This window comes from Lutra lutra, chromosome 4, assembly GCF_902655055.1.
Source record: "Lutra lutra chromosome 4, mLutLut1.2, whole genome shotgun sequence".
Lineage (NCBI taxonomy): Eukaryota > Metazoa > Chordata > Mammalia > Carnivora > Mustelidae > Lutra > Lutra lutra.
This window is the reverse complement of record NC_062281.1, coordinates 1,696,452-1,972,845: the sequence shown is the minus strand read 5'-3', so window position 1 is coordinate 1,972,845 and position 276,394 is coordinate 1,696,452. Positions and strand designations below refer to the sequence as shown.

Genomic DNA, 276,394 nt, shown 5'->3' with positions numbered 1-276,394 from the left:
GTTCTTCGCCCGCTCTCACGGGCTGCTGACTGTCCGTCAGCCCGACTTCTCATTCCAGGGCCGCCGATGCAGGAGACGGGACGCCAACACCAGCTGTGACTTCCCGGAGACCCCAGGGAACGAGGCTGTCATCCGCCTCGGTCTCCGCAGGGTGCTGCGCCCTGCTCCCACCCACCGCGGCCCCCGCACGGGGCTCGCACTCCAGCCCCCGGGTCCTGAGCCGGCCTGGGTGGCTCCCCCTTCCGCCTCTGAGCGCACCGCCCCCTCCACCAGGACAACCACTACTTGGCCTTCAAAGTGGAGCGCGCGCCCTCCCGGGAAAGTCTGCCTGCCCCAGCGGTCCAGAGCCCTCCTCTCACTGGACTGGACCGTCCACTCCACCCTCCCCCGGGGATGCCCCCTCACGGAGAGACAGGCTCTACAGTGTCCATCCCTGAGTGTCAGAGCCCAGCGCGGAGCAAAGGGCCAGTGAGTGAGTGAGGAGGGAGTGGGGGACGGCTGCCGGCCCTCCTCCCATCTGCATCAAGGCCGAAGCCTGCCAGGCCCCATCAGGTGCTCACACAGCAGCGGCCGGTCGCACAGAGCCCGGCCGTCAGTCCCCGGGGCTGCTCGAGCCCCATCGCAAGAGGATGAGGGCCTGATGTTTGCTCTCACTCCCTCTGAGCAGCCAACTTGCCCCAAGCCAGGCTCTGAGGGCTCTAAGAAGGGGCAGCCCATCCCAGCCTCCAGACCAGAGCCCGGCCAGAGGCAGCCCCGAGCCACACGGGGGCCTCGGTAGCTGGTGCAGGCAGGAGGGTCAGAGGAAGGGGACAGACCCCAGCGACCCAGCTTGCCCATCTGGGCACAAGAGACACCATAGAGCTTTCCGGAGAGACAGCCTGGCGATCATGCTCCTGGGTGCCCACAGCAGTGAGATCCCCCACACGGGCCCTGTTCACACTCACGACCAGTTCCCTGCCTCCACCTTCCACAAAGCCGGCTGGGCCAAGGCTGGGCCGCCTGCCTCGGCAGGGGTGCAGACGCCGCAGCCCTACCTTTCCCCTCCGCCGCACCAGTCCCCCTTGGCTCTGAGAAGATCCTGTGGGCGCGCCCTCCCAAGTACAGGGCAGGGCCTGGGCCTCCCAGGCAGACGGGACGGAGGAGGCCAGGGGCCAGCCGGGCCCGTCCCTTCATACTGACTTACTTGATGCCGGCTGGCTCCAGCCAGGAGCTCGCTGGCCGCCTCTGTGTGCGAGGACGCAGCCTCAAGGCTGGCTTCAATACTATCTGCAAATCAAGACAACAGAAGGAATTACAGATTGTGACCCTGAGGACACCCCAAGGGCGAGCCCTGGGGAGCCCAGGCCCAGAGATGGGGTGGGGTGGAGGGCTGCTGCCCCACCCCGGGCTCACGGAGGCCCCATGCTGGCATTACTGGAGGCCAGGCGAGGAGGCCAGCCTCCAGAAAGGCAGAGGCCATAGGGATGGAGCGCCGGGCCACCTGGCTGGCGTAGGCACTGGCCACCAGAGCCATCAGGAGGTGCCCCTAGGGGCAGGGGCAGCTCACTCGGGAGAGGATGGAGGCCAGCCCGGATAGAGGCCTGGCCCTGTGACTCCTCTGTGCCCTGGGCCAGTCCTCCTGCTCCTGACCACGGTCCCTGCCTCCAAGAAAGGAGCAGGGGACCTGTCTCTGTGGGTCCCGTGGAGCCACGGGGAGGACCCCCTGCCTGGGCTGGGAGCGAAGGCACAAGGGGCCAGAAGCACTGCGCTGGCCCAAGGTCTCCGGACCGTGGCCGATCGGCTCGGTGGTCAGTGTGGGGCCTCAGGCACGCGCCGGGTAGGGGTGTCAATGTGGCGCTGAGCTGTCCCACCGGCGGCGCAGTCAAGCCACCCCCACGCGCCCCAGAGCAGCCCCAGGAAATGGAGCATTCCACGCCGCGATCCCAGCGGTGAAAACGCGCCTAATTCATAACTGGACCCACTCGGAGCTCAAGGCCGGGCCGCAGAGACACGCAGCACGATGGTGAGTGAAGACGGCGACATCCTCCACATGAGGAGCTGGGTGTGAATCCTGACGTCGGATGGGTCTACACCGTGCCCTCCTCTACCCCCAGGGATCCCGGTAACGCGAGACGGAGCGAGAAGGTGGCCGCAGCACAGGCACTCTCCTCGCAGACCAGCGGCCGCGACACCGGCTGCCGTGAACACGCAGCTCCTCCTCCAAGGAGAAGGAGACGGACTCCAAGCTCAAAGGAAGCGGAGGGCAGGGACAGCCCGAGTGCTCTCTTTCATCTCCCCTGCACCGCGACAGGCCCAGCCCGGAGCAGAGCGCAGTGGCAGGGGACGCCCAGACGAATGCAGGCACTGGCAGCGCCCAGCCTCTGCCCGGCGACGGCTCTGAGGGGCTGCTGTCTCCTCCGGGGTTCCCTCCCCCAGCCCCTCCAGGCTGAGCCCCACTGAGAGGAGAGGAAGGAGGGCTTTACCTATTCTCGTGCTGGGGCACCCCTGCTTCTCCCCCACCTGCAGCACTGACTGCCCAGTGGCCATCCAGGTCCCTGGTCCTGCCTTGGCCCCACTGATGTGCCAAGGAGCCACCTCGCACCCCGAGGCCTTGGGCAGCGGCAGCCCCGCCTTTCTCCTGCGGAGGTTAGAGACGGACACCCAAGACAGGAGTGACTACCTCCACGCACAGACAGACGGCAGCATCGGGGACAAAGCCTGGGCTGCCCTGCACCCTGCTCTCAGGCTCCAAGAAAGCCCGAGTCTGGTCGGCCTCCAGCACAGGCCCTGGGGATGCTGGGAACCAGCTCTGATGGCAAGCGACGGCCTGGAGACACGAGCGAGCCCAGAGCCAAGCCCACCTCGGGCCAAGAACGAACGTGCCCAGCCCACAGAGCGCTCCCCAGATCGGACCCGGCTCTGCCCTGGGCTGCTATACTAAGCAGACCCGCCCCCCATGGCCGGCTCCCTCCCCAAGGGGCTACTGGGCAGCCCCCTACCACCTGGCCTGCTCACTCTGATGCTTCATCTGCCCTGAACCACTTCTGCTCCCTCCTGAAGACCCCGGGTTGGTCGGGGCAGATCTACAGGCACCCCCCGCTCACCCCCACCCCCGCGCAGGGGCTCTGCTCCGGAGACTACAGGGCGCCCAGACTCTGGGCCAGGCCTGCAGGGGAGAGAACCTCCTCCCAAACGCTCAGAGATAGCAGGGGTGCACCTCAAGGCACAGAGAGCTGCCTGCTCAGCCTCCTGCAGAGGCCCCCAACTCTGCAACGGGCTATCCACAGCCTGTGGCCGCGAGGAGCCCCTGCAGGCCTCCCCCTGCCCAGGCACCGGCCACCGCTGACCCAGACAGAAGAACTAGTGTAACACGCCACAGTCGTCTCTGCCATCACCTCCCACCCCAAATCAGGGTCTACAGCCACCTCCCCGACCCACACTCAGCCCTGCCAGGGAGGTCCGGCCCCAGGCCACTCCCTCACCCTCAGTCACTTGGCGACAGTCAGCCCAGGACGCACACCCCCAGGAGGGGCTCCCATCACTAAGTCAGCTGCCACTATGACGGAGGTGAGCCCGGGGCCTGCACGGTCTAGGGAAGGGGGCTCCCAGCCCAGCCACGCAGACAGAGATGTCTGTGCTGGACTGGACCCCACCATGAGCCAGTGTGCTGAGCCAGCACCAGCGACCTTCAGGAGCAACACGGTCACCAAGTTCCTGCCGGGCTACAGGGCTGGGGACTCGTGGGGTGGGCCCAGGCACCCCAGTGTGCACCCCAAAACCGGGTCTGGCTCTGTCTCTAGCAGAATGTGGCGGCCTCCCCTGGCCTGAGAGGGGCGTCCCCCTCTCCGCGCCGTCCCCCAGGCCCATGAGCAAGGCCAGTGCCGGGGAATGGCATGTCTGCACATGTCTTCCGCCGGGCCTGTACAAGCCGCGCCGTGGCCACCCGCCGGCGTGCCTGCATGCAGGCTGAGTCCTGTGCTGCACTGTGTGGCCTTCAGGAGAGCTGGTCCTGCTCCAGGCTTTGTCCCTAAGGTGCGTCCAACAGCTCCTCAGGAAGCAGAGTCCGTGTCGACTGAGAGCAGGGGTGCAGCCGCCACGAGCAGCCTGACTGGGACATTCCGAGGCGTCTCGAGGAGGAGGAAAGGCAGGAGGCATGGAAGGCAGTGGTGAGCAGAAATCCAAGCCAGCACCCCTGGGGGCCGGAGGAGGCTGTGCATGGCAGGGAAGACCCCATCGTGCCCCCTAGACCTTCCTTACCAGGTACAGAAACTTCCAGCAAAGGGGGGGCCCTACAGGCGGGCACATGGGCTCAGAGTCAGGGGGTCAGTGTATCCTGGGAAGCGGGGAGCCACTGGAGACTGCCCTGGTCTGGGGGCTGAGTGACCCCAGGGAGAGGAGCCCCCATGATGAGCACATGGGAAGGGGCGGCCCCTCCTCCACACCGGGAGAGTGGCACCAGGTCGGGATAGGGAGGGAAATGTGGCCCCTTGTCCTCTGCTCCCTGAGCCTCTGGAGGCCCTCGGCTGTGCTAGGTCATGGTGGGGGGACCCCCAGCAGGGCTCCCGGCTTGGGGCCAGGAGGAGCCTGGCTCTGATCCCCAGCTCCTCGGCAGCCCAGGTGGACGGGCTCCGCCCTGACCCCAGGCTCAGTTCCCCAGCTGGAAGCAGAGAGCTACCACTGGGAGTGGGCAGACCTACAGGCCCCCAGCCCTCCCCTGAGGGTCCCACTCCCTAGGGCCCTTCCCCGGACCCCCAGCACGGGGGCAGGCCCAGGGGGTTCACTTACTTGGCAGGGGCTCGGCGGCCTGGCCCTCGCCTGCGGGGGCTGGGGCTGAGAAGGTCTCGGCCACCATGCGCTCGACAGGGGTGAGCAGGAGGCCGGGGGCCGGCGGGCGCTCGGCCAGCTTCTTACGCACAGCCCCGCGCAGGTCCCGCCACTTGTGCTTCAGGTCGCCCAGGTCGCGCCGGCAGTGGCCCAGCGCGTTCACCGCCTGCAGGATCTTGTTCCACGTTCGGTGCTTCCGGGAGGGTGGGCCCCGCAGTGCCCCGAACAGCAGCGGGTAGTGGCGCGTCACCCTCCGTACCAGCACCTCCGTCTCCTGGGGGCTGAAGTTGGGCTTGCGCGTCTTGGTGCGGGAGTGGGGGCCCTGCCGTGGGGACGCACAGCCCAGCCCGGGCAGCGGGGCCGCCACGGCGGGCTCAGGGCTGGAGCTCTGCCGGCACGTGGCCTTGCTGCTGCTGGACCCTGGAAAGGCAACAGAGGCTCAAGGGGCAGGCAGAGGCCAGTGGCCAGCCAGGGGGGCGGGGGGCAGGCCCCAGCCGAGCGACACCAAGCTCATGGCCTCCACTGTCCCTGCAGAGAGGCACACGGGCCCCTGCCCATCATCCAGCACAGTAAGACCGCCCACAGCAGCACACGGTGGGGTCCTCAGGTCTCAGCAGCTCTTGGCCCCTGGTGCTCCACTCCAGGTGCCCCAAGGTCCCTAGGCCCTGACCGCGGTGGCCGCAACTCAGCCCTTGCCTGCCCCTCCTCCCCTCTGCACCTGGCCCTCCCAACTAGTCTGTCCCTGGGATTGAATGACCACCTGGGTGACATCTGGAGTAGACAGAACACTCAGCACACCCCGTCCAGAGGCAGTCGAAGAGGTAGTAACAGTGGCCACAGCCACACTGAGGCCGACAGGGGTGCAAGGCAAGAGAACATGCAGCCCAGGCAGGCAGGGGTCTGGGGGGAGCAGCGCGAGGCCTGCCAGGGCACCCACTGCACACCCCGGAGCACGGCCCTGCACGCAGCACAGGCTCAGAGAAAGAGTGAAAGGCAAGCATGCTGGGCAGCAGGCCCCGCACTCCCCAGTCCCTTCCTCTTCTGCGGGTGCGGCAGGGGGATGGCTGGGCTGCCCTGCGGGGAGCAGGACACAAACAGACCTCAGAACCTGGGAACGGAGCGGGTGACAGAGGCTGGCTGGGAGCTGGCAGTGCTGGCCAGTGGCTCTAGTGCCAGGAGTCGGCCCTATGCTTCTGGGCCAGGGACCCACGGTTCCTATTACCTGCCCCCCATTCCCCCGGCCTCCCAGGCACTCAGGGCTGTAGCCGAAGAACCACGTGGCCACCTGGAGTGGAGAGGACAGGCTAGGTGGGGCCGACTTCCTCACATGGAGGGAACACAGAGACCAGGGCCAGGTCCCCCCCGGTGCCCCCACCACACCCATTTCCTGAGACATGTAACCCCCAAGGCGGCTCTGGGCTCCGTGTGTCCAACACTCTCTGCTGGGTCACAAGCTGCAGCCTTGACCCCTCCCCCACCCAGCACAGTCTGCCCTCACCCTGGAGAGTCCTCTGGTAGGAGGAAGGCCAGGGTGGGAGGCATGGAGGCCCAGACTCCACAATGAGCAGAAAAGGTGGGCCAGCCTCTTGCAAGAGCCTCCCCAAACCCAGCCTTCCTGAGGGGCTGGGGACACCTGGGGACACAGAGAGGGAGGGCAGCAGAGGCTCAGACCTCTAGAACTGCCCTGGCTCTCGTTTGTCGGGGAGGCAGCCCTGCCTACACCTGGGGGGAAGGGCACATGGCCATGGGGGGCAGGTGCTCAGAGGGTAGCACGGGTACCCACCGATGGCATCTCCTTGCTCTGACACCATGGAGGCCAAGTCCTTGATGATCTGATTGACATCCAACAAGTCACTCTGTGGAAACAAGAGGATGGCCATTAGGTGCAGTGGTCAAGGGCACAGTCATCAGGGAGTGCTGGGTGAAAGCCAAGAACCAGGAGCAAGCCTGGGCCACCCACCCCCGAGCCAAGGCAGAGGGAGATCTGGGATCTGAATATTCTTTCCTGGTCTTAAGGCCAAACCCCGAGGTCCCTGGGTATCCCCGGGCTGTAAGGCACCTCACTGGGTAGAGATGACCAGGGCCGGCCCCTGGGGCTACTACAGTCAAGTGCAGAGCAGTGCTGCCGGCGCCATCTGCAGCTCCTATAGGCCTGTCAGCCCGTGGACACCTCGCTCCCCGTACTTGCTCTCGGGCTCCTCGAGTAAAGGAGGGTATCTCTCCCTCTCCACACATACACAATTCCTGGCACAAACCAGCACACAAGTGCTGCTCGATATATCCTGGAGGAGTTGGGTGGACGGTGGGTTGACAGGGGGATGGATGGAGAATGGATGGGTGGAGAGATGATGGATGGACACATGGATGGACGAGTGGGTGGATGGCGGATGGATGGATAGTGGATGGGTGGATAGATGGATGGTGGATGGAGAGTGGATGGGTGGATAGATGATGGATGGATGGATAGATGGATATGTGGATGGATGGTAGGTGGATGGTAGGTGGATGGGTGGGTGGATGGGTGGGTGGATGGGTGGGTGGATGGGTGGATGGATGGATGGATGGGTGGGTGGATGGGTGGGTGGATGGATGGTAGATGGATGGGTGGATGGATGGGTGGATGGATGGGTGGATGGATATATGGGTGGATGGGTGGGTGGATGGATGGATGGATGGTAGACAGATGGCAGATGGATGGATGGATGGATGGGTGGGTGGATGGATGGCAGATGGATGGGTGGTGGAAGGTGGACAGACAACGGACACATGGATGGATAAACAGTGAATTAATGGGTGGACAGGTAGACACACAGACGGATGGTGGATGGTGGATGGATGCCAGTCCCATGGAAAGACTGAGTAGGCTTCATGAAGCCAGTGAACATGGTAAGGAGTAGAGATTTGGACCAGGAGGATTTGGGGCATCCCACGTAAGCATGTCTCACGTCCTCCGTGTGGCCCAACTGTCTTATCTGCATTTGCCAGCAAAGTATCAGGGCCGCTGGTGAGGGATGTGGCCACATACCCGGAGCAGTGTTGGGGGCACGTCACACAACACTGTCGTACTCGGCAGCCCCTCAGGCCAGGTCACAACGGCCATCCGGCAGTAAAGGTTGTGTACACTCAAAGGGGTCCGTGACCTGCAGGGCCTCTGAGAGAGAGGGATGGCTGGGACTGGCACCTGTGCCCACTGGCTGCAAGGCCACACTTTCCTTGAAGGCCACTTTGCAGGGCACAGCTCCTCCACCCGCCAGCCAGGTGACTGTGCACAAGACCATTCACCTCGGGGCCAGATTTCCTCATCTACCATGTAAGCAAAACCAAAGCTTCCTCCGCAGGGCCAAGCACAACTCAGGGAAGAGTCCTTCAGGCCAGTGAGAGGGGCAAGGGGTCAGGAGTGGGAACCCGACCCCAGGCCCACCCTCTCTGCAGCTCATTCTGGAACCACAATCGATTTCCACAAGGGTCATTTCACCACTGCAAAACAGGACGGGGAAATTCATTTCTTTTTAGGAGTGTTCTGGGAAATGAAGCAATTAGCACGATCTTAACCCTATGTGTACTGTCGATCACAATTCAATTATGGGTTTAGCCACAGCGCAGGCAGACAGCCACTCGGTAGAAACAGCCCATGACTGGGGTTGCGGCCCACTGGCAAGCCTGTGGGTCTCGGCTCTGCAGGATGGCAGCATCCATCCATCCACCCATCCATCCATCCATCCATCCATCCATCTACCATCGGAGGATGCTGGGTGGCCCTGAGCCTGGGCCCTCTTCTAAGCTTCCCATCATCCCAGCCTTCTGAGTGAGGCCATCAGCTGGGGAGCCCAAACCTAGGCTCTACCCTAAAGCCGAGACGTCAAGGTCACGAAACAAAGGCTGCAGGCTCCGAGGGCCTCGGTCACACTGCTTCCCTGCCCAGATTTCCAGTTTCCACCTCAGCCCTGTCAGAGGCCCGGCACAGGCCATCACACCCAACCTCCAGCTTGGTCACCAAGGCCTCCCTCATAGAAGGCTTGTCAGGGGGCCCTGAGCCTGGCCCTGGGTGCACCTGGACTCTGGGACTCGTAGGAGCCTTTCTAAGGTGACTCGGTCTCCCCAGACTGTATGTGAGCACCCCTGCCGGTAACCCCACTTTGAGGACTGGGGAGACAGGGAGGCCAAGTCACCAAGAGGTCAAGGATCTCTCCCGAGGACACGAGACTAATCAACGTTGGCGCCAATCATGCCCGAGTCTGGGCTGGCCTGCCCCAGGCCACTACCCAGCCAGACCTCACTGCTTTGGGGCACCCTGGCAGTCACAACACCAGGAAGTCTGTACACGGGGGTGTCACCCACATGGGCAGGACTCATGGACATGCACTCCATCACTCGATCTCCTCCCACACACGGCCACAGCTGGCCTAGGGACCCAGTCTCCCTCAGCAAAGGAGCGGGCAGGGAGGGGTGCTGTGGAGCAGGTGTTCCACGGCCCCACGTGCTTCTGCTGGTCTCTGCCAGGTCCGAGGACCGCAGGAACCCAGTGGGACGACAGGGATGCTGCGAGGGGCCGCCCTCAGGAGGGAAATAGACTATGGGGAGGGGCTGGTGAGCTTGGGGCTGCAGACCCCTCCCGGACCCCCAGGCAGCAGCCCCCTGCAAGCCCCCACCTACGCCCCCCCACACACAGTGCCAGGGACAAGTGGGGAGGGGGCCCTTTGGACGGCTCTCCACCCAGCGTGCCTGGCTCCGGGGTGTATGCCTCCTGCAAGGTGCTCCCAGGCACTGAGGCCTCCTGGGGTGTCTGCACCGTCTGCAGCATCGATGGGGCAACGAGACAAGGCTGGCTCTGGGGACAGAGCTGCTAATTTGCCAGGAGGGAGGGCCCGAGAGAAGAGGTGTGGACGGGCGGCCTCAAGCCAGAGGGAGCATGCAGAATGGGAACATCTGGGCACAGGCCACTGGCAGGTACGTTGTCCCTCTGGTCACTGTGCCCAGACTCCTGGGCACACCTTGGTTCCTGGAGAACAAGGCCAAGGGCAAGTGGGACCCAACTCCTGGGCTCCCCTGGAGAATACGCCAGACATGTGGGCCCCCCCAGGAACCCTGGTGGGAGCCAAGTTCCAGCAGAAGCCTGGTCCTCGTTCTGGGGTGGGGGGCTCGGAGCCAGGCTGGTCACGGGCCTGAGAGAAGGTGGGCCCGCACTGGGAGCCCAGAAGTCCCCCGGAGCTGCCCCAGGACGGCGCCCTCCAGGGACGGCAGGCGGCGCCAGCGGTGGCCCAGGAGAGCAGGAGAGTGGGCGACATGGAAAAACTCAAAACACCTTCACTTAGTAAACGTTTAAATCATGCAATTATTTTCCTGATAGCTTCTAAAACTAGAACTCACTAAAAGCTCTCACAGAATCTTTTCTCCTCTTCTCCAGGCACCGCGGAGTAACAGCCTTGCACGGGGCACGGGAAAACCGCGAGGCATGTGCGTGTGCACCTGCGCGTTCCCCTGGCCATCCGGAACGAGAAGCAAGAAAACACGGCAGCACTTCGTCCATCACACGAGCTCTTCCGCCTATGAGCACGACTGTTCCAGTTAACGGAACGCCCAATTTCACAGATTTATTCACGGATTCATAGTCATCGGCCCCCGCGTCCCGGCTGTACTGTGCTAACCTCCAGGAAGGCACCCCGGGGCTCTGCCCCGTGTAGGCCCCTCAACCCGAGCCTCCTCTCTCCTGGGCCTGCCACGTAGCCACGGCAACAAAACAGTTCCTGGGCTGGGTCAGGCGACGCCGCCCCAGAGGGGAGCGGGCAGCGCCACCTGCACAGGTGAGATCAGGTGAGGGGGGCTCGGCAAGGGGAGCCCGGGGCACACCCAGTGGTCAGGCCCGGTGGGCTGCCCAGGCCAGGAGTGGATGGACACACAACTCAGGTCCCAGCTCCATTAGCCAGACCCGTGCCTGGCAAGCTTGCTAGGTGCTGGCCTTGGCTGGAGGCACGGCCCGTCCTGCTGGACCTCCGCGGCCGTGGGAGGCGACACGCTGCCCCACCCCCCAGACAGAAGAGTGGGTCTCAGCCAGAGTTAGGTAGCGGCCCCTGGGCCCTGCACACCTCGGGGACCGCCTGCACCCTTCCCCCGCCCCAGGGAGGCCGACAGAGGGGCGGGGATTGGACTGGGCCGCGCACCAGCACAGCCCTGCGCCTGAGTCAGGCAGCCCCGGCTTGAGGCCCCGCCCTGCCACCCTCGCGCTGCACCGCCCGGCCAAGTGACGCGGCTTCTCTCAGCCTCCGCATCGTCTCGGATAAAATTGGAACACAGGAGCGCTCACTCTGGCGGGGCTGTTGTGAGGGCTGATAAAGCCGCGTATTAACAGGCAACGGAGCCTCCTCGTTAAGTCCCAGCCCTGCTTGGGAGGCCCGGCACGTAAACCTTGTTCATGCCTCCACCAGCGCCCGCGTAGCCGCCTGCGCGCCATCCATCCCTCCGTCCCCCTCCATCCATCTCCCACCCACCTGTCCCTCATCCTCCAACCCAGCCATTTGTCTGCACGACAGTCATCATGTCGTGCGTCCTCTGTGGTTAGGACACCGCGACGACCATGTGCTCTGTTCTCGCAAAGAGAAAAATCACAAGATGGTCCGTGACACGGTACGTTCGACGACGCACAGGGGAGCCCAGAATTTCAGACGGACAACACCTGCACCAAGACCGGAAGGTACAGAGCAGGAGGAAGGTGCTGGAGTGTCTAGAGGAACAGGGTCCGGGCAGGAAGGTGCCAGCGGGTTCAGAGAGTCAGAGCAGCTGGCGGAAAGGGCCGAGGGAAGTGTGTGTGCTCCCCGGGTCGGCGCCGGAGGGCCTGGGGGACCCCCAACCCACCTGCCATGCTGTTCCTAGCGGCACCCCACATGTCTGCGCCGCCATAACCGCCTCGACCACCAGAGCCCAGGTGAGGTTGTGCGCCGTCCGCTGCTGGGTCACAGAAGCACCCCCGAGCCTCCCACTGGGGTGAACCCCTAGTCAGTTCACACCTGCCCCAGGCCCGGCAGGGTGTGAACTGGGGTGTGAACTGGGGCATGGGCCTCCAGGAGCTCCCAGGGAGGGGTGAGGTCGGGGCTGGGGGGCATGGGGGGCCAGCTGTGAGCTACACCCTGCCCACCCCTCCCCCAACCGACAGATCTGGCTCTGCCCAGGTGAGACCCCTGTAGGCAGCCCAGCTCTGAGGTGCACGGTCACCTGTGGCCTCACAAAGATCCTTTGGGTTTCCTTAAGCCTTTCAACAGCCTCCCAGACCACGGTCCTGTCTTACAGAGAAAGCGAAGCTCCCAGGAGACCCCTTGGTGCTCCCATGGCCAGGCAGCGGCATGGCCGGGGCTCGAACCCGGGCCAGAACCCCACTTCCCCTCTGCCACCAAGAGCTGCCAGAGGCCAGACGGCCCCTCCCTACATGGGGACAAGAAGTTCCGGCTACCACCACGCAGCCCCCCAGGCTCTGCAGCGTGACTTCCCTTTCTGCCAGGACCGGCCAGCTGCGCTGGTGGTGGCAGGCCATGCTGGACCACGGGTGGGCTTGGCCGCTGCTGTGAGGACACCGGACTAGCCACCCTCCCGGGCAGCCTCATTCCCGGGAGAAAGGAGAGCGGGGCATCCTGGCCTGTGGCCTTGGAGCACGAGGCCCTGGACACGTACCTTCTGCTCTTCTGGACAAGGGGCGCAGTCAAGGGTTTCAGAGGGAGCTGCCCACAGCCCGTCATCTGAGGGTGTCCCCAGCGCTAGGGAATGGGCTCAGAGAGGGGACCTAAGGCTGGAAGGGATGTGAGAGGCTGCGGCCCGAGGGGCCAGCTCTGCCCAGACCGGCCACGGCCTTGCCGGGCGCAATCCGCTGTGGAGAGCGCGGGACGAGGGTCCACGGTCAGTGGGAACAGGAAGTGGGGGCTCAGCCCCGCAGGCCAGACTCCCAGGAGGCGAACACCAAGGCCACAGAGAAGAAGGAGCTGGCTGCTGGCAGGCCTCCCACACAGCTGTGGTGGACCAACAGACCACCGAGGGCCGGCACACAGGCCTGGGGGCAAAGCTGCCCACTGCCGGTCACCGGCCAGCCTACGGTGTTGGGGGACCGGCAGCTCTGGAGGCAGCTTACTGGGGAGCCTCTGCGGTCCTGCTTCCTCCCACCCACACCCAGTTAAAGCCTGAGCTCTGAGTGGGACGTAAACTGCCCTTCCCGCTCTACAGCAGTCCTGATACCGAGCCCCTCAGGGCCATGGGAGGTCTGGGGTCACCCAGGTCACAGCCCACCTAGGACCAGTGTCAGGAAGGGGCCCTAGGCTCAGAGTCTAGAGACCAGCTGCTTCCCGCAAATCAGGGGCAAGGAGAAGCAGCCCCAGAGAGTCCCAGAACTAGCCTGGCAGAAGGGGGGGCTGTGCCTCAAGTCCCCCGCACTCCTTGTCGGAGGGGCCCATCCTCTGACTCCTACCCATGGCTGGACACGCCCCTCCAGATGCACCTTGCCCAGGACGAGCCAGGGCTCAGGCCACGTGGGCCCCAGGAGTTGGCCTCTCCCATCAGGAAGGGGGTGACGGTGTCCTGAGAGCCTGGCCAGGCCCCCTCCACAGGAGCACAGCCACCCCTGGGGCAGCTGCCAGGCACTGCTCTCCACAGGTGGTGTCCCCAAAGCTCCCCCTGCACACAGGTGCTTTCCTTCCCCGCTGCAGTCACACCTGCAGATAGTGTGGGATCCTGTCTAGGGCAGGGGTGTCTCAGGCGGGCCCCACAGCGTGGCCCTGCCGCCCTCCTCCCAACCCTCCACACACTCAGGCAGCTCTCATGGGAGTAGCCCAGCACCTCCCACAGGAGGGAAGCTGAGACCCAGGGAGGGCCTGGGTCCGCCCTAGGCCACTCCTGCTAGTACTTGGGGATGAGAGGGTTAGCCTGCAGCGTCCAGGCCCACGAAGCCAGGGATCAGGACAGAGGACGGCTGAGGTGAGGCCGGGGGTCAGCTGTGCCAATGCAGCCTGTAAGCGGCCCAGCCGCGCACGTCAGAGCAGGGAGGAGGGGGGCGGAGGGGGGCTGAGGGGGATGGAGCTGGTCTGAGCTGGGCTGAGCTGGGCTGGTCAGGTGGAGCTGGACAAGGCGGAGCTGAGTGGGGGGTTGCAGAGCTGGGGCGCGGAGGGTTAGTAGGGGTGGGGGACCAGGGTGGGGCAGAGCCGGGCTGAGCGGGGTGCGGCACAAATAAGCGGGGCGGAGCTAGGCTGAGCTGGGCACGGTCGGGGCGCGGAGCAGGGCGGGGCGGGGCTGAGCTGGGTGGAGCTGGGCTGAGGGGGGCGGGGCGGGGCGGGGTCACCCGTCCACAGGGCTCCGCAGGAGGAGCGCAAGCCGAAGAGCACGATGGAAGTGAGGGGCGGAAGGACAGCACGTCCAGCTTTGCGGGCCCGGGGTTTGGGCACGGGCAGGGGCACAGAAACCCCGCGTGGGGGCCCGGTTCTGGTGGACAGAAAGCAACAGCCAGCAGCCAGAGGAAGGGACAAAGGGAAGGAGGTGGGGGCACACTGCGCCCGTGGTAAGCAGCCTGCTCTGTTGCACAGGGAGGCTCTCTGAGCCGCCCACAGACGTCCCGAAGCGGCGGCCACACCCCTCCGCTGTCCTCTGTAGCTCTGGACAGACAGCGCCGGAGACCCTGAGCAGCTGGGCTCTGGGCCAGCCCTGTGGGGGCCTGGGGCAGCCCACCTGTCCCCCGGGGTCCAGCCTGTCCAGGCGGGCACTGCGGGCCCCTCCCTCCCTGTTTGCCCTGCGAGCCTCCGTCACCAGGGCCAGCCATGCAGTCTGGGAGACAGACCCAGACAAGGGCTGACCACGCGTCCACATCCCCTCTGTGCCACACGTAGAGACTCTAGCTTCCGCATGCCTAGCCATAGTGGTCCCCTCTGCTGACCACCCCAAGACTCTGAGGGCCACAAAGGGACTGGCTGAATTCAGGCAGCTCCCACACTACCCCAGGTCCTAGGAGGGCCCGGGCCCCAGGCCCCTCCCTCTCAGCTAAGGTAGGCTGATGAGCCCTGGTAAACCCACCCTCTGCCTAGTGACCATACAGAGAACTAGAGCAGGGCCCAGGCCTGGGCTGCCCAATGCAGGAGGTACCCTACTCAGGGGCTCCTCGGAATGCCAGCCTGGAGGCCCCCCCTTCATGTTTGCTCTCAGAGGTGGGTGCTCACCTGCTCAGGGGTTCCTGGCCTCTCCCAGGGGCAGCCCTTGCCCCGCCCATGTCCTTATGCCCAGGGCCCTGCCCTCAGCTCCCAGCACCCGGACAAGGCCCCCTCCTCAAGCACAGCATGGCCCCCCGCCCCCACCGGGCTGCCCAGCCTCCCAACCTCTGCCCCTTCTCCCTACTACCCACAGACAGTGCGCTGGAGAGGCTGCTGGGCCCTTCCTACAGGGACCTGAGTTCTCGAGCCAAAGAGGAGCCAAGTAAGTCTCCCCGCCTCTCAGGACCCCAGCACCCCGCGTCTTCAGGGGCAATCGCGCTCGGATCCCTTTCTCAGCTGCTGGTGGAAAGCCGGTCTTGCTGTGCCAGCAGACAGGGCTCCCCGTGTGTGTGCGCTTGGTCCTTCTCTGGATGTCTCAGCAGAGCGGAGCCCCTGTGGCCCCGTGCCGCCTCCTGCCCAGGCCACAAGCCGGTGGACCTTCCCCTCCGGGAAGCAGGACAGTGCGAAGGGACGGGTCTTCACGGAGGTAGAGGCTGAAGTGGGGAGGGGGCCCCAGAAGTAAGAGGGCTGAGCTCCGCCTCCCTGGGGGGGGGGGCATCCACCTTCTCCCACGGTGGACAGCAAACACAGCAACAGGTTCTGTGCCGCTGACTCAGTTTACCAACTTGCCCAGGTTCTTGTTTTTCTAGAAGAAGCTACTTTCAGAGAATATGCATCCAGAAACGGAGCCTCTGGAAGCAGCTCCAACGTCCCAGGCAGAGGCAGAGACGGAGGCTGGCGGGGGAAGAGAACACACCCACATCTGCACACGGGGGCTCGGGGGGCTCAGCCCCACTGTCCGTGGAGCCAGCATCCCTGCTGCGCTCCCGATGCACTTCCAGCACCCCGGGACAAGAGACCAGTAGCACCGTCACTCACACAGTCCCACTGCCCACGCACACCTCGCAGGCTGGTCCTCACCTCGATCCGCAGAACGGCTTCCTCGCGCAGCCGGATGGCCTCCAGGTCCTCCTCCGTGATCTCCGGAAGTAGCGCCTGCTCCTGGCCCTGCCACATGCCGTCACTCCCGTTAAAGATCTTTTCATCATCAGGCAGCTCAGCAAAAGGGGCCCGGGGACTCTGCCGGCAACAGAGATAGACCAGTTAGCGAGGGTGCGCCGGGCTGCCCACCAGGCTCAGGCCACAGGTGCTCCCCGGGCTCAGGGCTTTAGGCACCAGGGGCCTCCAGGGGTCTGCAGGGCCCCCAGCCCGCACTCTCAGAGGGGAGAGGACCCACAGCCACGGGGCCTTGCCACGTGGGGCCACTAAAGGGACCAGGGTCCAACAGACGCCCCCAGCCCACCTCGGGCCACCCCAGGTCTGGCTTCGGGACGCACTCAGCAGCCCCCCGCTCCCCCCCCAGAGCCCTGCTGGAGTTGACTCCTCATGTCCCCAGCTCCTGGTGACACCCGAGAAATGCCCCTTCACACATGGACACAAACGCAGCTCCTCACAGTGCTGTGAGCCCACCGTAAGTCCACTCTGGGGGCGGCCACAGGTCACAGGGTCTAGCCACCAGGCAGGGGCTGTGGAAATGGAGGTGTGGCCACCCACACAGCAGGACACGCATGCCACGGGGGACGGTGCATCCCGCACACACCTTCACGGAGACTGGACCCTGGGGGAGGGGTGCCAGGGAGGGGCCTTTTATGTCTTTCCATTCTGTGTCAACTGCTTTAATTTACCTGATCTTGGAATTCAATAAAATGTGGCTTTTTCCTTCAATTAACGATCTACTCTCTGATAGGACTCTGAGTACAAGTGAGTGGACGTGCAGGGCTGCCTGTGAGGGGCTGTCTCCGCACTGGGCACCCCACAGGGGTGAGGGAGGGTGGGAGGCAGGACCGGGTCCCACTCTGGAGCCGTGGCTTCACCCGGAAAACGTGCAACAGCAAAGACGACCGCCATGCCCACCTCAGCCCCTCCCCCATCAGAAAGCCAAGCCCTGGCTCGCAGCCGCACCCCACCCCCAGGTCAGCCAAGCTCGGCTTCATATCAGGGCTGGGTGTGTGTGGGTGTGTAGCTATACGTGTGTACATGTGTGAGTGTGTGTGCGTCTGTAAGAGAAGGGGATAGGCATCACGAATGGCTGGAGGATCGGTTGAGCCATCTGGAGACCCCAGGCTCCGTGCCTCCCAGTATGGCCAAGCTCCTCCCACCAGCTGTCTCTGACACCTCCGACCACCCTGCAAAGAGCCCAGAGCCCATTTTACAGATAAGGACATTGAGGCCAAAAGGCCAAGGAACCCAGAACAGGCAGGATGTGAAGCTGGGGCTCCAGGCTCCAATTCCAACACAGAGGAGCTCCAGGGCAAGAAGCCACAAGGACAGTGCACCTGAGACCAGGGGCGTGGGAGGGGCTGCCCTGGCCCCCTGGTTGGAGCAGCTTCCTCCCCAGCTGACCCTGTCCCCCGGGCTGCACCCGGGCCTCCTCGGCAACTCTCCTGCCCTCACTCCGGCCCCAGGTGCTGGTCTGAGCATAACACCCTTCCCCTGTCCAGAGATCATGCTGACACAGGAACAGAGGACAGGGTACAGCTGACCCCCGCTCTCCCAATGCCGGCCCGAACCCTGGTCGAGCCCCCTCCGTGTGTCTGGGCAATGCGCCGGGACTGAAATGCAGGACTGGCCTTCCCTCACAGAGCCTCCCTCCGCAGGCTCCGTGTCTCTAGGACACTCCGCACTGGGTAGTCCAAAAGGAGGCTCTGGAGACTACCACCGGCCTGTCCACTCTCTTCCCTTCGTGACAAGACCACCTTCCCATGCCACTTGAGGCCACAGGCAAGGGTGCTGGCCAGGGCAGGGCCCAGCATGGCCCCCAGCCAGGCAGCCGTCACGTGGCCTCGGCAGTGGGGAGAGCACCACCCCTCCCACACACACTCCCGGCCCCTGCTGGCCCACCCTGCGCCAGCCCCGGGGTACAGCCGCAGACAGCCCTGCATGCTGACAGGCTTGGCTGGGCACAGAAACCAACAAGTCACAGAGACAACGAATTCAGCCCAGTTTGGACAAAGGCCTGCAGAAGGCCCTGTGCCCGTGCAAGGGCCAGCCCCGGGAGCCACGGCAGGGACAAGGCGGGAGGCCAGCGCTCCTCTCTCCAGTGGGGCTCACGACCTGTAAGGTGGGCATGCTCACACTGGGGTAAAGAGGGTACGGTGCGGGTGCCCCAGGGGCATAGAGAGGCCCCCACTAACCCAGCTCTGCTTCCAAAGCCAACGTTCTGCCCCCACACCACGCTACAGCGGGCGGAACCTCTTCCCCCAGCGTTGGCAGACGCCTTTACAGAAATAAATACGTGGAGAAATGAACATAAAATAAAAGATCTGCAAAATCTGTTGACAAGCGCTACTGGTCCAAGGTGGCAATTACCACCTCCCCTTCCCAGTGTGGGCGGACGGCAGCGGAGGGGGTGGCACAGAGCCGAGCCATGGCTTCTGGCCCAGCACAGCAGGCTCGGGGCCTCATTGTCCTGGGGACAAGGGCCCCACAGCCCCAGGTGCTCAGCACACCGCTGTGCCACTGGTCAGACCCATCCGGCGTCCCTTCTGGGCGCTGCCGGGCACCCTCGCTCCCGCCAAAAGGGACTGAGCGGGGGTCTCCTCGCTGAGCACTCACACCCCGGCCCAGATGGCAAGGCCCAGGGCGCTCGCTGGCTGTGCCACCTGGCAGGTTCCCCAGCCTCCCCCAGCCCCCGGCACCCTCGCCCAGAGCCAGGGAAAGGAGTGAGAGGAGGAACCACCTCGCTGTGTCAGCAGGTGCACGTGAAGATGACGCATCAGCAGAAGCCACAGGGGAAGCCGAGGGACCGCGATGCCCCCAGAGAGGGGCATGAGTGCCACCTCTCCCAGGGGCCTGGCCCAGCTCATTGGCTCCAGTGGGAACGCCGCCTGGGCACGGCGTTCAGAAAGCCTCCCAGGTCTGCCCAACAGTCCCCGAGGGCCCCTCGTCTGTGCACCTGGGGCCCGAAAGACAGAAAGGCTCCCCGAAAGCACGTACCCTGGGAGGAGGGGCTGGAAAAACCGCCGTGACGCCTACAGACCAACTAGCAGAAGCACTCAGATGCTCCTGACACCACAGCCGCCTTCCCTGGAGGCAGCCTGGCAGGTGGAGACAAAGGGGGCCTGCATGTCCTCACCTGCACAGGTACAGCCCGCCCCTCCCCCAGCAGCTCACAGCAAAACAGAAGACAGGGCAGCAAGAAATGGCTGGGACACCTGATCTCCAGAGAGCACCAGAAAGCACTCCTTTATTCTCCTTACAAAGGCCCAGTTTGGGGATTAGGGATTTGCTGGCAAGCGCTGGGGCCGGTGCGGAGGAGACAGCCCTGTGATGGTTTTCCAGCACAAGAGGCCGCCAACAAAGACGGCTTTCTCCTCCCTCCAAGGCCGACGGTTTGGGTCCCACTCTGTAAGGAAGAAATGCACAAACCAACGTGACCGCTGGACCGCCGGGCTGAGAGCGCTTTCCCGTGAGAAGAGCGAGGCGGGAGGAGGCACACAGGCTCCCTGGGTTCTTGGGGACTCTGGGAAAGGGGCCCCTTTCCTGCGCACTCCGACCCGGGGCTCTGCACAGGAACGTCCGTGACCCTGGTGGGAGGGCAGGGGTCAGGGCGCGAGCCAGTCACGGGCTTGGGAAAACTGCTTTTGTTCAGCGGCCCAAGGCTGGCCATCAATTTCTCCAAGTAATAAATGACGCCGTTTGTTAGCAGGTGGAAGTGCCGGGAGACGTGTCAAAGCCCAGAATGTCAGAACCGGCATGACCACGGCAATCCTTCCCCCGACACCCACCCGAAACAGCAGCACTGGGGCCCAGAGGCCAGGGGCACCCCGCCCTGTGCGAGGACAGTAGGATTTCCAGCCAACACACGGCGGTCTGGTGGAAACATACGCCAAGCCGGCTGACGGCAGCACAGACCGTGGACTGTCCCCAGCGAGGGCCAGGAGCCGGCCCAGACACACCCAGCGCCACCCACTGGCTCCGCTTGACCAGGTCTGAGATGGACCGTGGACCCGACCTGGAGGGCAGATGCCAGACGGCTGACCTGCTCCCAGCTGCGGCCGGCACTTGGCTCAGACGGGAGAAGGTGGTCAGTGGGCACCCCTCACTCCGGCCAGGACCGCCGGGCCTGCAGACGTCGCCCCAAAGTCTGCGAGATCAGTGTCGCAGCCACGCTGTGTTAAATAGGGTAGTATGTCATCTCCCTGTTCGCGGTTTGCAGAATTCCTGGAAATAAACTCATCTCTCATAGTTTCTCAGAAACACTGCTGACCGTTCTCTTCCTTTTTTAAAAAAATGTGGCTGAAAGGCAGCACATCTGCAGTCCACTAATCAGACGTGCACGGTCTGAATTCGTACAGAAGAAAGACCTCAGGCATGACACGGAACCTCGCCAGGACCCTGCCACGCCCCTCCAGCCCCCCGCCATCACGCTGCCTCCAACCAAGCGGAATGGTCTGGCTTCTAACGTGCCCATCACTGTGGCCTGGTTTTGACCTCCCTCTGCTCCGGTTTCGGGCTTCTCTGGCTTGACACTCTGAGATCACACGGCGGGCCCCACTGGCGACAGCTGGCTCCTCCTGGCGCTACAGCCTCCATGCGGGAATCCAGCACCAGGGATCTGGCCGCTGCCCTGCGGGCTGGCTGTCTTCCCAGCACTATGAGCCGCCTTCGGTGTGACTTCGGGTGAACACACAGGTGCCTCTCCACGGGCTGTGCACTTGGGGGAGGACCGCGAAGTCACAGGAAAAAGAATGCGCGAACCCAGGAAGCGCTTCAGGGTCCGGAGGGGCAGCATCTTTGCGCCTCCATCGGCACAGCCTCCCGGCTCTCTCGAGCACCACGTGAGTGCTCTGGTGGGTGCGAGGGGAGGGGCCGGGATTGAGCTCCATGGGCTCCCTCGGCCGCTTCTGATGACGCCCACTGAGCACACGTCCGTGCACTCTGACCATGTGGACGTCCCCTTTTGTGACATGTCTGTGCGCTACCGGCCACATGGATGTCCCCTTTTGTGACCTGCCTAAGGATTCTGCCCTTCCATGATTTTGAAATGGGTTATCTGCCTCTTTCTTATTGATTTCTCGGAGATCTTCATATATTATGGACATCAGGGCTTCCCTGACACACGTACGTGAATACCGTCTCTTGCGCTGTAGGTTCCTCTTCCGCTCGCTGAAGGGTATGTTGATTTAAGGACGTCAAGCTGATCTGCTTTATACTTGGTACCTTTTCATCTGTGCAAGAAATGTTCGCTCACCATGAAGACGTGCAGACAGACTCCCAGGGTGTCTTCTAGAAGCTTCACTGCTCTCTCTCTCACGTGTAGATCCATGTTCTAACTCAAGTCCTTCTCGCACCCGGGGGGCGGGTTTCGGGGAAGGATCTGCTGGCAAAGACAGCCTTGTGCCTGCGCCCTCCTGGCCCCTCTCAGCCACATAAGAACGGACCACGGCCTGGAGCACTTCCCCACCAAGAGACAGAGCCTTCCCAGCTGTGCTGCGCTTGCTGGCTCGTGAGACAACGTCTTTCCCTGTTTCAGAGGCGATGCAGACTCTTTTGTTCTATGAAAGCACGTGCATCCTGTGGCACCTGGCCAAGCCCACTGCTGCGCCTGTCCCCTGCGGGGGGTGGGGGGGAGCTGGGGTCCCTCTGCGGCCACATGGGCATGCGTGCAAGCCGGTCAATGGTCAGGAGGGGCCTGCTGGCCGCAGGGGACCACGCCCACCGTGGAAGCTGACCCTGCTGGCTCTTCTCTGCACAGGCAATACCAAGGCGCAAGGCCGGGGGCGTCCGGACGCAGACTTGCCTGCTGCCCAACAGGATCCCTTTTCCCGGCTCAAAACCCTGGCAGCGCGGCATCGAACCCCGAACAGACCCCCATTCCCTACCGCACGGCAGCGCCCTTGCTCCAACAGCTGGGGAAGGCCTCTCCCGGGTCCGGTGCTCTCACAAGTGGGACCACTGTTTACATTTCTTCGTGCGCTGTGCTGCTGGCACGGTGTCCCCTCGGACGCAGACCCTGTCACCGTCGCTTCTCAGCTCTCAGTTCACCGCAGGCTCGCCCACCTTTCCCAGCAACGCAGCTGTGCTGTCTCTGCAGGGCCTGCTTCCTCCCCCGTTCCTCTTACACCTGTCGCTTCTGCTTCACGTCTCAGTGCAGTGGACACGCTCTCCAGTACAGCGGGGAGGAGAACAGGACCAGACCCCGTGTCTCGCCCTCGGTCTCAGGAGGGATGTTTTTCACGTCTCAGCAGCCAGTATGGTACTAACCGCAGGGCTTTGGAAGCGCCCACTGTGAGATTAAAGGCTCTTCCGTCCCCAGCCCACTGAGCTCTGCCCCTGCCCACAGGGGGTGCACACGTTCACCAAGGGCTTATCCCTCCCCACCGCAGTCTTGCTCCAAGGACATGACGGCCTATGTGGGTTATTCCCGAAAGTAAACCAACTCCACACCCCAGAGTAAGCCCCGCTTTAGGACAATGTTATCACCCTTTTACATACGGTCAGATCAAGCCTGCTGGTGGTGTGGTTAGGGTCGTTGCTCCTATGCTCATGAGAGAACGTTCCCTTCCTTTTCGTGATGCCGTCGTAGGAATGTGGCATCATTTCGTGATGCCGTCGTAGGAATGTGGCATCACAGCTTGCTGTCTCGCCAAGCTAAGTGACACGCGTCCGCCTCTCTGCGTTTTACGTAAGAGTCTATGCGAACTAGTAATATTTATTCCTCAAACATCTGGAAAAACTCACCAGTAAAATCACTGAGGTCTTGAATTTTCTTGGTAGCATTTTAACAATGGAAATTGCGGAACTGTTTATTTCATTTCTGTAATAAATACCGGACTTTCCAGACTTTCGGTACGTCTTGGTAACTTACATTTTTTTCTTTAAAAAAAAAAAAAAAAAAAAAATTTAGGCGTCCCGCCTGAGCGGGCAAGTTTATTGACATAAAGTCATGTCACGGCATCTTCAAACCTCTACTGGCCGAGTGAGTGGGGTCCACGATCCAGCTGTTGCCATTCCTGATGCCAGTAATTTGAATGTTCTGTTTCGTGACTGATGCTCTGGGACTCACTATTAATCCTTCTAAACAAAACAAACTGTGGCTCTGCTGGAGTTGTCCAATATGCGCCAATTTTATATTTCATGGATTTCTGCTTTTTCCAGTATATTTTCTCAGAATTCAGTTTGGTGCTGCTTTTCCAGCTTCTTGAGACTGAGACCGACCCCGCGATTTTCAGCTTCTTCTCCAGAGGGAGGCACCCAGAGCTCTCCTCCAGCCGCACCCCAAGTCTGGCTGTGCCGCCTGCTCTGCTGTTCCCGTCACGAGGGCTCCAGTCTCCACCGTGATTTCTTCTCTGGTTCACGGGTTCCTTCGAATCGTGTTCTTCTCACTCCCATGCCAGGAAACTGCCTCTTTGGTACCAAGTGGGAACTGAACTGCGCTGACCCGAGAACTTACTGGGGGTCGCACCCACCCTCTGGAGCCCATGGAGGCTGGTGTCCGAGTCTGGCACGCACCGCACCCCCGGCGGGGACGCCCACTCTCCCGTGGCTGCTCACCGCGTCGCAAGCCGTCACCGTCTGGCAAGAGTGCGTTCATCAGTTGCACTGGCCGAGTCTCTCGGATCCTCCCCCATTTTCCCATTTTCTTCCTCTGCCATCTCCATGGGTGTGTCCCCATCTCTGGCTGCAGATTTGCCGTTTCTCCTTTTATTACCGTCAGTTTTGTCCCGCATCTTCTGAGGCTCCGTGGTCAGCACGCAGGCAGCACTGCGTCCGGACGACCGCGCTGTCCTGTGAGCCGGGGACGGCCTCCACGCGGACTTGCGTGCTCTGGCACAGCCGCGGGCACCAATCTTCCTCGTGGGTGGCTTCACGCGTGTCTCTGTCCAACCTCTAACTCCCGGCACATTTCTGGATTTCTATTTAACCGAGTCTGACGGTCTGTGCCTTCCGTTGGAGGGGTCAGGCTCGCTCGTGGAGTCACAAACAATCTGGTACGAATCTGCCCTCTTTCGACTTGTTTCCTGTCTTCTGTCCTTTCATTTTTCCTTTGATTTGGGCGGGGGAGCTTCCTTTAAAACTAGTCAGGTTTGACTCATTCTCTCACGTACGCATTAGCTTACTGTGTAACACATTCTCATGTCGTCCTTCGGTGTCCCCTGCAGGAGACGAGACACCCCACGGCTCCCATCACCTCCCGAGGACACGGCAGGCTCCCACGCGGCTCACTCCTGTGCTCCGGCCAGCCGGGCTCTCGGACCCACCCCGGCATCCAGGCGCCACAGGGAGGGAGCAGCGCTCAACGGCCACCTGAAGTCAGACGTGTCCACACATCAGCGTTTCCGGGACGTGCAGCCCCTTCCCGTGCTCCTGTCAGAGTTCCGTCAATGGCGAGTTCCCTCGCTTTACGCTTCTCTAAAAATGTTTTCCTTCCAGCCTCATTTCTGTAAAATGTTTTCAGCAGGCGGAGGACCCCACGGGAGCAGCGCCCTCTCAGTGTTTTAAAGACGCCTCCAGGTTGCCGTCTGGCGCCCAAGGGCCCACCTCAGACGCCAGGTGTGAGTCTCCTCACTCCTTGAAAAATGACGTGACTTCTCTTCTCGGGTTTTAATCTGCTTTTAGGCCTTTTAGTCTTTGGTTTTCGAAATCGTATTACGACACGAGCTGGTAAGAGAGGTCTTCAAGCTGTGGCCTGAGCTGCCCGGCAGCCCCGGAACCCCCAGCTGTTGTGCCGCCTGACGCCGTTTCCGCCCCCTCTGCCCGCTCGTGCAGGAGTCCGGGCGTGCTCGCGCCCCCGCCGTTTCTATCACGCTCTGCTCCCAGGAGGGCCGGTCGGGTCCAAGTCAGTCCGTGGGGCATGCGAAACCGTCCACACTCAGGACTGTCTTGGCCCATGCTGGGGAACGAAGGTCAAAATGCTGGTTTTGGGGAAACGTTCTTCACCGAGTAAGACCCCCTTGGATGGGGCCCTCCGTGCGTCCCACTCCCCCACAGGCACAAAGGGCCCCGGGCACCATGTCATCGTCACCTTACGCCCGGACCACGGTGATCACTCGGCACCTACCTGCTGCTTGCTGCCCCGCTGTGCCGTGGGAAGCAGGGCTCGGGACTTCTCGGCGATTTTCTGTGAAACAATGGAGGGAGACAGAAGAACAGAGAAGGTGGGGAGGAGGGAAGGAGGAGTCAGATAAGCTCAAGGTCGTGGACAAGGCCTGGAGCAGAGCCCACCTTCAGCTCCGCGGCAGGTCGGCCCCTCCCCCACATGGAAGCCCTCACCTGTCAGACGGGGTGCCCGCTCTCCCCACCCGCCAGGGGTCCCCTGAGCAGCACCCACAGGTGAGTCTCCTTCCAGCACATGCCCTGAGGCTGTGGCAACTGGCCAAGGGCGGCCGTCTGCAGGCCCCGCCCGCCCTCTGCTCTAGAGGACAGGACCCCCACCAGGCCAACCCAGGCCAACCCAGGCACGAGATGGTGGGTTAGGGAACCACAGGGCCGGAGGCGCCCCGGCCGGCCCACACGCCTTCCCAGGCAGCCGCACCTTCTGCACATCCCCGTAGCGCTGCACCGCATCGGATAGCTGAGTCTTCAGACGGTCCAGCTGGAGACACTCCTGCTGCAAAGAGAGAACGTGGGCTGTGTAGACAGCCGAGGCCCCGTCCCACCCCATGGCCTCCCCCGTCCCTGGGGCGCTCCAGTCCCTGACACTCCCCATCCTCCCCAGCCCCCAGGGGACGCCCCTCGCCTCTCCCAATCATAGCCACATGGGGGTGGAGCCAGGCCATGAAGCCAGGCCGCTGACTCCGGGGCCTTACAGCCAATCCAGCGCCAGGCTGGGTCTCACCCCCAAGGTCAGAACCACACTCATCAAACCTCCCTCCTACCACCAGGCGCCCTGCCCTCACCGCCACCCAGCATGGGAGCCCATGCAGGAGAGTACGCTGGCAACGGTTTGGGGGCCCCAGCTTTCCGATGGGCACTTTTCGGAGGGACTCAACGTGGTCCCTGTCAGACTGTAGGTCTGAGAAGCCTGTTTTAGTGTCCGGGGCAGACTCTTGCGAGGAGCATCCTGTGTGTGTCCCAGGACAGAGCCAAGAGCCCACAGACTCCTCAGTGGTCTCTGGCTGTGTGATCCGGCATCAGCCCCATGTGACGGGCACAGCCTTTCTTCTGAGGAAACAGGGAGCAACGCCAGCCCCTCCCGGCCAGGCTGTCCGACCATGGAACCATGAGAGCCTCATCCGCGCCCTTCGCCCAGCATCTGGCACACAGTAGGTGTTCAGTGTTTGCTGGGTTCTTAGACGGGTGACGGATGGGCAGGTGGGTGGCCCCGTGGGCAGGCGGACAGACAAAAGGACACGTTAGGCTAAAGGTGACCCCCCACCTGCCAGGAACTCAAGCTTGGGGTCTCAGCCTTCGTGGTGCACACAAGTGACAACATGGACTATGGACCCAGAGAAACCAGAGCGGCCATCTAGCCGAGACCCCTGCCCAGAGCAGATGCTTGGCACAGGACACTCTCCGGGCCTCAGCGTCCCTCCAGATAAAGGGCCCGAGGACACCCATGGCAGGACGGCCAGGAGTCCCCAGCGTGAACAATGTGCACAGGGCCGCCCGCGGGATGTGCCTGACACGCGCTCTGGAACGAGTCATCACACGCGTGGTGTGGCACCCAGGGAACCCAAGAGTGCGGAGCACGGCCGCGCGCGAGAAGGAGGCACCCCTGCACCAACCCCGAGGAGCAGTGTGGACGCCAGTGCAGGGAGCCACCACGATTTCCAGCAGCGTCCACGACCAGTTGTCCCTAACCACTGGGGGCCATGCCTAAGTCGTGCTGAGCAGAGCGCTGCAGGCCCTGTAGCCAGAGATGGCCGGCACACGCAGCCCACCCCGCCACGGATGGTGGACCCTCGCTCCCCAAACGCGCCTCTGGTACCGAAGCCCAACTCACCCTTTGTCTCTGGGCCTCCGTTTCTGTGAGAGGCTGACTTAACTCTCATAAGGAGAATGCACTCATTTTAACTCAAAGCTCTGTAACTGCTCATTGTGCCGTGACCACCAGCTGGTTTCGGAACATGTCCACCGCCCCGAAAAGCTTGTCGGGACCCCCTGCAGCCCACCCCAGCTCCCCGCAGCAGCCACACAAGCCTCGGCCCCGCTGTCGGCACAGGCCTGCGTTTCCTAAACACCCCAGATGTACGGGGCCGCACGGCACGTGCCGTCAGCAGCCTCTCGCCCGTGGACTGCTGGGGTCACTGGATGGCAGCCACAGCAGCTTCTCAGGCCCATCACGGAGACTGTCGTGCACCCTCCACACCACGGCCGGGCCGCTGTCTGCATCCCAGGCATCTGCATCCCCCGATCTCCCTAGGGGCCCCCCAGCGCCCCCCCCCCCAGCCTCCAGGGCCACGTACCCGGGAGCAGCCGTGCAGGAGCTCCATCATCTGCCTCACGGTGCCGGCCCCGGCCGCGATGCTCTTGTTCACCTCCTGCTGCGTCACGTGCCTGAGGCCGGGGGTGGGGGGAGCCAGAGAAGACAGCGTGGACGGAGAGGGCAGAGCGGGCGGCCGCAAGGTGCCCGGAGAGACGACAGCAGGTGCAGGGCGTCAGGTGAAGCCGCACGTGACGGTGGAGGAAGCAGGAGCAGGGGAACCAGGCGCAGAGAGCAGAGCCGGAGACACGGGAGGGGACGAAGGCCAGAGGCCCAGACACGGAGAAGGCAGCGACAGGGGCGAGGAAGGAGGGAGAGAACGACAGGGGTGAGCTCAGATCGGGGAGGACGGCCCGCCGCGCCCATCACACCCGAGCTGCCGTGGTCAGGACCCCCACCCCGCACACAAACTGTGTGTGCGCTGCCGAGGCCTGGAACCTCTGGTCTGGTCTGAGGGTCAGCTCAGCACCTCCTCGGGAGCCCGGACCCCCTGGCGTCAGCAAGCAACCCGGGCACCACAGCCTCCGAGGGCTGGAAGGACGGTACCACCTCCAGACCCAAGAGCCCCAGGGGCTGCGCCCACGTGCGCAGTCTGTGGTTCTGCGTGTGACCTGGAAGGGACTGAAAAGACCAGATCCTCACCTGCTTGGGGGTGACCACAGCCCCCCCGGACGGAGCGACACTAGGAGTAAACCTTGCCCTCAGGCCTTAGAAAAGCAGCCGGATGCCCCCTTCGCTCCCTGAAGGGCCCCAAGTGGCAGAGGTGGGGGCACCGTCTGACCTGGGCCTGGGTCCCTGACACCTGCCGGGGCCACACAGAGCGTGCAGCATGGAGCCAGGGCTGGGGGGGCGCAGGGGTGGCAGGACGGAAAGGACCCCCCAGGCCAGCCGGGGAGAGCACCCCTGAGGACGGCAGCATGAACAACCTTCCCAGCAGGCCACCAACAGATTCTGGAAACCCGCGGAACATGGCTTCTCCCCTCAGACTCACTCACCTCGTTGTACACCACTGAGCCCCCCCTTCCCCCCATTCTCCCTGCTGCAACCTTCCACCCCGTGGCCCACAGTCTGCCCTCCTGGTGTCTCCACCCCCAGCTTGGGGCCACGCTGCTCAGGGGCTTTGCAGGATCCTCGCCTCCCTGACCTGCTCTGTCTGCGCCCCGAGCTCAGGCCCTGGAACCTCCTTGTGGCACCCCGTGCTCACGTCCTGGGTGCTCTCCTTTAGTCCCGTGGCCTGAAGTCACCTGTGTGCCACTGTCCCCCACACACGTCCACAGCTGGGCCTGAATGTCGGCCCGGCCCTGCCAGCAGCCCGCTAGGCACCTCCACCTGGATGTCCGGGGGCCTCTCCAACTCCACATGCCCAGGCCGCCTGCCCCTCTGTGGTTCAGTCCCTCTAGTCCCTCCAGCTAAAGCCCCAGGGGCGATCCTTCCACAGCCTCTCTCCTTTCGTCCTTGAGAGCAGCGCGATCCTCAGGCACTGACCCAGACTCGGGCCACCTTTCCCCCACTGCTCGCATGTGCCCCAACCAAGCCCCCCCCCGGCCGCCCCATGCCCAGAGCAGCATCACACCCCACAGTACCCCACAGCTGGGAGGTCCCGTTCTAGGACCTCTAGGCTGCGTGGGTCCCATGGAAGCACAGCTCCCACCTGTCACCTCGTCCCCCTGTCCTCACTGTGCTGGACAGACCCCTGCCTCACTGCCCATATCCCTTCCCCACCACCTCTGCAGCCACCCAGACGGACAGCGGGTACAGGCAGCCACAGCTGGGGCTGGTGACCAGCAGCAGCCACCCACACAGAGGACACTGGACGGACGGGGGGCAGCAGGCCAAGTGCCTCCAGTTTGTACAGACCACCTCCCTGGGGTCAGGCTCACCCCCACCCCCACACTCGTCCCTCTCCACTTCTGCTCTGATGCCACCCCAACTCCCAGCAGGGAACGCATCACAGAAGGCTTGCACTGCCATCCGCTGTGCCCACGGCTTAGCACAGGCTGTAGGCAGAACACAGAAGCAGTGTGCGGACGCAGCCCCTTTTCACGGACCAGGAGAGCCACCATCTCACGTCTTGCTGGGGCCCCTGCTGCTGTGTCTTCGAGGGACATGCAGCGCTTTTCCTTTTGGAGTCCTTGCTTCGCAGTGGCGTGGACACAGCAGCAGGAAGGTGAGCACCTTGTCCGCGTCTGGGGGCACGCAGTGTTGCTCTGCGCTCTGCTCTGGGTGTCAGTGGGAATGTTCTTAAGGTCACACCTACGTCCTCCAAGAGATGTGGAGCTATTTAGGCTTTCCCTTTCTTTCCGAGTCAGTTCTAAAAATTCATGTCTTTTGAGAAATTTTTCTGGCTAATCTTGGTTATAAAATCTCAATTTATTGTCTTAAGAGCCACAATATTTCCTAATTAGTGTTTTCCTGTTGGATCTGGAGGCCTGGTCTCTCTCTCTTGTTCCTTTTTTGTTTCTAGTTCATGTTTTATTAATGAATGAATTTCATCCTCTCTGTACACTCTCTCTCACCTTCCTTCGTGGCTGGCTTCTTAGGAGCCCTGTAAGATACTGTGAGGTGGCCCTGCTCCCTCTTCCAGAGCCACTCTCACTGTATCTGTGGCCCTCCTCCTCATTTCATTTTCTACCGGTCCCTCCTGTTTATGGCGGCACGGGCGGTCTGCGCCAGATTCCCTGTCACGCTACGAGTGGGTGTCTCCATGAGGTTCTTGATCGCAAGGAGCAGCGTGGAGATGGCCTTTCTCCAGACGTCTGCGTGGCCCTGACCGCCTTGCCCTGACCAATGGGCACCCCTCAGTCCCCCAAAAAAGGGATAATAGATCACGACCAAGAGGATTTCATCCCAGGAGCCCAGGGTGGCCTAACACTCAAAAAACAATGAATGAAATTCTCGTATTAACAGAATAAATTTTAAGAGGAGAAAACACTCTCTGTAAACTTTACAGAAAATGCATTTAATAAAACTTGATGGGTATTTATCATAAAAACTCCAGGAAAACCAGAACAAGAAGGGAATGTGTTCAGCTGGACAGAGACTCTAACGGACCCCAGGACTCAAGGCAGAGTCATGGGCGTCTCTGCGTCACCGCAGCCAACACCCGCAAAGTGAAACGTGCACGATGACACTTTGTATAACTGTACAAACGCACGGGATGGGTAACGATAAACTGAGTACAACACACACAAGACCCGCACATCAGCCGCATAGGGAACTGTGGGGAGAAACGGAAGAACATATAAACCAGAGAAATCCTGACCGTATTCACGGGTTGGAAAACTCAAGATCGTCGAGAGGTCAGTTCTCCTTAAGTTGGTCCACAGAGTCACGGCAACCTCAATTCAAGTTAAACTGGATGTGAAAACCACAGAAATCAACAAGCTATTCTAAAACTGACCCTGAGACGCACAGCAGCGGAAGTCTGCAAAACAGCTTCACAGAAAGATGGAAAAGCTGGAGGCGTCCACAGCGGAGGTCAGGACTTACTGCAGAACATCAGTGATCAAGAGAACCGGAGGGGGCAGGGGCCATCAGGAAGACAGGCACACGGGCTGGGGAACAGAGTAACCCAGAAGGCAGCCACACGTACATCATCAGGGAATTTCTGGAGAAGATGCCAAGGTACCTACAACAGGGAAGGGACAAGCCTTCCGAAAGTGTTGGAATGCGTGGATGATCATGCCAAAATCAAGAAAATTAGCCTGGACTCCTGCGCCATGCTGCGTTTCCAGGAGCTCAGGCGGGACACACGGCAGGCGGCCAGCCAGACCCAGGCGGCCCCCAGCCCTCAGTGCTCAGGCAAGCCTGCGGAAGGGGAGCTGCTCGGGAAGGCGGGGTCAGGAGGCCAAGCGAGGGGCAGCGTCACACACGTGTGACCAGGGCAGGCAGTCCGTGGTCAAAGGAGGGCTGGAGGCTCAGGCCCAAGAGCGAGGAGGAGACACATTTGAGCAGGAAGGCCCAAGGTAAGATAAGGTGAGGGGTGCCCACGGCCAGCAGCCGTGTCTCTGTGGGGGACAATGGGCCTCGGGAACCCCACAGATGTGAGCCCCCCCAACGTGGGAAGGAAGCTAGAGAAGGAAGGAGGCTGGAATAAGGAGGAGTCAGCAGAGCAGAGTGACTCGTGAGCCACACCAGGGAAGACAAAAGCCTGAGAGAGCCCGGTCTGCACAGGCCAGAAGCTTCTAGAAGGAGGGAGTATCTCAACAATAAAAAGACCAAAAGCCCAATTCAAAAATGGGCAAAGGGTCTGAACAGACACACCTCTGAAGGGATAGAAACGGTCAACGTAACCGTGAAAAGACACTCACTCAATGTCGTTATCGGGAAACACAAGTCAGCTACCCAGCAAGACGGCGTCTCGTCCCCACCAGACCTATGGTCACAGCCAGGTAACAAGTGTCGTGGGGCCTGGAGCACTCGAAGCCTCACGCACTGCTGGGGGGAAGGAGGGGCAGTGCGGCCACCATGGAAGACAGCCTGGCGGTGTCCCAGCGTCAGACACAGCTAAGGCCAGCAACCCCACATCCAGGCATCCGTGCAAGACTGCCGTCCACGTGCAAGCTCCCAGCAGCCTTCCTCAGGACGACCGAGAAGGGACAATGCCAGGGCCATCCGTGACGAACAGCACGTCTTTGCCCGCTCAGGCTGCCATAACAAACACCACGAGCTGGACGCCTTGGAGACAGCAGACATGTCTGCTTCCAGGCGGGAGTCTGGGCGTCCGGGATCGGGGTGCTGGCAGCTTCCACATGTGACAAGGGCCACCTTCCAGTCCACAGGCGGCACCTCCCCACGGCTGCCTCGCAGGAAGGGCTCATGGAGCTCTCCGGGTCCTTCCACAAGAGCGCTCGCCCCATTGTGAGGGCTGCGCCGGCAGGACCCACTCCCCTACTGAGGCCCCACCTCCTGGCCCCGTCCCCCAGGGGTTAGGTCTCCGCCTACGGATGTGGAGGAACATCCACATGGGGATACTACTCAGCCGTACACAGGAGTGAAGGGCAGGTCCAGGCCACGACGGGGAGCACCGCGATGGGCCCAGTGTCCTCCCAGAGTCACTGGTCCCTCCCTTCAGCCAGCACGTTGTAAAATAGCAGAAATCGGTCCCCTTCCACCTCCCCCGTGGTCCTTCTCAGATTCCTTCAAAGATCCCTGCCCCACGTCCGCTCGGCAGCAGGCAATCCCACAGCCTTAGAAGGCCCCACTGGAAGAGGATCGGGCCAGAGGGGGCTCTGCCGCCCCAGAGCCGTGCCCAGGGTAGGTTCCGGGAAACCAGGAGGCAACTGCCTGGTACCCGCATGAGCTCACCGGCCCCTGAGCCCCCAGGGCAAGCACCCGGGCCAACCCTTTCCCAGTCCCACAGGCCGGGGCGAGGCTCTCCCCCAGCCCAGGAGTGTGGTCCCTGGGGGTGTGCAGGGGTCCCCGCTGCCTGTGGTCAGGAGGTCCCGGTCAGGCAGGGGCTCAGCCCCCAACCCATCAGGCCAAGGGGCAGCCGTCCAGGCCCTGCACAGCCATCCTCCCTGCCTCTCCTGCAGCTCCCTCCGCCCACAGCGACAGCCCACTCCTCCAACTTGTCTTCATGGCCGTCCACCAGGCCACTGCGTCCTAGAACCTTCCACTGGCTTCCTACTGCTTTGGAAATAAAGCCTGAGCCATGTGCCAGGCCCAGAAGGCCCACAGGGCCGGGCCTGCGCCCACCTTGCTGACACGCCTCCCCGGGGGCTGCAGGCCCCTCCTCTGGGGGCTCCGCCACCACACCCACTGCTGCGTGGAAGCTTAGAGCAGTCTTAAGGGTGGCCACAGTTTCTGACCGCTCCCCTGGAGGAGTGGAGTTGAGTCGCTTTTCCTTGAACATGGACAGGCTCGCTCCTCCCTCCTCCGCTAGCACTTGCACCGGAGCCCTGAGCTGACCAAGGTCAGCACCGTGAGGCCGCCGTGCCCCAGGGAGCCCCGGCCGCAGGAGAGCCCGCATGTGGACGCCACGAGGGACCTCCCAGCTGAGCTCCACACATCTGCTGACCAGGAGTGGAGAGGAGGCTCCAGGTCCTCCAGCTGCAGCCGCAGAGGCCACCCCTAGTGCTGAGGGCTCCCAGCTGAGCCTCAGGCATCCTGGAGCCAACACACACCTCCAGCGCCGGCCCAACGGCCCACCAGCTCCGTGCTTCAAGCCCACGGGCCTCCAGGCCTGCAGGCCGGCCTCAGGGCTGCTGCCAGCTTTCCCCGCGGGACGGAGCTGAGCACCATGCCGAGTCCTGGCGGCCCGCCCAGGTCACAGCGACAGGTGCACAGCTCCTGTACTTCCCGGGGAGCGGTCCTCCGTGGCCCCGGGGAAGCCCCCCTTCTCCTGCCTCACTTTTGACGTGCGCAAGGAGGCCCCAGCTCGGAGGAGTCGTCAGCCCAGGTGATGGGGCCAACGACACTGCTGACAACCCCCAACGGCAGAGAACAGAGAGCGCTGGACATGCGCCCGCCCCCGAGCCCCAGCTCTTGAGCGAGCCTCGCCCCGTCTCCGCAGATGTGCGCACCCATGAATGTGACCGTGACCAGGCTGGAAGGAGCAGCTCTCGGGGCTCAGGGTCCCGCTAGGCTGAGCTCTGCGAGGAGGAAGACGGGGCCGGCCCAGGGGCCTGGATCCATGCGGCACTAGATTAGCGGGACCCAGGCCTCCCTGATCCGCTTGGAGCCGGTCCGGACACAGAAATCCTGCCAAGGCAGGGAACAGGTACCCACCTAGAGCCAGGGGCTCCCCAGGGCCCCGTCCCCCTGCCGGGGCCTCTGCCCTGTCCCCCCACAAGCAGTGGGCAGATCCCAAGCAGACACCTCTTGTACACACACCCACATGGGTGCCCTCGACCACCATAGGGTCACGCGAGAGCACACACACACACCGGCCCCCCCCAGACCTGAGATGACCGGTCAGGAGACTGTCCCCTCTGTCACACACGAGTAGTGGGACACCAGGCGGTCACCTCCCTCCCCCAGGCACACATGCCCCATTCAGTCCAGTCCCCGGGCAGAGGCCCCACAACACACACCCAGTGAATCAGTGAGTCCCCCACAGAGGCATCCAGTCAGAGCCCTGCTTCCCCCAGACCCCCAGCCAGGCCGACTGCCAGTAACATGGGGTGGGGGATCTCGGAGCTCTGGGGGCCCAGGAGGCCACCATAGTCCCCAAGAAGCACTGCTACCCTCTGAGGCCATTCGCCATCCCCCTCCGGCTCCCTGCACCCACACCCCTGCTCAGTCAGTCAGACGGGATCTCTGCGGGCTGAGCCCAGCACCAGGAATGGACGCCATCACTGCCTCCTTCCCAAGGAACACCCTCAGCCGGGTCTGGGTCCACACGTCAAAGACCAAGACACCCAGGTCACCCTGAACGTCACACAGTCAGAGGATGACGGGCTGGCCCCCGGGGCTCCACTGCTACAGCCTGTCAGCATGGGCTCACTGGCTGAGCCGGCTGGGGAACCAGGCTACAGACACGGCAGGGCGCCAGGGAGTGCAGTGGGGGATGGGGCACTAGGGGTGGGAACCGGGGAAGGCGGGCTCTGGAGGAGAAGAGGCAGGCCATGCTGGACCCCTTGGGCCCTGGAGCTGGGGGCTCACCCCATCCAGCCTCCACAACCAGGAGCTGCGGACCCTCCCCATCTAGTCACACACCTGCTGGGAGGAGCTGGGACCAGCGGGGTCCCAGGGCTGGGGAGCCCTCCGCGTCAGCCCAGAAAGAGCCTCCCTGCCTGTTGTGAACACAAGCTAACCCCAGCCAGGTGTGGGCTGAGCCCCGTCACCCTGATGCTGTGCCCAGGGACCTACAGACTAGAACCAGGGCTGTCCCACAGCGTGCCCACGAGGCTGCGGGGACAGGCCCCTTTCGGCAGCCACAGTGCCCTCACAAGGCTCCTGGAATGCCCATCCATCCCTCTACAGCAGCCTGGGTGATACCCCCACAAGGCAGACAGACAGACAAGGTCCCCTGGCCACTGAGCTTCACTCCACGGGGGAGAGATCTCAATCCCGGCCACCTCAGCCGACTGGGGAGCCTACGGCAATGTGCCCAAGGCGGGGTCCCTTCATCGCCCAGACACAAGTGGCAAAGCCATGCCTCGTGCAAGGCGAGAAAGTCAAGGTCAACTGTGTGTGGCTCTCTGGTCACTAGATTTACTCTTCTCGAAGGAACGTCCCCTCCCGAGATCAGAGCCCGCCATGTCGCACTGAAGCGTCCTCTCCTCTACCTTCTATAAGACACGAGCAGTAACGGATGGTGGTGACGTGTTTTCTTAGTCCTACTTCACGAAATAAAAACCCACCGACTGTCAACGTGGAGAAAACACAGAGCTGGAACTTACACCGGCCTCAGTCACCTCCAGATGCTACCAGTCCACCAGCTGCACCAGTTCCGCCATGAAAGGGGGCCTGGGAGGTTCCGGCCCGCAGCCGGTGCGGAGCTACCCTGCAAGCAGAGGGGCTCCAAGCGGGGGGTGTGGGGTTCTGGCTGTGGGGAGACAGGAAGGTGCTAAAGCCAGAGTTTCTGGGTCTAAAAGCTGAGGTCAACAGGGCAGGACAGGGGATGGCCCCAGCCACACTATCACGCGGGCAGGGGAAGGAGCAGGAGCCGGCTGTCCTCTCCAACCCACGCCGGTGACGTCGGCCTTCGGCCAGCTAGACAAGGCAGCCCAGGAAACACGCTCAAGGGCCCGGGCCCTGAAAATGCCCGCCGCTCAACCCCGGGGACACGGCTCCAGGGACCGACCCCAGAAACGGGCGCGAACAGAAGGACCCACCCCAGCATGGCTCCTGGGAACTCCGGTCGCAGGACCGAGAAAGAGGAAGGGCCGGACAAGCCGGCCCAAGTGTCCGCACGCTAATGATCCAGGTCCAACTGCGCCCGCCGCTCTGAAGAGCTGCGCCCCGGGTGTGATAAGGGCACGCACGTTCCAGGTTCCTAATAGTAAAATCCAGGATCCGGAACATTATTCACTGAAATCCAATTCTGCAAAATGCGTAAGGACTCGAGAAGAGGCTGGCAGGAAATACCGAAATGTTAACTCAGACATCCTGTGTGGCCATGTTTCCCATAATGAACATATGCTACTTTCACAATCAGAAAACAATACGTTATTTTTAAAAAAGAAAACGAATAATTAAAGACAGAATTGTACGTAAAATCTGCAAAGGGCCCCTGGTTGCCTCAAGCTCGGGACCCTCACACTGGGCAGAAGTGGTCCCAGCTAGCCTGTGTGGACGGACAGGAGGAAAGCCGGATGGATGGGGAGCTGGGTGAGACAGACGGGTGAACCAGCGCCTGGGTGGGTGGGCACGTCAGTGGGTGGGCACACGGACAGACAGGGGGGTGGGCATACAGGAAAGGGAATGAATTCATGGGGGGTGGCTGGATGGGTGGACACACAGACGGACAGGGTGACAGACAGAGACAGAGAGAGGCTGTGGCCTCTCCAACAGACACCAATGCCAAGAAGAGACACGTGGTCTCGGCCACAGCCCACACCCCTCGGAGCACATGTGGTCCATTGGCCCACACTAGCGTCCTTCCCAGGCGGGAGGCTCGGGCTCAACCAACCCAGGGTCCCCTGGCCAGAAAGTGGCACAAGGAAGGAGGGCGTAAATGCTAGTCCCAAGCTCCCCCTCAGGGATCCCCACCCGGGCCGTGCTGGGATCACAGGGCATTCTCATCACGTGTCACCAGGCCCTGAGTGACGGAGCCTAAACAGAGCAACCCCCTGCCCCGTGCCAGCCAGGCCAGCCCCCTGGCAGAGCTCTCCCTTCTCTCTCCCCAGAGACGCAGCCCCTGAGAAGCCTTCCCGCAGGGAGCGCAGCCTTGCCCTGGGCTGGCTCTGTACCGGATGCAACCCGGGCAGGGCCCCTGGGCAAGCAGACAGGAAAGCCCAACAGGACACCCACAGGGCAGAAGCACAGCCACAAAACCACAGGCCCAGCTGGGTGTCCGCAGCGGGCAAGCTGCCTGCGCTCCGGCACCCCCGTGGCAGCCGGCATGCCCACAGGTGTGCTCACGAGGGTGCAGGTCCTGCTGTGAGCTCTGCTGTGTGACACACACATCTGTGCACACGGGCGGAAGCTGGTTCACCACCTGAGCACACGCCAGCACACACGGGTGTGTCTGCACAGGTGTGACAGGCACAGCCAGGCTTCCACACGCATGGATGGAGGGTACGCTGCTGTGAGCTCGGCCTCCAGCTCCAAGCACAGGCTCAGCTGGCCCTCAGGCGTGTGGGGTGGACGTGTGGTCCCAGCAGGTGTGGGGCTGGTCTGTGGACAGGCAGGCCTATGAGCAGGTGTAGGGCACACCTGTGCACACCCACAGGCATGCCCGCGATCACACACTCACAGGCTCTCCCTCAGCTCCTGCGTGTCATTCGGCGTCCCCAGGGACCGGAGGCTCTGCTCCAAGGAGGTCACTGCCCAGAGAAAGGGACATGCATCAGGAGCAGAAGGACGCCCACCCAAGTGATCCCCAGACTCCGGGCTGCACCCCCCCACCCCCAACAGAGGCAGGGCAGGGAGCCCCAGGACATGGGGGCCAAGGCCACAGAGACCACGCAGCGACCGTGGGCACAGAGCCAGGACAGCCAGTGCTACAGCCCGGCCCCAGCCCCACACTTGGCCAGTCATACCCCCGTGAGATCCCCCAGGCACAGTCCTCTCCCAGCCCTTCATGTACAGCCCATGGTCTCCAAGCTCTAGGAAACTGCCCCTGAGGGCCTCACCCCAGGTCTGGAGAGGGGCTTTCTCTCCTCTCCCAGTCAGCACTCCCCTGCTGACCTGCCAGAGCTCAGGGTTCAGGGACAAACACCAGCCCTTGCCCACAGGGTGCAGCGAGCCACCCCCCATCTGCCAGGTCTACAGGAACTAAGGATGGGGCAAGCTAGGACTCTTACTCCTGATCCCAGGGAGCCGTGAGGCGGCCCGTGCTACCAGGCAGAGGGAGGCTCTGAGGCACCCCCTCCGGGGGACAGGACAGGTCCACACTGCAGGGAGCAGTGGACACACGGGCCGCCCCCGCCCTACCCTGAGACCGCAGCCCTCTCCTGCGACCAACAACAGGGCCTGGGCTGCAGGGTGGCCGAGTCAGGGGACGGCCGGGTCAGCTGAGGGGGAGACGAGCCCAGCACAGACTCACCGTGGGAGTTGATTCGGAAGACGCTGGCCGACGTCTGCTGGAACAGCTCCTGGATGTCACCTGGGTCCACCTGGGCGGCTAGGAGAGAGCAGAGGGCAGCACGCGCACTCACGGGGCTGCCTGCTCCGGGCAGTCTCACCCTCCCAGCCTGGGGTCACCCAGAGTCTCAGGGATGGAATGCCAAGCCCGCCCTGGAGCACACAAAGCCACAGCAAAGGGAGGAAAGCAGGGGCAGCCCCTCAGAGAGGCCCCAGCAATCCCGCGTCCCCATGCTGGTGCACTGGAGAGAAACAGGAACCCAGACGTCCGGGAGTTCCTACACACGCACATGAGGTCACTGCACATGTAGGAGACCCAGGACAGAAACAACCCAATGCCCAGCAACTGAGGCTGAAGCAGGGGCCGCGCCAACGACACACCACACAGCTGAACCTCTCACACGCGCCAGGACCAAGTGTCCAGATCCATGGCAGCCAGGGGCTGGGCCGGGGATGGGATGGGGGCTACCGGCTATGTGGTTTCTTCGTGGATAAGAGGAGGTTCTGGATGATTCGTGGTGATGGCTGCACACGCCGTCGGAGATACTAAAAACCACTGAAGCGCACGTTTAAAGATGGATAACACGGTGAATTTCATGTTGCGTGAATTTCATCCCGTGTAAGTTTTAACTCAATTTTTAAAACTCTGTTGAACATTATGTGGACACCACCAGTCCTGGGGGGACAGGCCACACACTGTGGCCACGACGGCAAGGTCTGCCTCCCTTAAAGGACAAGGCCCCGCCTGCCCCGTGGTCCAGCCGTGGCCCCCTGGGATTCACGTAAAGAAACACTAACAGGCCCATAAGACGCTCGTGGTGGCTTCATTCTCAAAACCTGGAAAGGGTGCCACTGGCCACCAACAGAACAGGCGGGGCTCTTCACATGACGGAGCCACAGAGAGGAAGGACTCCCATGGGTGTCCACACTGCACACCCCCGGCCCCAGGGAAGCTGGGACCTCAGCCTGGATGGGGCAGACCGGGGCAGGTCTCCCGGCAATCGACAGGGACTTGTCCTTGATGACAAGGGTTGGGGGGAGAGGGGGTGGTGGCCTGGGTGGGAATGGGGTGCCGTGGCCTCTGGGCCCCCACCCCAGACTGAGCAGTCTCAAGGCCCTCGCCTATGCAGCGGGAAGGTTGGTGGGAGTTTTTCTGCAGGACAGACACAAGCAGGGGCTCAGGCAACACTGGTTCCCATGCCGCGGTACGAAATGAGAGGAGGCGGCGTGTGGCTCTGAAAGCCTTTCCTGTCCTCCAAGTCTGCATGGAGATGATTCCAGAAGCCATTACACCGGGGCAGAGGCTGCCCATCCCCCTTCTCAAAGCTGTCTTCCTCTGGACACTTCTTGAAGCCCAACCACGGGCTCGCCAGCCACCACCCAGCCCAGCCTACTCCTGACGCCGTGGGCTCTGCATCTCTCCAGATGACAGATGACACTGGCTTACTGGCTTTGAGACATTCTGTCTCGGACCCGGGGCCAAAGCAGCTGAGCTCAGAGAGGAGGAGGAAGTGGCCCAGGAACGGTCAGAGGCGGGTGGGGCGAGCACACCCCGCGGGAGTGGCTGGCGGGTCTCCGAGGGGGGACCCAGATGCAGCTCGCCAGCCCGGTGCCAGGCCCTCATGGGGAGCAGGCCCCTTCCTGGCCGGGGTGCAGGGAGCTGGGGCCTGCGAGCAGCCTGGGAGGCCACCTACACAGCGGCCGTGGGTGCACTAGCAGTCTCCGACACCGCGCCACCAGCCCCGGGGGGGTTGGGGCGCACTAAAGATGCCATGCGCACGCCTGGAAAGCGCGGCGGGAAGGGGAGGGGGCTGTCGGCGGGCTGCCTTGGGAACTGCGGCAGACCCACAGGGCGTGGGGGTGCACACGTCCCAGCCCAGTGCCCAGACAGCCTTCCGCCCCCACGGAGGTCTGGGGGAGGCCTGGGGGCTTCTATCCCACCAGAGCACGCCCGGGAATGCCGGCTGAGGCCCGTTCCCTAGGAGCCAGGCTCCCCTCGGTCCTCGCACCCGGCCACGCAGCTCGGACACTCCCTGGCAGCCAAGAGGGCCCGTGGGACAGTCCTCAGCCTGGAGTTAGAGCGTCCAAGAGCAGTTTCCCCTTGTGTTCTTACAAGGAAGCTGCTGGCCCGGGTCGGCCTCTCGCACCTCTTCCCTGCTGGGATCCCATGGAGCATGACCTCCGACCTTGGCCAACACCGGCAAGGGCAGAGCCGCAGCTGGAGGGCTCCCCTGGTGGTGGCACGGGGAGACTGAGGCTTAACCTCTTTACTGTGACACGGACACAGCAGCACAGGGGACAGAGGCCTACGGCCCCAAACACGCTGCTGGGGCTGCTGCGGGGTGGGGGGGACAGGCTCACAGGGACTGTGCACCCAGCCCCCACACCCAGGGGCCCACCCGTCAGACAGGGCAGGCAGCGAGACGGTGACCGCGTGACAGCAGCAGGGCTACTGCATGCCACCCAGGGGACTGACGCAGGCCTAGGGTCCAGGCCAGGTGAGGGGAGGATGACGGGGTCCGGGCCTCAGGGAAGAGGTGGCAGGGCTGTGGGAGGCTGAACTTGCAGGAGCGGGGGGACAGGGAGGACATCATGCCCCTTGGGCCCAGATGTCCCACAGGCGTGACTGGGGTGGGAAGGGGGCCAGCCACCAGCACGGGAAACACAGAGGAGAAACGGGCAAGGGAAGACGCAAAGAGGTCACTGTGATCAGCATAGGTCAGCAACACGGGGCGACTCTCGGCTCAGAGGTACATGCCAGCCGACGAAATCCAGAAATTAAGACCTAAAAAAATCAGCCAGCTTCTCCCAGAAACACAATGCAGAGCAGCTTTTGTCATAAGGGAACGGGGCCCAGGATCACCGCCCCCTGAAAACAGCTAAAACTGCATGAAAGACGGGAAACGACGTTCTGATCCTGGACAAGCTCCAGCACAGCCCCAGGAGAGCACCACCCCGCCCATCTCCCTGAGCAAGGCCAGACCACGGGCCTGAGGAGACAGAGGGGAGACTGAGGCAGACCTGGTCCCCTGGTTTCCGGCCAAAGACATGTCTGTGCCTCCACAGGGAAGGACACCCCTTGGGCGCAGGGCACAGGGGTTACGAGGGAGCTGCAGGCCGCCTCCTTTCCCAGCACGGTCAGTGTGCGTCAGGGAAGTCTCCCAGGAGGGCAGGAGTTCCGGGCCCCGCGGCATCTGGCAGTGACCGCCCAGGCCACACCTCCGGAGCAGCGGGTAAAGTCAGTCTCAGTGTGATGGCTACTTCAGAGATGCCCTGAGACAGCACAGTGACCCACAAGTCCACTGCCCCAGAACCAAAATCTAATCCTCCTCAAGTGAGACAACCAAACCCAGCACAAAAGCACTCAAAACTCACAGAACTTCCAGGACACACGAAGCAGCAGGAGCACATACAGGGCCCTTAACCATTAGAAAAATCCGCCAACAGAGAATCAGACACGGAAACAACAGAGACGACACCAGTAGTAGAGAAAATCACTCCTCCCCGTTGCAACAGCGCTGAAGGGCACGGGCGCGTCCACCCAGCAAGGAGGGACCCGAGACGCGGAAAAGTCACAGGGGCACTTCTGCAGACCCCGCGGAGGACACCGCCGTGCGCCTCCCCTGCCTGGGGTCGGCGGCAGACGGCGTGCAGGGCACGGGGGACTGGATTGGAGGGCAGCACGGCGGCTGAGCCACAGGGGACCTCAAGGCGACCCCCAGCAGCCCAGCACCCGCGGAGCCACTGGAGAAGCCACAGGCAGGCAACAAACAGGGAGAAGTTCAAGAAATAAGGACCACAAGTACCGAAACTTTACGCAATTAAAAACTGAGAGTTCCACGAAGAATTTCATAAAGTCCCAAACAGAATAAATTCTAAAAATTCAGAGCCCAAGGCACAGCAGTCAAAACTGTGGGAGACATCAAAACTGTGGTGACAAGGACACTTCCGAAGGGGCCGGAGGAGCACGCCCGCCACCAGGGACCGAGACACGGGGAGCGCTTTGCCCAAACGCCACGGCGACAGGGCAAAGTGCCAAAAGAAGGAAAAAATCTTTCAACCAGAATTTTATACCCGGCGGAAATATATTCCAAAAATAGAAGAAAAAGAAAGACTTCTTTTAGACAAAAAGGCTGAGAGACTCCATCCGGGCCAGATGTGCAGCCCAGGAAGCGTTAAACAAAATCTCTCAGGTCAAAAGAAATGGTAAAAGGAAACAGGGTCTACATGAGAAGCCAGAGCGTGGGAGGGCGGGCGTGAGGGCAAAGAAAAAAGACACCGTGTCTCATTTGAGATTATCTCAGAGAACACGGATTACTAAGGTGAAGGCAGGAACATGACGCCGTTCCGAAGGGCGGCAGGGGTCGGCCGCATGAGCCTCCCGCGTCACACGCAAAGTGACCAAGAGGGACTGAGGGCACACACAGGCAGCAGCTCGGCAGACGTCAGACTCCGAAGTGGCCACTAAAACACAGAGTGGGCAGGTATCGCTGATGAGCCACGAGCCGGGGCCAAAACGGAATAAACACGCAGTTCCTCCAAAACGCAACCGAAGCAAGAAAGGAGAAGAAAGGGCAATCCGGAGAGCAAACACCAAGACGGCAGCACACTGGCTTTAAGCTCGCGCTCGAGCACAGTCCACGTGTGGCCACCGGCGGCCACGCTGCGGGCACAGACCATGGAACCCGGCATCAGCAAAGCCCCCGTGGACGGCACCAAGGCAGCCGCTCCGGTCGAGGCAGGGTGGTGAGACGGGGTCAGGAGCAAACTCCACGGACACGGAGCACAGGAAAAGCACTTCGGACGTACAAGCAGACGTAAGCCCAAGCCCGAGGACTGGAAAACACATTTTGTAAGACCGCGATCCTGAGAAAGCCGGAGCGGCGATGCCAGCACGGAGAATTCAGAACCACGCACACGAGCAGAGACATAGGAAGGTTTTCACGGCAACAAAGGGCTCAGCTGATGAAGACGACACACCAGTCCCAGGCGGGCGCGGTCCCAATACCGCAGCATGAGAACGTCTGAAGCAGAGACGGACGGGACTGAGCGGAGGAACAGACAAATGCGCAGTTCCAGGGACAGTCGTCCCCCTGCGGGCAGCACGCGGGGCGGCAGACGGAATCTGTGAGGAGACCAAGACTTGAGCAACACCGTCGATCGACTGGACCCAAGTGACGTTTACAGGACGCTCCACCCAACAGAAGCCAGATACACTCTCGTCAAACGCGCGGTACGTACACCAGGATGCGCTGTATTTCAGATAACACGGCGGCTGGCAGCGCACGACAGTCTCCGAGCACAGGGGTTAAACTACAAGTCAGACAGACAGACATCTGGGAACAGAAAGACTTATCTGAAAACTTAACATGCTTCTGAACAACCACTCGTTAGAGAAAAAATTACAAAGGAATCAGAAAATATTTTAAATGGATGAACGAAAACACAGTATGTGCAAAACTGTTTAAGTGAAGCAGAGGTACCGCGCAGAGGAAAACTTACCGCAAAAACACTCACATTAGGAAAGAAAAAGGGCTCCAGTCAACGATCCCACAGAAGCCAGAAGCACGTTAACCCCAGAGGGAGGAAAAGGAAGGAAATAACAAAGATGAGCAAAAATCATTCAACTCGAGTTGGACCAACAGAGAAGACTGATGCAATCGAAATCCGGTCCTTTGAAACAGTCAATAAAATTGACAGGCGTGCAGTCGGACCAGTCAAGTACGAAACAGAGAAAACACAATTAGAAACGTCAGCAGTGGGACAGGCAGCCTCCGTGCCGACCGGACAGGCACGCCAGCGCCACGTGGGGAGTCCCGCGGACGAGAGCTTGCAGCGAACGTCACAGCCTTGACGCAGTGGGTAGGTTCCATGAAAACACCAATGACCAAAGGCCTTATAAGACGCAGCAGAAGGCCGGGCAGCACCGAACACCTAGCACTGAACACGTAACACGTAACACGCAACACATGACACGCGTATGGTGACACTGTAGCAATCACGTGACGCTGTGACGCTGAAGAAACTGCAGTTTCCGATCTTCCCACAATGAAAATACCAGCTCAGAGGCTTCCCCGGTGAATTCTGCCAAAGAGTTCAGGGAAGAATAGTATCAATTCTACACAAATTCTCTCAGAAAACAGAGGCGGAGAAACTAATTCCCCGCCTGCCTCAAGACCTGCTCTGCAGTTACTGGTAGGCAAGGCGGCCGGCATTGCGAGAAGCAGGGACCCAGATCGCCAGGAACAGGTCGACCCCCCAGTGGCGTCGTGAGGCGTCAAGGTGACTCGGTCCCTTCAAGCAACGGCGGCCGACAGCTGGATGTCCGCCGATCCCCAGTCCCAAAGCAACAAAACTCACAATCAACTCCACACGCGTCAGTCAGACACAAAAGCTAAAACTTCAAAACACAGGGCACCCGGGTGGCTCAGTCAGTCAAGCGTCTGCCTTTAGCTCGGCTCGTGACCTCGGGGTCCCGGGAGCGAGCCCCGCGTCGGGCTCCCTGCTCAGCCGGAGTCTGCTTCTTCATCGGCCCCTCCCCCCACCCGTGCTCTCCCCCACCCTCAAAAGAATAAATAAAGTCTCAAAAAAAAAAAAAACCTTCAAAAAACAATACTCCTGGGACTTTGGAGCCGGCGAGGACTTTGTAGGTGCAGTACAAAGAGCAGAAAGCCCAAAAGAAAACACTGATAACATCAAAACCTAAAAAGCTTCAAAAAGACCATCAAGGAAAGCAAAGGCAGCCCAGAGCCCGCCAGACGGTCTACAACGCAGCTGCTGTCCCACAACCCCGGAACCCAGGAGCCAGGACGGGCGGGAGCAGGTCCGAGCCCGAGGCGAGCACCGACCACCGCAGGGGAGACACACGCACGGCCCACGAGTGCACGGGCGTCCCCACCAGGGACGGGCAGGCTCGCGCTGCAGCGACACCCCTACCCGCACCGCCGGCCACCGGCCGTGGTCACACCCATGGCAGGAGCACGCGGGGCTGCTGTGGGGACGGAGCAAGACGGCACTTTGGAAACCAGTCTGGTGGTTTCGGAGACAGTGAAGCGTTGTCTGCCCAGCCCCCAAAGGAGTGACCGCGTCTGCCGCGGCAGGGGAGAGCGATCGTGGACCCTCACTCAGCCAAAAGCCACCAAGCACAGAAATGTGCATCGAGGCGACGGGACACAGACTGGGAGACGCCCAGTCCTGAGCGACGAGAGGACATGCCACCGGACCCCGACCCTGGAGTCCCCGTGCCCGCAGGTCCACAGAGGCCCACGTCGTGGCGGCACAGAGCAAGCCAGCAGCTGCCCTGGGCCGGGGCAGGCAAGGGGAGGGGGCCCCTTGCCAAACTCCGCCCCGGGGGAACCGGTAGTGGGGGGAGCCGGTGGGGGTGCTCCCGGGGCACACCTCACACGTGGACGCGCCACATGCTCACGAGCTCCTCTCTGTGAAGCCGGGTCCCAGGCCCCACCTGCGGCGCGGATAGAGTAAAATAAAAAAAGGAAAATCGGCAGAACTTATCCAGCTTTTCTCCGGGAGTCCTCTTCCCCACCCGCTGCTTCTACTGTGAGCAGAGACGATGGAACGCGGCTGAACCACCAAATCAGGGTTCCTGCCCCAGTGGCATCTCTGGGCAGGTGCGCGGTGCCGTCTGCCCGCGGCAGGAAGGGGACCTGAGGCCACTGGCACACACTTGCCAAAGCCTTCCAGGACCAAGGGGCCCGGCTCCGTGTCAGCTCCAGCCCCTGCCCTTCCTCTTCCGGGCCCCCAGGCAGCTGCCACAGCGCCCCACCAGTGATACCGGAGGAGGGGCAGGAGCACAGAGACCCCCTTGGAACCCAACACGGCCCCCACCTGCCCCGCCGCACGCGCCAAGCAGAAGGCAGGCTCTGCCCCAGCGCAGCAGCTCCCGGGTGTGACAAACGGCTGGCGGAAGGGCTGGGCAGGAGAAGGCCAAGTGCGATACAGAGCCCCAGACGTGGGATGAGCAAGGGAAGTCAGGGGACCTCCCAGCTGCAGAGCAGACAGGCCTGGGCGAAACCCAGCACCGCGGCGCCCCAGCACCCCAGTGCACAGGCGCTGCTGCCTGGGGGCGTGGGGCCAGATCCACGTGTGGGCAGGCTGCAGGGGATCCCCAGTGAGCAGCAGCACCCGCACCGGGGCCCATAATAGGGTAGCACCCCACGGCGCTCAACAGCTCCTGAAACTACAGTCAACGGCTGCTCCCCTGCGAGGGCAGGCTGACCCTCCAGGGCCTCATGAGGGGGAAACGTCTGGAAAGCAATCGCAAAGCCATGCGGGCCAGGAGCCGGGGGCTTGCTCCTGCTCTGTTCTTGATGCCCCAGGTGTATTTTCCAGCCCTGGCTCAAAGTCAAAGACTAGGTGAGGAAGGAGAAACGGTCGTCAGAACCTAACGCCGGCACCCACCTACGACGGAGGAAGCACGCACAAAGGACAGGCCCACCTCCCTCCCTGGCCCTAACTGCCAGAATCTGGGCTCAGCCTGTATCCTCCCTGCTCCCTGCCCGTGGCTGCAGCTGCCCCCACACATCTCTGTGCCCCGTGGGCCCCACAGGGACTGCGCATGTCCATGTGGCAGGCACCCGTCTGGGACCCAGTCCGCTGGGCTCTCGGACACCGGGCTGATACCCATCAACCCCCCTGACCCACCAGGCCAGACGAGGAGAAGTCACAGCCCGCAGAGAAACTCTCCCTGGAAAACAGCCATGGAAGGACCTCATGGGCTCCAGGTGACCTGCCCCCCAGGCCACCCACCTGCCCGTCCTGACACCGCAGGGCTGGCCCAGCCTGGATGGAGGCCTGTCCCGCAGGTTAAGCCAGCAACAGAGCCTGGCCCTCCAGTCCACAGCTCTGCCACCTGGTCACTCACTCAGCAGACGGGATAGCAGCCGGGCTGGAGCGGGGCAGAGGCGACAAACTTCAGGGCATGTGGGACAAGGCAGAGGAACCATGGCCCTGGAAAGCTCGTATCTCAGGTGTGAGCGCGCAGTGGGACCGCACGAGAAAACGCGTTTCTTCCCACAGGTGCCATCCAGAGGCAGGAAGCAGACATCCGTGTCTTGTGGGCGCCCAGGTCCCCACCCCACAGCCGGGCACAAGCGGGCAGAGGCAAAGCCCAGGGCAGGCGAGCGCAGCCGCCGCGCCCTGATGTCCCCGCGCGGCCACGCAAGTGCCGGCGCCAAGGATCAGGAACTGCCCCAAGAGCGGCGGCGGGAGCCCCGGGCGGAGAGACGTGGGGCAACCACGGCGGGTCTCTGCTTCCTGCCCGCCGGCCGGTGCGGACAAGCCACTCACCTCGGGGCGGCTCCGGGCCAAAGCCCTCGGGGCACAGGGCCTGGCTGGAGAAGGTCTTGGCCACCGCCTGCTCCACGGGCGTGAGGGCCAGGGCCTGGGGCCCCCCAGGGCCGGCAGCCGCACGCCGGAGGTCAGCCAGCTTGCGCCGCACGACGGCGCGCAGGTCCCGCCACTTGTGCTTGAGGTCCACGAGGTCGCGGCGGCAGTAGCCCAGCGCGTTCACGGCCTGCAGGACGCGGCTCCACACGCGGTACCGGCGGGCCGGCTCGGCCTTCAGCAGCCCCGTGCCGAACAGCAGCTGGTGGTGCTTGCTGACCTTGGACACCAGGACCTCCGTCTCCTGCGGGCGGAAGTTAGGCTTCCTCTTCTTAGCCCGCGTGGCGCTGGGCCCCGCCAGCCGGCTGTGGATGCCACCCGCGGAGTCCCTCCTCGGGCCAGCAGCGGGTGGTGAGGGCGGCTCCGGCGTCCCACTGCCTTCAGGGGTGACCCCTGGCCCTGGAAAGGCACCAAAAGGTGGGTGTTTAAAGCCAGGGGCTGGTGGGGGTGGCAGCCGTGGCTCCCAGGACGCCGCCGCCCCCTCTGTGGCTTCGGCTTCAGGCATGGCTGCCTGCACCCAGCACCACCCCTCCCTGCGGGGTGTCCAGAGGCCCGGGTCCGAGTCCCAGCCCTGAGACTGCCTCGGAAACCATCCACCTTCCTGCCGAGCCGTGAGCGCACAGCAAGTGGACGACAGGAGCAGGAGGGCAGGCACGTCGCCGTGGCCACGGCCTCCACTCCCTCTGTGCCCCCACAGACCCCCTCTCCTGTGCTCCTGTGGGTCCCTGGGCTGGGCAGGCACACGGCACCCAGCCTGCAGGCCTCTGTCCACTGGGGGCCCTCATCAGCAGCCAGCCTGTGCCTGCCAGGGGGCAGGGGGACCCTCTATAAGGGCAGAAGAGGCAGCCCCCATGAGACCAAGCATCTCCCAGTTGCAAGGAAAGATAGAGCCCCCGACACTGAGAGCCCCTGAGGACCGAGGGACATGTGAGCCCCTGGGGAGCACTCAGAGGGCAGCCTGTCTCCCCCAGACCCCTATCAACTGAAAGACCACCTCCTCAGAGGCCCACACATCCTCCCCTCCCTAATGCACATGTCAAGGACCCTGACGCTCCCTCACCCCCTCCCCCTGCGAGCAGCAGCCAGGCTCTGGAGTGAAGGGGCCACGTGAACTCGCCCCACAGGCTGAGCCTCCTCCCTGGAGCCCAGGGGGCCCTTACAAGCACCAGCCATCACACAACCGCCCTCCCACCGCTGGCCCAGCCACATCACGCCGTCTGCCATCCTTGGGGGAGGGGAAGGTGAGTGGGGGTGAGAGGCGGGCCACCCAGAATCCGTGTGCAGCTTGGCCCCTGCTCCACATGCCTGTGCCCCCCTCCAGCTGGCACACCCAGCTCCTGCCCGCCAGCCCTCCCCCCAGCACCTGGCATCTCTGGGTGGCCTTTCCCAGGTCCCCCCCAGACCCAGCACCCAAGTGGAAGTACCTCGCTTCCTGGCCCTTGGGCCTCTGGGCGTGCCCGCCGACCCCAGATCACCTTCCCCATCCTTGCCCACACAGGGGTCCTGCGGGCTGCTCTCTGGCGACGGGCAGGGGAAATGGCGGATTCCGTACTCGGTCCAACATTTAGCGCACTCTACAGACAGCAAGGGACATCACAGTTACACCCCGCCTGCTCACAGAACAGCTCAGCGTGCTGCCGGCAAAGCAAGGCCTCACACAGGACAGCAGGTGCCCTGAGTCCTCCACGCGTCCACGCTGAGGAGCTCCACTCGGGCCAACCTCTTCCAAGAAACCCTCCCAGACGGCCACACCTTGTGCAACAGCCGCTTTGGCTGAAGACCAGCGGCAAATCCAGGACTTTAAATGTTCCCAGTCTCGAAACCATGGTCATTCTTAAAGGCCCAGACAAGGACAAAATCCCCGAGAGCAGGGCTGTAGGTGTGGCCTGCAGACCAGACCAAGCCTTCCACGGGTGTCACCTGTCAGCGACAAAAAACATACAAAACCAGGGGGGTAAGGACGTCAGGATTTTGGCGACGATGTGAATTCACCACAGCACCATCCTGTTTAGAAAACATTGTTCCAGAGCACAGTGAGAGTGAAAGCACAAACAAAAACTCGTCCTTCCTGGCCCTCAGCTGCAGGGCTGAGGGGCAGTGGGGCCAGCACTGGTCGGCCTCCTCCCCACGCGCACCCCCGAACAGCCCGCATAGGGTCGGACCCCAAGGACATTCTCATTGATTCAGAAACACGTCCTAGACCCGTTTTGCCAGAATTTGTCAACCATAAGACACACCTCATAAAAACATCTCACCACCTCTGAAAGACGTGCCTTTCGGCCCGTGGCCCCAGGCCATCAGGGTGACCTTGTTTGCTCTGGAGCTCTCTGAAGGGCAGTTTCTGCAGAGCGAGCTCTAGGAGGTCACGGCTGAGCTGTCCGAGCACACCCACAGCTGCCCTGAAGCCCAGGGAACATGGCCTGTCCCGGCCAGACCCAGGCAGCTGCTTCTCGGAAAAGACCTTGGACTCGCATCTCCCAAAAGAATGGAGAGCATGGAGACCCGTCCAGCTCATGCACTGCATGACAGGGACAGAAGGACTGCCCCAAGTGATCCCCCCTGGACCCCAAGTGGGGTGGGAGAGGCCTCAAAAGGCCACCTCGGCCATCCTCTGCCTGCAGACAGCAGCGACCCAAAGTGCACAGGCAGCCAACGGGGCTCCCGGCCAAACCTGGGGGAGAAGGAAGGGCAGGGCGGCCAGCCAGCTTATTGGGGAGGGAGGTCCCCACACCACAGCCAACTCCGACGACAAGAGCTCTCCTAGACATCCGGGGAGGCAGGCACAGCCCTGGACAGTCACAGCCCGGGAGAGAGAGGCCATGGCAGAGGCCCTATGTCCAGGTGTCTCTGTGGGTCTGAGGGTCTGACCATGAGCCTTTAGGACAGGGACCATCTCCCAACAGGGCAAATCAGGGCAAATCCTGTCACTTGCCCTCTTCCCGAAGGGCTTGGTGGGGAGCCTGTGGGATGGGTCTTCCCTCCAGACAGCCGCCGCCAGGCTCTCCTGCAGGCCCGGGAACTTGCCTAGACCAGTGTGAGAAGAGGCACAGCTGTCCAGGCACCTGGTGACCAGGGTCACCATCTGCTTTGGAGCCCCCAGAGCCCCTCCTGTGGGGAGCAGAGAGAAAGGGGACCAGCTGGCGGTGGCCCACGTCACTGCCCACATCACCATGCGATGACCTCCCCATGCTGACATGCGGTCACGGAAGCCCAGGCCCTGCCCACCTCCTCCTGGTTACCCCATGTGGTCCAGACACCTGTAAAGGGGCCAGTCCGGTCCACCCTCCAGAATCACATGTCCCTTAAACTTTGGGGTGAGGGGCTAAGGCAACATTCCTGATTATTAGAATATACACAGTTACGGGGGAAAGTTCAAACAGACAATTAGAAAGAAACGATAAAGACCGTTTGCGGAGGTGGATACTGTGACCACAGGGGCGGGGTCTCGCACAATCAGAAGACTGCAGACACAGCTTCATTTTCCTCCATTCCGCGCACCTGTCACTGTGTCCCGACATGCACAGAAGCACCTAGCGACCTTCTCCAGCTCTAGCTGACGCCCACGTCACAGCCGCCTCCCTCAGCACAGTGGTGACCGCACGCCCGCATTCTCGGCCCACACCACCTTTATGACATCCTAGTGGCGCAGGAGGAAGCAGGGCCCAGCCCGGGAAGGGGCAGTGGCAGGGTCCGGGAGCAGTCGACCCCCACACCCTCTCCTCCGGAGTGAACTGGCTCCGCGGGCACACGGCCACCTTCACATTCGTCTGTCTGGGCAGCGGGTAGGCTCAGTCAGGTTTCCTCTCTCTTCACAGGGCTGGCCCACTTGGAGGAATATTTTTAGGGTTTCCTTTGATTTATGTGAGTTCTTTACGTGTTAGTAATCTGCCAGTTGGCTTTTTGCCGTGTTTTTGCCGTGATCCTACCCCAAGGGGTCACCCCAAGCTCTGCGTAATCACCCGCAGGCTCGTGTGTGCCCCGCGGTGCTTGGCACATGGCAGGTCCCGAGTGATGGCAGCGGCGCCTGCACAGACGGGGTCTCCGCCTGGCCGCAGCGTCCTGCCCCGAGCACCAGCCCAACCGCGAGAGGCTTCCCGCGACCCCCCGCAGAGGAGAGGGTGGGGATACCAGCAACAGCCGGGCCTCGATAACGGTCAACAAACCAGGACCACGTAGGTCCTTTCCTGACGAAAATGCAATTAAGTCGACCTCGTTTTTAAGAAACAACTAAGAAAAAACAAAAACAAAAACACGGTTGGAAACAATGAACTACGGTTCTAAATAAATCCGAGGGGGAAAACAGTAAAATAAATAAATAAATAAATAATTCCTGAGTCAAAGAACAGATCATAGTGGAAATAAAAAACACAACCGAACTTTAATTTAAAAACACTGCACGCCTCTGAGTGTCTGACAGCTAATGCAGTGACCACCCGCACACTTACAACCTCAAGAATTTTTACTACAAAAGAACAAAAATTGAGGATGAATGACGTCAAATAAACATCCAACGTAGGAGTCAGAAAAATAAAAGAGCGTCAACTCAAAGACAGAAGGAAGACGCGATACAAGTGCGAGCAGAGAGCGACCACACAGTAGAAGAATCCCGGACTCAGTTCCTCGGGGAGACTGGTAACGGCCAGGCCTCAATCAACACTGATTATAAAAAAAAGGAAATAGGGAAAGTCAAATGAGCCCTTTGAGAAATAAAACAGAGGATGTGAGGCGGGTACCGGGACGTTAACAAAACAGCAGAACCACAACGGTGGGCCGTGAGCAGCCTTCGCGACCGCCAGAGCTCAGGCAGGAGCAGCGGAGCGGGGCAGGCAGAGCCCGGCCGGGCCACAGGGCCTGCGGCCACACCACAGGGCCGCCCCGTCAGCACCAGTCGCTACTGTCCACAGTCAATTTCAATAAATCTGAGCACTTTAGTGAAGCAGGCGCGTCTCAGAAAACGCAGTTTAGCAAAACCGACCCAAGAAGAAACGGAGCGCCGCACGGCCTAGGCAGCAGGAGAAGCGCTAGTAAACGGCTCGCCGCGAGGGGACGCGGTTTTATAAGCCGGGACAGTTTCAGAGCAAAACCCCAGACACACTTCAGGAACGTGCAGTCCCATTCTTCCAGACGCCACGTGGGACAGGAGCACCACGTCGCCCAGCGTCACAGAGGCTCTGGGCAGCTCGGGGAGGCGGAGAGGAGAACGGACACGTTGGGGGAGGAAAGAAATGTTGTACTTACACACGACCCCGTCCGAACACAACACCAGAGAGTCCCCAAATTCCTACAGTCGACAGGAGCGCAGCAAAACGGCACAACATAAAGCCAGCGACAAAAACCAATGACACTCCCCAGGAAGACCGTGGTTCCTTCCGGAAATTAACTTCTACAGAAAGAGAAACAAACTTCAAAATACTGGAGGGGAATCTCGAGCATCAGAGAGACTTCAAAGGCCGGTCAGGTGACTGCTGCACGCGGGTCTTCCACGGCCCTGCCACGCGCCACGGAGCCACCAAGCCCTCAGAGATGCCCGGGTGCGCAGGACGCTGTGGTTATGCGCACACAGAGCCCCTCCCCTGCAGGGGCACAGGCACGGGTCGACGGGAAGCGTGCTGCATCTGGGACTTGCCACGGAATGACACGACGGCTGCCCGAGGTCACAGCAGCCGGACCGGCCACCGCAGACTCTGGATGAGGTAGAGGGGGCAGCACTGGGGACCGCTGCCTCATCATGTCTGCTTCCCTGTGTTGGAAACTGTCCATATTTAGGAAGTTTAAAAACAAGGCATTTAAAAATCAAAATCTCTGGACTAAGCTTTTTCAAAAAAACCAGTCGCCGCGTACACATACCAGCCACGAAGATTTGGAACGTGTAATGCTCAGAGTGGTACCTCTTCTAATAGCAAACTATGGCGGGTTTTTTGTTAAACTTAATAAAGGATATATAAAGTCTTTATAATGAAAGTTATAAAACTTTACAAAACCATGACAGAAGATTTGAGAAAGAGACACACGTGCTCGTGGACTGGGAGCCCATGGACAGCACGGATGCCGGTCCTCGCCACATTCACGCTGCGGACGCACAACAGCTGCAGCCCAAACTCCAAGCCTGATGAGGGGATTCTGAAACGTGTGTCTGAGCAAAGGACCCAACACCCAAGACATGTCCGAGGGAAAACAAGTAGAGCCGCTTGCTGTGAAAGACATCAGAAACCCTAACTCTGAAAATTAAGGCAGAATTTTGCACAGGAAGGGAAAAACTGACCAGGAGAACCTACACAGAAACGCCATTCATCAAAGAGCTCTGACTCTGCGGGTCTGTAGGAAGGGGACGGCACTTTGAATAAACAGTCCCAGGACCACGTGTGGTTGAGAGAGAGAAATATGGGGTCATGGTTCCGCCCTTCCCGCACGCCACCCCACAAACAAAGATCAAAGCCCAGTGACAGTGAGGACAGGCCCACAGACAGACAACAGTCCCATCAGCATCCAAGGAGAGTACACGAGACACCAGGGTCATCTCGTGTAGGATTCATCACACCAGACAGAGTCACAGACCAGTCAGAAGAGAGGGGCGTGCTCGAGCGAGCCACGAAGGAGAACTCTGCTCCCCAGGAACACACACTCCCCAGCAGGTGCCACACCGAGAAACCAACTGGAGAGACACAGGGTGAGCGGACAAGGGTTTCTCTTCCAGAGCACATAAGGAAACCTGGCAAGTCAGTAAAATGATGGCAAATGAGAGTCCGCTGGAGGACAAATGGGTCCACGCCAGCGGTCGCCACAGAAATACAGATGAAAGCCCGAGGAGACCACGCCGGCCCTCGGGCTGCACACGTTCACCCTCCAACACCAGCCCCCACTCCGCGGGTGAGCCGGGGGCACAAAGGGCAGCCCAGGCAGTGCCAACAGCCCCCCATACTGCCACGGGCCACACACGCTCAGTGGCCCTCACAAGCGGACCAGAATGGGTGCCACGCAGCCACGGAGCAGGAAAACAGAAGGGAACAGCGACTCACGGTCTCGGGGACTCAGGAGCCGAACCAGCAAATGGCCGATAAGACAAATCCCGGGGTTCCATAAACAAAGTTCTGAGACGTGCAAAGCCAGCAAGGTGTGGTGTGGGGACACAGAGCCAGGTCAGCTAAGCCCAAGAGAACAGCGAGGAAGCCCCCAACATGGCCCTCAGGGCAAGGGCATCTGGAGAGGGCAACTTAGTGCTACTCTGCCCTGTGCTAGAAGCGTGGTGCCTCCCCGGCCCCACGAGCCTCAGTTTCCTCCTCTGTATTTGCAAAATTAAGGCCCGCACCACATGGTCATTAGGGAGACCAGGCCAGGCCGTCCATCCACTCTGCCAGTGGCCAAGCCCCCGGGCACCTCTAGAGCAGCTCGGTGCCCCCACGGAGTGCTGGCTTGGTGCCAGGAGGACCGCAGACACCAAGTCTGCCCCCCTTGGCAGGGCAGCCGTACCCAGAAAAGCCTCCCGTGCTGCTGACCCAACCCAGCACTCGCAACCCCATCGCAGCCAAGCCTGGGGTCACCCACCCCTAGCCACAGGCAACATGAGTGAGAAAGAACCCACCTACCCCTGCTGCCATCATGACAGCTGAGACCCGCCTACTGCCACCTGCCCCCCCACCCGCCGCCAGCACTGTGAGCCGCTGTCATTACCTAGGGGTTGAGAGCCTTGTCTGGAGGGTCCCCCGAAAGGGCCATGGCTCCCCAGGCCACCACTGCCAGCGATGGATCCGTAGGACATCTTCTCACCGAGAGCAGGGCCCTCCCGCAGAGCAGAGCTGGAGGAGACAAAGCACGGGTCGGGAGGGAGGAGAGGAGTTAGTGCTCAGGTTCAGGGAGCACTGGGGCCCCTGCCCGCCCCGCCCGCCAGCCTGCCCCACTTCCTCCTCACCCCAGGCAGCCCCAGGCCCTCATCTCAGCTCAGCTGGGCTCCTCCTGGGCCCAGGCAGTGGCCCCACTGAGCCCCTTCAAGGTGCCCCCTTGTCCCACTGTCCCGTGTGGGGACAGGCACTGGGAATAACCTCTCAAAGACCGTGGTGGTCCCAAGCAGAGCCCCAGGGCCCCCTGCTCCTGCCCCCCTCCAGCTCCCGCTCAGTCCTTCTGAGCCACACAAGACAGCAGACGGCCAGGGACAGGCTGCCGGGGCTGAAACCACCTTGACACAGTCCCTACAGAGCTGGGACAAGACACTGACCGTCCCCGGCCCCAGGGTCCTCATCCACAAAGCCAGGGTAATGAGAGGACCTGCCCCCAGGCCAGCCGTACAGAGCGAGTGACACACACTGATGGCAGGCACTCAGAAACCACCGCCTGTCTGGGTGCCTGAGCACGACTCCAGCCGTCCCTGCCGGAGATGGCTCAGCATGCCGCCCACCGGATCGCCTCCTCCAGGGAACTGAGGCTCCGGGATGGCAGGGATGGGACGTCTCCAGCCTGACAAGGGCCCCTGGGGCCCTCCAGAGTCACTGGTTTTCTGGGTGTCTGCACGGGGGCCACTGGGAGCACACGGACTCGCCCAGCGTCTGCCTGACAGGCCACACGTTCCCGATGCCACGAGGCTCCCGCAGCGCTCCCAGCGGGCCGGGCGGGGCTCTCCGCACCTGCAAGCCGCGGTTCCACTCAGCCGGACCCGGGTGAGCTTGGGGGCGGCGAGAAGCAGGCCCAAGTCCCTGGGGTCGGTGGGAGCCTGCACCCCCGCAGCTACGACTCACCCAGAACCCCCGAGAGCTATGGCTTACGTGGGTAACATCTGCCAATGTTTACTGCGTGAGAAATTAAAAAGAAGTTTTTAAGATATATTTATTACTCTGCTTCAAAGTGACAAGAAACCCATTACACGTTAAACTGACGTCTTTACGGAACAGAGCCGCGTCCTCCCGGACAAAACCATCCGGCGAGAAGAGCCAGAGCGTCTGATTCTTGGTGACTCTCTCAGCGGCTCGACAGACGCGCTGGTCCTCACGCCTGCTCCCGGTCAGCTGTGACGCGACCCTGGCCCAGGCGTAGGACAGAATCTGGCCGCACAGAGGGGAGTTGTCTGCAGGGCCTGCTGCGGACCCGACAGGGACTCGGGGACCCCCAGGGATGCCCAGAGTCTGCACACTCTGGGGACCCCTTGGGAAAGCACGTGGTTTTCTTTCCCACAGGTCCCAGGCACCCGCCCGCTCGCCAGCGCATGACAGCCTGGGCCGCACCGGGAACACATCAGATGTGGAGACGGAGCCCGGGACTTGTGGGGACGCAACGTGGAGAAAGCAGTCCCGGGAAGGACGGCGTAAAGGGGTAAGCATGCAGCAGGCACCCAGAGCCCCAGGCACAGGCCTGCACGTCCCCACACGCCTTACACAGGCTCACACTCCGTCCGCACAAAGACTGAAAGGAGGCCCCGCTGCTGCCTCACGTGCAGACGAGGACACTGAGGCACAAGGGATAGGGCACCCAAGGCCATGCGGCCGGCGGCCAGCAGAGAATGGCTTGTGATCCGGCAGGGTGACCCTGGTGCCCATGATCTCACTGCACGGCCCCTCGCCCCCATCCCGAGAGACAGGAGGCGCTGCCCAACTCCCAGCAGACCGCTGTCGGCACCCAGAAAACAAACACCCAGGCTCTGAGCAAGGGCATGGCGGGCGCAGAAGTGCAGAGCTCAGTGGAAGGGGGCTGGGACGGCGTGGGGGACGCCACCGAGGGAGCGGAAGGAAAGACGAACAAGCCAGGACCAACTGTGCTCCCACGTCCGGGGGACAGCAACCGTGGGGACACAAACACACCCGGGGAAGGGGACGCGCGACCCAGAGCTCATGGCCGTGGAGCGGAGTGCTGGGAGGGGCCTGCCCTGCGGGGCACACGGCCCACAAAGACAGCACCCAAAACCTCGGTGACCCCAAGTGGCACAGAAGACGCTTCCAGACAGGGATCGGGCCCTTCTCTGTCCTTCCAGGAGAAGACGCAGGCGGTGCCCCGCCCAGCACAGATGACCCAGGAACAGCTGGGACCGCCTGCAGCAGGAGCAAGGGGAGGTCCCTGGGCAGACGCTGTGCCCAAGCTGGGAGAGTGGCTGGCAGAGTGGCAGAAGGTTCCAGAGACACTCCCTCGGGGAGAGAGGGAAGACGGTGGCATCGGGACACGACCAGGCTCCAGGGAAACACAGTGAGCGGGAAGGGAGGCCGATCCAGGTTCACCACGAGATCCGGCCCCAGCAGCTATGTAGTTAGGGAAAGCCTCCACCTGCCACGGGAGGTGCAGCCCGGAGGGGTCCCGGGGGGAGTGAGGGGCAGCGGACAAACGTGCGTGTGCTTCGGTGTGCGTGTGCAAGTGCTCCAGCATGTGGGTACACGTGGGCTCAGCCGCTGTGTGTGCGGGCCTGCACGTGCGTGTGCGCGTGAGCACGTGTGAGCAAGCGTGTGTGCGAGCACATGCGTGTGTGCGTGAGCACGTGTGCAAGCGCATGTGTGCGAGCGTGTGCATGAACGCACACGTCAGTCCTCACCCTGCACTCCGACACGCCAGGTGGGCAGCAGCAGCGACGGAGCACGGGACCGAAGGCAGCACCTGCCATCCAGAGATCTGCGGGCTCAGGAGCAGCTAACTCTGGGGAAGGAAAAAGGAACAGCTGCTTTGTGTCAAACGACCGCGTAGGGCTCATTTTTCCTCCAAACTTGAGATGTGATTCATCTTGACACACCAAAGCTTCATTCTAAGATTCCAGTGAGACCATCATCCAGAAAGAGAAGACTGGAAACAGAGCAGCGGGCTGCGGGGGTGTCTGCCTTGACCGGCTTGCCCAGGCAGGAACCCAGCACCTTCCTCAGATGTCTGCAGGGCGGCCCCAGAGTGGCCATGTTGTCCTGGAGGGGCTACGAGGAGCCCAGGCGGGCACCTGAGAAGCCAGGGCACAACTCGGCAGATACACCCTGTGTCCACCGTGTCCAGTGTGAACGCGGTGGCCTGGTCCTGGCGTTGGGGACATGAACGTTAGTTGGGAGTCAGCCAGAGTGTCCCGTGATGAAGGCTCCAACAGGAGGGCGCAGGGACCTGGGGAGCATGGCAAGAACCCGGACGGGGCGGGTCTGGTAGCCCCCCGAGGAAGCAGCTCAAGCCACGTCCGCGCAGAAGCTGGCCACCCGGCTTTGAAGGGAGATGCGCGGCATAGCTCTGGGAGGACGGGAGGGCAGCACGCACACCACAGTGACCAGGACAGACAGCAGGAAGTGACAGAGGCCGGGTGCACAGCGCTAGGGACTCTCGCAGCCCAAGAGGTCTCCATGCACCCAGCACAGGAGGGCAGAAGAAAGGGGCAGAGGGGCCAAGGCGGCTGCCCTCAGCGGCGTCCGGGCACGGGAATGGCAATGAGTGGCTGGTCTATGGAGGCAGGAAGGAGAAAAGACTTCCAGCCCCACGCGTCTGACTTGCAATCCATTTTGCTGTACCTGGAGCACATGTCCACGCTGTGTGGGAGATGGAGGTGGCCCACGGCCCGAGCCACGGAGAGGCACCCCAACTTGGGGAACAGAAACACAAAATGCCAGCGCCCAGCCCCTGCCTGCCGCCTTGCACCCGGCCCAGCCGGCCACTCGGCGCCCCGAGCCCCTGGGGGGCCTGGCACCGGCAGACAGCGAGGGGCCACAGGCTTGTCCCCAGGCTCCCCAGGTGCCCCGTGCCTGGGCTGTGCCAGTCGCTTCCTCCACGCCACTCGCGCCCACCCAGCCACAGCCAGTTCACGGCCCAGCTTCCCCACGGGCGAGGGCGGGCAGCGGGCAGAGCCAGATGAGAAGGGAGGGGGCAGCTGGACAAAGGAAGTTGGGGCCACTGGTGGCCTGGCTGGGCGGAAGCTGCATCAGAGCCCAGCCAGAGGGCGGGACAGATGCCACCGGGCTGCAGTGCCCAGGAATAGCCCTGGACCGCCCCAGTGCCGTGGGCCGGAGGCCACAGGAACAAGGTCAGCTCCCAAGGAGGCCTCCCACTGTGCAGCTTCCTTGAGCCAGGCCTGCCAGCCTCCTCCGGCCCTGTGCCCCCGGGGCTGGCGCCAGACTCTTCCCCGGCCACCTCCCCGCACCCCCTGCCAACAGCAGCCTGGAGGGGGCCATCTGTCCTGGCGCCGCCCAAATCCTGCTCTTTGGGCAGCAGAGGAAGCGAAGGTGCCAGGGAACGCCCTAGCAACACGGCCCTGCCCCCAGGACAAAGCCCCTCAACCCAGGAGGAGGTCAGACGGACAGCAGGACGTCACTGGACCCCGGTCAGGAGGGAGCACCCGGATACAGCTCTAGGCTGGGCTCCAGTGACCTGGACTCCGGGGCCAGCACTGAGACAGGGCCGCTTCTGCCCCAGACGGGCTCCCAAGCAGGACACGCCCCTGCCTGCAGCTTTCCTCCCTCGGACTGGGGTGCTTGGAGGCAGTGAACTCCGGAGACTACGGCTGAGCCTCCAGGCAGCAGACACGGAACAGTACTTTCTAGACTGGGGTGCCCTAGAACAGACCCTGCTTCCCGCAAGCTGAAGGGGACCCCAAAGATGGAAAGCAGGTCCTTCCCGGGGGGGTCCATTTCTCATCCGTAACATAGGCGCTGCCCGGCCCTTAGGGGACCAGAGTGAGGAATGAATCAGTTCATCTCGCCCTTGGTCCAGTGGACCTTACCTGCACCGTGAAGGAGACACAGCAAAATCAGCATCACACAGTGCCCTCGGGGGCCTCCTGCTCCAGCTGGGCACAGACAAGGAGGGGTGACACGCCATCATGTGGACCTTCACCCCAAGCACCCTGCCTCAGTCCCACCCAGACCTCGCCCTGCCAGCAGCCCTGGGGACCTGGCCCTCTGGCCTGCGCTCTGGCCTGGGCTGCTGTCCTTCACCCGAGTCCTCCCTCCTCTCTGCCCGGCACCAACCCCCTGCTCCCCCTCCCCTGCCTTTCCTCCCCACCCTTGCAAAGCCACAACCCTGGTTACCCCTGCTTTCACAGCAAGACCTCGCCAGCTCCCCTCCTGCCATCCCAGCCCGCCCTAGACACACGGTGAGCCCCCTCGGGCCACACTGTCAGGCCACGGCCCCGACCACAGGCTTGTTCTGCTGCTCTGCAGCTCAGTGTCCTTTCTGTCTCACCCACCAAACCAGAGCGAGCAGAGCCGGCTCGGAGCAGAGTCACAGGACGCAGCCCACACCCGGAGAAGCGCCAACACAGAGAGCGGCCCACAGACGCCCCCCGCTCCTCAGCGCCTCCCATGTGCGGAGTGTCAGCGGGGAGCGGACTGGGAGACGCGAAGCGCTCCAGAAGGAAAGCTGGCCGCCCCCCGCCCCGGATCCCCTGCTAAGAACCACCGTCTGCTCACCTGGGGGCCCGCGGAGAGGTGACCTGCAGCCCGCACCGCCCGGCACTGCTCCCCCGGGGCCCAGCCGCCAACTCCGGGAGGCCCAGGGCTGCGTTGCTTAGAGACCACAGCGCTGCCCCAAGGAGGGCAAGGTGAGCCCACGGGGATGCCCAGTCCTGCCCCCACAGCTGCAGGCGGCTGAGCGGCCCAGGCTGCCTGATGATGCAAGGGCCAGGCGGACAGCACGAGTCAGCCTTGCGAGAGCCATCGGGGGACTGTCGCCATCTGGACGACACCTCCCTCCAACGGCTGCTGCCCACAGGCCCACTGCCACACTTCAGCCACATGGGGTGCTCGAAAGCCAAACCAGCCTGAGAGCCTGGATGAAGGCCTCGACGTCACCAGACTTGGGGCCGAGGCCGGTTACACCAGACAGCAAGACAGGACTGACACATGGAAGACATCTAGGCTGCGTGTGTGGTTGCAGGAACCTTGGAGAAGGCCGGATGGCGATCATGGACCCATGGGAGGGGTGGAATCACCTGGGCCGGGGACGCCCAGATCTAATCAAACCCACATTTTTGATATAAGAAAACCAAACTCAGAGAGAGAAAGTGACTTCTTCCAAATGACAGGCACAGGCAGGATCTCGGAGCGGCCATCTGCCCATCGACCCACCGTCGCGGCAGTGGCTCCCGCCCACCCCTCCCCAGCCCTCTCTCTGCAGCAGGCTCTGGGCTCATGTCCAGTTCACGGGGGTCGTCCTGCCGGAGCACGAGCCTCGCCCTCACCCCAGCATCACCTCTGCCCCGATGGGAGCTTGGAGGCGCATGTGAACTCCGTTCTCAGTGTGCACACCATCCAGACACAGACTGCGTGTGTGCGACATTCATGACCTACCAGCTTGGCCCCCGCACGGCCGCTCACAAGCTCTGCCCCGGGGACACGAACACGACCCAGAGACAAGAGTGTCACATCCGCGTTACCTTCCCGACTGCATCCCCGCGCCGTGCTTGTGAGAGGCCGCGGAGCCCAGGACCCGGGAGCATCACGGCTGCAGCTCCCAGTCAAGCCGTGCAGAAGGAAACACGTGCGTGTGCACACGGACATGCGGAAGGATGAGCCACTGTGGGGAAGGGGGCCGTGGCACACGCAGCGTGCCCGCTAATCTGGGGACTCATTTAAATCCAAAATTACTGTGTCCAAAAATATTAAGTTAAAAATAAAATAAAATAAATAAAAAATATTAAGTTAAAAATAAAAATATTAAGTTAAAAATATTAAGTTAAAAATAAAAACAAAAAAATAAAAATAAAAAAACTCACTGCAGACTTTTTTAAACTCTAGAAGTAAGTCTGTCCGGAAGGTACAGGATCCGAACACAGAGGACTGAGAGCATCTTAAACAAAAGGTGAGCGAAGACGCCCCGTGTCCGCGGACGGGCACTTGAGAAGCCGGGATGAGGGTCCCGCGTCGGTACGGACACAGTTTAAATGTTTCCTAAAACTAAGAAGTCCCTCCCATTTTAAGCACAAGCCACTAAACAACTCTTAGGGAAAAAAAGAAAAAAAAATACTAAAATTAAGAAAATTCTAAAAAAAAAATAAAAACCCCAGAAGTGAAAACCCTGCGTAAGAATGGTGATAAGGTACCTTCAAAGCAGCGATCAGAGGAAATTCGTAACGCTACGTGTTTCGTGACAAAAGGTGAAAGCAAACTCATTTCTCAGCTGGAAGATGCAGGAAAAGGCACGCGGCACTGTCTTCTGGGAGCAGCTCGCTCAACGCCTGCCCCACAGGGCTCTGAGCACGGAGGGCAGCGCCCGGGAACGGCGTCTGCTTGGGAGGCCGTCACCCACGTGCCCTCGGCTGGGAGCGGCCACGGCCCTGCCGTCTGTCACAACAGCCCGTGAGCCCGAAGCAGCTCGCACGCCAGGAGGCCACGCCAAGGGGGCTGTGCGGGAGCACGGCCATTCCCAAGACCCGCCGCATCCCCCCATCCCCTTTCCCACGAGCTCGGTCTGGTTTTCTGTTACTCACAGCCCGAGATTCTTTAATGAATACACCTACGCTTAAAAAAAAAGTTGAAGAGGGGCGCCTGGGTGGCTCCGTGGGTTAAAGCCTCTGCTTTCGGCTCAGGTCATGATCCCAGCAGGATCCTGGGATCGAGCCCCGAGTTGGGCTCTCTGCCCTGCAGGGAGCCTGCTTCCTCCCCCCTCTCTCTGCCTGCCTCTCTGCCTACTTGTGATTTCTCTCTCTCTGTCGAATGAATAAAATCTTTAAAAAAAAAAAATTTAAAAAAAAAAAGTTGAAGAGAAACAATACACTATCCCAAGGGCAACCGAAGAAAAGAAACGACACAAGGAAACGTAAGCATTAGTACGGCAGAAGGCAGAAAACAGCAGCCCTAACTTACAAGGCAAAATCCAGTTTCCTAAAACACAGTCACGAAGACGACGGCCCGGGAGCGAGCACACTCGAGCAGAGAGAGCAGAAACACGCGTGTGCGACCTGGAACGTTCCGAGGAAGAGTCGCCTCGAGCCAGAGCTCAGGTTAAGGCAGCCTAAGGCCCCACTTGCAAATCTCTGTGCAAATCAGTTGTAAAACCCCGAGGAAAGGGGCTCCGTCTTAGGAAAGCGCCGTCTGCCGAAAGCGACCCACGGGAGGCAGCCTGAACGGACCGGCCCAGAGAGAAGAAACAGAAACAGTGACCGCGCAGCCACCCGCACCCACACCAGGGCCAGACGGCGGTGCAGGGGTCCCGCCACGTCCCCAGCGCTCCGACGCGTGTTCTGGGGCACCGGCGGTGAGGGAGGCGTCCTGACGCTTTGTAACAAAGCGTGTGGCGCCGGCCCCCGAGCCGCGAAGCGCCGTCCAAACACACATGGCAAACGGCTTCAGCGCAGACGCAAGAGCACCGAACAGAAACCTCAAGGACGAAACTCAGAACCCCGCTCCTCATTGTCCCAGGAACGCGAGGCATGTCCGCTGTCCGGAAGTCCGCCAGCCCAACAGACCACACAACTAATGGACCAAAGGCAAAGGCTTACAGGCCCCCCACAGGCGCCCACCACATTCCTGATGCGAGCGCTAAAGAACTTTCTAGAAATGATGAAATAAATACCAGTTAGATAAAAGGTCCAGGAGGTGGCCTCGGCACCTCCACACCCAGCACCGCCCAACTCTACTCTGGAGGCAGCGGCCAGGGCCACTGGACAGCAGGGGTCATTGCGAGACGACAGAGGGCTGGAAGCAACGGTCCCTCGTGGCCACTGGCTCAACGGCACACTCGCCAAATGCACACAGGACACCGCGAGTCCGAACTGTGGGCAGAGCAGCCGGCGAGGGGCTCACAGAGAGCAGTAGCCTCCGCACACACAGACGCCCAGAGAGAGGCCGGGTGGACAGAGAAACCCCATTCACAGCGGCAACGACGAAGCCCGCACACGTGGGAACCGACTTCCAGGCACGTGGAGGCAAACAGGAAGCACTGGTCATGGGAAACCTTAGAACGCCCCACGACGACAGAGAGCCAGCCCCAGCTCTCGGACCCGACGACCCAACCTCATGAAGACGTGCTTCTCCACCCCGATAACAACACCAGCAAGCATTCTTCAGAGCTCGGCAGGCTGGCGGGGAGGTCCCGCGGGAAACCACAGGACAAACGAGAGCCAGGACAAGGGCAAACAGACCCGCAGAAGGGACCACTCTCCCCGGACCTGTGACGTCCCCGAGAAGGGAGCACTGGCCCAGGCGGCGACACGCGCGGGTCGGAGCACATGCTGCGGACCGAGGGGGTCTGACACGGAAACGACGCGCGTGCGATTCCACTTTCCAGGAACGTCCCGAAGAAGCAGATCCGCGCGAACAGAAAGCCGACAGGAGGCTGCCAGAGGCTAGGGGCAGAGGGGTCGGGGGACAGATCGCTCGGGGCTGTGCGGTTTCTTTCAGGCTGGCGGAAATGTTCTGGAACTGGAGAGTGACGGTGGACACACAACTCTGTGCACAGACCGAAAACCACGGAACGGCTCATTCCAAACGGCGAACTTCCGGGCATGCGAATTCTCTCTCCACAACCACCGGAAAGCTTCTACAACTGAAACTCTGTGCACGAAAACGTAAACCGGTGGAATGAGGACGTCTGAAAACAGAGCGGCTAGGTAATGAATGGGGCATCTCAAACCCAAGCAGGACCGTCTGATACGCGGCGCTGGGACATCTGGTCACGGCGGGGGACGACAGAGCGGTCCAGGCCCACCCCAGTGAAAAGAACACGTTCCTAATGGCTCGTGGCTATCTGGGTCCAAGATCAAAGGGTCTGCGGAAATGAAAATGTGGGCTCCCATAACCATGTGCGGAGAGTTTCCCAAGCAGGACACAACAGCCAAAGGCTGCGAAAGGAAAGGCCACCCACAGGATGGGCCCCCAGCCCCCTCCTCACCCAGGCCTCCAAAAGCAGGTGCTGCCCACGGCCCCGCCTCCCAGGGACGCTCAGGGAGGACACTGGCTCCATGGAATGTCCTCTAACTGTAGTGAGGCTGCACCTCACCAAGTGCCAGCCAGCTTGTCCTGTGGGCTTGTCAGGGCCCGGCCCCACCCCTGCGTCTGGTTTCTCCCTGCTCTACTCCCCTCCTCTGCTCCTTTGGGCCACCCAGCCACTCGGACCCCCACCTTCTTCCTGGCACTTTACCCCTTTCCTGGCCATGGTGCGGTGCCACGAGAAGAAAAGAGAGTGGAGGGCAGGCCCAGGACCAGGTCCCTGGGAGGAGCACCCTCTGGTCTTTGAAGCGGCCACAGGGCACAGACCCAGCTGGGGGCTGCTCCGGTGCCCCAGCCTGTCACGGCACAGCACCCTGTCTTATGGGCCCTGGGAGCCCAAGGCCCCGCTCGGCTAGGCTCACACGAGTAAGAGGTGCAGCCAACACCCAACCCAGGAGGGAGGCAGGGGGAATGGCAGTGACACCAGGCTCTCCCCACAACATTCCACCCAACCCCCAACTTGCCCAAGACACCAGGACAGCGTGAAGACAACGCAGTCACAGATGCCCTCCAGGAGGAGGCCAGGGCGGGCTTCAGAGCTCCTGCCAGGGCTGCCCCTTGGCCACGGTCCCCCAGGTCCTGCTCCCAGCTGCTGCAGGAGCCTGGGCTGGCGACAGGCGGGAACTGTGACAGCAGGAGACCCCGAGACCACCACACAGCAGTTCTGAGAGTCACCACATCGCCAGCCCCTCTGCCGCTCCGGGACTGCCCTGGCACAGGGACGCCAGGGAGGGTGGGGCCAAGGGGGCGGGCCTGAGGGGGAGGTGTGTCAGGGGGCGGGGCCGGGAGGGCAGGGCCCAGGGAGGGCAGGGGGAGGTGGAGGAGGGCCAGCGGCAAAGGAGGGGTCGAGGGCATCTGGGGAGGGGACACAACCCAGCCCCGCTGGCTGGGGCTCTGGAGATGGACAACCTGGGCTCAACCCACTGCTGAGGGAGCCCAGCAGGCACTGTGGCCCCAGCAGGCAGAGACAGACAGACGACAGGGAGGGGAGGAGTCGGCACGCGGGCAGGAGAGGACAACCGGCAGATCAGATGGGCCGACCGACGGCCCATGCAGTCGAGCGCAGCAAAGCCGGGCGTCAGCTCCAAATCCACGGACACGGACGTGTTAGAAGACCACAGCCCGGCCGCCAGGAACCCGGCTTCTCAGCACAGCCCTTCAGAAGTGGGAAATCCCTGACCCGCAGGTCCCTCAGTGAAAACAGTTTGAAACGGGAAAGATGCACGAGTGGGGCAGGGAGAGCAGACAGCGAGGGGACCCCCGGGGCCTCAGCGCCCTGCCCTCGGGGGGCCTGGGAGGTCCTCCCCCACCAGACTGCTGCTGCCCACAAATCCACGCCAGACAGAACCTGCGGGACAGACACCAGGCGGGCGCCCCAACACCAGGAGCTCCCAGTCCCCTTGCCCCAGGGAGGCAGCAGCCTGGGTGGAAAGACAAGGCCTGGACTTGCCACCACAGGCCCGCACTGCGTGACCTCCCCCCAGAGCGGCACTGTCAGCAGAGGACACACCCAGAGCCACCCAGCACCAGGCCCTGTTCCAGGTGCTGTAACACACCACTTGGTGGTCCTGGGCACCCACAGGGGTCTCTGTATCCAGGGGCCTCAGGAAGACACGGGCAGTCTCCTAGCTGTGCCCTGGAGGGACCTGGCCTAGCCTGTGCCTGCGGGGGCAGAGGGCCAGGGAGGGCCACCACAGTGCACGGCCGTATGGGAGGCAGTAGGCCTGCCCCCCACCCCGGGCCGCTAAGTGCCTGCGGGAAAGAGGAAGGTGGGCTGGCAGAGGAGACGGGCACCCCAGCAGGACAGGCCCTGGGGTGGGCAGCAGCGTCCTCTGCCCCTCAGGATGTGCCAGGCAGGCCTGGTAGCTGCCGGTCGCAGGGCCAGCCCACTGGGCAGTCCTGGCCATGCCTCCTGGTCAAGCCCACTGCCCAGTCTGTGATGGCGCACTCGGAAGCCGCTCAAAACCCTACTCCTTAAAGGAACAAGTCAAGTCCTTGCTGCTAAAAACAGCATCGCGCCTGCCCATCCACATCCCAGGAAGAGCAGCAGAGCCTTAAAAGCAAGTGCCTGCTTCCCACCCACACACTGGGGTCCCGACGAAGGAGACGCGGCTCGGTCCCCCCCAGGCCCGGGTGCAGACAGCAACTAGAGCACGGCGTGGACAGAGGAAGGGAGGAGGAGGGGACGCCCAGTGGGAAGCTTGGGACCTGCTCCCCTCTACAGGATGGGGTGTGAGAAGATGGCAGGTGCCACCAGGTCTGAGTCCCCAGTCCCCACTCTGCCCACAAGGAATGCCCATTCTGTGCAGGGAGCCCTGAGAACCCTGTGGGTGGCCCAGGAGAAGGGCAGGGTGAGGTGAGAAGCCAAGGACCGGAGGCTGCCAGATGCAGGACCCCCGGGGCCACAGCCTTGGGGCAATGAGCTTCCGGTCCAAAGGAAGACTTAGGAACCCACCCCCGACACCCACGGCAGCAAGCCCACCTCCCCACGGGAAGCAGCAGCTTCGGGCCGCCCCGTCGGGACGTGGGCTGGGCAGGGACACAGCCGAAGACGGGGTCAAGGACAAGTGGGCTTCAGGGAGCTCACCCATGTGGCCGCCGCATGGGGCCTTGCCCGAGTCACAGCCCTCGGCGAGGACCTGGCGCACGAGGCGGGTGGAAGCCTCACCTGAGCTCACACCGGCTCCGAGGAAGGAGCCCCCCCGCCCAGAGCCCGTCCCCGTCCCTTCCAGGAGCCGGTGCTCAGACAGACCTACGAGCCGGTTCCCCAGCTCACAGCCTAGACCAGAACGGTCCAGGTGGACGGAGGCTGCGCCGAAAAACAAGTGGGAAGTAAGACAGCCGCGCAACGCCACACGCACACAGACGAGAACGCACGTCTGCAACACGTTAGACAAACAAAAAACAAAAGCTTCCGTAAATCAAAGCGCAGCACAGGCAGAACAAGGAGACAACCAGCACGGAGAGACAGGCGCCACGAACGGGACAGCGGCTGCTCCCGTTCGCATGCGACACACTCGTACACAATGAGTTTTAAACACATTCGAGGTGCCGTGAACACGTGAGGACGGCGCAGTCGCCGCGAGGAAGACACGGGCACAGCCCACCCGCGGGAGAAGCCACCCGAGAGCAGCCCCATGGGCGCCCGGGCGCAGCGGGGACACGGGGACAGCGCTCCGGGATGCTGGTGGCAGGACGCAGCCCACACCCCGCCTGCGCGCCCGCCGGTCGGACAGGAGCTGCTCGGAAACACGCAAAATAAACAACACAACCCAGAGACAACCAAGACACCCAACGGCGAAGAGCCACATGTGCACGGGCCCCTAAGGCCGAGGACGGCATCGTGACCCTCAACAGCCTTGATGGTACACGTTCCGCCGCCAGGGAGACAGGCCAGCTGAAGAGAGAACCGAGCCGGAAGCGCTCCCCTCAGTCACCTCAAGGCGCCGGGTGGAGTGCGGTCTGCGTGTGGGAGCCCCCGCCGGGGACACCTGCCGCCCGGTTCTGTGCAAAGACACTCCAGCTCCCGGTCGTCACTCCCATGCACAGAACAGCCCAGACACAGCCCAACAGAAAGGACAAACCCCTGCCCATCCATCCCCTGAAGGGACACAGGGACACCGGGTCACGCACAGGAAGCCAGCCCACGAGGAGTTCGCGTTGGACGACACCACACACCCGAGAGTCTAGAACATGTGACACGCGCGTCTGGTGCTGGGGTTACCAGGGGGCACAGGGGCCGGAAGGGGCGGGGAGACCTCCCGGGCACCACGCGCGCAATCTGGCTGGCAGAGGCCACTTCACAGGTGAACACGGCTGCCAAAAGGCACCAAACTGAACCCGTGAGGCCTGTGCCGGGCGCCTTAGCTCCAGCACCCCCAAAACCCCGCCGGTGTGAGGACGACAGACTGGGAGGACAGATCAACCTGCTGAGTGTCGTCCTGGGAGACGCCCTGAGATGGGCCGTCAGTGCCAACAGAGACAGGCCCCCGCACAGGGCCACGCACAGCTGACTCCGTTTGCGCGAAATGTCCACGACAGACCCATCTATGCAGACAAGGCGCAAACGGGGCGGCCAAGTGGATGGAGGGTAGGGGTGGGGGGTGACGGCGGCGGCCGGGGTTCTACCCGAAGGATGATATCCTGGGGCCACTGCGTGGTGACGGCTGCACAAGGCTGAGCGTGCCAACACTGACCCGTCCATGGGAACTGGGCCCTGCAGGTGCGTAAGGACACGCCGAGGCGGTCACAGAACCAGTCCGGTCGCTGCGGCTGAGCGACAGGGCAGAGGAGGCCGTGGGCAGGTGAGCCGCACTCGGGACCCAGCACCCGGGAGTGCTCTCCCTGCGAGCCCCTCGTGCTTCCCAAGTTCTCTGCCAGGGACATGTCACTTCTAATGACCCGGAGAATTGCACCAAATACGTCACCTCCCCAGGCAACCACATGAGCGCTCCTGGGCTGGGTACGAAGGCGCGATGACCCGGAAGAGGGGACAGACCACGGGGTGAGAGTGGCGGGGCACTCAGGCTGGTGGGCAGCGATCTCCAGCCCAGTGTGTGTCGGCCTCAGTCACCAACATGTCCCCCAGGCTGGAGCGGCAGACACGTACGAGCGCTCGGGAGGCGTCTGCGGCTGGCGGGCCCACGGCACTCCCACGCTGCCCACAGCCCACCTGGTGCCCAGGGAGTTGCCCCTGGCAGTAACAACCCGGAGCAGCCCGCGTCCGCAGAACAGGCGTCCGCAGAACAGGCGTCCGTGGGAGACGGACACGTGGGTTCCTGCTCCCGCCCCGCCAGCCTCTACAAGTGGGCCCACTTGTCCATCTCTGCCTCCCTGGAGAGGAGACTGAAGTGCTGTCCTGGGTCACTAGGAAGCTGTCACCCCAGCCAGCCACAGCCCGGCCCAGAAGGAGCCCCAGCTGACCCCGGATTCAGTCACCGCATGAGCCTGGCTGGAGCACACGGTGAGCCCTGACCCTGCATTTCCTAACTCGGTTCTCAGGGACAGACCCACAAGTCACAGGTCCATCCAACCCAGAATGTCCTTGTCCCCCAAGAGCCTCCAACACCCCCAGGGCACTACAGACAGAAGAGGGGCCACGGACAAATGGAAGCAACACCAAGGTCAGCAGCTGGGCCCCCCAGCCCGGGGTCCCCACAGAGGTCAGCAGCCGGGCTCCCCAACCTGGGGTCCCCACCCAGCCTCCCCTCCAGGAGCAGACTGGCCTCTGCTGCCAGCCCTAGGGCTACAGGCCACCGTGGCTCCGTAGAGCCAGAAGACCCTGGCTAGAGACCCAGCCGAGACCACCCATGCGTATTCAAGTCCCTGAAACACCCGAAGGGCCAGCGGCTCAGATGGGGGGGTCCAGTCTTCCCTCCCTGCATCTGAAGAGCCTCTCCTCTGTCCCACAGGAGGCACTGGAGCCAGAGGGAGGCACCCACAGGCGCCCAGGGAACCCGGCCCAGCCCCATCCCTTCCTCCCGGAGCGCTGGGCAAACACCCCTATCTCCCCAGGCGCCACTACTCTCCCTGCCGCACCCTGTAGCCACAGGCGGCCCAAGGCCGGCGCCCATCACAGCCACCTCCGCACCACCAGCCCCTGGTCTACTCAGGAAATGTCCGGATGAGTGACTGACCCACAGCCGGACACCGGGGCCGTGAGTTGTCAGCACGAGGCAGCCAAGCCGCACCCGGGCCCAGGCCCTGAGTCTTCTCCTTCCCACACCCTGTGAGGCCTCTGCTGTCGAGGCCGGCGACCCCCGAGGGGCTGAGGTGCAGGTCAGGGTGTCTGGAGGGCGGGGCGGTGGCCGTGGCAGGTGTGGCTCTCGCAGGCGGGGAAGGAGGCAGAGGCAGGAGACTGAGGGCAGCAGCTCCGTTCCACTTCCTCCGTGTGGTTTTCCCCACAGTACAGCACAGACACAGCCACCCTGATGGGACGGGCCAGACCAGACCTTCCCAGACGTCCCCACGAGGCGGGCACAGCCATCTCCCAGGTTCTGGGCACATGCTCCCATTTGTGGAGTTCAGGAGTAAGACTTGGCCAGGACCCCCACGGGACTGCGCAGAAGCAGGTCCCTCGGCCATCTGTCTGCCAAGGTGGCCCATGCGTGTGGCCAGAGACTGGCTGCTGGCGACAGACACGTGGACACCGGGCATCCTCTCCCACAGCAGGTGGCTGCCCCAGGCGTGCCGGCCCCAGACCCCCTGCCAAGGGCGGGGCACAACGAGAGAGGAGCGGCTCGGGCACAAACACTGACTTTACCGTTTCCTTTGGCGGGGAGCTGGCCACCCGTGGAGGAGGTCCCCTCCCCCGCAGAGGACCTCAGCATACACCCTCACCTCGCTAAGGGGCATATGGCCACGGAGACCCTGAGTCACAGTGCCCCAGGTCATGCCCGCAGGCACTCTCAGGCACTCTCAGCCCATCCCCCAACCCACTTCTGCATCCCCCCCCGGCGCCTACCCAGGTCAGACGCTCAGCTCCACGCGCCCATGTGCGCCACAAGCCAGAGGCAGAGGAGGCCCAGCTGGGGGAGCAGCGGTGGTGCACCTCGGGGTGTTGCTATAGCAACCTGGACTCCATGTCACACCCGGCGCCAGCCAGGCACCCCAGCCTCCTCCCAGACCAGCATACAGGACGGGCCACGGCGAAGCAGGGCCACTGATGGCACCAAGGGGCAGTCAGGACGGCAGCCACGGGACGGCAGCCACACATGCCCGTCTCTCTCTCTGCCTGCCGTGCCGCCTCTGCCCCCCCCCCACTCTCTGGGGAGGCCTCAGGAGGCCAGGCTTCCAGGCCTGGATCTGCCCACCACCCAGCTATCTGCCCTACCCGCTGAGCCCCCTCCCAGGACGGTAGCCGCAAACAGGAGAGACAGGCTGAGTCACGGGGTGGGGATGACAGCCACCCCCAGCTGCACGAGACCCACAAGCCACAGTCCCGCTCAGACTTGGAGACTTCTGCTGCGGGAGAGGGTGGGTGGTGGGGACAGGGCTGGGGGGCACCATGGCCCCCTTTTGCTTGGGCACAGCCCACCTGGTCACCATCTAACCCTCAGACCCACAGGAAAGGAAACTTGACTGTCACACTTCAGATGGGAAACTGAGGATCAGAGTGGCAGGAACTTGCCCAGGAAGCCCAGTCAGGGGTCGAGGGGGGATGGAGACCCGGGTCCACGTCCTGCCAGGGTCTGTGCTGCCCCACCCACGAGGCCACAGCTATTGGGAGGGCCCATCAGGCTGGAGATCACCTGGGCCTGAGGGTCACATCCCAGCTCTCTGCACGGAGGCCAGCGAGGAAGGATGGCCACGGGCACCAGTGAGAATGTCCCATGAGACCGCAGAGCCCCAGGTCCCCTTGTGTGGGGCCAGGCACGGAGGGGCTGCCTGACGGTGATGCTGAGCTCCCAGTCGCAGGGAAAGAGGGCAAGGCACATACATGAAACCTCAATCCTAACAGCACACCCTGTACAACCTCAGGCCCAGAACACCTTCTCCCTTAGGGAAGGAGGGTACGCGGTGCTGGGGCACTCAGCCCCACGAGGCAAGCGGAGGAGGCATGGGGCTGGGCGCTCCTCCCGGCAGGCACCATCACAGCACCAACACCATCGATGTGGCAGGTGTCCGGGTGTGGCTTCACCCCCATGTCTGCCATGCTGGGAGCAGCACCAACAGCAGGGAGACCTTACCAAGGCTGCCACACATCCGACCACAGGGGAGCCTCCCCTGGCCCTGCCACCTGCCGTCACCCCAGCCACAGGAACCCGTCCTCCAGGAGTCAGTCGCCGCTGGGCCACCACCCAAACCATGAACACCCCTCCTCCCTCGCAACAGGGGTGCGGCGGCGCTCAGGGAGGGAGGCTGGGCGCAGCCGGAGTGACGCCAGCACGTCAGCAGCGTGGGGGAAAAGACCCTCAGCACAGGGCAGGAAAAGAGCTGTAGCAGCGTCTCAGGGAAGGTGGTGGGGGCCAAAGCAGAGTTAAGTCACAGAGAGGGGAAGGTGGTGGGGGCCAAAGCAGAGTTAAGTCACAGGGAGGGGAAGGTGGTGGGGGCCAAAGCAGAGTTAAATCACAGAGAGGGGAAGGTGGTGGGGGCCAAAGCAGAGTTAAATCACAGGGAGGGGAAGGTGGTGGGGGCCAAAGCAGAGTTAAATCACAGAGAGGGGAAGGTGGTGGGGGCCAAAGCAGAGTTAAGTCACAGAGAGGGGAAGGTGGTGGGGGCCAAAGCAGAGTTAAATCACAGGGAGGTGCCGCCTGGCAGGGGCAGCAGGGTGGCTGGGGGCAGGCCATAGCACAGCCCAGGGCCCCAAAGCCTACTGTTCACCACGGCACCGGGAAATGCAGACCCACCGCAGAGGGGTCACCTGGTGAGAGAGCTCTGCCCCAGCCCCGCCCACAGCGGTACCCCTGACTGCACACCCCGCCTGCCAGTGATGAGCGCCAGGACAGCCCTGGCCCTTGGGGTCTCCAGGGAGGAGACATCGCTGTGGGCGACGGGCTGCGGGGGATGGAGGCCCTGTGAGGGTGAGGGGCTCCCGCAGGGACACCCAGGAGCTGTCCGCGGTGCTGAACGCAACAGTCCCGGGCCATCCTCTCCCCTAGCCTGGGCTAGGCCCTGCAGGGCAAGGGGGCGCGGAGGAGCCCTCACCAGCACCCATCCCAGAGCAGGCACGGGACCACACTGCCCTGCTGCCCTTCTCACAGTCCCACATTACAGAATACTTCCTTCTAGAAATCACATTAAGATGATGAAAAGAATGACCCCGCAAAAGTAATCAAACAAAAAATTTAAAAGCTCAGACTTTGTACTCAGAGGAAGTAGGAAATGTGTACAGTCTGCAGGCCCCACGACACAGGCACAGGCTCCCGAGAGCAGGTGAAGCCGGCGGGGCCCTCGCAGAAGGAGGCACCAGTGTGCCAAGAGCAGCGGCCGGTCTCGGAGAGCACCTGCAAAATACGTTCCCTATGTGCGCCAGGCTGACCTTGCATCACCAAGGACAGAGCTGCGGGGCTGGTGTCAGAAGCCCCGAGAGGTCAGTCAGAGCTGTCGGGACGGGCTCTCCTCAGGACGGGCTCTCCAGGGACGGGCTCTCCTCAGGACGGGCTCTCCAGGGACGGGCTCTCCTCAGGACGGGCTCTCCAGGGACGGGCTCTCCTCAGGACGGGCTCTCCAGGGACGGGCTCTCCTCAGGACGGGCTCTCCCGCAGGAAAGGTTCTTGGAAGGATGGGCTCTCCAGGGACGGGCTCTCCTCGGGACGGGCTCTCCCACAGGAAAGGCTCTCGGGAGGATGGGCTCTCCAGGGATGGGCTCCCCCCTTGGGACAGGCTCTGAGGAGGAGACGCTCGGGGAGGACTGGGGACAGGCTCCCCCGTGGGACAGGTTCACCCACGGACAACCGTCTGCCTCTGTGGCAACAGCCGAGGAGGGAGTGCCCACAAGCTGCTCACGGCTAGCTCCCCACATCCTGCATCACTGAGAAGGGGCCAGGGAGGACCCTTACAAAGAGCTGATCCAGAAAAAAAAAATTCATTCCAAAATGAACAATAAATTCTCAATCACCAAAATAATACTGAAAAATAGCAAAATTAGAGATATCACATTCCTGATTTTAAAACTTACGGTAAAGCTACAGCCATTGAGATACTGTGGTGTTGGCGTAAAGATGGACACACGGACCGTGGGGCGGACAGAGAGCCCAGAGACAGCCCGTCACATATGCGGCCGAATGATTCCAAGCAGGGCCCCAGGACCACGCAGCAGGGAAAGGAGAGCATCTCCAACAAGTGGTGCTAGGGCCCCGGACATCCACGTGCAGAGAAACGAAGGTGACACTTACCTAACACCACACACAAAAATCAACGCAAAAAGAGATCGAGGTCCTAACTGTAGGAGCGAGAACTATGAAACTCCAGACACAGACACAGAGCAACAGCTTCGTGGCACTGGGTGTGGCTGTGGTTGCTCAGGTCTGGCACCAAAAACAAGAGGAGAGGGACGCTCACCGCCCGACAGGAAGCAGGGCAGGAGAGTGTGCCCGGAAACGCAAACGTAGCAAGTGTCCCCACACAGGAAGTCATCCAAGCAGAGCTACGAGACCTTGCTCAGAAAGGGAACCCTGAGCGGGCAGAACTCAGAGAACAAAGGAAAGAGAAGGAACATCGAGGACAGAAATGAGAGCAATGCCACCGGAGGAAGAGCAGGTCTGGGGCTCCCGCGCAGCGACACCCCGAGTCAGGAGACGTTGGGGGGGCCGCTGCAGGAGTGGTGGTCAAGGATTCCTGCAATGGGCGCCCAGCCCCCCATGCCCAGAACACAGAGGCCCCGGCCCAGAAGCCATTCTGAGAAAGCATCTGCAGGGCACACCGCAGCCCGTCCGAGGCCAGCAGGGGAACTGGATCTAACAGGAGGGAGCATTTAGCACACGCCCCTGTGGGTGCAAGACAGACAGACAGACACAGGGCTGGACTGAACAAGCCCAGGTAACATGCTGACTCTGGAGAAGTGACCGACTGGTGACCACGGAGGGAGGGGAGAGGAGGAACAGCCAGCCCACTGCCCACTGCCCATCCGTGAGAACTCCCAAAGTGATTGACAGCCGACATCTCCGTAACAAAACAAGTGCTAGCAGGACAAAGGTAAACAGGAGAAAGGGAATGAATTACAGGGACTACAGCTGAGGGATGGGAAGAACGCAGAGCACAGAAAGGCCATCAGCGCCCACAGAAGGAGCCTGTGTTTCTTCCGGCAGCCGAGCAGATGACCATGACTTTGGTAACAAAAGCACACAGCTCGGCCGCCACACAGTTTCTGTGGGTTAGGGGTCAGGCTGGGCTGCGGGGCTTCTGGGAGAATCCAAAAGCCCTAGCTGAACCAGGTCCCCATGGCCAGAGGGCTGAGGTCACACCTCCCGTGCTGGCAGTCAGCTGGTCAGCCCGGGGCCAGAAGCTCCCCTCCAGTCACCGCACACAGCCCCCTGCTCAAATCATTCCCACACTTGGAATCTCTCTCATGTCTCGCTGGAGAAAGTTCTCTGCTTCTAAGGGCTCAAATAATCACTTTGAGCCCACCCAAATAATCCAAAATAAACACTTTTAAGGACCTCACAACCTTAATTACACCTGCAAATTCCCTTTCTGCCACGTACTAGAATGCACTCACAGTTTTCAGGGGTGAGAGCAGTGACAGTGGCTCTGGGGGGCTTCGGAGGGACAAGGGCAGGGGAGATAGTGTGCTGCCTGGCACAGAGGGTCCTTATGAGCGGTCCCCACAAACAGGGAGCTAAGGGCATTACGTCAGGGAGCATGACTTAAGACAGACAGAAACTCTCCTAAACGTCAGAACCATAGAAACTTTTTAAAAAAGAGAAAAAAAAAAGAAAACGCACCAGAGAGTAAGAGATATTAAGCACACACACGCAATGGAACTAAAACCAAATACACGTGACCTGCCAACTCCTGGAAAGCACTTTAACTTATCTAGAGAAATTTTAAAAACTGAAAGATTCTCAGGTGGGATCTCAAAGCTAAGACTGACTTCCAGCGGCAGATGAGACGCAGCTGAGGTCACTCAGAAGGGGCAGGAAGAGAAGGACAGCGCAGGCGTGCCGAGCACACGAGGACCAGAGTGAGCAGCACGAGTCATGACCCAAAGCAGGCGACGCAGAAACGAGACAACGGCGGGCGCAGGAGGATAGTAACAGATGCAATCCAGAATAAAAATAAAATAGTTTCGAGCAGCTACGCATCAGGTCCCACAGCAGCAACACTCACGGAGACACGAGGAGAAAGAGACAGAAACGTACCCACGGCAGGGCGCACAGCAGAGCATGCGGACAGAGACCAAAGACACACGTGACCCACATGACAGCACTGAGGGGCACAACTGATGGACACCCACATCAACATCTCCACGTCCAAGTCAGGACACAGACCATCTTTTCAAGCTCCCGGGACACGGTGATGAAAACTGGCTCCGTATCGGGGCCACAAGGAAAAACCGCATAAAACCCAGAAAGAGAACAGTCAGTGTTCTTCCCTAAAAATGCAGTTACACCTACCAAATAACAAAACCAGTAAATCAAAACACACTTCGCTTGGAAATTCTAAAACTTGTGCCGAAGCAACTCTTGGACCAAAAATGAAAACAGAAACCAAAATTACAGAACCTCCAGACCGCGATGTTACGGAAAATACCTCGGATCCGAAAATAAGAAAAAGCTCTCAAATGCTAACCACGTTTTGGAAAAGAATGAGAGCCAATGAGCAGAGCACACAAATCACACACCTGAGAAAAAGGATAAACTGAGAAAAAGCAAAAGAAGTTCGCTGTAAGCAAAACGTGATGAACTAAACAGCAGAAAAACAGGGGCGCCCGGGTGGCTCATTTTGCTTAACAACAGAACAGAGAACCCGGGAGTAAACCCACATGCATTTGGGCAACCGATCTCCAACCAGGTGCCACGAACACACACGGGGAAGGACAGGCTCTCCTGTACAGGATGATGCGCATGAAAAAATGAAATCGAGCCCAGCTTGCACTGCGCACAAAATCAACTCAAAATTAAATCTCAAACATCTACAAGACCCAAACTGTAAAACCCAAGAAGAAAACCTCAGGGCGAAGCCTCTGACGTCCATCTTGGCGATGACTTCCTGGAGCACACGACAACAAAACCAGAAACAGAGAAGTGGGACGACATCAAACTAAAAAAAGTTTCTGTGAAGCCAAGGGAACCATCGCCAAAGCGAAAGGCACGTGAGGAACAGGAGGAAACGGAGGGGAACCGCAGATCTGATAAGGGGTCCACCTCCAAACCCACAAGCCACTGTTACCACATGATGGTAAAAACATCAAGAAAACAAAAGCCACCAAGCGCTGGGAAGGACATGGAGAAACTGGAACCTTCGCACACTCTGCACACAAAACAGCACAGCCACTATGCAGAACAGTATGGAGGCTCCTCAGAAAATTAAAAATAGAACTACTGCATGATCCAGCAACTCCACTTCTCAGTTTGCATCCAAAAGAACTGAAATCGGGATCTCAGACAGGAGCATGGCCACGTTCCCTGCAGCATCAGTCCCAAGAGCAGAGAGAGAGGAACGGGGTAATCATCCCTCAACAGATGGACGACGAGCACAGGGGGCACCTCCAATGGGGCACAAAGCATCCCTTGGCCTCGAAAAGGACGGAAACCCCGCAACATGCACCATCGCAGGTGAGCCCTGCAGACACGTGCTCCGTGACGTAAGCCGGTCTCAGGAGGACACACACCGCGATGCCACTGAACTGGCGCGTCTACAACAGCCAAACCCAGAGTCGGGATGGCCCATGACGGCAGGGGCTCAGGCCGTGGGCAACGGGGAGCTGCTGGTCAGCAGGCGCAAAGCTTCAGTCAACCAAGTCAAGGGTCGTGCTCTGCCAGCCGCCGGGCACGCCGGAAGTGAAGACAGTAGACCTCACGCGGGGTGTTCTCATCACAAGCAAACACATCTATAAAAATCCGAATACAGTGGGAACTGAGACATGACTCGGCTAGAACAAAAACCACGGGGCAGAAACGGATCGCGTCAGCGCCCGACTGGGAGCGCGAGCAAACCACGGGGAAAGAGACCCCTACCTCACACCACTCACCACGACGGAAGGGGAACGAGTGAGAACTCCAGAAGCAGCCGCGAACAGCGGAGGAAACGCAGGCCTTCTGAAAGGTGAGGGAGAGCAGCCCTTGCTAACTCCACCCCAAGCCCAGCCACCACCGAGGAGCGGAGCAGAGGACGCCACCGCGTGAGAGCCCGGACGCGGCGGATCACAAACGGGAAGCGGAGCGAGGGCTGGAGACGGACTCGTCTGGCACTCGAGCTAATCTCCACAATCCACGGGAAACAGATCGACAACACCGTTCGTAAAACATGAACAGAGGCACGGAAAGTTCACAAGGAAAATACAAGAGTCTCTGATATCTGAAACGACACCAACTCATTCCTCATAAAAGGAACCTGACGAGTCCCTGTCGAAGCCCGACGGCAGCGGGCGCGGCCGGCACAGGCCGCCCGGGGAGCACCAACCTGGAGGTGGCCGGCGAGCGTGCCTCTCTGGGCCAGCACCTGCACACGGACGATCCACGTAAACGCGTGCGAAGCAACACGGGAACAAGGCGGCTCCTTCTGTGACGGGCGGAGACCGGAAATCACGGCAGGCACCGTCTCGAAGGATGGCGGGACCAATGCTGGCACCACCACACCTGAAGTAGTCTCAGCTGTCAAAGAGGAAAAGAGAAGCTCTCTGTACCAAGAGAGAAAAATTTCTGGGCCGTTTCATTTAGTAGCAGAGAAATAAACACCAGGGGCACAAGCCTGAGATCACACCTTGCGCGAGACCAAGGACAAATAAGAACGTGGACATTTGCGTCCGGCTGACCCGGGGCTCACACAGAGCCGGGAGCACACATGAGACCGTGAGACCCGCGCTGCCTGCAGATGTGGGGCCGGGACTGGTGTGGGGGCACTGCTCACTTCCGGCTGTGTGCTCCCCACACGGTCTCACTCTCAAACCACACAAACACCGCCAGCTCAGCGAGTCCCACTGCGCTCCATCCGCCCCGCACAACAGGGCTCGGCCTTGCAAAGCAGCAAGCTCCCGATCCGCGTGGCTGCCTTGAGAAACCTCCAGGGAGCCACACCAGAGGACCGAGCCAGTCCCCAGACGTGACACGCCATAGGACCCCATTTATGTAACCTTCTAGAAACGACATTAGAACAGGGAGGACGGACGAGCAGTTCCCAGGAGCTACGGGGTGGAGGGCAGCAGGCAGGGGCACACGGGGCCCCTCGTGATCGAATCTACTTGGACTGCGCCCACACCCGCATCTTGGCTGTGACACCCCGGTCACCATGAGGAAAACCGCAGAGGGGTCCCCAGGATGCCCAGAATCATTTCTTACATCCGCGCACGAACGTACGTACCATTGTCATGAAATAAAAAAACTGAATGATGCAAACGTGACACCAGCCTGTCCATCTCCATGCACAAAGTCACTAAGTGGACAGAGCAGAGGCCACACTCAGCCTGATCTGCTCTCCCAAGCACCTGCCTCCTGGAGCCTGAGACCAGAAGGCAGATGGGCAGCCACGGGGCTCAACCTCTCCGTGCACAGGGCACTCCCAGGCACTCCCGGGGAAAGGGAGGAAGCCCAGGGATGAAGAGTGGTCTTCCAGACGCACAGGGTTGCCTGACCCAGCAGCATGAGCGTCAGGAAAGCTGGCCACCATCTCCAGTCCCCTCCCCCGGGAAGCAGGCCCACAGGGCACTCCTGGGTCTCGGGGTGGGGGGGGTGGTCATGGGACTCCTTCTGGACAGTGAGTTGTGAACCAAAGCAACCCAACTCCCTGCTGAGCCAAGCATTTCATTCCCAGGACAAGGCCCCAGAGTTCTTTTCCTCTGGCAGGGAGACCACACAGTCCCCACAGCGGCTGCTCTGTCCACCCAGGGCTCCAACTGCCCTGAGCCAGTCCTGCCCATCGCTGGTGGACCCGCATCCCTCTGGCTTCAGGCGACTGACACTTGGGGAAGGACTGGTGCCACAGCAAGGCCCACAACAAGGACAGACGCCTGCCCGCTGCCTGAGGGACTGTCCCCTGCGACGGCCTCCAAACCCCTCCTGCAGGGCGGCAGAGGCCCAGAAAAGCAGCGGGCGCTCCGCCCCAACACCCATCAGACCAGAGGACGCAGGGCTGTGACCCCCGTGGCGGACAGCTCTGGCCCCAGCCTGCCCACACGGCACAGGATGGCTGAACTGGCTTCAGGTGACGCCTCGTTAACAGAATCCCTTCTTCAAACACAACGGAACTCACGGGGTCCAGGGGACCTGGGACATCAGAGCTATCCTGGGGACAGAAAGGAGGCATGCACAGCAGGCGTGATTAGAGCCCCTGTCCCATCCCGATGAGAAGCCGCAAGCCTGGTCCAGCAGCTCCCCACAGTCCAGCCTCCTCGGGGCTACAGGGCAGCACCGTCAAGGGGGGCCCAGGTCTCATGCTGGACACAGTGTTCCAGCCCCAGCTCCGCTCAGCTTGCTGCTGGCCTTGGGAAAACCAAGTCCCTCTCACAGTCCAAGAGAAAGGACCCACCCACTGCCCTGCTCCGATCGGTGGCCCCAAGACCACCAGCGGTCTCGAGGTCACCAGCACTACCCCCACCCCGCGTCTCCCACCTGCCAAATGGTCAACTGCTCACGGTGGCGGGGCTACCTACGCCCTGGGAAGCAGCGAGCTATAGGGTGTGGACGACTCCACCCCCGCAGCTGTGGTCACCCCTCCCCCTGCCCCGGCTCCAAGCGGGGGTCTCCTTTGGCCCTGAAGAGTGGACATCACGCCTGGGAAGCACCTGCTCACGGCTGGCCCACCCACGCTCTCGGTGCCCCTCGACGCTTCCTCCCACCAGCGCTGCTGGCCAAGAACCAGCTTCCTCCAGCCGCGCACTCCCACTTGCACAGGTGTTGACGGAGGGCCTGTCACGTGCGCTTCCCGGCCCAGGGCCACCGACACAGAGAAGACACACGTAAGCTGGGGGAGCGCACAGGGAGCCCAACACCACGGGCAGCAAGGAACCCGCCAGGTGGGACCTGCGGGCCTGCGACCACTCAGTGCCCCGCCCTCCCGAGGGACCACAGCAAACAGCAGGGGCGCAGACGGGCGGCTTCCAGAGACGACCCTGCGCCGAGCGTTCGACACGGGGAGCAGGTCACCACACGGCGCCGGCACCGGCCCTTCCAGGCAGAGAGCCGCAGTGGGAGACCCAAGGGCAGGCTCGGGAGGCCAAGGAGTCGGCCAGGCAGGCTGACCAGAGGCCGGAAGATCAGGTCAAACCACGAGGAGCTGCAGAAGCTGGGGAGGGAGGCGGCCGCCCTGCACGGACCAGCACCCCGAAGGCCTTCCAGCAGAGGAGGGCCACGGGCACTGCTCCCAGCAAGGAGGGCCGCCACGTCAGGAGGAAACAAAGGCGGCCCCGGCTGGAGGCTGCAGACCAGCGAGAAGGACCGCCCCTGCAACTGGACATGCTCTGGGCCCCGGATCAGGAGGAACGACTGGACGCCCCTCCCCAGCCCCGGCGCCCGCTCCTCGGCCCCACCCCGGGCACACTCGTTAGCACCTTCACCGGGGGGGACGCGGAGGGGGGGAAGGAGGTCAGACCTGAGTCAGGAGCCCGGGCCCTCGTTAGCGCTGCTTCTGAAAGCCGTGCGGAGCGGGCGGCCGAGCCCAGGCGGGAGGCGGTTGTGCTGGGTGACTTCGGTGCGGGGAGGCCGCAGTCTGGGCCACTGGGCTAAAAACACGTGCCTTTCTAAAGCCTTGGCTGGAATGGATTACGGATCCCAGGGGAGGGCAGCCAAAGAGGTAGCTGGGGCCAGAAAGAGAGGGGGTTGCACCCCTCAGGGTGCCTGACCCACCCCCACCCCGTCTTCCCCAGATGCCATCCTGCCCTCCTCCTTCACCGCCACCGCACACCCCAAAGTCCGGCTTCCCAGCCAGCGCAGGCTCAGTCTGCGCCGCGCAGCCTACACCCAGGGTCTGGCTCAGGTGACAGAAGGGCAGACGTGAAGCCGGATGCCTGGTGGCACAAGGCCCCCAAAGCCCTAAGAACGCTGACTCAGTCACAGGACACCCCTGCACAGGTCGGGGAAAGCCAGCCACCAGCCACCAGCGAGCTCATTCTACACACTTCCGTCCGGCCTCGCCGGTCACCCCGGCCTCCGGTCTCCACGTGCTGGTCAGCACTTGGATGCCCAGAGTCCCTAGAGCTCTCAGACCTTCGCCAAGCTCTCCTCTAGAAGGAGCCCGATGGCAGCTCGATATGGGGGAGAAGTCCAGGAGTCGGTCTTTCTTAACACAACCATGCGGTCCTCTAACCCACAGGCATCCTTCAGGATGGACGTGCCTTGTGATCAGGTCCCCCCGCAAAGCAGCAGGGCAGGAGTGCAGGGAAGGTGGGCCAGCTCAGGGTGAGGGGACTCTGCAGCCCGAGGGCTGGGTTCAAATCTGCCCGTGCCTCTGGATCAGCCTCCCAACCCGGGGGAGTCTCCTGACCTGAGGACATCAGGAACCCAGCAGGGGCTGGGCAGACACCAGCGGTCAGCAAGCGGGGCTGACCACTGCAGTGACCACGGTCGGCTGTCCTGTGTTCCCACTCAAAGGCAGCCCACACCTCGCCCTGGTCATCCAGTAGAGCGGGTGCTCCGAAGAAGGAGCCAGCCCAGAGGTCACTCCGGAGGAGGCTACAGCAGCCTCCCGGGCACCCCTGGACCCCACGGCCCTCCTCCCCACTGCCCTGGGCTTGTGTGCCCGCCCCTGCAATGGCACTGGTGCCCCGGTCCCCAGGGGCTGCGGGACCAGAAAGGGCAGGCTCGGGGACATGCTAATGAGGGACGTCAGTCAGGATGCCAGAGCTGCGACATGGCACGGCCGCGTCTGCAGGACATCCCTGTTTCCGTACCAGGACGGAACTCAGTCAGGCCTGGGCCCAGTCCCTCCCTCAGGGAAAATCAGAGGCGGAAAATAACACCATCTTCCACCGATTCAGTCACAGAAAACACTAATGGTTTGTGGGGCCAGAGCTCCAGGCTGGGGCTTGCGGGGTCAGCGTGACCACTGGGCTTGCTCTCCCATGTCCGCCTCAGGGAGGGCTGCTCTCCCCCCAAGAGTGGGAGCCTGGCACTGCGGGGACAGTAGCACCCTGCCACCCCCGTCCTGCAGGGAGAGACACGGCAGTCCCTAGCCACCAGTCGCTCCCTGGCGGGGGCCTATGGCCTAGCTACCACCACCATGGACCCAGCCACAGGATCCTGAGCCCAGGCTCCCAGGCCTGGACCCCATGGACGGGGGTAAGGCACGGGCCTGTCACTGCCTGCGGCAGCCTCCTACCGCTGGCCCAGCTGCCATCTGTCCCAGACCCCCACCCCACCGCTCCCGGCTCAGGAACAAAATCCAGGCCTCACCTGGCTCCCAGGCCCCTACAGCCTGACCCTGGTCACACAGGCCCATGGGAGACCAGCACTGCTGTGCCGCCCCCAGGCCTCCTGCTGCGGAGAACACCCCCCACCCCGTTCCATCCGCCCCCCCCAACTGCTGCTCAGGTTTTAAGACTCATCTCAGGCCTCGCCAGCATCCAGGACCCCTTCCCCATAGGGAAGGACCCAGGCCCTCCAGCCCCGCCCACAGCCGCACACACTTGGGGCAGAGGGTGGTCTCTCTACACCATCACCAACCCCTCCCTGTGGCCTCCCTCCATACCCTGCACGCAGGAGCCTCAGTGACAACGCCAGGGACGGCTTCAGGGCAGCCCCCGCACTCACCGCATATCCTGACCTGCGTGCAAGACAGAACCTTCGAGAACACTTCCAAGCATTCCCCATCTCCGTGGCACCCCTGGGCACAGAAAGACCACGGCAGGGCCCTGCCAAAGATCCCATGCCCCAGACACTGCTCCGGCACAGTGACGCGGGCAGCCAACCACCCGGCCCACGTCCTCGCAGGGCTTCCCTGAGCCCGAGGTGGGCCTGAAAGCTGGGCAGGGCTCCATCCCACACGGTGCGGCTTTGAGGACAAGTGCACGGTCACCTTTACCTCACACCTGTCCTGCCCGGGCTTCAGGCTGACGGGGACAATCCCCCAGCTGCCACAGGTTTCTGAGGACAGCCCCGGGCGGCAGAGAGCACACTGAACCGAGGCCCCCCAAGAGGCGTCGCCGTCCCTGTCAGCGCCTCGGGCTCGGGCAGCTGCAAGGTACCAGGTCTGGCTCACGGGCAAGTCCTGTCTTCTCCGCCAGGACTTGGGCCAAGGCAACCAGCTCCCTTCCCACAAGACATTCTGGCGCCACAGCGGTGCTCACGGGCCGCATGGTACGTGAACGCGGGTTCAGCTCTGCTCCGTCCCCACCAACCTCACCGCTTCACCGCACCGTCGCAGGCAGTGGGCCTGGGCCTGGAACCCCAGGTGGGCAGCAGAGACGTGGCTCCCAGACGCGGGCAGCCGGCGGGGGGGCGCACGGAGGCCCCAGTCGGGTGCGGGAGCAGCTCCCTCTGAGCCCCACATTCATCACCCAGAACCAGGAATGGCAATTCCCGTCGCCCGCCTCCTACTCCCAAATGGGAGACAGGTGTTCGCGGCAGGGAGCCGAAGCAGGGCGAGAACCCTCGTTCCTGCTGTCAGTCGGCTCCTCTCCCGCAGGCTCTGTCACCGGGACGGGACGTGGCAGCGACAGGGGAACTATTTGAGAGCCTGGCACTGCGGGGCGCTGGGGCACAGTAATTCCACTCGCAACACGCGATGCTGTCAGAACAAATCCAGGAGCCACAGGCACACCTAAGCCGTGGCCAGCTGTCCGAGCGACAAAAGGCCCAGCCTTGGAAGCCTTGTGGCGGAACGGGTAAGGTCTCGGGACTTTGCAGTGAACGGACTGGGGGCAAGTCCCCTTTTCTCGGCCTGTTTCTTCACCTGTTCTGGGGGCGGGGTCAGTCACAGGCCCTTGTCCTGCGCTCACTGGGAGGATGAGCTGAGCCCCTGGGCTTCAGCTATTGAGGACCAGAGCCCGGCACCCGAGTGCCACATGAGAGTGGCAGGGATGACGGGCACCTCCACCCCCAGCATGCCCGCCCATCTTTCTCCCAACCAAACCTTGCCCTGCTGCCTGGCCCTGCTCAAATCCCACATCCTAGGAGGTCCTCCCTTCTCTGGGACGCTGCAGCACACATCTAGCCCTTGTCACTAACGGCTCGAGACAGGCTGGGTCACAGTGGCAGCCTGCACCCCCAGCTGGAAGGTAAGCTCCACCTCCCTGCCTCAAGCTCTGCATATGGTGAACAAACCCCAGCCACGGCCGTGTTTCTCACCATGGTCTCCTTGCCGCCTTAGACTGCCCGTCCACTGGCTCATCCAAACCTGCGGGCTGCCAGCAAGAGTCCGTGCTGGGCACCCAACACGCAAGGGTGACCGAGATGAAGGCCTGTGTGGTCACGTGCAGGACACACACAGACACAGATCATCTCAGGATGACACAGAAGAAAAGCCAAACACCGGGGGCTGCGGGCCACAGGTGGGGGGTGGTCCTCCCCCAGGGGAGGCAGGGAACAGGGAGGTTCCAAAAGAGACATCCAGAACACAAGGGCCTTCCAAGAAGGAGACCGAGCTGTCACACTGGCGGAAGACAGGTGAGACGTGCAGGCGACGGACCCTGACAGAGCTGGGGTACGTGGTAGATGTGGCTGGAGCGACACGCAGGAGCCAGACCCCAACCTTCAACCTAAAGGCAGCAGGGAGCTGGGGAAGTGCCGGCCTGCCCAGTAGCCTGTGAGCCCGCCCCAGACGGCAGTCCCTGCGCACAGGCACCCACACCGCCGCCACAGGGAACTTCCCCGGGCAGTCAGGGCAGCCAGGCCAACAGAGCACAGGTGTGGAGGGGGCCCAGCTAAAGCTCCACTTCTTCCAAGAAGCCTCCTTGGAATTGCCCATCTCCAATGGCTACCGCACCACGACTTGGGTCCTGAACCTGCACTGTACTGGGCAGGCAGCTGCGGCACCAGATTTCTCCCGGGGACCCAGCACGCCCCAGGCTGAACCTTGAGCGTCCCCTTCCCACGGGCTGCAACACCCCCACACCGACCCGGTTCATCCGCATCCGTGCCCCAAGTCGCTGTCCGGGGGGGGGGGGGGGGGGCCTCCGTGAAGCGCCGTCCCCACGCCGGGATCCCGCGGGCCCCACAGAGCAGAAAGCAAGCAGACGCGCGGCGCGGGCAGAGGATGGGGTGCCGAGGGCGGGAAGCACCGTCGGGACAGGGCCGTCGGCGGGCGCGCTGCAACAGGTGCACGGCCAGGCCGCGGGGAGGGGCCGGCAGCGGGCGGCGCGAGGGAGCCGGACGGCAGCAGCCCCCGCGCGGGCACCAGAACTTTCGGCGCCGGGGCTGGGCCCCTACCTGAGCCATGCGCGGCTGCCGCGCCACGCCGGACGGCGCCCACGGAGCGCCGGGAGCGGGACCCCGGGGTTCGCAGGGGCCAGCGCGCGGCGAGTCCGCCGCGAGCTCCGCGGCCGGGAGGCCCCAGCGCTCGGCACCGGGAGGGCCTCGCAGGCCGAACGCGGAGGGCTGCGGAAAGGCGCGGACGCGACGGCCTCGAGGGCGCGGGGCTGACTGCCGCCCCACGCGCCCCACAAGTGGGAACCGAGGCCTCGGGGCGACCGCGCGCATGCGCCCTCAGGCGGGTCCCCCCCCCCCACGCAAGCACCGGCGTCCCGGGGGGCGGAGCCGCAGCGCCCCCGGCCCGCCCGTCCGCCCCGCCCCACCCACTGTGGTCACGCCCCCTGGCGGCCCCGCCCCCTCGTGCCGACCCCGCCCACGGAGGCCCCACCCCCTCGCCCCGCCCCGCTGCGCCCTCCTCCCGGCCCCCGATCCCCGGCCCCGACCTCGGGCCGCACGCCCTCCCGGCCGGACCGCCGTGACACCGCCTGCCGGACCCGGCCAGACCCCGCCGCCTCACCTGGGCCGGGGTGGCTCGCGGGCGCGCTCCGCCGGCTCTCGGCGGGAGGGGTGGTGCAGGGGGCGGAGCCGGGCCCTACACGTCACGTGACGGCCCCTCCCGCGTCAGGCGAACGCCGCTAGGTCGTCCCTCGCCCGTCCCGTCGGCCCCGGCGCCTCGAGCCAGCCAATGGCCTCCCGAACCGCGCCGCGCCGCGGACAGCGTGCGCCCGAGGACTACAAGTCCCAGATCGCCCCGCGCGGACGACCGGAAACGGCCGGAGACGGCGGCCGGCTGGGCCAGAAATGCTTTCTCAGCCTAGCGTGCCTGAGTGGCGTCGAGGGTCCCCAGGGCCGCGCGGTCCCTTCCCTAGCCGTGTGAGGTGGCAGGCCCGTTGTCACCCCGAGCCCAGTGTCCATCCGTGGATCCGAGGCTGGCCGGGGAGAAGGGGGGAGACGGTGACCGTGAAAGTGAATGAGACAAGACGTGCCCATGGCCCGGCCTCCAAGGCCTTTGCCTGGGACCGCGGCCCCGTGGAGCCCCTTCCCGGGAGCAGCACCTGCCCCTCCAGAGGCCTTGCTGGAGCCGGGCCCCCGGCCGTCCCCGCCTGTCCCCGCCTCCCCTGCAGGCCGGCCCCCCCTGGTGGAAGGACCGTGGGCCAGGGTGCCCCGTCTGAGCCTGCGGCCCCACGGGTGAGCCACGCCAGGGCCGCAAACTCCGCACCGCCTCCCTACACCAGCACTGTGCTCTCCTCGCGGGGGCAAAGGCGGCCTCCCGGTACCTGCTGGTGGCCAGTGGTCGCAGAGGCAGCCTCCTGCAGCAGGGCTTCGGGGACAGGCGCTGCTTCCTGATGATCGGGTGGTTCTCAGGTCTTAAGTTTGTGCACGGGTGTGTGCGCCCAAGATTTGAGTGAGAACAAATCCGTGTATGTGTGGGCACCGGGCACCTGGACGCTGAGCAGTGTGGACACGAGAGTGTGTGACCGAGTGTGTGAGGGTGAGCGTGCGTGCGTGCTTGGATGAGAGCGTGGGGACGATCGCGGGTGTGTGTGCATGTGCTCGTGCAGGGGGGAAGGAGGAGGGGGCACCAGCAGGCCCACAGGCGTTTGCTCAGATCAGCCCGTGTCACAGCCCGTAATCACTATGGCTGTGGGCCAGTGACATGTGCCCATTTCACAGACAAGCCAGGATCTGGACGGGGCTTCTCGTCCTGCCTGCAGGACAGCTGGTGTGCAAAGGAAGCCTGTTCTGGTCCTGAGAGGCCGTGGCGGTGACTGCCGACCACAGCCTAGGGCTTCAGGGGAGAGGTCTCCCAAGACAGGCGCCTTCCTGAGAGCCAGATGCTCTGGCTCCACGGGAGCACCAGGCCCTTCTCCAGGCGGATGTCCACGGCCAGCAGAATGAGTGGCGGGCACTGGCTCCTGCTGGGAGAGTTCTTACCTGAGAGCAGGGGTTGGCTTGTCCTTAGCGGGCAGTACCCTAATTTGGATCTTCCCTTTAGACCTCAGCAGGGGTGCGAGCAACAAGGTTGGGGACAGGTCTTCAGAAGGAGCCTTGAAGTACCTCTCAGTAAAGTTGTACCTGGAAATGCTTGTTGCCGTGAGAAACAACGCAGGCTTCCCTGTGGTTATGCTGGGTCTCCAGGGCGGGCTCAGCGTGGGGTTTGCAGTGAGCCTCCCTTCCTCCCATGCTCTCCATGCGCTGGAGCCTGGCTCCCTCACCCCTGCCCAGACAGCACGGCTCACACAGCCACACTGCTCCAGTAGCCCTCATTTGCTCCCCATCAAGTCTCATGAACCCAAGACTCATGGTGGCCTACTCTCCCATTGTCCCTTGTTTGGGGCAGGAATGTGCCCAGCCTCACGGTCAGCAAGGGCTGGCTGTGTGACCGTCCTGGCAGGGGCATGACCGTGGGAGGCACAGTAGTCTTCAGGCCCCTTCAGAAGGGAAGGATGTGGCTGGCCAGCTGATCTGACCGTCCTGATTTCTCTGTGTCCTTGTCCTTTCTCCCGAATGTGGGCAATGTTTGGAAGACAGCAGCCACGTGGGGAGCTAGGGAATGGACCCCAAGCTGGGGATGGGGAACCTTTGCCCCAACTGCGCCCCTGGCCTCATTGTCATGGGAGAAACAGGCCCCTGCTTCTTCCCTGCTGCTACGGATCCCCTTCCAAGCAGATGCGACCCCTGTGCACCTCAGGATGGACCTGCCGCCCTTTCGAGTGAGTGTCCAGCCAGGAGGGCTTTCGGAGGGAGGCAGGACATTTGTGCTTGCATGCAGGCGTGTGGCGTGGCCTCAAGAAGCAGGGACAAGCGTGTGAGTGAGCATGGTTCCACATGGTGCCCCCGTGTCGCTGGTGAGGCAGGCCCAGGCACAAGGTGGGTAGAGCAAATCTGGGAGTGTGGGCGGGCCCGGGCAGCTGCGCAGGGGGCACGTCGAGAGGGGCACGGGCTGGGACAGGGCTGGCAGGGGATAGCAGGTGGCCCGCGCCACCCCCCACCCCCGACCGTTGGAGACCGGGCTTGTCACTACACGGGGCTCCTAGGGCATCAACTCAGCCGTGAGACTTGTAACAGCCTCCCAGATATTTGACGCCAAACAGCAGTGGCGAAAAAAAAAGTAAAAAGTAAAAGCAAATCCATGAGTGTTATCTTTGCTAATCACCTCCTCGGTGTGGGGTACGTCTGCCGCCCCTCCTGGGAACCCCAGCCCTGAGGGAGGCGGCATCTCCATACCCCAAGGCTTGCCTTCCACACCTGCCACCCGGGGTTGCCACCCAGCAGCATCCCCTCCGGTGTCTCACCAGGTCTTGCTCTGTTCACCATCATGTACTCATTGCACAATCCTGGCTTCCGCTGTCAGGCCACATGTTGGGCCCTGGGGATACCAAACAATCAGATCGGTTTGCTAAGGACAGAAAACCCCGATGACATCAGCTTAGACAAGGTCAGAGTTTATTCACTTCTAACACTACAACTTCAAGGCCAGCTGGGCGGCAGGGCTGCGGGGTGACCTCGCTGTCACCAGGACCCAGATTCCTTTACTCCAGGTGGCTCCAGGTAGGTCTTCTGCCTCGCGGAGACCTGAGGGAAGGAGGATGGGACCATGGGGCGGTGTACTGCTGCGCTCTGGCCCCAAGCCTGCCTGCTTAAGGTCTCCTCCTAGATCCCCACCCCCTTGGCCAGAGCTGGGTCCCTGGGCCCCTGCCCTGGGCAGCTCCGGGCCAAAGAAGTGTCTTCCTCCTGGGAGCTAAGCTCCTAGCTGCCTGCTGGGCCCTCGGACCTGATCTGTGGCGGGGGATGGGCTTACCTAGCCGTTGGCAGGACGCAGCCTGGACACACACGGTGCTCACGGTAAGGCAGACCTGAGTGGAGGCTGTGCAGGAGTGGGACCGGGGGCATAGGGGACCCAAGGGGGCTGGGGTCAGGGAAGCCCCCCCAAACCCCCAATAAGGAGGCCAGCATGGGGAAGCCTTGAGCAGTAGCGATTCCGGGAGGGGGTGGTGGGTGTCCCTGCTGGGCTGTCCCACGCTCCTTGGGGGACATGTCCTGACCTCTGCAGCCACCACGGACTTCAGAACCCCTTCTGCTGCACCACACCTTTTACTCCTCATCCCACAGGTGGGACACCTGGCCAGGGTGAAGGGCTACACACAGGGCCGCTGGGCACTCTCTGCAGGATGGGGTTGTGAGCCGAGGAGGCAGGGTCCCGCCACTCCCTCTCTTCACAGTCCGTGGCACACAGTTTATGCGGCAGACCCCAGGGTGGTGAGCTGGGGACCCTTGCTGGGCACACGGGCGGCCAGCAGTTGCTCGGGGTGAGAGCACGTGAGCGGGGAGCTAAGCTAAGGGGCTGTGGCCTTGATGCTCGCTGCTTTCTGTCCCCCTGGATGCGGGCACAGTCCCGGCTGCGTCCCTGGCAATGCGGTGGCTCACAGCAGCCCACGGTGGCCCCCAGACACAGGACTGTGAGCAGAGGCTGGTACCTCTTCCCACTGCCTGAGCCCGCCCTACTGTTCTTCCAGCACCCACGGCAGAGGGGCTCAGCCTCTCCAGGCCTCCCGCTGATGCCCCAGGGCCAGAGGAGGGAGGACCACACAGGTAGGTGGCTTTCTTAGGAGGAGACTGAGTTCCAACGGACAAAGGTTGGGTGACAGGAAGTGGACAGAGGCAAAGGCGCGGCCCTCAGCAGGACCCAGGCCTCCGTCTTCTTGAGCTCTAGGTGTTACCTGGGGGTTTGGGGACAGCGCGACAGGCTAGCACCCCTTCCCAGGGCTCAGGAAGGACAGGACTCCTCTCATCACGGAGAGCGGGGTTGAGGGCTTGAAAATCAGGGGCAAGAGAAGTAGGTGTGAAGGGCAGAGCCGGGCCCCCTCCACCTTGCATGGGGACGCCCTCACCCCACACTGTGCTTTGGGCTCCGGGGGGAGCACCCACGGAGTGTGCCCTCAGGTCAAGGCTGGAAAGGCAGGTCTGGCAGTGGGACTTCCCACGAGGGAGGAGCAGAGCCCGGGCCCCCAGGGGCACCCCTTAGGGGGTCCTCATAGTGAATTCACCTAGCTGCAGCCTGCGGCCCACTTGGATTTCCTCCGAGGGGCTCTGCAAATGCGGCACATCCTTCTTTTGATAATGTTCAGGGACAGGCCGGCTCCATCTTCCCTCCCCTGCCTCTCATCTCCCTCCGGCTGAGCCGCCAGCCCCCTGGCCACAGCCAACCAGCAGCCCCAGCCTCCTGCCGGCCCTGTGGCACCTTCCCCAGGGTGTGCGGCTTGAGCCTGGCCCTACCGTGTGCCCGCCAGGTGGCCCAGCCGGTCAGATGTCAGTCCTGAGCCTCAGCCTCTTCATGCATGTGGTGGCACAGACCGTAATGCTTCCAGCTCTGCGGGGCTAACAGAAGGCTTGAGTGGGTCAGGCCAGAAACGCCTTTAGGGGCCCTCAGCCCAGGGCCTGGCCTACTGGAGGCCTGTGGCACACGCTGAGCTCATGGGGCATCTTATTGGTCGTTGATATCTTAGTGGGCGCTGGGCACTGGTGCTGAGAACATACAGACAGGCCTGCAGAGTATCTCCAAGGAGTGGAGGGAGGGACAGGACCAAAGAGTCACCTACTGAGCCGTGAGTCTGTTGTTAGAAGGTCTGAGAAAACAGCACACGATCTGAATACCAGGGTGTTAGGTTTCCCAGAGAAGGAACATTTGGGCTGGGCACTGAGGGATGAGTAGGAGTTTGTCAGGCAGGAACAGCATGAATCTCACATGGATGCTGAGGAAGGTGGCCCCATCCGTTTCCTGTGTCAGTTTCTGCCCAAACATGGTGTGCAGGGCTTTGCCTCAGCCCCCACCTCCCTTTCCCCTTCCAGGCACCCCTGCGCACAAACACAGTCCCATGCGCCCGCACAGTCACACGCCTTCTCACATTCACAGAGGCAAGAACGGACTCGGGTAAGCCCCCGCCCCGCCCCCGCCCCGCCCCGGAACCCAAGCCCCCCGCCCCGCCCCCGCCCCGGAACCCAAGCCCCCGCCCCCGCCCCGCCCCGGAACCCAAGCCCCCCGCCCCGCCCCCGCCCCGAACCCAAGCCCCCACCCCCACTGCTGCTACAGGGAAACATGGTAATGAGATGCTAATGAGTGAAGGTAAAAATCACAGAGAACAGCATTTTGCAAAATCACAACACTCTGTACTTCCAGGGGCTCCCTCCCCACAAGCACGCTGCTGAGCGCTGTGTGTGGGCGGGAAGCACCCGCCTGCCCCTCCTACCCGGATTGTTGATGGGGTCCAGGGTGCAGCAGGGGGGCACGCGGCTCCAGGCCCCGCCCGGGCCGTGCTCCTATCCTCCCCAGCTTATGCACCGGGTCTGGTCTGGTTGGGGGGGGCGACTGCCTGCCTGACACCCCTCCCGGGCCACCCATCACACCAGGATCACATCCAAGTGCCACCCGCCGGCATTCCAGGCTTCTCCAGATGCTGCCTCAGGCCCTTGGCCACACCTGCCCACCTCGGCCTCCAACCTTGGTCTCCACCCTGCTTGCCTCCTCCCCTGGAAGAGGAAATCCTCCGTCCTTCTTCAAGGCTGCCCTTCCCACACACTTGCCCCTCCTCCAGGAAGCCTTCCTAACTTTCAGCCCCAGTGTGGGGCCTCCTCCGGCTTGCCCTGTTCACAGCACCAAAGGCACCGTCTGTCCCCCCCAAACCGGGAGCTACTTGTGGGCAGCGGCTGGCACGTGGCTGCTTTCCATTGTGTTTGTTGAGTGAGTGAAGGGCTGGGAGTGGCTGAGCTGCGGGGTCTGGGAGATAGTCTGGACTATTACATGGGACTAGACCCCCAGGTGTCTCCCTTCCCCGCGGGAGGTAACCCGCAGGTATCCTTAAAAAGACCAGGTTCGTGGGGCCCAGCACAGCCCCCACGACAAAGGGCAAGGGCCCGGCTGGTGGGACTCCGCTGTGCCTGGTCCCAGGCCCCGGCAGGGTTGGTGGTCAGGGAGGGCCACGGGAGAGGGAGCCCGAGGCTCGAGGTCCAGCCCCCGTGTCCAAAGCCACGTGGGCGTTTCCAGATCTGGACATTCCGTTCGCAACTGGAGAAGGAGGCCTCTGACCTCGGTTCCCATCCTCTCTTGGGCTCAGCGTCACCTTCGGGGCACAGCACGGCCTCCTGGCTGGGGATCTCTGGGCCCTGGGTATGCGGGGTGGGGCCTCGGGACACAGTCTTTCTGAGCCTGTGACCCTCCGGTTGGAAGACCCCAGCCTTCGGTGAGTCCCCCCACAAGTGTTGCAGGGCCCGTCAGGGCAGGGTTGCGGCTGTGGAAGGACGTTAGGCGGAAGGGCCTCATGGGCAAGGCTCTGAGGGACACCCAGCGGTGGCAGCACTGTGACAGCAGTTGGGGGTCCCGGCTCCCCTCAGCCCCTGGGCCCCATGCTGGTCCATGGCGCAGCCACGCCCCGACAGAGGTGACTTCCGGGACACCAGGAGCTTTGTCCCGGTTCAGACCGGGCTCTTGCTTGTCCTCGCTGTGTGACTCTGAGCAAATCACTCCACCTCTCTGGGCCTCAGCTCCTCCCGGGGAAATGGGTACCTGAGACCGAGCCCAAGGACAGAAAGTATACAGAGCCTGGCCCACAGCCGGCCATCTGTACTTCGCACCGTAACCGAGAAGAAAGCGGAGCGCCAGGCTGTCCGAGATGGGAGGGGCGAAGCGGTCTGTCCCCGTGAGCCAGCTGCATCGGTGCCTCTGGCCTGGGTCCTGGGCCATGTGGGTGCACAGCTCACCGGCCTCCTCTGGTGACCAGGGCCGGCGCTGGGGTGGGAGACGTCAAGCGCATTGCCCATGTTTGGTGATCACTGTTGTATTTATAGGGCTTGATGGGGATAAAAATAAAGTGAGGACGATCTCGGTGAGGACTCCGCCTCTCCTGCCTGGAGACAGGCCTGGAGGGGACAGGCAGGGGTGAGGACACGAGCACCCAGGATGCTATGTGGACCTGCCAGTGGGCGTCAGCAGACCCACAGGCCCACCTGGAGGCAGAATTCCCACCACTACTGCCTTCTGCTTCTCCTACCCAGGCCTCCCCATGCCACAGCCTGTGTCAGCGGATGTCCAGTGAGGAGGGGCCTCAGCCTGGGACCAGGGTCTGCGTCAGCATATGACCAGGACCAGGGCTCAGAGTGTGCCTGGGGTCAGGGCTAAGGATGTGACCTGGGATCAGGGCTCAGAGTCTGACCAGGACCAGGGCTCAGAGTGTGCCTGGGGTCAGGGCTAAGGATGTGACTAGGGTCAGGGCTCAGCATGTGAGTGGGGTCAGGGTTCTGTGAGTGCCCGAGGTCAGGGCTCAGGGTGTGACCAGGGTCAGGGCTCAGGATGACCAGGGTCAGGTCTCACTGTGGCCGGCTCAGAGTCAGGGTCAGCCTTGGCCCAGAGGTGGGAGGTTGCTTCCAGACCTGATCCCAGGCAGAAACAGTGCTCAGGTCCCATCTGGGAACCTAACGCATCAGGCATCCTGGGGTCTGGATCCTTGTGCATCAGGAGGTTGTCCTAAGCACTTCTCCAGCCACTAAGCCGTGCTTCACAGAAGGGGAACCCTGTGGCCCCTCCCCGTCTAAGGTCTCCCCACCCGAGTCCTCCAAAGAGGGCAGCTTCCTCCCCAGCTACCTCTTACCCTCCCACTGGAGCCTCCTCACCTGGGAGCCCTTGCCAGATGTGGGGGAGTCTCAGAAGCAGGTGCTTTGCCGTCAAGCCTACCCCCTTCCCGGACCATGGAGCTTGCAGTGGCTCCCACAGATACCCCCAGAGACCCCTTCAGGCCAATGCAGCCTGCTCCCTGCCACTGAGGTGTGGCCAGACCAGCTCCTGCTTCCCTCTGTGAGACTGATCCCTCGCTTGCCATCCCCAGGGCAGCCCACACCCCAGGACTAGTTAACGTGCCCTGCAGAGCCCCACAGCCTTGTCCCTGGCTGGGACAGCTCTTCGGGGCCATCCCTGCTCCTGTGGGGTCAGCTGAGGCCTCCAGGATGGGGCACCGAGTTCAGGTTCTCCCTCCACCCAGCTCGCTGTGCTGACCCCTAACAAGAGAAGTTCCCATCAGCTTAGCCAGTAAATTTCCGGCAGACAAATCTCAGTCTCAGGGTCTGCATCTGGGCGGAATCCCTCTTTCCCGTGGGCCCCAGGATGCCAGGACCCCATTCCTGATGCTCCCCCTCCCAGCCTCTTCTGCCTTTCTTCTGCTGGGGCCCTGTAGCAAGTTCATGTTTTGAAGGCACCCAGTTTTACGCCACAGGCAGGAGCTTGTCTGAGAGCCGAGGGGTGGGACAGGCTGCGTAGGGTACCACATGAGCTCCTTGATCCCCCTAGGCCTGAAGCAGTCTCCTGCCATGAATGGATGGGTCCTATTGGGTTTCTTTGCTCTCTGAGTTAGGACCCCCACCCGGCCTGGCTAGGAGGCGCTCTGTGAAGGGAGAGAAACCTTGTGTGGCCCCCCATCAGCTGACCTGGGCCCCAGACCCAGATGTGAGGCTGTCTGCGCAAGCAGCGAGCAGAGCATGACCCCAGGGGAAGCCAGGTCAGCTCCGGACAGGGGTTGAGGGCAGAGGGCAGGGGCACAGCCAGGCTCAGGCATTCCTGGGGGAACTCCCAGCCCCAGCACAAGGCGGCCGGCCACGGAGGGGACTCTTGTCTGCTTCACTCCCAGGCAACCCCTCCCAGCTCCGCACCTGCCACCCACCCCGGAAGCTGCTGGCCAACACTGACATCACTCTGTTGGCAGAAACCAGGGTGTCCAATAGCTGGCCCCAAGACGTCCCTTCCTCAGATCCTGCGGCTGGCCTGGTTACCCTCCCTCAGCCCTGTGCACCCTCCATCTCCCTGTGGGCCAGCTGCTTTCTCTGCCTTGGGTCTCTGGGTGCCCCTTAGCCCAGCCTCCCAGGCAGAGTCATCTGGAACTTGCTGTCCGTGAAGTGGGTATGAGACATGGGAAGACGGAGGCTCCGACATGGTAGATGGCTCAGGGTCCCTGGTAGAGGGACGGACCCGTCCCCTGCCGCCCAGCTCTGGACTTGGACTGGGACGGCCGAGTGGCCACAGCCTCTGGCAGCCTCCCTGTTCCCTCTGCCGAGTGCAGCAGGGGCCCAGGTGGGAGGGCTGCTGTGGGTAGCACAGACCCCCCCCCCCACAGCCCAGCTGCGCAGAGGTGTGCCCACAGCTTTGAGCCGTGCCGGCCACATCAGGGGTGAGAACAGGCTGTGAGATGGAGAAGGGGCCGGCCACCCAAAACCGGGTCAAGGAGGGTGTTAGTGGGTCACAGGGCAGGTGTCCTGGGGCAGGGAGGAGGGGTAGCAGGCTGACCACCGCTGGCCCTCCTCAGCACACCTCCATCCCTCTGCTCTCCCTGCCCCACCCCTCCTCCAGGCGGCTCATCTCACCTGCTTTCCGGGAGCTCCACGGGGCCTCTTTGGGTCACATCTTGGGGCTGCAGACCACCTGCCACCATCCCCCGGGACTCCAGACCCCGCTCTCGGTGCCACAGCGGGCTGTCCGAAGGGTCTCCTGGGGGTGGGCTGCCCTCTTCCCAGGGGCCCGGGAAGCAGCCTGGAGCCTTCCTCACACATCCTGAAATGCCCACGGCTCCACAGGGTGGGTCCCCCGGGGCCTGGCCCCCCCCCCGCCACGACCCCTCTGCGAACCTGCTGGGAGGGTCTCCGGGTCCTGATCCGAGCTTGTTTCCAACAAGGCTCCAAGCCAAGAGTGGAGGCTCCGAAACTGCGGCTTCCACCCCGAAATTCAAAGCGGGTCCTTGCAAGGGAGGGCAGGGAAGGCGCCCTGTGCCCCTCCCGAACACAGCCCGGGGCCCACCCTGCCCCTGCTTGCACAGCGTCTCCAAATTGCCCTCCCTGCCCCCAACCCCTACACCAGCTCCCCCTCCTTGTCCTCTAGCGCCCTCTGTGACCTTGGCCTCTCCCCCTGCTCCCTAGTCCACCCCACCACCTCCGGCTGAGTGGCTGGGCTTCCTGTGAGGACCAAGGGCAGCCTGGCCTTTCTGGGGCCTTAGCCCTTGCCCCTCAGTCATCCTCTCCAGTGTGCTGTGTCCCCACAAACCCCCACACGGGGTAAGCTCCCACTCTTCCCATGGCAGAGGGGGTGGAGACCATGGCCTTGCTGGCACCCAGACCCCTCCTCACGTGGCTCCGGGTCCTAGAGGGGCTCCCGCCCATCCGCTTCCCTCCCCTTCCCTCGCCCTCCCACCCCACCCCTGGACCCAGGTCAGCGCACCAGCCCCCGGCCCTCTCATGCCATTTCCCCAGGCCCCTGAGGACACGCAGGCCCACCACCCACAGACACAGCACCCCCGGGTGCTGCCCTGGGCTGGGGAGGAGCCCTGACCCCTGAGGGAGGGTCCCAGCACGTCCTTCCTGACTGCAGGATTCAAGCCCCGTCCCTAGAGGCCCCAGGCCAGGGTGCTGAGGCTGCCCCCCACTGCTCTGCCCCTGCCCAGGTCTGCGGGAATTACTGGGCTTCTCTGCGGTTGGGAAACGCCAGTCAGACAGCGCTGCCTCCCAAGACGCTGAGGGGAGGAGGGAGTACAAGCGAAAGTGCTCAAAGCAGGGGCGGCCCCAGCGCTGGGACCTTGGCCTCCCACTGTCATCTCCCGTCCCCACCCCCGCAGACTGGGAAGGGGTCTCACCAGGTGACCTGGGACCTGCGGGGCTGGGAGGAGTGTGAGGAGGACCCACAGGGTGCAGAGGCCTGGGAGGTCCACGGTCACCAGCAGCCTGGCAGGCGTGAGGCTCGGCTCCTGGCCAGCTCCCCCTCACCGGACTTGGCCGTGGCCGGGCGTCAGGAGGCACCGGTGCACCAAGAGGCCTGCAGTGACCGTGGGGATCCCCGGGGCTGGGTGGGTCCGGATGTCCCTTCAGCACCCGGCTGCCATTCCCACCGCCAACATGGGGTCACCAGGCCGCCATTGTCACTGTCCCCAGCACCGCCACAGTGACACCCTTGTGCCATCTGCTGCCGTCGCCGTGCCGGCCGCGCCCACCAAGGGCCCCGTCATCTCACCCGCACCCCGTCCCGTGGAGGCCGCATCTGGGCCATGGATGCTTGGCTCTCTCCTCCGTTCGGCGACAGGAAAGGAGAGACACTTTGGCACAAACATCTAAGGCGCCACAGGCCAGCGTCCCGGGAGAACAGGAAGGTGCTGCTGGAGGATCAAGGAGGGAGGCCTCGTCTTAGCGGGGAGAGCACATTTCATCTTATTGGAGAATCTAGAACCTTCACAAGGTCAGACAAGCATGCGCGCACTCACCTAACCCCCGACCCAGCTCAGGACGGATGCAGGAGCCTGGAGCCGGGCCCAGGCGCGTGGTCAGTGAGGACGTTGGGGTTCGAAGGCCCAACTGTTGCTGCCCGATCACTGGGCCTGGCCGGTTTCACCCTGACCTTCTGCACGTGGGGTGATGCTTCGGCTTCAAGGGTCAAGCTGAGACCCTCCCGAGGATCCCAGAAGAGGGTCGGGGCTCCCTGCTGTTTCGAAGACAGGCAGTGACTTGAGGGCACCCTGCCCCCTTTGCCTTCTCCTCCCGTGGGGAACTAGGGTGCGGTCGAGACTGGGGAGGGAGGTCTGTGTTAAAGTCCCGGGCCTTGAGGTCCTGGGTGAGACAGAGCAGTACCCAATGCTTCCATCAGTGTCTCCAGACCGGAGGCCCTGAGCAGCCACGTCAGGACCCTGCAAAGTCGGCCCCAGCCTGCAACTGGGGAAGATGCTGGAATCCGGAGCAACCATCAAGTCACTGGTGTCTCCCCCCGTTTTCCCTCTAGCGTCCTGAGGTCTGGGACGAGTGTTGGTGCCCACAGGAGAGCTCAGAGAAACTCCCTCTAGTTCCAGCCCAAAGAATGACAAAGAGGACTCCCAATGTGGAGAGTGGGAGAAAGTCCTGCGGGATTTTCCTTCCCTCTTCTGCCCCAGCTCCCAGCCCCAGATGCCCCTGGCAGTGGCCGGCACGGCAGCAGTGGGTCTGTGGGTACCCGCTGCCAATGCCAAAGGACAGAACTCCCTCTGTGGTCAGGAGCTGTGCTCTCGAGAAGGCAAGAGAGACCCACACTTTTCCCTTTCTACTTTGTCCTCAGCCAACGTGGACCCAGATGTCGGTGCAGCAGCTGGAGACACACAGCGGGGTGAACCCGTGAAACCCCCACGTTTTGGCCAGAAGACCCCAAGGAGGGTCCCAGGAAAGAGAAGATATCTGGAGAACACAGAGGAGGGTATTGGGAAAGTGGCCCGTACACTTGTCTCTGATTGCCGGGAATGAAACCCACACTGGATGTGCACAGCCCCCGGAGAAGCCAGCGGCAGGACAGGCCCAGCCCAGCCCAGAGCGACCGTGGGGGCTCGCCCAGGACAAATAGGAACCACACTGAGAGCTCTTAAATGCTGACCCGCAGCCGGAATCACGGCCCGCAGAGACCAACTGGCACAGAAGATAAAACCACTTGAAGTGCGAGTCCAAGCGCCGGAGGGAGGGGCAGCACGGCCGGGGCGTGAACACAGATCCGTGGAAAGGGTCCCACGTGACCAGGAGGAAGGCGTGAAGGGAGGGGGTGAAACCAGAAAGTCTACTCTTCGTGAGCGTAGAGATGGGGACAAGGGTCTCAGAGGGGGTGGGGAGGAGCACAGCGCAGAAAACAAGTAAGGCAGAGGGGCTGGCAGTTTTCCACATTTAGTAAAATGCATACGCTCACAGAGTCAGGGTCAGCAGACCAAGAAATTCGTTCTCGGGCTCATGGGATTCAAACTGCTAGAAACTGAAGGTGTAGAATGAGCCCTTGATGGTGGACGGAGAAACATCACACGTTGCTTCTAAGGAGAAAAATCAGCCAGAGGACTTGGCTGTGTCGCCTGAAAGCATGGAGCCCAGAGGAGAGCACGTGTCGTGGAGTGCTGTGTTCCAGGGGCTGGAAGGCGGGAGCCCAGCGGTCCCAGCCCAGTACCGGCCCAGCGGAAGCAAAGGACTTCCTCCGGCTCCGGCTCCGGCTCCGGCACCGGCACTGGCACCGGCACCGGCACTGGAGGAGGAGCAAAGACCTCGTAGGCAAGGGCAGGCCGGGAACTTCCGTGCCGATCCCACAGCTGCCTGTGGCCTCTCGTTACCCTGACATAGGAAGTTAAGCAAACCGGCGAAACCCTTGAATGGACAGTCCACTGAGGAGGGAGCTGATGGTAAGGAAGCACAATCTCAACATTGTTAGTCCTCAAGAGCCACAAAAGCAAACCATCATGAGGTCCCACCTCACTCCGGTTAGAGCATCTGAGCCGGAAAGCGCCAACCAGACCCAGTCGCGGGCGGGAGCCCAGTGGGTGCTGGGAGCCCAGTGGGCGCGGGAGCCCAGTGGGCGCTGGGAGCCCGCATGGCTGGCGGGAGCGTCCCCTGGACAGCGGCTCTGCGCAGGGCGACGTCGCATGCGTGGGGCCCGTGGGCCTGCTGGCAAGGGGGTGCCCCCCCACCCCAACATTCACCCAAGTGGAACAAGCCTGTCCGCAACTGTTCATGGCGTCTTCGAATGAGCCTGCCCCAAAGTGAAGACTGGCCGGCGTCCTCCCATGGATGGCGCTAAGGCCCGTGGGGCAGGTCCACGCTCCAGAATGGTCCCCAGCCGGAAAAGGGAACAAGCTTTGGTCCACGCAACAACACAGCTGCATTTCAGGTCCCTGAAGCCAGCCGCAGAGGGCCGCGCCAGGAACCACCCCCCCACCCACCCCCCTTCCCCACCGGACAACCTCAGAAGCACGCGACTGTTAGAACAGAGGTCCCGGCGCCGCAGCCCGGGGCTGGGGTTGGGGCGGGTGTGACCACAAACTCCCTTCCCTCCTCCCTGCCTCTAAGCAGGTCTTTATGCAAAGTCAGCTGTGGGAAGGTTGGCGGCGGTGCAGGGGAACGATTCCCGCTCCTGCAGCGGGTGGGGCGCCTGGGAGCCCGCTGGCCTCCTGCAGCCCCTCTGCTCTGGCTCAGTGCCCAACCCTGCTGCCGCCCTGCGCGCCCACCCAGTGATCTTGGCCCAGTGGGGAAGTGTGTGGGTGATGACCCTGTTCTGTAACCGGTGGTGATGGCGGATTCCCACATGCGGACGCAGGTCACACTCACAGAATCCCACGTGTTCCCTTAGTGTGTTTGATTGTCCGGGATGAGGGCCCCAGCCCCAGGGATGGCGCGGCTTCGGGACCTCTGCTGGTGGGCGCATCTGGGGTGCGGGCAGCGGGAGAGAGGGACACTGGGGCTTACGGACGCCTGGAGCGCACTGGCCTCCACTGGGTGCCGCAGACAGCACACCCTTCAGGTGAAGACCCTGTCCCCTGCTCGGCAGGCCCCGGGGCAGCCCAGGTACTGGGAGGGAATGGGATTCGAAACCAGGGTGGGCTGAAGCCAGCGGCCACCCCCAGGCCAGCGGCTGCCTCAGTCTGCCTCCACCTTGTCCTCTGGATGGGTCTGCATCACATCCGTGCACCTCCGGAGGGCGCCGTGGGGCTCTGGCAGCGGCAGGGGTCAGCGCCCTGCTGGACCAGAGCAGGAGACCCGTGCAGAGACTGCTCCAGGCCTCAGCACAGCCCCCAGCATGGGGGATGATGGGAAGGGGCTTAGCGCTCAGGGGCTCTGGGTTGGGGGCCAGGACCGGGTGCCTGTCTGCCAACCTTCCCTTATACCCGTGGTTGGGGGTGGGGGGAGGTGCCAGAGCTTCTCCTGTTGCAGGAGGGGCTTGTTAACGAGTGACGTGATCCTTTGGCTTTGGGCACAGCACTTGTGGCTCTGAGGATCTGGACAAGGCAAGGAGGCCAGGAAGTGGGTGACAGGGGTGGCGGGTCAGGTCCCGGGCCTTTGCCAAGTGGGACAGCCAGGAGAGCCGACCCATTCTCCCGGTCCCACACCGAATCCAGCCCATTGACGCCAGGTGGGCGCAAGCATTGCCCCTCCCCTCTCCAAGCAGCAGGCCAGCTCACGTCTGGGGTCCTCTCTGCCTCAGCCCGTCCTGCCTCTTCCCTGCCCAAAACACCCAAAGGAAACCCTTCCTCAGCCTCTGTCTGCCCATCTCCTGTGTCCTCCAGTACCCCTGCCTGTGTCTAAGTCTTGTGTCCCCAGCAGCGTGTGGGTGCCCAAGGGGAGCACAGTGTCTGAGTCCCCGCCCCCCACCTGCAGCTCCTGGAGAAGGCGCCGCTCTGCTTGCCTATGAGCACAGAGCCCTGGCCACAGGCTGCAGCCCAGCCTGCCCAGCCTTGTGTCGGGATGTCCTAGCACACCCAGAAGGTGGTATCTCTAGCCATGTGGCCCAGGCTCCCCTACCTAGTGCCCCTTCTTCCTCACAAATGGAAGCCTGGGTGTCTTACTGGGTGAGATGTGGCCCAAATAAACACCTCACTTCCCAGCCTGCCTTGTAACTTGATCTAAATTCTGACCAACAGAGTATGTGAGAAGCTGGAGCCCTGATCACACTTGACCTGAAACCCATAAAATTTAGACTCTTTGTCTACATGAGCCAATCCAATCCCTTTATGGTTTAAGCCGGCTTGGGTTGCATTTTCTGTCACAGACCAATGATGCTTCCCAAAAGATCCTATGGGAGGGATGTGTGCTGTGAGAGAGGCATATGGCTCAGTCTTCCTGTGTGAGAAGACTCCTGAGGAAGGAAAGGAGCCTGGGGAACACACAGAAGGCTTCCTGTAGGAGGAGGAGTCCTGGGGAGGAGGGGAGAAGAGCATCCCAAACAGTGGGGCATGGATTAGGGCACAGGAGCTGGCCATGGTGCTGGCTACCCAAACAGACAGGGGGATGCCATGCACCCCGGGCACAGCAATCCCAGGACCAAGAAGCCGGCCAGCCCTGGTTGCCGAGTCCAGGACACTTTGCTGGTCTCCATTTGGCCCAATTTAAAACTCACAGGTAGCACCTCACACCTTCCTGGGAACTGTGAAAAGCACAGCATGACCTTCATACATCTGAGAGGTTTGTTTCTCACACCACCCAGATTTTTCAAGGCTGGAGGGATTTGCCACTCTGTTCTCCACCACCAGCTGCATGGATTGGGCATGCTTGCACGCATATAATGAACACTCGTGTGTGTGCACTCAGCCTCTGAGGTCTGCACGTACCTCATGTGTTTGCACATGTCCCTGTGTGCAAACCAGGCCTGTCTGTGCTGTGCACCTGCACACATGTCCGTGCCCAAGCCTGGGTCGGGGGGTGCATGCACTCTCACACAGGTGTGGTACACATGGGCATGTGTGTGTTCAGGTGCACATATATGTACATGTGTGTGCAACCCAGATACACACGTGTGCACACGTGCACACAAGTGTGGTGCACCTGGACGTGGACATGTCCAGGTGCAAATATATGTACATGTGTCTGCCTGCACACACACATGGACACACGTGCACATGGGTGTGGTGCACGTGGGCATGTCTGCGTGCACATATATGTACATGTATGCATGTGCGCACACCCAGATACACACGCATGCACATTCACACAGGCGTGGTGCATGTGGGCGTGAGTGTGTTTGCGTGCACATATATGTAATGTGTGTGTCTATGCACACTCAGAGACACACGCAATGCATGCACACGGGTGTGGTGCACGTGGGCGTATACATGTCTACGTGCACATATATGTACATGTGTGCACACCCAGATACACACAAGCACATGCATGCACAGGGCATGGTGCACGTGAGCATGGGTGCATCTGCGCGCGCATATACATACATGTTGCATGTGCGCACACCCAGTACACACATGTGCACACATGCACACGGGCATGGTCAAGTGGGCGTGTGTGTCTGCGTGCACATATACATATATGTGTGCATGTGCGCACACCCAGATACACACACGCGCGCACATGCACATGGCCGTGGTGGGTGTGGGCGTGTCTGTGTGCACATATATGTACATGTGTGCATGTGTGTGCACCTAGATACACACATGCACATGGATGTGCTGCATGTGGGCGTGTATGTGGCTACATGCACTTCCTTGTATGCATGTATGTGCTCAGGTACATGTTTATACACACAGGCACACGTGGGGTACACACAGAGGCATCTCCTCCCCCCCAGATTCAGCAGTGATGCAGGCACTCAGGTACCTCCCGAGGGCCCAGGGTGAGCCAGGGCCCAGCCAGACCTGAGAGGCACCCCAGCCCTGACCCTCCAGCCCCACCCATACCTGACGTGGACGCAGCTCTGGGCAACGGCCACAGTCTGGGGCTCCAGCTCCCTGCTCCTCTGCCCTGTGGGCAGTCTGAGCCAAGCCAGAGCCTCAGGTACAAGCAGCTCTTCTGTAAAACGGATGTCCCCTTCCCTCCTGGGACTCCTAGGAAGGCAGAAGGGGAAAAGGCTAGCAGGTACACTGGAAGGCCTTCTGTCAGGAGGGCTCCAGCCCCACCTTGCCTAATGCTGGGGAACTGCCTACCCCCAAGATTTCAAAGATGAGGCTCCACAGGTGTGGTGGTTGGCATGGCAAAGCCTGAGACGCTCTGAGGTGGCTGCCCCATCCCCATCTTGGCTCTGGGGGAGAGCAGGTCCCAGGGGACCACAGCGAGAGTAAGCAGGGGTGGGGATTGCCGCAAGCCAGGCCCCATCCCTTGCAGGAAACCCAGACACTGCTCTTGGCCGAGATGAGTCCAGTCCCTGTGGGGAGTGAGCTGTGGGGGCTGTGTGGCCAAGGATAAGCACCTTCCCCCCAGGCCTGGGGTCTGTCATGTGACTCCTGTTCAGAGCCAGGGACGGGGAGGAAGAAGGGAGAAGTGTCTTTCCTCCTTGATGTGTTGGGAAACAGCCTCCCCCACCTTCTCAGGGTTTGGGGAACAGCTGTTCACGCCATCTAAATATGGGGCTAGAAGGGCTCCGGTGGCCATGGGCACTAAGGAGGTCAGCCTGGGGAGGACAAGTTCCACAGCCATGACCCCATTTATGACCCACATGGCCTGCCCGTCCCACTCTGAGGACAGTGGGAATGCGCGATGCTGTGTGATCCTGGGGTGTGGGTGGGTTGGGATGTGTGCCAAGACCATCACCTTAAGGACACATCCCCCCAGTGAGATGTCTCTATAGACACCCTTGGGGGGCATGCCCCAGATCCTCTCCCTTCCTGCACCCCATTCAGGAAGTGAGACTCTGGGCATGGGCCTGGCTGGGGTGGGCACTGGATGGAACCCCTTCCATGCCAGGCTGTGTGGGGACCCCGGCCCAGGCCAAGGCCTTCCCCACTTCACTAACTCTGGCAGGTCAACCCCACCAGCCACACTGCCCCACCTGCCACACTCTGCCCACCTCCGGCCCTCAGGGAATATTCTGTTGGCAAGACGTGACCCCAAGGAACACAGACATCAGAGCAGAGATGTGATGTGCCCGAGGCCCCAGGACTTTTAGGGACCAAGCTGGGGTCTGAACCTGCCCCGGCACTCCCATCCCTGGCTGGACGCCAGCTTCCTCCCGGCCCCGATGCCACCTTCCCACCACCACCACCACCCTCGCTGTCTCCTTCGTGCCGTGTCATCCTCCCCCTAACCCTAACCCTAACCCTGCCGGTCCCAGCACCACCAGCGATGTCCTCTGTGCTGTCACGTCACACATCAGGGCACAGGGAGACCGGCACCTAGTGGCTAGCAGCACGTGTCTCCAGCTGGTATCTGTGCGACGCAGCTGCGGCCTGGCGCCACCTGGCCCTCGACCTCCCGGGACCAGCGCGGGCTCTCCTCTGCGCCGTACACTAGGTGACGCTGGCTCTGATGGGCCAGCACTGCTACTCGCCTCCCACCCGCCACAGTGCCTGGCCCGGGACGGTTCCACCCACTGCCCCCCAGCCCCATGGGGCTCCTGGTCCCAGGCCGCTCGCCGGCTGCCCTTCCCCTCCACTAATTCCCTGCATGAACACTAATGGAACCCTCTCAACCGGCTGGCTTTGGGTTTTGATGCCTGTTTATTTATTTTTTGTCTCTGCGTCTCACTCTTTTTTCTCGTCTAACTTGGCACGGCATGGGAAATTCGCGATTCACCCTCCTGGTTCCCATTCCGGCACGCTCTCCTCTCTGCTGCCTTAATTATCTAATTTATAATATTTCATCCCCCCTCCCTTTCATCTCTCTCCGAACACCCCGACCGGTTAAAATAAATATGTATTTTTAATTTTGAGGCGCCTAATTTAATCTAGCAGGCAACGTTCTGCCACTCACTGGCACGCAGCTCCGGCTGAGTCACACTCCGGGCCATCAGACGCACCAGCCTCCCACCCGTCCTGCCAGCAGGCTGTGTGGGGAGAGCCCCAGGAGGCAGGCCCGGGGCGGGCAGGCGGGGTCACGGCCCCAGCAGTGTCCTTTCCTGGAGAGAGCCCACTTGACGCCACCACGGAATCCCACGGGAGGCTTTTGGCTCTGCAGCAGTCTGCCGGGGTCCTGGTTCTCACACACTCTCCTCTCTCCAGGGCCCAGTCAGGTAGGAAGGGAAGGCCTGCCATCAGGTCAAGGGATGGGGCCCCCCCCCAGGCAGGTGAGAGCTGCCCCTTCCTGGGCTACATGGTACTGACTTCCAGCCCCTCAGCCCCTTTGCTGGGCTCCTCTCAGACCACCCAGAGGCCACTGTTAACTCCTTGGAAACTACCAGCTCTCCCAACATTGCCATCCTTGCAACTGAACTTTCTCCCTTGCCCTCTGAGCTCCAGGCCCTGGCTAGGTGCTCCATGGGTGGGCCAGGGTCAAAAGGTGAGGGCTGCATCTGACCTGCCACCGGGTCTCATCGGGGTAAGGGTGCCAGTGAGGACAGAGGGGCAAGAGCCCCACTCTGTCCCTGGCCAGGTGTCCGCTCTTCTGTAGCTTGTGATTGGATGTGACTTGAACTTCCCAGAGTTACTGAGCACCTTGCCTCCTAATGAAGTCCACCTGCTCTGTCCAGTCACTCGTCCATCCATCTGTCCACTCAGTCAGTGATCCAAGTGTGTCTGCCAGCAGGGAGAGGATTCAGAACCTGGGGCCTGAGAAAGGAGACAGCTGGGGGACGGGCTTCTGGCATCAGGAAGGTCACTATGCTTAGCGCTGGGGACAGCAGGAGTGAAGACAAGCCCTCAGGCCTCAGGGTGTCTCCTAGGGACCTGGATTCCACTCATGCAGGTGCACATGGCAGAGACCTGAACCCAGACTGTGGCCCAGCCTCCACAGGTTAGCTGTCTCTGCCACTTCAGCAGCTCTGTGCAGAGCGTCTGCCAGCCTCTCCAGGTTCCTTCCACTGACCTGTCCCAGCTGACCTGCCCCTGCCCCTCTTCCCCTCTGCCTCCAAGGCCAATAGGAATATCTGAGGAACAGAGGGAGACACCAGAAAACCACAAGACATTCATCCTGGACCCCCCACTCCCAGGCCAGACCAGCTACAAGGTCAAGCACAATGACAGCTGGTACCCCTGATCATCCACATTGGACAGCAAGCTGTGCCTGCCCTTTGACCTGTGTACCTCTGCTTCCAGGTGCACACCCTAGAGGAGCCACCCCACACACCTAAGAGGACACAGGAGGTTGTTACCCGTGTTTTAGAATGGAGAGAGCATGCAAATTTTGCCTGCACATGCCAGCCATTGCTCTCAGTCGAGATAAAATCTCTAATGTAGGTGACACCTGGGGGCTTCGGGAATGGGGTCAGGACAGAAGAATGAATGAAGATATTGTGTCCTGTCCCTGATGTGGTATTATACAAAGTGAGGGCAAGGACACACGCAGTGAGGGCGAGGATGCACAGAGTGAGGGCGAGGACGCACGCAGTGAGGGGAAGGACGCACGCAAGTGAGGGCGAGGACGCACGCAGTGACAGTGAGGGCGCACAGAGTTGCAGCATCAGCACGGCTCCACCTCACACAGAAGTGAGTGTATTCCCGGGAGTGTACATGTACCAGCTGGTGATGTCCATCTTGGGTGCCCACAGAAGCTCAGGTGGCACTAAAGGCCAAGTGGGGCACAGTGGCGGAGCAGGATCCCGGGTTCAGGAGAACAGATGTTCAGACTGGCTCCACTTAGCATGGCCGTGTGCTCTGGGTCCTGTGGACTCAGCGTGTGCATTTATGAGTGTGTGTGATTATGTGGATGTCGGTGGGTTTGGTGTGTGCGTGTGTTTGTGCCCATGTGTGTATATACATGCAGGCACACCCTGGAACCAAGAGCATGTGCTCACAGCCCAGCAGTGAACATGGGACAGACAGAGCTCTGAAGGTCCTACAGATCCTGCCTCTAGTGTGGGGGCTGTGGGAGGCAGCAGTAGGTGTCTGCCTGGCCCTGGGACATGGGGGAAGGCAGAGGTGGGGAAGAGGGCTGCAGAGCAAAGGAGGGTTCTTGGGGGTCTAGGGAACTCTTCCCCTTGCCTTACCATATTTCCATATCCGGACTCATTTTGGCCTCCCTTCATCAGATAGTGACCAAGTAAGGAAGCCCAACAGCCCATCCCTCAGCTAGCTGTGGGATAGATGCAGAAATTAGGATGGCCCTGGTCACATCACCTGAGCACTGGGAGACAGCACACCGGAAAGGTGTTACCTGGGAGGACAGGATGTAGGGATAGCACTGAGAGGGAGACGCCCATTCAGAGCTGCAGACTAGAAAAGGAGACAGTTGACGAGCCACAGGCAGAAGAACATCAGCATTAAATAAACCAGCCCCTGGCTCCAGAAGCATTGAGGAGAGGCCCATATAGACTCTTGTTCTGGGCTCCATGAGTCTTCCAAACGAGGCAGACCCATGCTCTTCAACATCACAAAAACCACCATCACTTCCACACCTCCACCACCATCACCATCATAATTTCCACCATCACCGCCATCATCATCACCTTTATCACCACCATCATCACCACCACCACCACCATCGTCACCATCACCACCACCATCATCACCATCACCACCACCATCATCATCATCATCACCACCATCACCACCACCATCATCACCATCACTACCATCTTCCCCCAGCAGGCTCTGGGCAGAGGACTACATAAGTCAGGTGGAGACAGGAGGCAGAGAAGAAGAGCAGTGAGGATTGGCAGGGCTCAGCCCTTGTCAGGTTACTCACTTGTCATGTGACCTTGCAAAATCAACCTGCTATCTCTGAGCCTCAGTTTCCCCACCTTTAGGAAGGAAATTATGTTCCCTGACCTCTTTACTTTTCAGTGTTGTTTTGACAGTGAAATAACTGGAGATATTTGCAGGTGTCGTGTAAATTTTGAAATGCGGAACAAACGTTATACATTATTAGCAGCATATAAAGTCCAGTCCCGGTCATGCTCGCCTCTCAGCCCCTTCCCAGCACTACACACTGCCACGCGAGGGAGGGCCACAGTCCCAGAAAACAACCCCGGGAGCTGCCAGATTGCTTCCACTTTTGACTGGAAGGCAAACAATATACAAACGAACATAGAACGGCCTAGCCTGGTGTGGAGTGTGCTGCCTCCTGCCTCCGGTGCAGAACGTGGGGGAGGGACGAGGCTGCGGGAGGTTGGAGAGGGAAGGCTCAGAGATGCCAGCACCGCATGGAGAACTCGCTGACTGCCGCTCTGGCCGAGTCTTGGCTCCACAGAATTTCAACATGTCTTTACAGAGATGCAGGCTTCCTTTCATTGTCTTAGATGCCAGCATCTGTCCCTTGTGTGCCAGAGCCACTCCCTCCTCTCCTCCCTTCTCCCACTCTCCCCGGGCACCTGTGCAAGCCCTGGACTCAGTCTCCCTCAATGGCTTTGGGGACAGAGAGAAACAAGAGGTGACCCTCCCATTCTACCCCGCAGTGTCCCCACCCCAGACAGTGGTTGTGTAGGCAGAGGGACGTGGGAGCACTGGGCAGCGAGTCACCCTCCCCTCAGGGAAAGGCAGGAATCCTCCCCGAGGGGCACATGGTCCAAAGGGAGAGGATGTCCAGACAGAGGACACATCGGGAAGGGACTTGGGAGAGCAGGGAAGAACCCGGCTCAGACGGGAGGGCCTGGCAGGTGGGGTGGAGAGGGAAATGCTCAGGATGAGGCAGGAGGGACAGCCGGGTGGACCAGGACAGGCCTCAGACTGGCTTTGGTTTGGGGCTTCTCGGCAGGAAATGGAGAGCCCCTTAAGGCGTTGAAGCCATGAGAGTCGGGGGGTCATGCCTGCCTACAGAAGGGTGTCAGCCACCGCTGGAGGGCAGGCAGTGGAGGCCCCAGAGGCCACCCTCACAGCCCTGATATTTGACCCAATTCTCCTTGAACCTGCAAAAATACTGGGGCCCAGGTGAGGAGGGGCCTGCCCTTGGGGTCAGATCCCATGAGAGTTCTTTGCCCCCCGCCCCGAGGCAGAGGGCGCCTCCTGTGGGTGGGCAGGGGAGCTGCAACCTGGGGCCTCATCCTGCAGAGAGATGGGTGCAGGGGGCCCCCAGGCCTCCTATGAGTTGGCCGCCAGCTCCAAGTCCTGCTGGGGTCGACTTTGGTGTCTACGCCACCCAACCCCCAAGGCCCAGGCCCTGGGCTTTGCTCGGGCGCCCCGCGCATTGTGGCTGACACAGGAGGAAAGAAGCCGAGACTGACCCCAAGGGAGGGCCCGGGAGGCAGCTCTCACTAGCCCTGGGCTCGCGCTGTCCGTGTGCTGGGCTGCCAAGGGACATCCCATGCCTTGGAGACTCTAGTGTCCCATCTCAGGGGGAGGGAAGTCACCCCGCAGCCACCTGTGGTGGCATCAGCATCAAATCCTACCTTTCTCTCCTTTAGGACAACGTGAATCTGCTAACGGGGAGCCCATGGTCCCAAGGCAGCCAGCAGGGCCCGTGTCCTTGCTGGAACCCAACATCAGGGCCGAGTGTCCGCTCTGCGAGTATGAAGGGAGGGCGGGGGGGCGGTGCGGTGCAGGCTCCATCCCCTCCCAGAGGCTCCCACATCCTGTGGCCAATGCACATGCCCACACACACACTCACAACATGCACACTTGCTCCTCCCGCTGCCTGATCCCTGAGGCACCTCCCCCTGGCCTCTTTCCCCCTCCTTGGGGTATCTGTGTCCACTGAGGGGCCCAGGCTGCTCTAACAAGGGGTACCACTGGCTGGGAGCAGGAGTCACCATCACATGGTCAGCTGGGACCCAGGCCCCTCTGTCTGCGACCCACCAGCCCCAGATCTTGCCATCTTTATCAGGCAGGGGGGTGTATGGAGAAGTTGGGGGCCTTCAAGGGCCCAGCCCCATGGATGGGACTCCATCGGCTAGAACTAGTCACATGCCACAGATCAGGGAGGGGTACTAGGAAGAGAGGGCACCTAATGGGGGCATTTCCTACGTACGGTGGAGCAGAGCAGTGTCAGCAGCGTGAGCAGCCCAAGGGGCCCATCCACAATGCAGGACTGCCTGGTCTGAGGCCACACTGGGACAGGGCAGATGGGGAGAGATGACCTCCAACCTGGTGGAGAGGGCCTGGGAGACTCAGGGCAGACAGTGAGTCAGGCCCAGCCCCTGTGGTCCCCCAGGTGAAGTCTGGACCCCAGACTTCTGGGCCCTGAGGCCTCCAGGACCCACTCCCAGGGTGCCAACTCCATGGACCCCCAGGTGTCCAAGGCCACCCTTTGAGAAACCCTGGTGTAGAGTTGCAGATCTACTGCCCCTGGGCTCAGAATCAGGGCTCGGTCTGCAACCAAGAATCAGAATCAGTATGTCTGTCCACCCAGTTCCCGGGTCAGACTGCGTCCGGGGCTGCCCAGTTCAGACCCACCACCAGTGAGAGCTGGGGGCAGTGAGACCGCCCGGTAGAGCCACGGGTGTGGGATACTGGGGCCTGAGGTATGGGGAGGACCCACACGGAGGCCCAGGTCATGTCTGGGGTCCTTGTGAGCTGTGAATGTGTGCAAGTATGCCATCATAGTGGGGGGCTGGGGGGCACAAGGGTGGGTGAGGGAGATCTTGGCCAGTCTCCAAGAGGAGCAAGGGGCTGTTCACCATCAGTGCTGCCTGGAGCCTGCGGGCTGCTGAGTGCTGTCAAGGGCGGACAGAGCCTGCACGGCTCCCTCTAGCCCCCGCTCCTGTTGGCTCCCTGATCCCTCCGATGGTTCTGATTTTCCCTGCACTGCTTAGTAAATGCTTAATCTCCCACCACTGAGTGTTTCCCAGAGCTCGCTTGGTGTCCTGCCTTCCCTGCGCTTGCTGAGCCCAGGGAGAGGGCCTGGAGGGCCCGCTGTGTGCTCAGGCCCTGAAATCCACCCAGCCTCTGCTTTGGGAACCAGGATCCTGATGTGGCAGGGCCCTGGGTGCATAAGAGGGGCTTGAAGAAAATGCGCTTTGACTGCTAATGACGCTTTGTCCTCAGGAAGTGACCAGGGTGCTAGAGGGTCAGGACTCGGTCTGTGATTACGGATCAGAGATCAGCGTATGCCCAGGATTGGGGCTCAGCCGGTGACGAGAGATCAGAGCTCAGTCTGCGATAAGGAATCAGGATCAGCATGGGACCGAGACCAGGGCTCAGTCTGTGATTAGGGATCCAGGCCATCACGGGACCAGCCTGGGCTCAGGTGGACACTGTGAGGATTGGAAACAGTGCTTGGGAAGGGTCCAGGGTCGTTCCTGGCCCGGGGCCACTCCCTCTCCTTTCCTTCCGACCTGTCAGTCTCGAAGACCCCCTTTCAAGAATGGGTCTTTGACTCGAGGGCCCAGCCTGGTCAGAGTGAAGGCTTTAGGGGCCGTCCTCGCCCCGGCCATGTAACCTTGGGCAAGCACATCACCTCTCTGAGCTGCAGGTTCTCAAGCTTTGGAAGGCACCGTGCCTCATGGCTGCTGGGTGCTGCCCGGAGGGCCAGTGGAATCAGGGAAGCCTCTTCCTCCAGCGCAGTGGCCGAGCAAGTGCCAGGAGGACGTACAGCCAGGCTTCACCCTCCGTGGGGGCCTCTGTGGCCCCAGGGGTTCCCCTGCTGGCCTCCCACCCCAGGGGGCCAGCAGCGCAATGGCTGCATGGGCCGGTCATGCCGCTGGTGCCCCTGCACCCCTCCCTGACCCGCATTTCTTCTGCCGCCGCCCCACACCCCCCCACCGGGTGTTAGGAAAACCCGCCATTCGCACCGGGTTCTCACTGACAGTTGTGAGAACCAGTGGTTGGAAATAGCCTAAAACTCCCCGGCCAGCTCCTCCCCAGGGAGGACAGGGGCAGGTAAGGGGTGCCCGAGGAGTGCGCCGGGCCGCTGGGCTTACAGGTGCTCCCGCAGGCCCCACCACGCTGCTCCCCCGGAGAAGGCCAGGACTCAGTGTCAGCACCACGGTCAGGAGAACGTGGGGGGTCTGGCCGCGAGGGGAACAGCCAGGGTCCCAGCAGCTCGGCCCCCTGTCTAGCATCTGGACAGGCTTTCCTGGGGCTGGGAGCGGACAGGCTGCCAAGCACTTGGTCCCGAGTGTCCCCCACCCCCGCCGACCCCCACAGGCTGCCTGGGTCCAGGCTGATGAGGATGCACTGTGTGGCCGTGGCCCGAGCCTTCACCTCTCTGAGCCCTTCCTGTGGAACACAGAGAAGTCATGTTGCCCAGCCTGGACAAGGGCAGCCGCGGCCACCCAGGTGAGCTCGGCAAAGTGGACTGGCCACTTCCCGGCCCCGCTCCCCCTAGCCCTTCTCTCTTCACCTCTGTCCTGTCCGCTGCCTCTCTCCCAGCCAGTGGGGCCAGCTCTCAAGAAGCACATCTCACTGAGCGCCCACACCCCGGTGTCCCCTGGGGTCCGCCGCCATCCTTGGGAGCAAGGAGGTGGCAGGCTGAAGGGACCTTTGTCCTTCGAGGCCCGGGTGAGACCTCAGATCGGGGGGGGGGGGGGACTGCTGTGTCATGCCAGCCTGCCCTTCTCCGGGGCCCACACAGGCGGTGAGCGGGTCTGGGTCCGGACAGGGCGCTCGTGAGGGGGCTCTAAGACTCAGGGTTGTGCAGGGCACCCCGTCCTGCATTCCTGCCCTGCCAGCCTGGGTTCCGGCCCACGGCCAGCCCACCCGCTCAGACACGAGCCCACGGGGCCGGGCGCCGTGCTGCGGGTGCTCATGGGGGCCCCTGGAAACTCCTCGGTGGGACGGGATGGGAATGAGGCAGGGCACCATGGCCAGAAGGGGGACTGTACCGTGGGCAGCACTCACGACTGCTGACCCAGAGGGGCTGGAAGAAGGGGGTCCCATCCCATGGGCTGGGCCGAGTCAGTGCAGGGGAGGCATGATGGGGCCCGGAGCTGGGCCGGGCCAGGAAGTTCAGCACCAAAGAAGAGGAGACTGGGGGCCACCTCCCCTGGTACTCACCATCTGTGCTGGGCTGCACGAAGCCACTTCCCGGTTTAACCCCACAAAGACCACACGGGTGGGTGCCATCATCATCCCCAGTTTACAGGTGGAGCGGGCACAGAGGGGTCAGTAACTCGCCTGAGGTCACACAGCTAGAAAACGGAGCGATCAGGACAGAACCCTGTTCAGTCAGCCCGCCTGCAGGACACCCCACTCTCACCCGGAGCCCCCAGTGTGGGGAGGGGAGAGGTGCCGAGTAGCCCCCCACGCACTCCATGGCAGAGCCTGGAACCACAGGGGGGCTGCTTGCTGGAGTCAAGGAATGACGGGTCTCTTGGCACCTCTGGGCCGGGAGCTCTGCCTGGGGGGAGCCTTCAGCCCGAATCATGTGCGCGTCCGGCCCTGGCCTAGGTGTGTGCAGGGGACCCTGGAATGTCAGAGGCTCAGAGCTGGGCGGCACATCCACCCGGGAACCGCGGGACGATCGCCCATCACCCCAGGCCTGCGCTGGCCCCTGAGCAGAGTCATTCGTCAGTGGAGGGTCTGCTCACGGTCCTCCTCTGGGCCCAGGCAAGAGCAAGGACCTGCGGGCAGAGGAACCAGGGAGGCCCCCCGGGTGTGTTCTGCGCCTGGAAGGGGCCTTGCCTGCTGACAGGGAAGTGAGGGCTTCTGGGAGGAGGAGGGCCCTCCCGGAGGAACGGAGAACCTCTGCCCTCCCTGTCCTCTCTCCGCAGCTGCTCCTCCGCGGGTGTCCCGGGGTCGTCCCTCCCTCGCTCCCTCCGGATCTCCGGCCAGGAGGCACTGGGGACACTGCGGGAGGTGGGAGGGGGTGGGGCGCACGAGGCCATGGGGCGGGGCCTCGTTTCTGCAAGCGGCGCCGCGGCCGTCTGTCCTGACTGGGAGGCGAACTGCGGCTTGTGTCCACAATTAATTATCGCGCGCGTGAATCCGCTAATTACTCACCGCGCTCAGCCCCCACCCCTCACCCTCCTGCCTCAGGCTTGCAGAGTTCACTGACGAGTTGGAGGACCCTGGGATGGCCTAGGCTGGAAATCCTGTGCTGTCCCCTCCTTCCCTGCACCCGGTGAGCTCCGAAGACCCTGGAAAAGGTTCCCGGACGCTGACCCTCTCTCCACCTCTGTGCATGAAGGCAGGGTGGGGAGACCGTTGGTTCTAGACCATCCCAATGCCCAGCCTGACCTCAAATACCCCCCTTCCCTGAGCCCACACTGCTTGCTCTGAGAACAGGACGGTCCTACGTGAAAATGCCTGGACTTGAAGGTGCATTTCCGCTGCTCTGTCCTGGTGTCCCCCAGCCCCTGGAACGTTCCTGTTTGGCATTCCTCTGGGATGCCGTAGAGTTTATGCTCAGCCTAGCAACTGAAGAGCCTGCCGTGGAAACAGGCTCAGCATGTCACCAGTGTGAGGGTCCAGAGTGTGACCAGGGTCAGAGCTCACAGCGTGACCAGGGTCAGAGTTCAGGGTGTGACGAGGGTCAGGACTCAGTGTGTAACTGGGATCAGGGCTCAGGGTGTGGCCAGGTTCAGGGCTCACTTTGTGATCAAGGTCAGGATTCAGTGTGTGACCAGGATCAGGGCTCAGTATGCGATCTCGGCCAGGGTCAGTGTGTGACCAAGCTCAGTGATCAGTGAGTTCCAAGTCATTTAGAAGGCACAGCTGATTCAATCGCTGTGGTCGGGGCTGTGAACGACCATGACCAGGGCTTTAAGGGGCGGAGCCTCATACTCCCTCTGGGGCTGTACTAGGAGGTTCTAGAGCCTGGTTTCCAGCTGGTTAAGTTTGGCCCAGCTGAGGACCATCCATTTCAACCTGCCAAACTGAGCCCATCCTGGGTTTCTTCAGGCTGTGGCCCGGCCTCCAGTTTTGGGTGTGAGCAGTGAGGGTCAAAGGTCAAGGTAGAAGGGTTGCTGGGTATAAACTGGTCTCGAATCTCTGGGAAAGTGGCCGTTGGCTCAGAGGTCTAGAATCCGGGAGTGTCTGGGCCCTAAGAAGCCTTCAGAACCGTCCAGTCGAGGTGCTCGCGCAGTAACAGGGATACTGGCGCTGCGACGGGGTGAAGGCCAGGGTCTTTATTTCGAGCCACCTGGCGGGGAGCCGGGTGGGGGCAGCGGGCAGAGATGACACCGGATCTTCGGGCTGACTCGTCTTTCTCCTCGGGGAGGGGCAGGCGGGGTCCTGGGCCCGCTCTGCCTCCAGGTGCGGGACCTCTCTGGATTCTGGGTCAGGAACGGGACAAGGGGTCCGTTTTCTAAAAGGGGCGGGTCAGGGAAGGAGGCGAGGAGCGCCCACGCGGGGAGGGGCAAGGCCTGGCCCTGCTGAGAAGCCCCAGTCCAAGGGGCCACCGCCTCGCCCTGGGAACCCCAAGCCAAGACCCAGAGCAGGGCAGTGGGAGCGGCAGGGAGAAGGGCGGGTGGGAAAGCAGTGCCAGAAACCCTGACTCAGAGCAGCCTGCGCACCGGCGATGCCTCGCAGCCGCATGTCAGAGGCCCCCTGGCGGCCACAGGCTGCCGGTGCCGGAGGACAGCAAGGCCAAGCAGCTGCAGGAAGGACCCAGCAGAGGTGGGAAGGGTGGGCAGGTGCGGGAGGGGGGGGGCTTGGAGGTAGCTCCCCCCCCAGCACTGCCTCCATCTCTTCCCCCAGCTCAGAGACTTGGGGAAGAGGGCTCGGTCCCTCAGGAGGGAAGGGACCCTTAAGGGTGTCTGAAGGTTGTCCTGGGGAGGGCCCTCCCCTGCCTGGTGGTCTTTGTCTCCCCTGGCCTGTCTGACCAGCCCCTCAGGATGCCCCTAGAGCTTTGGGCCCCAAGTTGGCCTCGGGAGAGGGTCTGGTTTGGACAGACTCCATCTGCTGAGACGAGCAGACAGCCAGGAGCCAGGCGGACTCCAGTTGCCCCCTGCCGCCCCCCAGGGCCTGTGATGGTGTTGGCTGCTATGGGGATATCAGGGCTCTGGGTGGGGGGTATGGTGACGATCACAGGGAGAGCGGCACAAGGGTGGATGGTGATGAGGACTGTGCACTGATGTGTGACGGTGACAGTGATGGAGTCTCTCACTGTGTCTGCCGAGAAGAGCGGACAGTTGGACCAGACATTGGGGTTGAACAGCGGAAGTGTATGTGGACTGCTATGGTGACGCACATGCAACGTATCAGGTATTCAGGCAGAGCCGAAGAGGATCTTGTATTCAGAGTGGACCACAAGTTGTGCAGAAGGAGCAAGGAGCTGCGAGGCAGTGGCATCCTAGTAGAAAAGAACCTTGAAGTAATTTCCCTGAGGTCGTTCCTCCAAGACTCTGGATTTCACTCTAGAGAGGCCCCCTGTGGAGCTCTGGGTGCAGGTCTCAGAAGAGGAGGGATTATGGGCACTTTAGGATGTGAGATAAAGCAGCTAAAGGGGCGTAGCCACCAGTTTACAGAAAACAAAATCCAAATATGGAACTGGGATGTCCCCACTGTCACCAAGTCAGAGGAGAAGGGATGGGGGATGAGGACAGAGAGGGGTGAGTGAGGACAGCCACACAGGGTGACAGGGGCTACACCTTTACTTTCAACCCCGCTCCTCTTGGCTCTTGTCCTAGGCGCCTCCCACCGCACTTCCTAGGAGCCCCCCAAGGAGAGAGTGGAGGAACCCAGCTCCCACCGAACAAGTCGGCCCTCCCTTCCCCCTCCCCCCTCTAATCCTCTTGGGTGACTCTATCACCTGCCCAGAACTCACTTCTCCTTCCATCCAACCCACCGTCCACTCTCCTCTGCCACAGGCCACCATCTCTTCAGCCCTCCCTCCACTCTCTGCTATTCATTCGGTTACGGACCCAGCTATCCTGTCCGTCCTCACTGGCTCATTCCTCCATCCATACACCCACCCTCCATTCTTCCATTCAACATCCCACCCATCTCTCTGACTTCACATCCATCCATCTACCCTCTGGCACACCTCCTTCCTCTACACCGCTTGCCTCACCCATCCTTCCACCTGTCCCATCCTCCCATGTGCCTCTATTTTCTATGTACAACACCCTATAACTTCCTTCCCTCCATCCATCTGTCCTCTGTCCATCCACCCATCCATCCACCCATCCATCCACCCATCCACCCATCCATCCATCCACCCACCCATCCACCAACCAGCCAGTGGACAGCCACTCCTCGGCTCCTGGAAGAGACAGAGAGCAGAGACCCAACTCTTGGCTTTCCTGCTGCATGGGGCAGGAGCTGGGCTTTCCTTGGTGTGCGCGCCTGTATGCATTTGATCCGTACTCCCCCCCCCATCTCTCTCCCCTCCCCCACACCCCGCCCCCCGCTCGCGCTCCCCTCTAATGTGTGATCTGGAAGCTCTATAAGCCTGATGTAATCCGTAATGCAGTCTCTGGCTCCCGATTCGGGATCCAGTTTCAGAGAGCGAGAGATTGGGGAGCGCCGGCAGCCCGGTGGGGGGAAGCAGCTCGTCTCTCTCTCCTCCTCCTTCTCCCCGTCCTCGGCCTCCTCCTCCTCCTCCCTTCGCCGCCCCGCCCCCGGCTCGGCTCGGCTCGCCCCCCCCTCAGGAAGGGGAAAAAAGGCGAGAAGAGCGGGGCAGGCGAGAGGAGCGGAGCGGCGGCGGCCGGAGAGGGAGCGGCGGGCGCAGGCGGCGGCGGGCGCGGCGTTGGCGGCGGCCCCGGCGGAGCGAGCGCGGAGCCGGCGAGCCGGGAGCACAGGCGGCCGCGCCGCGTCCTGGCCGGGCCCGGGCCCGCGCGCCCCGCATCGCCTGCAGCCCAGGCATCCGGACCCCCCGGCGCCTGGGGGGATCCAGCAGGCGGGGGGAGGGGGAGGGGGCCTGCGTGCGCCGGCGGGGGCACCCCGGGGTGCGTCCGGCTAGGCCTGGAGCGGGCCGGGGGCGGCGGCGGCAGGAGGAGCCCCCCCGCTCGGGTCGGGCTCCGGGCTCGGCCGCCGGCGACGCGGGGCGCTCCTGGGGATTTGCAACTCGCCGGATCAAGTCTTCGCCGGCGGGGCCGCCGCTACTGGGGAAGGTAAGGAAGGCTCTGGCTGGGAATTGGGGGCTGGGGGCGCGGCGAGAGGGGCGCAGCGAGGGTGGGAGGGGATCGGGGGAGGGGCAGGCGCCCGGACTTCTTAACTTCGCCGTTTGGGGCTTCGCAGCTCCGAGGTTTGCGCTCAGAGCTCGGGAGTTTGGACCCCCACCCCCACCCCAGCCCCCTGCCTCTTCCAGCGGCAGTCACGGAATCCGGCAGGTCTCTGAGCGCTCTACCGGGCAGGCTGAGGAGGGGGCGACCCTGGCCGCGGCAGAGCTCCTTGGCGCTGCTCACCTCCCCCCAGTGCACACATGCAGCCTGGCCAGGCTGGCAGCCTGGGCTGGGGAAGGCATCCCCTCCCCATCACATGCACAGACCCAGGGCAGGCTGGAGAAGGCGTTCCCGTTGTGTCCCCAACACATACAGATGCTGGCAGGGGTCTTTGGGAGCCCCAGATGTAACCCCTACAGCCACGCATAGACCCAGGTAGGTAAAGGAGAGACACCCCAGTGTGCCCCCCTTCCCTTCATGACACTCAGAGCCCCCTACAGACATTGTAGGGGCCGGAGATGTCCTCCCCCCACGCAGAGCCCCCAGGCAAGCACGAGAAGCCTCCGTCTCAGCCCTCACCCATAGACCAGGCACTAGCTTTGGAGACCCCCGGAGGTTCTCTTCCCCCTGAATCCGCGGAGGGCCACCCTAGCGCCCCCCACCACCCCCACACACAAACGACCTGGCTCGTTCCGTTCTTGTCTTCTTTTCCCCTCGCTCGGACAGGCCGTGCGGATAAGCCGCTCTGAACTTTGGGTCGGCCCGGCGCCCTCTCCGCGCGAAGCAGCGAGGCCAGGAGCCGGGCACTCCTCGGGCCCCATCCCCAGCGGGCAGAGGCCGCCGGCCCTCCGCCGCCGCCTCGCTCTCTGGGAGCTGCGCGTAGCTGCCTCGAGGAATGAGCACTGTCCCCCTCCCGGGGAGGCTGGGGGCTCTGGGCTCGTCCAGGCGCCCTGTCCCCGGGTCCCCGTGGACCCCTGGGCAGGCAGAGCGCGCCTCCGGCCTGCCTCAGAGGGGGCGGCACAGAGAAGAACCGCCGTGGAGCCAGGCGGCCGGGAGAGCTAGACGGAGGCTGCGGCTCGGAGCCCCGGTCCCTCCGCCGAGCTTCCGCGGCTCCTGCTGGGTCACTTCCCAGGCAGCTCCCAGAGAGCGCCCAGCCTGGCAGCCAGGCCCCAGGCCACTGGGCACCTTACCCTTCCCACTTTTATTTTGGGCTTCCAAGTTTCTTGGAGCGCAAGGACCCAAGCTGGGACCTGACGAGCCTTAACCCATCCCTCTTTAGCACCCTTCGGCTTCGCGCGCTCCCATCACGTCCCATTCCCCTGGCCTGGGGTAGGAATTCCTTCGCCGCAACTCGGGAGGAGTTGAAAGGCGGAAGGCGCGTGGGTGGGCAGGGGGCGCGCACCCCCGCCCTAGAGGAGCTTTTTGGCGTACTGTGTTAGGGAGGTGGCTGGGAGATCTGCGCTCCCACCCCACCCTGGGGACCCAAAAAGACCCTTGGTGCCCTCCCCCACAGACACAAACCCACGCCCCCTCGGAGCAGCGGCCGCGCGGGCGGTGGAGTGGGGGGCGGGGAGCACCCGAGGCTGGGGTCCCTTTATGTTTCCGGGAGGCGGTGTATGGTGTTTGGGGTCTGGAGAAGCGGCCATGGCGTCTCCTAGAACCCTGAAGCCTTCCATTCCCCGACGACCCCCGCAGTCGAGGAGGCAAAGAGGGAGGTCGAGGGAGGGAGCCGCTCCCCTCCTCGACCGCAGGCGACAGAGAAACTCCGCGCCCGGACGCCGGGTGCCGCCGGGTCCAGCTTTGAGTACCCCGGCAAGGTCAAGCAGGCGAGGGAGGGGGCGGGGGCTCTTGAGCGCGCCCCCGCCCGCGCAGAGTCGCAGCCTGGGGAGGGGATGTGGGCCGCCCGCCGAGTCACTCGAGCACCCGCCACCCGAGCCTGGTCCCTGGAGGCGGACGTTGCGCGCATTCGGGGATCCCGGAGCGCCCCGCGCCGAGCCCGGTGCCTTCCTTCCCGGCTCGCTCGCTGCTCCTCGGCGCTGCTTTCAGACTTGTTGCGCCTGGATCTGGGGGGCGGGGGACGGCCCGGGAGCCCGGGCGGCGGGGGGCCGAGCCCTAGGCCGGCAGGAATGCGCCTCCGCGGCGCGCGACTCCGCGGACGGGCACGGCGCGGGGGGCTCGAGCGGGGAGTTTGCTGCCTCCGATCCTGGAGAAGGACGCTTGTCCCCGCCGCGCTCCCGCGCGGGGGCGAACACAAGGCGATTCGTGGCCCTCGGCCTCCCGCCGCACTCCGCGGAGCCCCGGCGAGGAGGGACCCAGCTAAGTTGCCGAGCCCTCCAAGTCCCTTCCCTCGTCCGCAGACTCCGGCCCCTCTCGGGCCTCGGTGGCCGCGTCCGTGCAATGGGAGCGCGGGTTATGTTCTCGGAGCCCTTCCAGCCCAGGCCCTCGGTGCTCGTCCCGCGATCCAACGTGCTGGGCCCTCAGCGGGCTGGGTCTGCGGCGTCCGGGCCAGGCCAGGTCCCGAGGCAGCTGCGCGCCTGCAGACTCTCGGCTGCGAGGCCCGGCCCTAGGCGGCCCCGGCAGGCCCGGGCGAGCGGCCGAACGCGGACAGCCTCGCGTGGCGCCCTCGCCAACCGCCCCCCGCGCCCCACCCGCCCGCCAGGCCCGGCCCCGCCTCCCGGAGCCGGTCGGGGGGCCCCGAGCCCGCCCCCTGGGGACACCTCCGGGCTGGGGCCCGGGCGGCCGGCGCAGGGCTGCGGTGGCGGTGGCAGAGGGCGGCGCGCTGCCCCGGGCGGCCGGGAGAGGGCGCGCGCGCCCGCCCGCCGGCCTGCCCGCCCCTTCCGTCTCCTCCGCGCCCGCCCGCGCCCGCCCCATCCTGGGCAGCCCCCCGCCGCCCCGCCCTCCCGCCGGGCCCTCTGCCGCCCGCCGGGCCGGTCAGTGGCGTCTCGGCCAGGCCCCGTCACCTGTCCGTCCGCTCGCCCGGCCCCCGTGCCCTTGTGCACCGTGCACAGGCGCGCGCGAGGGTGTTTGTGCACGCGTGTGGCACGCACGCCGCCGGCATGCGTGTGCAGGCATGCACACTGTCACATCTGCGTGCGTGGCGCGGTGCAGGTCTCCTGGGAGTGTGCGCCCGGGCTGCACGCCCGGGATGGCCGTGTTTCGTTGAGCCGCCTTTCACCCTTGGGCAGGTCCTGTGTGTTCACCGTGTGCAGGAGGTGAACCCCGGGAGCCAAGCTCTGTCTGAGCCCCAGGAAGACCCTGAACCTGGAGGGGGTTGTTAACCCCACTGGTGCCAGCAAGCCCACACTCTCCCATTGTCCTCTGGGATCCTCCCACCTCCGGCCTCCCTGGTTGCAGCTGCGCCATAGGGCAGAGCGTGGTTTCCAGGTAAACACGCGAGCCCCCCCATGTGCAGTCCGCAGGCACACACAGACTAAACCTGGGGGTGCCCACGTGTATACTTGCCCTGGGGGCACAGTGAGGGCCACGGGGAGGGCATGGTTGCATCCCCACACCCCCAGCGTGAAGGCTGACCAGAGGATGTGAGTGAAGACACTTCGACAAGCTCTATGAATCAGCTCTAGGGGGTGAGGGATAGCGGCCAGCCCGCAGGGGTCCAGATGTGGGGCTCCCAGAGAGGCTTCCACCAGGAAGCGACAGCTCACCAGGTCCCACAGAAGGGGTGGGTGGGTGGGTGTGGTGAAGGGAAGGGAACAGCTGTGCAAAGGCCCTGTGGCAGGTAACAGGACAGCTGTGAGGAATGGACAGGACTTGGAAAGGACCATGCATGGCAGGTGGGACCTTCAGAGGCGATGGGGCCCAACCTAAGCCCTAGAGGCTTTGGGCTGCTTCCTGGCAGCTGGGGGAGGACTAATGGGGTCCTCAGTAGGGATGGTGTTTTGGCCCGATGGACACCCAAAGCAGTGGTGAGCTCCTATGCGGACAGTGGGGTCACAGGAGACAGCACCCAGCCGGCGACAAGGGCTGCCATAGCCCACACCTGTGCCACTCTACAGGCAACATTCATCAGGACAGAATGCCCCCTCCCTGGCCCTCCCAAGACCCCCCACATCACCGTGCAATAGGAGCAGACGCCCAGTAGAGCGTGCACAGAAGACCCTGCCCCGGGGCCTGGGTCCCACCGCACACGGGCACATCCCAGGCTGCAGTGTTCCTCAACTGAGGGGACAAGGTCTCAGAGGGGACAGTCTCCGTGGACACAGCAGCAGGGGGCGGAACATGAACCCTTCCCCCCAGGGGGCCACTCTCTGCCAGGATCCCTGAGACCTGCAGAGGTGGCTGGAGGCGGAGCCCCGGGCTTGGACCCCTGAGGATCCTCCCCGGGCTCTGTGTCCTCAGCTGTGTGCTGGGGCCAGCCGTCCCCCCGTGTCACTGGGCAAGGCAAAGACCAGAGCTCAGGGACAAAGCACCATGCACGCTCAGGGGCACCTCTGTCCTGCTCACCCTCCCTCCCGTGCCCTCCCCCTTCTTCATAGGAACCCGTGCCCGTTAACCCAAGAAGTGGCAACGCGGGGAACAGAAGCAGGGCAGGGGGCAGCAGGGCGTGTCCGTGTCAGCCCCAAATCCCAGGCCCTCCTGTCCCATGTGAACCTTAGCAATTCCCTGACTTTCCACACAACAGCTACGTACCTCTGTCCTAAAAATGGCTTAGGCAAATGAAAATGTCCAGTGCACACTGTGGGTCCCTGGCTCTCCCCCACCCCCACTGTCACCTTTGACACCTCGATTATCTTTGTGCCTCTCCCACCGCCTGTCTTCCTGCCCACGGATCCCTGTGCTCCCCAGCTCCACCAGAAGCCAGGAGAGGCCTCAGGGCAGGCACCAGAGTTGGCCCCAGCCCACGCAGTTTGGGGAGGCGGGCTGCCAGTTTTGGGGTTCCGACTCTGCTGAGATGTGGGCTGAGGGTCCCTGAGAAGGAGATGCTGAGGGCCGGTGGACAGAGGCCTTGGAGCTCTGCAGGGCACCCCAGGGGCAGTCACTGACCATGCCCCAACCTGGATGGGGGCGGCAGAGGGAAAACCAGGCCCCACCCATTGAAGTCTGTGCCTCGCCCCCAAGCCTGGTTAAGCCCTCAGCCTGCGTGGGAGTTGATGGCCCCAAGCTCCCTCCTGCTTGGCAAGGTGACTTTGGACCAGCCGCTTCTCTGAGACTCCATGACTCAGGGCCGGGAGCCCTGCGGCCCAGTGCCCCTGAGTGCTGGCGCGGCAAAGGGCGCGGCCGAGGTTGGGGATGCCGAGGGCAGGTCTTGGTGAGGACGTGGTCTGCCTGGCCAGGGGAGGGGGGTGACATCCAGTGCCCTGGGGGACGCACAGAAGGAGAAGGACTCAGCAAGCGGGAGAGCACGCCCTCCGCCGCCCGCTGCCCATGCTCCCAGCTGGGCCCGGAGGAGCCCTGACCTGTCCCTGGCTCCCGCCTCGCAGGTGGCACCTCCTCTTGACAAGAGCACACGCACTCGCACACCCACACGTGTCCATGCACACACAGTGTGCATGTCTCTGGCTCACTGGCAGTCTCTGGCTCACTCACACTGCAAGTGTGCACACGCTCTCCTTCCCGCCACAAAGCCTCATTCGTACACACTTGTTCTGGGACACACACTCCCTCATACACAGCGTGCACACGTGTGTGCATGTGCTCCGCACCCACACACGCTCCTCAGAACCCCAGCGGGTCCATCTGTGGGCCCCATGGTCCTGCTCAGGAACGCCGGGTCCCCTTGTCCCGGTCTCCCTCCAGACCTGGGGGAGGGGGTGCGGGTGGCCTTGAGTTCCAGTCCCTCCCTCTCTGCCTGTCCTTCTCCTCTGCTGCCCCCCACAGAGAGCGGAGGTCACCCGTGGGGGGGGGGTGGAGGCCCTGGCTGCAGCCTCCAGCTGGGGGAGCCTCCACCCCTCCGAGCACTGGGACGAGACGTCAGTCTTGCTGCAGCCTGGGGTGCTGTGGAGGAGGTGCAGGGATGCTGGGAGCCAGGGGACCTCGGTTCCGTGAGACAGTTGTGGGCTAAGTTGCGATCTCCACTCTTTCCTTCCTCGTGCTCCCCACGGGACCCATGCGGGCTCCGCCCGGCCAGGCCTGCTCGGAATGTCCCCAGGACCTCAGCACATTCTGCCCAGGGCAGCCCCACGACTAGAGTGGGTCCCCCAGCCCCTTCCTGACCACTTCTTCCCACCTTTCTGCTGTCGGCTGGCCCTCTCCATGCGACCTTGGGCAGGTGACCTTGGACAAGCCCATCCTGCTGGGGACCTGGGGAGCACAGATCCTGGTGTGGGGGCATGGAGAGGAGCGCCACTCGCACGCCAGCAGCTGGCTGGGCAGGGCAGCAGAGCTTCCGCCCGTCGCAGGGCAGAGGGCTCACGCCGGGCACTGAGCCGGCGATGCAGAGAGGAGAGAGCCCAGGCACCTCTGTCACACTCAGAATTGCAGCGACCCACTCCTCATGACAGCCCCCCACCCCTGCAGGGAGCCCCTAGCCCTGGGACAGAAGCTGTCTCTGTCCCCACATGGGATGCTCCCCAGGAGAGCCAGTCCACGTGCACATTTGCACTCGTGTGCGCGTGCAGGCCTTGGGTGTATGTCACCCCACGTGCCCGTATGTGCGAGGGCACATGCATGCATGGGGGTGCAGGCCACATCTGCTCCCAGGAGGGCCTGGAGGGCTCAGGTACGGCTTCCTGGGGCGGGCCTATGCTCCGTGGCCCAAAGGGCAAGAAGGCGTCCTGGGCAGGGGCCGCGGGGGCCGCCCGGGCAGGGCAGAACAGAGGCAAAGCCAGGAGCCTGAGTGCACGGAGTGTCTGCAGGGTCTGTGAGCGGTTTGGTGTGATGGCATTCTGGGCCAGAGGAGGTGTGGTGAGGCCCATCAGAGAGCTGGCCCTTGGTTCCAGGCCAGGGGTGCCTGGGGCAGTGGGGGGTGGCACGAGTGATGAGGTGTCTGTTGGCCTCCTTTGTGAAATAGAGGTGAGCTCTCCTTGCCCTCCGTGGGTGGGGGAGCAGGTAAGGGCCTGTAGGGGTGGCCTGGAGCAGACCAGGCACAGGACGGGCCCCTCCCAGCCACGGACCTTCGGGTGGGGAGGGGGACTTCCTCTCTTCACTTGCACAGTTCTGCCTGGCTTCCAGCCAGGATCCCCCCATGACCCCCATGCCCAGGCAGGTGGGCAAGGGAAGGAGGCTTCCTGAGGGGCTGGGGCTGGCGGGCACAGTGATGGGGGACATCTCAGGGGCCTGGCCTGGGGGCTCCTCAAGGCAAGCGCGGGATACCCCACAGGTCAGCTGGGGGTTCACTGGGAGACTGGTTTGCACAGGCTGGGAGAGGGGACCGCTGGTGGCTCTGGAGGGGGGCAGGTTCTCACACCCCACCTGCTTCTGCGCTCATGGAGGGAGGCCTGCCCTGGCTCTCCTGGCCCCTCTGTGTCCTGGATTGTCCGGGATCAATGTCAGCAGCCCCTCCCCGCCCAGGGACCAGGCTGCCTGACCTGCCACAGCCCAGGAGGATATGTGGGGGCTCACAGGACCGCCCCCCGGCGCAGGGAGGACAGGCCGCTGTGGGCAGGGGTGGTTGCTTGTCCCTGGACGGCCTCTCCTGCTCGCTCTCCTGGCCCCTGCCTGCCAGCCAGCCCCTGGGCTACCGCTGGTGCCGAGGGGGCCCAGCCTCCCCTCCCCCAGTGCAGCCTCTTCCCAGGACACACAGGCAGGCACTGTTCAAGGGGCCGGCCGGGACAACAGAGTGCCTTTTGTGGCTGGCATCTGGGGATGCCATTGGCGGCCTGGGGTGGGTGGGGAGGGGATGCGGAGGCCGGGCCCGAGGTGGGTCTGTGTGTGTGCACTGGGCCTGGCGGGGGAGGGTCAGACGGACCCAACTGAAGCTGGAGAGTCCTGGAGCCCGTGGAGGCAGTGTCCAGCCCAGGCCCTTGTACAGTGGGTAAACCGAGGCACTCGGGGCCTCTGATGGCAGGGCAGGGGCACGGACACCTCTGGGATGGTGTGGAAGGTCGGAGCGTCATCCCCACACTGATGGTGGCCCTGAGAGGCCCACTGTGAGCTTGATTCTGCTCCTACCCCACAGTGGGTGCTGTGACATTGAACAAGGGGGTCTCTGGGGAACCGCCCGTGGTCAGTGCTCAGGATATGGCCATCACTCTCGCCCTGACTCCCAGCTTCCTGCCCAGCCTGGCACAGCCGGTTCTCTTGGTCCCCCCACCCACTGTCACGCCCCTCCTGTTCCAGTGGCCTCTACCCTGTGACCCTACTCAGACACCTGCAGGCTCCCTTGCCCTCCTCCTGAGTCCACAGTGCAGGCTCTGGGAGGCCTCACTGCCGGGCGGGACGGACGCCAGCCAGGGGTAGGGACTGGACACCAGGAAGAACTTCCCGGCAGCAAAGGCAGTGTGGCCCGAGCAGGTGACGGGAGACGCAGGACCCAAAGAGGCTCGGGTGCTCATGGCCACCGTCCTTGGGAGCCCAAGAGGGGCAGTAGTCGACCAAAGCTGTGATGACCCAGGCTGGGAGCTGGGGGACCAATGACCAGACCAGCGGCCTGTGTGGGGAGGAGACGGCCCCCTGCGAGCGCTCGTGGAAAGGACCAGCAGGGGCCGCATCAGAGCCTGGCACCAGGGGCCGAGTGGGGCCTCCGTGCACCCCTCACAGGGGCCAGCTGGCTCAGAGAGCTCTGAGAGCTTGCTGATGCCTGGGGGCCAGATGTGGTCGAGGGAGGGGCCCGAGCCGGCCCAGGGCACCCCAGATCTGGTCCTCCGGTCTGAGGCCCTGCCTTGGGCTCCTCGGGGTTCTGGCTTGGCCACTGGGCTCTCCCCAAGCCATCCCCTCCAGGTCCCCTCCTGTCCCAGCCCTGGCGTGCGTCACGCTGACCCTCACATCCCAGAGAACACACGCGGAGCCCGGCTCTCCTCTTGTCTTGGAGCCTTGTGTGAGCATGGTACAGGTGTGCGTGCGGGCACAGGTCTGTGTACACGTACAGCCCCCTGTGCTTTCACATGCGTGCCCACACATAGGCGTGTTCTGAGACGTGTATGCATCCACACCTGCCCCCCATTTCTGTGACCCCGGCTCCCCCTGGCCCAGATCCCACGGAGGCCACTTCCTTGTTCTCCCTGCCTGCACCTGCCCCTGCCGTTAGAGGGACCCCAGAATGGTCAGATCAGGCGCTGCCCCCACTCATCTGGGGACCAGACCCAAACACCCTCCCCTCCAGGACCCCACCCTGAGCACCACGGGGGGCCAGGCCCACCCCTGTCTTCCCCCACCCTGTGTTGGCACCAGTCCCCCTGGCCTGAGATAGACTCCACTTAGCCTCCCCTGTGGCTGTATGACCTGGGGCCGGACCCCAGTGCGCCGCAAGCCTGCCCAGCTCTCTGCCTGCCTCGGCCCACCTTTGGCGTAAGAAGGCTGAGAGGGGCCTTGGGCCTGTTTATCCACAGTCTCGTTGGAGGGGATCAGGCAGGTGGCTCCAGGGGATGGAGGAGGCCTCGTCTCACTGGAAAGGCCTGGGAGGCAGAGGGCGAGTGCCCGCCGGCAGGTGCAGGAGCCATCCACAATGACCGCCTGGGCCTCCTGCCCTCCTCAGCCCTGTGACCCTGCCCGCAGAGCCCGCTGGGGCCGTGATGCTCACCCTCGCCGCTGGGACAGCCTTCTGGCTAGCGGAGCCTTCCCCAATGCCCAGGGTGTGGAGCAGTTTGAGTCCAAGATGCGAGCTGAGCCTAGCTCCCTGGTGGCCCTCGCAGGGAACCCCAGAGCTCCCAGGCATGCTGTTTGAGAACTCCAGGCTGAACACTTTTAGGCCATCTTCAGGTCCCCGGAGTCTGTGAAGACTCACTCCAGAGCCTCGGTCCTGGGCTGCAGCTGCCTGAGAGGGTTCTGAGCTCTGTCTGACCTGCCCCTTACCATACCTTCACCCTTGCATGCCCCCCCCTCAGGGTCTAGGCAGGGAATGTCCCCCCAAACACACACACACACACACACACACACACATCCCACAGCCCAGCTGGCCACTGGGACTTCTGTCTTCTCCCGAGCACCCTCCCCGTGCCTCCTCCCGGCTCACTACCCCTGCCCCGCCTCACCTCCCTTCCCTTCCCCTAAGGCCACTCCCTGCCACCAACTGCAGGGTGGCCCTTCTTGGGGGCACTGTCCTGCCTCCAACCCTCCCTGACACCTCTCTCCTGGTGTGCAGGACCCAGCAGGCGGGCCAACAGGTGCTCCGAGAGTGGTGTGTGCTGGTGGGGGGGCGTGCAGAGGACCTTGGCTCGGCCTGGCTCCGGCGGGCCCCGGGACAGTGCGTGGTGGACTGGCAGACCGGGCCCCGCGCTGGCTCAGGCACCCGGCACCTGGCACCGCCGAGCCCCACGGAGGCACAGCTCCCCAGAGCTTCTGGGGGGAACCCTAGCAGGTGTGCCCAGTTACAGCTCACTGCTGTCACCATGAAATGCCCAGCACAGCTCGGAGCCCCACGGAATGCCCCACCAGCCCAGGCCTGCCGAACCCGCGTGGCGTGGAGCAGGCGGCCATGCCCTTGTCAGCAGCACCACGTGGCTGAGCCTCCCTTTGTTCCAGATGGGATGATGGAGGCCCTAGAGGACCCCCTGCCTGGCACAGGCCCTCATGCCACCTCCTGCCCTGCTCTTGGCCCCCCAGAACCAGCCCCCCACCATGGGAAGGCTGTGGGACAGGCTGCCTGGGGTCCTGGATGAGGTGCGGCGAGTTGGGCTGCTGTGTGCAGAGCTGTTTCTGCTGGGCTCTGCCAGCATCCCCCCAGGACTGGGGCATCAGGGAGAGTCTGTGCCAGGGCTGGGGGCTGGCTCTCACCTTAGGTCCCAGCCTGGGACTTGACATGGGGGGTTGCAGCCTCAGGGGCTAAGGCTCGGGCGAGGTTCTGGAACACGTGACCACAAGACTATGGGGACCTCCCAGGTCTGGGATTGGTTGCAGGACCCTGGCCTTTCCATCCCCATAATGCGGGGACTGGCGGGCTCTTCTAGAGGCGTCTAGAAGCTGGGGGGCACCGAGGGCCTCCCAGAGGTAAGGGCCAAGGGCAGAGTCTGCTCAGCTCCGCCCAGAGGTGCCAGCATGAGAAGCTGGCAAATTCTTTTCTTGGGGCCCCTAATGTCTGCCACGAAAGAGCCCCAGAGGACCAGGTTTGGCCCAGCTCCCCTGGTCATCCAGAGCCCTGCTCCCGCCTCCTCTCCCCTCGAGAGTTACCTCCTGCCCCGAACACAGGGAAACCCCCAGGTCTAGCTCTTACCCTCTTGAAGAAAGAGTGAGGCTTCATACTCTTTCTACCGGGGCGGCAAGGGACTTGCCCGAGGCCACACAGCTGGGAGGAGCAGCCTGAGTCCAGGCACCCCCACTCCAGTCTGCTCGGGGCCCAGGGCCACCTCCGCCCAGCTCCCTGCTCTGCCACCAGCCTGTGCAGGAAGGGTGGCGGCCAGCTGGGCCTGGGCAGCAGGAAGCGGCAAGCGCCTACGGGCAGGTGGCCGCACGGGAAGGTTGACAGAGGGGAGGGGAGGCCAGGCCACCTGGGGAGCCGGCTGCAGCCCTCCCTTCTCACCCACCAGCTCAGTGGCTGCGTGGGACTGACAGCTGGCCCAGCTAGGGGCCTTGGTGATAGTGGGGAAACTGAGGGCTGGAGGCAGAGAAGCTTACCAGAGTCCGCATGGTGGCGAGTCCAGGCGGGGCATTGCCCATTCTGAGCCCAGAGTGGCTCCACTGTGTCCCTGCACCATATGGGCTGGCGGCTGCCTCCCCCCGCCCCCACGAGCAGAGTGGGGGCCCCGTGAGCTGTGGCACAGGCTGGGATCTGCGGGGGAGGTCCACGGTGGCTTCACCTGTCACCGTGACCTCCTTGGAGTCGCTTACCCTCTTAGCCTCGGTCTCCCCATCCTGAAGTTGGAGGGTCATGGCCAAGCCTGGAAAAGAAGGGGTGAGGCAAGGGACCAGTGTTGGCTGAAGCTGGGTGAATGGGGTTCTAGTGACTCTGTCCCCAGCCCTCCGTGCCCAGAGCTGCAGGGCCCTGGAGCCAGTGGGGTCAAGGGTGGGAAGAGGAGGAGGGAGGTGGCCTGAGAAGCTGCAGTGACCCCATCACAGTGTCATGGTCAGAGCCAGGGGCCCGGGTGGCCTGACGAGGGGTAGGGACTCCCACCCCTGGGGATGGAGGGAACGGCTTCTCCCCTCTACAGCCTCCCCACTTCCTTCCTCTGAGGTTTGTGGATTCTTCCCTGAAAGACAGGGAGGGGATGGGGAGGAGGAAGGGCAGAGAGGACGAAGACGCAGGAGCGAGAGGGCCAGGAGGGAAAGCCAGCCCTCCCCCACCAGAGGCCCCAGGGACGAATGGCGGCTGTGGCAGGGACAGGAGCAAGCATGCAGGCCCTGAGCTCATGGGAGCCACGCCAGGCTGCTCAGCAGGATGGACACAGTGAAGGCCCCTATGGCACTTGGCCCTGGCCCGGTGCTACCCACCCCTCCCCGATCCGGCCTGGTTGGAGGAGGAGGAGGCCCCTGTCCCACTGCAGGTGGACACGCTGGCAGGAGGCAGACACGGTGTCTGGGAGCCACGCCAGGCCCGTGGCAGCCACCCCAAGCCCGGGCTGGGCAGTGGGACACAGCCACAGTGTCCCAGGGGGCTCACCCTGTCCCCTCTTCTGTTCTTCCCCCAGCTGCTGCTGAAGGCTGCAGGCCCGCGTCGGGGCCCCGGACTTTAGGAGCCACTGCTGCACTCAAGGTCATTGGAAGCGTTCTCCTCCTCTGTCCCCCGGCTCCCGCCCCGCCTGGCACCCCGCCGTCGCCGGACCCTGGCATGTCAAGGCCTGGCCTGCGCCTGCCTGCCCAGCCCGCGGAACCCCGGTGGCCCCGCGAGCTAGGATGAGGGGCCAGGCCGCCGCCCCGGGGCCCCTCTGCCGGACCCTCTGCCCGCGGCCGCCGCTGTTGCTGCTGCTGCTGCTGCTGCTGCTGCTGCTGGGGCGTCGGGCGCGGGCGGCTGCAGGGGCCGACGCGGGGCCCGGGGCCGAGCCGTGCGCCACGCTGGTGCAAGGCAAGTTCTTCGGCTACTTCTCGGCGGCCGCCGTGTTCCCCTCCAACGCCTCCCGCTGCTCCTGGACCCTGCGCAACCCCGACCCCCGCCGCTACACACTCTACATGAAGGTGGCCAAGCCGCCCGCACCCTGTGGCGGCCCCGGCCGCGTCCGCACCTACCAGTTCGACTCCTTCTTGGAGTCCACGCGCACCTACCTGGGTGTGGAGAGCTTCGACGACGTGCTGCAGCTCTGCGACCCCTCTGCGCCCCTGGCCTTCCTGCAGGCCGGCAAGCAGTTCCTGCAAATGCTGCGCCAGCGGCCGCCCCCAGACCCCGGCCCCCGGCTGCTGGGGGCGTCCCCGGGCCCCAGCGACGACTTCTCCGTGGAGTACCTGGTCGTGGGCAACCGCCACCCAAGCCGGGCCGCTTGCCAGATGCTGTGCCGCTGGCTGGACGCCTGTCTGGCCGGCAGCCGCAGCTCACACCCCTGTGGGATCATGCAGACCCCCTGTGCCTGCGTGGGCGGGGACGGCGGCGCCCCAGCCCCCCGCGGGGACGTCTGCCTGAGGGACGGTGTGGCCGGCGGCCCTGAGAACTGCCTCACCAGCCTGACCCAGGATCGGGGCAGAGACGGTGCAGCAGGTGAGTGCCCGGCGGGAAGAGGGCAGAGGGTGGGCGGGGGAGGGGGTCATCTCGGCAGGGCTGCCCCGGTCCCCTGTCCCTGGAGCGAGCCACCGGGGAAGCCGAGGGTGTGGAGGTAAGGCTGCTGGGCGAGTGTTTGTCCCCGGCCTTGGGGTCCACGTACCCGGCCCCCAGGTGGTGCCCGCTGAGTGTCAGTGAAGGGACGAATGACGGATTTCCACTGGGATGAAGGAGTGTTCATTCCTGGCTGGGGGAGGGTCCTTCCATCTTAGCTAAGGAGCAGTGGGCTGCCGTGGCCTGTGGCGGGGTCCGTGGGGCCTCCAGGGACACGGGCCACCTGGAAGAAAAGTGAGCCGAGCGGACTGTTCAGAGATGTGGTCAGGACCTGAGATTTGGGGATTGTATGTGGTTGAGCCCCACCGGTCTTGTAGCCTCAGTTGTACCGCACACCCGCAGGGTGCCAGGGATGCCAAGGACACGCAGGGACAATGACAACAAGGACCCGTTGTGGGGAGGCTGCCCTCAGGGTGGGAGAAAGTGCCCGCAGCCCTGTGGGAGCACATCAGGGAAACGCAGGGCAAGAGTTCCTGGTGGGCTGAGGCCTCTGCTTTACCCGGAGGCCAGGGTTGCCTGGACCAGGGGGCCGTGTTCAGGATTCCGGGATGCATGCATGAGCCCCGGGGTGTCGAAGGGCATCGCCAGCTGCGGACGGGGCGGACGTGTGTCAGGAGTCCTCGCGGAGGGGCTGTGCGTTCTTGGCCCTGGGAGCACCTTGGCTTCTCCTTGGAGAGCTGGGAGCCCGTGCGGGAGGATGAGACTGGGGGGACGGGGAGCCAGTGGGGCTCGGTGGGTAGTCCTGGTGGTGGAAGCCCCCTGGCAGGAGGCCTGGGGTTTTGTGGGAGCATCCGAGGACCCTGGAGCTGTGGCCAGACCGGGGAGGCCATAGGCGACAGCTCTTCTCAGACTGCTGAGCTGTCCAGGCTGCTGAATACAGGCACCGGGCACCCAGAGGCTGGGCCTGGCTGGGGGTTCCACGCTGTGCAGGTCACTCTGGGGCCAGGTGACATTGTCCAGTGCCCTCGGCCAGCGGGGTCAGAGGACTGGTCAGAACCAAGTCTTTAAATGCAGAAAATAAGCTATAAGAGGTTACAAGGAAGCCAGTTATCAGGGAACAAGGTTCCAATCTGGCCCCCGGCTGTAGATTCTGGAACGTCCAGGAAGTAGTGAGGATAGCTGGAGAGAAGCAGGGGGAAAGGGGGAGGGCACTGCCTCTCCCATGGTCTCAGGAGGAAGCCAGCAGAGCCCCCAGGAGATGGGGACTGACGGGGTGCCCAGGAAACCAGCGCAAATGCCCTGTGGACATTAGATGGTGGGGCAGCAGCAAGGTAGGAGGCTAGAAGGGCTGACCTTTGGGCTGGGCGAGATGTAGGACACTGTGTCCTTGACTTGGGCAGCTTCTGAGGCAAGACAGGATGGAAGCAGTCCTCGGGGGGGGCGGGGGACGAGCAGGAGCAGAGCTTCGGGTCGTGGCCCGTTTGGGAGGTGGGAGGACGATGCAAGGCAGGGCCAGGCCCTGGCCGGCCTGTAGTCTGGCTCTACCACTCCCCAGCGGGCCTCAGTTGCTTTGTTGGCAAGGAAGGACTGTGGGGCCGCATCGGGTCTGACGGCCCCAGGACTGCCCACTGTGGTAGCCATGTGCATAAGAGCTGGGTGTGTTCACATCGCGGGGCTTCAAGCAGAAGAGTGACACGCTCTGGCGGTCCTCGGGCTGTCCATGCAGAAGGCCGCTGGAGCTCAGAGCAGGCTGGTCAGCGTGGGAGGAGGAGGGCCTGGCGATAGGAGCTGATGGCTGTGCTGGTACGCGGGACACAGGGAAGGAGACAGCTAGACACCACCCCCCAAATTTCCAGCCAGGAGCTGGGAAAGCACTGGGTAGGGGCACAGTGGGGAGGAAGATCCAGAGGTCAGAGTGGGACTCCAGTGTGGGATTGCCGGGGGCTCCCCCAGGTGGGACTGTCCCTCGAGCAGGGCACTGTGGGATCTGGGACACCAGGACAGGACCAGGTCAGCCCGACCCACACTGGCTGGGAGTCCTGGGCCAATCCCAGAAGCTCGGTTGGCCCCTCGGGCCTCTTGTCTTTAAAATGGAAAGAGCAAAAATAGTCTTTCCTGGGTTGCGTGAGGAACGCAGACCGGGAGGAAGCAATTCTAGGCAAACACGATGCTAGTAATGAAACACCAAGGCCCACGTCCACTGTTAGGTGGGAGGCAGAGGGCTGGGGGGGGGGCTGTCAGGGGAGGGGCACTGGGGGACGGAGGCCGAGGCGGGGGAGGACACGCCCGGAAGTGGTGCTTGGAAGAGGACAGGAAGGCAGGTGTGTTTGCACTCGTGTTCACACCTCTGCGTGCGTGTGTGTAAGGACTGTGCACTGTATCGTACGTGTATGTGCACCACCAGCGTGTGCCCGTGGATACAAGTGTGTGTACATGTGTGTTCACGCAAGCCTCACCCGTGTGTGCCCGGGTGTGCCCATGTGCATGTGCAGGATAGCGAGCGTGCACGGGGTGTACACCTATGTGTGTGTACACACACATGCACGGCTGATGTGCACAGTGTGCCATGAGTACATGGTGCTCGTATGGGAATGAGTGCGTGCGAGCACTCACGGTATGTACGCGTGCTCATGCATGCACGCGCACACACGTGTGCACGGTTGGTACGTATGCGTATGGAGCACGTGTGTGTTCTGAGGCTGGGCTCCGTGCAGGGCCGATGCCAGCGCCCTTGGCAAAGGGTAGGGCCCAGGCTGTGTGGCCAGGCCTGGTGGTCTTTCGGGAAGACCATTTGGAGAGTGTGGGCTGGGACTGCCCGCCCCGTGGAGGAGAGGCCGCGCTGAGCAAGGTGGGCCAGATGGTGTCACCTGGGCCCAGAGACCAGGCACCCCTCAGGGCTTGTCCCTGGACCAGAAGACCCTGATACTTCTAGGACCCTGGGAATAAATACTCTCATAGTGGTGTCACCAGCAGCCATGTCTCGAGGGTTTCCTCTGTGCTGGAAGCATCCACACACATATTAACAAGTTTACTCTTTCTAGCAGCCCAGGAGTTGGCCCACCAAAGCACCCTCCTGCCCCCCGGGCCTTTGCACTATCTGTTCCCTCTGCCTGCAACACTCTTGCCCAGACACGTGCAGGGCTCCCAAGTCCTTGCTCAGACATGCCCCTCTCCACAAACCCTGACCGTGCCATGTCAGACGGCAACAGCCCGAGCCCCACACTCCACCCCCACACACTGTCTCCTTTTCGCTTTCCACAGCCTGCGTCTCCTGTGAACACACTGAGAACTCCCTGATTTGGTTGGGTCCGTGCCCCACCCTCTGTCTCTGCTGGGGCGCAAGCACCACGGGACAGGTGTTTGCCCTGCCCACCCTGGAGCCCCCAGCATGTGGAACGTGCCTGGCACAGAGCAGGAGTTCCTTGGAATAAGGCACAGAGATGTTCGGGCAGCAGCCAGGGTCACACAGCTCGTAAGGGGTGGGGTGGGCTGGCCGCAGCGCCCGCCCCGTGGCTCCCAGGGGATCTTTGCTGGGAAGCTTGCACTTCCGTGCGCATTGTGTGGTGGCACATGGACCGGGGAGGGGCAGCAAATGCTTGGAAGACACACGGCTGAGCTAGGCAGGCACCAGACCCCAGATCGCGTCCGCTGAGCCGGGTGCCCTGGGAGCTCCCCCCCCTTGCGCTGGCCAGGGGAGGCCGGGGCAGCGCGGCTCTCCATCTGCACCCCAAGAAGGCCGCGTATGCCGGCGCCGGGAGTGGGCAGGCGGCCTGGCCAGCCCGTGGCCCATTTTCTGCCCTCCCCCTGCCCAGCCTGTCCAAACGCCACATGGCCGCGTCATGCCTCCGACCTGGCGAGCGCTCCTCAGGCCAGAGCAACTGTCCCCTGTCCTCCCCGCCGCCTGCCTGCCGGCCTGCGCCACAGTCTCTCAGGGCCAGTCCCACGGCTCATCTCCCCGTCTCTTTCCCACAGTCTCTCTTTGCATTTTTCTGCCTCTGGTGAGACGGGCCATTTCTCTCAAGGGTTGTTTTAAATATTCATGTTTTAATTAAAGAATTTTATTGCAGAAGCGACACAGAAGATAATGAAAAAGCAGCATCCTGGGGGCTGGGAGCAAGCTCATGCGTGTTCCTGTGTCCCCATGTGTGTCCCCACATGTGTCCCCATGTGTCTGTGTCCCCATGTGTGTTCCCGTGTGTCTGTGTCCTTGTCTGTGTCCCCATGTGTGTGTCTGTGTCACTGTGTCCCCATGTGTGTCCCCGTGTCTGTGTCCCCATGTGTGTTCCCGTGTGTCTGTGTCCCTGTCTATGCCCCATGTGTGTCCCTGTGTGTCTGTGTCACTGTGTCCCCATGTGAGTTCCCATGTGTTTCCTCATGTGTGTCCCTTTGTTTTCTCGAGTTTCCTCATATGTCCCCGTCCATGTGTGTCCCTGTCTGTGTGTGTGTTCCTATGTGTGTTCCTGTGTGTTTCTGTGTCCCCATCTGTGTCCTTATGTGTCCCCGTGTGTCTGTGTCCATGTGTGTCCCTGTGTCCCCATGTGTATCCTTGTGTGTCCGTGTTCCCGTCTGTGTCATATGTCCATGTGTGTCCTCATTTCCGCATGTGTGTCCCTGTGTGTCCATGTCCACGTGTGTCACTGTCCTTGTCCCCATGTGTGCCCATATCTGTGTTTGTGTCCCTGTGTCCTCATGTGTCCACGTGTCCCCATGTGTGTCCCTGTGTGTGTTCGTGTCCCCATCTGTGTCCTCATGTGTCCATGTGTGTCCATGTCCATGTGTGTTCCCTGTCCATGTCCCCGTGTGTGTCCATGTCTCCGTGTGTGTCCCTGTCCATGTCCCCGTGTGTGTCCGTGTCCCCCTGTGCATAGATGTTTCTGTGTGTCTATGTGTGTGCACCCGCCACCATCACATGCCTGCACAGGTAGGGGTGCTGGGCTGCAGTGGGGGTCACCCGCCAGCATGTGGGTCCCAGGGATGTGGGTGTGGGACAAGGCTGTGATGCAGGGCCAAGAATCCAGACCTGTTCAAGGCCACAGCCCTGGCCCCGGGCCTGTCACCTCTCAGCCACGACACACAGGCTTCTGCAGGGCTTCGGGGTGTCCCAACCCTAAGTGCCCCCCGACTCCCCTCAGAAAGAAGGGTCTGGAGCCCCTCCCCGGGGTCAACAGGGTACAGAAAGAGGGTGGGCTTGGGCTGTGGATGGAAGATGGGGTCTAGGTGGAAGCGCGGCATCTCCGGAGTTTGGGGGTGACAGGGGAAGTGGTGGGGGCTGGGAGGGTGTGAGGGACTTCCTGCCAGGGACCAGGGCTGGTCATCTCAGCCAGGAATCTGCTCTTTTTGTACCAAGACCTGTTCACAAAAATCCAGAAAACCAGGTCCAGGACCCTTGTAGACAAGGCCTGTTCCGGATGAAACAGGAAGTGAGCCCAGGAAAAGGACAGGCTCAGGGAAGCCACAGGGGAATGCCCACGCGTGGTCAGAGCCCCCCCATCGCCCCCCAGCCCAGGCTGCTGGGGATGTGAAGCGATACAGCCCTGTCTGCCTTCCGCGTCCCAGGACGATGGTGAGAAGGGCTGTCAGCTGAGCAGCCGAGGCCCAAGGGGAGAAGCAGCTTGCCCGGGCCACTGATGCCACAGGGCAGAGCTGTGGTGGGCGCCGGCCAGGCTTTTAACAGGATACCCTTCCTAGGACGGGGGATAGATACCTGCCTGGTTGAGGGAGAGAGGCCACCAGAAGCATATACACCTGCAGAAGAGGCCATGCCAGCCACGTAGGCAAGCCTCGGTTTCCCCACTGTGAAATGGGGACGTGACAGGCCTGGTCCCAGGGTCTGCGTGAGGCTAAAGGAGACAGAGTATCTGGCACAGGTACTTGCAGGAGCCCTACCTGTCCTCCATACCTGAGCCGTGGCCCATGGCCAGTGGGCACAGCTCTCGGCCCCGTCCTGAGATCTGACGGTGGTTGCTGTGGCTGGTGGCCTGCTGGCCACTCGGGCTCTGAGAGTGGGATAAGGAGCAGGGGTCTGGGGGGGGGGGGTGGCTGGAGCAGACAGTGGGTCCCTGGGGAGGGGAGCCGGGCCAGCCCTGGCGGCAGTGGCAGGGACCCATGGGCCGCCCCCACCTGCAGGGCCGGGGAGACCTCTGCTGGAGGACACGGGAAGTGCAAGCTGTCCTCTGAAGGGACCGAGGCCCCAGCGAGGCGCTGGACGTGGGGGGCCTGGCGCGCCCCCGGCCAGCATAGACTTGGGACAGCACAGCCTGCAGGCTGGGGTGCCGGGGTGGGAAGGCAGCCGCAGAGGCCCCTGGCCGGCTCTCTCTCCTGGGCGGCCATTAATCGGCTCCATTCATCCATTAATGAGATGGAAATGAGGCACCAAGACAGAGGGGCATTGAGCGGGGGAAGAATAAGGCTTCTTTCCGCGCCGGAGGGGCCGCCCGCCCCCCAGCCTTGCCCACTGCTCTGGCCCCGGGAAGCCCGCTGGGCACTGGGGCTGCGGAGAGCTTGCGGGGGGACCCCCGGTCACGGACGCCTTTGCTCGGCCAACACCGATCCAGCGGCAGCCATGTGTGGGAACGCACGTTAAAAAAAAAAAAAAAAAAAAACGGTAACAGAAATAGCAACTCCCATCTCCTGAGTGATCGCCAGTGGTCAGAGCACAGCCACGGCTGGGGACCGGTCTGTGACGGGGCTGGGGCCTCCATGCGTGAACGGGCAGCGGGGACCTGCGCCCAGCATCCCACGTCAGTCTGTCCTGAGGATCGAGGCTCTGAGTGGGACCAGACTCAGGGCTAGACCTAGGGGCTGGCCTGTCCTCCGGGCCCGGCCGTGGCCCCCCTCCCCAGCCTCTCCTGACGCGCCCCCTCCTCCGCGCCCCTCCCCCCCCACCTGGGTCACCAAGGTAACCAGCCCTGAAATAGTGGGTGTTTTGGCAGCTGAGGCCTAACCTGAGTCTATCCTGAGACTCTGCGCTCCCAGCAGTTGCCATGGGAACCGAGTGGCATCCTCCAATTAGCCCGGCTTGGACACCCTCTCTCTCCCACCCACTGCCAGTTTCCACGTCACTCAGGCTTCCTTGTGGGGGCTGGGCTGGGGCAGCCAGGAAGGATGGGCGGGACGTACCCCCCAACCCTGTCACCCGGCCTGTCGCCCCAGGCTCTGGGCTTCTCCGTTCCTTTGGGTCCACATGACGGGATGGCATATGGCTCCAGCAGGCGACACCACTGAGGCCTGTGGCCCAGGCTGGGGGCTTGTGGGCAGTCCTGGCAAGCAGCCTTAGTCGGGAGGCACAGGGGACTCTTAGAAGCTGATTCTGGGCTCCTATGCTTGCTAGCGGGAGGTAACACGGCCTCCCTACCTGCACCTGCCCATCGGTGTGGGCACCAGGCTGCTGCCCGAGCCACCCCCTCCCCGGGCCCCTAGTCTGCGCACCTGCTCGCGAGCCCAGCCCACCTCCCCACCGGCGGGCCAGGATATCAGTGGCATAAAATGAAACGACATCCACATGTGTATTTCCCGCTCGGCACTGACACCTGGCTCCATGCACCTCTGAGGCTTGGGCTTCCTCGGTGCCAGCCCCCCGCCTCCCCAGCCCCCGGCAGACCTTCCTGGTGGCAGCCGGGCCCTAGCCCCTGGCTGTTGTGATCGCCATCTCTGAGCCTCAGTTTCCTCGGCTGTAATCGGGGTGAAGCTGGCCTCCTGGGTAGGCTAGGGCTCAAGGCTCCTGTGCCGAGGTGCCTGTCACAGAGGAGGGCCCCCCGGGCAGGCACCGAGGCAGAAGGTCCACTGCGCAGGAGGTCCCCCGGAGGAGCTGGCCATGGTGGCCGGGGAAGGAGCCCCCTTTCTTGGAGTGTCCGGCAGCCTCGCTCAATTGTCCTTTGGCCTCTTCCTAGCTGGGCGGCGTGGGCACCCCTCCACTTCAGCCAGCCTTGGTCTTCATATGAACAGTGGGAGCCACAGCCTGGCTCCTCCATGCTCCCCACCCCCCCGAGGGAGGAACCAGGCAATGTGCAGCCCCCCTTCCCATGGTGTGGCTCTGGCAGGCCCTTCCCGGGCCCGGCAGCACATCTGGGAGCCCCATGTGTTCCTGTGTGGGGGCCCCAGAGAGCAGGGTGCACGCCCAGCCCCTGTGGGGTGGGGACTGCGGTCTAAGCCAGCCCCTCCCGTGCGGTCCCTGTGGCCTGGATGCCTGAGCTGGCCTGCCTTTCCTGTCCACCAGCACCAGCCCACCGACGGTGGGGGCGAGAGGCTCACCCACCACGTGCCCTTGGCAGAGGTGCTCTGTCCCTCTGGGCCCAGGGGGAGGCAGCACCCGCCAGCCTGGCCTTCCCCTGCGGCGGCCCCTGGCTCCCCCTGCCGGTCGAGTCCCAGCACAGGCCCACAGGCAATGAGGAGGGGCTCTGGCACCTTCCAAAGTGGCCATTCAGAACAGATCAGCATCGCCCTGAGTCACCTGGAGGCCAAGTGGGTTCTCCCAGGTAAACTCTGACCCCAGTGAGTGCCCACACCCATCCTCCCCCAGCCCTTTCTTGTCATTGATCTCCACACCATCAGCTCCCCATCACCCTCAGAGAAGAGGCCTGAGGCCAGGGCGGGATGGACTTGACCATCCCACAGCCAGCGGGAGGTGGTGGGGGCAGCGGGAACCTGGTCTCTAGGCTCCAGCCCCGCCCCCTGCAGCCTCATTCTCTCCCTTGGGCTGGGGTCTGCTTCCCCAAGCCACAGACACAGCTGAACTCCCACAGGCAACTGGGGCCCTTCTCACAGGCCTCATGTGACCTGCCCGTGGCCCACGGGACTGCCCTGCCCCAGCCTCAGGTGAGCAGGCCGCATGGGACAGTGGTCAGCCTGAGCGCAGGTTCCCTGTGGATCCTGGCAATGCCTTCCAGTTTCCTGGACCCCTTGGAAGCTGGTGCCACGTCGGGGCACCCCACCCATCATAAGGGCTTGGCGGAGCTGCTTACCTTGACCGAGTGTGCTCTCATCCTGCTTTTGGGAGTGGATGTCCCCAAGGAGACATGGGCAGGCGGTGGCCAGAGCCATGGTCCAGGCCCCTAAAGCATGGCCCTTGGACAGAAGCAGCCGTCCTCAGCCCATCAGCGTGGCCTCCACTCTCTGGCCTGAGACAGGCCTGACTCGGCCCTTATGGTGCCCCCCGCCCGCTGCGCTGTACTTCGTCCGCTCGGCAAGCTTAGTGGACTCGGGCCACCCAGGGGCTCAGACCCAGGGATGGATCTGGGGGGCGACAGGGCCAGGATGGAGGAGACTCACAACAGAGGCTGAGAGGGGGTGGCTGGAGGCCTTCGTCCCCAAGCCCCCTCAGCATCCAGGAACCTGCTCTGCCAGGTTGGGGGGGGGGGGCTTGTCCCAGTGTGGCCACCAGGTATGGGACCATGGTCTCCTCAGGTGGAGTGAGGGAGAGAGCACACAGGTCATGGCCAGGAGGTGGGGGGCTCAGAGGACATTGGACGGAGGACCATGGGAAGGGTCTAGCAGGGCTTGAGGCTCTGTGTCTGGGAGTGAGGGTCCCCTCTGCCCTGGGGCCTGTCGCCAGAGCCTCACAAGAGGCAGCCATGGCGGGGGCAGGCTGTCTTTCTTTCATTCATTTATTCTTCAGACACCCCTGGCGCTCCAGCTCTATGTCCAGCCCCTGCACCCAGGCCTTGGGTTCAAAGCCAGTAGAGACCTTGGCACGGGTACCTGTAGACAGAGAGCTGGAGAGCACTGTGGCCTGGCACCCCGGAGGGACATCTGGGGAGTGGGGGAGGCACCAGGTCCCAGGGCCATCCCCTAAGGCAGACCCTTTCCCCAGCCCCTCTGCCCCTCCCTGACCCTGCCGACCTCTGCTTCACAGGCCCAGGGCGGCTGTCCAGGCCCAACCTCCTCCAAGCCCACCCTCCACAGTGCTGTGCTGCCTCGCTGCCCGCTTCCTGGGGCACGCAGGCTTCATACCAGCGGGTCCCCGATGCAGGGACCCATGCCCTACGACCCGACCCAGGAGACTCCCAGAGGTCACTCCCTGAAAGACACCCCAGCCCTCCGCCCCGCCCCCTGACCCCCCCCCCCGCCCTCTGATTCCTCCCAGGTGGCTGGAAGCTGTGGTCCCTGTGGGGCGAGTGCACGCGGGACTGCGGGGGAGGCCTGCAGACGCGGACCCGCACCTGCCTGCCGGCCCCCGGCGCCGAGGGCGGCGGCTGCGAGGGGGTGCTGGAGGAGGGCCGCCTCTGCAACCGCAAGGCCTGCGGCCGTGAGTGCGCGGACGACGCGCGGGCGGTTGGGCCTGGGGGTCCGGGTGGAGGACCGGGGTCGGCGAGGCCAGAGGAGGGAGGGAGCAGCCCAGGGCGGGGCCGGAGGAGGAGAAGGAAGAACCCGGGGCCGGGTGGGACCGGGGAGGCGGGAAAGGAAACCTTCAGGGCAAGGTCGGGTAGTGGAGGGAGGGGGTCCGGGGCCAGGCCAGGTGAGGGGAGGGAGGAGCTCGGGGCGGGGCCGGGGGTGGGAGGGGCCGGGGTGTCAGGGGAGGGGGAGGGGACTGGGGCGGGGCCACGAGAGGGAGGAGCCCGGGGCGGGGCCACCGGAAGGAGCGGCCCGGGGCGGGGCCAAGAGTGGGAGGAGCCGGGGCGGGGCCAGAGGAAGGAGTGGCCCGGGGCGGGGTGGGACCCGGCAGAGGGGAAAGGAAACCTCGAGGGCGAGGCAGGTGGAGAAGAGGGCTTCCGAAAGAGGGAACCGGGCTTTGTGGGGCGGGGCCTGGGGCGGGGTCTGGGGCGGGGCGGGGCGGGGCCGAGGCCTGTCCCGGTGCGGCAAGGACCGTTAGAAGGAGTCCCAGCCCTGGGACCCCAGCCCCGCCCCGCCCCGCCCTACCTGGAGGTGGAACTGGGGGGAGGACCTGCTGGCCCCAGCCTGACCCTGACTCCAGGATGTGTTTCCCTAATAAGCCTTCAACGTCCTGATGCATATCGCAGCCGCTCCCGTGATGTTAAATCAGCTCATAATGAGCCTGTCCTTCTTCGGTGGTTTGTCCCGTAAGGGGCCTTTCCTGGGGAGAGGAGCTCTTCCCAAGAACCTGGGGCGGAATCAGGGGCGTCAGGAGGCCAGGCCGTGGGAGACAGGAGCGCTGGCCGGAGGCTGTGCGGGAGAGGGCAGCAGCCACTCAGATGTGGTCCTCTGGAGGAAGAGAGGGAAGGGGCGTAGGGCAGGGGAAACCCATGGGAGGAGTCTTCTGGGGACCACACGGGCTGGTGTCAGGCCAGCGTGTCCCAGTCCCAGGTTTCCCAATCGTCCAGGGGGGCCAAATAACCCGGATGTGGAAAGCCTGACCCCACTCTGGCCAGGGACAGAGGGACACAGGGCCCAGAGCGCCCCTCCCGAATTCCGAAGGCGGTGCTGCAGGCGGTGGCGGGGACACTGACCTGAGCCCGTCCTGCAGCGGCCGGGCGCGCCAGCTCCCGAAGCCAGTCCCTGCGGTCCACAGACGCCCGGCGGCGTGAGGAGCTGGGGGACGAGCTACAGCGTTTCGGCTTCCCATCCCCGCAAACAGGTGAGCCGCGGGCTGGGCGGGCCTGATGCGCCTGGAGTCGGACTGAAACCCTACAAAGTGGGGAAGGTTGGTTTCAGGGCATGGGGTCTTTGGGCAAGAATTACATGTTATTAGTTGCCGCTACGTCTAGGTATAACCTTGATCACTTACCTTCCGACTCCCTCTTAAGTGCCCGCCGCTTGTCTCCAAGCAGACTGGCTTTAGGGGATGGGTGCCAGGCGAGGGGGCCTGTTTGGGGCTAGACCTGGGGACCCAGAGGTGGCACAAGGACACCCACAAGGGCTGTGAGCCTTGTAGGGGAGATGGGAAGTCCTAAAGGTCAGCCCGGGTTGGAAGTAAGCCTCGCTGGCCGCCTGCTGCCCAGCGAGGAGGGGGTTGGGGGGGTGGGGGGTTCCTCCTCGGCGTCTGACCGCAGCCTCAGCACGGAGGCAGTGGCAAGCCTGCGATGCTGTCGGTCTGGGCCCCGCAGGTGACCCCGCAGCCGAGGAGTGGTCCCCGTGGAGCGTGTGCTCCAGCACCTGCGGCGAAGGCTGGCAGACCCGCACGCGCTTCTGCGTGTCCTCCTCCTACAGCACGCAGTGCAGCGGGCCTCTGCGGGAGCAGCGGCTGTGCAACAATTCCGCGGTGTGTCCAGGTGCGTCTGGGAGGGGGCGGGCCCGGGGGCTGGGCAGCTGCGTCCCACCCGGGGGTGGCTGAGCCCAGCCACGCCCTCCCTTCCCTCCGCAGTGCACGGCGCCTGGGACGAGTGGTCGCCTTGGAGCCTCTGCTCCAGCACCTGTGGCCGTGGCTTCCGAGACCGCACGCGCACCTGCAGGCCCCCTCAGTTTGGAGGCAACCCCTGTGAGGGCCCTGAGAAGCAAACTAAGTTTTGCAACATTGCCCTGTGTCCTGGTAGGTGAGAGGGAGGGAGCTGGGCTGGGCGATGGGCAGGAGAAGAAAGGAAAGGGGGGAAGGGCACGTGAGTCACTGGCCAGCCCCAGGAGTCCAGGGCTAGCTTGCTGGGGTGCTTAAAGGTTGGAGAGCCTAGGGCATTCTTACTTGTGTATCATGGGTGTTGGGATGGCATGCCCCCCCAAGGTGGTCACACCCGTGTCCCAGGCTTGGTGGTGGTGCAGTGGGCCTCAGAGGTGTTCACACCTAGGACCCAGGATGCATGGTGGACGGTCAGGCCCCTAGAGGGGCTCACGCCTGTGACCCAGGCTCCTGTCCCACCTTCACAGGGTTGGGTGGTGAGACCCCCCCCCCCAGGCGTGCAGTTGTCCCCTGTGGCCCATACGTGGTGGTGGGGTGGGGGGTCCCCGGAGGCATTCGCACCCGTGCTCCAGGCTGGGTGTTCACGCTGGCTTCCTGTCCCGTTTCTCCCCCGGGCCGGGCAGTGGATGGAAACTGGAACGAGTGGTCAAGCTGGAGCGCATGCTCCGCCAGCTGCTCCCAGGGCCGGCAGCAGCGCACACGGGAGTGCAACGGGCCGTCCTACGGGGGCGCTGAATGCCAGGGCCACTGGGTGGAGACTCGGGACTGCTTCCTCCAGCAGTGCCCAGGTCAGGACCGTGCCCTGGGTCCCAGGGGGGGGTACCTGGCGGGCATATGGGGGGATCCGTGGGACAACGGGGGTGGTTGTGGGGCCTGTGCATGGGGTGGGGGGGGCTTGGTTTCCTTTTTCCTCGTGGCTTCCTGCTACTATATCCCCGGGTCCCTGTGTCTCTGTGACCCCTGGCCCCCGGAACTGTGCCTTCCTTGTCCCCATCTGTGTGCCCCCGTGCCTGGCTGTGCCCTGCAGTGGATGGCAAGTGGCAGACCTGGGCGTCATGGGGCGGCTGCAGTGTCACGTGCGGGGGCGGCACCCAGCGACGAGAACGAGTCTGCTCCGGTCCGTTCTTCGGGGGAGCTGCCTGCCAGGGCCCTCAGGATGAGCAGCGGCAGTGCGGTGCCCAGCGGTGTCCTGGTGAGTGTCCTGCATTCCACCCCCAAGCTGGGCTCTGGGGAGGAGCACCTGAGCAGCTGGGCGGGCTTGGGGCTTAGCTTGCTGGGAACAGCTCTGCCTTGAGAGAGTGGGTGTTCTGGAAGGGCCTTGGCCTTCCCCAGTCTGCTGCCAGTTCCCCCTTCCCACACCCTGCCCCACGCACTGCCTCTGGCCTCTCGGCAGAGCCCCATGAGATCTGTGACGAGGACAACTTCGGCACGGTGGTCTGGAAGGAGACTCCAGCAGGAGAGGTGGCTGCAGTCCGGTGTCCCCGCAACGCCACAGGTGAGGGCTCGGGGACAGGCCGTGTGGGGCTCCTACCCCGCCTCACTGACAGGCACCGACACGCCCTCCGGGCCTGCCCCCAAAGAGCCGTCAGCTCGTGCCCACGGAAGCCGGGGCAGCACGGCCGGTCCCGCTGCGGCCCACCCCAGTGTTCTAAATGCTCCCCGAGAGCCAGTATCCCCATAAAGCCCATTGCAAGGGATGGACCTTTATTGCTATGTGATGTTAGGAAGTGACTTGAGCTCTCTGAGCCTCCATTTTCTCGCTGTAAAAGGACAGCTGTAAAAGGGGCTCTCCTGATAGTGCTGTTCTAAGGAGAGGGTGGGGTGCTACCTGCAGGGTGGGGAGGGGTGGGGGCGGTATGGGCCAGGGTGGGCTTGTGTATCCCTGAGCCCCACCCCATCTGGTTTACGTGTTCCCGGGAGCATATGGCAGACAGAGAAGCAAGATCAAGGAAACGCAGGTCACACGATGGTATGATCTCTGGTCTTTGGTCTGCAAGTGTGACCACATACCCCCCTTACTGTGATCCTGCGCCTAGCTGTGGAACAGGAGTCCGTTCCCCCACCTCGTGCGGCTCGTGGCTCATGTCGGGTGGCCGTTCTCTGTGGCCAGTGCCATGGTGTGCACGCACAGCCATGCCCGGCCCTGGCCACGCCCCGGAAGTGAGTTCCCTGGCCCTGGGGCCCCTGAGGTGTCCATGGGATGCCCAAGCCAGCTGAGGCCCCTGCCGTGCTGTGGGTGGCGCTGGGCAGGACCCCGGCTGTCTGCTCTCCCGGGGGCTCTGGGCTGAGGGGAGCTCCAGGACAGGCCTCCCGATGAGCCGAGGCCTCCACCTCCATGCAGGCGGCGCCCTGGGTCCTTGCAGTAGCTGCCGCTGTACCTGCTGGAGGAAGGAAACAAGGGAGGCAGGCCCTGCGCGGGCCCCTCTCAGTGGGTGGCGGCTGGCCAGTCCCTGCTTCTGGGGGCTAGAGGCGCTTGTGCTGGGGAGCAGAGGGTGGGATTTCCTCGCTGGAGGCAGAGATGACCCGCCGTCTCCCCAGGCCTCATCCTGCGACGCTGCGAGCTGGACGAGGAGGGCATCGCCTACTGGGAGCCCCCCACCTACATCCGTTGTGTCTCCATCGACTACCGGAACATCCAGATGATGGTGAGAGCGGGCTCTGGGGTGTCCCGCCCTGTCCGGCGCTTCTCTGCCCTTTGATCTCAGACCCGGCCCAACGGCCAACCCCCGCAGCATGGCCTGTGGACCTGAGTCAGCTCCGGCCACTGGCTGGGGGCGGCAGGAGGCCCAAGGGTGGGAGTCCTTGGGACCTGCCTTGCTGCGTCCGGCGGAACCACGGGATCCACCCTGCTCCGTCTCCCCAGACTCGGGAGCACCTGGCGAAGGCGCAGCGTGGGCTGCCTGGGGAGGGGGTGTCCGAGGTGATCCAGACGCTTGTGGAGATCTCCCAGGACGGGACCAGCTACAGTGGGGACCTTCTCTCCACCATCGACGTCCTGAGGAACATGACGGAGATCTTCCGGAGGGCGTATTACAGTCCTACCCCTGGGGACGCACAGGTGGGCTCCAGAGGGCAGCCCTGGGGAGGGCGCCTGGGAGGGTGAATAGGGAGTGCCTGACTCCAGCATCCCGCTAAGCCCTGACCTGGCCACCTGCTGGGCCCTGACTCCCATTACTGAGCCCTGATCCCAGGAGCACATGGAGCCAGAATTCTGGTGCCTTATTCACTGCTCACTGGCGCTTTATCCTCTTCTTTCCAGAACTTTGTGCAGATCATCAGCAACCTGCTGGCAGAAGAGAACCGGGAGAAGTGGGAGGAGGCCCAGCTGGTACGGACAGCAGTCTGGGGACCCCTGGCCAGAGCAGCAGGGTGGGCACAGACATGCCTGCTTCCTTGCTGGGGCCCAGGCTAACCCAGGTGGGGCCCTGGGTTCAAGTCCCAGCAGGACCTCTGAGCTGGTCTGACTTTGATCTTCCGTCTCCCCATCCACCAGAGGACGGTAGCTCACCTGGTGGGCTCAGTGGCAGGTGCAGGAAAAGGTGTGGGCCACGTGGTACGTTTTGGGGTCACTGGGACATGGTCAGCCTCCCTTCCTCCTGGACTGACCTAGAGCCTGCCACCATTCCTGACCCCAGGACAATAATTGGTATAAGGACTGTGGGTATCCAGAGACCCTGGCCTTGTCCCCAGGCTGACCCTTGCCCACGAGCACAGCAGCCTCTCTGGGCTCAAGGTTCTGTTGTGTAGAATGGCAGCAGATACTCAGAGGTCCAACCCTGCTTCCCGAGTTGGGCCCAGAGCTCCTCGGTGCTGGGGAATGGGCGACAGGACCCTGGATAGTGGGCGACAGGTGCAGGAGCAGAGGAACCGGAGGGTGCGTCCCAGGCTAGGTGGGGGCTTCGATGACACCCTCATTTCCCTCTGTGGTCCCCATGGGCTCTGAGGCTCCCTGCCCCCCACACCCGGTCTCAGATGGGTCCCAATGCCAAGGAGCTCTTCCGGCTGGTGGAGGACTTCGTAGGCGTCATCGGCTTCCGCATGAAGGACCTGCGGGACGCGTACCAGGTCACAGACAACCTGGGTGAGCCCCTGCCCACTCCGCTGACCCCCTCCCCAGCCCTCTCCGCAGCCCTGGGCCACCCTCCACGTCAGTTTCCTTGTCCACGGGAGCAGGCGGCGGCCAGACGCCCTGCATGGGCCCTCCCTGCGCCTTCACATGGACACAGTCCCCAGCTCCATGTGGACCGTGGCCAGATGGGATCCCAGAGGGGGACCACAGGGTGTCTCAGCCTGGGACACAGCAGGAGCCCCGGGCCAGGGCCAGCCCTCACTTGCACCCCCAGTGCCCTCTCTGCACTGGGACTGCCCAGAGGGTCCAAGGCGGGACCGTGCAGCCAGCCTTTCCGTGCCCTCTGCCCCCAAGTGTCTCATCAGAGGGTCTCCGACTCCTCCCAGTGCAGGTGCACTGACCCAGTGACCCAGTCTCTAAGACGGGACAGCCACCAGCGATCGCCTCGGGGGCCTGCAGAGAGCCCCAGATCACCCCAACTATCCTGTCAGACACCTGCATCTCACGGATCCTGTGGTGTCATCACCCTGTGTGCCCCACGGACCTCACACCCACACCCACACCCACATCCACACACTCACACACCCTGCACACTCCCACACACACTGACACCCTCACACTCATACACCTCACACACCCACACACACTCACACACCCACACTTGCACACTCACCCCCACACTCACACACCCACACACACTCACACACTCACCTCACACACACATGCACACACCCACAGCACACACTCGCATACCCACACTGCACACCAACACACCACACACCCACATTCACACACTCACACATCCTGCATACTCACACGCACACTGACACCCACACCTCACACTCATACACCTCACACACTCACACCCATACCCCAAACACCCATACCCCACACACACTCACCTCACACCCCACACACCCACAAACCCACACCACACACTCACACCCCACGGGCCTGCACACGCGCACACCCTTGCCCTATTGGTTCCTATATACGCCCCACTTCACACACCCCACCCAACCCCATACCCACACGCCCCATATCCACACCAGTGGCCCACATACCCCATATCCTGAATTCAGGGCCCTCAGCGAGAAGGGCCCCATCTCTGTCCCCAGGTCCTCCTAGATGGAAGGTGCCCTGGTCCCCAGAATGGACCATGCAAGGGCAAGGAGGGCATAGCCAGGTAGCCAGGCGCGGAGGGGCTGAGGGAGTGTGGGCAGGGGCCCCATGAGAGCACGGGGTGGGTGGAGGTGCATACTGGCTGCCTGTGCTGGGTTTCTACTGGGGCAGGGGCTGCAGAGGTGGGCGAAGGCCAGGCGGGCCAGCGCTGTGGGCGGAGGCTGTGGGCTCCTGAGCCCAGTCCTTCCCCCACACCTAGTGAGGGCAGGCTGTGGGGTGCTGGGAGAGGGGGGCATGGCATCCGCCTGACATTGGCAGGCTTGGGGGGGGGTTGGAGACACTGGGACCCCCCCCAGTCCCATGCTCCCAATCCCGTGTGTACCACCTTGCCCCCCACCTTGCCTCCAGGGACACCCTGGGGGTGGGGTCTGTTCTTTTTTGTGGAGCAGGTGGGGAGGGGGCTGGGCTCCAGCATCCCAGGGAGGAAGGGGGGGGCCACTAAGGTGACAGTGCTCCAGGGGGACCCCTCCATGGCCACAGACCTGACCGCAGAAGCTGCCTTTGACCCCTGTGGGGCCATGGGGGCTGAGTCAAAGCCTGGGTCCTCACCGTGGTAGGGCGCTCCTGCTGGGGCCGCGGTGGGGGGTGCGTCCTTCGAGGGCTTGGAAGAGGCTGGAAGGTTGCCCAGGTTGGGGCCCCTTCTGAGCCGCGAGCTCCCCAGGGCCAAGGCTCCTGGTTGCACAGCTGCCCTCTCTTCGTCTATCTCTGTCCCTGTTGTCTCTGGGCTGGTCCGTCTATTCCAGTCCTCAGCATCCATAAGCTCCCGGCCAGCGGGGCCACAGACATCAGCTTCCCCATGAAGGGCTGGCGGGCCACGGGCGACTGGGCCAAGGTGCCGGAGGACAGGGTCACGGTGTCCAAGAGCGTCTTCTCCACGGGGTTGGCAGGTGAGGAGCCCCAAGCTGCGGGAGGGGCCCTTATGGGAGACTCAGGCCCGGGGTCCAAGGGCTCACCCCCCAGGAGCTTCCTTCTGGAGTCTGGCCTGCTGCCTCAAGGGCCAAGGGCAGCCTTCACCTCTTCTCCATGTTCCTGAGGTCACCCCCTCCTCTAGGAAGCCCTCCCGGCTCTTCCTGCTTTTGGAAGAGCCTAGGCGACCTTTGCTGAATGCTCCCGAGGACCGTGGGTAGGGAAGGGCCTCGCCTGCCCCCCCAAGCCCTCGGGGTCACTTCAGGGGACCCAGACCGCCACCCCAGCTCTCCAGCCACAGTGCTGTGTGTGTGATGGGGGTGGACATGACCAAGGAGCCTGGGCCTCCTCCCGGGGACGTGCCCTTCCCCGCACTGGAGTGAGGCCCTGGCTGTGGCAGGTGGGAGAGGGTGACCGCGGTGCCCCCTTCCAGAGGCTGATGACTCGTCTGTGTTCGTGGTGGGCACCGCGCTCTACAGAAACCTGGGCAGCTTCCTGGCCCTACAAAGGTGGGACGCCGGCCGGCCTGGAAGGGACATGGCATAGCGGGGGCGTGGGCCAGCGGGAGGCACTCCGGGGAGGGCCTGGGAGGGGAAGCCTGGCCTTGCGCCCCCCCGCCCCGCCGCCCCCGACACCTGCTGGCTCTGTCCCAGGAACACGACAGTGCTGAACTCCAAGGTCATCTCTGTGACAGTGAAGCCCCCGCCACGCTCCCTGCTCACGCCCTTGGAGATAGAGTTCGCCCACCTGTACAACGTGAGTGCCGTGCGCAGGGCCACGCAACTCCCCCACCTGCTCCATGGAGGGCCCGTGGCCTTCGTGGGTCTCACTTTAGCCTGCTGCTCGCGTCCCTGCACGATGGAGGGGGAAACAGGCCCAAGAGGTGTGGTGATCTGCTTAAGCTCACACGGCGGGGGATGCCAGAGGCAAAACCCAGCCCACTTCTGTAGCCGCTGCCCAGCCGCCGTTCCGCTTGGTTTCCTGGGGAAGAGCCATCCCCTTCTGAGAAATGAGTCTGTCCCGGGCCTCACAGTCCCACTGTGCCCTGCTCCTTGGGGCTCTCTGTCAGGCCTCAGAGGACCCAGGGCCAACGTGCCCTCTGGACCTGCTGAAAGCCAGGAAGCCGAGAGTATGAGCCGATCCATTACCCACCCAGGACCGAGCAGTGCCACATCTCGAACCCAAGGCCAGGGTCATGACGAGAACTGGCCCTGATCTGTCCCACTGTGTGGCCTCGGGCGAGTGGCTCAGTCTCTCTGTGCCTGGGCTCTCCCCTTGTATATGGGAGCCGCAGGCTTGGTCTCCACCAAGAGACCAAGTCGTTCCCACCAGCACTCGGGGTGCACGACCACTCCAGGGTGACCAGGACCCCTGCTGCTCTCCCTCCACAGGCCTGCAGGACAGGGTCTGTTGAGGCCCCGCCTATGCCCACCCCACAGGACCCCGTGGGAGGGGGCAGTCTCCCCAGCACGCTGGACTGGCTGCCCGGGCCCCCAACATGGGCTTCAGCCATCACTGTCCAGCCCCACTTGGGGAGGGGACGAGAGTGGCTTAAGAGCGGGGCCAGTCCCTTCCCCTCTTTGGGCCTCAGTTTCCTCCTCCTCATGCTCCTTTTCTGGGGGCGACAGCAGAGTCAGAATGCCCACCTAGCAGGACTGTGAGTGGCCCCGGTGGTCACCCTAGGGCGGGCCTCGGGCAGGGGGGCGCATGACCCTGACTCCTCCCCACTCTCTCCCAGGGCACCACCAACCAGACCTGCATCCTGTGGGACGAGTCGGACGTGTAAGTTCACATGGACTTTGTGGTCTCAGGGCCTCTAGGGTGGGCTCAGGGGTGGCTGGCCCATGGAGAGGGGTGTGGTTTCAGGTTTGAGACCATGACCTCCCACCCATCTGTGTCTCACGTGACCCCTCCCTGCCCAGGTCTGGCTCTGAGGCAGCTTGGAGCCCACCCAGCCCGCCTCTGGCCCCTCCCAGGAAAGAGCTGGGCAAAAGCCCCAAAGTGGGAGCAGCCTCCGGAGAAGGAGGGTCAGAATCCTGGAACCAGGCGGGGGCGGTCTGAATCCTGGGGAGGGGTGAGGCCTTCCCTGTTGGGGAGGGTGTGGTCAGAGGGTGGCCGTCATTGTCACTACCTGTCCCTCTCAGCGCTGGCGTCAGCATCCCTGAGGCATCCCTGCACCCCTTCCGCAGGCCGCCTGGCAGTGTGAGGTGCGCCCCCCCGGCCCTCTGAGCCTGGGGGGCATGCTGCAGACCCCCTGTGCTTGGGGTGGGCAGTGATGAATGTGTCCTGGGAGGGCAGGAAGGCTCCCGTGGCAGCTGATTGTCGAGACAAGCTCGCCTGGCAGAGAAGGGCATGGAGGCAGAAACACAGCTTGAGCACAAACATGGAATTTGGATGGCACATGTGGCACGTGAGGTGTGGCCAGGAAGAGCAGGTGGCTGGAGGACAGGCAAGATGGTGGCTGGAGGACAGGCAAGATGGGGTCTGTGGGGGCTGTTGCGTCAGGAGCTATGGAAGTTATTGGGATGGGATCAGCATCTACCCATCCATTCAGCCCCATCCATCCACACCAATCCACCCACCCACCCATCCATCCACCATCCATCCATCCACCCCCATCCATCCACCCATCCATGCACACATCCATCCATCCATCCTCATCCATCCACCATCATCCACCATCCATCCATCCATCCATCTACCCACCCACCCCCATCCATCCATCCTCATCTATCCACCCCCATCCATCCACATCATCCATCCACCCCCATCCATCCACCATCCATGCACACATCCATCCATCCATCCTCATCCATCCACCATCATCCACCATCCATCCATCCATCCATCTACCCACCCACCCCCATCCATCCATCCTCATCCATCCACCCCCATCCATCCACATCATCCATCCACCCCCATCCATCCACCCATCCATGCACACATCCATCCATCCATCCTCATCCATCCACCATCATCCACCATCCATCCATCCATCATCTACCCACCCACCCCCATCCATCCATCCTCATCCATCCACCCCCATCCATCCACATCATCCATCCACCCCCATCCATCCACCCATCCATGCACACATCCATCCATCCATCCTCATCCATCCACCATCATCCACCATCCATCCATCCATCCATCTACCCACCCACCCCCATCCATCCATCCTCATCCATCCACCCCCATCCATCCACATCATCTATCCCACCCCCATCCATCCACCCATCCATGCACACATCCATCCATCCATCCTCATCCATCCACCATCATCCACCCATCCATCCATCCATCCATCTACCCACCCACCCCCATCCATCCATCCTCATCCATCCACCCCCATCCATCCACATCATCTATCCACCCCATCCATCCACCCATCCATGCACACATCCATCCATCCATCCTCATCCATCCACCATCATCCACCATCCATCCATCCATCCATCTACCCACCCACCCCCATCCATCCATCCTCATCCATCCACCCCCATCCATCCACATCATCCATCCACCCCCATCCATCCACCCATCCATGCACACATCCATCCATCCATCCTCATCCATCCACCATCATCCACCATCCATCCATCCATCCATCTACCCACCCACCCCCATCCATCCATCCTCATCCATCCACCCCCATCCATCCACATCATCCATCCACCCCATCCATCCACCCATCCATGCACACATCCATCCATCCATCCTCATCCATCCACCATCATCCACCATCCATCCATCCATCCATCTACCCACCCACCCCCATCCATCCATCCTCATCCATCCACCCCCATCCATCCACCCATCCATGCACACATCCATCCATCCATCCTCATCCACCCCCATCCATCCATCCATCCATCCATCCATCCATCCATCTACCCACCCCCCCCCCATCCATCCATCCTCATCCCATCCACCCCCATCCATCCATCCATCCATCCACCCATCCTCCAGTGATTACCAACCACAGAGAAGGCAGCTGTCTCTCAGGTTTTGTCCTCAGCCTTGTCCTGTCCACACGGAGGAGGGCGGTAAAGCAGGAATGTGCAGACCCTATGAAAGCGTCAGCTATGCCACATGGCAAGAAGTAGAGCCAGACGGATCTGGTGATAGGTGACACTTGTGGCAGGTGGGGTCAAGTGCCTTTTAAAGCAGGTTCATGGAAGCCTCTCTGAGGGACGAGGTTTGAGCAGAGGCCTGAGTTAGCACATGCACTGGAGACAAGCACTGCGGCAAGGGACAGGCGGCCCCAGGCTCTATTCGGAGGCGACGCGGAGCCATTGGGCAGATTCCACTGGCCTTTACCAGCTCTGGGCTGGGAGAGGGCTGGCCGGCCTGCTGCCCTGGCAAGTGGCCCTCTGGCTTTGGTTGCTGTCCTGCTTTTCTCTGGGTTTTACAAGCAGCATAACCTCTTGGTATAAAATGGGGTGTCTGAAAAGAGTGATGGCCGAAAGAACAAGGACGCAGGCCCACGTGCTTGCAGCGTCCTGGCCAGCCCCTCTGAGTCCCCATTCCCAGGCAGCCGGGCTGAGCTGTGGCTTTTGGTCTGTCCATCTGGCCCTTCCCCGACCCCCAGGGGCTGTCCAAAGGCTGCCTGCAGCCCTGGGCCACACGGGTCACCCCTACTGGAGGGCCCTCCTCTTTCTCCTGACGGCTCCACCCTCATTTCTGATAGTCTCCTTGCTGGCCAGTCCTGGGACCATGTGAAGCCCTTGGAAGCAAATTGCTTTCCAGAGAGGCGGGCTTCATCCCCTTTGCCTTCCCTGCGCAGCAGCTGCGAGAGCTCCGGCTGGGCCAGCACGTCCTGCTCACGTCCTGAGGGCCTTCCTGTGGCCCAGGAGGACCGCGAGGCCAACCCTGCCCTCCAGGAGCCTTGGCTGCCCACCCTATAGCCAGGTTCCCACTTCTCACCTCTGGCCATGAACTCTCAAGGGCAGGGCGGGGGGGTGGCCTGCCCACCATCCCAACATGCCCCACCCACCCACGGTCCCCTCTGGAGGCATGGAATGGCTAAAGTTTCTGTACCTGGGGGCCCAGGGCCCCAAGGACAGAAGGAAGGGGCCATGTGCCGTGTTTGCGACATGCCCCGGGTAGCATTCGCATGCGAGCTCCCTGTTTGGTCCTGGGCAGGGCCCCGTGAGCCTGACTGCACTGTTGCTGCCGCCTTGGAGAAAGCCGGGCCACCTATGAGTCTGTGACTCAGTGGGACTCTCTGGAGTGGGGACGGAGGAATCCAACCCGTGGCTGGGTAGCCCGGGGCCCACGGGGGAGGGTCTGAGACTGGGGTGCTGTGGTAGAGGGACCTGGCTGTGTCCCCCATACCCACCCCTATTCGGTGCTGGATACGTCCCTTCCACGGCCAGGGTGAGGGCGGCTCCTCACCCCATGAAAGGGCACAGAGGAGCCCAGGGTTTCCTAGATGATCGGACAGAGGGTTCAGGTACAGGGCCGCAAGTCTGCTTCCACCTGTGACCCAGGAGCTGAGTCTGCTGGCGTGGACCTGTGGGGGGTGGTGAGAAAGGGTGTCACATGTGTGCAGTATTGTGGGTGGGTGTTTGTGGGAGAGGGAGGCAGGGACCTCCCAATGAGAAATAGTGATTTTCCATCCTTGACTGTGATCCCTGAGCCCCATCTGTGGCACTGACTGTGATCCCTGAGCCCAGTCCTGATCGCAGATGGAGCGCCTTGACCCCAGTCACCTGCTGAGCCCTGATCTCTGGTCACCTGCTGACCCCTTTCCCCAGTCACACTCTGAGCCCTGACCTTTATCAAATACTCAGCCCTGACCCTGGTCCCACTCTGAGCCCTGACCCTGGTCACTCATTGAGCCCTGACCCTGGCCCCACTCTGAGCCCTGATCCTGGTCACACACTGAGCCCTGAGCCCTGGTCACACTCTGAGCCCTGACCCCGGTCACATGCTGAGCCCTGATCCTGGTCACACTCTGAGCCCTGACCATGGTCACACACTTAGCCCTGACCCTGGCCCCATGCTGAACCCTGATCCTGGTCCCTCTCTGAGCCCTAATCCTGGTCACACACTGAGCCCTGACCCTGGCCCCATGCTGAACCCTGATCCTGGTCATGCTCTGAATGCTGACCCTGGTCACACACTGAGCCCTGAACGGTGACACTCTGAGCCCTGACCCCGGTGACACTCTGAGCCCTGACTCCAGTCACACACTGAGCCCTGACCCCGGTCACACACTGAGCCCTGACCCCGGTCACATGCTGAGCCCTGATCCCTGGTCACACTCTGAGCCCTGATCCCTGGTCACTCTGAGCCCTGATCCTTGTCCTCCTCTGAGCCCTGACCCTGGTCACACACTGAGCCCTGACCCCGGTCACACTCTGAGCCCTGACCCTGGTCACACTCTGAGCCCTGATCCCGGTCACACATTGAGCCCTGACCCTGGTCACACTCTGAGCCCTGACCCCGGTCATACTCTGAGCCCTGACCCCGGTGACATGCTGAGCCCTGACCCCGGTCACATGCTGAGCCCTGACCCTGGTCACATACTGAGCCCTGACCCTGGTCACATGCTGAGCCCTGCCCATGTGTCTTCTCTGGAACCTGTTCAGGATGCTCACAGATGATCACATGAGTGTCACGTGCTTACCAGGCCACCTCCTCTTCTAGACACATGCGACAGTTGGCCATGTGACGTGCTCGTCTTAGAAATACTGAGTCAGAGGCTCCCGCCCACAGCACAGACCCTCCACCGGCCTCGCCCCCAGTTACACACACATTTCCACATGAAGCCTCAACACCCACACTCAGCGGCTCCGTTAACTCTGGTTCCTGACAGCTCCCTGGAGCCCCCCTCGCCCCAGGCGCCCACATTATGCGGCCGAATCCCCCTTCCCAGCTGCAGACCCTGATGGCTCCAAATCCCCGGCTGACCTGACGGTGGCTCGGCGCCCCACCCCCCAGCACTGCAGCAGCCTGGCCCTGGCGGGGAGGCCCGAGGAGCAGGGGTGTTAGGGAGGGAAAGGGGGGTCTGCAGAACTCCCAGCTGTGCAGGAGGGTAGGTGGAGGATGGGGTGCAGAGGATAGACTGCTGGGTGACAGAGCTGATGAGGGCCCGGAGCCCGTCCTGGGCCCCGGTCTTGTGGTCCCAAGAGGCCAGCTCCTGGCATCTCCCTCATGGCAGCCGCTGAGTTAGAACCTAGAAGTCAGAGCTGGTAAGATTCTGGGAGACCATCTGCTCTGCTCAGCTGGGACCCTGTGTGTAGGTGGGGGGCAGGGACTCCCCACCAGTGCGCCTCCTGGGATGCCTGAGTTTTGGGGGGAGGTGTGCTGGGGACCAGCCCCGGGAGGGCCCCGGGACCCACACCCACATGGGCTGCGGAGCCTCTGACAAGCCCTCCCGGCTTGGGGGTTTCTCCCCCTGGGTGGCTCTTGGCATCTTTACTCTGGTGAGCTGAGCCAGCGGAGCGGACGCCAGGACGGGCTGCCGGAGGGATGGCGTCCTGCACGCACCTGAAGCCCGACCCCGCTCCAGGCTCTTCAGACATGCCTCCTTGACTCAGGAGGGCTGCTGTCTGCAGAGCAGCAGGCCCGGGAGGCTGCCCGGCCAGGCCCTGCCACCCAGGGACGGGCGGGACCCAGGCTCTCCCCTCCCCGGGGACCCCTGCCCCAGTGTGTGTCCCAGTCCCTCTAAGAGCCTTGCCCCTATCCTTGGTTTCCTTGGAGAGGGCGGTGAGGGGCAGGCTGAGGGGAGGGGGAGCGGAAGGGAGAGTTGGCAGGGTCCCTAGGTCCCTGTCAGCGGCTGGGAACCAGCCGGAGTCCTCCCACTAAGCCTGGTTTCTGATGGGGGTAGAGGAGGCAGGCAGAAGGGAGATGGGAGAGGGCGGCCAGTTCCCCCCCTCCGCACCCCCTGTAGCCCTGGAGTCTGCCCCAGCCCCTTCCCCTGTGCCCTTCCCTTCTCTGAGTCTCCCCCTACTTCGTCCTTGGGGGGCGGGGGCTGGCAGAGCCACGCTGGGGACCTGCCCTCTCCTGCAGGGGCTGCTGAGCCCAGGCCTTCCTGTCTCCTTGCAGGGGCGGGAGCGGGAGGGGGCAGATGGGCCAGGAGGTCATGGCACCTCCCGCTGCTTCTTGGCTGACAGCCCGGTTCCCCTCCCCCTCCACTGCCTTCCGCCCCACAGGCCCCTTGCTGCTGCCCCCTCAGGGATGGGTGACCTGTTTGGGCCTGTCCCCTGTACCCAGTTCTGCTGCAGCCTCAAACACCACCTGCTCTGAGAGGTGCGGGCCCCTTCCTGCCCGTTTTCCCACACTCACAGTCCTGTCCCCTCCTTCCCAGCTCAGACCCCAGGGAGTGTTTCCTGCCTCCTGTTTGCCCCTACTCCTGCGGAACGGGCCCCCCCGGGCAGGGCCTGGGTCTCGTCCACTGTCCACGTGTCTCCCCTACTGGGGACACACAGTTAAGCCCCCAGGAGGTGAACAGAGGCTGCTGGACTGTGCCCCGTTTGAAGGGGGCCTCATCCTCAGGGGACTGGGAGTCGCCCGTTCCCTCCTTCCCTGCAGCCAGTCTGCCCAGTGGGGTCTGGCAGCGTCCCACTGTCGAGGTGCCCCCACACCACCCACCCAGCGGGATATCCACCAAGGTGCACCCATCCCTCACCCCTCACTTGTGGGATGAGAGGGGGCCCCCCAGGAGGCAGGGGCCAAGGAAGCTGCCCCCACTGGAATGCCCGCTGGGCCGGTTTGTCCCAAGAGTGGGAGGTCCTGTGTGTGTCCTCCAGCCACATTTGGCGGGTCAGGAGAGCTCCTCGTTCCAGCTCGGGAACCCCCGGCTCAGCCACACCCGCCATGCAAGCCTGGGCCTCAGCCTCTCTGACCATACGATGGAGGAGACAGGTGCCCACCACCACCCACTCTGGGAAGGTGTCGCCAGCCCCCCAGCCCCCACCAGGCACCTCACAGGCCACGGCAGAGGATGGGACTGCCAGTGCTGGCCCAGAGCTGGCCGCGGCCCTATCTGCCCCCTTCCTCTCCCGACCCTCTCCCTTGCTTTCCCCTCTCATTCTGGTCATTCTGGAAGAGCACGCTGGTCACTCCTGGCCAGTGACAGACCCGGGGGCATGTCTGGAGAGGGGGCTCTGGCCTAGGAAGGGGGTGGTCTGGCCAGGAGCACAGCGTGTTGGTGTGGAGGGCGCATCTCAGGGCGGGGGCCTTCCCTGCGTACGAGCCTCCTACCACTGTGTGTCCAGCTGTGACCCGCGGCCCCTGCATCCGTCCCATAGCCTCTCCCCACGCGCAGGTGGGTGGGGATGTGGTCCTCTGAGCAGAGCATCCACGGAGACACAGGGGTCAAGGAGAGGAGCCCCTGAGCTCAAGAAACCTGGCTGGCAGAGTGGGACCGGCGCTGGGTGGCACGTGGGTGGCTCTGTTTCGGAGGTGCCTGCAGGGGCGGGAGATGGGCTGGCGGGGCGTGGGTGTAGACGAAGTCACCTACATTGCTCGTCTGCGGCCACAGGGCCGAGTGGCCACAGGCCTGGGAAGGGGGGCTTGGGACCAGCCGGGCCATTGCCATCGGCACCCGCACCCCCTCAGCAGCACCCCCACAGGCTCTGCCACGTGAGTCTATGTCGGGCTCTGGCTTTGGGGGGGGCACGTTGCTGCAGGAAGGGGTGCACACGGCGACGCACAGGGCCCCTCTGGCCAGTGCACAGAGTTGCTTTGGGGTGCTCCTAGCAGGGCCCCATCCCCCCATCCGTCTGTCCTTCCAGGACACCATGCCAGAGCCACATGTTCCCAGCAGCGCCCACCCACAGGGTGCTCACCCCATGGGCACACGGGGCCCCCCTGCATCCACCTAGGAGGGGGCTCCACCATGCTCCAACATCTGGTCCTGCAGGGACCGCCCTGCCCAGACCCCGTCCTGCCGCCGTCCCTATCCTCCCAGGACCCTCCCAGGTTCAGCCCACCCCAAAGGCTGCCGGGCCTTTGCCCACTCTGTCCTTGCAGCGGCGTCTGTCCATCCCTCTCTGAGGGCACGCCCCCAGGTCCGGAGCACCTGCTATGACCCAGCAGCTGAACAGGTGGGAGGAGCAGGGGTCCTACCTGCTGCAGGCCTGGCCTCGAATCTCGGCCCCATTCCTTACTAACAGGGTCGCGGTGGGCGAGCCCTTTTGGCTCCTTGAGACATGGGTTTGCCGCAGGGCAGAAATGAGGTGATGGGTGTTGAGTGCAGGTCATTCAGTGGGAAATGGTCAGCAGGTAGGTGCTGTCCCTACCCCTCCTCCAGGAAGCTCGCGAGAGAAGGCCCCTCTCTGACCCGCACTGTGCCTTGCGGGGTAAGTGCCGGCCTCAGGGGCCCAGCGGGAGGTTCCCCAGCTAGAGCCCACTTGGGGATGGGCAGCAGAGGCCCTCTGGGCCCCAGCGCAGTATGTGCAAAGGAGCTGAGGCAGGGGTCCACGGGCTGGACTTGCAGGATGGGGGGAGCTCTCCTCCCTTGAGATGCTTGCTTCCCCTCTGCTGGAGGCTGTGACGGCTGGTTTCCTGAGGCAGAAAGGTCTTAATCTCACTCCCCAGGCAGCCACGGCCCCTGCTGGTGGCCTGGGGGGGCGGGGGGAGAGGGCAGTGATGCGGCTTGTGGGAGGGCGCAGGTGGGACAGCTGTGGCAAGGACTCCCAAGATGTCAGCGAGGCCCGAGGGCCCCTTCTTGCCCCCAGGCCTCGGTGCCGGTGCGGGGGTGGCAGGAAACAGGGCATGGTGGGATGACCTCAAGTGCCAGACTCACTGGGCCTTCGGGAGTCAGGGGAACTGCAAGAGGCCTGGAAGGTTGGGTGGCGGTCGGGGTGTGACAGGCAGTGGTGACGGTGTGGCTGCCTGTGTGCATCTGTCCTTGGGTGACGGGGATGGCGGGACCTCCCGTAAGACAGGTTCCGTCTACACAGCGCCCTGGACACGGCAGGCGCGAGGAGCACTCGCTGGTGAAAGCAATGGGCTTGGCAGCTGGCCACGCTCGGGATGCTCGCAGCGGCGGTGACACCAGGGACCGTGAAAGCACAGAGACAGCGGGACAGCGGTGGGGACGATGGTACTGTCGATGCCGATGGTGGCAGTGCCGGCGCGGATGGCGGTGATGGCCGTGGTGGTGTTGCTGGTGACCGTGTGATGGGGTGATGGTGGCGGGCGCGTGACCGACGTCAGGGGTGTGGTGGTGATGCTGCTGCTGGGGTTGGGGGTGGTGTGATTACGGCATTCTCTCGGGGGCTGCCGGTGGCGGTGGCGACGTGGCGGGTGGCGACGTGGCGGTGATGGTGGCCTTGCCCACGCGTCGTGAGGAGGGTGGTGGTGAGGGCGGCGGCGGCCACGGGTGCATTGTCGGCGGCGTCGATGGGGTTCCTGCGACGTCGTCTTGGCCTCGGTGGCTTCGGGGCGGCCGTGAGGGCACAGACAGCGACGACAGGGAAGGCGGTGCGGCGGTGAGCTCTCGGCCCCCTCCCTGTGGGGCCTGGGGCACGCCCGTGGCGCAGTGGCCAGCCAGACCACAGCGGTCAGTGTCAGATGCCCCCGGAGTGGAGAAGATCGAGTGGGAGAACGGAGGGAGGCTAGGGAGGCTGTGGCATCTGGGAGGGCCTCTTGGAGGCCACCGGGCTGAGTAGGCTGGGACAGGTGGCCAGGTTTGGGATCTGTCCGGGACGCCGAGTGCAGAGCCTGCCAAAGGCAGGCCGGGGAGGGGCTTGCTGGATGAATGAGTAAGCAGACCCCTGACGGAAGTGTGGGCGCCAAGGCGGGGGTCCGTCCGTGGGCAGAGGTAGGGGACAGGAGGGGACAGGAGGGACAGAGCTTGGACGGAGGGGTGCCGGGGGAGTTCTAAGTGAGGTGACAGACTCAGGTCAGGTCCCAGGGGTGCAGGCCTCTGAGCTGGGGGAGGTTAGCAGGTGGAGCAGGGTCAGCAGGCCAGATCGCTGGCTTGCAGGGCTGGTGGGCCCAGGGTCCCACCCTCTCCCAGAGCCCCAGGTCTGCCCCGGGTGTGGCGGATGTGAGGGTAAGAGCCTGGACCACGGGAAGGGCCAGGTTTCCAGGCCTGCAGCTGGGAGCTGACTCCGAGCATGGCTGGCGCCAGGTGGCAGTGAGGCGGGAGGCATGTCCGCATCGTGAGCAGAGGCTCCCGGGACAGAATCCTGTGGCTCAGACACTGGCTGCTCCAGGAGGGCCAGCCCATGTGCAGGAGCGCAGGCCGGGTCTCACCCAGCAGCACGCTTAGCGAGACCCTGGTCAGGCAGGTGTCCCTCCCCCAGGGTCCACGTGTTGCAGATACCAGGATCCTCCCAGGACCATGGGTGTTGCCCCCAGGACCTGAGCCAAGACAGGATAGAACTGACCTGGGCCGGGCCATGGCGGGGCAGACTCGACCTGGCCTGCAGGTTCTCATGAGCTGGTGGCCAGCAGGGATAGGTCTGGGCACAGAGGGAGCTCAATGAGGCTTCCCCAAAGGACCAGGTGAGTCAGCCAGGGGACAGGAAGGCCCATGGTCAGAGACGCCGGCCAAGGTCAAGGGCTGGAAGCAGGAGATGGCACCTGTGCGCTGGGTCACCACTGGCTCTGTCCAGCTGGCGTGGGCCAGCAGGTGCAACAGGGCCAGGGGAGCCTGGGAATCCTGACAATCTCCGGCTGTGGGCTGAGGCAGGACCCAGGGAGAGGGGTCCTACCGCAGAAGCAGGATAGGACCTGAAGGAGGGGTCTGGTGCAATGCTGAGGAATTCACAGGCTATCCAGGTGGGCTTTCTGGAGGAGACTCAGCACAGACCTTGATCTGCGGCTCAGAAGTCAGCAGGGAGAGGTGGGGGGTAGGCCTTCTGATAGGTGAAGTGTGATTTAGCAGGGCCTCGTCCTAGGCTAGAGGGTGTGGGGAGCACGAGGGGAGGCCAGCCCATTGATGATCTTGAAGACCAGGTTGAAAAGTCCTGAGGGGCCTCTAGAAGCCTCTGCGGCAGATACTTTGCCCGTTCCCGGTTACCCTATTGGACTGTGCTGTGCCCACTCCGGCTTTTTTCGATTGTGTAGGAGGCTACCTATGAGTCATTCACACTCCAGTGTGAATTAGCCCATCAAACCCCAGGGGACCCTGACGGTTCTAGTTCTGTAATAGACCTGCTCCGTGGGCCGGCAGGAGGCTTCATGAATGCAGCGAGTGCCCTGGTTCGGTGGGTGGACGGATGGATGGGGCGGGGGGGCCGGCTGTCAGAGCACCCTCTCTGTTACCATCCCCCGATGTACTGTGAGCTCCAGGCCCAAGGCAATGTGGCCCCACGTGACCCACAACAACGCACTGGCAGAGCCTTGGTTCTCCCCTCCTCACAGGGCTGGCAGCTCAGCGCCGAGAAGCTGGAATGGAACCCGCCTGAGCGGGAACAGACCCGCCTTCTTGGGCTGGGCACGGGCCAGGAGGCAGGGGGCAGAGGGCAGAGGTGCCATGGGCTGAGCCTCCTCCCAGGGTCTGTGACACCCCTTGGCTCCCGCGCACCCTGAGCGGGGTTGGGGACCAGGCCCGCTGCTGATGGCAGCCTGCTTATCTTCTCTGAGCCGCTCTTGGCCTGGGACACGGGGACAGGCAGCGGCTCCGCTATGAGTGCTGAGTGTGTGGTGGCGGGGGGCAGGGTGGTTCTGTCCCGGGAGCCCCTGAACGTGGCCCAAGGAGAGCCCCTGAGGAGCAGAGCAGTGAGGTCAGGTCAGGGAGGCTGGATGGGCCCCCAGGGCCCTGGGGTGTCTCAGTGAGGAGGGGGCCGTGGGAGCTTTGAGCCGAGGACGACATGCCTGGCACATTTCCTGGCACGGTGAGGAGGCCGGTCGGAGCTGCTGACGGGTGGGCCGTGGGCATGGGAGAGAGCGAGGGGTGGGGTGGCGTCGAGGTTGCCATGGGCAGTGGAAGTTTAGAGGGGCGGAGGGCTGGCTGCCAGTCTGGGCTGGTGTCGCCACCGGGGGGCCGGCAGCAAGGCAAGCAGGCTGGGCCCAGGCCTGCCCTCCCAGAGGAGGCTGCAGAAGAGGACACTGAAGCCGTGAGCAGAGCAGAATGCAGGAGGAAGTTGTGGGTCAAGGACCGCTTCACTGGGGGAGCCCAGGAGCCGGCTGTGGCCAGGGTGGCTGTAGAGGTGAACCAGCCTGGCCTCCCAGCAGGTCAGGCAGTGTGATGGGGGAGGTGTGGCTCTGCTCTGGAGCCCTGGTCAGATGGGGAAGACACAGCCCCCCCTAAACCTCCCCTGGACTCAGGCATGGAAGAGCTCCCGCTCTCACCCTCTGGGTCTCCCTGCCCTCCTGGTCTTGGAGGTGCCACTGCCCCAGCTCCTCCTCTCGCCCTGGACCTAGAGAGGGGAGGAGGAGCAGGTGTCACTGACCCAGATTCCTCAGGCCTGGGCTCAGGGAGGTGCGGGGGGGTTGGCTCCATGACCCAGATATTCCAAGTTTTGGAAGCTCAGTCAAGAGGCAGCACATGGTCTCCCAGTGCAAGAGGGGAGTGACCTGCCTGGGTTGCAGAGACGGGGACGGGGTCCCTAGAGCAGGAAGCACTCCGGTCAGACATGGGAAGAACTTCCAGATATTGGGGTACAAAAGGAGGCCTCCTAGAGGTTTTGCTGAAAGAAGGACTGAGAATCCCCTGGCCTTTCCCGGGTCAGAGGGGGAGCCTAAGACGCCAGCGACAGGGACAGGGACTGCCTGTCTACCTGTCTGGCTGCAGGTCAGCCCCTGGCTGATGTCCAGAATGGCACGGGAGACTTGGCTAGCCCTGGGCGCCCCGCATGGCCTGAGTTCTTTTCCTGATGTGTGTGGGGGTGGGGGGAAAGGGCGGGGGGGCACTTGGGCAGGTCACCTCTCTGTGCTCCGGGTCCCAGGTTATCCTTGAGGATCCCTCAGATGTGTTCCCCACAATCCAGGAGTTCGGAGGTTGTGTGCCTGGAACGGTGTCGGACAGATAAGGCTGGGTGCTTGTCTGCGGGCCCTGCCGCTCGTGCTGTGTGGCCCTGGGCGAGGGTACCTCCTCTCTGAGCCTCAGCGGCTCTGTCTGTGTGGGGCAGCTGAGGGCTGTCATCGCGCTTCAGGGACAAGATGCACAGGAAACCGTTATCACCCAGGAGTGGGAGGGAGCAAGGAGAGGGTCCCCGTCCCAGCGCGCCTCCCTGCCAGGGCTCTCAGCGTCAGGGAAAGGTAGGGCCCAAGGGGGCCCGCATGGCAGTCCCGCAGGGTCCCACAAACCCTTGTGCCCCCCTGCAGAGTGAGCACCTCAGCCCGCCTCCCGGACGGGGGCCCGGCCCAGGGCAGTGGCCTTCTCGTGTCCTCTGTGACCTGAGGCTGCGGGCGGGCAAAGCAGGCAGCAGCCCCCCCCACCCCCCACCCCCCATGAGACCGATAAGCTAATTAGTGTCCTCCTCAGGAGCCCGGGCTGGCGTTCTCCCAGGAGGTGGCCTGCAGCTCTCAGCCTGGCGCCCTGCAGGCCCGGCAGCCCGGCTGCAGACCAGCCCAGCCGGCCTCACCCCGGCCTCGCCTCGGGGTGCCGTCCCCTCCCCAGCTCCCAGGCTGGAGAACTGGCTTCCGGATGCCCCCGCCCCTCTCTATGCTCGGAGGAGGGGAGCAGAGGCGGTGTCCTCGCCCGAACACTGAGAAACACAGTGGGGACTGGAACCAGGACTAGCTGGCCCCCGACTCCTGCTCGCAAGGATGGCTCCAGGGCTGATGTCCCGGACGAGCCCTGAGCTGGAGAGCGGGCGGCCTGGCCGCAGACAGGGGTGGTCTGTGGGGCTCTCTCTTGGAGTGGCGCTGTCGGCCATCTCCTGGCCTGCGCCATGGTGGCTGGCTCAGCGTCTGGCCAGCGGCTTGGGCACATGGGGACGGTCACATATGCAGCTCCGGGCGTGAGGACAGGGAGCTTCTGGCGGGAAGGGGCACAGTGTTGGCCAGGGCTTAGTGCCCCATGCCCTGTCCCACGTGGAGGCCTCGCACTCAGCGAGGCCCTGATAGGCCTCTGGCCAACGGTGTGGGGAGGACTAGGCTGGACCTGGGGTCTCCTGGGGAGCTCCAGGATGCTCCAGAACCCTGCACTCTTGGGCTCCTTCCATTGTCCTGGTCCTGGTTTGCAGCTGGTGGTCTCTCCATCTCTGGAGGCAGGACGTGGAGAAGGTCTCTTGTCTTTGGGTGCAGCTGCCCCCTGCCCCCCGCTGTGACTAGTGGCTGCTTCTGCACTTAACTCATGGAAGCCCCCTGACATGGATGAGCTTTGAGCTCCCCAGTCCTGGGCTCTCTTCTTTGAGCTCAGGCCACAGGGCTCTCTTCTCCCTGAACTCTAGACAGAGCGGGCCAGCTGGAACTCCGGGGTGTGGTGGGGGTACCTCCCAGGGCCTGAGCCCCAGTGCTCCCGCAGAGCCTATGGCTGGCTCCTGGGCCATGAAAGTCTGCCTGGCCGCCACCGTAAACTCGGCTAGCCCCCTTGGGCCCCAGGGGCTAGTCCCCAGTTTTTCTTCTCCACATAATGAGGTCAGGTCCGTCCCTGAGAAAAGGGAATCAAAAGAGCAAGGCCCACGTCCAGGCTTCTGGCCCAGCCCAGAATACGTCCCTGCCCCCCGGGGCCCGGAGCTCAGAGCAGGGATTGTGTAACATCTCCTGGGCACCAGCACCAGCCCAGGCTCTCCGATCCCTGCAGCCAGTGACCCTCCTCGTTCCCGGAGATGCTCCCGCATCCACGCAGGCACTGTGTTGGGGGCCTTGAGGTGTGTGCCTGCTTCACCCTCCCCGTTCTGCAGCTCAGGAAATGGGAGCTAGCAGCGAGGGTAGGGAACTTCCCCAGGTGACACCCTGAGGAGGTGGCCAAGGCTGATGGATGGCAAACCCAGGTTTTGAGCAGAGACGGCACTCCCCGGGTGTGTGTGTGTGTGTGTGTGTACACACCTGCCGGGTCAGGGTCCCCATGGGGAGAGCACTGGGCAGGGAGCTGTCAAACCCCCAGCCTGCCAGGCGTGCAGGGCCGGGGTAAGGCTGTCCAGCTGGCGGCGACACTCTGCGGCTCCCTTGTGCCTGGGCACAGAGGCCTGACACCCCCTGCTCGATTCTAGGGCAGGTCCTGGGAAGACCCTCGCTGCAGAAACCTGGAACTTTCCCCGAAGTCCTGAGAGGAGGCATGGGGTCTGAGTTATCCGCGGGAGAGCGCAGGCCTTTTGTGGCCCTGGGTTCGGGAGACCCCTCTAGGCCGTGGATCCCCAGGCCGGGTTTCCTGCTTGAGACATGCGAGAGCCCCCTCCCCCCGCCCCTAGTCGGCAGGCCCAGCGGCTCTCCCGCCCCCACCCCCCCCCCACCCGCAGGCCAGGGGCTCCAGCAGGCAGGTCCAGCCCAGGGCCAGCTGTGGTGGCTGGACACTCCTAAGTTCCTGGGCAGGCCGGCGGGCCTTGCAGGGATGCGGACTGGATCTTCGCCGGCGGCCCCGGTGTGGAAATGGAAAGGCGCAATCCCGGGCCTCCAGACAGGGGGAAGGCTGTTGTGTCCCCGGCCTGGGGCAGCGGACGCCAGGGGCGACCAGCCCGCGGAGGGGGAGGCGGGGGCGGTCCCAAGGTCACCCGCGCGCGGCGCCGGGCTCCGGGCGGAGGCGGCCCCCCCCCCCCCCCGCACCCCTCCCGCCGCGCCCGCCGCCCCCGGCTCCGCTGGGCTCGGGCTCAGGCTCCGGCTCCCGCTCGGGCTCCGGCGCTGGCGGGCGGGGGGGCGGCGGCGGGCGGGGCGCTCGGCGGGCGCAGGGCCAGGGCTCGGCGGCCCGCGCTCCCGAGACTCGCTCTCCCGTGGCTCGGCGGCGGCCATGGGGCGCGGGGCTCCGGGGGCCGGCGGCGGGGCGGGCGCGTGGCTGCGGGCGCAGGTGCGGGCGCGGGCCGGCGGGGACAGGGGGCCGGGCCGCCGGCCGCCCGCCGCTCACGCCGCCCCTGTCCCCCCCCCAACCCCACCCCGTGTGTCCCGCCCCCCAGGCCCTCCTCCCCCGCCCCCCCGCAGCTCGGGCCCTGGTCGTGGCGCGGCTGCCGCACGGTGCCCCTCGACGCCCTCCGGACGCGCTGCCTCTGTGACCGGCTCTCCACCTTCGCCATCTTAGCCCAGCTCAGCGCCGACGCGGTGAGACCCCGGCCGGGACGCGCGGGGGGCGCGGAGTGGGGGCGGGGAGGGGGCCGCGGGGCGGGCGCTTCCGGCGCGGGAGGGGCCGGACCCATCCCCGCCCGGGTCCGTGCGCCCGGTCGGTGTCGTGGCCCGCTGGCCAGCCGGTCTCTGGAGAGGGTGGGTGGGAGCCGGGTGGGTGGCAGCGGCGAGTTGGGGACCGGCCTGGGAGGGGCTGGGCAACCTGCCCTCTCCCCCAGGGGCCGATGGGTGAGTCTCCCCCACTCTCCTTGGGGGCCTGGATCTTGGAGGGAACCCATCCTCTGGGGAGCTGGGCAGGCTGGGCCCAGGCTTTTGAGGACTGGGGGAGGGCTTGGCCTGGCGGAGCCCGCGTACCCCTTCACTTGGCAGTGCTCCCCTCAGCTGGGCGACGGGGCCCTGGCCTGCCAAGCAGAGGGAGGGGGAAGAGCTGCCACCTTGGCTGGGAGACCTGCCCCGCCCTCCCCAAGTGGACCCTGGTCTTTGGAGGCAGCCACATCCCCAGGTCAGGGTCCCAGGGTGGCTGAGGGTGCTGGGTCTGGCCCAGGTCCACAGCTCCGCTGGGGAAGGCCCCATCATCTCAGGGGCCTCCTTTTTGTTCCCATGATTCTTGTGGGGGCTGCTGGTTTCTATGGCAACGGCATCTGGGGCCAGCCCCCAGGCTGGGGCCCTGGGTGCTGCGCTTGGCCCCCTGGGGCTGAGGGGTTGTCTGTTGCAGGGCTGAGCGCCATTCACGGGTCCCAGGAAACACCCCCCCCCCCGGCCCCAGTCACTGAGCCCCCTGAGGAGGGAAAGGGGCTGGGACCCCCGGTCTAAGGCCCGTGTAGAAGGATCATTGAGCAGCAGATGTGGAGGACAGACTGGGGTGGGGGACATGGCTGTTCTGGTGTTTGGGGCAGCTGGCCCTCATCCAGTGGGGGCAGCACAGCTCTCCCTTCAGGGAATCCTGGGTTCAATGTGAAAGATGGCTCTGGTACTTTCTGAGAACGTTCTGCCCACCACCCTTTGTCCAATGGGACATGGATAGGGAGAGCAGTGTTGTCCGCTAGGGTTCCCCATGGGGGCAGAGCCCAATGGGACCCTAGAGGTCATCAATACTAAAACCTTCCATTGGCAGGCAGGTAAACTGAGCCCTGGGGAGGGCAACTTGCTCAAGGTCTTGGGGCAAGTCGCTGGACGGGGGTCTGTGCTCTTGGTCCTGACTTCGGGGCACTCTCCCCCATTCTCCTGTCCCTGTGAAAGGACTGTTGGTGTTGTCAGTTCTGGGGAGGGCCCTGAAAGCTGTAACCAGGGCCATCCCGGGGACTCCCTGGAAGAGGTGGCTTTCTGCGTAGGTGGTCATCAGTGGTACAGCAGCAGACTTCTGCACAGGGAAGCAACCAATGGGACTGGGGGCTTCTTGAGTCCCTGCCGGGCCAGACCCTGCAGGATGGGGTCCCCAGGTGGCCGCCCATCCTTCGGAGCATGGAGAGGAAGGACCGGGGACAGGGGAGCATTCCGGAGTGGGATGTGTGTCCAGGGTTGGTGTGGCTGAGTGTCGACACACAGGCTGGTCCCTCATATACACAGACTCCAGCCTCGTACCCATCACTCTGAGCCTTCCCCTCTGCCCCCCGCCGTCAGATGGAAGTGACAGCCCTGAGGGTCGGGCCAGCTGAGGGGGGCGGGGGGGAGGGCCCTGCCGGCCCAGGGTTTGTGGTGTGGACTGCGTGCCACGGTCAGTGCCCTCCGCAGAAGGTGGCGTCCCACCAGGGGCTGAGCTCTGGGTCAGCTGGGGTGTGGAGGCCGAGTCTGGTGAGGGGCAGGTGGCCGATGCTGGTGAAAGCTGGTGAAACCAGGAGCAGAAGGCTTGGGGTCCAGGGCCTTGCCCCCAGCCTGGCCTGCACCGGGGCTGCTGGGGCCAGGCACATCGGAGGTCGATGCGTCAGGCTGGGCAGGTCTCGGTCTGGGAGGGGTCAGAGGTTTTGTTTGGTACGGGGGTCGGCAGCCACAGCTGGGGGGGGTGTTTGGTGTCAGCATCTGTAAAGGTGGGACCCCATCCCCGTATCCCAGAAGGGGAGCTGAGGCTGAAGGCATGGCCGCTCACGGGGGCTGGAGTCACCCAGGGGCCTTGGGGCTGAGGGCAATGTACCTGGCCACTGGGAGCCTAGGTGTCCCCAGCAGTAACTGGCACAGTGGTCATCTCTGCCCGACCCTGGGGACCCCTCACGGGCATGAGTGTGAGCTCGGAGCCAGAGCACCGGAAGGACCAGGGCTCCACCGCCCACCTGGTGCCGGCCTGCCAGTGAAGCTTGCTAGTACCTCCCTCTCTTTTCCTGGCCGGCTCCAGCTCCGGGGCTGACCCCGGAGACCCTGATTGGGAGGGCCCGAGCACGAGGGTGAGATCCCCATCTTGCCGCCTGTGAGGGACTGGGGCCTATGCCAGACCCCAGTCCTGCCCGGGAGGAGCACGGGGTCTGCGTCCAGACAGGCCTGCGGGAGCCCAGGCCAAAAGGACAGGTGCTCTGGGCACAGCAACAGCTTCCTTCCCTCCCCGCGGGTGGTTTGGGAGGAGAACACCAGGAGGAGGTGTCTCGTGGGGCCTTGAGGGGCAAACAGGAGTTCACCGGCTGAGCTTAGGGGAGAGGAACAGTGGTCGTGCCAGGGACGGTGAGGAAGGCAAAAGCCAGTGGGGGACAAGGTGGGGCTTGGAGGGCAGGACAGGGGAGCAAGGCCAGTGCCAGGGAGAGCTAGAGCTATACCCCAAAGGCAGTGGGGAGCTGCGTGGTGGGGGGCGGTGACAGTGCGATTGGGGTCTTGGAGGGCTCCCAGCAGGAGTGGGGACAGAGTACCCCAGCCGGCAGGTGGGGTGGTGGCAGAGATGGGCTGGGCCTGGGGCAAGACAGGGTACTACCTACCTCTTCCCTGGCTGGAGTGGGACGGGAGTGGGGACTGGGGTCTGAGCAAGTGGAGGCACTGGGAATCCTGGGGCCCAGAGTGGCCACGGGGACCGGGAGTCCAGGGGTGGAGAGGGGGTGCGGGGCTCCCACCCCAGGATCCAGGGAGGAACGAGCTCCCAGACAGGGGCATGGACCCAGGCAACCCCCCGCCGCCACTGCCACCCGAGCTCCGTGTGGAGCCAGACTGTCAGAGCCCAGCTGTGCCACTGACCACTGGGAGGGCGAGAAGTGGCTCTGAGTCACATCTGTGAGGGGGCAATGCTGTCTGGCTCCGAGCTGCAGTGGGGCCTGGACAGGGGAGGGATCCACAGCCCGGCGCACAGCCTGGCAAGGAGGAGCACTGGAAAGCCAGTTGCTGCCGTGATGTGCTGGGAAGTGTGTCCCCCACCTCCCCGGGGTCAGGGCTCAGCGTGGGACCAGGGGTCAGGGCTGTTCTGTGCGGGAGCTGTGAGCCACGGGCGGTGTTGGAGCAGTTACAGGACAGCAAGGACGGTGCTCAAGGAGGGAAGTCTGTGTTTAGAACGTGTTGGCTGCGTAGAGGGTGCAAGAGGAGGTGGACAGTGTGGAGTTGAGGGGGTAGAAACCAATGGGGACCTTATAGACAACAAAAAAGAATTCCTGGGTGCGTGGGGGCCCTGTACCCCAGGGAGTCTCCAGACGGGTTGATGGGGCAGAGAGACGAGGGGCTAGTTCAGATGGAACCAGGTCAGTGAGGGCCCCTGGGAGGTGGTGACCTCCACGTTGAAGGCAGAGCCAGCCATGTGAAGGTCAGAGGAAGAGCACCAGGCAGTGAGAGGAGCATGTGCAAAGGCCCTGGGGTGGCACCAAACTTGGCGAGGGAACCGGTCTCCAGTGGGAGGCCGGCTGGCTTCTGCCCTCTGTGTGTGGGTTGGGGCCAAGCTCCTGCCCAGAGATCTCTAGTCCAACCCTCCCAATGAGGGCTAGAGCTCCTTGGCGCCCTGCCCTCTGGTTCTCCCTCCTCCCTTCCCCACATCATCTAGAGCCTGCAGGCCGGGGCTGTCGGGAGTGACGGATGAGCTGGGTGGAGAGGAGAGAGCGGGCGGGCAGGTGGGCAAGCGGGCCGGCAGGTGGCTGCCAGGCCTAATGAGGGCAGATGGAGGCAGATGGCCACAGAGGTCGGGGCCGGAGCCAGCCACAGAGTGGGTGTGAGCCACTCACTTGGCCACCTGTGACTCGTGTGGCCAGCCGGGCTTCGAGGTTCCCTGGCGAGTGCAAGGGTGTGAGCCATGACCCAGCTCCCCCGCTGCCCAGGGACCTCCAGCTCCCTGCGTGGAAACAGGTTCACCCTGGGCCGTGACTCCAGGGACCTCCGGCTGCTTGGCTGACCTTGGCTGACTTTCTCCCTTTTCCCAGAGCCTGCCTTCCCTGTCTCCATTCATCTCTCCAGCCACGCGGGCTGTGTCCGAGCTGGGCCTGGCCCGAGGGGGCTCAGGAACATGAGGACGTGGGGCTGTGGGGACCGGCAGTCCCCTCCAGTGGTGGGACCCGGGCTGGAACCCAGCAACACCCAGAAGGGCCTGGGGGGGCAGGAGGGGGTGTTTCCGGTGTGGGGAAGGGCAGCCCAGGCTACGGGGACAGCACACACATGGGTGGAGGGCAGAGCATGGTTTGGCACCGTGCTGTCCGTGGGTGGGGACAGCAGCGCAAGGTGGCCCGGGTTCCGGCTCCAACTCTGGGGGCCCAAGGGAGATGGAAGGCGCCGCCTTGGGACAAGAATGCGGGGCCCTCTGAGGCCGGTGAGGCGGGAGGGCCTCCTTGGGCAGCCCGCCGGGGTCAGCGGGGTCAGAGAGCTGCCCTGAAGAGCATCAGCCTACTCAGACCGGGAGCGGGGACAGGAGCGTCCCCTTTAGGGTGGGGGAGCCCCTAGGAAGCCCCACACCCGCAGCACACCTCCTCCTCCCTCGAGCGCAGAGCCTGCAGGCTGGGGAGGGCTGCAGGGACCGGTGTCCATCCCTCTGAGTGTCCTTGGCCTCCTCCAAGCGACCCCTGTCCACTGTGCGGTGGCCCTCTGTGTGCACTGGGTAGGTCAGGCAGTGACATGGGGCTGAGCTCGACCGACTGGGTGCTCAGGGCTATGTGGTGGGGAGCAGCTGGGCCCCCCAGCCCAAGCACCCCCCCACCCTGAGAGGCACCACGTGACAGCTGGGAAGGGTGTTCTGGGCAGAGGGACCGACAGCGGCCACAGCTCTGCCTCGGTGGGAAGGAGGAGGTGGCCGGTGCCGGGGGTCAGGCCTGGCTCGGCAGGCTTTGGAGCATTTGGACGGCTAGGGAGGGGATGGTCGGGCAGGGATAAAAACCCTAAGCAAAGCACGGTTGCCATCTCTAATGGTGTTTTACATGGTTCTCTGGCAGCGGCTGGGAGAAGAGCCGTGGGGGCCGGGCTCAGGCAGGGGGTGGGCGTGCAGTGCTGGGATCCGGCAGAGCAGGAGGGAGGGGAGGGAGGAGCGGAGAGCAGGGGTGCTTGGTGGGGCTTTGGGGCAGCAGGTGCTGGGGGTTGGAACTGGCGTGGAGGCAGCAGAGGCCGGATGGATGCAGCTGGTGCCGAGGGGCCCTTCCAGGAAGCCCGGGGTCCTGCTCTCAGCTGGTGTTCCAGAAGCACGTGGCCCGGGAGAGCTGTCCCTGTGGTGGGGCTGACAGCCCCATGAGCCGGCTGTGACACGGGGATGTGGTCCTCCTCTGGAATTGCGGCAGGGGGGTGGTCCGTGAAGTGCAGACAAAGCCTTCGTCGCTAGGCTTGGCAGGTGGCTCTGATTATAGCAGGGATGGGGAGGTGGGGTGCACAGAGACCCCTCCCAGGGGCCGGCCCAGAAGCACGGGCAGCGCAGGTGGGGGGCGTGTGGGGGTGCTGGGGTGGAGAGGGAAGGCTCCCCAGCACCCCCAGCCTCAGCCTGCGCGGGCCCGGCCCCCTCACTCCGCTCTCTTTCCGCCCCGGCACCCTCAGAACATGGAGAAGGTGATCGTGCCGTCGGTGACGCTCATCGTGGGCTGTGGCGTGTCATCCCTCACCCTGCTCATGCTGATTATCATCTACGTGTCTGTGTGGAGGTGCTGCCTGGCGCGTGGGCCCGGCTGGGGGGGGGTCCCGGGAACGGGGTGGCCGGGGTCAGGTCCTGTCCCTTCCCCCTCTGAGGACAGCCGTGGGGGCGGGTGGGCTGGTCCGGAGCCCCCTTCCCAGTCAGCAGCGCCACCCCCCCCCCGTCTTCTCCTGCCCAGGCCATCAGGGATGAACCGCCCCACCACCACCCTCTGCCTCCATCGCCCTCCCTCCCTAATGGCCCCCCACCTGCTCTCCAAGTGTTGCCCCCTGGATGCCCAATGGCGAGATGGGCGGGCACAGGCCCAGAGTGGGCTGGTTGCCCTTCTGCTCCTGCCTTCCACTGCTGCCCACAGGAGGAGCCACGCTTTCTCCTGCCCTTTGAAGGCACTGCCTGACCAGTGCCAGCAAGTCCACTCCCCAGCCCAGTGCCCTGCCCTGGGGCCTCAGAGCCCCCAGATTCCATGTCCTGTCATGTGGGTGTGCACGTCCACAGTCCTCTGAGCCTGGGTCATGTTTCAGGGCAAGAGCCTCTACTCGAATCCCTGCCCCGCCCCCTCCCCCGGGCTTCAGGGCCTCATCGCAGGACCCTGACCACCTCCCCAGGCAGGGTTGGGGCAAGGCAGCCATCCCCGGCCGTCCCCAGCTCTGGGGGAGGGACGCATGTGAACAGGCCTGAACCCGGGCCCGTGACCAGGATGGGCTCAGGTATGTGAAGGGTGTGTGAGGGCAAGTGTGAGCCTGTGGGTGGGTCTTGTCTCCAGCCCCCGGAGCTCTGGTTGAGCCCCACTGAGCAGAGGGTTAGGACAGGGAGTCTGAGTCAAGGTCACCCGCCCCCGCAGCTGCACAGCCCAGAGCTGAGGCCACCCCTGAGGCCAGCCAGCGAGGAGAGATCGATGTGTGTCTGTTGGTGGGAGGCGGAGCAGGCGGCCTGTGTTCCCCTGCCCCCCTTCCTGCCCGGGAGCAGAAGCCGACCCCTACTGGCCAAACTGCACCCCGCCAGCATCGTGACGGCCCTCCTCCCCAACCCCTCCTCAGACCACCTGCCCCAAACCCCCCACCGGCCCAGCCCCTCCCTGGAGGCCTCGGTTTCCAGAGACCTCTGGGACCGGGAACCGGGGGCCTGGCACAGCGTTCTGAACCGGCTGCGGTCCTGAGGGGTTCGCCGGTGGTTTTCAAAGTGCCTCCTTCCTGAGTTCTGCTGGCTGAGTCACTGCCCCTGTGAGCTGTGGTCGGGAAGGTGGCCTGACGGTCCCCATGAGGAAATGGAGACCAACAGAGGGAAAGTGACCCTCCCAAGGTCACACCTCGGCCCCTGAGGCCCGGCCCTGTCCCCTCTGCCCACCTGCATCTTGCCCCTCTGATCTCAGCGCAGCCCTGGCCACAGGTGCTGCTCCCGCCACCCATCTCACAGATCCAAAGACTGAGGCACAGAGGGGTTGAGCCCCTCGCCCAGGGTTCCACAGCCAGGATGAGGCTGGGCCGCTGCACTGCCCAGGCTCTGCAGGCTGCCCTCGGAACCGCTCGGTCTTCCTCCCTCGAAGTCAGGATCAGACAGGGTGGGAAGGGCTGGGGGCAGGGGGCCGGCTGGAGTGAAGCCAGGAGCAGGCCGAGACCGAGACCCCAGAAACGAGCTGTGTCCAAGGGATGCAAAGACAGGGAGAAGATCTCGCACAGAAAGGGTTTGGAAACTGAGGATAAGCCACTCCCAGCGGGAATGGGCAGCCCGGCAGCTCCCTGTGGCCCTCCCCGCGCCGGACCAGGGGCTGGAGTTCAGTGCGCGGTAGAGCGGGAGCGGGGATGGAGGTGATGGTGGCGTGGCAGGAAGGCCTGCAGGAAGGAAGTGGAGTTCTAGTCTCGCCGTGGCAGCAGGACCCCAGTTCCTGGAGACACAGAACCCCCGCTCCCGGGGCACTGAGCCGCGCTTCCCCGCAGGTACATCCGCTCGGAGCGGTCGGTCATCCTCATCAACTTCTGCTTGTCCATCATCTCCTCCAACGCCCTCATCCTCATCGGGCAGACCCAGACCCGCAATAAGGTGCGTGAGCTTGGCCCTTCCCTGCACACCCAAGGGAGCCCGGGCAGGATGGGGTGACAGGACCCCAGAATGCTCCCAGGGAAGCTGGTGCCGGCCCTTCAGTGGCCTCCTGTGAGGGGGACCTGACCCCGTGCCCCCCGCGGACACCCGGCTCGGGCCTGTCCCGGCCTCTCCGAGCTCCTCCCATGGGGTGGGCCCAGGAAGGGCGCCCAGGCCCCTGCCCGGCCTGAGCCGCCCGCCTGCCCCGCCCAGGTGGTGTGCACGCTGGTGGCCGCCTTCCTGCACTTTTTCTTCCTGTCGTCCTTCTGCTGGGTGCTCACCGAGGCCTGGCAGTCCTACATGGCCGTGACGGGCCGCCTCAGGAACCGTCTCATCCGGAAACGCTTCCTCTGCCTGGGCTGGGGTGAGTGGTGCCAGGCGGGGGGTAGTGGTGCCCCCCGGCCTCCGCCCGCTGTCCCTGCCCCTTGTGGCCCCTGCACCAACCCCAGCCTCTGCCCTCGTCCTCCTGGGGCCTCCACGGGGTTCCCAGGTAAGATGTGACGGCAGATTCTCTTTGAATTTCAGATAATGAGTTATTTTTTAAGGATATCCCGGTTGATGTTTGGGACATGTACAAGAAAATGATTTCTTTTTATCTGAAATTCAAGTGTGATCAGGTGTCCTGAATTTCGTTCGCTGACGGGCCGCCGTGCCTACAGCCCGTGGGCTCCCGCCCTCGTCCACCTCCTGTTCCCTCTCTCTCCTGCTCAGCATGACCGTGTTCAGGACTCCGAGGACCCCAGTTTGCCCCCGCCCCGCCCCATCCCCAGGGCTGGAAGGAGGCAGAGCATGGACGGGGGCTTGGATGGTGGGAGGACCAACCCCCTTTCTTTCTGGTCCTTCGCAGGGCTCCCTGCACTGGTCGTGGCCATTTCTGTGGGATTCACCAAGGCCAAAGGGTACAGCACCATGAACTAGTGAGTCGGGGCAGGGTGGGGATGGGGTAGAGGCCGCTCGGCTCCCCCAGACCCTCCCATTGCCCTAGAAGGTGACAGCTGGCTGCTGCCCGTCTCACAGAGGAGAGCCAAGGCTGGGAGAGGCCAGGAGCCCCGGGGGCTGGAGGCCCCCTCCCTCCCCAGCTCCTCCCTGGCAGTGGGCAGCAGGATGGGTGAAATGGGGGCTCAGGGCCGTCAGAGCCTCAACCCCCTCCTTTGGTACCCTTGGCTGGGTCTGTTAGCCTCAGTTTTCCCTCTGCAGCCGTGCGTCCTTCCCTGCATGACTGTGGTGGCAAGGGAGCTGTGTGGCCCCGAGGAGGGCAAGGCCGGTGGTAAGGGGCCTGTTACTCCGATGAAGTCCGCGAGGCCCCGAAGGGTCAGTTGGGACAGGCAGGTCCAGGGGCCTTGAATGCCAAACCAGGAAGCTTGGGGAGACCCTAAAAGCACTGTAGCTTCCCAGGGTAGGGGGAGCCAAGGCCTGCAGGGGGGCTGCAGCCGCAGGCACGGGTAAGAACGGGGGAGCCAGAGGAAGGAGGAGCGGCCAAGGTGGGCCGCGCAGGCTTGGCTCCCTGTGGAGCCCCGGGGGGACAGGCCGTCGCTGGGCCCTGGAGCAAGGCCCCCTGGGGCAGCAGGGGAAGTGGACATGAATGAGGTTCCGGTTACTGGAACCCCTGGTAGGGTGAGTGCCAGGAGGGAGTTACGGGCACTGCCGCACAGCTGAGAGGGCCGGGCGGATCGGGGAGCACCAGGGGTTTTGAAGGCTGAAGGCTTGAGGTTTGACTGCGTTGGGTGGACGCTCAGGGCAGAGGAAACAGCACATGAAAACTGCAGCATCTTCACTGGGCCTGGGGCTCCTGCAGGCCGCCTCTCGTGAAGTCCAGGAGATCTGGGGGAATGTGGGGCCGGCGACCACAGCTGGTGTGAGGAGAGCCCAGGCCAGACGCATGAGCAGAGGCCTGGGTTACCTGGCCGTGGGGCCTGGGTTGTGTGGGCAGGTGGGGGGCTGGAGCAGGGACCCGACCCAAAGTTTTGGCACCGTGGCCAGAAGAAGGGTCTGTGTGTGAGACTGGGAGGGCCTAGGAGGAGAGTTGGGGGGCCAGCCTGGGGCGGTCAGGACAGCCTCGTGTCTGCCGAGTGAGGACAGTCTCGTGTCTGCCCGGTGCCTGCTTCTCTCTCTGTAAACTGGGGTTCGTGGGGCCACGGTGGAGGGGGGCCTCCGAGGGCTCAGAGGCCAGAGTGAGCTGCTGTGTGCTGTGCCCCGGGGGGCCTGCTGGGTGCCGAGCTCCTTCTGCTGCTCCCCAGCGTCTTGCCGGCCTTCCCCAGGGGGCGGGGCTGTCACAACTGGCCACTGACCAGCCCATCTCCCTCCCCAGCTGCTGGCTGTCCCTGGAGGGGGGACTGTTGTATGCCTTCGTGGGACCGGCCGCCGCCGTCGTACTGGTACTGACCCCCTCCCCGCTGGCCCAGGCTGGGCCCTTGGGCTGTACCTATTGCCCCTTCAGGGTCACCATGGTCACCAGGGGGTGGGTGGCGTTCCTGGCCCCCTGGAGCTGCCCTCAGGGTACACAGGTACAGACGCGGGGGCGGGGGCGGGGGGCGCCTGCTATCTTGGTGAGCCCCGCCTGCATGGGTAATGGGCACTGCCTGGGGACTGGCCAGCAGGTCCGTGTGGGCTCGCCGGCTGAGTGGCCGGATGGGGGATACCGAGCAGAGGGATGGCTGACCCAGGACAGCAGGGAGTGCCAGTGAGGCCTGGGGGATGGGTAGAGCAGCTAGCAGAGCCTGAGGCTGGGGGGCCAGGGCTGGGCCCTTGCTTCCACCGGCTGTCCTGCTCTGGAGAAGGAAGCGGCTGCCTGCTCTCCCTCGCCACGAGTTCCCAGACACCTTCGGGGAGGGATGCGAAACAGTGCCACGGGCACACAGAGTTCCTGCTTCCCAGTTCGGGCTGGGCAGGGGGAGCCGGGCACGGCTGGGGGCCCCCTGCACCCACACTGCCCAAGCCTGTCCCCCTCCAGCCCTCCACCCCTCATGCAGTGCCACACACCACTCTGTGGTGGGGAAGCTGGGCACCGGCACAGGCACAGGGGAGACTGGGGGACCCTGTGTGGGAGGGTGGAGCCGTGGGCAGCGGGCCTAGCCCGAGGGTCCCGGCTCCTTTATTCCTTGAAGGGAGAGGCCTTCGTGCCGTGCATGTCAACGCGGCCCCTCAGAGACCGGGCCAGCTCGCCATTTTAAAGACAGGCAATGTGGGAGCAGGGAAGGCTTAGCCGATGGAGGCGGGAGCTCCCAGCCCCCATGTCCCCTCCCAGGGTGTCTGTAGGGCAAGGCCGGGGCCCCCTCAGGAACTTGGGGACACGCCGGTCAAGACCGCACAGAGCCTGCCGTGGGCAGGGCGGGGATGGCTGGTGGCCTGTCCCCCTGTGGCTCCGGCCTTGTCAGAAAATGAGGTCACCCGGGAAAGATGCCTCAACCCCAGTCAGGCCCTCCAGGGCTGGTGCCCGCGTCAGGGAACTTTCTGTTCGCACAGGGATGAACGGCAGGGCCTGCCCATGGTGGTGTGCAGGGTCAGGGGCGCTAAGAGCGGTGGGGCCGCGGGTAGTCGGCCCCTCGTCCTTCTGCATCCAAGGGGTCCGGGACGAGGCCTCGTTCCTCTACCAGGCGGCCTCTGCAGAGTGGGAGCGCAGGGGAGGGCATCTGGGGGGCAAAGGAAGGAGCCAGGAGCCTCCCCACCCAGGAGAGAAGGCCAGAGAGGGGAAACCCCCAGGGCTCCAGGGCCGCGGCAGGGCCGACAGCCGCCGTTGGCTGTGGCTTGCGGGACAGGAGCAGCGGGGAACACTTGCTAGGGAGCCGGTGCCCAGCGGGAAGGAGGCGGGGAAGATGCCATGTCAGAGAGCACAGGGGCAGTGCTCCCCCAGGAAAAAACCTAGATGGGGACGCTGCCCACGAGACGGCCCTCGAGGTGGGCCTTTGTGAGGAGTGAGCTCCCTGTCATGGGAGGGATGTAAGGACCAGGGGAGCTGAAAGGCTGGGGGTGGCCACAGGGCACCCCTGAGTGTGGGCAGCAGCTGGATTACCTGAGGCCCTTTCTGCGGTGGGAATGGGCCAGCACTCTGGGGGTGCGTGGAGGTCAGCCTGACCTCCGACCTCCAGACAGCTGGAGCCCCAGCTCCAGAAGCTGCTGCTGCCCACCGTGGAGACGGCAGCTAGGCCTCGGGGCTATTGAGTGCAGAGCGGCCCGGGGACGCGGCCTGTTGGGAGAGCCCCCCACATGACTCTCTGCGTCCCCACCCCGGGGCGTGCCGACCCCTTTTCCTGTCCACCCCCGCCGGGTGGGCCTGCCAGACCCTCACGGATGGGTCGTGCGGGAGGTCATGTGGGGGGACGGATGGGTCGTGCGGGAGGTCATGTGGGGGGACGGATGGGTCATGCAGGAGGTCATGTGGGGGTACGGATGGGTCGTGCGGGAGGTCATGTGGGGGGACGGATGGGTCGTGCGGGAGGTCGTGGGGGGACGGATGGGTCGTGCGGGAGGTCACATGGGCGCGGGAGCTGGAGCATCTCGCCCCGGGCGGGGTCTTCTGGCAGGAGGACCCTACCTAACAGCCGGGGCTCGGGCGGGGGACAGGGGGCCAGGCCCGGGAGAGAGTCGGGGGTCCTGTGCCGGGGGCCCCGTCTCCTGGCCTGGGGTGCCGTGTCCATAGGGCCCTGCTGCGGGCGGGAGCCCTGGTGCGGAGCTGGAGCCCGGAGGGCAGTCCCCCGCCCCCACCCCTGCTCTCTGCCTGGCAGGTGAACATGGTCATCGGGATCCTGGTGTTCAACAAGCTCGTGTCCAAGGACGGCATCACGGACAAGAAGCTGAAGGAGCGGGCAGGGTAGGGCAGGGCCCGCTGGGGTGCCTCACCTGCCTCCAGTCCAGAAGACCCAGGGCCCACTCTCCCCGCCAGCCCCCAGAGCAGGCAGGGAAACTGGGGCACAGAGGTCTGCGTAGGCTCACAGCCAGCCCCTTGAGGCCTTGCCCTGTGCCTCAGTTTCTCTGTCTGGACTGTGGCCCATCCTCAGAAACCGGGAAGCCAGTTGTTTTCAGGGACCTGGCCCCTGCAGGGTCCACTAGGGTGGAGGGAGGGAGCCCCCGGCCTCCCCCTTCCCTACTGTGGGGTCGGGTAACCCCCAGCAAGGATGTGACCTACCTGTGTTTGTGGTGCCTTCAGCGACAGGAGGAGAGTGCAGGGGTCAAATAGGGTGTCCCTCCTGCGTGGAGAGGCTTGGCCCAGAGAGGCAGTGTGTGGCCAGAGGACACGTGGTCCCAAGCGGCTGGGCAATGTCCAGTGTGCTTGGGACAGCACCTCCTCTCCAGCCCCCAGGGCATGGCAGCACCGAGGTCATGGAGGGGGGCCGAGGACGGGCTGAGACAGACCCTCTCCATCCTGTCCCTGCCCTCTGAGCCCTCCTTGCCTTGCCCCTGCCTACTGCTCTGTTCGTCCCTCTGCCCTGCTGGTGTCTGCGTGGGGGTTCCGCCCCTGTTCCCTCTGTGCCCGTCTTCCATGTCTGTCTCTGTCTCCCTCCTCCTCGTCCTGCACTCCCGGAGTACCCTGGCTTCAGGACACCGTCCTCTGGGCTCCCTGATGGCTTCTGGTCATGGTCAGGAGTCTGCTCTGTGGCTTGGGAGGACGTGTGGGATCTGGAGGCTGGCCTCGCTGTCCATGGGCCTGGGTGCCCCTCTCCCTGGGCAGTGGGCACGGAGGCGGCCTACCCCGCCTGCCCACAGGTGTTTCTGGGGGGCCCCGGGGCGCACAGGCCAGAGTGCTGGGGCAGCTCACACGTGACACCCACTCCCCACAGGCGCTGTTTGCTTTGTTTCCTACAAGAACCCCTAAGCCCACTCTCCTGTTCCATCCCCGTCTGTGCGGCCAAGGGGCCCGGGGTCAGGTGGGGTGAGCAGCGGGTGATACAGCGGGCGCAGGAGCCCAGTGTGTCCGTGTGGCTGGCCGGCTCCCCAGCCCTGGCCCGGGTGAGCAGTGGGTGCCCTGGCCCCTGGGTGCACCCGTGGCACCCTGGCAGGTCCCCCACGGACCAGATGCTCCCTGCGTGCTGCCACGGGCTTGCTCGCGCACACACACATGCACACACGCACATGCGCAGGGCCTGTGGGAGGACACTGGCAGCTAGCTCCCTGAAGCCCGGCGCGCTGGCTGGCGGAGCCCTGGCCCCCTGGCTGGCGCGGTGCATGGTCAGGGCAGACTTGGGGGCCGTGGCCTCCCCGCCGGAGTTCTGCTTCTTTGTGCAAACATGGACAGATTGGCTCCTCCCTCCTCCGCGCAGGCATGCATGGGGGCTGGACCCCGATGGCCCCCACCTCCCCGAGGCTCCTCTGCTTCCCCCGGAGCCCCCCCGATTCCCCAGGACCGGCCCGGGGGATGCAGGCCGACCGCTGTGGTTGGCGAACGCTCTACCCCGTCTCGTGAGAACTGAGAATGCTGTCAGCTCTTGTCTTGGGCTTTGCACTGCACTCCTGGTCAGCTGTCCCCGCCCCTCAGGTGCACCCTCCAGTGGGCCGAGTGTGGAGCCCTCCCTGCGGCCCACGCCACCTCCCAGGGCGCCGGCCGTGCCACATCAGACCCTCTCCTGCCCTGCGTGTGCCCGTCTCCACGCTGCTGAGTCACACAGTTTGTTTTAAGCTTTTTCTGTCCTCTCTGTCACTTCTGCCGTCCACCCTGGGGGTCGTCCCCTAGCCGGCCCTTTGCCAGGCTCCTCTCCCCCATCCCCCGAGGCCTTGGGACAAGGAGGGCTGGACAGCTGGCGCCGCCGGGACGGGATGGGTGCGGGTCGGCTTGAGAATGCGCTCAGCGGGCAGGTCATTGACGTGTGCTGGGGCTGGGGTGCTGTGTGTGTGCACGCGTGAGCATTTGTGTGTGCCTGAGTGTGCGTGTGCGAGCATGTGGATGTCTGCGCGTGCATGGGCATGTGGGGGGTGTGCACGTGTGTGTGAGCATGTGGGGTGTGTGAGTGCGAGCGTGTGGGTGTGTGTGCGTGCGTAAGCCTATGAGTGTGTGCGTGTGCGTGTGTAAGCATGTGGGCGGGCATGAGCACATGTACTGTGAGCGTCGCATGAGCGCGTCGCATGAGCGTGTGAACATGTGAGTGTGTGGGTTCTGGTGTTTGTGTGCATGTGTGTGGGTGGGTATTGTGCATGTGTGAGCACATGTACGTGTGTGAGCGTGTGGGTGTGTGGACACTGCTGCCCCATGGCGGCTGCAGGTTCGGGGCAGGTTGGGTCCCTTGAGGCAGAAAACTGTGTGGGGAGGGCCGGCCAGGACAAGGCATGGGGGATACGTACTGTTTGCTCTGCCCTGTGACAGGCCTGTCATGAGACCCTGGGGGACATTCCCTGAGAGGCTCTGCCCCACCTGCCCCCCACCGCTCCCACCTCCCTCTCACCCCACCATAGGGGCGTTGGACTTTCCAAAGGGCCAGGTGGTCCCACTGTCCCGGGCCTCCCTGCCAGCTCCCCTGCCCCCCCTTCCCCCCCGGGCCTGCACCTGCTCTTCTGCGCGGCCCTTTGCCCCGGCAGAACCCACAGAGGCTGGGCTGCGGGAACTGAAGTGATTTCCGGGTCCCCTGGCCCCAGCCATCTGCTACCAGCCTCAGGCCGTGGGTGTCCTGCCCCAGGCCCCAGGCCCCAGGCCCCAAGGAGCGTGACTCCCAGTAGGATGAGACTTCCCTGGGAGAAGCCTCGCCCTGTCCTCCTGCTCCGAGTGTGGCCAGAGAAGGTCTGCTTCGGAAGGGAGGACAGAGACGAGGGAGGCCCACCTGCCATGGGGAGCCACAGAGACTCGGGGTTGGGGAGGTCGGTGCGCGTAGCTGTGGAGGGCCGGCTTCCTGGGCCTCCACCCTAGGAGGCGAGGTGAGGCGGGTCTGTGAAGTCTCATTCAGAAGCTCCCGTGAGGGCTTCAAGGCAACTCCTGGCTCTGACTTGAGCCCCCCGGGAACCTGGCCAGGGAGCTGTGTTGGAGCAGAAATGGGGCTGGGGCCAGGATGGGGACCTGGGTCCTGGCACAAGGAAGAGGGGAGGGAATGGGAGGGGAGGGGGATGGAGGGGGAGGAGGCGGGCCTGTCTTCTGTGCCCATGCCCAGGCCGGACAGACAGGATGCAGTAGCCGAGGGCACAGTTCTGGGGAGGGCCCCTGCCCCCGCCCCCTGACTAAGGTCCTGCTGGTTCGGGGGTCCTTCTCCAAGCTGGACTCGAGGTCCATGTAGCCTTTCTCCTATGGGCCTGTGTCCGGCCCCCCCCCCCGCCCCCAGCTCCTTCTTATGGCCCCGGCCCCGCCCGATGTTCCTGTACCCCTCCCCCCGCCCACTCCTGCTTCTGTCCTCTAAGGAGGAGAGTCGGTGGTCCTGACCTCAGCCCCCACCCCGGTGATGACAGGGGCCCCTGCGAGCCATCTCCTGCCCAGGGGGCCAAACGCTGGAGGTCGTCATGGTGGCGAGGGTGGGGTCAGGCACATTTCCCAGACAACTGCCACACACCAGCCGTCCCGCCGGAGCCATCTGCCCTCAGCACGCGCCTCAAGGACTCGGCACGGTGATAGCGCCGTCCGGCAGAGGCAGGCTCAGAGCCGCCGCAGCGTAGCCCACAGTGGCGAAGGGAGGCACCGGGCGGCAGAGGGCAGTGCCTGCCCCGGGCACTCCTGGAGGCCGCTGTCCCCTGGGGACCAGCAGATCAGGGCCTGCCAAGAGCTGAAGCGCCCGTGGGTCTCTGTTTGTGTCTCTGCCTCCCCCTCCCCTCTCCGTCTGGCCATGTCTGTCTGTCTGTCCCCTCTGTCCTCCTGGAGCAGCTCTCTGGTCCTCTGTGTTTCTCTCCCCATCTCTGTTCAGAGCTCAGAGGCCTGGCCGAACAGCCCCTCCACAGCCATCTTAGAGTTGGATCCCTGATCCCCTGGCGGCGGGGGTGGCACAGAGAGCCCGGGGAGCTGGATGCAGGAGGGGCCGTGGCCCCCCAGCTCCTGCCTCCAGTGGGCATCCCTCCTGTGTCCTCCCGGACAGTTAGGAACCTGGGTGTCCCCGAGAGGTCCCTCCCTCCCCGCTGCCCAGCCTCCAGGGACCACGCTCAGAGGCTCCAGCTGCTGGGCTGGTTGGGGCAGGACTCTGCTCCCCAGGAGGGACCGCCAGGACCGCAGGGGAGAGGGGGGAGAGGAGGTGAAGTCCAGCAGGGGTGGGGGGCGGAGAGGGCGGCCAGGGCCGGCCCTGACGCAGCCACCTGCTGCGCTGTCCCCAGGGCCTCGCTGTGGAGCTCCTGCGTGGTGCTGCCGCTGCTGGCGCTGACCTGGATGTCGGCCGTGCTCGCTGTCACCGACCGCCGCTCCGCCCTCTTCCAGATCCTGTTCGCCGTCTTCGACTCGCTGGAGGGTTTCGTCATCGTGATGGTCCACTGCATCTTGCGCAGAGAGGTGGGTACCCCTGGGGCCACTGCGGGCCACACCTGAGTGCGGGCCCCAAGGCTGCGCCGGCACACGGTCCCCGGCTGCCGTGGACAGTGGCTCCTAGTGTCCGTCCTTCTTCCTGAAGATAACCCCTGCACCCCTGGAAGGCTTGGGCAGTGAGGGGGACTCTGTCCTCCTAGGTCTTTGGGACCCGGAGCCCTGGAGACATGTGCAGCTTTCAGCAGAGCTGAGCCCCCCGTCCTGAATGGGAGCAAGGGAGGGCCATCAGCCACCTGTCCCCACGGCCGGCTGCTTGTGACAGCAGCTAAGGTCCGGGACCTGCTCCCCTCTCAGGAGGGTTGAAATGTGGAGAAACGTGCTCTTGGCATGGACAGGAGAGGGGCCGTCGTGAGGCTGAAGGGGCCGGAGTGGGTGGGGGGTGGACCCACGGAATTACCTTCCTTTCCCTTTGGAACCTTCTAGAAAGATAGCAAAGTGATTGGAGAGCACTTAGATTTGAAAAGATGAGGAGAACAGGAGAAGGGTTTGTAGTGAACCCTGGGTTTTTGGGGAGAGAAGGACAAGGGGCCATGAGCCCAGTCTACCCAAGGAAGCCGGGTCCACAGCTGGCAGTCGGGGAGGCCGGGCAGCTGCTGTGTCACACCCCAAAGCCAGAGCACTTCTAGAAGGGGCTCCCGGCCCCCTGGGACGTCCAGGGAAGAATGCTGTGGACAGCTGGCGGTCCACTTCAGGGGCAGCTCAGCCCCATCCTGAGCTGGCAGCCCTGTCCCCACCCAGCATCCCCCACATGTAGCCCCACTGTCCCAGGTGGGGTCCTGGTCTGGGGGCACCCTGTCCCCTGAGGCCCCCGGGCAGGGGGAGAGGTGACGGGAGGACAAGAAGCCCTCATTTTTGGTGTTGGGACGGCCCCATTGACAAGCTCCTGCATGTAAATGCCGGGGTGGCCATGAGCATCCCCTCTGAGATCCGGAGAGCCTGTGCCCAGAAAGTCAGATCCTTGCAGCCACGGGCCCCCGACATGGCCCGAGCCGGCATTCGAAGAAAGAGGGAGAGGCTGCCAGCCCCGGCCCCACGTGTGCCTGGCCCCGGCCGTGTTGACTCACGGTCTTGCTTCTCACTGTGGCTTCGGTGGGGTGGGGTGGGGCCAGACGTCACCGTCTCCCCAGGTGCGAAGGCCCCGCCTGTGGTCCTCAGCTGCCCTTGGCTGCCCAGCTTCTGGAGATGGCAGGTTACCAAGAAGGAACATCTGAGAATAGGAGGGAGTTTGTAGGAATTTAAAACCCGGGAACAGAAGTGGAACTGTCCGGAGCGGGGATCCACGCCGGGGAGAGTCAGGTGCCCCAGAGACACATGATTTGCCAGGAGGGCTGGACTTCCCCATCAGCCTCTCTCATCTCCCGGGTCATACACGTGGGGTCTGGGCTAGGGACCCTGTGGGCAGGGAAGAGTCGGGAGAGGGCCTCCGTCCTCTGGCCTCTGTAGGCGGGACTTCAGGGGGCCACTAAGGAAGACAGGCTGGGAGGGGGCCGGCAGGGGCCATGCCAGGCAGCTTCAGCCAGCGCAGTGGGCGCAGAACATTTGGGAGGCGGATGAGTAAGGTGGTCATCTGAGTCTTCTGGGGGGAATGGAGGAGGTGAGGCTGACCAGGTGGCCTTCCTGGAGGAGGAGGCCACGAGGCACTTGGGGAGACCATCTGCTTATCGTGCCAGTGGAGAAAGTGCTTTCCCTTTGCCGTCTCCTGGACGGTGGCCTGCCTCCACTGGGCACACGGTAGGTGCGTGAGATGTTTGCTAGGCTGTCAGTGAGTGCACGCACGGGAGGAAGGCACACCTGACAAGAGGCCCAGTGGCTTGGCGGGTGCCTGCGGCCCCGGAGCCAGTGAGACCCCAGCACCGCCTCTCATCAGCTGTGTGGCTGCGGGGAGTGGGGACAGGTCCCCAGGTCTGTGCTGGGTCTAGGTCTGGGAGCCTGGGACCCCCAGCATACCCTCCTCCCAGAGCTCCCCCGCTCACTCCAGATGCCTCTTCCAGGAACCCCTCCATGCTTTCGCCGCACCTGTGCCTCCCCTTCTTCCCTTTGCACATCATGGCCATGAAGGGGCAGCTTCTTGAGGGCGGGCACTGCTCGCCGCTCCGCCCAGCACCCAGAGCACTTGGCGGCAGAGAAGGGGCAGACTTCACTCCTTGCTCACGCTGACCAGCCCTGCCTGTCCTCTCTGGACAAGCTCTGTGCTGGCTGCTTGGGTGGCCCCTTTCTGAAGAGCCCGTGGACATAACGCGTGAGACCTCCCTTGATAGAGCGTGCCCCACAGACGTGCTGTGCCCCCCAAGGGCCCTTGTGGACGCTCGGGTGTCTCCAGGGGATGAGGCGGGGCCCTGGGCTTGCCTGGACGGCATGGACCCCGGTGCCATCCGCAGCCTGACGGCAGGTCCGTTAGACAGATTCCAGCCGGGAGGGCTGTGGCACGTTTATGGGGGGTCGTAAGAGGGACCTGCAAGAGGGAAGGGAGGCAGGGCCCAGCACACAGGCTCCCCTCGCGGAGACAGCTCGTGCTGCTCGCCCTAGCCTTACCCCCGACTCACGAGGCCGCAGTCAGGGACTGCCGTGGACCACTCTGCTCTCTCCCCCCAGGTCCAGGACGCCGTGAAGTGCCGCGTGGTGGACCGGCAGGAGGAGGGCAACGGGGACTCGGGGGGCTCCTTCCAGAACGGCCACGCCCAGCTCATGGTAGGGCTCCGAGCGTGCCTGCCCCAGTGCTGCCTCCCTGTGCTGCTCTGGGCTCCAGCGGCCCCTGGGAAGAGCTCCGAGCCCAGTGTGAGGCTGGGGACACTGAGGCTCGCCAAGGTGACATCCCCGGCCGGGGGTCTGGGGTGGGCAGGACCCAGACGATAAGGGTGGGGGGGGCTGGTGTCGGCTCACCCTCACCCCCGCTACCACAGTGTGCTTGCCTGGATGCCAGCCTCCATGGGCCATCGCCTCAGCGGCTGCCCCCCGCACACCTCCCATGCCCCCTCATTGCCCTCCAGCCTGGCCGGGATGAGGCTGGGCTCCCTCCGTCTCCATCCGGGGGACCAGCCTGGGCTGTGCACGTACCCTGCCCCCACCATGGCCTTGTTCCCAGCCAGGTCCCTCCAGCATCGCACCTGCCATTCAGCCTGAGGCACGGCGTGGCCCTCCCACCCCACTGCCTGCCTCGCGGGTATCCGCTAAGATGCCACCTCCAGGAAGTCCTCCCTGACCCCCCAGCCCTGCTCCTGCCGGCAGGCCTCCCATTCAGGGCCTGGTGGTGCCCGGGTTGGATTCTCCGCGCTGTAACTGGGGGCCTGGCGGCCAGGAGCTGCTCACTCAGGCCTTGGGGTGCCCAGCCTCCTCGGGGGGGCTGTGAGCGTCCCAGGCAGGGCCTCAGCAGAGGCCAGCCGGTGGACCTGCGGAGGCTACTTGGATCCTCAGGGGTGAGGGCAGGGGTCCCAGACTCCCAGGCACTGCTCCCGGCCTGACCTCTGACCTCAGACTTTGAAGTCTTCCCAGAAGCCCACCTCTGCGTTTGCGCAGAGGGAACCTCCAGGTCTGAGACAAGGGCCCAGACCCGCAGCCCACCCCGGCCCCGAGAAGGCCACGCCCCGGCCCGTGGTGCCCAGGCCGGGGTGCCCCGCCCACCAGGCGCTCTGAGGCCGGGGACTGGTGGCCCACTCCCACTGGCGGGGCTCCTAGGCTGCGATGGGGCGCACGCTCTAGCAGGGCCTCCAGCTCAAGGGACGGCCGGTGTCACCCGGGCACCGACGGCCGTGTCCGAAGCCCGTTCTGCCTCTCTGGCCAGCCGGCCTCCATTTCCTCATCCCCAGGGCCTGTGCTGAGGACTACAGGTGACACGGGGCAGGCCCCACAGCTGCACACCAGCAGGCGACGGGCTGGGCCGCAGGGGCCCCAGCGTGAGACACTTTGCGCCCCCCACCCCATCGGGGGATATGAGGGACAGAGCGAGGAGGTCTTGGGCTGGAGTCCCAGGGAGCCAGCGACTGGGGGAGACTGAGGCAGAGGCGTGAGAGTGTGAGGGAGCTGCCATGGGACTGATCCCCCATTGCCCAGCTAAGCTGCAGACGCCCGGGAGGGAGCTCCCACGCACGCGTACACACACACACGCACACACTCACACACTCACACACGCCTCCGAGGTATAGCTCAGCTCCACCGTTTCCCGCCAGCCCACAGGCGGCGTGGTGCGGGTAGCAGCCCAGCTGCTCGCTCGCGGGCCCTCACCCCACCCCGCCTCTGTCTTGCAGACTGACTTCGAGAAGGACGTGGATCTGGCCTGTAGATCAGGTGAGCGCCTGCCAGGTGAGAGCGACAGGTGGCCCTCGCCTGGGTCCACTTGCTTCTTCTTTTCTCTGTCCGTCTATCCGTTCATTTGTCTGTCCTCATCCTACCACGGCCTGCCCCAGCCCATGCAGGGAGGTGGCATCAGCTCTGCCCAGCTGGCGGGGACGCTGCCCTGAAGGCCTGGTCTGCACAGCGCCCGCCTCAGCCTGGGCCCGTACCCGCCACTTCCTGCCTCCCCACCCGAGGCCGTGGCCGGCCGCAGGCCCCATCTGTGGAAACCGGTCCTGGAGCTCTGGCTCAGCAGGGGTGAGGCCCGCGCTATGCAGGGCAGAGCTCTTAGCCCCTGGGGTAGGCGTGGACCCCTGCGCGGGGCCTGGCCCTGTCCTCTCCCCGCCGTGCCCCTTGCCTCAGCAGCCACACACACACTCCTATTTTTTGCTTTCCACGCTCTTGGGAGGGGCCCTGAGGCTGGGCAAGCTGTGTGAGACAGGAGCTGCCCGCCTCCGCCCTGTCACCCACCTCGCCGCCCGCCCCTGCCTGCCCTCCCTCGGAGCCCACACTCTGTGTCGTCTTCATGTCTCCATCCCCACTAACCCCACGGAGGAGGCTTGGGCATGCTTTCAGAATGGGGGTGGAGGGATGGCAGCGGGAACGGGGGGAGAGCACAGAGAAGGACCCACCACTGGACCCTAGGCTAGCACTGAGTTTTCTGGAAGCAAATGGAAAAAGGGACTCAATTGCCCAATGAGAGGGAGCCCCTCAAGGGTCCTTGTCCTGGGAGCCAGGCGTCTGAGGCAGGGACAGGCAGTATCTTCCAGAACTGTGGAGACCCAGCTGGCCACAACTGCCTTGCATCCATCAGAGAGAGTCTAAAGACAGCCGTGGAGGCAGGGGCTGGGATGGCCCTAGGCTGGGAGTGTCAGCTACTGCCAGGTCGACCCAGGAGGGCTTCCTGGAGGAGGTGGCCTTTGGTTGGGTTGAGTGAGGAACTAGACAGAATGGTCTTCCATCTCCTGTCTTGGTCTTATGTAGTCTAGGCAGCCGTCCTGAGAGGTGACCCCAAGATTCACGGGCCTTCAGAGGCTGGGGTCCAGCCCTGTTCAGGTGGTCCTGACCTCTCTGAGCCTCTATTTCTTCCTCATCAGTCATCTGGCCCAGTGGGGCCTGTGGCCTCTCAAGTGGCTAGTGGTCGGGGGTGGGGGGCACACCGGGGGGGCTGGGGATCTAGAGGAGTCTGGAGGTAGGGCTGAGAGCGCGCAAACCTGCGCCTGGATCTGAACGGAGAGATGCGTCCTGGGTCCATGGGGCTTAGTGCGCGCTCAGGAGGACCGAGCTGGGAGGCTGTGTGCCCACGGGGCGGCACGTGACAGGCAGCGCCGCCGGTGTGCGGGGCTGGGCAGGGGTGTGGCTAGCAAAGAGAGGGCCCTGTGGTCACAGCAGGCTTTCGGGGACGGACCCTGAGGGGGGCACGGGTGCAGAGCTGGGCCCAGTAGCTCTGTGCTCTCTGCTGGCCCGGGAGGCTGAATTGATTGGTAGGGGTGAGGTGGGTGGTGGACCCACGGCAGCCCGGCTCGGAGGTCATGCGGCCCCCTCCCCTGCAGCCGAGCTGAAGTGGGACAGCTAGGCATCTGGGGCAAGGCACCCCAGGAGCACCTCCCCCTCCACGAGGAGCTGTGTCCCTGCACTTCCAAGACACGTGGGCTGGCTGCGGGGTCCTCAGGGGCTCCCGGCTGCCAGGAGAGCAGTGTGTGGGCGGCGGTCACTTGTCCTCCGTCTGTGGGGGCAGGCAGAAGCACCACATCTTCCAGCCTCATTAGAAATGGCAGAGGAAGCCGGGCTGCCGTGGCACCAGACAGCACGCGGCAGGCCCCCACTGACCAGGGCCAGGGTGGCCTGCGGGGCGCGGGCGCCAGGAACCGCAGCTCCAGAGCCATCAGAGGGCATGCGCCCGATTGGGTCTGGCCGGGGCACCCTTGAGGCCACCCTGACCCCCACCCCCACCTCTCCCCACAGTGCTGAACAAGGACATCGCGGCCTGCCGGACGGCCACGATCACCGGCACTCTCAAGCGGCCATCACTGCCCGAGGAGGAGAAGCTGAAGGTAGCCCACGCCAAGGTGCCCCCCACCAACTTCAACAGCCTGCCCGCCAACGTGTCCAAGCTGCATCTGCACGGCTCACCCCGCTGCCCGGGCGGCCCCCTGCCCGACTTCCCCAACCACTCCCTGACCCTCAAGAAGGACAGGGCGCCCAAGTCCTCCTTTGCCGGCGACGGGGACATCTTCAAGAAGCTGGACTCGGAGCTGAGCCGGGCCCAGGAGAAGGCCCTGGACACCAGCTACGTCATCCTGCCCACGGCCACGGCCACGCTGCGGCCCAAGCCGCCGGAGGAAGCCAAGCACAGCATCCACCTAGACCAGATGCCCCAGACCCGCCTCATCCACCTCAGCATGGCCCCCGACGCCAGCCTCCCGGCCCGCAGCCCACCCACCCGCCAGCCTCCGGGCGCCGGGCCCCCGGAGGCCCCCCCCGCCCAGCCCCCGCCGCCGCCGCCCCCCCCACCCCCACCCCCCACCCTGGAGCCCGCACCCCCCAGCCTGGGGGAGCCTGGGGAGCCTGCGGCCCACCCGGGGCCTAGCTCGGGGGCCGGGACCAGGAACGAGAACGTCTCCACCTTGTCCGTGAGCTCCCTGGAGGTGAGGGCAGCCCGGGGACCCTGAGGGGGTAGGTGGGGGGGCAGGGCGTGCTGTGGGCGCCCCTGGTTTGGGTGCACACGGCCCAGCCAGTGGGGCCCACGACCAGTGCTAGGAAGTCCAGGCCTGGGAATGCTGGAGACCAGCATCCCTGCTCTCTGCTGCTGGCAGGTGTCCCTTGACAAGAAGGGGGACAAGCTGGCTGCTGATGGGGCGTCCCCTAGGACCCCCTCCGCCTGCCCACCGTCCTCTTTCTGTCCTCTAGCCATGCTGCCCCTCGTCCTGCTGGGCCCTTGTGACAGGGAGCTCCCGGCCTCTGCCGAAACAGGGGCCTCCCTCACTGCAGAGGCCACCGAGCTGGGCGCGAGTCAGCTCAAGTCTAGCCCATCCCGCGCCTGCAGTCAGAGCAGCGAGTCCCTCCACAGAACAACCTGAAGCCTAGACTTGACCCCGAGTCCCCCCCAGCCTGTGCAACATGGGGTCAGAGCCTGGAGCGGGGAGCACCGCCCAGCGCCCTCAGGGAGCCCCACCCTCCCTAGGCCACGCTCCCACCTCCTGGTTCACGGCCTCTGGGGCCTCTCAGCTGGGCCACTGGCCTGCGTCCCATGCTCCTTGTCCCTGGGCGCACGTCGTGGGCAGGCTGAGCCAGAGACCCTTGCCCAGCGCCGGCCCTAGCCTGGAGGCCAGAGGTGGCCTGGAGGACAGTCCAGCTCCTCTGACCTGGGACAGAAAGTGGTGACGAGGTTCTGTAGGCTGACCCTCACTCGAGCCCTGGAATACCAGAGCCCTAGGTTGTCATAGAGCCGAGAGCCTCCTCGTGACGGTCACTGTCCTCTGGGGCCCCGCCTCCTGTCCAGCATCTTCCTGGCCGGGCCCCTGCTGTCTAAGGCAACAGGGGGCCCGCAAAGGGCCTGCGAACGGCAGCTTCGGGGCTGACAGAGGCGTGACCCCAGGGCTCGGGCAAGTCCCCAAGAGGAGGCCTGGGGCGAGGGGGTCCCTGGTCTCCCCCATCTTCAGGCAAGGAGAAGTCGGGACCTGTGGCCTGGGAGGTTTTAGGGAACTGCTTGCAAACGCGCACGAACCCCTTCTCCCCACAGCGGCGGAAATCACGGTACGCGGAACTGGATTTCGAGGTGGGTCCTGGCATCCCCTCCCCCACACGGCCAGGCCAGGTGCTCTGAACCCTTCCAGCAGGCAGGGAGGGGCGGGGCAGCACCCCTTTTCCGGGCTCAGGCTTCGCCCCCTCCCGCCCTGCAGAAAATCATGCACACGCGGAAACGGCACCAGGACCTGTTCCAGGACCTGAACCGAAAGCTGCAGCACGCCGAGAAGGACAAGGAGGCCCTGGGCCCGGACAGCAAGGTCTGGGGGGGCAGGGCCCTGGGGCGCTGTGGGGGCAGCACAGGATGGGGGCATGCTGTGCGAGAGCCTATACGTAAGGCTGTCTCCTGCCTTTCTTCTTCCCGTCCTTCTCATTCATTCATTCTTTCCTGCGACCTTTCCCAGATGCTGGCCTGACCCAGCCCATGCTAGACTCTGGAGGGCAGGACAAGCCCATGGGCCTTCCTGGGCAGGGGGGAGGGTACACTGGCTTCTGGGGATGCCTGTCTGGAGGGGTAGGTGGTGCACTAGCTCCTGGGGGCCCGTCTGGAGGGGGAGGGGGAGGCAGTCCACTGGGGAGTAGTCTGGCGCCTCCTGAGGAAAGCCATGGTCAAGGGAGCGGTTTCAGGCAGGTGCCTTTCACAGCAGGCTGTCGCCCCCCACACCGGACCCCATAGCGGGAGGCTCTCTGCTCCTGGCCGGCCGCTCTCTGTCTCCTTCCCCTGTTCTGACTCTGCCTTCTTTCCCCCTTGCTCCCTCTGGTCTCATCTTGCTCTGCGGCCCCTCCGTCCACCACCGCCGCTCGGCCAGCAGCCGGAGAAGCAGCAGACGCCCAACAAGCGGCCCTGGGAGAGCCTTCGGAAAGCCCACGGGACGCCCGCGTGGGTGAAGAAGGAGCTGGAGCCACTGCCACCGTCCCCGCTGGAGCTGCGGAGCGTGGAGTGGGAGAAGTCGGGCGCCACAATCCCGCTGGTGGGCCAGGACATCATCGACCTCCAGACTGAGGTCTGAGCAGGTGGGCGGCGGCCACGCACCGGGCCACGAGGAGGGATGCTGCTCTGCCCACTCCTGCCACAGGACGGGCTCAGACGTGCTCTCGGGCTGCGGGCCAGACCCGCGTCCTGGCCTCAGGGCGCTCGGACGGCGGCCAGGTGGAGGCCCGCAGTGCTGGGACCAGAGCCAGACGGGACAGGAGGCGCCGGCGGCCCAGGGGGGCGGGCACAGGGCTCCGGAGGCCAGAAGGTGCCTCAGACTCTGCCCTTCTCCAGCCCAGCCCCGGCAGGCGGGCGGGCAGGCCCCGGCGGACGGTGGCCGGCCCGAGCGTGGCCAGCATCCCCAAGAGACCTGCCTTGCTGCCGCAGCAGAGGACCAGCCCGCTTGGCCCAGCTGGCCTGGCACCATTTTTTAGACACCCTACCCCTCGGGAAGCAGCCAGCCCCCCCCCCACCTTCCCAGGGCCCGGGGCCCCTCCCCAGACCCAGGTGGAGAGCACAGTCCTCTCTCTTACCTGCGCCGACCCCAGGGGCAGGACTAGAAGCCCACTCCGGGAAGAGCAGGGGTGGGGAATCTATTTTTTCTCTCCTTTTCTTTTCTTCAATAAAAAGAATTAAAAACCCACGTCCCATCTGTGTGTGGCCTCTCTCTGCAGCCCACGCCACAGCCCCATGGACTTTCCACCCCTGCCCCCTGCCTGGGTGTCAGGAGCCCATGCTGTGTGGACCTTGACGTCCAGGCCTGAGATCATGTGGCCCCCAAGGGCACTGTGGGAACGCTGATGGGGACTCCCCGATGCTGGGCCCCCTTGTTCTCCACTGCAGACCTTTAGACCCACAGGAGCCGTTGGTATGGGACTTCCCTGTGCCGGTGCCATCTCCAGGGGAACAGTCTGGGACTGGGGCAGAGGACGTGGACGGAGGGAGGGAGCCTTGGGCGTCGGCGGCCCCCCTCCTTCCAGCCAGCCTTGATCCGCCCGGGATCTCCTCCAGGCCCTCCACCTACTGCCTCACCCTGGCCCATGCACCTGCCTCTTGGTCCTGGGGCAGGCGGGCAGGCGTGGGGGACAAATGTGGACATGCCCAGAGCCGCGCCCCCCGCCCATCCAGCCCAGCCTTCTGCCACCTCCCAGCTTGGCGGGTGGCCCACAGCTTGACCAGTTTCTGAGCCTGGACTTGGAGATGCTCCGTCTTGTTCTGCGAGCGGAAATGCCTGCCTCGCCCGCGTGCTTCCAGCAGGGGGCGGCCTGAGCCCACGCCGGGAGCCTGGCTGGGTGCTGTGAGGCCCGGAGGGCACCGGTGAGCCAGGCTCCTCCCCCGGCTGCGCTTCCCATCGTGGGCCGCAGGGGGGCCGTTTGCACCCCGAGATGACGGCCCCCCGACCATGTCACCCAAGGTGAACACAACGCCCGGCTCACAGAAGGATGGGGGGAGCTGCCCAGTGCAGGTTCCCACGGCGCTCCGGACCGCCTTGGCTGGTGACCACAAGTGGCCGAGGATGGAGAGGGACCGCTGGTGACCAGGCGTGGCTGCTGGGGACCGAGGGACCACAAGTACCAGGAGAGTGGACCGCCAGGAGGGGTGGCACAGCACGCAGCTGCGGTCCAGGGCACTGTGAAATGCCCCCTTTGGAGAGACTGGACAGCGAAACCCGCCCCCACGGAGGCTTGTTAAAGTCCATACGACCGCGGATGCGCCCACACTCCGTCAAGTGCAGCGTCTCCCCCCACGCCCCCACCCGTCTTCCCCACCCCCTGCAGCCCGTGCGCCCCCACCCGGAGAGGCCTCGGACTCCAACCCCACCGGCCTGGGGGTGCAGAGCAGGGCGGGGGCCTGTGCCGGCTCCCTCGTCCCCGCTGATGCTGAAGGAAGCCAGAAGGCCCGGGGACTGGGGTCCAGGTGCAGACTGTCCTGGTGAGGGGAACACGGAGCACAGGGCTCCCCGCCGCCCTTGGGAAGTGACCTGACCTCCCCTGCCCTGCTCACAAGCACCGCAGAAAACCTAGAAAAAACAACAAACCAGGCGCCCCAGCCTGGCTCCCCGCCTGCAGTGGGCGTGGCTCAGCACTGCGACCCTCAGCTCAGGCTCCCCTCCGTCCTGCTCCTCCGTCCGGCTCCCCCGCTCCCCCGGAGGGCTGAGTCCTTCCAGGAGAAGCCACACCCTCTGTCCTGCCCAGGCCCCACATTCCCAGCTGTTCAGTGCTCCACGGCCACCTGGCATGGGGACAGCGCCCAGAAATCCCGGTCCTCTCGGCCACCCAGGCTGCAGGAAGCCAGCCTGGAACGTCCAAGCCCGATTCTCCCTGCGCCAGTCTGTCTCCACTGCTTTCGGCGGTGAGCCCCGTGTGGGCACAGCTCCAGGCCAGCGACCACCGTGTGCCCAGAGCTCGTCTCTGTGTGGCCCTCTGTGTCCATCCAGCTGTCTCAGGGCTGGACAGGCAGGGTCCGACACCCTCTCCAGAGGAGGAAATGGAGGTTCACGTGTCTGAGTGATGCTCCCCTGCGGGGTGGGTAGTGAGCCCAGCTCCCCAGCCCTAATCTCAGGACGCTCCCGTCCGTGGGGAGGTCACCCAAGGGCAGACGTGGGCCTCCCTCTACTGTTCCCTCCACCACAAGCCACTCCTTTCCCTGGACCTTGTTTTTCTCATCATCTCCACACCTTTGTCCCTGGGCTGTCCTCCTCGGAACCCTGGGACTGCCTCCTGGGCCTCCCTTCCCCTGCAGCCACCAGGACCACTGTGCCCTGCGGATGGGGCTGGCGATGGCGGCGATCACCGCAGTGGGCGGGAACGTGGGCAGCTGAAGCTGGTGGGGACACTCTTGTGGCTGGAGCTCATGGTGCTGTTGGTGGCGGGGAGGGATCCTGGTGCTGGTGGCGGTGCCTCTGGGACGGCAAGGGGAGTGTCTCCACAGATGGGAGGAGCACCTGGACCGGGGGAGGGTGGAAGAAGGAAGGGTGCCGGAGGACAATGACAAGGGCCTGGGTCTCCTGGGGGGCAGGTGCGCTGGAGGCGGCCACCCTCCAGTCACCCAGGCAGCCAGCTCCTGCACCCCTGCATGGAGTGGCCCTTCCTCTGGGCAGGTGCGGACGCTTGGAAAAGCCTTCACGCCCACCCCCACCCCCACCAAGGCCTCCCGGGCCCAGCTGCCCAGCCAGGAGCAAGCATGGGCCATCAGGAAGTCCCTCTTCCTGTCTAACTCCTGGCCAGCCACAGTAGGAGAGGCTCCTGTCCCCAGCCATGCAGTGGGGCCACCCCACAGCACCCTTGGGCTCCTCCGGGCCCCGTTCGAGGTGAAGGACCCATCTCAGGCTCCCATCACCTCCCCAGCCCTGCGTCCCACACGGGCTTGCCTCCACAGAGAAGCGAATCCTCAGGGAGCTTCACGCTCATTCCAGGGCTACGTTCCGGAACCTTCCCCGAGCTGGGAGTGCCCTCCTGGCTCTGCTGCACCCACCCCACCCCCTGGAACCTCCTCCTCAACCTGGAGCTCTGTCTGGGGAATGTGGGGCCTGTGCGGCTCTCCTGAGCTGACCAGCCAGCCAGCATCCCACCTGAGCTGCCTCCCACTGCCCTGGGGGTTACCACGCAGCCCTTTCCCAGGGCACCTGCAGGGCTGTCAGTAGCATCTGCCCTTGGCTCAGGCCATGACCTCCGGGTCGTGGGACCAGGTGCTGCTCAGTGGGGAGGCTGCTTCTCCCTCTGCCCCTTGCCCTGCTTGTGTTCGCTCTCTCTCAAATAAATAAGATCTTAAAAAAAAATCCTGGGGTCCCTGCCTGCCATCCCTGCCCCCACCCCTGCAGAGGTCATACCCTAGGCCCTGGGAAGGGTTCCACGGCCCTGCAAGGACAGGCCGGCACACTGGTCGTGACTGGAGGACCGGCACTGGCCTCCCCCTGCATTACCGCTCTGCCACTGCCTGCTGGAGCCCAATGGAATTCAGACCTCCTGCAGAGTGGGGGTCCCCAGCTGGGGCACCTCTCCCCTCACTGGGGTGTCCCACGGCACTGGCCAGGTCCGCTTGGAGTGGCCCATGGGGGCAGGGACGAAGGTGGGCGGGGGAAGGGTGTCTCTGAAAAGCTCAGGACGTGCCAGTCGCGGCCCCACCCGGAACTGCCTCCAAATAAGGCAGAGCCGGAAGCCCTGAGACAGTCACTGCTCACGTCAGCTCCCAGCTGCGCGGCTCTAGAACCTTCCCTCCCAGCCGGGCCAGCCCCCAGCCCGGCCCCAGGGGTCTCCCCAAGACGGTGGTCAGGGCCGGGGCTGGCCATGGGGCAGGGGTCCCGGGAGCCCCCTGTGGACCACAGCTCTTTGGACAAAGAGTAAAGAAGTTACAGTCACAGAATCTAACACTGACTCGCCTAGAAACTTCCATTTACATGTGTGGGATCAAGGATGATCCAGTTCAGACCCCTTCCCCCAAATCCCAGAAGGCGGAAGTGCGGGGCCCCCGAGGAAACTAGGGTGGGCTCCGTGTGCTACCCCCCGGCACCCCTGGGCATCCCAAGGAGAGGGCACCCTGACGATGGGGGGCAGCTTGGAGCCCTGCTCTGACCAGGTGCAGGCGCAGGCGTCCCCAGCTGTCCCAGGAAGGCAGGGGAGGTGTTGCTGGACGCAATATGGCTCTCTGCGAACACCATATGGAGGCAGCCCCGGGAGGGGAGCCGGGAAGAGGCAGGACACAGCACCCCCATCCTTGCAGCCTCCCCCCTCCACTGCCGGGAGTTCCCTGGGAGGCAGCTGGCGGATGGGGTGGGCTGCAAGTCAGGTTCCGGGATGGTGCCCTGCCTGTGACCTCAGGGGGCCTGTCCCCTCACCCAGCAAGGGGAGTTGGGAAGGGAGGCAGCTGACAGACTCCACCCCAGGCCCTCTAATCCTCGCGGATGGGTAAGAGTGTGTTTTGGGGGAACCAGGTGGCAGAACAGGAAAGAGAAGGGATGGAGTGGTGGTGGGGGAGCCCTTCACAGGAGGAGAGTTGGGGACAGAGCCTGGTGACAGTGCCTGGAGAGCCCGAGCAGGGATGGGACTCCCCGCCAAGGCTTCCTGGAGAAGTGGGTCAGGCTGAGCCTGGAGGTCAGTGGGGTGGCCGATAGGCACCCAGACAGGCAGTCCAAACCCAGGCTTGAGGCTGTGGGGGGCTGGAGACTCCAGCAGGGGCGCACCCGGAAAGGGGAGCTCCTACTCAGGGCCCATCCTGGGGGGACTCCTGGGACCAGGTCACCAACAGGTCAGCAGGAGAGAGGCATGGCCAGGGTCACACAGTTGGGAGGGCTGCGTGGCCAGACCTAGGAGCCCACACCCCGTCGCAGCCCCAGCCCGGCCCCCATCCGTCCCCAGCAGGCTCTGCCCATGGCTGCCAGTCGCTTCCTGACGTCACCTTGTTGGAGCCTCCGGTCCCCGCCCTGCCTCCAGCTCTGAGTCTCTCTAGAGTCACCATGCATCCTGCATCAGGTTTTGGTGTAGGGGTCTGGTCCCCTTCAGACTAGGGGCCACCCAAACCCCAGAATGCACAAGATCTCTGTCCCTCTGACAGCTGAGAGGGTCCCTGGGGACTGAGCCCCACCAGACCATGCTTGGGGAGGGTGTGCAGACCCCCTTCACCTACTCTGGGCCCAAGTCCAGGCATGGAGCCACGGGTGGACAAGGGGGACAGTGGAGTGAGTCAAGCCGGCAGGACAGGGAGAGGCAACAGCAGAGGCTAGGCCGGGGTCCAGGCCTGGCAGTGGAAGCATATGCCAAGGGCAGCTCTGGGCTGCCAGAGACCATAGGAGAGGGGATTCCTGGCAGGGCCGAGGCAGGATCTGAGCGGCACAGGATGACCAGTCAGGGTCTGGCACTGGTGCGGGGCAGATGTGCGGCGACCACCAGCGTCGCTAACAGCCTGCCGGACCACCCGGGGCAGATGGGTTATTGGCCCCTGTCCCCCCGCTCCCATTCCCCTGAGACACAGAGAGGGTGAGGGACTTGCCCATGTTGCCAAGGAGCTCAGGCTTCCGCGGCGACCACAGCCCCCCCAACCAGGTCTCGTCGTGCTTCCTTATGCGGATGTGCAGGCTTTCTACTTCCTCACTCCCTTCTAGTGTGTTACCTCTTCTTAGAAATCCGTCTATTTCAACCAAGTTTTCCAATGTGTTGGGAAGAGATCCTCACAACATTCTCATCGCTTTTTTGGTTTCGAAGGGGTCGTCGGGCCCCCTCTGCACCAGGCTTTCACTTTGTGTGACTTTCTCTCTTTCAACATCTTGTCCACCGTTGGGAAGAACAGACTGTTCACTCTGTGGGCCCACGTCTCTCCCCTCTCACTAATTCCTGCCCTCATCTGAGTCATCTCCTTCCTTTGGGGTTTTTACGAACAAAAATAATTCCTGAAGCTCAACGCTTGTCACATTGACTTCTAGCTTCCAACTCTTACCCAAGTCTCCAGGCTACACATGTCCCTCAAGGTGCTGCTTTAGCTGCACCTTACAAGGCTCCGTGTGTATCGTGTGTATTGCTTCTGCCGTCGCGCAGTTTCAATGGTTTCTATTTATTTAGTTATTTGGGGGAGGCGTGCGGGTGGGGGGAGAGGGAGAGGGATTGGGAGAGAGAGGACCTTGAGCAGGTTCACACCCAGCGTGGGGCCGGAAATGGGGCTCCATCTCATGACCCTGAGACTACGACCTGAGCCAAAATCAAGAGTTGGAGGCTTAACTGACTGACCCACCCAGGTGCCCCCCCGTTTTAATGGTTTTTAAAATTTCCATCATAGTTACTTTCTTTGACATGTTATAGGATCTAAAAGTCCTAAATCATGGAAATTTTCAAACCCACTTTTTTGTGATTTCCCTTGTAATTATGCTGTCATGGAATCTAGTCTTTAGGAGACCTGCTGGTATGTACCAATTTGGGGGGAAAAAAGTATTCCACATGTATTTTCTTTTTCTTTTTTTTTTAAGATTTTATTTATTTGACAGAGCGATCACAAGTAGGCAGAGAGGCAGGCAGGCAGAGAGGGGGAAGCAGTCTCCCCGCTGAGCAGAGAGCCCGATGCGGGACTCGATCCCAGGACCCTGGGATCATGACCTGAGCCGAAGGCAGAGGTTTTAACCCACTGAGCCACCCAGGCGCCCCCACACGTATTTTCTAATTGCTGAGCACATAGTCATCTCTGCGGCCATCCCACGAAGGCTGTCATCCGTCGCTCCCATCTGCCGTCTGTCCAATCATTCCGTCTCTGTGTGACCAAGAGTTGAAAAAGATGCACTGAAAATCCCCACATCATGATAGGAGACTGGTTTTCTTTCTGGAGTTCTGGCAAAGTTTGCTTTGCTCACATGTCCCTTTATAAGGGGAACAGAGTTTAGAACTAATACACCTTCCCAATCAAATCTTTTATTCTTTTGAAGTGACCCTCTCTCTGTGTAATACTGTCTTTATCTTTTGACTTAGTCTCTTCTTTGATGCTAATATAAACACCCTAACTATCCTTTATTAAGCAGTATTTAAATCCCACCAGAGAATCTCTGTCTTGCTTTGGCTTCAGTCACACTGTGCGTAACCACGGCTGTGTGGGCGCGTTCCTTGTCTCCCAGTGCTCTGTACGTGTCCTGCTGCTACGGCACTTCTAAAGTCCTCTTCCTTGATTGCTGAAATAATTGCATTTTTACATATTTATTTTTAATCCATCCCTGGTCCAGAAACCAGACAGGCTCTGCTCCTCTTCCGCTTACCTTAGAAATGTGACCTGCTATTCAACTTGATAAGGTCTGAAATTTATCAAAATATTAATACCCTTTTCAAACCTCTGTGCATTTTAACCATTCTCGTCGGACTTACTTGGTCTATTATTGTAGCTCTGTGTTTTTATTTTTATTTTTTAAAGATTTTATTTGTCAGAGAGAGAGGGAGAGAGAGCAAGCACAGGCAGACAGAATGGCAGGCAGAGGCAGAGGGAGAAGCAGGCTCCCCGCTGAGCAAGGAGCCCGATGTGGGACTCGATCCCAGGACGCTGGGATCATGACCTGAGCCGAAGGCAGCTGCTTAACCAACTGAGCCACCCAGGCGTCCCGCTCTGTGTTTTTAAACTCCATAAATCAGACATTATTTTTCAAAAACAGACAATATTGGATTGAATTCACTTATGTGCTGAGCAGTAACTTTTCTCTACATTTAAGTGGGTTCTGCACCCGATTCTGACTGATGGGTCTGTGCTGGGGTGGGCTCCCCACCACCAAGTGATTCTCCAGTTCTCAGTGGACCCTGACTGGGTGTCCTCTCAGCTCTGACATGACCTGGAGACGGCATCAGACCCCACGGGTGGAAGGCTCCGCCCCACAAGATGCCCCACCTCAGACGCCAACCACAAGTCCCGCTTGTGACTTTTCTTCTGACCCACCAGCTACAGATCGGAGGTTCCCACACCCGCCTCCCCCTGCCATGGGTTTGATTCATTTGCTAGAGTGGCTCATGGAACTCAGAGAACATCTCATTCCTGGATCGCGAGTTTATTGTAAGAGCAGCTAACCCAGGAGCAGCCAGACAGCAGCGGCCCCCACCCCCAGCGAGAGGAAGGGTGCCGAGCTCCCCTGCTCTCTCTGGGCCTGCCACTCTCCCAGAACCCCGACCTGTTCACCAACCTGGAAGCTCTTGGAAGCTTCCGGGTGCTAAAGGTTTTGTTACGCTAATAAGAGCTAATACACTACTACTTCTACACTAATAATAGCTCAGTGCTATCTCCAACCCCTCCTCTCCCCAGAGGTCGGGTGGTGAGACTGAAAATCCTAACCCTCTAATCCCAGGGTGGTTCCCTGGGCCACCAGCCCCATCTCCCCAGGGAGGCCCAAAAGTCATTTCATTAACATAATAAAAGAGGCCTTTCAGGGTTCTCCTGTCTTCAGAAACTCCAAGGTTTTAGCAGCTCTGCCCCAGAAAGGAGGACCGAGACCGGATCTGGGATTCCTCTAAACCACACCAATCCGCCTGACATGCCCCGAGAAGCTTCCTTTTTCCTGAGTACGTTCTCCGGAGGTCCTTGCAGTCGGCGGACCGTGATGCGCTCTCTTCTGCCAAAGGCGAGGACTGGGCCGCCCCTGCTCCGCGCCCCCGCGCCCACTGCAGGCCCATTCCTGTTTCTTTCTTCCCTGGTGTCCCCACAGCCCTCCCACCGGTCCGTAAACAACTACTCTAATTTGATGTGTCTTTTTGTTTGTAAGTGCATTTGGGGGGAAAAAAAGTTTCTGGGTGTGGTGTTTTTTTTGTTTTTTTTTTGTTTTTGACTTTTTGAAATAGTTTTAGGCGTGTGGAAGATTTGCAAAAGTAGCGCCGCGGTTCCGTGCGCCGCGGTTCCGTGCGCCCTCCACGAGCTTCCTCAGATAATAACATCTTATAGAACCGTGGGACACTTATCAGAGTGCAGAGATTTTAAATGCCTTTAAATTATATTATACATCTCATTCTGTGTTTTACTTTCTCCCCCAAGCCCTTTATTAAAAAAAGACCCTCTGGGGTGCCTGGGTGGCTCAGTGGGTTAAGCCGCTGCCTTCGGCTCAGGTTATGATCTCGGGGTCCTGGGATCGAGCCCCGCATTGGGATCTCTGCTCAGTGGGGAGCCTGCTTCTTCCTACTCTCTCTCTGCCTGCCTCTCTGCCTACTTGTGATCTCTGTCTGTCAAATAAATAAATAAAATCATTTTTTAAAAAAGACCCTTCTGGGTTGCTGGGTGTGTATCTGGCCCGTTACTCCATTTTCCTTTTTCGTCACATGATTTAGTTTAGTTTTAAAAACCCTCCTGAGCGTATACCCCGATGACCAGAAGCTCCACGTCCTGACCCCCCCCACCCCGGTTTGTGGTGGCACATGCCAACGTCCGTGCTGGAAGCTTCCACGTTTTAGTCCACGTTACTGACGGGCAATCCAGACCCAGTTACGACTCACCTGTCTGAGCATTTGAGGAGTTTATGGGGTGTGGACCCCACAGAGTCTCTGCCGGGGCCCGGTGTGGTGGCGGACAGAGAGCCGCTGGCCTTCCGGCTGGTTCTAGGGCTCCGTCCGGGCTGCTGGTGGGGGTGGGGGGCAGTGGGCCCCGCGGGCGCATCCCCTGCTGGTGGCGCCTCACCTTTCCCTGGCGGCTCTGGCCAAACACAAGCACCAAACTTGAAAGAAGTCGCGCATCTGCCCTTTCCTCTCCTGGGCGGTGTCTTCCGGATCCAACACTCACACTTGCTTCTCAGGCCCAGCACCCCCGGACTTGCTCCCGGCCGGTCTGGAATTCTAGAAGCTCTAGAGCTCGGGTCTTACAAGAAGCTTTGGGGCCATCTGAGTGCATGTGTGTGCTGGTGCGAGGGCTTGTTGGGGTTTTTTTTTTTTTTCTTTATCGAACGTGGATGTTCCGTTATCCCAGCACCGCCTTTTGGGAAGACCACGGTTCTCCCACAGAGGCACTTGCTCTCTGCCGGACGTCGTTCGGCTCTCTCGGGCCGGGTCTTTTCCAGGTCCCTCTCTGTTCTCCTGACCCGTCTGTGCCTTCTCTGGCCAATACCGCCCTGCCCTGACGTGCTACTCCTTTCCTGTCTTCAATGGCCCTACTGAGAGGCTCTGTCTTCTGCCCGTCGTGCATCTCTGAGGCACAGGGACCATCATCGGTGGAAAGTCTTTGGTGGTTCCTGCCTGCGAGCCCCCTTTCCCTCCCTGTACCCCGCACGGAGGTGTCTGCGTTTCTGCACCGGTCAAGGCCACGTGGGCTGCACCCCGGCCACGTGGGCACCTGGTTGTGAGGCTCTATGTCCTCCTGAGACCCCATGAGGAGCCCGGATTCAGGGGCTTGTGTAGACCATGAGACAGGCGAGGTTTGCGCTGCCAGCCCCACCTTCTGGGAACACTGGTCCTACCAGCGGGGTTTAAACTCTTTCCCCCATGTCATTTAGGTCCGTGTGCGTGGGCACAAGTGGCAAGTGTGGGACCAGAGCGGGTCCACCCCTTGGAGCAATTCTGAAATTGCGTGCGTGCTGGTTAGGGTTGCACACAAACGTGCCCAGGTCGGGGGGAGCCCCACACACACACGCCACTCCACGGCCCACGCACCCAAACTCCCTCATCCATGAGGTTTCCCGAGGCGTCCTGGCTCTTGGGAGTCCTTCGCACCCCGCCTGGATTCCGGCTCAGAAGTCGGGACTGCGGCTTGACACCCACTGTGCACCTTCTCTACCAGGTTCCGTCCCCCACCAAGTGCCACAATGGTAGAAAGAGAAACACAGATGCGCGTGGCAACTCCTCCCCACACCGTCCCTGGCCAAGGAGTCTGAGCCACCAGCTGGGACACGGCCACCTCCTGGGGCCTGGAGTAGAGAACAGAAAACAAGGCAATTCCCATCCTTTTTCTGGTCACATTAGGAGCCCCCCATTTCCAGCTCTTGCACCTGCTCAACACACGCAGGCCTGGACTGGTCTTCAAGTCCAGCCAGGAGACACCAGGGAGGAAACCGGGACACTTCCCGCCAGCTCGGGGCTCCTCCGCCTTCCACACTCCACGGGCCACGTTCCCAAAGTCCACAGGGCACTGCCGCATGCGTGGCGTCTGGGAACTCCAGCCATGCTCGGCGGACAGGCCGGGCAGAGGAGGCGGACTCCCATCGCGCCCAGAACCAGAACCGGGTCTGACCCGCTTCCTCCTACTGTCTCGCGGCAACCCATGGCCTCTGTCCCCCCGTAGTTCATTTGCCCGCTTGCACATGATCGTGCCAGGCCCTGCTCTGGTCTGCGTCCTTCTGCACCTGCACGAGAGCTGCTGTCTTCCGTGAAGGCGGAGGGGATGCGGGCTCGTTGGACACGTGCCATCAGAGGGCTGCCCACCAGGTCTGCACCCGCAGGCACCCTTGGGACGCACCGACTCTCAGACCTGCATGTTCTCCCCATCGCCAGGCAGCAGCTCGCAGGCTCACATCTGTCCTACGGGAAGGTATCGGGCAGAGCGTCTTTCTGTTTAACGCGCGTTTCCCGAATGAGGGGTGGATGTCTGTCTGCATCTTTCCAAACACCTGCTGGCTTTCAGGTCCCCCCTACATGCACTCCCGCTTCCATCTGGGGCCTGTGCTTCTGTGGGATTGCTGCCTCGTCCCGACTGGTCTGTGTGCTCTAGGTGACAGCGTCAGCTGCGGCGAGCCTCCCGGGGCTCCAGCGATCTCTTTGCTTTGCCCCCAGCGCCCTTCAGGGCACATGACCCCCGCTCCAGGGGGTTCCCTTCTGCAGGGCGGTGTAATCGAATACTTCTGCCTGGGCCTCACGGTTTCCTCTTCCACAGCTGCTTCTGGAGGCCCTTCATCGCCTGCGGGTCCTAAAGAGGTTCCCTGGTTTACTCTGTTACAAGGAAAGCCTGTCCCCGCATCCAGCCCCAGGAAAGCCTGTCCCCGCGCTTTCAGCCCAGGGGAATGAACTTAGTTTTTCTCCACGAAGTGAGCTTATCTCCAACACGATCACTGAAATAATCCCTCCTTTCTCTATGGAGTCATCCTGCCGTCTCTACCCCGGACCCTAGGATCTCGGGTGTTCTGTCCATCTGCTCTTAGGCTGACACACTCTTATTTCCTGCCATCATTGCTTCCTAAACCGTTTGCCCTGACTTTGCAGTGCGTCTTCCGTCCGGTCGTTGCTCGGTAGGTCCCGAGGCCGTGCTCTTGGCTACGTCTGGTTTCGGAAGGCTCGACTCCTCGCACCCTCTCTTCACCGCGCCCCCAGCTTTGCACATCAGTTTCTGGTCTCGGAGTGGATCTTGCCAGCTAACCAGACGGTTCACGGACGCTCAGGAGGCCGGGCTCCGCTCCGGGCTTCCCGGCTCCGCCAGGCTGACCCGTGCCGGGCATCGGTGCTGGCGGTCTGAGCGAGCGTGCATCTCAGCTCCGTGCGTGCCGGGCAGCCTCACTGCGGCAGTTAACAGAGCCTCGTCCCCTGCTGCCTTCCACGGGGCGCTGGACTGCGGTCAGCCCAGGCTCTGTGCCTCCCTCCCTCCCTCCCTCCCTGCCCCACTGCCTTCTGTTCTGTTCTCTCCAGTGAGTGTCCTGTGGGGTGACCTTACCCAGGCTGCTAGAGAGCCGGGCGCTTCCCACGCTGCGAACATGCCATCCAGCTCGTCGGGCCTCTCTGGACGTCCCTCTGCGGCTTTCCCCTCCTGTCTCCCCCCACCTGCCTCGGCTACAGCGCGTCTCCCCTTGAGGCCGAGATTCAAACGCAGCCACCACACTTTCCTAAAACTCTGTTTCTGTTTCAGCTCTGTTTGGCCATGTCTAGTAAGTCTTTATCTTCCGTCGTTTTCTGCTTGTCTTTGTGTCTCTTCAAATATTTCATGCACGATCACTTGGTGCAAAGTGTACTTGTTAATCCCAGTCTCTGAGGATCCTGAGAGCCTGGACGGGCTGTGGGTCTGCTCTCACTCGTCGGCTTCTTTCCTCGGGTCTGCAAACTTTTCTCAGAACCTCCAACACGGTTTCGCTCGCCCCGGCTGCATGCTGAGGGCCCAGGGTGCGAATTCCACCGGCCGGGAGCTCCCCAATCGCTGCTGCTCGGACCAGGGGGCAAGGCTGCCCGCAGGCCCTGCCAGAGCCCAGGCTAAGCACATCCGGTCCAGTGCTCCCTCCTCCGGCTCTGGGAACATGGCCCTGACCCCAGCCCGGCCCCCCAACCCCCAAGGTCTTGAGTGCTTCCTGCCCATCATTCTGGCTGTTGGCTCAGTTTTGGACACTCCTGCTCTAGAGACTTCCCGTACTGTTCTCAAGCACCAGCAACACATTAAAAAGTACATTTATCATCATCTACCCAAGAGCTGCCCGTGTTTTCAGGCTTCTTGGGAGCACTAGTCCGCACGTGGCAGATGTTGGCTGGCTGGTGTCCCCTCGGCTGACCCCAGAGTGATCTGGAGCAAGTCGAGGTCCCTCCCACCGTCCTCATCCCCCCTCCCACGGCACTGTGTCCTGGGATCCTGTGAGGCAGCACCCCGGTCCCCTCCCCCACAGGCTGCTGCACAGGGGACCCTCTCCTCCTTCTGACCATAGGAAGCAGGCGTCCCTCTCAGCGCAGTGTCACCCTGCTTCTCCTCCCCGACCCTCGCTGCCCTGATGCCGGGGACGCCTCCCCAGAGCTCGCACTGCTCCCCGCCCCAGGCCCTCCTCCTGGCACCGGATGCCCCCATCCTCCCCACCCTGACTTCTGGCTCTGACCGCTTGGCCCCACGACCACGCAGGGCTCGGGTGGCAGGAGAGGGGCGCCGCAGGGACTGTTGGAAGAAGAGCTCCTGGTCCCCCGGGTGCTGGGAACGATCGTGGGGGACAGCACAGGCTTCTCTCCCACCCAGCACCCTACGGCCTCCATGTTTCCAGCAGACCCAGGCCCAGACTCGCCTACATCTGCAGCTCCCCAGCCTCCCCCCACCCCCGTCCGCCCTTCCCGCTCTCAAGGCCTTCCAGCCCTCCCTGCCCACCACCACTCACTGGCGACGTCCTCCAGCTGGCCCTTCTCCGGGATGCCCCCTCGCTTTCCTGGCTGGGCTGTCTGGGGGATTCCTGGGCCTGCAGACAGCTGCTGGGGTGCACGGGCACAAGCAGACCCCCAGCACCTTGGGAAGATCAGAGCCGTGTCCCACGTCTGACTCACGTGTACCAGGCGACTATCACACTTCCAGAACTTTCTGAGCAGCCGCGGATGCCGTCCCCAGAGCAGCCACAGGGAGCAAGGGCGCCGTGGGACACAGCCAGATGACCCCTCAGCAGGGGCTGCAGCAGGTGGCAGGCTTTGCGGTGCCCGGCTGGGGACCGGAGAGAGAGTGGAGGGACGGGGAGGAAAGCAGGAGGAGGCATCAGGCCGGGCAGCACAGGGAGGGGGGCACTGGGCCTCAGGGCCACGGATGGGGCAGGAGGAGAGGCCGGAGGAGAGGCCACGATGGGGGTGGGGGAGCTAGATCAGGCCAGGCACATGGGTGGGTTTCAGAAGCTGGGGAGTCGGGAGTCACTGGGTCTGGGAAGCACTGGGAGGGCGGGGGGTGCCCGGGCCGACCTCCAGGGCTCTGGGCTCTGCACCAGCAGGTGAGGTTTCGGCTCATGCGGCCGCAGAGGGGCTGAGGACCCGTGTCCTGAGTGTGTGGGTCTGGAGAGGAGGTGCCCTAGCCTCACAGAGGAGCGGTGGCGGGAGGGTCCAGGGCAGGGAGAGCCCGGGGAGGCCAAGGGGAACTCTGTCGCATTTAATAGAGAAATAACACAGCATATGCCGGGAGCAAGGCCAACGGCCAGGGCTCAGTGAGTCACGAACTGGGAGAGTTCACTGATGTCTTCCAAAACGCTGTGGTAGAATCTGCGGCTCATGGAGTCTGGGTCCTGCCTCAGGACCTCCACATCTGCGGCAGAGACCCCCAGCTGCTGCACAGTCCCCCAGGGTGGGGTAGGGCAGGGTGGGGGGCACTGCTCTGTCCCAGGAAACCACGCGGGGTGTGGGGGAGACCCGGCCCTGTCCCAGGTAAACATGCGGGGTATGGGGGGCACTGCCCTGTCCTGAGAACCCATGTGGGATGTGGAGAGACCCAGCCCTGTCCCGGGAGCCCATGTGGGGTGTGGGGGTCACAGCCCTGTCCTGGAATGGAATTTCAAGGACAAGATGGTGGCCCGCCATTGGGACAGGCTGGTTGAGGGCCCTTCTTAGGAGTCAGGAGACAAAGAGGTGCCAAGTCCTCAGCCCTCAGGGCTCACGTTTCCTGAGGACATTCAGGTCGCCCTTCTTCAGGGAAAAGCAGAGGTCAGTGAAGTAGTCGTGCAGGAGGCCCCCTGGGGCAGAGAGGGAAGGCGGGGGATGCACGGGCGCCTCTGGGGCCTGAGGGAGGCTGGCTTGGCAGGGACGGGAGGTCAGTTCGTGGCTGATGGGACCAGCATCCCCACCTCCTCCGGGGCTGCCCCCCCCGGGGTACAGGAGCGCACCCCGCAGTGTGGCAGCCCCAGCAGTGGGCGGTGGGGGGGTGCTGGCAGGCAGCATGGCGGGGGCGGGGGGCCGCAGGCCGGCACGTACCGATGAACTTCATGGCCGTCCGCCTCAGGTTTCTGTGGGGGCTGGCGAGGTAGTGCAGGGCCTGCATGAGGAACTGGTGATAGCTGCCGAAGTTGCTCTCCACCTGGGGGGGGGGGGAGGGGGACGGGAACAAGGGCGCCCATGGCTACCCCGCCTCTGGGACCTGGCTCGGCCTGAGGCCCCAGCCAGCCCAGCAGTCCCAGGCCTGGAAGGACAAGGGCCCTACCCTAGTCTGGGTCCAGGCCCGGGGACCTGGTTCCTGCAGGGGAGCGGGGAGAGGGGCTGGCAGGGCCCAGCTCTGGGGCAACAGCTCCTACTCCTACCCACCTCGAGTGGGAGCCCGTGTCAAGGAGTCTGGAACATTCCCTGTGGTCCCCACCGCCCAACACTGTCCTGAACATCCTCCAGAGGCCACCTGTGCCCCTCCCAGCGGAGTGCCAGCGAGGGCCTCAGGGTGGGTCAGAGCCACGAGCAGGTAGCGAGATCTGCTGAGATCCTGGGCTCTAGGCTGGGGCCCGGCCTCACCACCAGCCTCGCACATTCTCCCGGGCACGGGCTGTGAGCACCCCAGGGTGGGCAGCTGCTCTTCCACACAGGGGGGACCTGGCCCAGGACAGGCGCCACCCCTGAGGGGGTGCACCAGGAGACACACACAGCCCAGCTGCCCAGGCCAGGCGTGACAGATGACATATCCTCGCCGACAGAGCTCTGGCCACCAGCAAGCCTGGTTGCGCCACCCAGCCACACTCCAGGGACAACCATGTCCCCAGACCCGGCCGGCCCGAGATGACATTTCTTCCTCTTGGGCAAAACCCCACAACTCCTGCAAAGTGTGGACGTGGGGAACCCTGCAAACCCAGTGATGTCTCCGTGGGGAAGAGCAGGAAGGCAGGGCTGCGGAGTGGAAGGCAGTGGGGACCCTGTCGCTCCCCCAACACCTGAGCCGCCCCGGGACCCCACAGTCCCACCGAGGCCAGTGGCGAAGGCTCACACGCGTCTCAAGAAGTCTGTAGCTGCTGAAATACACGGAGAAACGGACTCTGTGGGATTCACGACTGCAACTTAGTAACTTAACAACTTAGTAACGCAACTTAGTAACCGTGGGATGTTGTAGGAGACGCGTGGCTCAGCAATCGGTAAGACTCGGAAAGTGGGTATCGGGCTTCCACACGATCTCTACATCTCTTCCGCCACGCGCGAGACAGGGGTCCCCCGGGGCGGACATGGGTGGGATGGAACCAGAACCGGAAGCCCCCACGGGCGCCGTGTCCATGGGGGGGCACCCCACACACCAGGCATCGCACATGCCGCTGCAGTCTAGGCCATGGAGGCTCCGAGGGGAGGCAGAGGGAAGCCGACAGGGGCTCTGCCTCTCACGGCCTGAGTGAGGAGCAGGAGAAGAGACCTGAACTGAGCAGTGGCAACACGACACAGACGCGTGTGAGGACCGGGAGCCGCACAGATACCACACAAACGGGGCAGCTCAGAGCCGAGACGTCAAATCCGTCCCAGGTCCTACCAGTGGGACAGTACGAAGGACTCTGGAATGGGGCGCACACAGAGAAGGACCCGCAATCCGGAATGACAGGGTACAAGAGCAGGAAAGAGACCATGGGCCACGGGCAGAAAGCACCCATAATAAGACTTGATGCCGAAATTCCAGGGACGGGGCCCCTTGGAGCAGGTAATAGCCCAGTGGGTGACCATAACCTCTGGGGACACCTGGAGCTCACCAGAAGAGAGCCAGACGCAGGAACCACGGCCAGGCCAGACCAGTGGAGGCAGCAGGAGGATTGGCGCCAGCAGGGGTGCTGAGGGTGGGGCAGAGGCGGGCGTGGAGAGCAGAGGTGGAGAGAAGACAGCGTGGGGCCACGTGGAGGAACCGTGGCACGCAGAGGGTCACCAGCATGGGCCCCAGGCAGGGAGCCCGGCCCTGCGCTAGATGGGGGGGCACAGCCAACCCGCCCCTCCATCCCCGCTGCAGATATAGCTCCTGGCTGCTCCCGGCACCAGCGCCGTCCCCGAGCAGCGAGGGGTTCCTGCACCACACCCAAATGCAAACCGCGGCCAAGTAACGCACCTTCTATGCAAAACTCAAAACCGCACGACCAGAGACATGGGGAGCAAAGTCACAAAGTCATAAACTGGGCAAAAACACAAGTAACTCATCGAGTTCCCACCCTGGAGCGCGCAAACGGCTCATCGTTCACACGCATCCGAGCACACAACCTACAACACCGCACCCGCTGGGCGGAGGGCTCCTCCCCTCGGCCCCACCGAGCCCCACCGGCCCCCCAGTGAGGCGGCGCCCACGGGAGACACTGCCCTCCGGATGCTGAGGAGCCCGTCCTCCCTCTCTCTGGGGACCTTCGCCCCCAGACTGCCGGCCTCCCCCCATCCAGGAAACATGCACCATCTCCCAGACTCAGTAGGACCCCCGGACCCCCACACCTCCACCAGATCCCACGGGAGCCAGGTGAGACAGCCTGCCTGCTGCCCAGCCCAGGAGAAGCCTGGACTGTGGTCCCCAAGCAGCAGGGAGGGGTCCCCGGGGCCAACTGAGAAACAAGCCAACTGCTAGAAATCAGAGCTGCGGTTTCTTGTTCACGCACCCCATGCACGTCCAGCTCCTTCCCGCCCTCCTCAGCAGGAGATGTGGGCCCAGCGATGTCTGGCGTGAGGGGGAGTCCTGGGTTCTGGGGGAGACGGGGCCCTCCCCAGGTCTGTGCTGGGGGTGTCAGTAGGGGCCGACCCTCGAAGGCCCTCTCACCTGCAGCCGTGGGCTCTGCCGCACCCCCAGGGAGCCAGCCCTCGGTTCACGCCCACGGGACTGAGTCAGAGGCCCCCCACGGCTTTCAGTGCCTAGTCCGCCCTGTCCAGGTGCCCCTGAGAGGGTGCCGGGCCTAAGCCCATTCCCAGAGGCCCCCGAGGGTGCACGGCCCCCATCTGTCTCCCTGGCCTCCTTGCGTCTGGGCGCTGGCGTCTTACCATGTAGATGAAGATGTCGTTCTCGGCGCCCAGGCCGTGGCCCCATGCCAGCTTCCCGAACAGCTCCTTCCGAAACTCCCACTTGAGCAGAATGGCGCAGCGCAGGAAGGTGAGCTTGGTGTTCTGGGCCGCCGCGGGGAGAGACGGCCTCAGGCTTCCCCTCGTCAGTGCCCTCTCGGCTACGCCCCAACCGGCTGGCCTTCTGCAGCCACGCTGGCCCGGAGACCCTGAGGGTCCCAGCCCCATAAGGGCCCCACTCACAGCTGTGCCCATGCCCTGGAGGGGCTGCACCCGGGGGGGGGGGGCGCCGCACAGTAGTGTCTTTACCCACCCGTACACCCCATGGTTGTTCCACTGTAATTCACAGGAAAACTCAAGAGGCCAATGGTCACTCTGGCCACCCTGGCTTACTTCCTGACCTTGAGGGGTTCTCTCAAGGGCTGGGGGACAGGCTTCCAGGAAAGGAAGACCGGCCCCTCACTCACCAGCACCCAATAGCCACAGCCTGTAGTCCTAGAACCCGCTAAAAAGTCTCTGTGTCCCTGTGATGGGCAGAGCCCTGTCTCTCGAGATAACCCTCACGACCTCGGGCTGTGGGGTCTCTACGGAGATGATTCAGGTCACAGGGTTCCTGGGTGGCCCTAGGGTAGCCTGACCTGTGTCGTTATAAGGACAAACTTGGACACACACACAAGGGGACGACCATGTGAGGACACAGGGAGAAGACGTGGTCTACATACCCAGGAGAGAGACCCTCAGAGGGGACCAGCCCTACCCCATCCTAAACCCCACAGCGGCCTGAACTAAGACAGGCCTGTTCCCAAGCGGGCCTCTCCCTGCCTTGCTGAGTTGAGGGGGCACTGGCCCACCCAGTCTTTAAGCAAAGCCTCAGTTTCCTCCTAAGTGTACCTGCCACGTGCTCACACTATGTCCGCAGGAGACTGAGCATCCCCCAACAACAAGGAGGCCCTGATCACAGGCCAGCCCGGCACTGCCCCTCGTCCTGTTGTCTGCTGGCTCCTTCGCCAGGAGGCTTCTTGCCTCTGGGCACCTTATCCTAAGACTGCAGCTTCCCAGGCTTTATAAGCCCGCCTCCCCCAGGCAGCCTCTCCGGCTTACCCTGACACTCTCCTCCCAATGCCCACCTGTACCCCTCCACCTCCCACCGGGCGGGCCACACTGCTGCTTCTCCTCGTCTCCCGTCCACCCCCGCTACACTGCTTTCTCAGCAGCCACCTGGCGCCAGGCCCTCTCTCTGGCGGGAGGGTCTCCTCTCCCGGTCAGGCCACCAGAGAAGGGTCCAGAGGGTTGGCTCCCGGGGGGGATGGCCTGGAACTGAAGGAAGCCCCTCTGTGGAAAGAAGCAGTTTCCTGCGGGCTCGGGAGCGACCGGGGAGGGGGCAGCGGGCAGGCCTGCCTGGGTAGGGGTGAGGGGGTCCGAGCCAAGGTGTTAGGTGATTGGAGGCCCCGCCTGGACAGCCGGTCATTGGGGCCGCTTGCCTGTGCGGGCGCGAGGCCGGGCGCTCACCATGGCCACGTCGGGGCAGGGGTCTGCCAGGTGGAAGAGCAGCGGCACCAGGGCCTGAAAGGCGAAGGTCTTGAGCTCCGGCCGGTACTTCATGCCGCCGCTGTGGAGCACGTCTCCGAACAGCGAGATGGCTCCTCCCCGCACGGGGGCCTGCTCCTGCGGGACGCGGGGAGCCCTCAGCAGCCAGCAGCCCGCCCCCCACGTGCCCCCTCTCCCACCTTCTGCTCTGGCCCCAGACGTGCGGCGGCGGCCTGGGCCCTCACGCCCGCCCTCTCCAGCTCACTGCTCGGACCTCGCCGCACTGACACTCGGGCCTGTCCCACCCGTAGAGCTGCCTTCTCTCCAGCGAGTCCCCGCTCCTCCCGCCACCCCCTCCAGTGGCTGCAGCCCTCCTGTTGCGTTGGCTTCTTGTCCCCAAGGATTCACTCCGCTGTTCCACAGGTTCTCTGCGGGGCCTGCCGGGTCGGAGCTGGGGCATGGGCCCTGCGGCCAGACCTGGGGCGGTCTAGCTCTGGGACCCTGGCCGGATGGGGTCCCTTCGGGCTTCGGGTCATCCTGGGGCCTCCACGGCCTTAGCCAGCCTCAGTGACCGCAACTCGCTTGCCGCTAGACACCTGCCCACCGGGCCCTGTGGCCCCTCCCGGCCTCGCCCCTCCTGCAGCTCCAGCCATCAGCTCCTGGGCTGCACTAGGAATCCCCCAGATCAGGGCCGCTCCTGCCCCGTCCCCCAAACCCCCCATCCCCCTTCCCCGCTCTGGTGCCCAGCCTCCCGGTGGAGGAGCATGTGGCTTGGGCAGGGTCACATGCAGGCAGCCCAGAGGCCTCCCAGAAACTTCCACACTGTGGGCCGTTCCCGCAGGGCTCCAGAAGACTCCACCCACAAGCCCCGGGGTGGGGGCGGGGGAGCGGCTTCGGCTGCTCCGACTGGCTGCGCCGCCGCCCCGCCCTCACATCCTCGAACAGCGGCAACAGGTGCTGGGCCATCTTGAGGCTGGCAGCGCCGACGCCCTGAGTCCCCAGGTGGTGCAGGATGTCACCCAGGATCTCCATCAGGCCCATGAGGTCCTTGGGCTCCGGCTTCCCGAAACGGTCCAGCAGCCCAGCCAGCCGCCCACGGAGCAGCACCACCTGTGGGGCAGGGGGGGGACAAAGCCATTCCCCGGCCGCCTGCTCCCTCCGGAGTGTCCCGCTGCCTTCTGCACCTGCCCCCACCCCGCCCGCCTCCCTGATGGAGCCCGAGGGTCTCTGCCCGCCCCGCCTCCCTGTCACAGGCAGCAGGGGACTGAGCCCTGGCCCTCGCGGGAACACCCAGCTAGTGTGGCTGTCAGGTGAGGAAGCCAGAGTCCCAGCCCCCCAGCCCACTCCATTCCAGAAACCCTAGGAGCCCCAACCCTAGGCAATACAGCGGGGTTTCCTAAAATTCCCACCCTCTCCTGCCTTGGCCTGACTTGACTTCCCCGCCTGCCCCGTCCAGTGGGACCATCAGAGGGGACTCTTCTCAAATGCCTCCTCCCTGCAGTCCTCCTGGCCTAGGAGCAGGCAGACCCTCGTCTCACCTTCTTGGGGTGCATGAGCGTGCTGCTGAGGCCCTTCAGGCTCATGGCTCGCACCAGCTGGTTGGGGTGGTTGAGGCCCAGGCTCAGGACACTGTCCATGGTCCTCCGGGACACGTACTGGGTGAGGTCTTGGCTGTTGAGAAACTGAGCGGTGTGGGCACCGTCAGCTGCCTGGGACCGACAGCCTGTAGCCCATGGAAGGTTGTGGGCTTGGGCTTAAGGAAGCATTTCCAGGCAGCAAGCGGGTCAGATGCAGAAAGCAGAAGTTAGGAAGTCCCCATATCGGAGGGTCCCAGAGGAAGTCCGATTCTCAGAATTTCTTAAGGGCCAGAGGACAGAGGCCAGGAGCAGGGGCAGGGCAGAGCCAAGGAGGGGCTGACCTCCGTGATGATGAGAATGGCCACGATGTTGTCCCGTTCCTCGGAGCTCTTCAGGGAGATGACTGCCTGCCCCAGGACAGCCTTGACCTCACAGTCATAGTGGGCCATGGCCCTGGAGAGGCAGACACAGGGGCCCCAAGGTCTTCATCCTTGGCCAGGGGTTCCCCCAATCCCCTCGACCTTGCTCAGTCAGAGACACAGCCCAGGCAACAGAGTCTAGGGGACAGGTCCCAGGGTGGGGTGCAGGGGGGCCCCATGAGGGATGCCGTCTGGGCCGGGTCCTCCAGGCTCGCACCCACCTAGCCAAGAGGGTCACTCCCTCGGTGTAGGTTTCTAGATGCTCAAAGAGCTCCCAGCCTTGCAGCAGCTTGAGGTGGGCAAACACCTCCCAGTAGCTGGTGGTCCAGAAGAGACCCTTCAGGGCCTCCAGGCAGGTCCTAGGGGCACGTGGGGTGTTCAGAGGAGGTGAGTCAGGGCTCCGGGCTGGGGTCTCCTTGGCTGCGTCCTCCCTCTCCCAGGGGAGCGGCCCCCTTCCAAGCTGTGTCTCGGGATTCCTGCTCCTGCCGGCTTTGGGCTGCTGGGCCCCTGCTCCCTGGGCTGCTGGGCCCCTGCTCCCTGGACTGCGAGCCTCCAGCCGGGGCCGGAGTTCACCCCTTTCTGGGTCCCCAGCACTTAGCTCCGGGCCTGAGGCCCACCAGGGCCTTCCACGGGTGCATGGAAGGATGTCCTGGGGCCCGGGGGTGCGGGGCTGGGCCCCAAGGCCGCATTAGAGGTCTCACCTGCAGGGGCTGAGGGGCCGCACCTCCAGGACGTCCTCCTCGTAGTCCGAGATGCCGTCCGCCGCGCCCAGCTCGAACAGGTAGCGCAGCTGGGTGAGCAGGCCCACGAGGATGCCCGCGAAGGCCCAGCGCACGGTGGCCTTGTACTCCCGGGTGTACAGGAGCTCGTAAATGGTGCCCAGGGCCTGCAGCAGGCGACAGAGCCGGACTCGGGTAGGCGACACCCTCACCAGGGCCAGCGGAGCGGCTGACACCCCACCCCACCCCCACCTGGGCCCCTGCTGCCTGTGCCTGGTGGGGGCTGGGAGGTCCATGCGGGGTTCAGCATCGAGGGTCCTCGGCGGCTCCTGCTGAGACCCTCCTCGGCCGGGTCACCCGGGGATCCCACAGGGCACCCCCTCCGATGACAACGCTGCTGCAAGGGGGAGCGCTGGGGGCATACTGGGGTGGGGGTGGGGGTGGGGACAGGAGGCTCACCAGCAGGGAGATGAGCTCCTCCGGCTGGCTGAGCCTGAGGAGTTCCCCAGCGGGCCGCAGCTTCAGCTTCGCGTAGAGCAGGGTGAGCACCCTTCGAGCCAGCCGCGAGCTGCCAGCCAGGGCCTTCCACAGTGGTAGGACCTGTCTGGGGAGGCAGGGAGCCCAGTCCCGCCAGGGTGGAGGGGCCGGTGGGATGCGACCCTCGGGACGGCAGGGTGACCTGCTCGCCATGTGGGAGTGGAGACGATTGGGCCCGTCGGGAGCGGGGAGCCCTTCCCTTGGGGAGCCCAGGAGGCTGTGTCCTAACGGCCAGTGAGCTCTCCCCCCCACCCCCGCTCAGAGCCCGCCGTCCAGGCTAGCTTTCCCTAACGTTAGAGCTCGTTCCCACTGTGCTGCCGTCCCTTGCCAAGTGACCTTCCCCAGCTTGCTTCCTCCCTGGGGATATGGGGCTTAGCCCTCAGGCGCCTACGATTAGATGGACTGGGCAAAGGGGCACCACACTGGGTGTGTCTCCCTGGGCTCATGGAGCTGCACGCCTGGGAGCCCTGCTCCCTATTGAAGGGACTGTGGCCCTGTGATGGCCTGGTGCTCCCCAAGAGGATCTCGGGGCCACCCTGGTCCCCCAGTGCCCCTCAGACTTTAGGCCACACACACAGACCACTCAGGGGTGCTCTGACTGGGGCTACTCAGCAGCCCAGGGCCCCCCACTTTGTACCAGGCTCCAGCTTCCTGCTGCCGGGCCCATCTGACATCCCCAGGTGCAGCTTAGAAACCAAACACTAGCCCCAAGGGACAGTGGGGCAGTCTGTGTGTGGGCCTGGGGCCCTGGGCAGCTGGGGGTGCTGCTCAGGGCCAGTTAGGTCCTTTAGGTCACCCAGCTGACCTCCGAAGGCCCCTGCTGTTTGGCCTCTAAGGGCTCTCTGAGTCTGAGGGACATTTCCATGCTGAAAGCCCCCTTCCTGGGACTGTTGGAGCCTCCTTTAACTCCTCAGCCTGGGACAGCTCCAGGAACCCCCTGGCCTTGGTTCCAGAGTCTGGGAAGGAGAGGACAGTCGGGCGAGCGTCATGCACACAGCGGCCTGCTCAGGAGCGGGGATCTGCCCAGAGACAGTGTGTGGTGTCTGGTGTGGTGGTCCAGGTGCAGGTGTCTGCCTCAGGGTCATGGGCACAGGGGACCTACCTCTCGGAGGGGTGACACAGGGACAGTATCACCTCTACAGTCTCTTGGGTGTACTGAGTCCCCAACACCGTCACCACCTTCATCATGGTCTGCAGGACGCCCTTGAACACGACAGAGGACAGCTCCTGGAACAGGCCCTGCAGGATCTCGGCCACCTGCGTGTGGAAGGGCAGCAGGGAGCGGGTGTCACCGTGACCGCCTGGGGCAGGGCCCTGGGGCCTCGAGGAGGCTGGGCTGTGCAGTGCTGGGAGCTGGGGGTGCCCTCCAGACACACTGCCTCTGGGGCTCGGTGGCACGCGCCCCACGTGTACGCGCCCACGGGCTCACGGACACCCCGGAGGCGCAGCTGGCTGGCTACCCACTCCCGACCTGGGGCAGGCCACGGGGTGGCACCTGCTCTGTCTTGACGCCGCGGTCCTCCAGGAGCAGCAGGAGCAGCTGCGAGGCCAGGTCACACTGCGGCCGGCTGTGGCTGCCCAGCCTTTCCAGGAGGGTGAGGATGAGCTGCGTGTGCTGGGCCACCGTCAGGCTCCTGTTCAAGGCCTGGGCAGGGGTGCGGGGTGGGGGGTGGTGAGGGGCCGCGGGAGCACTAGCCCCGGTCTCTCCTATGTAGGGCGAGGAGAGGGGACACGGCTCTGACTCCGAGGCGGAGTGAGAGCCAGGACGCAGATGTGCAGGGATCCCCGAAAGGACCCCGCCCAGTACCCCTCTCCCCACCAGACTGTTGGTGACCCTCCTCCCCAGTTTGGCTCCATGGTGCCTGCCGGCTGCCGGCTGCTGCTGCTCCAGACAGTTGCTCTGGGGATGGTGATGGGAGCAAGAGGTTCTGTCAGGAGGTCAGGGCCCCCCAGGAGTTGCCTACAGCCAGGGACTGACTCGGAGTCCAAGGGCCCAGCCGATGCTTTGGGGGTGCGCTTCACACCACCGCACTCCTATGGCTCGAGCTGAGACAACCGCCCTCGGCTCGTCCCTGCCCACTCTCACTTCCCTCCCTCCTCCTGAGCACACAGCTTCATCCTGGGAACTGCCTGGGAACCCCTGTCCCGGGCTGTTTCCAGGGACCCCAGCAGGGCAGCAGTTCTTCTGAGCACCCTGCTCCCCGGGAGGGCTCCCGGGAGGTGTCCATCTGTGTGGAGGCAGCAAGGGATTGTGGCTCCTGTCCCATCAGGCTGGGGTGGGGCCCAGGGACCCTTGCATGGAAGGCAGGGAAACCGAGGCAGTGGAAGGGTTAGACACCCCCGTTGGAGGCCGTTGGAGGCAGAGCTCAGACTTGAACCCAAACCCTTGACTCCAAGTCTTCCTTGAGGGGAGGGCGGGCCTGGGAAGGAGACACCCAGCACAGGGAGGGCAGCGGCCAGATTCCGCCGCAGGAGGGGGAAGTGCGGGACAGTCCCAGCAGACCCACTAGTTACCCTCCCGAGGAACCACAGAGGAAAGGCCACGAGGGGCGCCACGGGGCAGAGGTCAAGGAGAACCTTAGACCCTGACTCGGCGGGGGGTGGGGGGGTGGGTGCTGTCTCCTGATCACAGGCGGGACGGTGCGGTGTCCGGCCCAGCCCCCCACAGAGGTTAGAGAACTGGAGGGGGGGCTCCAGGGGTCGCCGACCTGCCGTCCCTCCCTCCCCCGGCCGCAGCAGGCCCACCTTCACCACGTTGTAGCACTTCATCTCCGACTGCCTGCGGGCCTTTGCCTCGAAGTTCTTCATCTTATTCAGAAGAATGAACTGCTCTGTGCTCCCTGAGGAGGGGCATCTGTCAGGAGGCTGGGACCCTGGCGGCCGCAGTCCCCTGGGGGCCCCGCTCACCCTTCTGCTGGATCAGAAGCTGCAGAAGCAAGTAGACGCTCTGGCGGGAGTGGCTTCGAGTCACCAGGTCCTTGTCCCTCCACAGCAGCACCAGCAGGCCGAGCTGGTGGCCCAGCAGGGAGGGTGTGGCCTCCTCCTGGTGGGGCGGCGCGGTGAAGCTGGCCTGGCGTCCAGACACCTTGCCCCGCGCCCCTGCTCTCCGCTGTCCATCCCTCTGTCCTGGGCCCAGTGTCTCGCGGGCCAGGCATCTCGGTTGGCCTGTGCTCTTTGTTCCCTGGGCCAGAATGCGCTCTCTCTGCCACCCAGTCTCTCTCCCCACCCTCCAGGTCTTTGCTCCAAGGCAGCCTTGCCAGCAAGATCTACTGGACTGTGCTATTTGAACCGCAACCTCTGCCCCAGGACGGGGGCACCACAGGGCCTTTGTCTCATCCCCCAGCCCCATGCCTAGCCACCGGATGCTCAGCGAATAGTGACTTCGAGACTTGGGGGGGAGGGGTGGGTCCAGCAGGGAGGCAGGAGGGCCCTGGGGGTGTCCTTGCTCCTCCCCTCACTCGCGCCCCTCCCCTCCTCCCCGCAGGTGCAGGGCGGGGGTAGGGGGGGCACTCACAGTGAGTGTCACATAGTCCACCGTGTACTGGAGGAGCAGGAAGGTGGTCTGTGCCGCCCGCTTGCGCTCGTGGCTCTTGTCTGACTGCAGCCAGGGCTGCATGTGCTGCGATGGGGAGGGGAGCCCATGGGCCCTCGCCACCCACATCTGGCCTTGGATGCGGCTGCTGGGGCCAAGTCACAGTGGGGCGATCGCAGCCTGTCCTGCCCCCAGATGGTTCACCCCTCCAGGTCTGGCCACAAGCCCAGCTCCCTCGGGTGAGGCCAGGTCTGGGACCACGGGACCCAGAAAGCCCTGGGGTGGCCTCAGCGGCCTCAGGGGCTGCAGCAGCGGTGGTGGGGGGCAGACAGACGGGAGCCAGGAGGTTTGAGGGCCTGTCTCCAGGCTGTTCAAGGGCTGGCATCCCATAGTGAGTCTGTTCCTCCCCGCCCTCAGGGACACCTGCATTGGAGGTCACCTGATCCTTGAAGAGTCCTTAACTCTTTTGAAACGCCCGCCGTTGCCTTTGTGAGAGGACAACCCCCGGAGCCCTCGGGTCAGCGGCGTGGGGCACACCGGCCAGCCTGCCCCGCCCCCGTATAGGAGGGACCACCCTGAGTGGACCTTAGAGAGTCCAAGGCCCAGATTGAGCTGGGCAGCGAGAGCCGCCAGTTCTGCGCCCCGTGCTCCGCCAGCCCGCACCTGCAGCAGGAAGCACATCTCGTCCATGCTCTTGTTCTCGGAGAGGAAGCTCTGGAGAAGCAGGTCCAGCGCCTGCATGGATTTCTTGTACAGCGCCTGACGGGGCGGAGCGTGACCCTGCGTCAGGGTGGTTACACCAGCCTCTGTGGCCGACATGCTCGCCCTCCCTCCCCAGGGGCTCCGGGAACTGCCTCCGATGAGAGCTTGGTCACTGCTCCCTGCGGGGCTCGGGGAGATGTCTGTGACATCCGTGCTGGACCCTGTCCTCACCCTGGGCCCCAGGGAGGACGAGCAGCACCCTTGTGCCTGCCAGGTCTTCCCGTGCTAGCTGCTGTGGTGTTCCATCTGCCCCCAAGGCCTCAGGAGGGGACCGAGCCCAGGGAGCCACAGATGTCCCTGCGGGCACACCACCGCCCCAGGCTGCACCCCGAGGCACTCCTCCCAGCACAGAAACAGAAACCAGAAAGTACTCGGAACTGAGTGAGGATGAAAACACAATGTGTTAAAGTCGATCATCTCCACGGATACGCAAAAGAGTCTGACCCCATCCAGCATCCGCCTCGGCAAATGAGCTCAGGAAACCAGAATGAGAAGCGAACCTCCTCAGCCCGACAGGGAGCATCTGAGGGCTCACAGGAGGCCGCAGCCACGGCCCACGGGGCGCTGAGGCGGGGGCTGCCCCATCAGACACAGGGCAAGAGGATGTCTGCTCCCACCCGTGCCGGTCCGCGCGGCGCAGAAGATTCTAGCGAGTGTGGGAAGCCAAGGAGATAGGGCAGGCATCCACACTGAAGAGAAAGAAGGAGACCCTTTATTCCCAGAAGCCATGCATAGTCCTACAGAGTCTCCAAACGGCTCGTCAGTGGTTCAGCAGAGCTCCGGGAAGGTGTAGGATCAATGTAACGAAGTCAGTTGTATTCCTGCATACCGGCAATGAACAAGGGGAAAGGAAAATTTTAAATATTACTGGCAATATCAGAAAAATATGCAAAATACACAGGAGAGAATCCAACGAAAGGCGTGCAAGACATCACACACGGAAAACCGGGGAGCTCTCGAGGGCCTCAGAGACCACCGAAGTGAACCGGTCGGCACGTCGAGCGCCTCGATTACAAGACAAGATGACTTCCGGACGCCAGTTCCCGCTGATCTAGCTACGGACTCAGTGTGCGTCTAGCAGAAGCCGACCTGCTGGTTCTGTAATTCAGATGGAAACACACAGAACCTAGACACGCGGAAACAGCTTTGAGAAAGATGAGCCAGTATGGAGGACTTCTACCACTTCCGAACTTACGCGAAGCTCCCAGGGCAGGACAGGGTAGCCTTAGCACAAGCAGATGGACAGAGCCAGGCGAGCCCGGGCGGCGCAGGTGGGGAAGCGTCCGACCCTTGGTTTCATGCTCTCCGGGTCCTGCGATCAAGCCCGAGGTCAGGCTCAGCCTGGAGTCTGCCTAAGGCCCTGTCTCCCTCTGCCCCTCCCCGTCCTGTCCTGCTCCCTCACTGGCCCGCGCTCTCTTGCTCTCTCTCAAACAAATAAATCCTAAAAAACAAAATGAAACAAAGAACCCATCAACAGATCTGCAGACCAGAGTAGAGGCCAGAAACGAAAGCAGACACGTGGTCAGTTGATTTTCTAGAGGCACAAAGGTGACCCAGAAGAGAAGGGATGGTCTTTTCCACCCACAGGCTGGGCTCTGGGTGGTCCTGGGTCAAACAGTTTCCACACACAAGAAGCTAAGCTCCGGTCCAGATCATACCCCCCATAAGAGCTCAAAACGTCATGGACCTGAGGGTAAAACCTGGGAGACAAATCTTGGTGACCTTGGTTGAAGGAAAGAGTTCCTTAGTACAACACCAGGAACATGATCCCTGAACGGGATTGGCTGGACGGTTCACTGCCTGCTCTGCTTTATTTTCATGGGACCAAACCCAAAGTCCTCAAAGAATAATGATTCCTAGGGAGCCACATCCCCCAGCCTCCAGTTGGTGCACCCCGAAAGGCGGGTCACCAGGACTCCACTTCCCTATGGACGGAGAGCACACTGGCCCGCACTCTGGGTACCTGGGACTTGCATGGGGTGGATGTGTGTCTCTGCCGGCCCCTGGGGGGACAGCACACTGGGCCCAACTGGTGGGGCAGCAGAAGATGACCATTCGGCGGTCAGGAGCAGCACACACTTGGGGACTGCTTTTACGCTCTTGTCCTCTCTGAGCCACAAAACATCAGTGGGCAGCACGGAGACCAGAGAACCACTGCAGGGACAGACCTCAAGACGCAGGCCTTCCCAGGGTGAAGGCAAGGCTGCAGCAAAGCAGGATGAAAGCCGTCCCGGGCCAGGGTTCTCTCCCATGCTCTTCTCGCTCGCACAAGCAGCAAGGGCTCGACAAACCAGCCCAGCACCCAGAGACGGGAGAGCAGCCCTGGGAGCAGGCAGTCACCATGACGTCCGGGGCCAAGTCTAGCAGAGGTAAGCAGCTCTTCAACTTCTCCCCTGGCGGGAGCACGAACAGAGTCTGCAGGCAGGTCTGCAGGATCTGGGACTTCACCATGGGTTTGAGACTCGGCCTCAGGCTGCTGGAAGAAAGACCGAGATTGCGGACTTCTCCACAGAGCCCATGGCTGAGACAGACTCCCAGCAGGGAGAGGCTCTCACAACCTAAAATTCCGGAAGTGGGTCTGGATTCCAGAAATTCTTTACACTCTGGCTTGGTGGGGGGACACTGTTAGGGAAAACAGAGCTCATTCAGCCTGGGGGAGGCCATCCCAAGGCATTTGGGCTCATTGGTATTTGTGAGAAAACGTGGTGCGGTCATTGTCAACACTGTGAATGGGATCGGGGGTCAACCAGTGGAAAAGGTCGGGGCCAGAGTATAACCAGTGTTAGGGTTCAACGTGTGACCAGGATCAGGGTGTGTGGCCAGGGTCAGGGCTCAGAGTGTGACCAGGATCAGGGCTCGGTGTGTGACCAGGGTCAGGGTCAGTGTGTGACCAAGATCAGGGCTCAGCATGTGACTGAGGCCAGGATTTGGTGAGTGACCAGGTCAGTGCTCGGTCAGTGCCAAGGTTAGCAACCTGTCTTGGATAGGCAACAAGGCAAATCAGTCCCTGATGGTACCTGGCTTGGCTTCAGCGGGGCCAGCCCCTCCCACCCACTGTGACCCCTTTTCCACATCCTGTCTCCTCACACATGGACTCCCACCCCATCCACAAAGGACTTGGCCTGTCTTCATTCCCAGACCCCAAAGGAGAGTTACCTCAGTTTCACAATGACCAATATGACCTTCTGCCGGAAGAGGGTGGCCAGGAAGTTGGGCTCCTTTTGAAGGATGCGCTGGTGGGGGGGGCGTCAGACAACAGGTGCTTGGCCATGAGTCCCAGCCCAGCTCCCCATGCCGGGCGCCCTGCTCACTGCCCCCGTGGGCACCGCTCACCAGGAGGCACTGGATAAGGTCTGGTATCTGAGTGAATTTATAGCTCTGGGTGCCATCCTCCTGCCTGAGAGCTTTCGTAAGCATGATGGCCGCTGAGAGGAAGCTGGTTTTCAGGATGTTGTCCTGTCCGTGCAGAGTCACGGGCGCTCAGCAGGGGGTCCCTTGTCCCTCCTGCCTCCCCCGCACAGCCCGAGCACCCGCCTGCTCAGAGGCTGGGCGGCCCCCATGCGCACGCAGACGCCCCACGCCCCTGCCGCCCGAGCCAGGGCCGGGCTCACGTAGCAGCTGCAGGAGAAGTAGTAGACCATCCTGGAGATGATGTTGTCCACCCAGGGCAGGATCTGCTCCGGGGCGTGCAGGGCCATCTGCCCGTAGCACAGCAGACACGTGCTGCTGACCCACCTCCAGTGCCTGTCAGGGTCTGGCTGCTGTGGACAGGGAGCTAGTCGGTCCCACACTCTGGTGCCAGCCCTCCCCCGGACGCCCCCAGCTCCCTCGCCCCTCCAGTCGGAGCTGCCGCCTCTCCAAGCAGGCCAGGGCCTCTGAGGGTCTCCCATGCATCCGCTCTTCCCGGCGAGGAGCCGAGGACCAGCAAAACACAGGGGCTCCACGCAGACCCGCAGGGGAAGTGCCCTGGTGAGGAAGCTGGGGTCAGGGCAAGCCCATGGTCCCCAACCGTCAGACCCCCGAGGCTCCGGATCACACGTGTGGGGCCCCAGCAGCCAGGCTCACAAGGGCCAGGCCACAGCAAGAACCGTGACGGTCTGAGAGCCATGCACCGATCCCTCAGGGAGGCAGGCAGGGCAGCGCCCTCGTTTCCAGCAAGCAAACGGAAGCTCGGGGTGCCCGCCAGACATCTGCAGGTCCCAGGCCCTCCTGCCCACCAGCTGCACACTCTACCGGGCACTCTGGGGACATGAAGGCGGTCCTCAGAAACCTGGTGCGGCCCAGGTGCTCCAGCAAGGCCCACACCGCCTGCAGGTGCGAGGAGGACGCGATGCCGATGGTCGCCGCAATGCCCTGTGGGGCCGGAGGAGCCCATGAGTTGGTCCCTATGTGGCTGCGTGGGGTGCACTGCCGTCTCCTGCCCACGCCTCCCACGGGCCCTTCAAAGGCAGGCGGGGAGCCCACCCCGGGGCCTCAAGGGCACGCACCCCACTGTGGCCACCAGGTCAGGATGAAGCCAGGCCACAGCTGCCATCAGTCCCAAGGTCACAACCAGGCAGGCCCTGCGCCGGGCGCCGCGTTTACCAGCACAGTGCTGGGCGCTGTGGGAGTCGCACAGCAGAGGTGTGGAGAGCCGAAAGGTCAGGCACCCTGAGTAGCAAGGCCGGTGCTGGGGACTCAGGGCCCCCGGCGGTCCGAGAGTGGCAGACCCACCTCCCGCTGGCTGCTGGACTGGTGGGACAGCTCCAGGAGGTCCGCCAGGTGTCTTCTCACTAGCTCCTGGTCCGTAGTCTCTCTGAGGATCAGCCCAAAAACGTGGAAGAGGAATGTCTGGGAGGAGGAGGGATGGAGCAGGCATTGGGCTAGCGGCAGGGCGTGGGGCAGCCGCCCCCACTGGGTGAGGGGTGAAAGACGTCGGGGAGCACTCCCGGCCGCTGGGCCCACTGCCTGTGTGAGACTGGGGGAGGTGCGTGGGGTCATCGCAGCCCCTCCCCCACCCCACCTGGCTTTGCTTCCCAGCTGGGCCTGGGGTGCTGTCCCTGTGCCCAGAGCTTCGGATCATGACACTCCCCATGTAGGGAGTGGGGCCGGGGGGGGGGGGGCCTTAACAGCCACGTGCTCCGCTACAGTCAGAGCCTCATGGGGGTCTCAGAGACCACAAAGGACACCCTGGGCAGCATCACCCAGGACTGACCTTCTCCAAAGGCTGCTTGAGTTCCAGGTTCAAGGGCGCCAGGAGCTCCTGGATGCCAGTGTCAGCCACCTCCTTCCAGATGAGCTGCAGGTAGAACACAGGGCTTGGGCCCCACCCGCCCCACCCCAGGGAGCTGGACAACAAATCCATCAGGAATCCCCAAGGATAGTGGTCACCTGTGGGTGAGCAGGGAAGACAAGCTACTGCCAAAAGGTAAGGAGAGATTTGGGGGTGCTACCCTCCAACAACCCACTAGGGCACTTGCTCCAAGTGTGATTCTGGCCATGTCTACTTCTCCTTGATCCCTGGCAACCCCCTACCTGTAGGACAGAGGCTGGTGGGCCCCTGATGGCCTGGTCCCGCTGGCATCTCCTGAGAGTGTTCCCCAGGCCTCTCCTGCCACCATCTTGCCAGCCTCAGGGCCTTTGCACAGACTCTTCCCCACTGGCTGGATTTCCCCTCCTCCCTGCCTCTGAGCAAGAGTCCCCGAGCCTGGGCTGGCCTTCGGCCAGATTCCGGGTCCCGAAGCTGAGCTCTCTATGTGCTTGGAGCCGTCTCCCTCTGTGGGGACCCGTCCTGAGGCAGAGGGGGGTGTCCTGCAAGGGTGAGCGGGTCTCCCAGAGTCCCACCTGGGTTTGCTCCTTGATGCAGTGGTGGATGGTGTCCAACACCACGTTCTTCTCCAAGACAGACATGGTCCTGATTTTGTCGACGAGGGCTTCCTCCTGGAGCAGTCTGTCTTTCAGGGGCTCCTCCAAGATCGCCCTGCCTGGCTGACCTGCAGACCACAGAGAAGCAACCCTGTGTCAGGGGTGCCAGAGAGAAGCTGCACCCCCAGTCCTGGCTCTGGCTGGGCCCCTCAGTCACGTGGCCTGAGCGACTGTCTTAGCAGTGTGTCTGCGTCTGCGTCTGCGGGAGAGCGGTGGGAAAGCAGCCAGCCAGAAGGAAGGCCAGAAATGCAGAGGGCAGACGCCTCTCGGGCCAGGGCACTGGGACACAGCCAGGAGGCCTGGCCACCTGCAGAAGCCAGCCCCCCAGCAAAGGGAACACGCCTCGTGACAGGAGTACCGAACTCCAGCCCAAGAGAACGGGGACCCAAAGCTCATCAATTGGAATAAAAACTTAGGTCCCTACTGTACTTGTGACACCAGAATAACCAGCAGGCAGTGACGATCCTGGAATTTTTAAATGACAACTGCAAACGTACTGAGCAGACTGGGCTTTGCTATTAGAGAGATTCTCTAATATTCTAATATTCTCTCCCAGAGGAGAGAAGGGCTTTCTCAGCGGGATACAGAGACCGAAACAGAGAGTTTTCGGGCTAACGACGCAGTCAACACAGCCCGCCACGCAGGGGACGCAGAAAATATTTTTGCTGTGTGTACAGCAGGTCACTATTACTGCATAAGGACCTCTCCTACGACCGGAGACGGGGTGGAGAGAAGCCCAGAGGAGAGCCCGGCCGACAGAGAAATGAGAAGATGGGACCTCGATGCTGCTGCTGCTGCTGCTGCTGGTTAAAGAAACGCAAATTAAAACCACCAGAGATTGGGCGCCTGGGTGGCTCAGTGGGTTAAAGCCGCTGCCTTCAGCTCAGGTCATGATCCCAGGGTCCTGGGATCGAGCCCCACATCGGGCTCTCTGCTCGGCAGGGAGTCTGCTTCCTCCCTCTCTGCCTGCCTCTCTGCCTACTTGTGATCTCTGTCTGTCAGATAAATAAATAAAATCTTTAAAAAAAAATTAAAAAAAAAAAACAAACCACCAGAGACAGGAGGTTTGTGTCATCGAGGCCAGGCTGGAGGGGGGCAGGATGAGAATTGAGGGCATTTTCCCACCAGAGGGGGCAGGAATTCGTCCTCTTCAGAAGAAAATTTAACAACAGGTCTCAAGCATAAGTAAAAATCACCTTCAAACCCACTAGGCCAAGAGGCTTCCTGTCTCAGGCCCCAAATACAGCCTGGAGCGAAGAGAACCGTGAGAGAGGTTTCCAAACGCTCTGACACTTTGTAAAGGTAATCGATACTTCTTTGATCAGAAAAAACAAGGCAGGAGCGAAGCCGGGGGGGGGGGCCCCCAGGAATGGAAACAAAGTCAGGCCTGGGGTCAGGTGTCGTGGGCCGGGAAGCAGCGTCACCTGCGGGCTCTGCCCTCCCAGCCACGGCGTGCCCCACAGTCTCGGGCCTACTGGTGTGTCCCAGCACACCCACTCGGGGACCCCCCACTCCAGCTGACACCCACAGCCAGGGTCACTGCTTAAATCGAAAGCCAGGCCCAGGCTGCCTGTTAGGCGGCCTCACAGGTGGCACCGCCCCCTGCCCGCTGGACCCGCCTGTCCGGCTATCCTTCTGCTCCTTCCTTCATTCAGTAGAAGTTTGTTGAAAATCTGCTATTTGCCTGACACCGGAACCACAAATAACCACAAAATGCTTGCGTTTACAGCACTCGCAAGGGTCTGGGCCCCCAGAGTGGGCGGGAGACCACCTGCCACTCCCTTCCCAGGGTCATAGGCAGGGCAGCGCTGAAGGGGGACGCTGGGTGTCCCGCCTCCCGGACCTGCACCCCAGGGCTGTGACCCTGACTTCATGGGTACATGGCCAGCTGTGGCCCTTCGCGTCGCCGCAGGCGGGCAGAGCAAGGCTGCAAAGCAAGCCTTGACCACTGGGTAAGGCTCCAGAGACCCTGCCTTTCTAGAAGTTTCTGTCAGGTGCAAACGAGCTGTCTCCACCCCCGGAAGAGGTGAGACCCCGGCACCCTCGGTGTGGCCCTAGGCCCTGCGTCCCTGCCCTGCACAGAGCAGATGCTCAGACAGTGGACACCGAGGGGCCTGAAATGAGGGACGGGGTGCACTCCAAGCCCGGGGGACTAGGACAGTGCCGACCAGAGACAGCCCAGAAGGCCCTTGAAGGCCCTGGACCCCTGCTCTCCACAGCCCCCTGCCCACCCTGCTCACCATTGTCCTGCTCCTGCTCCTCTGTAGGCGACAGGCAGCTGGACCTCCACTGGGGACAGTGAGGGTCATCACTAGGAGCAGCAACCATGGACAGCGGCACCTCCTGGGAGCACAGGTCCTGGGGTGGGGACAGAGGGTAGGACCAGTCAGATCTGCTCAAGAGGGGCCAGACCGCACTGGGGCCCCCTGCCTCAGTCAGTCACCCCAACACTACCAGGTACCCCCAGCAGGTCACCCAACCCTATCAGGGGACCCCCACCTCAGTCAGTCACCCCGACCTTACTGGGGTCCCCAGGGGACATGGGAAGGAGGGAGGGATGAGGTTCCTACCTGGAGCTGACATCCAAGGCCCTCCCACCTTACCAGGCCCCAGGCTCCCCTCCCTAGACACTCTGGGATTCCGAGTCCTGTGATCGTGTGGCAGTGACCACTCGGTCTGTACACTCTGCTTCCCACTGTCCGTACAACTACAGCTCAGGGACCTGACAGAGGCGCCAAAGAAGCTTTAGCGTCTGGCCTGCGCTGGGGGGAGGTGTCATGTGCCCCATAGCAGCCTGGCCCTCCCCAGCCCTCACCACCCCCCGACCGTCCACACCCAACCACCCGTCCACTAGGCTCCCCAGCATGAGGAGATGACGAGGGTCCTGGGTCTGGGGCACCTTCTGGTACAGAGGGCCCAGGACAGGCCAGATTCTGCATTTCTAAGAAGCCTCCAGGTGCCCCCGATGCTGCCAGGCTGGGCTCAGGGGCCGCCTGGAGGCCCCACAGACCCTCTCTGGGCTGGACCTATGTAACCCAGATGCCTGCAGATAGACCTCCCTCAAGGCCCTGACCTGGGGGCTCTTCTTCTGAGAGAGGGTACCTCTGAGACCATGGCCACCCTAAGGCTCTGGCATCCTGTGGACCCCCTCCTGCTCCCCTCACCTCAACTCCCTGGGGCTCCCCAAAACTGTCCATTGGACCCCCAAAGGACCCTCACACCTCTCCTGAGCCCTGGCCTCTCTTCCAGCCTCTGCCGCAGGCCTCCCAGAAAGCACGGCCTCCAGAGGGTCGTCTGGCCCTCGCCCACCAGCCCTCACCCGGCACCCTCCCCTCTGGAGGCAGGGGGCGGTCTGCACCCCAAAGCCCCAATGTGTATGGGGATGAACGAAGGCGCGCAGACCCCCATGGCCTGTGCTCCGGCTAAGGGCTCTGGCTGGGTGTTGACGTGCTTGGAGAAGACAGTTTTCCCTGTGTTGAACCCCCTTCTTGCAAATTGGTCCCCCAAACCCTCTTCATGCTTAAGACAAGGGCCATAGTCATCCATTCCAAGCCTGGGATGGGGCCGGGCTGCTGTCAGGGACAGTGGAAGAAGCCTGGGCGGGTTTCCTGGAGAAGGTGAGGTGAGACCCCAAAGTCAGAAAGGGGACAGTAGACCTGAAGAGGTAACGTTAGGGTGGCTCATGGTAACCAAATCCCAAAGTGGATACTTTGGCCAGAGAGGGCAGAGGTCACCTGGGGAGGCAGCTGGAGGAGGGGCGAGGGCGGGTCATCCCTCCTCCTGCAAGACCCCGTCTCTCCCTCCACCTCTGCCAGATCAGTGACCACCTGGCTCCCTGCTGCCCGCACACCCCTCTATGCCGGGTCCCCTCAGCTTGCAGGCCTTAAGCTCTGGCCCCCCACTCCATCCACCCCTGCAGGGGTCCCCATGGAGGCGGGGGCGGGGGGGGGGGTCGGTACGGCAGCCTGCAAAACTGCTCAGGCACCCCGCAAGTCAACTTAGCAACGAGGGTCAGGCTCGTCCCAGAAACGCATATGAAAGATGTTATTCACCCATAAACATTGTTTAAAAGGTCACCGAAGACAACAGCCCCGAGGGGGTGTCTGCCAAGACCCCCAGAGTGCACAATAGTTGACTGGGAATCCTGCTGCTAGGAATCTAATCTACGGAAAAGTGAGAGATGCTTGAACGACTCAGGACTCAAATATGCTTCCTGGGTTTAAAAAAGCCAGACTTGGGGGCGTCTGGGTGGCACGGTTGGTTAAGGGTCCGACTCCTGATTTCGGCTCAGGTCATGATCTCGGGGTCCTGGGACGGAGCCCTTAGTGGAGAGTCTGATTCTCCCTCTCCCTCTGTCCCTCCCCCTGCTCACACTCACGTGCACACTCTCTCTGTCTCTCTCTCCCAAATACATAAATAAATCTTTTTTTAAAAAGCTGTGCGTGGTCAAAACCAGAGGAAGGAAACTGCAGGCAGGGGTTAAGGTCATGTTCGTAAAGACTATCCCATGGTGTGGGAGACCGCTTAGGATCCCACGTGGAGTCACGAAGTCCTAGGATTCTCATGGAAAATTACAAGCGGTCTCGGGTGCAGGGTTCGGGGGGCTTTGCCCCCATGCCCCCTCACTGGGGTACAGCCCGTCTGTGGCGGGCCCAGCCGACCCTCTTTGGAGACGGAATGCCCATTGAAAACCGAAGGCAGTGCAGGGTTAGAACAAAGGTAAGGACAAGACAGGTCAGTGGACAATACCTGGGGTCCTGAGGGGGCTGGGCCAGCTCCAGAGCGGGGCGGGGAGGGCTGCACGGGGCACTCTGCCCAGGTCTGAGGTCCAGGGAGCCTGAGAAGACAGGGAGGGTCAGGCCTTGGAGCAGCCTATGTCGGCTCATGGGGTAGGGGGTGGGGGAGGGCAGGACGCAGCCGCTCTGGGCAAACCAGGGCATCCTTTGGGCCTCTGAGGCCCTGGGAGATAGTGTGCCCAAGGCCACTCTGCCTCTCAAGGCCCCGAGCGTCCTGTGGGAGGCCAGCCGCCATCAGACAGCACAGGAAGTGTTCTCTGAGAAAGGATGTGGACACGGGCTGTGTTCTCGATGAACAGCCGCCAGGGGACAGTTTGAGGACAAATCTGAGTTCACAGGGTCCTGAGAAAAGCCAGCCTGAGGCGACGCGAGGGGCCTCGTGCCACATGGTTTGTGGGGGCCAGGGTGCCCCACTGAGCTGGGGAGCACCCAGGAAGGACGGAGGGGTAGGTCCAGCCAGGGACTTACGACTGCTGGGCTGCCGCTCAGCTGGTTATGGGCACCTCCAAGAGACACAGCTATGAGTCACGAGTCCCTGTCTCCAGGGCTCACTGGGGACTCGTCTCCTGAGAAAGTGAATCTGTGAACCAAGTTTCTCCCAGGGGCCCTGTCCCCAACAGCCACGCGGCCTGAGAATTCCGTCTTCCAACCGACACCTTGGGCAGTTGGGCCCTCCCCGTGCACGAGGTCGTGATTTCTGCTCTCCGAGGCCAAGAGGGACCCCAGGCTGGACGCTGACCCAGACAGGCCTTGGGACAGTGGTGCCACCCTGGCTCACAGCAGCCACCCCAGAAGGCAGGACCTGCACCACCCCAGGTGGACTCCCCAGGGCTGCCAGCCAGGCTGGGCTCCAGGGGCTCCTTTCTGGAGAGACCTGGCCTTGTGCTGCCGGAACCATGGAGACCCTTGGGGGTGCGTGTCCCCCGCACCGTCACACAGGTGCTGCCCGCCTGAGTTCATTCCTGGCTTTGGGCTCACTGGGTCACCGGGTGGTGGTCTCTGACCCAAGGTGGCTGTGCTCTCATCTCCTGCAGCCCAGGACCATGCACCCCAAGGTGCGGAGAATATAAAATGGGTCCAGACTTGCCGCTACCTGTCCAATGGTGTACTCGCTGACATTCCCCCGTCATGCACGCTGCGGCCAGAGGGCATTCGGGGGCTGAGCTGAACCACCTGCCCTTGAGGGGGCCTCTGGGGAAACGGAGCCCCTTCCTGGTGTAGGGATCCTCCTCCTGCCTCACCACCCCCCAGGGCAGCTCAGGGACAGAAAGCCAGCTCTGGCCTGGCAGACCAGCCGACCCCTCCCCCTGGGGCCTCGGGCTGACCCCTCCCCCAGGACCTGCCGGCCACCAGCAGGGTTTATCCCTGTAGTTTTCCTGGGGGTTGGGCCAGAGGAAATCCTGTTGAGAGAGAAAGACCGCTCCTCCTCCGATGAGCTCAGGGTGAGGCCCAGAGGTGAGGCCAGTGGGCAGGAAGCAGGGGTCCCAAAGGATTGGGCCCCAAGGAGCCTGGGGGTGACCCCACAAGAGGGTCACTGGGGAGGTTTCCACCGTAAGTGCCGTCGGAAGGTGGACCCCGGGCTTGGAGAGAACGGGGACCCTGGGGCCTGTGGGCAGCTGGCCTGAGGCCTCCACCTGGGGGCCAATCTCAGAGCCATGTGTAGAGAGAAAGCCTGGAATAAGCTCCCCACCCCCCCGGGACGGGCTGCCACCGCCTCGGTGGGCGTGTTGGAAGCTGCAGCCAGGAGGGACTGTGCTCGGAGGCCGGTGAGTGGCGGAGGGTGTTTCTCTCTCCGCCGCCCATCACGCCCCCCTGCTCCCTGACAGGACCGGTGGGGCTGGTGCGATAGGGTCGGGGGGCACCCGACACAGCCCTGCCCGGGCTCTGGGGCACTGTAGGGTCACATGAAGTGCTTTCCCAATCCCCACGAACCCTCTGGATCCCCACAAGAAGAGGGGCCGGAGCGGACCCCGGGATGCATCGGGCGGGACTTGTGAGAGGCTCAGCACCCCCGCACCGCCATCGGGTGGGGCCGGAGGGACCTTCAGGCCGTAGGGGTGATGTGACTCTGGAGGGACGTGGTCACCCAGGGGCAGTTCTGAGCAGAAGTGGGGAGGCACTGGGGCACTGGGAACAGACGGGTCCCCCCTAGCCGAGAGGCTTAGTGCCCCCAGGCCTGTGCTCAGCGGGTATGCCCCCCAAGGCTGGCAGCATGGCCGGGGGGGGGGTGGCTAGGGGAGGGCGTCATGCTTCCCAAAGGCTTTTCCCCAGGCCCTCAGCCCAGCCTGGAGGGCGCGTCCTGGAGAAGGAAGAAACGGGGACTGGGGAAACTGAGGCCTGACTGCAGTTGGAGAAGAGGGTTTCAGGACAGGAATGGCCCATTTCCCCAGGAGCTTGCAGAGGGCCTAGCTGGAGACAAAGTCTCAGGGGACCCTGGGGACGGAGCTGGCAAGCTCCAGCCCAGCTGGGGTCAGAAGTCAAGCAGTGACCAGGACTCAAAGGGCAACTTCTAGACAGGGGAGTGTGGGTGCCGTGGTGCATCCATTGCCTTGTGGTTGGGGACCAAAGATCTGAGGAAGCAAGAGATGGCCCTCATCCCAGTGTGGGCGCAGAGTCCGGTACAGCCCGGGAGGGCTTCTTGGAGGACGCAGAGAGGGACAGAGGAACCTGGGTGCTCTTGGGGGTACCATGGTGAGAGGAGGGGCAGGGATGCACACACAGGTGGGGCATCCTGGGAGGAGTGACAATGGCGGCAGTGGGGATCAGGGGAGGGGACGAGGGTGGGGTTGGGCGAGGACCCCAGCTGGAGCAGTGAGGCTTAGCGGAGACAGAAGGCAGTGTGGCTGCTCAGCGGCAGGGGTGCGGTGGGAGATGGAGTCAGGTCCCTGGTGCAGGGAGGAGTGTGGGGTGATTGGGGGGGCAAGCGGGCCGAGGGGTGAGGACAGGCCCTGTTGTGGCCAAGGTCACATCCCTGACCTTGCCCTCAGTTCCCCAGCATGCACCTGTCATGGCTAGAGTTGGAAGCCCAGAACCCGGTGAAGAGAAATCACGGAGCAGCACGGGGCACCCGCACCCCCATCCGGAGTTGCTCCGGGTGAGGGAGGGCCCTGAACAGCCTGAGCCCTTGGGTCACATGGGGGGTCGGGGAGCCCAAGCTGCTCACGTCTCAAGGGGCCGGCTCTGCCTAGGCCTCCCACTGTGCTCGCCAGTCTCACCATGACTCTGCTCCATGCTGCCCAAGTTGCCCAAGATCCACACGGGGGCTGGGGGAGCTGGGGAGGCAGGGCAGTGGGGACCGCACTGTGTCAGATGGACGGATCCCTCCCTGGGCGGGGGAGAGGTGGGAAGGGAAAGACAGGCTCCTCTGAGTCCTGTTACAGCCCACGGCTCCCCACGACAGGCTGTCACCGTCTGACTCATTCACTTATTCAAGCAGATGAAAACTGAAGCCCGGAACGTACTGTCCCCCATCAGCTCAGGAAAGGAAGAAGGTGTGACCGAGGCAGGCTGTGTCCTGGGGGCTCAGCCGGGTAGGCAGACAGATGCATAAGCAAACAGTCTCTCCAAAGGGCAAGGGCCCCATGGAAGCCGTCCAGTTCTGCCTGGGAGAATCAGGGCAGGCCTCCTGGAGGAAGGGGCATCTGAGTTGGGGCCTGAAGCATAGGTAGGAGTTCGCCAGCTGGCGAGGAAGGGAGAGGTATTGCAGCGCACAATGGGAAACTGCCTATGAAGACCCAGAGCAGGCTCCAGCCAGGGTCAGGGCAGGGGTGTGGTGTGCAAGAGCGGAGCCCAGGGGAAGGAGGTATTTGCAAAGGGGAGCTTGGCAGAGGTGGGGGGGTGGAGGGGCACTCACGTGGCCCACACAGTAGGGGGCTACGTGCTGGTATCCTTATTAAACGCAATGCTCTGGATTCGGGTTTTGCCTTTGGTAACAGGGAGCCCTGTGAGATCCCAAAGTGGCGGGAGCAGGGTCTGGGAGATAAGAAGACAGTGTCTGGTCTCCACCAGACTCTGGACTTCCAGGCTCCACCAAAGGCCTCAGCAACACTGTCCCACACTCTCCTCCCAGGTTGGCTCCTGCTCCCGCCCCCACAGGCCCCAGCTGCCCCCACTCCTCCACCCTGATTCTCCAGGGTCCAGCAGGGCCGGAGGGGGCCGGGGATGGAGAGGCTGGGGAGGGACAGGGACGTGGAGGCTTCCAGATGCCCACAGCCAAACCACCTGGGCCAAGGCTCACACCTCCTGTGGTCAGCCCGACCATGGCCCAGTCCCACAGGACCCCTCCTGCTGCAAGCCTGGGCTCAGATCTGGTCCTCCCCCATGTGCTGTGTGGCCTTGGGCAGATTACTAAGGCTCTCTGGGCCTCGGTTTCCCATAGAGCAGCTCCTGCTGCCTAGGGCTGCGATGAAGGTTGACTGAGCATCTCCGTGTAAAAGGACCCTGACCGCTGGCCGCTGACCACGCTGGGGCGGGAGCAGCAGGAGAAAGACAGCAGAAATGTGAGGCCACCTGGAGGGGAGTGGGGTGCAGATCCTCAGGGCACCCCCTAGGAGGGCTGGCAGCAGGGAGGGGCCAGGGAAGGAGGTGCCTGAGGCAGAAGGACTGGGAGACCAGCACAGCCTGGCGAGTGGAGGGAGGGAAGAGAACACGCCGGGCACGGAGCCCAGCGGCTGTCCTCTCCGACGACTTTCCCGGCTGCGGCCTGAAGCGGCGCCCCCGCGATGATTTCTTTGCCCACTGGCTGCAACGTCCTTCTGTGCGTCTGGCCCCGTTCAGCGCTCGCTCTCTCACAGGAGATTCGAGAAGCCTGGAATAACACAGACTTTGTCCTAGTTTTCTGGCAACACTGTGAGGCTCCAAGAGTGTGTGTTGAGTGAATGAATGAGTGAGAGAGTAAATGAGCAGGAGCAGCGGGCAGCGGGAGTGTTCGGGGCCCGCGATGGGCTCAGGGCCCAGCTTCCAAGACCTCCCTGCCTCCCCCCTGCTTCCTCCTTCCCCCACTCCCTCCCTCCTCCCCCCTGCCTCCGGCTCCACCAACAGCCCCCCCACCCCACCCCCCCACCGCAGGCCATGCCCAGCTGTGTCAGGTGGGCCCTGGTGGCTGCACCCTGTCAGCTGGGCCAGCCTTAGCCCTGCCCTGCTCTTCCCTAGTGCCCCCTGCCCACATGTCAGAGCTGGGACTGGGGGCTAGGCCTGGTCTTGGCCACAGGCCAGCTGCTAGCCTTCTGCTCGGTGTGGGGCTGGGGCACTCTGAGGGCATGGCCAGTTGGGGGCTCCCTCCGGGGGCCCAGAGGACTCTGCACCTCCCAACCATGCCTGCAGGCCAGCCCTGCCCTTTGGAGGTAGCCTGGAGCAAGGAAGGAGAGAAGCTTAAAAGCAGCCAGGCAAAGAGTGGCCAGCCACGATAGTAAGGGTCACACGTGGGCTGAGCAGGATGGCAGGGGGCACCGACTCTGTCTGCCCCAGTTAGAATTCCAGCCAGCTGAAGTTAATTCCAGCCCAACAGTAGTGGCTCAAACAAGTGCATCTTCCTCTCCTATCAGAAGTCCAGAGCGGGCAGCCCAGCCCTAGTTTGCAAACCCCATGCCCCGCCAAGGATACTGACACCTGCTGCCTTCTTAATGCGGGATTTTTCCCCCCCTCCCTCTTGTCTCCAATATGGCTGCTTTACCTCCAACCATCACATCACCAAACAGCAAAAGTCACATCACAGTGGCAAAAGGGGTGAATGGTTCTGCATCTGCTGAAAAGTGTTTTCCTGTCAACCCCACCCAGGGACTTCTTATTCTGCATTGGCAAGAAACAGGCTGCAAGGCTAAAGGTTCTGGAGAGGGGCTCTGGGGACAGCCATGTGGCCACTTCAGACCAAAGCAGGGCTTCAGTGGGGAAGAGAAGGGCGTGTATGAGAGAAGGCCGCCGGCGGATCTGTAGAGAAAGACAGTGTTGCTCACCGTGGTTCCTTGGAGACCCTGTTCTCCCACCTCCCTGGCTCACCCTGTCCTCACCGGCTCCGGGAACACCATGCCCCTGTCACTGCTAGGACACCCCCTTCGCACTGTGTCTGTCAGTGTGGATCTCTCCCCCGACTTGACTGTGAACCTCTGAAGCCTCCCCAGGGCCCCCGTTTGCCCCCAGAGATGCTGGTGGCACGCAGGACAGCGACGATGCAGACGACGGGCGACCACCCTACCTGGGGCTTCCCGTGGGCCCTGCGGTCAGATCCTCAGCGCTCCGGCACGTGGTTATCCTGGAGGCCAAGCGCAGGGGCACCGGCGCCACTAACACGCGTGGGCGCGGTGATGCCACATCATTCATCACAACAGCTCGCGAGTCCCGACCGGTAGGACCTCTGCGGCAAAGGTGTGGTTGCTCCCTCGAGGACCACCTCGGAGGCAGCGCGAGGTGACAGCTGTGAGAGGGAGCATGGCAGAGCCATGGTGGGTGGGGACGTGGGTATTTCCCTCCAACCCCCGGCGTTTGACTGTCACTTGACGGTTCCTTCCTTCACTTTGTCCTTGGCCAGTCCTCCAAGGCTGAAACGACCCCCAGCTACCAGCAGCCACCTTCAAAGGGACCAGCTCAGACCTGGGGCGCTCGGTCAGTTGGGCATCTGCCTTCAGTCAGGCCATGATCCCGGAGGCAGGGGATCGAGCCCCGTCGGGCTCCCAGCTGGGCGGGGAGTGGGCTTCTCCCTCTCCCTCTGCCCCTCCCCCTGCTTGTGCGCTCGGCTCTCTCTCCCTCTGTTGAATAAACAAATTGGACAGTGTTATTGGTGCTACATCGTGTTGCATTGTTATCCTCCTTCCTTGGCTCCGTTCTTTGTCTCCTCGGGTTCATTTCATGAAGCGATTGCTACCCTAGCACCAAAACCAGAGACTATGAGAGAAAAAGAGAGGAAGGAAGGAAGGAAGGAAGGAAGGGAGGGTGGGAGGAAGGGTTATTTCTTTCTTACACTCTGTACATCTTTTATGTAGTTTTCTTGCCTTATTTCAGCGGCTAGAACTTCCAGTATTACTGACGTTAGAAGGAAAACGTTGGGACGTTCAGCACTGGTGTGATGTCTGTCACGCGTGAGTTTCCTGTGGACTCTCTGTATCAGGTTGGAAGAGCTCCCCTCTGTTCCCATTTTTCTGAGCTTTTATCATAACCTGAGTGCTACATTTTCTCAACTATCTTTTCAGCATCAAGTGATATGACCTGTGATTTATTTTCTTTAACCTGTTAATATGGTGAATTACATTGTTTGATTTTCTTTTTCTTTCTTCCTTTTTCTTTCTTTTTCTCTTTTTAGGGGAGAGAGGGGCAAAGGGAGAGGAAGAAAGACCCCTCAAGCAGACCCCCTGCTGAACACGGACCCTGATTCAAGGTTCGTTCTCACGACCCTGAGATCGTGCCTGACCTGAGCCAAAATCAAGGGTCGATGCTTAATCCAGTGAGCCACCCAGGCACATCCTCATTGCTTGATTCGCACATACTGAGCCGGCCTTGCACCCCAGTAACAAGCTTCTCGGTCACAGTATATGGTTAGTTTCATACATCGCTGAATTCTATTTGCTACTATTTTCTTAAGGACTTTTGCACCTATGTTCATGACAGACATTGGTCTGTATTTCCCTCCCTCCTTTCCCTTCTTTCCTCCCTTCCTTCCTTCCCTCCTTCCTTCTACTATCTGTTTGGGGTTCCAGGAAGGCTTGAAGTTCAATAGGTCCAGGGTTGCTGTGGGCGAGGGCAAGCATGAGCTATGGTTTTCTGCCCACGATGGAATGCACCTAGGGTCAAAGCTGGCATTTACCTCCTGCCCCAGGCCTTGGTCAAAGCCAGCAAGACGTTAGGACCAGGTCAGGGGAGACAGAGCCACACACAGAGACTGGCCAGAGGAAATGCTGAGACCCAGCGTGAAACAGACAGGGCGAGGCCAGTGCTCGAGACTCCGCTTGGGGACAGGTGGGGTCTGCCCTGCGATGGGTTTCCACGACTGGCCACTAGCACAGCCGTACCGTGGTTCAGAGGTCTCCTGGGAGGGTGGCAGCCCTTCCCGAGGCGAGGCAGGGCGGGGGGGGGGGGGTCCCCGCTGAGAGACGGGGCTGGCCCACGGGGCCCAGGCACAGTGGCCATGGCAGCCCAAGGCTGGGCATTCTGAGTGGCCAATTCCAGGTGGAGACAGACTGGCATTGGGGGGACAGGCCCCGAGACATCAGGGCTCAAAAGCCCTCCCCCCCAGGGCAGGTGGCAGAGCTCCCCTACAGGTGTCTGGGCGCCATCATCGCCCAGCCCTCGTGTCCAAGGCTGGGGGACAGAGGAGGCCATGAACAAGTGCTCTCTCTGTGGGCTGGGCCCAGAGACCCCTGCAGGTGCCTACCCCCTTTCTGGACCCCTTGTGTTCACACAACGGGGACACCTCTTTGGACTAAGGGGTCACCAACTAGTTGGGGGGACTTCAGGCAAGGCTATTCCCCTCTGGTGTCCTGGGATCATTGCTGGCAATAATTGCTTGGGGTCTCAGGGTTCTAGAAAACACCTGTGCAGCGGTTCTGGCCTTCTCAGAGGTGGGACGGAGGCCTCTGGGATCCCGGGGTTCCCTGGCCGGCTGACAGTGACCCCTGGACTCGTCCCGTCACCCAGCGGTCAGGCTTAGCAAACCAGCCCCCGTCCGTCCCCACGGTGCACTGCCAGCCCCCGCAACAGAATGAGCATGAGCTGTCAATGTGACTGAAAATTTTCTAGTAGCCACCATAAAAAATAGAAAAATTCATTTTAATGATGCGGGTTTTTTTTAATTTTTTTAAAGATTTTATTTATTTATTTGACAGACAGAGATCACAGGTAGACAGAGAGGCAGGCAGAGAGAGAGAGAGAGAGGGAAGCAGGCTCCCTGCTGAGCAGAGAACCCGATGTGGGGCTCGATCCCAGGACTCTGGGATCATGACCTGAGCCGAAGGCAGAGGCTTTAACCCACTGAGCCACCCAGGCGCCCCTGATAATGCGTTTTTTAACCCAATATATCCAAAGCATGAGCCGGCACAGGAAGTATCCTGGGGGAGGGGGAGAGGGAAAGTCCTCAAGCAGGTGTGAGCCTCAGGATGGTCCTCGGTCAGGTGTCAGGGGAGCAGGTCATGATGGAGGGGCACAGCCCTGCCTTGGGAACCTGCTCGCCTGGAGCCCAGGGCCCTGATGTGGGTCAGACCCCCATCCCCGAGCTTGCATCCCCTCCCCAGGCACCCGGTCCCACCGGCTGGGCTGGTAGGGGGTGGGGAGTGGGAGACTGCAGGAAGGGAGGGGCGAGGAGGCTGGCAGAAGGCCGGTCCTGCGGCTCTCCTCTCCCACTCACGCGGCTCATCAGGACTCCTGGCACGGAGCTCCCAGGTGGGCGGAGGCCGAGGACAGGCGACAGGGAGGCCACTGTCAGCACTGCAGCACTGAGATCAATGCCGCAGCAGCCTTCCCAGGGGTCCCTCTCCCCTCAGCTCCCCTCCGTCCTCTGTGGTCTGGGTCCCAGGAGCAGCGGAGGGCTCTGGCGATGCCCCCCACTGGTGCCATTGCAGAGATGGGGATGGCAAGGGGGAGGAGGAGGCCCAGGGGAAGGCAAGGACTTGTGCCCAGTGAGGCTGCAGGGCCTGCAGTTCGGGGTACCTGTGTCACTGGGGGGGGGGGGGGGGCTGAGGCCAGCTCTAACTCAGCTCCCAAAGCCGCCCCAGGGAGAGGAGGAGATCCAGCCTCAGCCCCCTGCCCTAGAGTCAGAGGACAGGCAGAGGACAGGGCCTCCCTTGGGGACCAGCGGGGAAGGGAGGCCACTGGGAGCCATTCTGGGTCCCAGTGCCCAGGCCGATGTCAGCCGGGCTGGGCCAGGGCGGTGAGGAGCAGGACCACGGCAGTGATGGGGTCACGCCCCTGCTGGGGAGGCAGCGGGGGACGTGGGGTGACTTTCCCACCACTGCCGCCCTTCTGCACCCCCTGCTCCAGACCACAGACCCCGGGGGCCCTCGTCAGCCCCTGTCCACGCTGCCCTAATACATACCTGCCTCCACCGCACACGCATGCACACCTGACACACACACATGTACACACATGCACACACAGGCACACCTGTCCCATGTGCGCACATACCCACCACACACACGTGCACAAGTATGCCCAAACACGTGTACACACATGTGCACACATATACACATGCACACACCCGCACATGCACACGCACACAGGTGGTCTGGAGACTCATCCATCAAGGATGCCGCCGGTACCACAGGCTGGTTCCCATGGCAACACCTGGAGGCTGGGACAGGGGAGAAGAGTGGAAACGCAGAGAGACTCTACATGAACAACAACAACTTCAAAACAGGAGCGTGCAGGGAGAAGTAAGCGCGGACGGATGGCCTTGGGAGGACCTTGAAGGCCGGCCAGGGGGACCCAGAGGTGCCAGCTGACCTCAGGGGAAGTGTTGAGGTCTGGAGACCAGGACCTCGAGTCCAAGGGGGGCCCCACCCCCAGCCCCTGGGCCGCGTGTCCTCCTGCACACCCACTGGGAAGGGTCCTTCTGTGCCTCTGTTCCCACAGGTGCCCGTCTCCAGCCCAAGGAAGGACTCGGGATCCCAGGCCCAGGCATCTGTGGCCACGTCCCATCTCCTCCCGATGGGGAGCCCCTCACAGCAGTGACTTCACCGCTCAAAGGAGCAAACCCAGCTAGGGTCTCTTCGGAACTTCGGCTTCGAGGAACAGCAGGAGCACAGAGTTCCTGCCTGCCAAGGACAGACGCCAGGAGATGGGGGGGGATCTGAGTGGCCCCCAAGCTCTTGTTTCCTCCAGGGATCAGAGGAAAGCCGTGTCTGCTCCCCAAGGCCAGGTCTGAACTCTCACGGACAAGAACTCATTGTACAGACGGCTTTAGCGCACCGCACACGGGTCAGGCCCTGTTTTGAGTGTGGGCAGGGCGAGGGGGTCGGGGGGCCTACAGTCTGCAATGCCCAGCTGCCGTCCCGGCCCTGATTCCCTCTGGCTGGGATGTGTCAGAATTTCCTGTAAGGCCCTCCTGGCCTCTGTCAGGCAGGGCCAGTGTCACCTTTAGTGGCCAGAGCAGAGCCTCACTCCCCCCACCTCCCAGGGGTTATAATTAGAGCAGCACGGCTGGCGCCCACCCACTCCATGGTGGGGGTCCCCCTCGTCCCCGTTTCCCCCGAGTGTGAAGGCAGACTGACATTTTCTGGCAGATCCGTACCAAGCACAGGGCAAAACAGAGACAAGATAATTACGGGGATAACAGAGGCTAAAAATAGCCTCCTTCACAGCCCAGGCTCCTGCCACGGGAGACGCCAGACGAGCCAGCCGCAGCAACGCGGGAGCCCTGGGCCCTCTGAGGAGGGGCGGCCTCCCACAGGAGGGCAAAGAGGGGCGCACGGGGCTGGCACGGCGGTCTCTATCTTCAGAGAGCACCAAGCAGGTGCCAGGACAGGGAGGGTCCACAGAGGTGACGCCAAGGGTGGCAGGATGGTGGTGGCCATGGAGGGGAGGGCAAGAGAGAGCAGGGCTTTGGAGGATGAATAGAAGTCCTGCAGGTGGGTGCAGGTGGGGGTCTCCCGGGCAGCTTGGTGGTTCCCTGTGAGACATCCAGACAAGCAAGCCAGGTGGCGTCCCAGAGAGCCTTGGAGGTCCCCGTCCAACCCTCCCTGTGGAGCCATTTGCTTACTCCCGCAGTCAGGTCCTCACTCCATCCTCAGGTTGCTGCCGCCCTTGGGGAACGGCCTCTAAGCCAGCCTGCCCTCCTTTGGGCACCCTGAGCCAAGGCTTGCCCTGTTCTGTATGGGGCTGTGGCTCAGAGATGGGACAGTGGCAGGAACCTAGCTGTGGCCACGGGTCAGAGCCATACTCGGGGCCCCGCCATGGACAGGGGAAGGACTCAGAGAGGGACACCTGGCACCCCCAGCCCTTTCCAGGGCTGAGCCAAGCAGGCTGCGCTTGTAGGTCACTCAGGGATGGGAGGGACCTCTGCCCAAGGTCCAGGACTCTTATAAAGAGGCAGGTCAGAGGGAGGAGGTCTTCTGGAGCGGTTCCAGATGGACAGAGGTAGGCAGCGGGAGACAGGTGGGGAGAGCCAGAGAGAGGGCAAGGGCCAATGGGAGAGAGTGGGGGAGGAGGTTTGCTTCTAAGGGATTCTGGAAGGACACAGTGGCTGGCAGGACGGGAGGGGCCAGAGGAGGCTGGAGAGAGAGAAGGAAGCAGAGGTAGAGACAGAGAGGCAGGGGTGGAAGGAGGGGGACAAGGAGGCCAGGGAAGTCTGCAAAAGGGGGATGTAGGCAACAGCAGGGCACCCCCAGCAGCACTGGGGCAGGGGACAGGGGCGGGGCTGGAGCTGGGCCTCCATGCAGAGGCTGTGGGAGACGCCTGGGGAGCTGGGCCCTCCTGGTCAGTAGTTCTGTTTCTTAAAGGTCTTTGTATTCTAGGACGAGGGTCTCTGGAAAAGATACCAGCACAAAGGGGACACAGAAGCAGACGCCATGGGGCTGTCGTGTAGGACAGGGCAGGAGTGAGCGGTGCCTGTGAGCAGAGCTGAAACTCCAGGAGAAACAAAACAGAAGAAAGGAAATGTCATCTCAGACCCTGAGCCTGCATCCACGGAGGGTGCTGGCCTTTGGGGAGAGGCAGGTGCCTGGCACGTGCTGCAGCTCTAGGTGGCAGGTGGCGTGGGGGCTCTGGGCGGCATGGGGGCTCCAGGGGGAGGGCTCTGGGTGGCGTGGGGGTGCTGGCTGAGGCTGGCACAGGGTTAGTGGCTGTTAGTGGCACAGGGTTAGTAGTTATGGAAGGAACAGGGGACCTAAGCCAGCTTGCCCTGGGGGGGAGGCTGGGTAGGGAGGACGGGCAGGGTCTGGGTGCTGGGGTGGGGGTGTCCTGGCCCTTCCTAGGCTCCCAGCTGGGACTTGGGGGTCACTGTGCAGGGGGGCTCAGGCCTGGGGGCCCAAGGGTGTAGCCTGAGTGAAGAGAAAAGAATGGTACTTGCCTGCAGTGGTGGGGGACTCTGGGGGGTTTCAGGGGAGCAAACCCCACCCTACCAGTGGCTTTTGCTTCTGGAAAGGCCACCCCCCTCGGGGGCCAGCTGTGGCAGCGTGGCCTAAGGGCGCTTAGCTGGATCCTCAGCTGGATCCCTGGGGCGGCACTGGTTCTATCGGCCATCCGGGCACGCTGGGTTTGGGGTGGCTAAGAGCGGGAGGGGTTTAGCGGGCAGGGGTCCCCCATGGGGCAGTGAAGGGCACGAGAGGCGGGAAGACAGAGGATGCAGCCCAGGAAGGAAGGCTTGCTCCCTGCCCTTCTGCTTTCGCTCTGCTGAGAGGTTGGCCCAAGGTGGACCAAGCCCTGAAGCAGGCTGTTTGGTACCTGGTGACGCCCTGCCCTCGGGACCTCAGTCTCCCATCTCCCCAGGTGGCTGGACTGGCTCCGAGGCTGCGTTATGGAGGAAAGCCCTGTCTGAGGGTCATTTGGGGCCTCCAGAGCCACGAGCTGGGGGCTGGGGGTGCCTGGCCTCCTTCCTAGAGGAAGCCAGCTGGTGGAAAGCAGAGTGCTGGCTGGGACCCCCGCAGTGTGGGTAGGGGGTGCTCGGGGATGCAGGGCTGGTCGAGGGGGTCCGGGCTGGGTCCGGAATCAGGGGCAGTGGGAGCAGGGCCGGCCCCGGGCAGCAGAAGGCAGTCATGGGGACTGTCAGAGGCCCCCAGCAGAGCCACTGCCAACTCAGCCCCCACCGTGTCCTTTGCTGCTGGGGAGAAGAGCGTGTTCCAAGCAGGCCCCCCCAGAGGCAGAGTCGGCGAGGATGTGGGCTCGGGAACATCCCTTCAGCGAGGCCATGATTTCCACCATCTTCCAGGCCATGGGCGTGGGAAGCAGGAGTCTGGCTGGTTCACTACAGTCTTGGGCATTTCCTTGCCCCTCCCTGTGCCTCAGTTTCTAGGTTGGGAGGGTGGGGCTGTGGAAGGGATCCCATTGTAGGGAAGACCTCCTAGGGAGTTTCTCGGGAGGAGCCTGTCCTTGGGAAGCCCTCCTAGGGAACCCATTCTAGGGGAACTGGTCCTAGGGGAGCCTTCCTGGGGGAACCTGTCCTCAGGGAGTCTCTCATGGAGAAGCTGGTCCTGATGGAGATTGTCCTGGGGCTTGTCATGGACAAGCCTGCCAGGAAGGCTTAAGGAAGTCACAAGGAAGAGACAGACAGAGACAGAGAGTGACAGAGACAAGACAACGGAGACCTGGAGACGTCCCCAAAAAGGCCACACTGAAAGGAAGAGGAGGAGGAGGGTGGAGCCTAAGGGGGCAGAACGGGGGTCAGACAGTGGGGGGCATCGGGGGGCAGGAGAGGGCAGCTGGAGGTGTTCCCCAGTCACTCAAGGGACCCGGAGCTCTGAGCACAGAGATGGAAGCCCCCTTGGAGGGAGCTCCGCCATGCTGGGGGCTGCAGCCGGGACCAAGGGCTCGGAAGCCACTCCGGTCTTTACCTTAGTGCCGGAGCTCCAAATTACCAACCCCCAACCCAGTTTTCCCTTCAGAGTCTAAGGGACGCTCAGCAGCGCCACACGTGTGCAGCCGACTGAAGGGGACTTGAAAGTAATGTCCGGTCCCACTGATGTCTCCGAAACTTTATACTACATCTGTAAAGTCAATATATTCTACAGGGAATCCACTTTTCCAGACTTTGTGTAATTTCCAAATACTTAAAAATTATTATAAACTCAATAAATTAGGCTAAAGAATATGGTGATTCTTAAGCTCTCTCCAATGTTCCATTACTATACACAAAATTTCATACGGTTTCTACCTAACGTCACACGTCTACGCCGGCAGCCCCGTTAGACACATGCCGGCGCCGTGAGCTTGTCCCTTACTCCTATCAGCCCGATTCTCTGCACTGGGAAAACGCCTGAAATATGGCAGTGCACATGCAAATTGTTGACAAACATGGTCACATTTTGGGTTTGAGTCTGTTAAATTTCTACGATAACGCTAAAACCCCTGGAGTTAAAAGTCGCTTACGGACTAGCAAGAGTCCCTGTCATCTGTGAAGCTGTATCACCTGGGAACATTCTCAAATCCACCCTTACTTCTGAGACCAGCTGCAGAGTCTGGGGTCCCCGAGGCCCCGTGGGGTCCGCTGATTCGCTCCACGGGCTCCCAGAACTCACGAGAGCGGTCAGGCTCCCGGTTAGGCTCATCGCAAGGAAAGGACGCAGACCGCCCTCGGCCAGGGGCAGGGGCGCAGGCAGGGCCCAGGAGGGTCCGCACCGCCCTCTCCCCGTGGAGTCTCGAGCAGCGCGCGCTCTCGGCCCGAAGTGCCAGCTCGCACGAGTGCTGCCGGCCGGGGAAGCCCCCGCCTCGCCGTCCAGGGTCTTCGTCCGGCTCCCGTCACACTGACCTGGTCGTCTTCCTGCGTGGCCGACCTCCGTCTCCAGCCCCTCGGGAGCCCGAGCTGACACCATGTGGGAAACAGGCCACTGGGCTCGGGATGTCCCCGGGCTCCACGATGACACCCACCCCCCACCACACACACAGCCGAGGACAGAGACCAGATCTCCCTGGGGCCAGGTGAAGTTCGCATCACCCCAAACAATTTTCCGTGTGGCCTTCTGCCCTCTGGCCGTCCCCAGAAACCAGCCCCCACCCTGCCCCCACCTTCCTACACGCCGCTGGGTGTGGGCCTCTGGCTGTGTTCTCCGGGGTGGAGCGGCAGGGACGAGCCTCTTCCCGGGGCCTCTCTGGGCCTAAAGGCTGTGGTCTGCCCTGGCCATCTCCTTGTCCTTCCTCTGGCTTCTCCAGCAGACACAGACAGCGGCCTGGAGGCGGCAGGGCACTTGGAAGGTCTGGATGGGCAGCGGAGCTCAGGCCCCAGCCACGTGCTCCTGGGACAGCAGAGCAGCCGTTCCGTCCGGCCTGTTCGTTACGGCCGCCTGGCCTCCTCGGGCTCAGACGCCTTCCCAAGCCCGTCCCTCGGGCGGGGACTTACAGCTTTGCTTAACCTGCGGGGCTGAGGGCTCACCCCCAACAGCACGTTAAGGGGACACGTGAGACCACGTCTCAGCAGCTCCGAGCCTCTCCCCCTGCCTGGGCCCGCTGCTCTCTGACCCTCACGCCCCCTCCGTGGGCGGACTTGATCTTAGAGAAAAGGCAGCCCTGGGGCTTGAGCCCACTTGCCCCCGGCTCGGAGCCCCACAGCAAGCTGGGTCTGCAGGGTGGGCCCCCGCGGGGCTTCTGGACGCCCCGTCTCCAGTCCCAGCTCTGACCCCGGAGGTGAGGCAAGCACGGCCCCTCCCTGTGCCTCAGTTTCCCCAGTCAAGACAGGAGGCTGGGTCATCTGTGATAATGGGTTGGCAGGATGGGGAGGGGCAAGCAAGGCCTTGCGGGGCACACGCCGTCCCGCCCGGGGCTGGGTCTGGGCGCCTCCACCCGCACCAACCCCTGCCCTGCCCTCGGCCTCCGTCTTTTCTCCGAGGACACAAAGACTCAGAGCTGTGTCTCCAGTCACTCGAAGTGCTCGATAGCCTGTCTCACGGTCGCACGGTTACGGGGGCAATTTGTTATTATAGAGAAGAAAAAGGCACCTATAGCTTCCAGCTTTTGATGTGAGCCGCAGCGTTTCTCCGGGAGAGATCACTGCCGCTCAGGCGTCGCCGTGGGGCCCCAGCCTCCTGTTCCTGTCAATTTCCTGTCCCCATTCTCGTCAGAGCTTCCATTATTTAAAAGAAATAAAAGGGAAGAATAGGGAGGAGGCCGCCTTTTCACCAGGGAGCGCCTTGCTCAGGGCCGCCAGCCCTCTCCGCGTAGAGGTGATATTTCCTCGTGGCCGGTGGCTCTTTCTGCCTCCCACTCGCTTCCTGCCTCCCAGGGCGTCCTCACGCGGGGCAGGGACCCGTCCTCCCCCCGGACCCTGCGGAGCGAGGATCTGGCGAGGCTCTAGCGGGGCGGGCACCGGGCTGCGCTGGGCTCGGATTCCGCACCTGCCCTCCCGCCCCCTCCAGCCCAGCACCCCACAGAGCCGGGGGGGCGCGGGGGGAGGACCTGACGTGGTTTGGGGGTACAGGAGAGGTTCAGTGGGGTGGAGTCCGGAGCCAACCGCCAAGAAAGAATCCCCGGGGCGTCTTTGGGGAAAAGGGGCGCGTGCAGGGCCCGGCCCTGGGGGCAGAAAGAGCTGCTGCCCCCGACCCAGGGAGCGGCTGGTGCTATGGCGGCGGCTGGGGAGGCGAGGACAGAAGCGGTGTCCGGAAGGACTGTCACACGCTAACGAGGACTCTCGGGGTAACGGGGCCTGGCTCTTGTCCGGCCACGCTGGTTTTCCCTCTAATGAGGCACTAACGGGAAGACTGTTGGGAGCTTCCTGGAGGAACGTCACACGCCGGCTCTCACACGTCCTTGTCAGTGACCCTCAGGGTTAGAAGAAATTCAGCTTTACTCACGTGTCCCTCCGCCTCAGCCTCCCTCGGTGTTGTGGGCGGGAGGGCGATGTTAGGGCCCCAGGGACTGAGCTATGGGTCCCGGACTTAGGCTATGGGTAAGAAAGCTTCTTCCTTGGGGCGCCTGGGTGGCTCAGTGGGTTAAGCCGCTGCCTTCGGCTCAGGTCATGATCTCAGGGTCCTGGGATCGAGTCCCGCGTCGGGCTCTCTGCTCAGCGGGGAGCCTGCTTCCCTCTCTCTCTCTCTCTCTCTGCCTGCCTCTCCATTTGCTTGTGATCTCTCTCTGTCAAATAAATAAATAAAATCTTAAAAAAAAAAAAAGAAAGCTTCTTCCTTGTAAATCACGAGGGTCTTGCAGGATTGTGATCGCTACAGGTTAGCTATTTGTTTTCCCTTTAGGGCAGCGGGGAGTGCCTGAGGAATGTCACATATGTCCGATGGCGGGGTGAGGGGAAGGGAGGTGTCAGCTTCTGCTTTGTCCTCAGCTGGTCTTCTGTTCCCTCATCAGACCTGTGCTGGGTAGGTCACTAGCCTCTGGCCACGACTGTGGCATTCCTGACGGTCAGCTGTACACATCAGCCTCGCTAGGGACCCGTCCCCCGGCATTCAATCAAACCTGAAGGTAGATATTACTCGGAAGGCCTTCTGCAGGTGTGACCAGAGCCCATCATCACTTGACTCGACATCAGGATGATCACCAAAGTCATCGGGGTGGGCCTGGCTCCATCAGTAGACGGGCCCTAATTGTGGAGCTGAGCCACAGCGGAGGGAGAGGAAATTCTGCAGCGGTCCGGCCCACACTGAGCAAGCCAACTCTCTGTGACCGACGGCTCACTGTCCGCCCCCGCTGGGCCTGGTTCTCCTCGAACCCCAGCTGGCTCAGGGGTTTGAGCCCGCTTACGCTCGCTCTCCGTCTCTCAGGGAACTTGAAAGCCCACAGAGACCAGTGAGGCCGGCACCCGCAGGACAAAGGTGGCCGTCGTCTCTCAGTTCTTGAACCCACCCGTAGATTTCTATTAGTGGCGGTTTTCTCACTTTGCTGATGAGGAAACAGACTTGGGGAGAACACAGCTATGACCCGGGACTTGTCAGGGCCCCCTCCCAGTGGGCATCTTGCCTTGCTCGGTGCTGGAGAAGACCCCTAGGCGGAAGCCCTGGGCCTCCGTGGGGGCTGAGCCCCGGCGACAGGAGAGCTCTCAGGACAGCCCACGCCCCAGCAGGCAGGGTGCACAGGTTGTTGGGGGCCAGTCCTCCGCTTAGCCAGGAGGGGTCTCCAGGTCTCTCCACCACTGCCTGCCTCAGGCCTGGAGGCCACAGGTCTTTGGCTTCCACAAGGGGAGCCCCTCAGCCCTACTACCCTGGGGATCCAGAACCCTGACCAACTGGCCTGCGGGGTGGCGGGCTGTGCTCCCTCCGTCCCCAAAGACCCTTTAGTCTGCGCTCATGGGGCTTCCAGGAACGCACCTCCCCGAGCCGCCTCCCTCCGAAGTTCCACGCCAGTCAACCGGACCTGGCAGAGAAACAACAGCGTGCGCGGAGATGTTTCACTGTTTTATTAACAAAATCTTACAAAAGAGTCTATCTTCAGGTAAGGTGATGAGGTACACGTGGCCCGGCCCGACATTCAAGGCCTGACCCGCTGGGTGGGTGGGCGGGGGGACTGGCCACACACTCTCTTGAGGACCCCAGGGCCTCCCTGCAGCCTCTGCCAGCCTGTGAGAATGGGTTATGGCTTATGGACAAAAATAAAATCTGGGCGGGGGGGCACTGGCAGAGGTGTGGGATGGAGGGGCTGACAGTCAACTGCAGCCATCATTCTCCTAAATCTGGAAACCCCCACCAGCTGGAGAGAAAGGAGAACCCCCAGCCAGGGCCTGCTTGGCCTGCAGACATGAGTGGCCGGCCAGCACCAGGGTGTTGGTGCCGGCAGAGCTGGGGGTCTGGGCCCCGGCAGTGGTGGGGCCTGGCAGAGCCTGCTTAAACCCCGGGTGCAGGGCTTCTGAGATCTCCTGCGGTGGGGCCTGGGGCTGCGGGCAGGGGCTGGGGCTGTGGCCTCAGCCTCAGAGCTCCTGGAAAGCTCTGGCAGGAGAGGGTGGCCGCCGTGCCATGGGCAGGGCTTCCGGGGCTGGAGGGAGACAGGCCCTGCAGTGGCAGACCCCAACTCCAGCCACAGCGGCCATGGGGGCGGGCAGGCTGGTGGCCAGCAGGGCAGGCCCTGGCCCTCACGCTGGCCTGTCTTCATCACCAGCTCTCTGCCGGGCCCGCCCTCTCTGCGGCGCCTCTGCTGACCTCGGGGTCTCCTCCTTGTGTGCAGGCAGCTTGCGGGGGGAGGAGGAGGGATTGCACCAGGCTCAGCAGCGAAGGCTCTGTAGGAGCCTTAAGACCTGGAAGAAAGACACAGGCTGTCAGGGACACAGGCCGCAGGCTGGGAGGGGCTGCACAGGAGGACTGGGGTGGATGTTCTGGGGCTGCTGCTCCCCCAGGGCCAAGCCCCCACTGTGGGCTGCCTCTCAGTGCCCAGAGCACTGGGTTGCGGGGCGCTGGGCCTGGGATCTTGGGGCAGGGGAGTGGCGGGGCAGGGACTCTCTGTGTGAGAGGGGGGCCCACTGTACCTGTCGTCACTCTCCTGGCTCCTCAGCAGAGTTTGAGGACTCAGGCCCCGTGGGACCCTCTGCAGTGAGTCCTGGAGCCTAGGCGATCCTTTTCCAGGCTGGGCTGGATCACTGGTGCCAAGGAGAGAGAGAGCACAGGGTCCTGTGAGCATACGCTCCACCTTTCCACCGCCCACCCCGGCCCTCCTCCCAGATCCCTGGGGTCTCTGCTCCGTTCCCACCACTCCACACTGCAGCCCCCCCATCCCATCCCTACAGCTGACTCGCTGGGGAATCCCCTTCCCCTGGGGCCAGGCCCTTCCCTACCCTACAGTGCCTCCTCGTGGGGGTGCCTGGGGGCTGGGACTCACCTGAGGAGCCAGGAGGCACCAGGACGCCAGGTCTGCAGCCGCGGGGCCGCTGCTGCTGCTGCTGCCACTGCCACCGCCGCCAGAGGCTCCGGAGGCTCTGGCTTTCCGCCAGCAGGAGAGAGGCTGGCCGGCTGCCCTGGGCGGCGGCAAGAGTGCCAGCCGCTGGCTGCCGCCGGCTGCGCGGCAACTGCCCCGGGGGGGGGGGGGGGGGCGGGAGGCGGTGCTGGTGCTGTTTCAGCTTCTGCTCGGGGCTGCCCCTTGGGCTTGGCGCTCACTGGCCTAGGCCATCTGCACACTTGATTTCTGAGTGCCCAGGGGGTCCGGGCGGTGGGGGTGAGCAGAAGAACGAGGCTGGGAGATCCTGTGGTGGCCAGAGAGTGTGCAGGGAGTGGGGTGGGGGCATCGAAGGCCAGGAAAGATAGACAGAAGGCAGGTGACGGGGTGGGGGCCCTTTGCTGCTTGGGGGATGCTGCCCACAGCTGGACGACATGTGTCTGTGGGAGTCAGGCTGGCAGGCTGAGGTCGGGTGCCCAGCCGGGTGAGGAAGAGGGGCTCCCCCGTGCAGGGGTCAGCCCAGCTCAACAGTCCTGGCTGGCGAAGGCCACAGGTGGGGTGCGGTGGGCAGGATGGGGCCTGGGCTGGCCTCTACTCGGGCTGGGTCCGGTCACTGGCCACGGACTCGCTGGTGAGGGCCGGCGTGAGGGCGTCGGGCTCGTCCTCGGTGGGGACAGGGGTGCCGGCGGGCTCGGCCCCCTGCTCCAGGCCGTCCTGCACTTCCCGGCCTCGCTGGATCAGCTGCTCCAGGGTCTTGGGCAGCGGGTGGCGCAGGAAGCGTTTGAGCTTGGGCTGCAGGGTGCCCACCACGTACTGGATGATCTCCTCCTCCTCTGCGTCCACGTACAGCGTCTGGTACAGGTCCCGCTTGCGCCACAGGAACTGGTCCAGCGGCTCCCCCTGCTTCTGCGGCAGGTCCAGCTCCCGCTGGATGGCCTCCCGGGACAGCGTGCCCTCGCTGTACTGCAGGAACTCTTTCTTGAACTCCACCCAGTTCTTCACCGAGCCCTGCTTAAACTCCCACCACTTCTTGGCCGGCCCGTTCATGTGGTTCTGGATCTGCGACAGCCAGTACTCCTCCGAGCCGCCCACCTGGCGCAGGTACTCCTCCAGGTGGCTGAGGAACTCCCTCGGGTCCTCGAAGATCTGCGTGTCCACGCCGGGGCTCGGCTGCCCATCCTCACTGCTCCCCCAGGGCGGGTACTGCTGGGCCTCCCCAGGCTCCTGTCCGGGCAGCTCCCCAGCAGCCGGCGGAGGGGTGATGGCGTAGGGGCTGACCGGGTAGTCGTAGCCGTCGGCCTCCTGGCAGTAGCCCTCTGGACCCCCTACGCCCACCGAGACTGTGTGGCGACCCGGCTCATTCCCCACCGGGTACTTGCCGCCCATGGACTCCAGGCGGTCAGCCCACTTCTCCAGCCGGTAGAAGACCTCCCGCCACACGTGCATCTCCCGCTTGACCCAGCGCTCCAGGTTGGCGATGGTCTCCTGGCAGCGACACAGGCAGGCCTTGATGGACTTCCTCCAGCGCTGCGAGTCGCCGGTGGGCACGTAGCCGTCCAGGTTGCTCTCCAGCTTCCCCACCGACCGGTGCAGCCCCTTCAGCTCCCGCTCCACCTGCTTGGACACCTCGGTCAGCAGGTGCCGGTGGGTCCTCCGCACGTGCTCCAGCATCTCGGCCCGGCACTTACCGATCTGCAGGATCACGTTGGGCTTGGCCGCCGGCCCGCCCCGCGGCCCGGGGTAGGCGTGGAGGCCGCCGCTCGTCCTGTGGTCCAGCTCCATCGGTGCGCAGGGGCCGCGGCGGTCGGACCGGCGCGAGGCGCGGACTGCAGTGTCCTGCCGGGCCGGCGGTGCGGTGCAGCCGAGAGGGTCCCTTCGGTCCCGGCGCTGCGGCGGCGGCGGCGGCGGCGTCGGAACGCGGGAGAGCGCGGGGAGGCGGAGAGGAGCGGGGAGCCGCGGCGCCGAGCTCTGCGCCCTGCCGCCGCCGCCGGCCCTTTATGCGGCCGCACGGCCGTGGGCGGCCCCTCGCCGAGCCCCCGCTCCCATTGGTCCCCGCCGGGCTCCCGCCCCGCGCGCCCCGCCCCCCGCGCCCGCCCGCGCGCCCGGCGCCCCGGGAGGACCCGCCCCCCGCACGCGCCAGCGGCCGGGGTGACTAATCCGCCTGCGGGCTCCAGACGCCCCCTCCCCGGCTCATTCAGCCTGCGGGGCGAGGGACGGTGCCGGGCCCCAGCGACGACCCCCTGCCCGCGACCGGCGGAGGTGGGGGGCGCAGGTGTGATTCCGCGGGGGCCTGGAGCGGGTACTGAGCTGCCCCCACCCACCCAAAGGTTAGGAGGAAGCCCTTCCCTCCCCCTGGGTCTCGGGGTGGGCCCCCTCCTCTCCAGTCTCCGTCCTCTCTAGGGGGCGGGGTGGTGCTCGACTCCGCTCTCCCGGGGCCTCAGTGCCCGTGCCCAGTCCCCCAGTCCGGCGTGGCCGGAAATCCCGCCACGGATGAGCCCTGGCGACCCCCCTGGACAGCCATCCAGACCCTCCTTCCCTGGAACTGAAGGCTGCGAGGAGCTTTCCTGTGGTGGACAAGGGCAAGCACGCCCCAGAGTCCGGTGTGGGTTCCCAGGTGTGGCCTCTAGCTCCTGCCCACCCCTGCCCTGGGGTCTCTCAAGTCTGGGCACCGGGCTGGTCCTCCCTCCTGTGTGTGAGGGGCACGAGCACTCAGGCCTTGGCTCGGCCCCACTGGGCCCCTGGCAGTGGTGTGGATGTGACACCAGGGTGGCAATGGCTGGACAGGACTGCCTGGGGCCCCCACTTCCACAGCTTTGGTGAGGCCCAGGACTTCTCCATGTAGTGCCTCCAGAGAAATCTGGAACCTGCTCCCTGCCAGCTGGGGTGTCGGGGTGGGGGAAGGGATGTGGAGGGGATGAAGGGGTCCTGGTACCTGAACCTTCCAGGCCACAGAGGGATCCTGGTCAGGAGCTCTAAGACTTCTGAGAGGATGGAAGAAGGCTGGGGGGAGGAGGGGAAGGAGGAGAAGGAAGGGAGGAGGGGGAGGGAGGAGGGGGAAAGAAGGAGAAGGAGGAGGAGGGGAAGAAAGGAGAAGGGGAAGGAGGGGAAGGAAGGTGAAAGGGGGGAGGAGGAGGGTGGAGGGGGAAGGAAGGAGGAGAAGGAGGAGGCGGTGGCGGACGGAAGGGGTGCTGGCAGCCTTATGCAGTCAGGAGAGGCAGAGAAAAGCAGAACACCATATAAGGAATGGGGCTCCGGAAGCCGAGATTCCCTCGGGAGGGAGGCCCCTTCTGCCTCCCTGGCAACAGTGGTGGGGGGGGCATCCTTTCTGGGTTACCCCAGGATGGAGGGTTATGGGTCCCAGGTCCTCCGATTTCATGCGGGCACAGGTAACACACACTGCCCAGAGCCGGGGGCTCACCAGTGAGTCAAATCCCCCAGCCCTGCTGCCGCTTTCCCACTCTCCCTCTCAGACACACACTGCATACTCCTCTCATACCCCCCACCCATGCCCTAGACACACTCATACCCCCCACCCCTCCTCCAGACACTCATACCGCACCCACCCATCCCCTAGACACACTCATACCCCCCCGCCCACCATGCCCTAGACACACTCATACCCCCCCCCGCCCAGCCATCCTCCAGACACACTCATACCCCTCACCAGTCCCCCGACCCGTGTCCAGCCCCCTCTGTCTGACTCACACACTCTGGGATCCCCACTTGCTGTCCCTGCACCAGGCCCCTTCTCCCTGCTCTCCTGGAAACCCTCCTCCCTACCCCAGAGCCAATCTGTCTCTTTCCCCCTCCAAGCTTCCACCCCTAGCTGGGGGGAAATGTCTTTCTGGCAAAAACTTGCCCAAAATCGCTCTCCTGGCATTTCTAATTAAAGGCAAGTGGGTGGGCTGAAAGGGAGGTGGAGGGGCAGCGTGGAGGAGGGAGGGGGAGCCAGGCAGAGAAGCTGCGAGAACAGGAATCCCAGATCTGCCCAGCCCTGGCTGCATTCCTGGGAACCTGGCTGCGCCCCTGTGTGTGGTGTCTGTGGGGCGTGGCCTGTAGCCAGGCCCACGGTGTGGCTGGCTGGTCACCTCAGGGCCTGCAGGGAGCCCTGAGTGTGTGTCCACGTCGGGGGTGAGCTTAGGCTTGGGTCTCAGGGCCATTGTCAGGGAAGACACCGTATAAGCCAGCTGGGCAGTTACGGCCCTCAAGTGCACGTGTGTAGGCATGTGCAGGTGTGTGCAGGTGTGTGCGGGAGTGTAAAGGCATGTGAAGGCGGTGGGAATGCCAGAGAGCCTGCACCCGAATGACCAGCAGCTTACAAAGACCGCGTGACCCCTGAGGATGACACTCAGGCCCAAGTCCCCTGAACAGCTGGGCAGCCCCTGGCTGGGGTGACCTCCAGCCTCCGCTCCACCAGACCCATGCCGGCACCGGCTAGGGCTTCCTGGAGTGGGGTGCCCGGCTGGGACCTAGAGGGCCGGAGGGGTTGAGCAGACCCAGGAAAGCAGCTCAGCGCTAGAGGTGCTGGGGGTGGGCAAGACTCCCCTTTGTGGGGGGACCCGGGTTTTGGAAAGGACCTCAGACTCCGACCCCTCGGTGCCCCCTCTCCAGGGGCTGGAGCAGCCCGCTGCGGACCTGAGGAAGCGGGGTCCAGCGGAAGGGGGATGCTGGTGGGTCACACGGAGAGCTGGCAGGACCTGGGGGGAGGCTGCGCGGTGCTGGCCATCACAGGTGACAGGAGTCAGCCTCTGCTCAGAACACTTCATCGCTGCCCAATTATCGCCCCGGAAACCCTCAGCAACCCCCGCACTGGGCCTCGGGCTCTGTTCTGCTGCCTCAGAGAAGAGGTCAGCCTGGCTCCCCACCGCTCGGGAAGGGGGGGGTCTATCCCGCCCTGCTCCGCCGCCCCCTTTCTCAGCAGGCAGGGGTGAAGGTGCAGAGCGTGGGCCTCCAGCCCCCTGCCTCACCCAGAGCAGGGCAGTTCAGGGCTGCAGTGGGGGAGAGGGAGAGGGAGGGGAAGCTGTGCAGGGGTGGGGAGCCTCAGAGCAGAGCTGGTCAGGTGCTCCTTGGATGGCCTTAGAAGGAAGGGGCTGTGTTGGCAGGGAAGGCAGGCCAGAGCGACCACAGGGGAGGTCTGCCCGATGCTAGGCTCCAGGCAGCAACGCCCCCCCATTCAGGCCCCTTTGGGGTTCCAATCTTCTGGTTCGAGGGTTCTGGGCTTCCAGACCCCAGGTGCTGGTCTGTGGGGCTAAGAGGCCTATTTGGAGAGGAAGTCTCCCTCCCAGACGCACAGCCTCAGGGAATCACGCCCCCACCGCACCCTCCTCCCAGGCCAGCCTCCTGCTGGCACTAGCGGCTCTGTGGCCCGGTCCTTTGGTCCTTTCCTGCCTGGCTCCCACCTGCCCCTGGGGCCCCTGACGGCAGGCCCCCTGCCCCGCTGCCTGGCTCCCTGGGTGAGGGGGCTGGGGGGGACTGCTCACCCAGGCCTGGGGACTCATAGCCCTGGGACTTTCTGGGTCCCCCCGCCTACCCGGGGCCTCCCCCCCAGCTAGTCTCCAGGAACTCTCCAGGTAGTCAGCGGCCCTTAGAGCCCAGGGCGTGAGCACCAGCTCCGTGGGGGCAAGGGGGTTGGCAGGGGCCGTCAGAGCTCCCTCCAGCTCACTGTCCCCTGACTCCTCCCCTACCAGGGCCACTGCTGTACTGGCTCCAGGACCCTGTCCTTGTGCAGTAGGAGCTGGACCGCTGGGGTCTGCCTGCTACTCACCGGGGCCCTGCCTGCCCAGCTTGGCCCCGACCTGTGGTCCTGGCCTGCCACCTGTGGGTCCCTCCTGGGTCCTGTGGCCTCACTCCAGTAAGGTGGGAGGGAAGGATGAGGACCACCCCAGATTCCCCGGGGGGCCCTCTGAAGGCCCAGCTCCCTCCCTGCTTCTCCTCAGGAGGGGTCTGCTTTGCTCCTTGCTTGCTTGTGTCCGTGCTGCAGGCTGGGGATGGCTGCCCGGGAGCGGGGAGGGTGGGGGGACACCTGGGCACCCTGCCCTGCCCGCCTGGCCTGCCTCTCTGTCCTCTGGGTGCTTCCCTTAGGGGAGCTGGGCCCTGGAGGGGCGGGCCACAGAGGAGGCCTGGGGAGGCAGAGACAGGGCCAGGGGCCTGGGCCACACGGTGGCAGAGGTGAGACCCGGCCCAAGGCAGAGAGGAAGGTAGAACAGGTGGGCAGAGGGACAGAGAAATGGGGACGCCAGGAGAGCGGGAGTGACAAGGGCATCATTTCCTTCTCAAGGAGACACTCTCACCCTGTTTTCACAGAGGATCCAAGAGGTGGGGGGCCCTGCCCCAGGCTGTTCAGCTGGCAAGTGAGAGGTGGGGTCCCCCGGCCACACCTGCCCGACGCACCTGCAGCAGCTAGATGGCCTCTGAGAGAGCCCTGGGTGCTGAGGCCGGGGTGGTGGGGGGTGGGCAGCGGCCACAGGAGCCCTGTCAGGCGCATGTGCCACACATTCCCGAGAGACCAGAGATGGGGGCTGAGCACGGGCCGGGGGGGCCCAGGGGAGGCAGAGGTGTCTGGCTGGGGGGGCTCTGACGGAGCACCCAGAGCAGAGGAAACATCCTCTTTCCAGTGCCCCCCCGCCAAACTTCCTCTTGTCTCCGGCTTGGCAGGGTGTGTGTGCCGCGTCCTGTCCCTGGAACAGGCAGCCTGTTCGTTCTGGGCCCCCACACACCAGACCCTCTCCCCCTCCCTCCTTCCTGCCTCCTGCCTCAGCGCCTCCCCCCACCCCGAGCTCCGAGGAAAGTGGTATTTTTCCGATGAGGCTGGCACAGAGGGCCCCGAGCCAGCTACTCCCTGTGCCCTGCTGGCGTCCCCACTCCCCCAGGGCCAGGAGGTCACACCCCAGGCCCTGGAGACCACCCTCACTGCTGCCCTCAGCCAGGATGGAAGGGGGAAACTGAGCCCTGGAGAGAGCTAGGGACATGTCCAGGCTCCATGGCGAGGGAGCCAGAGCCAGGGCACTGTGTGGGGGGCAAGGCCTGCGGGCTCCCGGAGGCCCTGTAGGCTCAGTCTGCACCCTGGGCAACAGTGGGTAAGTTCTCTCATTCCTGCGCCTTCTGGGCATCTGCGTTCTGCCCTGGAGAGAAGCTTGGCTCTACTCAGCCAGGGGCGAGTCAGCCGTTCCACCCAGAGCAGCTCCCAAGCCCGGCTCGGCAGGCGCTCAGCAAGGTGGGCTGCAGGGGGTGCAGATTGCCCCCTAAAGCAGGGACATCACCCTGACCTGCACGCCGGCCCTGGAGGACGGGGCCCAGGAGGACCCGGGCTGCTTGTGGCTCTGGGCGTGCCATCAGCTGGGTCACCACCCTCGGAACGGCAGGCTCCTGCAGGTCAGGCCCGGGCGCCAAGGCTCCGGCTCTTGCCCTCCAGGGAATCAGGGCAGATCCCCTCCCGGCCGAGCCAGGACTAGGGGAGGAGGGATACTACTGCAGGGCGGGGAGTGGGAGATCTCAGTGGCCTTGCTCCAGGAGGCGCTGTGCAGGGTGGGAACCCCGGACAGGGAGGGGGGCCCAGGACACGCTGCACACACGCGGCTCGCTCGCCGTCTGAGTGCCCACATGGTGTCTGGGTCTCAAACGTCCCCTTGGCGTGGCAGGTGCCTCGGGCTGGGTCTGAGCATCCACAGAGCGCTGGATGGGCACTGGGGCCCTGCTTCCATGCCCCGCTTCTCCTCGAGGTGCTGTGACCCCCTGCAGATGCCACAGGCCCTCTGGCCCCAGCGCCCTCCTCATCACACCATGGGCACACTGCACCGAGTGGAGGCTGAGGGTCTCAGCGTAGGCAGCTCGGAGGCTGATGGCAGTGGCAGGTGGTGATGAGGACTGGGCCGGACCTCTAGCCGCCCTGTTCACCCCACTACGAATGCCCTATCTGACCCGTGGCACATCACCCCTGATTCCAATGACAAAGGCCTATCTGGTCTTAAAATCGAAGCCCAAAAACTCAGCATGGTTTTACATGTTGTCTAAATCTGAGCCCATTGTCACCGCCTCCAGGAAGCCTTCCCAGCCTCTTAGCAATTTGTTAACTGGATCTTTTGTGGCCTTGTCCCTTGTACGTGCTGCCTCAGAGCCCCTGAGCATGATGTCTTCCTCTTTGTGTCGGTTTATGAGTGTGAACGTGTATGTGTGTGTGCGCACACGCATTTGTGGGGTTTGTGTGTGTGCGTGCGTGTGCGTGCGCACGCACACGCATCAGTGCCTTCCTGATCTTCTGTCCCAGCCAGGCATGCTCTCGCCCACTGGGCCTGTGCTGGGCCCGTGGAGTCGACGAGACCCAGCGCTCAGCTTCCCCGGCACCCCAGGTGTTCCGGAGCCGGTGGCCAGAGGAGCCCTGACAGTGGGGAGAGCTGGTGGCCGAGCACAGGTGGGCTGGCTGCAAGGGGCCGTGCAGGGCAGGGAGGACAGGATTTCTGGGTTCTGCCCCTCACCAGGGGCAGAGCCAGGAGGGGAGGGTTACTAGAGAGGGGACAGGTCCTCAGGTGGGGACGGAGGCCACCGACCTAGGTCTTTGTCCTGGCACGAGGACAGTGGCTTGGGCGGGGGCAGAGGCTGCTGGAGAGCTGAGCTGTGGGTGGGAGAAGGCCCCTCTCTGAGAGCCTGAGGGGGGTCGGGAATGACAATGACGGGAGAGGCGGGGTCCCCATGTGCTGGCAGTCGGTGGGTAGGAGTGCTGTGAGGACACAGCAGGCATGTCAGGACACAGCAGGCACGTCGGGGAGCCCGCCTGTGGGGGTGGGAGCCCGTGGCCACCCCCACCTTTCTGCCCCACTGGGCCCCCAGCCAGGGCGCCCCCGCCGCCTCGCCGGACACTCAGAGCAGAGGGTGCAGCAGGACCCCCCACCCCCCAGCACGGCCGCCCCTCCGCCCGGGTGGGGGTGTGCTGCCAGCTGGCCCTGGCCGGACTCCCCCGGAGCTGGGGCTTCAGGACGTCCAGGGAGGGGTGGCGGCCAACTGTCCTGCTGTTCTGGGCCTCTCCATTTAGCTCGCTTCCCAGCATAGAGCACCAGCTCCCAGGCACACTTCCGGAGCCATACAAGGAGCGGGGCTGAGAATAGCTCCCTGTGACGCAGCCAGGAGCTCCCCCACGCACACAGGCTCTGCGTTCTGCCTGCTGGGGGTGGGGGCGCCCTGGAGGGACCCCTGCCCGGCCCCGCCCCCCTGCCGGAAATGGCTCAGGGTCCCTTCTGCCCCTCCCACCCCTCCCCCTGGGGCCAGGGCCGGCGCGGGGGGGGGGGGGGGGGGGGGGGGGGGGCTGCCCTTCACAGCTGTCACCCCTGCCCTGGCCATCTTGTCTGGGTGAGACCTCTCTTCTGGGGTCTTGACCTGGGATGGATGTCCCAGGTTTGGGACATCCTGGCCCCACAGCTGCCCCACACGGACATAGGGCGTCTTCCCCCGCTCCTGCTTCATGGATGTGGGGCCCTCCCTGTTTGCCGCAGGTCTCAGGTGCCAGACAGGAGCCGTGATGGTTCTTGGCCCTCACAGCCACCGGGTCTCCCAGATGTGAGCTCGTTTTCCCCCCAGCTGCAAGGCCCACAGGGTTGCCTTGATGGCATCTGTTCCTCATCACCTGTCTCTGGGCCCCAGGCCACAGTCTGCCACAGCTGTCCTGCAGTTCATACTAACTTTGAATGAAAGGCCCCCGTTTCCATTTTGCCTTGGACCCCGCCACTCACACAGCCAGTCCCGCCCACCAGGGTTCCTTCCCATCCTGGGGGTGGGGGTCTGCTGCTCTGAGATCTGTCTGAAAAGAGGGTGGACACAGAGAACACGTGGGAGGGGGGATCCTGCTGTGTACTGAGCATCTCCCTGAACCTCAGACTCGCTGGGCTGGGGGTTGGGGTGCCGGGAACCCGACCAGGGAGCCAGTGGTCCTGGCACTTCCGTGTACTGTTGTGTGCCGTGTGCAGTGTAGGACTGACAGCTTCTGGGCCTTGGCCTCTGGAGCCGGCAGGGGTCTCTCTGCAGAGGCTCATCCGGATGGTGGGTTCACAACCCACGTCGCTCATTCTGCGTTCTTGGTCTTAAGGTCTGGGTCTGGGGCAGGTGGCTGACTGGGGAGTTTGGGAGGGACGGCAGCGAGCCCTGGTGCAGGGGGGCACAATGCAGAGGGGCTGGGGGTGCTCTGAGGTGGGAGAGGACCTCTCGGCCATCCAGCTGGCCTACTCTATGCCTCCCCCTGGTTTGGGGACACCTGTCTGTTTCCCGCAAGCCGCTGCGGATGGCAGAGCCGGGCTGGAACGTCCAGGGTGGGGTCCTGGGCTTCTCCCACCATCCCTGGACAGGACCCGGCCGCTGTCCCTTCCTCTGTCTACCCGGCCAAGCTCCAGGCTGGCCTCCAGTATCCCGAGAGTCGGGAATGGTCCAAGATTGCTGCGGAACTGACGCACAGCGTGGAGCATGACGGTTGTCTGCGCGCCCGGCCTCCTGTCTGAGCTTCTCCCACGTCACGGACTCATCCAAGGGCACATTCCCTCATCCCTGGCCAGAGCGGGATGGCACAGGGGAAGCATTGGGGGACAGACCTCTAAGCAAGGCCTGGGGCATCAGGGGCAGGCTGGCTGCGGGCTCGGGCTGCGTGCGGCCACAGAGTGAGGAGGGGGTGGAGCCCCCATTCCTGGGGGTCAGCGCCACCCACCACTGCTGGAGCAAGACTGTCCCCCACTCCTGTGACTGCCCTGAGGGCGACTGTCCTCCCAGGATGCAGTGCTTGTCCCTTACCTGCAGGCGAGGGGACGCTGGGCCCCATCGGCTTGGGAATGGACGCAGGGCTGGACTCCAGGGCTTGTCCCACCGCAGCCCAGCCCCCCAGACCCATGGCTGCCCCCTGCCCTCTGCTCTTCCTCCTCCTCTGGCCTCACCAGCCACTGACATCCTAGGCCCATCCAGGGCCCGGGCGCCACCTGCCGGCTGCGCACCCACCTACCCGATCTCTGGCCTCCCCCTCCCCTCTCCACTCCCCTCTCTTCCTTCCTCTCCACTCCTCCCCCCTCATCCCTCCTACCCCCACCTCCCCTCTGCTGCATTTCAGTCCCTCTGTCTCCAGGCCTGATGCCCACTGGCCTGACCCCTCAGCCATCCCTGCAGATGGCGGTCACCGCTGCCACCTCTAAACCTGGAGTTCTGGGGAGAGCCCAGGGCCCCCAGAGGTGATTTCAGCTCACCACATCCACTCACACACACATGCCCCTCCAAGTGGAGAAAAGGGCCCTTTCTGCCCAGCAGGCCCCCAGACCCTGCCCCCCATCAGGCTTCTGCAGGCTCCCAGACCCACTTCTGTAAGGGCCCAGAATACACCCCCTTCACTTCCAAAACTTCAGCTAAAGCCACAGCTTCCACAACCTGCCTCTTTGGCCTCCTCCTGCCAGGGCCGGTGGGAGCTGGCACCCAGACCCCCACTTCTCCCTCCAGGGCCTAGGGGAGCTGGGACCTGGACCCCCACTTCTCCCTCCAGGGCCGGTGGGAGCCAGGTCCCAGACCCCCACTTCTCCCTCCCAGGGCCGGTGGGAGCCGGCACCCGGACCCCCATTTCTCTCTCCAGGGCCTATGGGAGCTGGCACCCGGACCCCCACGTCTCCCTGCACTTGAGTGGTGCTCACCCACCTATCCCAGAACCCTCAGGCTCCCCCCAGGGCCTCATGTGTCCCCCACAGGTGGGGCTCAGGGTCTTGGCTCCTTCAGACCTGGGTCTGGGCAGGGCCTGGGAAAGCAGGAGCCTCAGGGAAGACGTCAGACACCCCCAGCCTCAGCTGTAAAGAGCCCGAGGCAGCCACCCTGACCCGGAACAAGGCAGACAGGGGGCTCCCTCCCTCGGCACTGCTCCCCCCAGAGCCACCCAGGCCAGAGATGGATGACCGAGGTGGCACCATCACCGGGGCAGAGGCGTCGACTGAGTGACTTACAGGGTTCTGCCCATTTCCATGGCAGGAGCAGCCTGCAGAGCCCCCAGCCCCCTGCATGTCCCCTGCTGGAAATGAGCCCCTCACTTCGGTCTGACCACCGCACGGTGAGACCACGTTCCCTGAACTGAGTGGACACTGCTTTTTTCTACATAAAAATAAAACACCTTGACAGAAGCCCACAAGGACCTCAGTGTCAAGTTGCCAGTGAACCCAGACAGCTGTCCAGGCCCGCAGGCTCAGGCTGCCTGTGGTAGGAGCAGATGTGGCCATTACCCAAGGCCACTCTCAGTAAGGAGGCAGTCCCCTAAACCCCACTGCCACCGGGGAGGGGCCCAGGGCCAGGCCGTAGCCTCCCGGAGGACAAACTGAAGACAATGAAAGTAACTTCCCCTGCCAGCCTCAACACCATCACCACCACCATCATCCTCATCACCCTCAACACCATCACCACCACCACCATCACCATCATCACCATCACCACCATCATCACCATCATCAAGATCATCACTGTTACTACAATAATAACATCATCATGATCACTAATAAACCCTCCACGTTATGGCCACATCCTTCTTATCGTGATGATGTCATTGTCATCACAACTATGGTTACCTCTCCCAAGATCATTACTGTCAGTAACACCATCCTCATTGCCATCACACCTTTACTGACACCATCACCACCATGACCATCCTCACCATCATCATCACCATGACCATGGTCATCACCAATGCTCCTGATAACCCAATAGCTCATCTGCATTTTGGCTATCCTTGTCCTCTATGTAACTAGGAACACCACAAGCATAGTTAATCCTTCCCGCATCCTCCTTCCATCCTTCCGTCTCCCACCTCACCTTCCATTCTTCCATCTAGCAGGACCTTCTCCACCCAGTTTCTGCCCAGCTATCCAAGCTTTGAGGTGCAAGATGGTTAAGACCAAACCACAGTCCCCACAGAGTCCGATACGGGCAGACCTCTGGGGCACAGCCCACGGGGGGCTCTAACAGTGTGCATCGGGGCTCTAGGGACCAGAGGAGGAACACCAGCTCTTCTGGGGTCCTAGGGACAGAGCCCGGAGCAGCTACTAAGGAGTGGGTGGATGGTAAATGTGGCTGAGCAGGAGCGACTGTGTGAGCCTGGGTGCCTCTGTCCCTTCCCCTCCATCCAGACAAGGGTCAGGAGGCTCCGCAGGGAGCCCTAGACATTGGAGGTCAGGTTCACAGAGAACAAAAGCTCTTCTGCCCTGCCCTCAGTCACAGGCTGACTCTCCACTGACTCTCCTTTGTGGGTCCCGTCCATGTACTCATCTGTTGTATTCAGCACCTCCGTAGTGGTGACTCACTTTGGCCATACAGGGTGTTGGGGTGGCACACCCGTGACTCACCACACCTGCTCTGGGGGCATCTGGCTTGTTCACAAGTGGCTCTCACCCGTGGTGGGGATGCCGAGGGTTCAGATGGCTCAGCCCTGGGGAGGGCAGGCATGCAAGAACGGGGATTGCAGGGACCACCCCAGCCGCCTCACAGGGAGAAGGACTGAGGCCCAGCAGGTGCCTCCAGGTGGGCAGAGCCCCATCAGCCCAAGCATACTTCTGCCTGGCCTGAAACCACTCCCACAGTGCTTCCCTGCTCCCCCATACCAGCTCTAGCACCCAGAATGGTAGTCTCAGCCTGCTGGCATCTGCGTTCCTTATGCAGGGAGGCTGCCGGCACAGGGGCCACTGGGGGTGGTTATTTGCTGAATCACCGCAGAGATGTCCCTGAGCCCTGGCACCCAGCCGCAATCCAGGTTGGGAGACAATGCGCCCGCCTCCAGCTCCCCAGGCTCACTCTCTTGCTCTCTCTGAGCCCCTCCCCAGAAAGGCCTGGCCCACCCACAGGAAAAGGAGGCTGAACTGGGGTCTTTGAGCATGTTGGCCAAGTTTTCTCCGGTCAGGGCCTGGAGGCCCCTGTCCCCTGCTCCCCTGTGAGGGGGCGTTCTGCCGAGCTCTGGGTAGAACAGACCTGGCCGTGTGCACGGCAGTGATCAGGACAGGAAGAGCTGTCCCCCAACTGCACTCTAGAGGCGGGGCCCCTTTTGTCACCCCGGGCCTGGACACCAAGGGCCAACCTCTTGGAATGGCTGCGGGTGGCCGTGGCCTCCAGTCAGCTTCTTAGAACCAGGACCTAATGTGGGGACGTCTGTCCCACCGTTCACTGAAGGGGGTGCTCTCTGCAGAGGCAGAACGGTGTGTGTGGGGTGGAGAGAGGTCAGAGCTCAGAGTGGGCTTGCACACAGCCCACTCCACCCACGGAGTTCTGAAGGGTGCATGTGGCTCCCTGGAGCCCAGCAGCCCACCATCCATCCCACGCCGGGTCAGTGGCCTCCCCTCTGAGAGGGGGCCCCTCCCCGATAAGGGCAGTTCTCCAAAGGAAGGGGCCTTGTGAATTGTTCCCAGCCAGCACTTGCAGCAGCTGGGTGGGGGTGCCCCCCAAAAGAAGGGGTCTGGGTGGGCCCAGGGGATAGGAGCACTACTTCGTCGGCTGCACCGCGAGCTGCCCTGAGCTCAGCGGCTTCAAGCAGCCGTCATTTTTGTCTCTGTTGGCGTCCGCGGGGCAGGAACTCGGGGGGCCTGGGCTCCCGCAGGGCTCTGCTGAGCCCCTGCGAGGCGGGCTGCCAGCATCACCGCAGGGATGGGCCCGGGAGTATCTGCTCCTGAGTTCACGTGCGCGGCTGCTGGCAGGAGACTCCGCTGCCCACTAGTTGTTGGTCAGACTGCGCAGCTGCTGTGATGGGGAGGAAAGGGAGGGAGGCAGAGAAAGACCACTTCAAAAGGGATCTGGGCTTCTCCCTGATGTTCCCCACCCCGTCCTGGACGCTGGTCCCACCCCGTCCAGGAGGCTGACCTTTCGCCTGTCACAGGGTTCTCTTGCCTTCCCAGTGTCCCCTCTGAGAAATTTTCTCAGGCTCTTTTCCGCATCCCCTCAGCCCCTGGGCTCAGCCAGCGCCCACCTCCAGGCCTCTTCAGGTGGGAGCCGTGTCCCAGTGAGCAGGGGGCCAGGCCAGACAGGTGCTGAGAGAAAGGAGTTCCCTGCCCCTGCAGGGGCCCCCCGGCTGGCTCTCTAGGCTCACCCCCACTGTGGGACCCCCAGCCTTCTGACTTCTGCAGCAAGAGGCCACTGACTCCAGCTAGTGACAGGGAAGGGCCAGAGTCCAAGGTAGGGGGAAAGGCAGGGCAGGTGTCCACTAGGCCCCAAATACCGAGAGCCACTGCAGGTGGAAGCCAGCACAGAGGGATCTCTGCTCCCCGGCAGGCCCTTGCTCACTGTGTGACCTGGACGTGCTCTGTTCTGCAGGAAAGCACCCCCCTGCTCGCTCCCCCAGCCGCCACCTGGATAGCTGCGGTCCGAGAGCTGCGTGGGGAGCCGGAGAGCCGGCTCTGACACGGACGCCTCCCCCGGCTCTTCAGTGAGTCAGCTCCATGACCGCTCGTCTGCCCCCACACTCAGAACCGCTGCTGTCACCCAGAGGACCTGGAACCACACTCAGCTGGTGTTGTGACAGAGGCGGAGCAGGGGAGTGTTTCGGCCAGGGAGAGCACTGAGTCACACGTGGGGAGGAAGCAGGAGGTCAGCACAGGCTCTTGGCTTCTAGAGGTTAAAACATAAACAGGGGCTCCAGGCTCCCTGGTCTTGTCCTCTTGAGGAGCTGAGAAAATGTGTGGGCCAGGGTGAGAGCTCAGCCTGTGACCTCCTTCAGGGATTAGCCTGTGACCACAGTCAGGGCTCAGAGTGTGAGCAGGGTCAGGTCTCATGGTGTGATCAGTATCAAAGCTCAGAGTGTGACCAGGATCAAGGCTCAGAGTGTGACCAGGATCAGGGCTCAGTATGTGACCAAGGTCAGGGCTCAGTGTGTGACCAAGGTCAGGGCTCAGAGTGTGACCAGGATCAGGGCTCAGTAGGAGATCATGTTCAGGACTCAGCCTGCGGTTGGGATCAGGACTGTGTTGCACCTGGGTTCAGAGCATAATCTGGGGTCCAATCTGGGTGTGATCCTACCATCCCTGCTGTTGGGAGGAAGCGTTATTGGGCACCAGGGGTCGCCCTGATTGGTCCCTACCTGTCCATATGCTGGGGCACCCCCAGGTGTGTCTTCCTCTGCTCCGTGTGTTTTTTCTGGCATTTATGGAGCACACTCCTGTCCCAGGCATGCAGGGTTGCCCAGAGGAATCAGCCTGGCCTCAGCCCTGAGAAGCTCTGGGACCTCATGGGGCCCAGTGCTTGGATGCTGGGGTCTCCCTGGGGTAAGAGGAGCTGGGAGGAGGTGGGAGGCTGTGAGGCTGCAGTGTTCCGGGCAATGAAAAGGCCCTGGGCTGACCCTGGGTGGTAGACAGTGGAGGTGGGAAGGGAGGGGAGGTCATGGAAGGGATGGGAGGAGAGGTGGGAACTGGCTTGGGAAAGGAGGGGCCCCAGGGGCTGTGAGGCCTGGTTTTCACCCCATCTCTCAGCCACCCAGACATGCACCTGCCCGCCCAGGCAAGGCTCCGCAGATCCCTGACTCCGGGCTGAGTGGAACCTTCCGGCTGCTCCGGCGGCGGCGGGTTGGAGTTACGTGTACTCCCTCTCGTGTCCAGCAGAGGGCAATGTGCTGTCCGGAGAGAGCAAAGTGAGCCCCTGGCGGGTGCGGGTCTAGGGGTGCTGAAGGTTCCAGTGTCCACACTCACACGCCTCTTGTGTCCAGGCTGGAGACTGTCCCCGGGGAGGGGGTGACAATCACACCTTAACAGCCTCGTCTCTATCTGGGGGCGGTGGGAGGAGCCCATCAAACCCAGACGCGCTGCCCTCCCCGGCTGCGTCTCCGGCTTGGCCCCTGGCCCAGTTCCAGGGCATGGGCTGACCCTGCCAGGGGGCTGTGGTGACTGCCCTGCTGGCCCCAGGGGCTCCAGCCTGTCCTTGGCTGTGCCCAACAATCCCTCCCTGCTCCTGGTCCAGGGAGGCAGACACACTGGCTAGGTGTCACACGATGGGAGTCAGAGGCTGGGGGTGCCTAGGGACCCTCGAGGGGTGGGGCAGTGGTGGGCACAGTCCACAATCCACCTTCCTGGCCTGGCTTCTCCACCTCCAAAAGCCCAGGCACCCAGAAGTTCTGGTTGGGACCAGAGAGGGGACAGGACCCAGGCACAGTTCAGGAGGGCACAGGAGCCCCGTGACATGAACCCCAGCCAGAGGCAGGCCCAGGCCACTGTCCGCACAGCCAGCCTCAGCCCCCACCACGGGCACCGAGTGGGCAGAACGGACTTTCCATGCTCCCCGGTCTCGGGCAGGCAATCTGGAGACATCTGGCTTTCTCTCAGGCTGAGAGGGCCCCTGACCTGGAGTCCCGGGCCAGAGCCGGCCGCTAGACCTGTGTGCCCTCAGGCAAGGCTCTGTCCCCTGTTCCTGAGGGCTGTGGAGGGAGCCGCTGTCAGGGAGGTGGCGCAGGGCTGGGTCCATGCACAAGAGGGATGTGTCCGAGGCAGCTGGGGGAGGAGGACAGGATGCCATGCGCATCGCACGGCCCCTCCAGGCTCTGCCTGTCCATAGCTGAGGGCCCAGCCTCCACCCCTCCCTCCACCCTCCGTCCCCCTTCGGGGAGGGGACCACCCCCACCTTCTCCGTGCCAGTCCCCGTGCTGTCCAGAGGGACGGACATGACCCACAAGCAGCGGCTGTCGCACCCCCGGGGGCCTCCCAGGACCTCATCTTCAGGGGTGGAGGCCTTTGAGCCTCCAAGGAAGGTGCGTCCAGCAGCCACATGGCAGAGCCCCAGCCGGCCCGGACAGCAGGGCGCCAGGTGTGAGCCGTGGGCCCCTCCATCCCGGGTGCCAGGCCCGGGTCTCTGCGGAGCTAAGGCAGGAGGCCCCGCCTGGAGGCTCTGGGCAGCGGCACAGCCCCTTGCCAGGCCCCTGGGAAAGCGTCTCCCTGAGCAAATGGTGCATGGGCAGGAGAACAGGCGAGGGCCCGCGCACCCTCGTCGTCCTGTCCCTCCCAACATCCCCTGTTCCTCCTTCATTCTCCCCCTTCTCCTGGAGCGTCTTTGGGCAAACCCCACATCCCGTGTCCTTTTGCTGGTAAAGCCTTTGGTGTGGATCTGTGAACAGAAGCAGACGTCATGCGTGACTCTGGTAACCCTCGCACCATCCCACTAGGATGGAAGACCGACCATGCTCAGGACTCCCACGGCTACGGGATGCTTGTTTGCCATTGGTCTTCCCGGTCAAGAGTGAATGCAGCCCTGCATGGCGCGGCCAAAGCCTTGCTATGGGGCCTTGAGGGTCGGCCAGGAGACAGAGCCTTCTGTGTTGACCTAGTGAAATGGGCACCCGGCACTCACCATAGTGGGGTGGCCAGGGAGGCCTCCGCAGAGCGACTGCAATGGACTCAGGCTGAGAGGAAAGCACATGCAAAGGCCCTGGGGCCGGAACAAGCTTGCCACGTGTGAAAGACAGAGCACCATGGAAGGGGAGGAGGAGAGGAGGCGTGAAATGTTGGGAAGGAGGCTGGAGGTCAGCAGCAAGGTCCAGCTGAGAAGACCCGTGGGCTGGGGGTGAGGGGAACTTACTCCAGGGCGAGGGTATGTGCTTTAGCCTCTGTGGGAGAAGGGTGAGGCAGACGGAGAGCAGGCAGCCACGGGGAGGCAGGCCGGAGTCCCCTGAGCCACTCCTGGGTACCAGGCCCTGCTTCAGACCCTGCAGCCAAGACCACAGGAACATCCCATCTCTGCGTACTTTCTGCCCGTTATCCTCCTGCTCCTGGTCCTGCTCCCCTGGGGACGCCCAGAGGCCCCTCCCCAGGGCACAGTCCCCTCCTCTCTAGTGGGCTGCTCTGGGTGGAGTGCCGAGGTGGGGCCCAGGCTGCAGCGAGGAGCCAAGGGGAGCCTGCGAGGCCCGGGGTCCTGCCTGCTCACTGTCTCAGGCTCAAGGTCCCATGACTTGGTGGCCTGGACCTCCAATAAGGCAGAGAAGATTGTGGCTGGCGACTGCCTGGCCTGCTGAGGAGCCCATGCCCAGGCTGAGGGCAGGAGGGGCCGTGTCCTGCTGCATCCCCCACCCAGAGAGCACGAGATGGCTGGCAGGCTCGGGTGGGCAGAGGGAGACCTACACACCTGCACACACTGTTCCGGGAGTGGGTGAGTTCCCAGGAGTGGGCGAGGTCCCCGGCAGTGGGCGAGGTCCCCGGGAGGGGGCAGGTCCCC

The 276,394-nt window shown here is 63.3% G+C and overlaps 5 protein-coding genes across 24 annotated transcripts in view; 2 read left to right on the top strand and 3 right to left on the bottom strand.

The window, feature by feature from the left end:
* The window catches only part of TSNARE1 (t-SNARE domain containing 1), a 91,271-nt gene extending 3,158 nt beyond the window's left edge, over positions 1 to 88,113 (bottom strand). The window contains exons 1-15 of one of the 7 annotated variants that reach the window (XM_047725834.1): positions 87,845 to 88,113; positions 58,535 to 58,635; positions 56,885 to 57,062; positions 55,702 to 55,821; positions 49,458 to 49,607; positions 47,938 to 48,432; positions 38,594 to 38,671; positions 37,802 to 37,871; positions 27,422 to 27,512; positions 25,549 to 25,623; positions 25,075 to 25,134; positions 15,933 to 16,091; positions 7,829 to 7,954; positions 6,587 to 6,659; positions 4,765 to 5,223 (exon numbers count right to left, since the gene is read on the bottom strand). In XM_047725834.1, coding sequence (XP_047581790.1) covers positions 4,765 to 5,223; positions 6,587 to 6,659; positions 7,829 to 7,954; positions 15,933 to 16,091; positions 25,075 to 25,134; positions 25,549 to 25,623; positions 27,422 to 27,512; positions 37,802 to 37,871; positions 38,594 to 38,671; positions 47,938 to 48,432; positions 49,458 to 49,607; positions 55,702 to 55,821; positions 56,885 to 57,062; positions 58,535 to 58,603 — 2,203 coding nt within the window. In that variant the 5' untranslated portion in view covers positions 58,604 to 58,635; positions 87,845 to 88,113. Of the gene's footprint in view, positions 1 to 4,764; positions 5,224 to 5,609; positions 6,437 to 6,586; positions 6,660 to 7,828; positions 7,955 to 15,932; positions 16,092 to 25,074; positions 25,135 to 25,548; positions 25,624 to 27,421; positions 27,513 to 37,801; positions 37,872 to 38,593; positions 38,672 to 47,937; positions 48,433 to 49,457; positions 49,608 to 55,701; positions 55,827 to 56,884; positions 58,636 to 79,949; positions 80,141 to 87,844 lie in introns of those variants that run through there. The other 6 variants (XM_047725836.1, XM_047725837.1, XM_047725835.1 and 3 more) reach the window with 6 other exon arrangements.
* A 32,804-nt stretch (positions 88,114 to 120,917) lies between these two features.
* Positions 120,918 to 198,642, top strand: ADGRB1 (adhesion G protein-coupled receptor B1). 7 transcript variants are annotated; one of them, XM_047727496.1, is made up of 31 exons: positions 120,918 to 121,133; positions 133,859 to 134,856; positions 144,992 to 145,153; positions 146,330 to 146,440; positions 146,910 to 147,074; positions 147,167 to 147,331; positions 147,817 to 147,981; positions 148,221 to 148,385; positions 148,587 to 148,688; positions 149,732 to 149,838; positions 150,057 to 150,251; positions 150,453 to 150,521; positions 151,166 to 151,274; positions 153,188 to 153,331; positions 153,784 to 153,859; positions 154,004 to 154,106; positions 155,089 to 155,132; positions 171,311 to 171,452; positions 177,372 to 177,475; positions 179,400 to 179,502; positions 179,755 to 179,905; positions 180,389 to 180,440; positions 181,850 to 181,916; positions 184,263 to 184,348; positions 188,749 to 188,920; positions 191,546 to 191,641; positions 193,195 to 193,249; positions 195,245 to 195,927; positions 197,022 to 197,057; positions 197,182 to 197,286; positions 197,836 to 198,642. In XM_047727496.1, exons 2-31 carry the CDS (start codon positions 134,064 to 134,066, stop codon positions 198,034 to 198,036), a joined length of 4,728 nt encoding a protein of 1,575 aa, XP_047583452.1. In that variant the 5' UTR covers positions 120,918 to 121,133; positions 133,859 to 134,063; the 3' UTR covers positions 198,037 to 198,642. The 7 variants fall into 7 exon arrangements, with proteins under 7 accessions (XP_047583452.1, XP_047583449.1, XP_047583448.1 ...); XM_047727493.1 differs by having other exon boundaries at positions 180,389 to 180,458; positions 197,839 to 198,642; XM_047727492.1 differs by having other exon boundaries at positions 180,389 to 180,458.
* Positions 198,643 to 213,202: 14,560 nt separating this feature from the next.
* LOC125098969 (maestro heat-like repeat family member 5) lies at positions 213,203 to 238,106 on the bottom strand. 8 transcript variants are annotated; one of them, XM_047728269.1, is made up of 30 exons: positions 237,278 to 237,417; positions 236,763 to 236,850; positions 236,066 to 236,176; positions 234,450 to 235,621; positions 234,254 to 234,406; positions 231,933 to 232,081; positions 231,304 to 231,387; positions 230,823 to 230,939; positions 230,343 to 230,462; positions 229,721 to 229,870; positions 229,443 to 229,565; positions 229,266 to 229,342; positions 228,450 to 228,585; positions 226,011 to 226,106; positions 225,330 to 225,434; positions 224,723 to 224,858; positions 224,561 to 224,655; positions 223,311 to 223,460; positions 222,918 to 223,072; positions 221,738 to 221,882; positions 221,261 to 221,445; positions 220,781 to 220,918; positions 220,482 to 220,593; positions 220,102 to 220,245; positions 219,497 to 219,673; positions 218,546 to 218,701; positions 217,019 to 217,141; positions 214,031 to 214,133; positions 213,718 to 213,792; positions 213,203 to 213,368 (listed from the first exon to the last, which is right to left on the bottom strand). In XM_047728269.1, the coding sequence occupies exons 5-30, from the start codon at positions 234,339 to 234,341 to the stop codon at positions 213,268 to 213,270; spliced, it is 3,240 nt and encodes a 1,079-aa protein (XP_047584225.1). In that variant the 5' UTR covers positions 234,342 to 234,406; positions 234,450 to 235,621; positions 236,066 to 236,176; positions 236,763 to 236,850; positions 237,278 to 237,417; the 3' UTR covers positions 213,203 to 213,267. The 8 variants fall into 8 exon arrangements, with proteins under 8 accessions (XP_047584225.1, XP_047584222.1, XP_047584224.1 ...); XM_047728266.1 differs by lacking the exons at positions 234,450 to 235,621; positions 236,066 to 236,176 and adding an exon at positions 237,903 to 238,106 and having other exon boundaries at positions 234,254 to 234,371; positions 237,278 to 237,375; XM_047728268.1 differs by having other exon boundaries at positions 234,450 to 236,176.
* A 17,652-nt stretch (positions 238,107 to 255,758) lies between these two features.
* Positions 255,759 to 259,207, bottom strand: ARC (activity regulated cytoskeleton associated protein). Its single transcript, XM_047723986.1, has 3 exons — positions 257,183 to 259,207; positions 256,833 to 256,943; positions 255,759 to 256,604 (listed from the first exon to the last, which is right to left on the bottom strand). Exon 1 carries the CDS (start codon positions 259,016 to 259,018, stop codon positions 257,828 to 257,830), a length of 1,191 nt encoding a protein of 396 aa, XP_047579942.1. The 5' UTR covers positions 259,019 to 259,207; the 3' UTR covers positions 255,759 to 256,604; positions 256,833 to 256,943; positions 257,183 to 257,827.
* A 5,864-nt stretch (positions 259,208 to 265,071) lies between these two features.
* On the top strand, positions 265,072 to 268,215 carry LOC125096866 (uncharacterized). The gene is made up of 2 exons (XM_047723989.1): positions 265,072 to 265,643; positions 267,565 to 268,215. The coding sequence occupies exons 1-2, from the start codon at positions 265,074 to 265,076 to the stop codon at positions 267,712 to 267,714; spliced, it is 720 nt and encodes a 239-aa protein (XP_047579945.1). The 5' UTR covers positions 265,072 to 265,073; the 3' UTR covers positions 267,715 to 268,215.
* The last annotated feature ends 8,179 nt before the right edge of the window (positions 268,216 to 276,394 follow it).

Coding starts and splice junctions, on each gene's coding strand:
- ADGRB1 (XM_047727492.1), top strand. CDS start 134,064: ATGAGGGGCCAGGCCGCCGCCCCGGGGCCCCTCTGCCGGACCCTCTGC. Junction 147,332..147,816: donor CAACATTGCCCTGTGTCCTG/GTAGGTGAGAGG, acceptor CGGGCCGGGCAG/TGGATGGAAACTGGAACGAG. Junction 148,689..149,731: donor GTGTCCCCGCAACGCCACAG/GTGAGGGCTCGG, acceptor CCGTCTCCCCAG/GCCTCATCCTGCGACGCTGC.
- LOC125098969 (XM_047728266.1), bottom strand. CDS start 234,341: ATGGTTGCTGCTCCTAGTGATGACCCTCACTGTCCCCAGTGGAGGTCC. Junction 230,940..231,303: donor TCAAGCAGCCTTTGGAGAAG/GTCAGTCCTGGG, acceptor TCCTCCTCCCAG/ACATTCCTCTTCCACGTTTT. Junction 230,463..230,822: donor AGTCCAGCAGCCAGCGGGAG/GTGGGTCTGCCA, acceptor CCGGCCCCACAG/GGCATTGCGGCGACCATCGG.
- ARC (XM_047723986.1), bottom strand. CDS start 259,018: ATGGAGCTGGACCACAGGACGAGCGGCGGCCTCCACGCCTACCCCGGG.
- LOC125096866 (XM_047723989.1), top strand. CDS start 265,074: ATGGCAGTGGCAGGTGGTGATGAGGACTGGGCCGGACCTCTAGCCGCC. Junction 265,644..267,564: donor GAGCTGGTGGCCGAGCACAG/GTGGGCTGGCTG, acceptor ATCCCTGGACAG/GACCCGGCCGCTGTCCCTTC.